General features: G+C 35.3%; 8 protein-coding genes and 2 long non-coding RNA genes across 25 annotated transcripts; 5 read left to right on the top strand and 5 right to left on the bottom strand.

Annotated features, from left to right (window-relative positions):
- Positions 1-57768: 57768 nt before the first annotated feature.
- Positions 57769-61730, bottom strand: LOC138140726 (uncharacterized). Its single transcript, XR_011162725.1, has 4 exons — positions 59369-61730; positions 58176-59308; positions 57965-58112; positions 57769-57904 (listed from the first exon to the last, which is right to left on the bottom strand). It is a non-coding gene; the product is annotated as an uncharacterized lncRNA (long non-coding RNA).
- A 17203-nt stretch (positions 61731-78933) lies between these two features.
- LOC138141381 (protein enabled homolog) lies at positions 78934-81539 on the bottom strand. The gene is made up of 3 exons (XM_069062103.1): positions 81369-81539; positions 79260-79637; positions 78934-79185 (listed from the first exon to the last, which is right to left on the bottom strand). The coding sequence occupies exons 1-3, from the start codon at positions 81537-81539 to the stop codon at positions 78934-78936; spliced, it is 801 nt and encodes a 266-aa protein (XP_068918204.1).
- An 11930-nt stretch (positions 81540-93469) lies between these two features.
- Positions 93470-98864, bottom strand: LOC138126836 (zinc finger protein on ecdysone puffs-like). 2 transcript variants are annotated; one of them, XM_069042638.1, is made up of 9 exons: positions 98679-98864; positions 98447-98476; positions 98083-98326; positions 96930-96998; positions 96195-96520; positions 94861-95491; positions 94714-94810; positions 93996-94500; positions 93470-93940 (listed from the first exon to the last, which is right to left on the bottom strand). In XM_069042638.1, the coding sequence occupies exons 2-9, from the start codon at positions 98464-98466 to the stop codon at positions 93835-93837; spliced, it is 1998 nt and encodes a 665-aa protein (XP_068898739.1). In that variant the 5' UTR covers positions 98467-98476; positions 98679-98864; the 3' UTR covers positions 93470-93834. The 2 variants fall into 2 exon arrangements, with proteins under 2 accessions (XP_068898739.1, XP_068898743.1); XM_069042642.1 differs by lacking the exons at positions 96195-96520; positions 98447-98476; positions 98679-98864 and having other exon boundaries at positions 98083-98253.
- Positions 98865-99351: 487 nt separating this feature from the next.
- Positions 99352-126486, top strand: Mbs (Myosin binding subunit). Of its 7 annotated transcripts, XM_069042573.1 has the most exons (20): positions 99353-99695; positions 105386-105635; positions 105688-105850; positions 105904-106048; positions 106105-106318; positions 106412-106486; positions 108129-108320; positions 108410-108491; positions 108868-109005; positions 110232-110333; positions 110590-110712; positions 111090-111264; positions 111474-111626; positions 114115-114289; positions 114349-114470; positions 114697-114768; positions 119648-119839; positions 119904-119990; positions 124745-124843; positions 125305-126486. In XM_069042573.1, the coding sequence occupies exons 1-19, from the start codon at positions 99447-99449 to the stop codon at positions 124841-124843; spliced, it is 2808 nt and encodes a 935-aa protein (XP_068898674.1). In that variant the 5' UTR covers positions 99353-99446; the 3' UTR covers positions 125305-126486. The 7 variants fall into 7 exon arrangements, with proteins under 7 accessions (XP_068898720.1, XP_068898674.1, XP_068898710.1 ...); XM_069042619.1 differs by lacking the exon at positions 111474-111626 and having other exon boundaries at positions 99352-99695; XM_069042609.1 differs by lacking the exon at positions 108868-109005.
- Positions 100729-103908, top strand: LOC138126906 (uncharacterized). The gene is made up of 2 exons (XR_011158002.1): positions 100729-102135; positions 102194-103908. It is a non-coding gene; the product is annotated as an uncharacterized lncRNA (long non-coding RNA).
- A 69-nt stretch (positions 126487-126555) lies between the features above and the next one.
- On the bottom strand, positions 126556-127933 carry Rab21 (RAS oncogene family member Rab21). The gene is made up of 3 exons (XM_069042716.1): positions 127418-127933; positions 127080-127366; positions 126556-127029 (listed from the first exon to the last, which is right to left on the bottom strand). Exons 1-3 carry the CDS (start codon positions 127544-127546, stop codon positions 126801-126803), a joined length of 645 nt encoding a protein of 214 aa, XP_068898817.1. The 5' UTR covers positions 127547-127933; the 3' UTR covers positions 126556-126800.
- Positions 127934-128129: 196 nt separating this feature from the next.
- LOC138126882 (SIN3-HDAC complex-associated factor) lies at positions 128130-143672 on the top strand. Of its 3 annotated transcripts, none has more exons than XM_069042687.1 (5): positions 128130-128427; positions 139960-140071; positions 140124-140277; positions 140418-140770; positions 141025-143672. In XM_069042687.1, exons 2-5 carry the CDS (start codon positions 139998-140000, stop codon positions 141317-141319), a joined length of 876 nt encoding a protein of 291 aa, XP_068898788.1. In that variant the 5' UTR covers positions 128130-128427; positions 139960-139997; the 3' UTR covers positions 141320-143672. The 3 variants fall into 3 exon arrangements, with proteins under 3 accessions (XP_068898788.1, XP_068898806.1, XP_068898798.1); XM_069042705.1 differs by lacking the exon at positions 128130-128427 and adding an exon at positions 132099-132272; XM_069042697.1 differs by lacking the exon at positions 128130-128427 and adding an exon at positions 138142-138270.
- A 136-nt stretch (positions 143673-143808) lies between these two features.
- Cog6 (conserved oligomeric Golgi complex subunit 6) lies at positions 143809-147023 on the top strand. Its single transcript, XM_069042675.1, has 8 exons — positions 143809-143997; positions 144059-144333; positions 145116-145353; positions 145413-145537; positions 145591-145808; positions 145865-146253; positions 146305-146628; positions 146701-147023. The coding sequence occupies exons 1-8, from the start codon at positions 143914-143916 to the stop codon at positions 146926-146928; spliced, it is 1881 nt and encodes a 626-aa protein (XP_068898776.1). The 5' UTR covers positions 143809-143913; the 3' UTR covers positions 146929-147023.
- A 1720-nt stretch (positions 147024-148743) lies between these two features.
- Pkn (serine/threonine-protein kinase N) lies at positions 148744-197652 on the top strand. 5 transcript variants are annotated; one of them, XM_069042545.1, is made up of 14 exons: positions 152277-152541; positions 153954-154304; positions 174258-174585; positions 186145-186377; positions 186437-186649; positions 193821-194326; positions 194385-194550; positions 194605-194796; positions 194853-195053; positions 195135-195311; positions 195729-196439; positions 196492-196599; positions 196653-196793; positions 196846-197652. In XM_069042545.1, exons 2-14 carry the CDS (start codon positions 154194-154196, stop codon positions 196987-196989), a joined length of 3231 nt encoding a protein of 1076 aa, XP_068898646.1. In that variant the 5' UTR covers positions 152277-152541; positions 153954-154193; the 3' UTR covers positions 196990-197652. The 5 variants fall into 5 exon arrangements, with proteins under 5 accessions (XP_068898665.1, XP_068898646.1, XP_068898655.1 ...); XM_069042554.1 differs by having other exon boundaries at positions 152279-152541; positions 195153-195311; XM_069042564.1 differs by lacking the exons at positions 152277-152541; positions 153954-154304 and adding an exon at positions 148744-149070.
- On the bottom strand, positions 197572-235434 carry LOC138126850 (heat shock 70 kDa protein cognate 4-like). Of its 3 annotated transcripts, none has more exons than XM_069042654.1 (10): positions 235112-235434; positions 226824-227182; positions 222855-223280; positions 219049-219336; positions 217474-217614; positions 212759-212995; positions 198281-198697; positions 198154-198235; positions 197919-198099; positions 197572-197869 (listed from the first exon to the last, which is right to left on the bottom strand). In XM_069042654.1, the coding sequence occupies exons 1-7, from the start codon at positions 235323-235325 to the stop codon at positions 198422-198424; spliced, it is 1941 nt and encodes a 646-aa protein (XP_068898755.1). In that variant the 5' UTR covers positions 235326-235434; the 3' UTR covers positions 197572-197869; positions 197919-198099; positions 198154-198235; positions 198281-198421. The 3 variants fall into 3 exon arrangements, with proteins under 3 accessions (XP_068898755.1, XP_068898761.1, XP_068898765.1); XM_069042660.1 differs by having other exon boundaries at positions 197572-197858; XM_069042664.1 differs by having other exon boundaries at positions 198154-198228.
- Positions 235435-235740: the final 306 nt, after the last annotated feature.

Here is a 235740-nt window from a genome sequence, read left to right as displayed (position 1 = left end):
TAGAGAGAGAGATGTGCTAATTAATAATTGTTTATTGTGCACCTCATGTGTCGATTAGAAATTGTTGTAATCGTCCGATAATTAAAAATTGTTATCTTGAGAAGGGTATTGCTTTTATGTAGAAATAATATATAATTTTGAGGGAAACATTTTAATGAAAAAACTAATTAAATCTAATGCAACCTAGTGCAACCTGTCAGCTGGAGCAGTTGTTGCGCAAGTAATTTGACAAGTTGTTAGACTGTATTTATGCTATTATAAAAACGAACCTTTGATGGTAAATTTCAAATTTGCCAAATTTCATTGTTACCAACAGATTCAGTCATTCTTGATCACACCGTATTATCTTTTACTTTAGAAATATGTATATCTGTTACGGACAAAGACGATAATTCGGCCAATAACGTTATTGGCCGGTCAATGACGATAATGGCCAGTCAAGTTGGACATTAACCATAATGACCGGCCAATAACGTTAATGTCCATGCAATTTGGGTAATGTTGAAAATTCATAACATAACATAATACAAGCACGCTGCACAAAAAAATTTGCAATTCGAAGTACCATGGATCACTCTCATGCCACAACAAAAATGAATTATTTTGACTACTCTACCTATTATTTGAAAAATTAGCATTTTTCACTTTGTTCTGGTAATTTTTTTAGTTTTTTTATTTACTTACGTTACCAAGTAAAATTTAGTAAGTGTGAATAATATTTTTTCACATAGTACCTACTTCAACAAATTTGATAAATAAAAAAACTAAAAGAAAACAATATATTGTATACATAGTTTCAATAATAATCATGTAACCTATATTAACATTCTCCAGCCGTTTTTGGCCATTATCATTAATGACCGGGCAATGATATTAACGTTAGAATAAAAATGACATTTTAAATAACATTGCCCACCCGCCAGGGGCCATAACGTCAATATCCGGTCATTATCGATAATCGCCAGGAAAAATGGACATTCACGTCATTGTCCGGCCGTTATCGTCAATGTCCATTTATCGTCTTTGTCCGTTACATATCCATAAGTTCGTTATTATTCATTTTATTTCACAAGACGAAATTGGAGAAAAGAATTAAACAAACATTTTATTTTTGGCTACAAAAATGTCTTCTTAAGTAATTCATAGCCTGTTATCAATGAAATAAAGTTCTACTTATTCCTAATAATTTGTAATTCAATTTTATTTACTTTTGGTGCTAGAATACACAACCACATTATAGTTATACACCAGAAAGTTGTTTGGAAAATGACAGTTACAAGTTATATATTGATAGAACAATTTTAACTGACATTCATATTAAGCATAACAGACCAGACATTATAATTTTAAATAAACAACAAAAGCAAGCATATCTTTTAGATATAACTGTTCCAAATTCACATAATATAACACAGACATATAACACAAAAATTAATAAATATTTAGAGCTCTCCGTTGCTATGCGAAATCTTTGGTGAAAAAAAAAAAATCGATTTTACCACTTGTAATTTCAGCAACGGGAATAGTACCGCAATCTCTTTTTAAAAATTTAAAAATTCTGGATTTAGATAACACATTGGTAGTTGAAATTCAAAAAGGTATATTATTATACTCATGTCACATCGTGAGGAAGTTCCTTAACATTGACACAGAACATAATACACAACAAAGTCAAAATGCGGAGGCGAGACGCCGGTAATTATGTTGATAAGCACTGCACTATTACTTGATAGTAATATCCGTAAAAGTGTATGTACTCCGGCAAAATTGCCGTGCCACCGGGTGGAGGTGGGATACGAAAATTTAAATTACAGGGTGTGCTATATTTTTGAACTCAGAAAAGCATAATGAATCTAACTGTACCACAAAATAATCATATGTTGTCATTTAAAAAAATAAAGTTGACCCTTGACCCTTGCAAGGTAGGGGTTGCTAAGGACAACATTTTATATCCACTTTATAGTACGTTTTGAACCCTTTAATTTGATGATATCGCTCCTTGAAATCGGATTTCAAAAAAGAAAGATATAAGCTGGGGCGTTTTTTTTTTGTGATCACTCTGTATGTACTAGCATCAAATTGCACTATTTGCCCTCACATCAGCCGAATGAAAGTATACCAACGAAAGCTACGAGTTTGACAACACCTTCATTAAAAATGTCTTATACCTAGCTAATACTTTAGCAGTTTAGTAGTTAGTTGAACATACAGGTATGGTATGCACTATAGGTACATTATTATCTATTGCATGTGAAGTTTGCACAACGAGGCCGCAGGCCAAGTTTGTATAATCAGTAATCACATAAGTGCCATAGTAATATAGTATCCCACATGTTACCTACAAATTTTTATGGCCGCTCAGAATATTTTAAAGTCGTCACATTTTGATCTGACTAAAAATCATAGCAACGCTTTAGCAAATATGTAAACATGAACATTTTGATTTTCATTTTTGTGAAAATAATTTCTTTAGATGAAGGTGAAGAAAGATGAAGGAATTTCGAGTTAAATATCAACTGATGGTTTTTTTTTTCATTTTCTTTAGTTTTCTCTGTCTGAAATGTATGAAATAAAGAAAGTAAATAAAAAGATGACAACTACAAAAAAATGTTAAATAATTAGATACTCCACGTACTCCACGATACTTCGTTATGGGTCTGTCACAATAGTGTTAATGTTAGTGGTAATGTTATACCATTACCACTAATGTTAGTGGAGATGGCAATGGTGATGTTAGTAGTCCAGTGTTCACAATAATGTTAACGGAATGTTACTCTTACAGCTGTCAACGTGGTGTGAACTGTCACTGCGCCTGCGCGTGCGTGAAATTCTCGATGGTGATTGGTAGATGTTAACGAAGATGTTAAAGAACCAGACATTTTCTGGATCTCTTAACATCGTTTCTAACATTAACATCACCATTACTTACCATTATTGTGAACGGTTGAACGTTTCACCAATGTTCTGAAGATTAACATTCTGGCTAATACTAACATTAACATTACCATTAACACTATTGTGACAGATACATTATACTCGTATAACATTCGGGTCTTAAGCCAGCCAGCCAGATGTGAAATTGAAAAAATCACCCGGTATAATTATAATAGGTATGTAAATAGTAATCATAATGAATTATACGACACATCATATCTAGTAATAATAATAATAATATTACATTCAAATTTTCAAAATTCAACCAACAATTTTCATCATCAATAAAAAATCTCATAGTTTCGTTTTTCTTCCTGTTTAAATTGTCTTAATGCTCAAGTTGAATTTGAAAATATTAAATTTCAACTATAAGAAATCAGGTAGGTATATATTACTACTATTAAACCCAGATTTTTTAAAATTAAAAAGTTTTTTATTCAAATCAAATGACTTGCTACAGAATAAACACTAAAGTATGAAATACATCCTGGAAACACCCAGTCTAGAGATATACTTATTACAAGAAAAATAAAAACATAGAATTTAGTGAAACGATCAAACTGTAAAGCTGTTAATTGCGATTTGCGATGTCAATAAATTTCTTATCAGAGTTTCAAATGCTGCAGAATGTATGCATGTGGAACCTGAAAAATTTAATAGCGATCATTTATTACGGTATAATAAAAGTATTGTAAAAAACTTTCTACACTTGCAACACATACTATCGAATTCATGAAAAACTAGGACAGCAAAACGTCGTAGTTATGTCAATTTTTCAAAAAAGTTCTAGTGTAACGCGATCAAATTAATTTGTAATCGAGTCATCCACGGATTTGAATCCGTATGTCTTTTGCGATTGATATGTCGAAATCTAACCTGTGTTTCAAGCTGAGTTTATAGGAGCGTGGAGGTCAAGTAACGACATACGATTTCGAATTCATGGATAACTCGATTACAAATTAATTTGATCGCTCTTTACTTTAATTTTTGTTTATTTGTAATTTATAAAATAACTAATAAATTTATCCGACCTTAACTGTTCGAATTAAATTACTTTTTCGTTGTTAATTTCTTTTTTAAATAAAAAATTAAACTCTGTTGAGAGATATAAATTATGTTTGATAATACCCGCAAGTTAAGTGGTGTAAGTACATTTTTGTAATATATCAATTTTATAATTACTTATCAGCGTTAAGATTTATAAGACAGCAGCAGGAATAATTCATTCATTAATAAATTCTTAATAAGCCTTGGCCGCATAATAAAATGTATTTCTGATTTATTATAATAACTTATCACGTATATCAGTTCCTTTAAGTCGATGCTTTTGAGCTGAGACAAATTGGCAAAGATGGTTCAAGAAGAATAAACTGACTTCAAAACAGACGTTCTCAACGGGGGCAACATCATAACAAGAAGATGAAAATTGATTTTATGAGAATTAGAAAATTATGGAGATAGACTATAATATTACGTATCTTGAGCTGATCTTTCAGACTTCTTATAAACTCCACTTAACAAAATGTAGATGATAATCTGTAGCTTGTAGTTAATAATTATGTCTTTATTAGTAATTACTCTTCAAATTGTGTTTTACGATTCCTCAAAATATTGGAAATGATACTAATCAGGCAAATATTTTGTAGACATGAGAAAAGTGCCAAAGTAATACATAACGGGTGTTTTTTTTAAATTTGGCGTCGAAGTAGGCATTGAACTGTCGATTGTGAACGCACTATGCACGTTACGGATCACGATCAGCTGTTTAAATCTTACGCTTTTACACGAGTGGTGCGATCTCAATCGACTCTCCAACGCTTACTTCGACGCCAAATTTAAAAAAACACCCTTTACAGGGTATTTCAGGAGTGATAATGAGCTCCGTGGAATTGAAAATGCAACCCACAATACATTCCCAAAGTTAACGCGACTATTTTAAATATGGTATTGAATCCATGACGGCTTTGCTTCCAATAATTTTATTTGTCACAACTGACATTTAGGTACGAAAAAGTTAAAATACGACGATTAAAATGTATTCGAATGATGAGAAAACAGACATGATGCTGATTTATGGCGAATGTAATAAAATGCTTCTGCCGTTGCGCGTTTATGCAGACAATAAACATTTTCCCACAAACTCTTCGTTTTTTCACAATTTCATTTAACCAAGCGAATGACGTTTATGTCAAGATTTACGAAGCTGTGCAGCTAACTGTGTTTGATGCTTTTAAAATAAAAAAATCTCCGCGTTAACTTTGCAAATGTATTGTGGGTTGCATTTTCAATTCCGTCGGGCTCATTATTATCACTCGTAAAATATTCTGTATAATAATGATGCTTTCCATTTTACCCCCACTATAATTTGAAAGATTGATAAATAACGATTTCTTCTCACAGAACACTAATTTTGCACAATTATGAATAATTTTCGATTTTTAGCAACAAGCAACGAAAGTGAAAAAGCACATCAAAGGTATAGATATTTGTGCATTCTTTTTTTTTCAGCAATAGTAACCATTTACGGAGACAGAATTAAATATTGCTCAGCCATTTATAATTTTTTTTTTTTAAGATAAAACCAGCTCAGTGTGACATGATATAGTCAGCGGCGGAACGAATCGTCTCCAATACAAACAACTTTAAGACTACAAAGCTCGCTCAAAACATGAATGGAAACCTTCCTTTGACTGTTAAAATTCTTTTGTGCGCCCAAACTGATGTACGATTTTTATGTTTTCACGTAGTCAGCAGATTTATTAGGAAATGTCGTTATCAACCCGACAAAAAAACAATAATGTGACAGTGGTCAAGGTAAATTCACAACCCAGCCACGCTCCATTATACAGAAAATCAGGAACCTCGATCTATGTGAGAAGATTATTCAACCGAAAGCGACACGCGCCTTCAGGAAATGTTACATTAACTATGAATTAATAAACCCCATAGTATTTACTTTACACTTGATTTATTGCATGCTTGATAGTCGATTACTGTGCATTACACTGTTGCACTTGCCTCCCACTAAGCGTATACAGTGTGTTTAACAAGGCGAAATTCATGCGACACACGTCAGCACAATGTGAGAAAGCTCCGACACTGAATAGGGTTCTCCAAAGACAATATGTCAAAAGGCAGATTAGATACTTGAGTGACACAAAGCGTGCGGTCGTGGATAAAACACCACGTCCTCAAATTTTATTAAAATATAAATATCAAAAAATGAAATGAAAAGAGTTTTGCTTCAAATATCTACAATGGATAAAATGTTTATACATATTTGAATTAGAATATTTAATTTTTAGCCTTGAAGCCCTTGGGGCTATACCTGATTTTATTAGGCCCATTCACAACTATTTAATTTGGTGTACCTGTAGATAACTGAAATTAAAATATAATTTCCATCAAGTGATTTTTTTCCATGTCCTTTTTGGCGTTTGATATTTCTTATGATTAATTAAGATGGTATTAAAGATGTGTCTCTTTAATAATTTTGTCGGAAATACAGTAAATTAAATTCCAAAATCTGCTAATATAAGTATAAAAATCAAAAGCAATTTATTGTTAAATAAAGCTGTTAAAAATTACTTCTTTTTTTAATAAATAATTTAATTGAAGCCTTCACAAAGAAGCAAATATTTTGCTTTAGTGAATTTACTGTCTATACAATGAGGTATGTACATACATACATTTTTTTATTATTTTTGTTGTATTGTTTTGTCGTATTTTGTTTGCCTTCATACAACCCCAAAACCTGTCTCAAACTACAAAGTTACACTCATTGACTTAAAAGTCAAAAATAAAAAAATGCAGCGGAGAATACTCTCCTGATACTTATTGTAGATGACTGATTTCGCAGATTCAACAATGTTACAAAAATGTAAAAAAATGTTTTTAATTATTAATTTACATATTATGTCAAACTCATTGTTAAACCAACCCAAATATGTATGTCTTAAATTTTTTTTTAACCTTAACAATTAAAATCCCCTCTTGACAGATGCTGCCAGATTTTTTTTAAATCTTTGGGACTGTATTTTCACATGCCCTCTTAAAACTATGATGCATATAAATTTATTAATGTGGTATAAAGATGTTTCTCTTTAATAGCTTTGTCGGAATTATGCATTCGGCGCACTTTTCAAGATTCCGCATTATTATCGGAAATTTTTGTATTATAAAAAAAATGTTATGTACTTACTTAAATGTACTAATAGATATTGTAAGTATTTTATAATTTATTTTAATAAGCAAATAAGCAAAATCTTTTATAAATTCCTTAACTGTGATAAAATCGATAAATAATCTAAAATAATATTATCAAAAAATACTTTCCTTTGTTGAAATATTTTTAATTGTGCTGTGACTATATTGTTATGTTTATAACGAACGATTCAACTATATTTAGTCACATGAAATTAACAAACACAAATGCAACTCTCTAAATTAACAATAATTTTTAAACAAAATTACGAGCTTGTCTGGTTATTATTTCTGATTAGTGATTATGCTTAATCGATTAATAACAATTGTTATTCTCATCGTTTCACGTTTCATAATCAGCCAACAATGTCTACTAATTGGTGACGGTGTAAAATTGTTTCGTTTAAAACAAATACATATTTCAGTTGAAATTCCCACAGAGAGTACAATTTCTCCCAAATGGATAAATATTTTATTTTCAGTGCAAAATTAGCGATAATTATCTCTGATAATAGCTTAATCAAGAATTTTAAACAAAAAATATATTAATAGTAATTAAAAACAATCACCAACCTATTTCGTGGGAAGTCCACATTATCATAACGGTAACCTACTATAAATTAGTTATTCCGTCATAATTGAAATTTTCAAATTAGATTCTCTAAAAACTTAAATAAATAATGATACTAAAATTTGCTTTGACGGTTATTAATTTTACTGCTTAACAACTGGGTTAACGATCACTTTATTATAAATAGAAATCTGGACATACAAAATTGTTGGTAAAATTAAATACAATGTTTGTAATGCACTGTATAGGAAAATAAATCAGAATTTAAGTTCATATTTAGGAGTTATTCATTAGGGTAAGATGGCTCATTCATTACATAGGACTAGATCACAAAATTACATTTTGTTAAATATGAAATTCTACCTAACGCATAGGAGCCATAATATTATTTTTTATATTTGTTTGTTACCCCTGGAAATAATTTTTAATTCAGCGGATTGTTTTTTTGTTTCAAATGTTTACAAAGGATATTTGAGACCAAAATAAAAAATTTATGGAAACGAGCAAATCAGTTGATTTAAATGTTCCCATTCAGTTAATTCATCTGTTCCAGTTCACTCACTGTAAGTAAACTAACGTGAAATACACGTGTCACGGCAAACTCACACATACGTACTCGTCTCCCACGACACTTCCGCTATCTAGTTCGCATTCATCCCGCGTGAGTCCTGCAGCGCTGCGGTCGGTTCGGTATTGTTGCCAATCACTGAATTCATCACATTAGCATCGCTGCCGGCGATGCTTTCTTTCACCCTCTACCCTGCTACTGCAACCGGAAATGCGATTCACAAGACTTTTTTAACATGCAAATATGTATGTGGCTCCAATTTGAAATCATATCGCGGAAAAAGACCTAACTCTTGTCATGTATATTTCTGAATTCCTAATAATTTCGTGCGTGGAAAAAATTTACATGATTTTTTGTAATTCGGTTTGCATTGATTTTAAATTCAAATGCCAGAAATACACGGGGATCATATTTTGCATGTAACATTTCAAAATTAACAAACAATAATTTACGGTGAATAATGTCATTTTGTTATTTACATTTTGTGCTGCATCTATTTAGCTTGCTTTATTTGACGCCGTCAGAAAATAATACGAATTTGGAACTAACACCCAATATTCAACCTGTGCCACTATGGTGTAACACGAGTCGCTCATGTGCACGGATGATAGATGTCAAAATCAAAAATGGCAAGATGGCCGTTCAACGTTAAAAAATAAACTTTCGACTTTAGTAGACTTTACTAACATAGGGTGATATTTTGCAGAATTTAAGGAGATGCTAGCATTAGCATACGCTTAAAAATCATAGAGGGATAAGTTTCTCTCTACTACCGTCGATAATCAAAAAATATCTACTAAAATAGAGAAGTTACTCACAAAAATAAGCATATCCTTATAAAATCACAAGTCTGCTATTCATTAGACTTATAAGTCAATTGACTAAACTAGACTATGCTTGTCATACCAAAAAATCAAAGAACTTATATGATGTAAGTATCTGCTCATAAGGGCAAGCATCTCTTTATGAATGTGGATTCAAATATATACTTTTACGTTGAACTGATACTTTTAACTAAATACTAATGCTTATTATAAGTATTTGCTCATAAGTAAATACTAATTTTTATGAATATCACCCATTATTGCACCTTCAAGTACTGATAATATTGCAACAAAAGAACTCAGACTGCCTCGACTTCGTCTCGGTGTTCAATCTCTGGGCTTAGCACAAAAAGACTAATTTCTACTCTTAATGATAAATTTACTAATTTAACTCCACACAGTCACCAATCAACTCTATGTACTTAACACAACGTTTATAAAGTAAATCAAACCCTTAGACAAAATTCGATTTCTTGGTCTGCAACCTAGGTTTCTACAGCATCAATCACCATCTCTTTCTAAGTAGATTTGCATCCTTATGAGTTTTCCGAGTTCAGAAAATAGATAACAAACTGATTTCAATGAACTTTTGTAGAACAACAAGCAACTTCATTGCAACAACTCAATTTTAAAAAGTTTTCCACGAGGTGTTTCCTCAATTTTCCTCAATCGGTGAAAATTGCCACATCTTTATACCAAAAAGTGGAAGCTACAACTTTTCCGGCAGACCTCCTATACACGAAATTTTTTAGTCGAAAACCAACATGTTTCTACTCTTTTGACATTTATTTAATCTCTGAATCATAACGAAATTATCAACAAAATTAAAATTTAAATAAACAGATAAAAAAGGTATCATTATTATATCAAAGAGATTCTTTGTTGATAATTTTCCCGTTTTACAACTCATACTATGGCGGCCAAAAAATTTTGGCCGTTACTTTCTTGACATTCAAGTAGTGTGTAAATAAACCTTTAGGAGTCGTAACCCCACTTTCGAATCTTGTCATTTTGACAATCAATTGAAACTGTTTGAAGCTCAGGTATTCCAAAACTCCGGCATGAATAAACAAAATTAGAGCAATCATACATAGATAACCTGAGGTAAACGTTCTGTGTAGTAGAAATGACAAAATAATTTTGAGTTTTGAAATTTAGCACCCAAAAAATAACGTTCATAATCAAGACGATAATCATGATGACAATAAAGTACGGATTACACATTTTTTTTTTTAATTGACAGACAATGACGGCCAAAATTTTTTGGCCGGCATAGTACCACAGGTTTTGTTTTTTACCTGTAGTGGTAAATGAACAAATAATGCATGTTAGATCTAAATAACAAATGCAGTTGAAAAATATATGATTATAATGATTATACAGAGTGACTTTGAAGATTGTGCAGATATTTTAACCTGTAATTGAACCCCACAATATGTAACAATTAAAGCCAATGATGCCTTACACAAATGTTGATATTTGTCGAGAAAAAGGGGCTCAAAGTTAAAAAAAAAGTTTGGGAGCCACTGAATTTTATGGGAAAATGGGTCAAAAATAAATCATAGTAGACTTTTTTTTGTTGGCATTTAATTCAAAATTAAGTCATTTTGTCAAGAACATCAGTGTTAACCTCAATTTAAATCACAAATGTCTTTCACCAACCTGGAGAAAACTGATATAGTCTTTGATCTATGGCTAGATTCAGAGCTAGCACGGCAAATTACGGTGAAAAGTTGCCTCAAAGGATACTTCGATACTTCGAACCTTTGTAAACTTTGCACAGCATCTTCGCGATTTCGGGCGTTTTGAAATAAATAAGCGTGATCTTGGCTGCCAACGAGAAGATCGCATTTTAGTTGCAGAAGAGAACATTCCTCACGAAATCCAAGAGCGTCACTTTCAGCAGTCATTTTAATTAACGTGTGGGTTGGGATTGTTGAAAATCACCTCGTAGATCCCTATGTTTTATCTCCGCCTCATTACACTCAAAACCCCGCTCAGGAAGTTCGTGAAAACAGAGGCACTCTGAATCGATTTCGGCTCTCTTGGACACGTCGTACTGAAGCTTGCATTGTAAAGGATGGCATGCATTTTGACCAACTTCGTTGATGTTTCATTTTATACTTTTACTCACAATTACAGTCCTTTCACTTTGTTGTTTAGGCCTTTGAAGCTCAAAAAACTGTAACGATAAAAATCAAACATAACCTCGAATGACAGAAAAACTTGACATTTTAGGTTGGTCGTTCGTTAAAACTGCCCGCCAAATTTGAAAATTTTCAGCGTTTCGCAAACAAAGTGATTCTTTTGATTTTCTTGTAAACCATTAACATTTGTACAGGGTTATTCTAAATGATTGTAGTCGAAGTAGGCCATGCCCATGTTATTACGTTTTTGCCGCTTTCATGTGAACTGTCAGTTGTGTCGCTGTCACTGTCATTTTTTAGGTGAAAAGTGCGGTGTTGAGGATTTTATTTATTTTTGTTAAATTAACGATTGAATCCAGAAATATTGAGTTGTTCTACAATCAATTTTAAAAATATTGAGTTGTTTTACGCCCAATTTAACACATCATTTTGATGATTTTTTTATGTGGAGCGGCAACCATAAATTTTACATTAAGTTTTCACGCCTACTTCGACTACAATCATTTAGAATAACCCGGTATAAAGTAAGTTGGGTTATTTTGCATTCTTTTAACACGTACTACCTCAGGTTAAAATATCTCCACAACCTTCAAAATCAGACTGTATTTAAGCAATAGACGGAATAACCACGATTCCAGGTGATGTGGAAAAGATGTCCTGCGTCACCTTCACCAATGAGAAATAATTTCTACACTTCTACAGAATAAATTCGGTACTACAAATTTTATTTCAAAGAGAAAAATGTTAACGCAAAACAAATGTGTTATTGTTGGAGCTGCTAAGATCAAAGATAACTCACTCTATCTCCATATTTGATTAGGAAAACACTTTAACTTTAATTTGTTTAGTGTACTCGGTATACGTTATTATTCACGTCAACACATCAAAACAAATAATCTACCCAAAAATATTTGAACTCTTTTAAATTCAACTAGGAGCAGAGAAAAGAATTAATAAAAATTAGAAAAGAAAAAAGTGGTGGTATCAGAGTAGTTGATTTATTTACATAAAAATAATTTATGGCCGTTCTGCTGACACATTTTTATGTCTGAGGTTCTACTCTTCGCAAAAAATCAGTTCACGAGTAAGAGCTCCCTACAAGGAGCGGCAAAAGACGCTCCGAGCAATCTCCGATATAAATTGTGTATTACATTACATAAACATGCTCCCGACTGACTTTGTATTAATTTGTTCGTGCTTAAGGGTAAATTTACTCGTTAAGTAATATCATCAACTTAGCCACCGTTCTATGCCAGAGAATAAACAATAACAATTAAAACGATCGGTGGCTGCAGACTCATTAAAATAAATAAAAACAATATACGAAATAAATAAGGCACGGATATAAATATCGTGGCACTTAAATCATACCGCCAGTCTTTGAGTAATCTACCGCACATAACGGCCCATTCGCCCATATTAACGAACCACCACAACATTCTACCATATTACACCCTAACGATTCAATTGGTACACTATAATGAGTGACAGGGGGGTTAATTCCCCATAATGAAATGCAAAGCCATATAAATTACCGGTGACGGCTATGGCCAAGTAGCAGACGGAACTAGCCAAGGGCCAATTTCCGATGATCAGGTTTGTATTAATTTATTTTGGAGCCGCCTTTGACTCGACTCGTATTTACATCGAGACTTTATAATTGGTCTCGTACACAAATAAGGAGTTAAAACGCCTCTTTGCCTCTTAAAAGAGACCGAACTTTTGTTTGTATGTGTGGGGTGGCAGCCTTACCAAGGGTGGTAAAACGTGTCTCTCTGTAAGATATCTCGAACATAAGTAGTATAATTTCATTACAACTAGATATAGAACCAATTATATTATCCTTAGCTGGACGACAACGAAAGTAAGGGAAAAATAAAGAAATGAAAGAAACATATTTAAAGAAATTAAGTAAAATGGAAAATGAAGCAAAGAAGAAGGGAAAGCGTTACCCAAATCATTCTCTGGGGGAGAAAATTCATCTTTTGATCATCTATATTAATATAAAACTGAATGTCTGTTTGTTTGTATATTTTGTATGCAAATCTACACTTTTACTCCGATCTTGATGAAATTTTGTACACTTGATCTTCAAAACAAGAAGAAAATTAGTGTCTACTTTAATTTTACAAAAACCAACCCCTACTACCATTTTCAACCCTGTTAAGAAAAAAAGACAGTTTTTTCGAGTTGGAAATACCCTCACCTTCGCCGCTTCAGCCCTATTTCATCCTTTGAGTATATCGTCACCTTCGCCGCTTGACACCCACAAAAAGCAACCCCTATTATCATTTTTAAAGCTACTTAAGATGCGATGCAAACGGACATTACTGTATTAAATTTACGAGGTCGATTTTACTAGTGACCCTTTTTGATTCTGTCTGTTGAAAATCATTCAGATTGGTTTTATTAACGTCATGTGGATATGTTGAACGTTAATAACTTCGCAACCCACTTCACGTTCGACTGAAAGAGGTAAAATTTCACGGTGCTGGTGTGAAACTAAATGATATAATAATCACGATCATATAATCCGGAAGCATTCTCCTTTGTAAGCAAGTCTGTGATTGCTGACTTCGGGCGTCTCAGACGGTTGTTTCCGGAGCTGATTGTAAACTCAAAGCTTAAAGCTTACAGGGCCCGGAACCCACCTCCTGGAGTATCTGTTTGGCGTCGTCATGGCGACGCTCCTCTGTTGCAAACACTGTCGAACCCCAGCTACGGACTTTCCACACTTCGTTATGTTGATTTATTCGTTCGGAATTCGAATCGGTATGTCCTCGATGCTATTTTTCAGGACTATTTTTCAAACGTCGCAGATTCGAATGTGAGACTTTACATAGGAGAAAAAATTTGGCTGAACTGTTCGTATAAAATAGTCTGTTTTATCTACTTTTTAGCGGAATTTAAACTTAAGCTTATCACTTCTAGGGATTTGAATTTTAATCACAATTTCGAATTACACTAATATGTAGTGATATACATTAATTTAAAAAAAAACTTTATTAGTGCATTGACATTTTATTAATATTTTCCAATGTTTTAGAGGTAATCCAAGACTTGAAAATAAAATTGCACGATATGTTATGTAATATTTTCAAATAAAATTTATAAACATAATAGTTACTTATGCAACGAGTTTCTGTGTAAATTGGGCTTTTCTAATTGCCCGAGGGACAAGATTAAAACACGAGCGTAGCGAGGGTTTTAAGGCCTCGAGGGCAATTAGAAAAGCCCAATTTACACAGAAACGAGTTGCATACAAACGACGTCCTTGAATTCATTAATAAAACTTTTTATTTATTTTCTTGAATTTTTATTGCACAAAAGTAAACGTGTTAGACATCATTGAAATCAGAAAAAAATTCTCTACCAGAATAAAAATAAATAAATATATGTTTCTATTTAAAAAAACAAAGTGCGCTTATTTGACATAACAATTAATGTTGAAAAAAATAAAAAATTTAAGCCGCTTTGTAGTGTTTTTTGAACCATTGTATTGCCTCTTTTGTTTATTAAAATCGAACAATAAATAACGGAGCTACGGTTGGGGCGTTTTTTAGAGGAAACAGCCTGTATAATAAAAATAATATTTAGTTTCAAAAATTCGAGTGTAATTTTTTTTATAAATTTTGGATATTCATTAAAGAAAATATTTAGATTTTTGTGATATGGCGACATATCCAATATCTCTACTGTAAGTATTAAATAAATCCTCAGTCGGTGATCCTGTCACATTTGTGGAACGCTACTAGATATAAAAAATGTGTCCGATTATGTTATAATAAACTCAATAACACAAGATAATAGTATATTATGTTATTAATAGCAAAAATAAAGTTTTATGCGCTGGGGCTGGTAGTTTGGTAGATAAACCAGCCAAAAACCAGCTAAAAAACGTGGGGGAAGGAATGAGGCAAGGTATGCTGTTCTATCAGGACAACGTTTCGTCTTTCAGATATCAAACCACTTCATGTCTGTTTTCTCATCGGTCGAATACATTTTAATCGTCGTGTTTTAACTTTTGCGTAAATGTCAGTTGTGACAAATAAAATTATTGGAAGCAAAGCCATCGTGGATTCATAATTTCATTTTAAACAATACGACATTTAAAATAGCCACGTTAACTTTGGAAATGTATTGTGGGTTGCATTTTCAATTCCGTGGGGCTCATTATCAGTATCACTCGTGAAATACATTGTATACCTGGTACCTGGATGCTCTAAAATCTTATTTTTAATTTTATAAAGATTTCTTTAATTTATTTTGTAGTGTTTAAAAATATTTGCATTTCTTTAGATTCTTAGCTAAGAACTTAAAATAATATCATTCCTATTCATAATTCTTATCTATTGCTTTTGCAATTTGTAATTCTCTCAAAATACAATATTAATTCTTTTTCAGTTTTATGTTTCCATTTACGTACAATGTTTATTCTTAAAAATCATTGATATTTTTTACACGCTGACATACACTTTTCACCAATCAGTCGCTAATCTTAATGTCCGTTTTATAATTGAGAATTACTTTGTTAACTCTCATGCAGTTGGTCTTATTCTTTCTTTGTAAATTGCACCTTTGCTGTTGAAATTCTCTCACCTGCTCCACCCTACTCATTCGTTCACCTAAACCAATTTATTCCCTCGAATATTAATTTATTTGAGATAATTGTATATTCACGGAAGATAATAAAATTCCGCATCCACCACAAACGAAGTGTTTGCAGGATATCATAATAAAATTGTGACAACTTTATTTAGTCCTCGTCTTTGTCGGAGGATGGTGTTTGCCATCTTGAATGGATGTGAAGACCAAAGTCGTAAATTTTTTTGTTCGGCGACTGCTTCCTGCGCCACATTACGGGCGGCTGTCTGTTCTTAGAATATTAATTAATAATAAATATTAATAAAAAGCACAATAAAGGAAGATCGAAAAGGCAGTTATGAATGATTTGCAGCCGCCGAGACCTCTGGGCGGATCCGATAGTCCCAGTTCAGAGTCTGCATCAGTTCTGACGTCAGCGGGCAATTTATTACAAAAAGGCAATTAAAACGTTACCAACACTTATCGCACTCACGCTGTGTTTTACCGAGATTTTTCGGGCATTTATCGGCTCACTTTATCACCTACACCGAAAACAGTAATTAAAATTTAAATCGTCGAAAATTGAATTTGTTTTCCAATTAGAATCCTAGGAGGAATTTTAGTCAGAAAGAAAGACCGAAAGTCGTAATTTATCGCGGTAATAAATGTACAGACGAAATTGTTTTCATAAATAAAGAGAATAAGAAATAAGCATTTAAATTTGTGTTCGTATTAAGAAACATGCGTAACAATATTACATTACCATTTAAAAAGAATTTTTCACATAACTTTTACATAATGAGTTAATAAAAATGCATAAGTTTACAAATGGGCATTTAAAACAAACAGGAAGATACAAATATTAGCTTTTGACTTTTTAATAAAATGGATCGCCGACCCTGTCCATTTAGACAAGAATTATGTGAAGGGTCGTCGATAAAACTATTTCTTCCTTAAACGGCTTGCGCCGTATACGTGTACATTAGCTTGTGGGAAACCATGTGTTTCAATTAACTTTTGATGAAATGGAAAATTTAACATGATATTTAAGCGATTTTAATGTAAATTAATAATTGAATTTTGATAGGTGGTCCCAGGAAGGTATCCAAAGACGATCCTCCAACCGACAAAATCGTTCTTCGGAAAAACCGTTTCCTTCATTCAAATCTGTTGAAAACGTCTCTAATCTTAACTCCACGAAATTAGAATGATCACAACTGAAGCGACGTTGCCTTTAATTTACCTACAGCGAACGATCAACAAATTTATTGTTTTATTTGCTAGGAAAACTCAGTTGTACCTACCACGAGCAGGTGCAAAAAAATCAGCCGCACGCTTTTGTTATCCGCTGAAAAATGAGATGTAATCAGTGGAACACGTGTTTTGTTGAGCACATCCATCGAAAAGTATTACGTCTGATACGCACAAGAGATCGTTAATCTTTTGATGACAGTGGGCAGTAAATCAATGGAAGGGTGGTTACATAAAGTGAAAGCGAAACAATGACGATAAAAGCTCGTTTCAAGATCTTGTTCTGTTCAGATTCGCTAAGACTTAATAAGAGATTGTAATGGCAGGATTACATTTCTAAATGCTTCTTTTGGTCAGTTTTAAATAAGTATTCCCCATTTTGCTAATTACGTATTCAACATTAAATAAGACATGAAATTATTTTAATATTGTTACTGGAAAAACGAAATTATACATTGTTCGATGTAAAATATCTAGTTATTTTTTGTTCGACACTGTCAGAATTTGAGAATTTTCTCCTATGTGAACGGATTTTGATAAATGTCACAACTTGTCAAAACGAAACGTCAAGCTAATTTTAAAGGTTTTAAGCGATTTGGAGCCTTTAAGGGGCTCGTCGAACAAAAAAACGTTGTATTCAACTCGTTCGTGTGTAAATTGGGCCTTTTTTGGCACGCGTGGGCCATTTTAAAACGCGAGTGGAACACACAAACTCGTCAAATAAACTACTATTTTGTATTAAGTGCGCAAAATGATTGTTTTTTGTTGGGGCATGAGAATGAGTTTTTGGTCGAGACCGTCAGGTCGAGACTTCAAACTCATTCGAATGCGCCAACAAAACAATCATCTTTCGCACGAAATACAAACACTATTTTTTCTACAACCGCATTTTAAAATTTTTGAATTTTTAAATTTTTGTAAAATTTTCCTTGGATGCTAAAATATTTGTCAAAAAGTTTCCTTGGATGCTAAAATATAACTATTTTAGCATCCAAAGAAACTTTTTGACAAATATTTTTTTACTATCGAAAATGACATACTTTGCGACTTGATAGCGATGCATAAATGTCACGTTTTTTTGACGGTTGTAGAAAAATAAAATTTTGCTGCTTTATTAGTGTTTAAAAATGTTATGGGTGCATGTACAGAAAGTATCTTAATAACACAATTACATGTTTTAGAAGAAGTAGCTTTAAACAAAGTGAAATGTAATCTACCTAATTAATTTGACATACACAGTTGAGAAAAATATGATTAATAAAAACCAGTATGTAAAATACCTAATATTAAATAGCTATTTATGCACCAAGGGCGTTACAACGATGATTACGCCCGGAGAACGATGAATCTAGCTCGAGGGCTTTAGCCCGAGAGATAGATATCGTTCGATGGGCGTAATCATTCGGTGACGCCGTGGTGCATACAAGATTTTATTTTTCATTATGTGTTCTTAAAAAAAAATGGCATTTTTGCAATGAGGGCGTTATGAATTCATTACGCCCGCTTTTTCTTATTACGCCCTGTTATTATTCCCCGGTTGTTATGGACATATTTACGTATTTCGTATCCTAGGAGTTATCATGCACTTATACTAAAGTGAAAAATAAATTATATTATAACAATTACAAAATAATACTGTATTATATCGGGTGTTTTTTTAAATTTCACCTCATAGCAGGCGTTGAAGAGTCGACTGTGAACGCACTATACAGGTTATGCATCAAATTCAAATTCAAATTCAAATACATTTATTCAATAGTTTTTGGAGTACATGTCAAGATAAATATTTTGTAATAGTATAATATGCAGTGAAGCTGCCGCTGAGGCTTATGGCCTTTTCAGCAGGGTTATGCATCACGGATCAGCTGTTTATAAATCTTACGTTTTACACGAGTGGTGCGTTCACAATCAACTCTTCAACGCCTTCTACGAGGTGAAATTTAAAAAAACACCCGATACCTATTACAAAAGAAAAAACGAAAAAAAGATTAATTAAAAAAAGAATGGGAAACAGTAAAACAGTTGACTTGAACTATGCATATGTTGAAAGCGCTGCCTGAAACTCGATGTTGTACTCGTATAAATATTTTTTTTAATTTTTTATGATGCAGATTTATATTCAAAAACTTTAGTAGCCATCAAACTTTTCCCAAAATCTTATTTATTTCCGAATCTCATGCATATTAATTATTCAAGGTAATTGAGTGTTGGCAGATAATATTCATTCATGTCAACTCACAAGTGATGCGTTAGTGACTAAGAAAATTAGGTTCTACGACCTATAACTTGTAGTTTCTAATTGTAAATGGACACCTTTGTTTTGTCACTGAAACAAAACTTACTTTCACAATATAATGAGTTGGCAGATGTTACTCGTGATAGCGTGGTAAAGATGATCAATTAATTTAACACCATGCACCATACACGTCTTACTATAAAACATTACATACTATGTAGTTAACTTTTAAAATAAAATTAATTTTAAATTACTTAAATTAATAATAAATAAACACACTATACTTTTGGCAATGCTTAGTACACTAGAAATGGGAAAATGCAAACCATTTTAATTAACAATATACTCATCTAAAACACAAGTTCATTTTCTGTAATGATTCTCATCTAGATAGTTTTCTGTTGAGTTGGTTGCACGAAATTTTCCTATATTTCCACTTCACTCTTTTTTGGACAGGTTATATCCATGGTAACAAATCTTTTAGGAAGTTATGATCTAATCCACCTTCAAGGCAAGTTTAGCCATCATTATGTTATCTCCTCGGCTTGTGACCCATTGCGCAAACAATTAAGGATATTTCATTGCGCAAGTTTTTTTACGTCACATTCTCAGTCGTGGACATATAGAGTCTGCTTTTGGTGTAAACACTCTCTCCTTTTTCATTTATCATTACATTGCTTATAATTTTATTAAATTATGTTTTAACAATTTTACAACTGAAGTCGTTAAAAATTCTGTAAGTGATTCACTATAATCTTCTAGCGTTCTGCGAACAGCAACCATGATTTTTTAGTAACAACACAAAATTGTATTTCTTCACTAACTCTTCGCTAAATGAAGCGTCTATGAAATCCATTGTACCAGTTGTAAACAATTACCATTACCACTAGCACAATCATACTATTTTGTGCATTTTTTTAGTGTGGGAAATTTAAAAAAATAAGCTCTAAAAATGTCTTCTTAAAATTATTTTTACCATACATAACTTATTTAAAAAATTTGTAGTTGTACAGTTGGTTGAAAAAAAAAACGGGAACTGTCACAATAAAATTGACACATTTTCATAATTTTTTCATAGTGTGAAAACGTCTTACGAGAGATTCATTGACATTTTTAAAAATTATGCGACACATTGTCAAGGAGACAATTAATTGACAAATGGACAAAACCAAATTTACATCAGGAAAGTTTTTATTTCCTGTTTTTTTTACAACCAACTGTACATACTTATGCAAATTATAGCTACTAAAGAACTAAAAAAAATTTTTTTAGCATTAAAAACCTATGGCGCCCTCTTTACATTACTACGCAGAACCACAGACTAAAATTCGCATAACCTAACTTTGAATTGGATTGGATTGAATTGGATCTATGGAACTGCGGCGGCGGCTCGGTCAAATATTGATAAGGATGACTCATTGACCTAGGAACCGTTCTAAAACCAAAACCATTTTTGATCTTCCTTCATGACAACTATCGTAGCAATGATATTTACGTCTGAATTATTCGCTGATTATAATTTTTTGAAACGTATTCAGTCCCATAGATGCAATGTATTTATTAGTTTCCAAAACGTTTTGGTAAAAACTAAGCATGCAGATTCACTTTATCTGAATTGACATTAAGAATTTTTTTACCAAAAACAAGCAGACATAATCCGTACCTACCTTACTGATTAATTATGTTAATTCTGGTGAATCTACCTTACTTATTAATTATGGTAATTCTGGTGAACCATTTGCATAAATATACTTGTTTTGTCAAACAACCACCAATTAGAAATATTATTTTTTATGGGCACATTTAAGCGGTCGTTAACCGACAATGTATATTACCGGTAAAAGCTTCAACTATCCTTGAAAGGCGTATCAAATCGTTTTGTTTCCAGAAAATATCCTGTCGAGAAAGAAAAAATTAACGATGGAGACGGTCCAGGTCGGTTCAGTTGTGTTCACTGAATTTAATAAAATTATTATGCTTCTAACAGACTATCCAGATTCGGTATCACATTTTGAGGCCTACATTACACGTTCATCATCACAAGATAAATAAAATCGCAGAATTTGTAGTCCCCGCGGGAAGTACCGAAGCAAAGGCAGAGTATCTGGACGAATATAGAATATTTCGGTCTGATTTCGAGACGGGCTCCTGAATACGAATGTGAGCCGTAATCCTGTTACATTCAGCCCACTTTTACGGGGCTGTTTTATGTGATCAGTAAAATACACGTTGCATATTCATGGATTTTGTTCGTTTATTCAGTTCACACCACATGGTCGTGGCGGTCGAGATGAGCTTCTGCTTAAAATGCGATCCAATTATCACAGATACCAGAGTGAATTTATTCACTGCATCGGACAGATGAGCCGTTTTGCATAACGTATTTTCGCCGTATAATGATCGGATCGGTCGCTTTTAGCCGCGTTTTTTATCTGATCCTCACAATGAGATATTATTCTGTTTTATTGATAGAAAAAATGGCGCCAGCTTTTAAAAGGGAGGTTGGTCTTTGAATATAAATCAAAGGCGAAGACTTGATGAGTTATAAAGACTTCTGTTTTATTCTCGTTTCATTTACGAGTAATTTATGGCACGTGTTTTAACGTGAAGTCGGCGTGATTAAGTGCGGTTTTTTCTTGGGTGAGGTTCACTTCTGGTTGTTCGATTGTTCCTTTGGAGGTTAACATTTTGCGACTCCTGCATACACTTTACGACTGAAGCGATTACATTAAAGAGTCTCTAATTGTTGCCGAGATTATTAATAAAGTGAGATAAAAACCACACCAAAAAATTATCAAGTCAAACATCAAAGATAAAATGTTAATGTCTTTGAAAATATATTTTAGAATAAATTTTACTACAAAACAAAACAAAAAAAAACAGAAAATGACTAATTAATAAAATGACACGAGTAAATTTTAATTCTCAATATGTAATTAACTGATCACAATATATCAATGACAATCCAACTCGAAAATTTTTAACCAATCGAATTGCAGCATTTTTCAAATTTGGACCAATCAAATTGATTTATAGTGAAAAAAACACCGAGCAGAGTGAAAAAACAACCAGCTGAGTGAAAAAACAACTAGTGGTTTTTCAGTGAAAAAATTTATGTCAAAATGAATCGTCAAATTGACGAATTGATTGTCAAGTCGAATACAATTCGTGGTCTAAGCTTTTGCTTTTGGAAAAGCTACTCATGTCTTAAATGACAAATTTTGTCGGAAAAAATTACACCACTTATTGTATTATATATGAAAAAACAACAAGTGTTAAAAATTTTATTTCAGATTGTTGAAAACACTTATTTACTGATGCGAATCTAGTTCAAATCAACCACATACTTATTTTTTAAACTTTTCAAAATGTAGTGTCATTAGCTGTTGCGGTTTTAAACTGGTGAAAAATTGGTTTTTCATGTTTAGTTATTGAATAGTTTTCATGTTTTACATTCAATTTTCTTTTATTTATAACATTTATAAAATTAAGTTCAAATACAAGAAGCAACTGTAGGTACTTACATAGGTAGATTTGTATCTTATTCATTGTCCATAAAATCAACTTAGATTTCTGCACCTACACTTTTGATCTAGGGTGAAAAATGTCATAATATAAAAATTGAGGTTATGTAGAGATATTAGTAGCGCAGTATATTAATAGATAAAGTTAATAACAACCAACAACAACTAATTTGAGAGTTTAGTAAATGTCTCACTTGGCGAGGCATTTTTAATAACACGTTTAAATTTTAAATGCGAGTTTGCGTACTTTCAAGGACATAAAAAATGACAGACGTAGCCAATAGGTATGAATAAATTCCCTAAATTTAGTAAAATTTTATTATTGCAAACCTAAATCAACAGGTTGGGGTTCTTTGATTAAAAAACAGACTATATCTATGTTTTATGTGCATTATGATAATGTAATGGGGATCGAGATAGCTTTATCAATTGTATTTTGGGTTGCATTTTGATCCTATATGATAAAGAATGACTACATCCATGTAACATTTATTCTTTGCCTTTTATTTATTATTTTTATTAATTTTTAATTTTGCTAACGGTAGTTTGTCAAGATAAAAAAATCTGTAAAATAGTTGAATATGTAGTAGGTTATACCTATAGTCTTTGACTCTTTGCCAAAGCCAAATAACCACCAACACTGCATTCTACCCAGAAAATCAACCGGCAACGTTGTGTGTTGTGTAGGTACTTAGATTTGATTGGTCTAGCATTTTAGTAATGTCAAAATTGTCATTATACACTTAATGTAATTTTGTTTTCACCAACTTAATTCAACAGGTGGTGGTTATTTGGGGTTGGCACGGCCTATTCATTTTTTTACAAAAATTTCAAACTAACTTCTAAATGTAAACGATTCTGAAGGTTTGCTTTTAAACTTTAGTTATGAATTTGACTCCTATAAGTATTATTAAAATTACTTTATAACAGAATACAGAATGAGATAACTGAACACTTATGTACTGGATTATACAGGGTCATTTTAAATGATTGTAGTCCAAGTTAGCGTAAAAACTCAATGTAAAATTTATGGTTGCGGCTGCATATAAAAAAATGATGAAGAAGTGAATACACACCGTTCCACACAGGAGTTAAGTTGGTTGCAAAACAACTCAATATTCTTAAATTCAATCGTTAATTTAGAAAGAAATAAACAGAATTCTTATCACCGCACTTTTTACCTAAAAAATGAAACTGACAGTAACAAAAATTGGCAGTTCACAGTGAGGCGGCAAAAATTTCATAACATGGGCATGGATTCGATTGCAATCCTTTATAATGACCCTATAGTTTCTTTACGAGTATTAAAGAATGTTGAATTGTTGAATATTCAATGAAAAAATGATACAAATTCCACGTCCCGTGATAGAATATACTGACATCCATGGGTATCGGCCAATCACAACTCTCTTATTTTCATTCTTTCACGGGCATGGCGTAGCAACCGCTAAACGAGGCACAATTTTAATTGTCAAATACATATGTATTAAAAATCAGATTAAATTCAATTTTCAAATTTTTTTTTGGTATAGTCGTGGAGAAAGTATAGTCTTCACCCCTACTATTTACTCGGATGATTCCACCACTCGCCTACGATTCATGTTGGAATTTTCATCCTCTTGAATAAGAACCATCACTGTACGCTTGTTGAAGAATGAAGAATGTCCGTATTCCATAGTATATGTGTAGGTATTTATGCTCACAATGATATAGACCACGTAGACCAATGGTTCCCAACTGGTGGTTCTAAGACTTCCGGAGGTTATCTTCATGTATACAGGGAGTTCTTGGCACAATTTACATGAAGACACTAGTTTTTAGAAAATTTTGTTTGAATCGAAAAAAGTGCGTCATTTTTTCTGCTTTCATCTTGAAAAAACTTAGTTAGTGACAACAGAAACTTGTTACATGAACCAGCTGTCGCAGAAACATTTTAATGAAAAATCTGTAGAAACAGAAAACTATCATTATCAGTGTTATTATATTGAACATCAAGTGGTGCGATGGAAAGAAATACTAAACAAGTGGGAACACCTTACACACTTGCTGAAAATATAACAGTAGCAAAGATAATAAATAGAAAATAAAAAATAAAATCAAAAAAATTAAAATTTGATACAACATTATTTTTGGCATCTCTAGGTATTCACAAACCGAACTACTAACTATACAATTTCAATTATGTAATTTCATTAATATGAAACTAATAAATGGTTGAGAATCTAGTCACACCTAAATAAAAAAAAAATAATTTTAGCTTTTGATTTGAAACAAATGAACTAGTGCTTTGTAGAAAAAAGAACCGTACTTACTAGAGGTCGCCCAGCGGCCCAGCGGTCGAAATTCGACCGTTTTCATTAAATTTTTAAGTTTGAACGTTACTGAGATTTTTTTTATCAAAGAGTATACCTCTATAATTATCGCGTAAAAGTTTTTTGAATTTTTTTCTATTACACATCAGCTGCGAGCGTTTACAAATACGTCATTATGCACTAATTTTCGAGTTATTTGAAAAATAGGAACGATAGGAAAAATGAGGTATAGTTTGGCTATGCCATATCTAAATAAACAATAACGCGTTTTTTGACATTTCCTTAGGTTTTTTATTGCTATACTGGCCAGGTTTCGCCAAGGCTACACAGTTAATTTGCCTCTTTTTCAAATTATATAAAATTGAAATAAAAAATTAATACAAAAAATGGAATAAAGAGCACGTGTTTCGTATTGTATTTTTTACACCTATATTTTTTATTAAAAAAAAAACCGGGCAGTTAAAAAAATAAAATGTCCTTTGAACTTAGAATAAAATTTCATCGTTTGCTAAATGACCTTGGCCGTTATATTCGGAAATATAAAATCTCAAACTATTGAATGATCGAACTCTACTTGCCGCGACGTACAGTTGCGGCCAAATAAAACTGGGCAGCAATTTTTTCTATTGTAAATCGGATTTAAATATTAAATCACCTGAAAAATCATCTCCTGAGATAACATAAAAAACTATTTTTCAAATTGACATCATCCGTCACTGTTATGTTGTCCCATGGGTATGGGTATCTGGTTACCAGAGAAACTTTCATTTTAAAAGCCTGAATTACCAAAATTTATAAAGATGACATAAAATGTCAATTTAGTGGTCGCTTTTATTTGGCCGCAACTGTACAATTGAAAACTGGCTGTCTCAATAAAAATTGCAATTTTTTCGAATGTTAGTTTTTGAGACTTATTTATTGTCATCGCAAATGCAGCTATAATTGGAAATTGACTTCTTTGAAAATTGAATGGTAAAATAGTACCTAAATATGTTAAATTTATACGTGGAATAAAAATTCTCTTATTGCGTTTGGTTCCAGTTAAAACTTCGCAGTGTATGAACGTAAACAATGAATGTTTTGATATTTCGATATTTGTAACACACAGGTGTCCCCGAAAAATAAGATGAGTCCTTTATTTATAAAAGAGGATTTTAATTATTTATGCACTAAATTAAATGGCTCTAAATAGGCTACAAAAAGCCGTAATAAATTCACATATAGGTCCAAGGGCTTCAGGGCTAAACTGTCAAAATATTTTTTTTCAAATGCGAACACATAATGTTTTTAACACTTCTGATAGATTTTTATTCTAAAAAGAACAGTGTATCACAAGTGTACTCTTACCTACCCAAAATACAACAAAAAAGTTAAAAAATACTACTATAGTCGATGCGCTCTGTACGTGCAGTCCCAAATGTTATTACATATTTGTCATTTGTTTTTCCAACTAACTTAATTTGGTTAATTTATTACATTGTAACGCAATGAATTTTGATAGCTTCTCGCTTGCTGCTCGTCAGTTGTTTCAAAATGTAGTGTTATTTTTTTATTTTTTTTCTTATATGAGGTTACATATGTCATACACTGTTGTTTTCAGAATAAAAATCTCTATCAGAATTACTAAAAAAAGTATGTGTCCGTATTTGAAAAAAATATTTTGACAGTTTATCTTTGAAGTACTTTGGGTTTTACGTGAATTTAGTACGCCATTTTGTAGCTTATTCACAACCATTTAATTTGGTGTATAGATAATTAAAAGCCTTCGATAAATGAGGGAGCTATGAATTTGTTTCTTTTTTTGAAGACGCCCTGTATATTATACATAAATTTTATCTTTCTGCACTTCTTCTCCACATAAACTTTAACTCTCACACTCCTCCGTGCGCGCAATTTGCTTAAAAAGGGGTACAAATGTTTTCCTTCACGTATTAATATTATACAGAGTGTCCCAAAAAAAAAAGACGAGTCCATAGCTCCCTTATTTATCGGACGATTTTAATTATCTATGCACCAGATTAAATGGTTGTTAATAGACTATAAAACGGCTTAATCAATTCACGTGTAGCTCCAAGGGCTTCAAGACTAAACTGTCAAAATATTTTTTTTCGAATGGGATTACATACTTTTTTTTAGTAATTCTGATAGAGATTTTAATTCTGAAAACAACAATGTATCACAAGTATAACTTCACATAAAAAAAAATAACACCAACTTTTGAAACAAATGACGAGCACCAAGCGAAAAGCTGTCAAAATGCATTGCATCACAATGTAATAACCAAATTAAGGTAGCTGAAAAAACAAATAACAAATAATAACATGTGGGATTGCGCAGATATGCCGCCAATGTTTAGCGCAAAATGGAACATAGACGATAGTAGCGTTTTTTTACTTTTTTTTTGTGCATTTTTGGTATTTAAGTATATACTTGTGATACATTGTTATTTTCAGAATAAAAATCTCTATCAGAATTACTAAAAAAAATATGTAATCTCATTTGAAAAAAAATATTTTGACAGTTTACCCTTGAAGCCCATGGGGCTATACTTGAATTTATTAGGCCATTTTGTAGCCTATTAACAACCATTTCATTTGGTGTACAGATAATTAAAATCTTCCGATAAATAACGGAGTTATGGACTCGTCTTCATTTTTGGGGACACCCTGTATATAGATTGTTTTATTGCTGTACTTATAAATTCGTGTTTTTGCCTAATCATGTTGTGTAATTCGTTGCAAAAGATATTGAAAACCATGACACTTTTAATTTTTAAAATACAGCAGGTATTGCCCTGACGCACCAAAAAGTATCTTTTTAATATTTTTGGATAGCTTGAGGCGCTTGGCAGAATCACCGCAGAGAAAAGTTCGCAGATGCGGGGATCGGTTCTTTATTGATTACCGTATTTCAATTCCACAAAACCAGTAGGAAATTGTGCTCTTTATTTTCTGCAAAATATTCATAATTTAAAATTGACTAAAATTATAATTACATTCTGATAACTTTGTAAGAGTTTAAATTTAAGTGAAAGGTTATAAAAACTTTCATGATTTATATTTTACTACAGTTTTCATCATTTCATTCTCACAGTCAGTGTAATACAAACTGAATGAGTATTTTCTCAATTTAAAAGTAGGAAGGAATGTAAAACCAGCAATGACAAATTGTCAAAGAAAGTAGGAAGTAGGGTGAAGAAACTGTTTAATCATTCTTTGAAAAAGAAAAGCTCACTTGAAAGCGTCACCACTTAAAGATTTCTTTTTACTTGTTCTTTGTAGAGCCGACGTCTTTTCATTATAATAAACACAAAAAAATATTGCAAACAAAAAACATAAAACAACATTTAAACCGACTATAAACGTCGATTCCATTGATGATATATAAAGATTAGCTCTTTTAACAGCCACAACTGCGGCAGCTTTTATAACAATAATAATTACAGAAGTTATTTAAAAATAAATTGCGTATATCAGCTTGATCGATTGAATCATTTATCTTGTACCTTCCTCGTGAAAGATAGATGGCGGCCAATAATTTAACTTGTTAACATAACGTCTGGCCGTACGAAGTGATTCGAGTTTCGAAAGTACAGTTAACACGAAATACGTCATCATCATCACGAAATCTAAATGTTGTAAATTTTTCCCGACAAAATGTCGATAAAAAAGATTTTTTTCGTAAACAGAATAACTAGGTATGTGATGTGATAATTAAACATTTTCGTGTACATTTGAACTTTGCCTTTCATCTTTCTTTCATCGTCGAGTTGATTATAATAAAACAGTAAAGCCGGCGTTGAAAATAAGAAGACTTAATAAAAAGAGAGTAGCGTCAAACGAAGCGTAATTCGAACGGGAATTATAAAAAGAGCAAAAGCGCAATTTTACAAAAGGCCGGAACTTTCCAACCGGATAAACTGATCAGCAATTTAAATTTAGACCAGTTATTTTCATATTTTATCTTTTTCCTTGGCAACCGAATTACAGAATTGCCAACTCCAAATGTATGCTAATTGATAATTACAATCCTGCACATACCTCCACAGCGACAACGAAACAATGCCCACTCCTAATCACATAATTTGGAAGGCTAACCTCCACTAATAGAAATGTTTAGAGACCTGCCGGTATTTCGACATGATGGAGGTGGCTCTTTCGTGTGTAATTCGTGTGGATGTGAAGCAAAAATGCTAATTCAGTTTAACACGTTTAATCATCCTCGAAACCGCTTTCTCACATCGCTTGCACAATGTAGTAGAAAACACACATAAAAAAGGTGAGTTACAAAAAAAAATCTTGACATTGTTTATTTTGACTTGAGCCCGGCGATCATGTGGTATCGTCTTTCTCGTTTGATAAATGTATCATAAGTGTCAGAGGATGACGTGACGGATTTTATCTATAAGGTCCCACAACATTAAATGGACCCCTTGTATCGGACGTTTTCTCGAAGGCATTGTTTATTCAAAGAATTTCTCGAAGGTAACTCATACCCGAAGCTATTCCACATTTGTCGGATGAAAGCTGAAGGCGCTCTCCTAATTCGATAAGCTTGAATCGTGCCCCTTAATAGCAATAATAAATGTAAGAAAAGTAGACTTCAAGAGGACTATGTGCTTTGGTGCATGAGCGCCCCAGGACGATTTTATTCAGCAATTTAGGTATGATAAACTAAAAGTATTAAAATATATTGTTGATATATCGTGCGTTCAAATGAAAATCTGGGTTGAGTGGGCATTGAAAAAACTAAACTATGTATTTGAAACAATGTAAAGTTTGAATTTCCCGCCGTTTGATACGAATGACCATTTTTTTAAATATTTAATAAGCACATGATTGAACATGATTGTTTTCAGCAAAGAGTGCCCTTAAATATTTGCTTCGAGAATAGGAATTGCTAGTTATTCTATTTTTATTGTAAAACATTGCAAAGAAAAAAAACAGACAATTTTGTTTATAAATTTTAGGTTAGTTGTCAACATGCTCTAATTACAACTGTCAATTTACACTTTAAAAAAGCAAAACAATTGAGGGTTTCCAACGCCTTCCCAGTCCAGGATTTTATTTGAACGATACTGGATATTTTAAATTTAACATCTAGGCCATTATGTAGAGTATCTACTGGGTGCCCCAAAATTCGCGGAACAACTCAATGAGGCAATGTCAATTCATGTTAGAAAATAACGAGAAAAATAATTAAAAAATTTTATACCTCTTAGATTTGAAGATATGGGGGCCCAAAAGGTGCAGCTTTGATCTTATTTATTTTAAATAATAAAAAAGATTTTGACTATTTGTCTTTTACTAGCCAGTGGCCTAATAATTTTGAACGATTGTGATCAGGTTTGCAATTATTTTCTTCATTATTTTCAGCATTTCCAAGTACGGCTTTGATTTTTCCCTCTCATTTCCATGGATACAACAAAAATGAAATATTTGCAGACTATTGGGATGCATAGAATGTTTTAAATGTTGCCACATTTAGTGTAACGAATAGGTCCATATCTTCTACAAAAAAGAAGATTGATTTTTTAAAACATTTTTACCTGATCTCTTAATAACTACTTAACAACGTACTACTACGTTGTTCCGCGAATTTTGGGGCACCCAGTATAATAAAAAATAATTCTTCTAAAAAATAAAAAAAAAATAAAAAAATTAAAATCTTCCGATCACATCTAGTCGGCAATGATTACATTATATTACAATGGAGTCATACCCGGATAAATGAGAAATTTAGAAAATTGCCAGATTTAAAAGAATTGCTTGAAACAAAATCTACAACAATGAATCTAATTGATTAATCAAATTTATAAAGTGTTTGCTTTAATTCTGACTTGGAGCAAAATTGGAGTAAAATTGTCTTTCGGTCGAAAATGTTTTGAGATTTGGAAAGAGAGATATGATTAGGTATCTGCTCCCCAGTTGGAAGCAAAGTTTGTTGATGTTTTGAGTATTCATAGCAAAATACAACTACAAGAGAACTCTTTTTTCTTCACACGCGAGGCATATCTTCGAATGCCTCAACGGATTATACGGTTTTATAAATGTTAGCTATTACAGCTCTTTTCCAGATAGTACTCAAGCAAGATTTTTCTCAATAACATGAAAAAATGAAAGTGAACAGGCTGATTCTGCTGATTTTTTTTTTATATTTCTACCACGCATATTTCAAGCATAAAAACTTACGAAGCAGTCACAAGAAGAACAATCAGATCTGGTAAATAGCAACCATGTGCGACCCCAACAGATGCGCAAAGGATTTGAGATCAAACAGGATTAACATTACATGGCATTACACATGTTGTATTGGTCCTTGGCGATTTAATTACAGAACAGAATTGCCGAGCTCTGAAATCACCCGAACTGTCGCTCCTCTTTCCACTCTTTTCCGGAACACAAAAAATACCCTTTTTACTCTGTGAATTCTTTCACGATATAAAAACAAAACACATTTTAAATTTGAGAAATTAAAAGAAATACCACTTTAACACAAATAACGAAGCCACATGCAAAACATGTGATACCTATTTGAAGAAGGTAGACAGGTGATAAATGGTAGTGGTGTTGATTCTCCTCCGGTAAGGTATGGACGGAAGACCTTGGGCATTTCTGACCCGCAAAATCAGTGAGGCTTGTAAAGGTCCGTGTAAACGGATTAGCCGACGATACCGAGTTCATTCGCTTGGACAATAGTGTTAGTTGGGGTGGTACAACCCTCTATCACACTTCACTGCACCATCATACACCCCCGTCTCATTATGGTAATTAAATTACGACTATTGATTCGTCGGTTCTTACACGGACGCAAGAAACTGCGACGAGGATGGACTCCCGAAAGACATTGTCGACGCGAATTTGGAACGTTGGTACAGTTAGACAGCCTCCACATAACTCATTCTTGCATCGTTAATGTTGTACCAAATAAATAGGTTACTTGCCCACTTTTGTTTACTCATATAGGAGCATATTAATATAAATCTTGCATCCCGCGGCAATAAACATAAATCAAGGATGTACGTCTTATCCTGATTAATAGCATGAGGATAATTAGTGCAGTTTAATACTTCTCAGAAACTATCAATTTTGAAGAACCATAAAATCTCATGAACCCGACTGCACATGCAATTATCATTAAGATGGTTTTAATGTTTAACAATTTACAATTTAATGGTAGCATTTTTCAGTCAGCTTGTTTTATTTTCGGTGCTTTCGTTTTTGTGAAACTACAAATTACTTAAAATTATAGTGTTTATTGACGTTCCGAACACTTATAAGACGGATAATGTGATAAAATGTCGATAACACACGATTTTTGTCACAAATTTCAAAACTTCATGAAATGGTAACTAGTGGGTAATGTAAAATGTAAGCTCACCATGTGAGGAAAAAACAAAGTACAATGGTGGAAAATTATCAGACTTGTCACAATAAATAATAGTTATTTACAATATAAGTTACGTACCGAGTCCCATTGCGATACAAGATGGAAACATTGAATGAATAACACATTTAGAGCCAGTTTACAGAAGCGAAATTAAGTTCATCGTAATCAAATGCGGGATTAACTAAACACGTGATCAGATTGAACCAATCGAAGTTTCGGATTCATGGGTTAATCGCGCATTAAAATTTAATTCGAATTAAATATTTAATTCTCTTTCTATAAACTGGCCCCTAGTATTATAATCATAATATGAAGTTACGATACGTATATCATACAACGTTTTACCTATCGGGTGTTCATTGTATTCAAAGTAGGCGTTGAAGAGTCGATTATGAACGCACCACGCATTGCAGATCACGGATCAGCTGTTTAAATCTAACCTCATTTTTTGCGTTGTTTGTGTTTTTAAGCTAGTGTAACACGGTACTAAATTATGTGCTTCTTGTTCCTTAGTAGAGCTATTAAATTAAAAAAAAAAACAGATGTATAATGATGATTAGGTATACTTACGTGTCTTTTTATAGTGTAAAATAAAATATCGGGTGATTTTTTTTTAATTTCACCTCATAGTAGCCCTTGAAGAGTCGATTGTGAATGCACTATACAGGTTATGGATCACGGATCAACTGTTTAAATCTTACATTTTACACGAGTGGTGCGTTCACAATCGACTTTTCAACGCCTACTACGGGGTGAAATTTAAAAAAACACCCGATACTTACTTCATATAATTAACGAGTTTTGCTTAACTTCCTGCAGAAATATAGAAAATACCATATGAATTTCTGGTGAGTATTTGGTAGTGCTTCATTATTAATTTTACCATCGTACTAACCCATTTTATGGAAATACATAATTGTAAAGGAACTCTAAATATGTATTTCAGCTAATTACCGAAGTTACGCAATAATAGTATCGGGTGCTCCTGAAATTTGGCGTTGAAGAGTCGATTGTGAACGCACCACTCGTCAGTCTGCAGGTTAAAAACACAAACAACGCAAAAAGTGAGGTTATATTTAAACAGCTGATCCGTAATGCGTAATCCGTGGTGCGTTCACAATAGCCTCTGCAACGACAAATTTGAGGAATATTTTAAATGAACATCCGATATAAAATCAATGTTACCTCATTCATCTTTTGAAATTTTATACATTATTTTTTTCGTAATGATTTTATTTATATGATGTTGCAAAAAATTATGTATACAACTTGTGGATAAAGCAGTTTTTTAGGCGTGGTATTACAAAACTCAGTGTGTAAACTTGTAAAAAAATAGTGCTTTACACACATGTGGCAAATTAACTATTCCCTTATTTATGCAGATATTTTTTAACACATTGAAGCACATCCACCAAGCCATTTCAAATACATAGTTAGTCACTGTTTCACATTTTTACATACCTATTAACGAATTGGGACTTTTAAAAGATTATTTCGTCTGTCAAAAATTATGATCTTGAAGAATTTGGAGGATTTTATGTAAAAAGATACCTACTTAACTTAGTTATTAAACGTCATTTAATAAAAATTAAATAAAATCTTATCAGTAGTAGGTACGGTCGGTGGACAAATAAAACTGGGACACTTAAAATTTAATCTATGTAAACCAGACCATTGAATTGTCAATATATTTGTCAGTGTCTATATAATATGTCATGCCAAAGTTAACCTATTTGTGATAAAGCCGTAATTAAACGATGCAAATTTGTAAATTTTGACTTATGTGATTGTCATTTTTGTCCCAGTTTTATTTGTCCATTGACTGTACGTACAATGTGAACGGAGGATTGAGTTCTTAGTCTAACACAGACAATTTTACTGTTAAGACAAATTTTTCTTTATTTAACACAGTACATTTTTAACACCAGTATTAATAAAGTAGTCCTACAATAAAAAAAAATGTCCGTCTTGATTTGCAAAACACTTTTCCACAGCACTTACTATCGTTTCATTTGAAGAAAACTTGTTCTTTTTCAAATAATTTTTGAATTTTGGAAATGGGTGAGAATCCTAAAGTGCCAAAATATTGTAGTTTCAATTTGGTTGTAGGTCGTAAAATTTTATTGGATATTATGAGCGATTAACGGGCACAATGTTTGGGTTTGAAAAGGTTGGAAAGCGGCGCGTGCCGTTTGCTGTACAATGCAAATATACCAATGTACAATACAACCCTGCTTAAAATATTACCTGCTAGTGGTAAACTAGGATTTATAAGCCCCGCAAGATCTTTAACTTAAAGTACCATAAAATTTTACGACCTACAACCAAATTGAAACTAGTATATGGCGATAGATATCCATAATTTTTTTTATACCACAAACAGGAAACTTTGCTGAGAAGTCACTCTATAATTTTTCCCCAAGTTTAGTTAGTACTGCAGACTCGGTAGTACCTATTTTTCTGTTGCACTTTTTGTTGTTCTAATTAATTATTCTTTTTTGTCTCAAAAAAACAAAACAAAATCCTTGTTCATTAGATTGATAAGATACGTTAAAAACGAAATCAACGGTTTAGGTACGCTTTATCCCGTTTTCACGATAATTATTGCATTTGCTTTTGTCCATGAGAACTGTTCTAGATCTAGATATCTAGGCTACCTCGATGTCCACACCTACTCGTACTCATAGTCTGATGTGATCTTCAAATTAATTAATAAAACTCATTTAAAAATCTTACGTTTTAAATTCGTTAACAATAATTTCACAAATGTCTTCACCTCTGATGATAATTTGAAAAATTCTAAAATGGAAAGTCCCATTTCTATGTTCTAGCACAGATGTGCCACGTACTTAAAGTAATTAAGGACCATTGCTGATAAATGAAGCAAACTAAACATTTTTCGCAAAAAGTTGTTTTTCGCAAACACCTTGGCCTTGAAAACACTCAGATGCGGCAAACATTCAGAATCAAACAGCATCAATCGTTTTATTTTAATTTATGTGCAACGATTTGGAAGTTACGAATTTTCGAAGGGACCCCTGCAATTCGAAATTCTGGTAAAAAAAGCGCCACTGATGGAAAACAATGGCAGATAAGTAAAAACGACCTGTATAAATTTGATTCATAATTTAGCATAGAATTCAAATATAAAATCAAACTGGTTAGGTTCCGTTTAAAAAAACATAACTTTAGTGTTTTTATAATATTGAGACACACTGTATATATACCGCAATATTTTCTGAATGTGCAGTAGAAGCTATCATCTAGAAAAAAGTAAAACTTGATATCTTTAATAACAAACAAGTTATGGAGCTTTTTGGCAACTCTGGGTACTCTGTATGTACCTAATTAGAATTTTTCTGTGATGGTTTATATTATGTTTTATAATACATTTTAACATAACAAAAATGTATCTAAATTGTTTTGCCAAATTGTAGATTATTACAACAATAAAAATAGGAAGGTAAATTGTATTATAAAAAGCTTCCTAGTTTCTTTTAATCACCGTAATCAAGTAGATAGATATTTTTGTTGAAGCTTTGTCAATAATTACAAACAACTAAATTTCACTTCTCAAATAATTATTCGATATACATTTAAAGATATGTTAATTATAATTAGTACCACTTTGGGTAAATTTAGGTTGTTAGAATTAAAACCAACCAATATCAGGTGTAAAAATACTGTGTTCAACCAACTTCGTTCTATAAATGGATTTAAAAAATCAGTTAGCAAGCCACAAAAAACTTTTTAATACGACCGTGATCGATGTTACTAAATCCATAAATGATGGATGATGACATTCGTAGCTGTGAAAAAAATTGTTCATGACAAATCGTGTATACAACGCGCGTCAATTCAGTTGTTGGAAGATTGTTTAATTTTTTAAACAGTTTTATTCTTTTTGGGGCGTCTGTCATTCCAGAATTTTTAATGACGCTCAAAAATGTGTTTTCTCTAAATAAAACCAAAAGATACTGCCTTTTTCTCTCTTGACGTGTGAATCCGTTTATTAACAAATGACTCTTTATTCGTGCGATTCTAAAAATAGCACTCAAATGGTAGGTAAATGTTCCAGAGAAGTGTCTGGTTTTTTTGTTCGCTATCGGTTGTTGTGCAAGCGACCGAATTCCAGTCAATTTATTATAATTAATAAGCGGACTACTCGGTATATGTTTCAGCGAGTAGATACGTCGACGAGTCAGTGTATAAGTTATCACCCTTTAAACGTAGCGTATAAAATCTTTGTCGGCGGCCCCATGACACTTTATATGATGTATTCACCGCCTTGATGTATGGCCTTTATTATATTTTCGGTTAATATTTTTTTACTATATGAAAAGGTGTTTTGTGCTTTAACTGTTGTCGTCTGTGAATAATGCGGCTGGATTTCTGGTTATTTATACTTTATAAGGTTGCCAACCGTGTAGGTGTGAAAGTGGTTGACACAAAATGGAAATTATTAACGTCAGAATGAACAAATAAAACACGAACGCCGCCAATAATTTTTAATAATACGAAATTTATATGTCCGCCCTGAAGCCATCAGGAAAATATTTAATACGAGTAATTGATAATACTAGTTCGAATATTTTTGCCACGTTTTTAGCGAAGTAGGAAAAATAACGCTATTTCGTCCCGAGACGTTTGTTATTCAAATAATTTCTTTGTAATTCTCCAACTTTTGAAAGTTAGCTCAAATCGGCAAATTAAAAATTTGTTAAATTAATAAGAACAATTCTCTTTTGGTAGGTATATCAATCATTATGTGAGGAATGTCTAAGAAACGCTCAAAATAATTGAAAGTGATATATAGAAATGTAGAAATTCAGTGCTTTATTAATGGGAAAACCTTCATCAAATTATTATGAGGGTCTGCGGAACACACTTAAAAGAAAAGACTACATTTGTAAATTAAGTAGTATTTTAAGGTTAATATCTGTAGACGATATTTTTTCTAAATCTACAAAAAAAGAAATGTTTTAAGAAATGATACACAAACATAAGCCAGGGCGAGCGCGAGTATGACTTTCAATCAGCTGATTTCTGTCGACAGTGGCGCCCCCAACGGTAGCCGAAATCGCCAATAATGTTGAAGTGTTTTTCGAACTACTAATTTCACTTGATGTGTCAATTATTCAAATCGGATAAAAAATAAGGAATCCTACACAGCGTCAAAGGTATTTCGTCAGTCACCCGGTAGGTTATGTTTACCTACTTATCATTGCATTAATCTTAGAAACGCATTGTTATTGTTATTAACATTATTTTACGCTTAATAAAAATTTACAAGAATTAGGTATCTACAGGGTCTCTATAAATGATTGTCTGGTCAAGCCAGCCTTGGAAAAAAAATTTACTGTTCCGCTTTTTTGAAACCGATGCCAAATTCTAGTTCGTTTTCACGGTCACTTCTGTTCTGACATTAGTGAATGACGTTTCGTTTGCGCTTGTCAGTCGAGTTTTGGTTCCTTATATTCGTTTTATCGCAGTTAATCACAGTTAATATACACCAAAAATCTGTATTTTTCAATAAAAATTGCAAGTACGTCCGCTTTTAGAGGTAAATACACTGGCAAAATTTGTGAGGTTATGCTTTAATGTTTTATGTGTTTTATTTTAGCTTTAATTTCTTTACAACGGTTTATTCTGTTGAACAGAACACGTTCATTGTTGTTTTTTACTTTCGAAATGGAAGGTTTAGTAATGGGGAATTATCTGTTTGTAAAAATGAATTCCAGCAAAATATCTGAACAACATTCAAGATGATTGTTAACTCACATTAAGCAAATTGTGAACAGATTTTTAACAATCAGAACAATTAGCAAGGGTAAATCATTAGGACGACCACCAGTATCTGATGAAATACTCGAGGATTTGAGAGAAATTATGGAAAAGACTACAGATATCCATAGCCTGTTTATCTCGACAATCTGGTGTACCACGAAGCACTTGTCACAAAATCATTAAAAATAGGCTACAACTGCATCTTTATAAAATTAGTGTTGTACAAGAACTGCAACCTGCAGATTATCAAAGTTGTGTTTAATAATGTAATCAGTTTGAAAATCACCTCAATTTCATAATTTGGAGTGCTGAGAATCCACACCAATTTGTAGAGACTCCTTTACATGTTTTGAAAATTGGTGTGTGGAACTGTGGACAGCAGTGTTGCTGTACCCTTAACTAAGAAATGCTGCAAAATATTTTTGAAAATAAATGAAGAATTGTCAAGTGTTTAGAAGTTAATGGGGGACATTTTCAATCTATTTTATAAAAAAATACCTATTTGTTATCGTTATTTAGTGTTGTAAATTATGTTGTTGAATACATTTGATTTTATTGAAAAACCAGTAAGACTTATTTGTTATGAAAAACACTGTTATTTATATTGGAAGAAAAAATGGGAGTCAATACCATATTCGACAATTCAGTCTAGGTCGTATTTACCACTAGCATAAAACAAGAAATGTGAAAGCACTAAAGCAGACAAAAAGGCAATATCAAGTATTGTATTGTGGTATACGGGGACAAGGTGTTCTCAATATTTATCTGTTTGGATTTGTTCTCATACCAATTCCTGTACACTGTGTGGCGGTACGATGGGGGCAATAATTGTTCCCCTGTTGGTGTTGATATTAAATATCAAATACATTATGTTAGCAAGAGTAAAGCACAGTTGAAACTTGTCTCTGGTTAAAAGCCAACAACCTAACCTGAAAATGTGACATTCATTATTTGCCGAACAAAGCGGCACATTCAAAATTTGACAAGTTTCCATGGCTGGCTGGACCCGACAATCATTTATAGAGACCCTGTAGAATAGAAGATTACTGATAGTTATGTATCAATTAAAGAAGGTAGATAAACTGTAACGTAATTCATATCTGGTATACTTTGTCTAGCGAGAGATCGGGAGATTTTAAATTGTATTAAATTAATCCAACACTACAAAATGCACTGGAATACATTAATTAAAGCATAATTTCAGGGCAAAAATATTACCTACTGCTTGAAGGATATATTTCAAATTTTACGTGCGTTAGGTACTACGTACTTTCTCTACGTAGAATTTAGTGGTTTTTATGTCCACCAATCTCTCGGCGGACAAACTTTAGATAATTAGAAGAACATTTAGGTAGGTATGGTAGGTACACAAAAATCTAATAAGTAATTTGTATTAAATAGTTAAATATATGTAGTTTACTTTTTCCAATTACTTGAGTAAGATTTAATAAAGCTGAGATTTGGGGGATAAAAATGAATTAATACTTAACTAGTTATTACTAGTTACTACATTATTAAAAGTACCTAACTGTCCGTGATGCAAAGTATGCAATATGCACATAATAAAGTTAGTCTGTCCACAAAGAACATTAATCTCTTAATTAACTCAGCTTATATCCACTTACTAATAACATCATTAAGTGAATTCATAACAATAATTAAGAATAGAATAAATAAAAGAATAGAGTGCCGTGACAACTGTCTAAATGTCAATAAATTCGCTCTCTAATAAAAACGCGCCAAATGTTGTTGCAAGTGCTTCACTGCAATCCAATGGTGCTACAGAAGTTAGAAAACGCAAAAAATGGACTATGGAAATGAATATTTTCATTATACGGGAATATTTTCGGATCACGAAACTACAGGATGTTGTGAGTACTTACAGGCTTGATTTATTTAGAGCGTTCCAAAGTAAGTACCCCCAGTTTCCTGTTACTATTCAAAATTTAGCTGACCAGAGGAGAGCCATTATGAAGAAAAACTATATCCCTTCGGCAATTTTAGAAAAGATCAAAAATGATGTAAAGTTAGAATTGTCAATTAATTATTCTGACAATAATGAAGTTTCTAATAATTTACTCCAAAATTCTGTTGAACCGCAAAGTTTACAAAGTCTATCTAATCATAATGACTCTTTCTGTCCAATTATCGATTCACCAAACACCATACAAACAGACATACATAATTTAGACTTGAGTTATAATGATATACATGTTATTAATAAAAATTTTTACTACCATCAAAATTTTAAAGAACAAATTGAAGATGAATTTAATAGAACTCTGAACGAATTTGAACATATAGAACCATTTAATAGACCACTATTACCTAAACAACAAAGCTCCAAAAAATTCTTTGCAATGATTGAAATTTTAAATCAATTCATTTTACCTAAATTTGTAAATAACACCACAAGTTTTAAAAAATTACACAGTATCATATATAGTGGAGCTTTAACAATTATCAGATTAAATGGATCAAAAGAAATTGGCCAGACAAATAATATAAAAACGAAAGAATTACCAAAATGGGAACAAAGACTAAATAAACGTATTAATAATATCAGACGAGATTTAGGTAGAATAACTCAATATTTAAAGGGTATAAATTCTAATCATCTAAATAATTGTATTCAATCCATTTTAAATAACAACCGAATACATTGTTTAAAATATAATGAATATAATAAAACATTAATAGAAATCAAAGACACTTTATTACAAAAGTTACATATTTATTCTAAACGACTCAAAAGATATAAAAATAATAAACAACGGAAATTTGAAAACAAACTATTTAGAAATAATGAGAAGTTGTTTTACAAAAATTTAGCAGATAATAAAACTCAAACTAATAATGGTACACCAAATATAAACGAAATTAAAGAATTCTGGTCAAACATATGGTCAAATGAAGTTCAATTTAATAATCAGGCCGAATGGATTCCTCATTTAGAAAATGATATACCAGATAGTAATAATCGACACATCATATTCAAATTAGCCTTGAAATTTTAGTTAAAAATATTAATAGTTCACATAATTGGAAATCCCCTGGAGGTGACCAAATTCATAACTTTTGGTTAAAAAAATTTACTTGTATTCATAAATGCTTACTTGATCACTTTAACGGATTTATTAGGGAACCTAACACATTTCCAGAGTTTTTGGCCCATGGTATAACATATCTGAAACCAAAAGATTCCGATACTAAAAATCCATCAAAATATAGGCCAATCACATGTCTGCCTACAATTTATAAAATTATGACATCTTGCATTAAAGTAATAATTTACGACCATTGTCAAAAATTAAATATACTTAATGAAGAACAAAAAGGTTGTGTTAAAGAGTGTTTTGGTTGTAAAGAACAACTCATAATAGATATGGTAATAATGGAACAAGCTAGAAAAAATAATAGAAATATTTATACCGCATTCATAGACTACAAAAAAGCCTATGATTCAGTACCACATTCATGGTTAATTAAAATTCTTAAAATTTATAAAATTAATTTGGATTTGATTAACTTTTTATCTCATGTTATGACATTTTGGAGAACTACTTTAAATTTATCAATAAACAATACTAAATTAAAATCCGAGCCTATTCAAATTAAACGGGGGATTTATCAAGGAGATTCTTTAAGTCCTTTATGGTTTTGTCTAGCCATTAATCCTTTGACAAATCTATTAAATAGCACTGGATATGGTTTCAATATTAGACTTAATAATACCACACTATCCAAATTAAATCACCTTCTCTATATGGATGACATAAAACTTTATGCATCAAAAAAGAATCACATTTTATCTTTACTAACAATAACTGAAAATTTCTCAAATGATATTGGGATGAGTTTTGGTATTGATAAGTGTAAAATGCAATCAATATGTCGCGGTCATTACGAACATTTAGAATATATAACTCAAGAAGGAGAAATCATTAAAAATTTAAATAAAGGAGAATTTTATAAATATTTAGGTATTAATCAATCAAATCATATTCAACACTCAATTATAAAAGAAAATTTAGAAAAGCAATTTTATTTAAGAATTAAATCTATTTTAAAATCAAAATTAAACGGTAATAATTTAATTAAAGCAGTTAATACATAAGAATACACAACCACATTATAGTTATGCACCAGAAAGTTGTTTGGAAAATGACAGTTACAAGTTATATTTTGATAGAACAATTTTAACTGACATTCATATTAAACATAACAGACCAGACATTATAATTTTAAATAAACAACAAAAGCAAGCATATCTTTTAGATATAGCTGTTCCAAATTCACATAATATAACACAGACATATAACACAAAAATTAATAAATATTTAGAGCTGTCCGTTGCTATGAGAAATCTTTGGTGTTTAGAAAAAATTTCGATTTTACCACTTGTAATTTCAGCAACGGGAATAGTACCGCAATCTCTTTTTAAAAATTTAAAAATTCTGGATTTAGATAACACATTGGTAGTTGAAATTCAAAAAGGTATATTATTATACTCATGTCACATCGTGAGGAAGTTCCTTAACATTGACACAGAACATAATACACAACAAAGTCAAAATGCGGAGGCAAGACGCCGGTAATTATGTTGATAAGCACTGCACTATTACTTGATAGTAATATCCGTAATAGTGTATGTACTCCGGCAAAATTGCCGTGCCGCCGGGTGGAGGTGGGATAGTGTAAGATTAAAGAAAACAATAAATAAATATCTTCAAATTCTAATAATTATTGTATGTATTACATGTTCATAAAATCAAAATCTAAGTACTTAATGTGCGGATGTGAAAAAATATAGATTTACTACACTGTAATGTTTTCGATTTTATACTTGGGAATAGAATGATAAAACAAAAACTTGGAAAGAGTGGGGAAGGATGGAAGGTAGGATGTAAACATGCCACGCCTACACAAGCACCAATCGACGATGAGAAAGCGGTCAGAACAAAACGATTGATCAAATAATCTACCGCTTCAATGCAGCGTACATGAAAAACTACCGCGATAGTAATATTTCTGCTTAATAATTAGGAGCCGGGGTGGTTTTTTAAATTGTGAACACATTCATTCGTTTAATTGCTACGCGGTTGCATCTTTTTGGTCGCCGACGTACAGGAGCCGTCTGACAATCACAATTTATTCCGCTGATGAAAAAAGTAAATAGAAAAAATAGTGCTTAATTACTTTGGTTTTTGCTGTACGATATTCCTTTATTTAATATTAACCGTAAGTTAGTTTCAGTTCTACTCTTTAACCTTATTCGCGTGCAGCTGTGGTGACTAAGTAGGAATTCTTTCATCTGTCTAGTAGTCCACACTTGTTTGGATTTATTTATTTCAAAAACACTAACAATCATTTTTACTTTCAAAATTTTGTTTTCTTAGCTATAATAAGCTACATACATCTTACAAACGTATTTCTTCTGATTATAGTACTTTAAGAATCATAATTATTTCAGTCTTACTGCCGTAAGAGTAAAAAAAATGCCATCAAGCATAGCTATGAAAAAGAAAGTGCCGTGTCTTTGATTAAGAAATTCGTCATGCATTTGTAGAATCCTGAAATGGGTTATTTAAATAATGAATTATAGGTATTATTGCATTTTTTTCACTGCAACTTACAGTGTACAAGCGCATTATGGACTGTGGCATAGCTATCCTTGATGGCCTTTTTTTTGCTATTACTGTATAATTTACTACTATTACTTAGTTTTCTACAAATTAAATAATCAGATATAATAAATAATAGTTGTTTTTTAAATATCACAAATAAAACGATTTGTTCAAATATGCAAAATTTTCAGTTTAACTTACCTAAATAAAGCCCGCTTTCTGGAAACAATTTTATCGGACCAGTTAGTTAACTCTCCGATAAATACAAAAATCGTGTAATGTGATTGGTTACTTTCTAGTGTTTCTATAGCAACGCTTGATTTAACCGACCAGTTAGTTATTGCGCTGTTACAGAAACTGGGCATAAGTGATTAAATACGAACAGGTACGTTAAGTAGAGCACCTATCAAAATACATTTTTACACTTTTGAATTTTAAATGCTTTGCAATCAGAGCATTGCAAGAGAGATTAGAATTTCAATTTTTATTTCTGTGGCTAATTTTTAATTTTTAAACACAATAAATAAGAAAGATTAAAGAAAATTAAAGTTTCTTTAAAAAGAATCGTAAAAAGTGAAGTTATAATTACTATGTATGTGCTAAAATAAGTCAAACTTTTTAGTGATCAATACTTACCCGGTAAATTTTTTAGTGTCCTGAAATAGACTAATAACAAAACAAAAATTTGCTTAACAAAAAATAATATGTATAAGTAGTAAGTAGTAACTTACCGTGGTAACTTACTAGTCGTAAGCTTGTCTAACGAGGCTTGCCGAGTTGGACAACACGACGTGTGAAAAAAACACTCATTTTACTACGTAGGCTATTTTTTGCAATTTTCAATTAAAATAGCACAAATCGAATAAACGTTATTATAAATGCTGTTGCGTTTTTTGGCATCTAGTAACCAACTTTTCGACATACGATGTCGAAAAGACTTAACTTTTCGACATTCGATGTCAAAAAGACTTTTCGATACTGTTTTTTTGTGTAAGGTGAGAGAAGAAGGCTGTTTAGTGTTTCGAAATTCAAAATAACAACTATAATGACACTATTTTAATTCAAAATTGCAAAAAAGTTATTTATTTGATTACGATTTATTTGAGTTCATCATTGCCTCATTGTTGAGCGGATTAGGCCTTAACAAGATAATGAAGAACCAATTTGCAGAAACTCGTACGGCGTACCTACCACTAAGTTAAACAAGAAAATAAGAAAAAAATGGGGGATAATAGCAATTGTCTTTATATTTTTTTCCTAGGAAATTAAATAATATTAAAGTTAAATTTAATGGTTAAATAAACTACTAGTACGTACAGTCGATTGCAAAAAAATCGAGTACATGAAATTTTCTATAGTTCATCCTTTTTGTTGTCAATTTTGATGTTACCGAGACAAGTCAAAACTTTTCATTTCTTACGTCAGACATAATGACATAACCTATTTGGAAAGCATGCCATTAAAAGTCAGAAAAGCCTGATTTACATGTATTAAAAATATGAAAATTTAGTGCTCTTGATTTTTATGATGTACGTGATTTTTTTGCAACCGACTGTTTCACTACACAACGCAATATTCACATTTAGGATAGGTAATGTTATAATAACGGGTGTACAAATGAAAAATTCATCAAGTTAGCAATGACTTTTAGATGAAAGAAGATGAAAGGGATGATGCTTTCTTTGACAGATGTCAATTGTGTTTTGCGAGTGTAACGTCTTTTTTTAAGTTGAGTTTGGTTTTCTGTGGAACTATAATAAATCAACTGCTTTCACAAGTAAACAACAATTACTTTTTCTATCTCACGATGGTTTTCAAAAAAATATGTAAAGAATTTTGTGATGATCGCATAATTAGTCGAAATGCAATACTTTCTTGGACTCCACGCTCCTCTAATTTGACATCATGTAACTTTTTTCTATGGCCTTACCCAAAAAATTGTGTTTTTCAAACACCTGTCGCAAATTTGTACGACCTACAGCAAAGAATTCAACATAAAATTTAAAATAATGGTAATGAATGAACAATAATCCGATGCTGTTGGAAAATGTGATAAGAAATTTTCATCGTAGAGTTTTAAAATGTATCGATGAAGGTGGTTAACATATTCAACATCTATGATTTTAAAATTGTCTTGGTGTGCATTTAATGCTTTCAACATAAAAAACACACTAACCTAAAATTTCACGGATTACACATCGCTGCGAGTTTCGTCAAATTAAGAGGTTTTGTATTCAATGTTACCAAACATGTAGCCAGAGACTCCACCCCATAGTTGGCACATAAATTTTCCTACATAGTTGCCATACTTATCCATAATTATTTTGAATCACCCAGTATAAAGCATTGTAATATTTACGCAACAGCTTAGTTCGTCAATGCAATTTGGTACAAAATATATTTTGTAACAAAGACCATGCAGAGGAATTTTTATTGATCTACAAAATTATGCATTAAATCTAATTTAATTTTTTTTGTAATATCTAGTTGTTAAAGGTGGCTTTCCCGACTGTTTGTCACCATGTAAACAACCTCATAACGGCCGGAGTCCGTTATAGGTGTCCGTTATGAGCGGAAGCGGCCGTTATAAATGACTAAATAACTATAGCAACGTAAATCTAAACTTTATTTTTCAACTTTTTTTACAATTGGTACAATAATTAATGTTTAATGTTATGGGACACACCTTGAATTAATCGAAATCCGTATGCCACTAGCAGATGTAAACGAGATCGAATATGATGCTTCAGAATTTTAACACCAACACAAGCGCGATTTTGCAGGGAATAACGATGACTTCACTTGCTCTGCGGCCATCCGGACATTGGGAATATCTTGATCGCAATTTTTTATTCATTTCAGTCGTTTATTTTCAACGGAAAGTTAAGTGTTGAACAAACCTGACAAACAGCAGCAAATGGAGACAAGATTGAAGATGATGCTTCACTAACACAAGCGCGATTTTGCAGGCAATAACGATGACCTCACTTCCGGACATCGGGAATATCTTGATTGCGATTTTTTATTGATTTCAGTCACTTATTTTCAACGGAAAGTTAAGCGTTGAACAAATCTGACAAACAACATTGAAACATTTTTTTTTCACAAACACCGGTTGACATGATGACGTCCTCCGCACACTTATTAATCATTCGGTTTTTTCGATGGCGTTGAAAAAAATGTGTTTCAAAAAGATAATTTTGAACGAATCGTAGAGATATTACAAAAACTATTGTACAATACACGTCCGTTAGGGCCTTTACAGCCTCGCCAGTATTATTCGACTCGCTCTGCGAGCTCGTCTCACAAAATTTCTGACTCGGCAGTAAAGGCTATCCTAACGGACTTCTACTGTAAAATACTATTTCAACATAATGTACAGTTGGGAGATTCTTAGTAGGCAAATTCCGGTGCATACTGAATGAAGCTTCGTGTCTAGTCGTCATAGCTGGATACAGAAACGCAACAGCCAGTGGCGTAACATTTAAAAGACCTGGAGGCGGAGCGTGGAGTTCAAGTAACGACATACGATTTCAGATTCAGGGATAACTCGATGACAAATTAATTTGATCCCTCTTTATTAATTGATACATATTTTAAGTTTGGTGCAGTTTTGAATATAATTATTATTTATAATTTTGGACAAATTATTATTCTATGAATTTGCACCCACCACTGACAGATATTTTCAAAAGACCCGCCGCTGAAACTTTCTCCCTCCCGCACAACCGAACCTGTGCGCAACATTTGCTTTTGCCAACTGTCCCAACTGTAAGTTTGGTTGCCTATTTCAACCAAACAAGTCAAATTAATTGACTTGTCCATTTTAGAACTGAACATAGCCATTTTACATTGTATGTTCAGGGAAATAAAAAACGCAGTGTATACTACAAAAAACCATCAAACGCATTGGGATTTGCTATTTAAGTATTTACTTGATTTAAGTGCGTCTTACATAAGAGCTTTTTTAGGGTCTGGACAGAGTGGCCTCTCAAATGAGAACGCAGTCATTTACAGCTGTGAAGATATATGTAACTCTGCCTACTGATAGGGGCTTGTAATTGGGCTTTAAGCCTGTTAGCTCACTAACCAATAATAATAATAATAATAATAACTAATGGAGTCGGTAAGTAGGTATCCGATGTTTTTTAAATTTCAGCTCCGAGTAGCCATTGAAGAGTCGATTGTGAACGCACCACTCGTGTAAAACGTAAAGATTTAAATAGCTGATCCGTGATCCGTAACCTGTATTGTGCGTTCACAATCGACTCTTCAAGGCCTACTATGAGGTGAAATTAAAAAAAAAACACCTGATACAATATCTACATAGGTAGGTATGTGAATATTGTCTTTTGTATAGAAATGTAGGTATTAGTGTGAACATACATGATAAAAAAAGAAACAACAGAAAACAAAAAACGTAAACAGTTAAAATGAATTTACAAAGTGTGTTCAAAAAAATTTGTGGTCAAGTAGTCTTGTGTTTGCTTTTGTTTCCGTTAACGTATGGCGTAGCTTCATCAGCTGTCAAATATTTCGTGAATAGAAACAATAGAATGAAAAAGAGGAAGTGAACGAATTTCGTATTGACTTGAAGGATTAAAGAAATAAATAAAATCAACTTAAATTTGTCATTTAAAAAAAAGGATGATCGAGATGAGATTAAAGGATTTGTCAATTAAAAAAACGACTTACGTTTGAAAAAGAGAAAACCACCGCCTGCTTTATCACAAATTTATTTGAACAGCCGTTAAGTTTTAGACGGGATCTAAGTAAGCATTCATTAAACAGAAAGAGACAGATTGCAAACTTATTTTTAATGGCCGTACTTTTCCATTGAAGGAAGATCCTTGATCCCGAATCCAGTTATTGACGAAACGTCGTCGCATCGTCATTCTGTAAACGAGTTAATAGTGTCGACAACCCTTATTTTGATAACATCATGCTTAGGCCTTCAGTAAATGCGTAATAATATAATTACATACAGGCGACCGCTCGTCGGTAATCACATAACCATATCAATTGATGCCTAATAACATCCTCCAGCATGGGGAGCTCGTGTAATGACAAACCTTAGCCGGGGACCTTGATCGACTATTGTCCCCGTCATTGTGCGCCCCATACATGCACCAAATTACACCCTCTTTTGCATCATAGTCTCAATCCAGCGACAATCGGAAACAGCGAGGGAGGTCTTGTTGTGACAATTATAATTCCTGTTATTTATTTATCAGTGGGACGCGTTGAAAAATTTGTGGTATCATAATTCAATTACCATTGTTCACCAGTCAACCAACGACGCAAGGGATTATAACATTAGAAATTTTCTTTTTGATTTTTGCACGTCTTATGTGCACAAATGAGACAATACCTATCTATATAATTTTTTGAAATGCAGGAAATCCATGTACATAAATAGTAATTTCCATAAATATCCTATGGCAAAAAAAAGGCTTGGACATAATACACATTTACAAAAAATTCGATATTATTTATTATACTTTGCAATTATTATGCTAATTTAACAATAACATGTTGCGATCGGTGAAGTTAAGCAACGTCGAGTGCAGCCAGTGTGTGGACGGGAAGTCGCCAAGGGAACCGCGTTCCATTTTATGCAACTTCTACACTTCATAATTATGTTCATTATCGGATTTCTATATTGTTTGTAATCCGCAATGTCGTATAAACGAGCTTACACGTAAATGTCGTGTAAAAAGTGGCCGTAAAGGATATAAAATAATTAAATAGAAAATATGCTTTCAAAGGAAAATGTCCTTATCTGTAATGATAATTAAATCCGCCCTCAACGCCGTGGTCCCTTTACATCTAAGCACTATTAAGAAATACGATTTCGAAAAACAAATTGAATCTTACTGACAATATCTTTGAAAAAATATCACACGATAATAATTCCTTTTAAAATTTGTCTTTTATTTGTTAAACAAAGCTCTATAAATCCAGAGAAGTGTTAGCACACTCATAAGTGTGATTTTAATCATACAAATTGTTTGTATTTTTTTAAATAGAAGGATTAAAAAAATATCCAACCCTATCTTGAGGTATATTCCAAGTGGATAATACAGAGTCATTATAAATAATTGTCCCATCGCAGTTGGCGTTGAAAACCCACACAAATTTTGGATGTGCCAGCAGCCTCGCAACGTTAGTCAAACTAATAGACAGATTTCCACTACCGTCGATAGCGCCACCTATCGGCGATACTAGTCTCACTCATGTTATGAGGCTTGCGGCACATTCAACTACGCCAACAACGCCTACTGGGATGAGATAATCATTTATAATTACTGTATTACCTATACTACAAAAAAAATACAAGTTGTTGAATTAATTTTGTAGATTTACTCGTAGGCCCGGTTTATTCACCTTCAACTAACTTTATTTGAACGGTAATTACCATGGATCCACCAATAGCTGATTCTAGATCATAGCAACTACTGGCGAGATAAATTTACTTGAAGGTGAATAAACCGGGCCTTAATAGATATTAATCTTAAAAATAATATGCATTGGAAAAAATCATAACTTCATAACTTTCTATACCTATTATAAGTTGACTGTCCTCTGGGACGTTTTACTCCGATTGATCATAAAAGTGTTCGAATTAAATGCCATTTACTATTTGACTGACTATTATAACTACAGGGATCCTCATGTCTGGCATCAATTGTGACGTCTAAAAATGTCTGAGTCTTTCAAACTCTTTTATAAGAAAAAACTGTCTGCTAGGATAATTACTATAATTTTGTATGGTAAAATAATGTAAGTAATTGCAAAAAATGTAAACAAATTCAAATAATAAAAAAACACACTACAGTAAAAAATGTGTTCTGATTTTATTAAATATCGTAAGTCTAGTAGAACTAATAATAAGACGTAAACTATTTCACTGCCTTAAGCTATTTAACCACTAGATAATGAAGAATAGATTAAGATAGATTAGAATGTATAATAAGTTGCCCAGAGAAATTAAAAATTGTAGATACAATTATGTTAAAATTTAAGCAGTTATTACGTGTCTATGTGAGGGAAAATTTTTGAAATGATTTAATTTGTTATGTTATTATTTTGTGGGGGTTGTGGTGAATTTTGTTTGTATATAGCTGATTACCTAATAAAGACATATTATTATTATTATTATTACTAGACAAGAACCTTAGTTAATATGTAGAATATACATATTATTATATTAGAGATTTGTAATTTAGAAAATACTGAGGTAATTTATTATTATTAATGATCACGCACAACAAGGTGGGTGTTCATCATGTCGGAAACAGTAAATTATATGAAATGAAAACATACTATCTATGTATGTATACAATTTATAATTAAAATAATAAAAGTTTGCTTTATTGATAGACAAAATCACAAAATAAGCAATGCAAATATTTGTCCAAAAATAATTGAAAAAATAACCTAACTTAATTTTCATATATTCTATCATTTAACAATAATGTATTAGTTTTTATTTTCGTTTAAATCCAGAAAGTCACCACTATTCTCAAATGGAAAAGCGGTGACAGCATTATTTTTATCTGTACGTACTATGTTATAATAGTAGTTTATTTAACGAGTTCGTGTGTAAATTGGGCTTTTTTTTCATGAGTGGGCCAGTTTAAAACGCGAGTGAAACGAGCGTTTTAAAGGCCCACGAATTTACACAAGAACGAGTTGAATACAACGTTTTTTTGTTCGACGAGCCCCTTAAAGGCTCCAAATCGCTTAAAATCTTTAAAATTAGCTTGACGTTTCGTTTTGATAACTTGTGACATTTATCAAAATCCGCTCACACAGGAGAAATTTCACAATTATGACAGAAAGACGAGAGAGTAAGGGCGCCAGGATCCTCCGGCACTGATGTTTCGGGAGTATCCTGATCCGGTGATACTCCGGGGCCGATACCCGAAATGAAACACACATGTCCCAGTTGCCCAATTTAATTAAATTATATTCCCTGGTACAGTGAAATATTTACAATGATAAGTGAAAATAATAAATTTGTACAATTGATTTTTGATGATAAATAAATTATTGTTCGATGTGGGTGGCCAAAGCTAAATATAATTGCATTATTTTTCCTGCAGTTACATTCATATTACAATTTTCAAATTTTAAGGCAACAGTAATTCCTACTTTCCTTGTAATATTATTGCTACCTGAAGTTTTCATAATACATATTAGCTGTTAAATTCAATTTATTAAAGAATACACAACCACATTATAGTTATACACCAGAAAGTTGTTTGGAAAATGACAATTACAAGTTATATTTTGATAGAACAATTTTAACTGACATTCATATTAAGCATAACAGACCAGACATTATAATTTTAAATAAACAACAAAAGCAAGCATATCTTTTAGATATAGCTGTTCCAAATTCACATAATATAACACAGACATATAACACAAAAATTAATAAATATTTAGATCTGTCCGTTGCTATGAGAAATCTTTGGTGTTTAGAAAAAATTTCGATTTTACCACTTATAATTTCAGCAACGGGAATAGTACCGCAATCTCTTTTTAAAAATTTAAAAATTCTGGATTTAGATAACACATTGGTAGTTGAAATTCAAAAAGGTATATTATTATACTCATGTCACATCGTGAGGAAGTTCCTTAACATTGACACAGAACATAATACACAACAAAGTCAAAATGCGGAGGCAAGACGCCGGTAATTATGTTGATAAGCACTGTACTATTACTTGATATTAATATCCGTAATAGTGTATGTACTCCGGCAAAATTGCCGTGTCGCCGGGTGGAGGTGGGATAATTGTAAAGTCTAAAACACTACTTAAAGTATCCGATGTAGGTACACGTCTGTTCACGGAAAAAGCATACAAGTCTTGAGAGAGATCTTTGCTCTGTCACACCAATATTTATACACTCAACCTACAATAATAATAATTTATAATTCTTCCTCTAGGGAACTCGGAAATTTTACCTATGTAGCCAGACACTTTTCATCAAAATCAGAGCATTATGTAGAAATCATACACTTTTCGCCGGAGACTAGTGCGATTAGATCTCCATAGAGTTTGCCCCGATCTGCATCAATTCTTTGAGCCGTACCCCGTGCGATACATTTTGTTTTCACTGTCACCGGAGACACTTCAGATATTCGCTAAATACCTATTACAAAAATTATCAAAACGTACCTAACTAGCAAACGATTACAACTTACAAATGTTTACTTTTTAACACCAAACGACCATCTTACTTGCTGATTTTGACATCACACCTGACAGCATGGACACGCCCAAAACAAACGACTCATGAAGTACGAGAGTGGGGTCGGTTAAATATTGTAAAATAACTTCGTTTTAGAGGCTTTATTTTAATGGGGGATAATTTAATAATTAAATATTTCGTGTAATTGATGAATTAATCGTGACAAATGTTTCAAATGACCTTACATTTGACTCGGTCGAGCCGCCTCTGGGACACTTCTGCTCCTAGGACTTGAAGTACTTCTACTCCGCTCAGAAAAAAATGAAACCATCTCTATGGAGATACACAAAGGTCCGATTTTCGACCGCTAGAAGATAAATGCAATTTACAAAGCAGTTGTTTGACACAATTCGCTCAATTTAAAATCTAAAACTCATTTCCTCACTTAAAAAACAGTGAAAAACGAAAACTATACTATGTAAACGCTGTTCAAAAATCAAAAAACCATTAGGGTGCAAATGACTTATCTGTCACTGTGTACTTCATAAGTACCGAAAGAAGATACTGCTCTCATTTTTTTTAGTTTAATTTTTTATTAGCTTCTGTGATGTTAGCACGTTTATGTCGAATCCGTAATACGGGTACCGTGGTTTCTAAACGTACAATCGCGGCCATCCAAAAGTGAATGATAGCTTGCGAAAATTTTCGTATTTTTCGTTAGATTAAATCTGGCTGTATTCATTGGCGTTCGTGCAGCAGGCGTTAATATTTTAATAATAAAAAGTTGTAATAAATTATTTTTTAATAAAAATGAGGCTGAGAAGTAATTAATACATTATTAAAGTGAAAGTAAACTTTAGTAAAGAAACCTTTCCAACACCTATTCGTATTGGCCTCGCAAACCTGTTTTTTTGCCAACGCCTCTTTATATTGAAGATGCAAGTCTTACTGCAATGTAATTCTCTCGCCACAGCAGCAAACGACCAATTTTCTTCTAGCTTTGCAATAGCCCTAGCTGTCCGAATCGGAGTGACGTGTGGCATTTAAAAAAAATAGTTTCAATAATTTTTTAACGCTAGTGTCAAACTTTGACATTTTAGGACGCCTATGATTTAAAGTAAAAATCAAACTGTAAAAAAAACGTTCATTTTTGGATGGCCGCGATAGTACATTTCGTTGTAGATTTGGTGATGGTATTACGTAATACGTTACTTAGGTACTTTCAGTCCAATATTGTTCTTGTACAATATTGACGTCTTATAATGACTTTCGAAAGATTACCTAAGCGTAATTTATCTTGATTGACCACCCTTAAGCGAACGAAATAATTTGCTTAACTTTTTATGGTGCCCAACGAAGACTCTAGTTCATGTAAACTTTGTAAACAATGATTTTCAGATGCTCTTTACTCTTTTCCTGACAATTTACAATGTGCTATTTACTCAAGTTTACAAAACAATTTAAAAAATCTCTGATTATTTACAGTATGTGGCATTTAAGGTGAAGACCGTCTGGTATTTTCTAGCAGAACAGATTTTGAATTTGTTCGTGGTTCTTTTGAGGTATTTAACTCAATTGTACTATTGGGGACAAATTACTTTGGTCGTCATTCTTCTGTCACTTCAAAACAAATTAATGTAAACCAAGCATTAACGTCAAGTCAATAGTGATGACAATTTCAAATTATTGACTTTTCTCTTGTCAAAAATATGGCACCATCCACCATTCAAAAATTTAGAATCATCTCCCTTGTTTCTGGGGGATTGTCCATGGGCCAAATTGCCTTGTGGAAACCTTTTCAATTTTTCCTCCTAGGAATATCTCCTTCGGTTGTCCATTTTTCGGTATTTAACATTTTGCAATGATGAGTTTGACAGTGACACTGGTTGACAGTAGTAAAAAATAAGGTTAACCGCCCTAATGCTTGCTTTACAACTTTATGTCAGTCAACTGACTTTGACGACCAAAGTAATTTGTCCCCAATAGTAAGACATAAACGCAACCAACTACGTTTCGTGAATAGAATCAATTTTCGATATTTTGCTTCACGTTGAAGACATCGATATAAACTATTAGAAAAAATTGTTCAAAATCCAATTTTACTCCCATTTACCAAATTCCACCGCAAATTTCGTACATATTTTTTATCAGTTCGTCTTTCAATAACTACTTCAATTGTTGTTTAAATTAAGCATAAATACTTTTTATTTCTTCCCATTTGTTTTTGGCAAGCTGGACTTGAGAAGAATCAACTGATGAATCAGTGACACAACCACGTTGCTTCCCACTGCAGAAGGTGAATCAGGTTGGAAATTTTTGGACTTCACTCCGTAACGGTGGTCACACTGAATTTGAGATTTTTTTTAGTAGCACCCACTGTAGATATGTACTGCGTGCGTATCGTGAATCGAAATCTTCCATTAAATTGTACCAAATAATCAAGACTGAACTTTAAGTAAATTAGTAGCCAATAAACGCTACTTTGTCGAATAAAATATGAAATTACAGAGTCCGTTTGATTGTTTGAAAGATTCAGGTTTTACGATCCCGCTCCTAAGATTTAATCGTGAGTTGAGTTTTATAGTCGCGAAATTACACGTTTCCCATTTTATTGCTCACAATTTAATATCTATTCGTGTTTTTAAAATTGGAACAATAATCCTCAACTCGGAGTCGACGAAAAGTCGGCAGTTGTAGATACATTTGCACTTTGGACTTACACCCTGTGTGATACTGATAAAACATCCGTCACAACCTACCCTGATTGAGTTATCCGGCCCTGATTTTCACTTGTTCGCTCCCTCGACCCGCCTACGTTGATCTGCCGGCTCAGCATTTACACCCCTGTTATCCAACTGCACGTAAACGAAAACGCACCCTAAACTCGCCCCTTGGTACGGTTTCGCAAGGGCACTTTTGCCGTGAAAGTTCGGGGGTTTATTTTGGATGATGTTATGAAGGTGCCTCGTGTCACAGACACACAGTCGGGAGAGGTAGCGATGTTGGACATAACTCTATTACGAACTGTAACATTGTTTTTTCAGACACGTTCGTCCCGGGGAGGTTTGATTTGTTTGTTTTTGAACTGCAAATACTGAAAATAGAGTTAGTGACAGGCGGACTTTGTATTGATTTGCTACAAAAGGGCACGTACGCGTTTTTGTTTGTTTCCTGTGGGAGAGATCCATATTTTGCACGCAAGGAAATCAAATTAAGCGTCGTTGTCCCGAGCATGTAATTTGGGACGTAATTTCTGATGTTTTGCGTAACGCTGACGAAACAAAACTAAGAAGTTGGGAATTAAATAATAAAATATTTCTGTTGACTATATGTATTAACAAAGACAATTTTTAAACATAAAAAAGCTTTTAATAAATGTTCATTTGTTATCCTTATGAATTACATATTTTCCTCTTCCTATCTTCACCTAACTTCTTTAACAACAAAACAAAAACTTAATTTTGTGGTAAAGTTTACTTAAAGATTTGTCCATCAAAGTAATATAATAAAATAATTAAATTATATGCGTAGTATATAAACAAAAATTAATAAACCCTATGCTTCAAATACAGATTGAAAAATTTTAAATTTGCAAAAGATTACCTAAGACTTTGTAAACTTTATACAGCCTGTTCCAGAACTGCCTCCCTAAAGAAACTAGTCATGCGCCGACAGATGACTAAAAAAAAATTTCCTGTAGCTCACATAAAGTTTTCAATTTCACGAATTCCAGAAGCTCGTTCTCCTGTATTACTACAAAATCGGACAGGTTGCTAGACAGCAAAAATAATTATTGATATCACAATAAAATTCAAAATCCCGGCAAAGCAAAATTACGGTCATCCTACCTTGATGGTGCTCAAGTGGTGGTTGGACAAATTTAGGATGGCTTTTCTCCATTATTACTTGAGATAGAACTTTTTTCTTTAAAATTCAGATTATCACATTTACCCAAATACTCCCTTTTTTTCTTTGGGGATGCAGTTCTGGAACAGCCTGTACTTAACACTCCACCACTCGGCGGCACAGCAATTTTGCCGGAGTACACACACTATTACGGATAATACTATCAAGTAATAGTGCACTGCTTATCAACATAATTACCGGAGTCTCGCCTCCACATTTTGACTTTTTTTTGTTTTATGTTCTGTGTCAATGTTAAGGAATTTCCTCACGATATGACATGAGTATAATAATATACCTTTTTGAATTTCAACCACCAATGTGTTCTCTAAGCCCAAAATTTTTAAATTTTTAAAAAGAGATTGCAGTACTATTCCTGTTGCTGAAATTATAAATGGTAAAATCGAATTTTTTTCTAAATACCAAAGATTTCTCATAGCAACGGAGAGTTCTAAATATTTATTAATTTTTGTATTATATGTCTGTGTTATATTGTGTGAATTTGGAACAGCTATATCTAAAAGATATGCTTGCTTTTGTTGTTTATTTAAAATAATAATGTCTGGTCAGTTAAAACTGTACGATCAAAATATAATTTTTGCGCGATTGTACTCTATTTGGTTGTTTACCACGTCTGTTTCCAAGATGGTAAGCTCTGTTTACTCGTTGCTAACGATAAACTCGATGGTAAGTAATTTTTGGTGTTCTAGAACGGTAAGTAAAGTTTATTCAAAATTAATCGATTATTATAATAATTTTTATGTAGACAGAAGTTGAAGACAAGATGTGGGGGCACTTTCTGGAAACTCATAAAGCTCTTGTAGTCGGCTTTCCTTGGCGCTGCAATGAAATAGCATTAGCAAACTTGCCGCGACATTGGCATTGTCAAAATTTTCATACCCCGCATTTTCCTTGTCTTCTTGATTAGGTACACATTGAGGTTGTTGGTTTCGAAAATAATTCTTCATTTATGTAGACAGAAGTTGAAGACAAGATGTTAGCACTTTCTGGAAACTCACACGGCTCTTGTAGTCGGCCTACCTTGCCGCTGCAATGAAACAATTTTAGTAACAGACTTGCTGCGACATTAGAATTGTCAAAATGTTCATACCCCGGATTTTCCTTGTTTTCTTGATTTCATATTGAGTTCGCTGGTTTCGAAAATTCTTGATTTATGTAGACAGAAGTCAGTGCTGGTTTTACCACTAGGCATCATAGGCAATTGCCTAGGGGCGCCAGCAGAAAAGGGGCGCCCGGCCGATCGTGCTTTTAAAACAATTTATAAATTATATAAATAATTTGCTGCGGAAATCGACAACAACGCGTCAGCAAAAGAAAAGTGCCAGATGGGTTAGACATCATAAAATAAATTAGGGTAGATTTATGACCGACAATGGTCATCGTCGTCGGTTTCGGTACAACTCTGAAAAGGGAATGTTTTGGATCTTTTTTTAGTGCAATATTTTCGGCTCTAGAATGTAGATATGTACAGGATCGATAAAAAGTATGGATACAGCTAAATATTTTCAGATTAGTTTAGCAGAACTCGTTGAAATTTGGCACATAGTTAGAAATGTTTAAATTCTATCATCTGAAATTTTTTCAGTTTTCTAACATCGTTTATTTTGAAGATACAAGGTTAATTTGATTTTTTTAAATGGGATGGTGGTCAAATTTAATATCTTTAAAAATAGATTTTTTTGTAGATTTAGAATACATTTTAATAAAAAAAAAGTTTAAACGCGATAATACATAAAAAGATTTTCAAAATGGCGGCGATGTGGACATGTGTTGCATTACTGTATTCGCAAAAAATACTCTTTTCAAAAATATTAAATTTGACTCCCCGTACCATTTAAAAAAAATTAAGTTAGCCTTGTATCTTCAAAATAAATGTTAGAAAAGTGAAACAAAATCTCAGATGATAGAATGAAACACTTACAATTGTATGCCAAATTTCAACGAGCTCTGCTAAATTGTTCTGAAGATATTTAGCTGTATCCATACTTTTCAGCGACCCTGTATTACATTAGGTACATAATTATTCTTTAAAATGATAAAAAATAAAAAAGTTAAAGATGATTTTCATTTATTTCTGTGATTCTCTTGCTTTGTTCTGAGGGGCGCACTAAAATGTTGCCTAGGGGCGAATTAATTCTAAAACCGGCACTGACAGAAGTTGAAGACAAGATGTTAGCACTTTCTGGAAACTCACACGGCTCTTGTGGTCCGCATTCCTTGCCGCTGCAAAGAAATAATATTAGCGAACTTGCCGCGACATTAGTGTTATCAAAATTTTCATACCACAAATTTTCCTTGTCTTCTTAATTACACGTTGAGGTCGTTAGTTTCAAAAATTCTTTATTTGTGACGCACCCCACATTCAAAGTTTCTTCTACATTATCCACTTCTTTGTCGGAATCACTAATATCACTCATTTTACTGCTTGTTTTTCAACACAACTGGCGATATTTGCCCACGAAAACTGCAATGGCGGTAGTTGTTTGCAGATTGCCTTAGAAACGCGATACAAAAATCGACATTGTGGCAACACGATGTGAAGGGCGTCGTATCGCATTGCATTCTAGTTAGGAATGTTTTGTAATAAATATTCAATCGCGCAAAAAATCTCATAAGCATGACGAACGTTAATGACAATGTACGGATCTCAGACAATATTGGAGTCGTCGCAAGCTCCTCCTCCAAACAATTGTCTTCGATCCGTACATTGTCATTACCGTTCTTTATACTTAATATACTATTTTGAATTTCAACTACCAATGTGTTACCTAAATCCAGAATTTTTAAATTTTCCAAAAGAGATTGCGATACTATTTCCGTTGCTGAAATTATAAGTGGTAAAATCGATTTTTTTCTAAACACCAAAGATTTCTCATAGCAAGGGAGAGCTCTAAATATTTGAAGTGAAGATAAATTTTCCAACTCTAATCAATTCCTCGTCCGTTAGGTATCTAGAACAACCTGGCCTATTCCTATAAACAAAAGGGCTTATAACCTCAAAATATAAAAGTTATAAGCTAATAGTCGTGAAAGAAGTAGGTAGGTACTATCGCGGCCAAAATACTTTGGTCGTCAATGTGACATAAATGACATTCAATTGTAAAGCAAACTTTAGGATGTTTAACCTTATTTTTTACTACTGTCAAAATTATTTTAATCTATCAGTGTCATACGGGTGGGGTAAATCCCAGCTGCGGAGGCAGGGTTCAAAAGCAAAAGATCAACATGGTCGCGGTTTAGACAACCTTCAGAAGCAAGTAAGATGATTCTATATTTATCAAAAACTGAAGGTGCCATATTTTTGACAAGAATAATTTGAAATTGTCATGTATATTGACATTAATACTTGATTTACATTTGAAGTGTCAAAAAGTGACGACCAAAGTATTTTGGCCGCGATAGTACTATTCCGGACACGGAATCTTGGCCATAGCTGACATTTAACTGACAAATATGTGTGAACTCGCCTTTATTGAATATAGCCCAACTTTTGACTCGATAATGCCATTTCCCTGCTTTTTTGATGTCACAAGAAAAACTTCAAAGTGATTTTTAATAATTGACATTTATTAATGACACTGATGGTTGGTTTACATAATTTTTTTAGAAATGTGTAAAAAATGTTGGCCAAGATTCCGTGTCCGGAATAAGTTTTGCTATAAACGCTATTCAAAAATCAAAAAACCATTGTAGTGCAAATGACTTATCTGTCACTATAATAAGTAATAAGAGTAATAAGTAATAGGAAATGTCATGAAAAATGTGTGTTATTTGCACCACACTGGTTTTTTTAATTTTTGAACAGCGTTACTATGCTAAGGACAACGTAACATTTTATCTGCCCCGCCCATTTCATTTTCTTAGTTACCAATCAAATAGGTTGTTAAGACGATCTGATTTACACAGTAAAAATTTCTGACATTCGAATTGTCTTAATGACATTTTATTTTTTAGAACCTAAAACAATAATTGTGGACTTGACAGCAAAATTCTAACCTTAACTTTTTTACGTGGCAAATGTGATGAAAAAGTATACAGATTGAATCTGGCTTTGATTCATTGATTCTGATTGGTCAATTTTAGTGGGCGGAGCAGATAAAAAGTTATAACGGCAATACTATAATATATTCTGTTCACGTTGGATTGAACATCAGTGGTGCAAATCGCACACATTTGGCATTAACTTTCATATGAGTTGTCATAGTAACAGGTCAGTCATTTGCACCACTGATGTGGTGATGATCCAACGTGAACAGGTATTACCTTGAAACAAAGGAGTGCATCCAGCTAACAATATTCTTTATTTGTAAAAAACATCCAAGAAATATGGCTGATACACCAGTGTGAGAAAGCATTTCGATAATTCGATGTCGATTCGTAGAATCGATAATAATAATTAATAATCCACCCAGTCCACAAGCGAAAGTTCACGTGCATGCAGCGAGCACTGTGGAGAGGCCCTCATGTAGACGTTTGCAATACTGAGGCGACCGTGAGTCCAAGGGTGGGCTCTTTCATTTTAGTATTAGATGGAGGAGAAGAAGTTACGTTCAGATTTGGCACTGAAGCATTAAAAAGAGAGTTTATTGAGGCTATCACCATAGGGAGCTGAAATCTTCATTAACAGTTGCTAATTTTTTACAAGTGGCCAGAAAGAAAAAAATAAACTATAGGTTATCTGTCAATTTCCGTTTTTACAACTAAAAATTTAGAATACATACATGAAAAAAACGAAAACCTTTTTTAAAATGCAACAAGTAGGTAGAACTTCAAATTCTTAAACAAAATAAACTTATGAACTAATTTTAATGTTTTGGAATCATGTTTATAAAATAATTACATTGCCAACTTTGTTTATAACTAGTCTTAGGCACTTAGGCGACAAATAGTGAGCACGTCAAGAATACCTCCCACCATCACGATCCAGTGCAGCGCGCTCGTATTATAAAACGATCCACGGTTCACGCTCGCAGCGAAAAGATAGCGGTGCGACGCTGTAGCGGACTGGTGGGGAGCGCCAACTATTTTCCGCCTAACCCTAGTTATAACTTGTAAGAATCCCCAATTTAGAAATATGTATTTTTATTTTGCCAACATAATTCAACAGGTGGTGGAAATTTAGAATTGAGACAAACTATATGTACATATGTACGAAAATGAATTCATGAAAAAATTGATGTGTAAGAGGTTATTCTTTCTATGCCCCCTTGGTTTTTTTATAAATGAAATTACTTTAACGTTTTTTTTTGCAGCAGTGACTCTGGGAATTCAGAAGGTTCAAATTCACAGGAGTTAGATGTGTAGTGCCTTTGTAATAAAAAACAAAAATAAAATAAGCATTAAATAAATCATAAAATTATTTTGCCAATTAAAATTTTAACTTTTTTAATACAAGGTGTAATCAAAGTAGGTGGAAATATTTTAAGCCGTAAACCAGCAACACATTTGAAGGCGATTTGCACCGGCTGAAATTGGGAATTCAAAATTCACCTCATTCCAGCCCGTTGTCGACGCTAATGAAGAGCAAACGAAGGTGAAATGGTAAAAAAACCCACAACGAGAACGGTTACCGCAAGAAATTTGACACTAACACTGAATTGTGTCGGAAAACAGACAAAACATTTTTACCTTTAGAGTACCCCATTCACAGTAAATGCTGAAAATGTTGTTTTGACGCGTGTGCCCTCCGCCCCCTCGATGCATGGACTCTTTAAAAAACCTCACGATCTACCCGAATTTGGGCATTAGCTCCCACAACACGTGCAGTTAGTTCTACCGAATTTATCAACTGGCTATCGAGTATAGACCATAAAAAATCACAAGTTCACAAGGATTTAAATTCGGAGATCTTGGCGGTACTTTTGGTTCAACCACCCGCTGGCACGATCTTCCGTTCTAGGATGGAACTTTCCTGTTTTTCTCTAGGGAAATTGTTCATCAATCATTTGGATTTAAAGAAATTATTAATCAACACGGAATGAAATAAGACAAACAGATTTTCCTGAAGTAATTTTTTGTTCGTGTTTGATTATTGTTGAAAACCTTCAAATGATATTGACCTAATAGCAATGCCTTTCGGTACTAACTAGTTAGTAAATCAATCATTAATAAGGAAAATAATGAAAATATTTTCTTAATTTTCAACAATTTTTTTCTCAAGTTTTTTTAAATGTAAGGGGTTAAAATTTTTATACTGTCATGTTGACAGTTAAAAGATCTATTAAAATGATGACGAATAAATATAGATTGCTATTTAAAAAAATAGATGATGACGCCATTACGTTGACAAGGAACACCCTGTATGAAAAAATGTTTTGTCATAAACGTGAAATTGAAATTAAAAATCGACCTGTTTTTGTCCTTTTTTCAAAACTCAATGGTTTATGTATAGCATGACAAAACGCCACTATTTTTCTTGGTCGGTGTAGGAGGCCCAAGTGATCCTACAAATGCACGCGGGACCATAACAACGCTGCTCAAACACCTGGAGCTAGCAAAGAAAGCGTAAAAGACAGAGATGACAACGTCACATGTCGACGCGACGCGCCCACCTTTCGTGACATTTTTCGGGACGCTCGTTTCAAGATCTTTCAGTTTTGTTTGTTGATTCATCTTTTAGATTTTTTTTGTTGATTCACTGTTGTCGAAACTGTGCCAGCCACACGAGGCGGCTGGAACAACACGCGTTAGCCCCATAAAGTCAAGCTGAGGTGGCTTCACGCCTCTGGGTTGTCTAGCTGCGGCCCATCTTTTTATCGTTCCCATTTTCCTCCTTCTCTTTCCTTTTTCTTCGATTCTTCTTTCTCAGCTATAGGTAACCGTACGGCGAAGTTGTTTCCTTTCATTTTCGTGACTTGCCGGAACGTTATCTTCTTCTCTTCCTTTCTCTAACTCTCTTCCTTTGTTTTCGTGTGTCCTAACTTTTTAGACCCTGCGAAAAATGACTGTTACCATCTGACGTGAAATACGCGCGGACTCACCGACGCTTTACCGCAACAACATCTGTGAATTTCCCGGTCGGTGAAATCGAAAAGTAAACAAACCGGCGCCATGATCGTCCATCTGTCAATCGAGAGCCCACATGTAGTACCGCCGGAAATGGTCATTTCGATGCGCTGTCCCTGCAAACATCGGAACGCCTTATTGCAAGGGAAAATAAGGGTCAGTCATTTCGCGCCACGCAACTTCTCGACGCGGGGGTATCAAAAATACCGATCGTGAACGGAAGACGGAATTTTTAGAGGGACTAGGTCGGCGACCGCCGAGCGGGCGGCTGTGCCGCACGTCGCGACAAAGCGATTTTTGGGTGAAGTGATCGGAATCCGCAATCATCCTGGAGAGTGGTATTCCGATCCAAATTTAGTTACCGTTCGGCGCTGCCGATTTACCGTTTATTCGAGAGGCATTTCGTCGAGAGCCGCCAAGGCGTCAGCTGCGAATTTTAGGCTCGTGGTCGAGTCACCCCTCGCACCCGGAGAGGTAATTACATCACTTTTGCAAATTCTCGTCACTAATATCGTTCGATAGGGGTATTTCGATCCGAATTACCGTCCCGTTCGAAGCGTTCGGGTTTTTCATCGAGGAATTACCGTTTAGTCGCCCCTTTCAACCGGAAAGGTACTGTTACGTTATTGTTTTCTTTACCACAACAGGTGAAAACTTAAATTTCCCCAACTACACCGGGGAGAATTTAAATAACGATTTTCGTGACTGATTATCTCCAGGCCCGGCACATACACACACAAACGTCTCGAGAGCAAGACTGCAGAAAAGTATAAATGATGCTTCACAAACACGGTGTTATACCAGGTGTTGGGCAGAAACACAGATGTTATTAATAATTATGTTTAATCCTCGTTTCCTAGCTATACAGTGAGACAAAATTAACAAACTAAATCCAACAGTGGCATCTACACTGTGGGCGATACACTGTAGTGTATGAAAGGAGTTACCAGGATATAACTCAAATGTTACTCCGAAAACCAAGTTAAAGCATTGACTCTTACGACAAAAAAAAATTAAACAAGATTAACAATTCAAAATGTAATGTTAAGAAATGAACAGAAGGGAAATGAAGTGGTCCAAAATGATACGCTGAAGGCGCTTAAACGCTAGTGAAATTTACAAAAAGTGCCGGTACTACCAGGCTATATTTAAGATTTAACAATTCAATGAAATTAAAAGGAAACTTCCCTTACACCGGGCCTGAGGCTTGGAATCCAAAGAGAGTCTCGGGAAGAGTGAGCTGGAGGAAGGTCCTCCGAGTCCCTCTTCCGTCGCTGGTCTATCACGCCGTCCGTATCCTCGGAAAGTCCTCGGGGTCCTTCCTCCCCTCGACCCTTCCTAGGAATAAGCGTGAGTAAGTCAGAGTTAGCCCCGGTGTAAAAAAGAAGATAATGAAATATGATGAAGATAAAAACCTCCGAGAGCCAGCTGGCGCGTCGATTCTGGCGAGGTCACTTCAGGTCTGATAACGTGAAACTACGTAAAAGAAATGAGCCAAAATGGCGGACTGAAAAAGAAAGACGCTGAAGGACCTTGCCAGATAAGAGTAGCCCCTGGACTCGGGTTCCTCGGCCAGGGACAGTCCGGTGTGAGGTCCTGTTCTCTGGTGGGATCCTGGGGGATGACGCCGGCCCAACAGAGTGGCGAAATTGATCCGCTGACGCGTAGGGTCGATGACCCTCGTGAAGGAAGCCTAAATCCGCCGCAACGTACGGTTCCTCTTGAACGATTTCCAAGCCGCTTCGGTCTTCCTCCACGGGTTCGCCAGCACCTGTTGCACTGAGAAAACACCCCCTAATCTCCCCCTTTGAACACAAACACTCACACACGGATCGGTCGTAAACCTCTCACGAGTACTAGTCGAGAACCTGATCGAGAACCTTGTCGAGAACCTCTAAGATGGCGTCTGTTCCACCTTTATATCTTTTCCCCTCCTCTCGCAAATTTGTCGCGGCCAGCACCGGAAGTCGGGGTCCGAGAGCCCGTTTTGGAACGTTCTCGAACCTTCTCGCATTTACGATTTACCGCGAAATTTAAATCGTTTTTTTTATAAAAGTGGTCCCGAGCGAAGGATGAGCGATGCCCAAACGTAGTAAAGTCGATTGTTCGCATGGTGTGTTTATTATCATTAAATGTCCAGGCGATGGTTGCGGTTTGGGGTGAAGCCCCAGGTCTCTGGACTCGACCTAGCAGGTTATAGTACCGCCAAACTGATACGATCTGAAGGATCTGCTACAAGGTTGAAATCCCAAACGAAATGAAAAACTGAAAAACCCCCGATGTGCTGCTGTGTAGCCGATGCTATCACAACCGAGCACAAGTTTCTGAAACGACACAACGAAAAATTTGAAAAATTGTCAACATCGGTGGATCAAGTCCGAGAGTCGCTTGAAACTTTTCGGCGCGCTTTTCGCCCGCGCCCCACGTCGATGATTGTGCGTTCGTTCCCCGAGCTACGAAATCCAAAAGAAAACCGGCGACCTCGTCGTCAAAAACTGACTTAATTTCCGGGGCGGTACGATATTATAGTGAAAGATCTTCTTCGTCGCGTGGACGGCGCGAAGATCTAGAGCAAGAGCAAGGAACCATATCCGCATCAACGCGTTCGACCACTCCCGGTCTTCCATGTCTGAGGTTCTAAATCCGCCGCAGCGCTATGGCGACGAGTTCCCCGACCGTTCAACCTTCGGCCCTTCTGAGGACACTCGACCCTACATGAACCTCACCACGATTCTCCTTCTTTCGCCCCGGACCGTCCGCGCACCACGCCGACGACCACGCTACCGTCCTCCGGGTCCTCAATCTTGACGACACGACGTCCGAAACACAACGTTCGCCCCTTGCGAACTAGAAACTCCTCGGGTTTACGAAACGCAAACAACCAGACAAAAGATGGAAAACGCAAAAATGCAACGACTCACTTGTTGCCCCCCAGATGTTGACTACGCGACCGTTCGCTCTTCAACGGCGAGCCGAACCGGTGTATACAAAAAAAAAATCGCAAAAGTGACCTGCCGCACTCCCAACCAACCTCCCGATGAAACTGTAGGATCTCCGATCCGGTAATGAAAAAATTTTTGGGTGAGAAGCCAACACCACTTGCGAAAAAAATGTCCGGACGACGATGCGTCCGCATGAAGAAAAATCTTGCGATTTATTGAAACGAGTCTGATTGACAATCTGAGATTGTAATTTAAAAAGTCATATCCGAATAAATTTTTGGTGATCTTGGCGCACGTCCTCGACCACGGATCATCGCACACGGGGCGCGTCCATCTTCCGAGTACTTCCACATACGACGACCGAACGTCTGAGTCAACTACTCTCGTTTCGTTTTTTGAGGGTCTCTTTTGTTGTCAAGGTGTTGAGACAACCCCGTGTGACCTGCCTCTCGCCCTTCCTACCACCCGCAATTTTTGAGGGGTCTCCTCTGTGCCTGAATTTCCGTCGGAGTCGTCTTGCTCTCCGTCGGAGGGTTCCGGTGAACTAGAGACCGTCTCATTGTCTATTTCTCGGGAACGGTCCGGTTTGAGGTCTTTTACGTGCCATTTTCCTTTGAACACCCCTAGGTCGTCTACCAAAGCGTACACGTTTTTTCCAATCCGTTCCGTGACTCTAAATGGACCCGAGAAGTGTTTAGCTAGCTTGACGCTAAAGTGTTTGGTACTGTCTGTCGTTGGATACGATTTTTTCCAGACCAGGTCTCCCACTGAGTACTCGATCTCGCGACGTTTCGCGTCGTAATAACGTTTTGCCTTGTCTCTGTACTTATTTATTAGACCGGTGACTAGACGACGGATCCGATCTAACTTGGACTCTGACAGTCGGACGCGCTCCTGATCCTCCGCAGCGTTATCGTCTGGCGGGGCCTCGTCTAAGCTCTCTCGTACTCTGCGACGTTCGTGTTCTGAACCGTGATCTATCATTTCCGTACCGAAGTTTAAGTAATATGGAGTCTGCCTGGTGGCCTCGTGTCTGGCCGTTCTTAAGGCGCAAGCGACGCGGTCTAGGTCGTTATCCCATTTCCGTTGGTCCTGGTCGATATACGAAACGATGAGGGATTTCATAGTGCGGTTCACCCGTTCCGTGGGATTGTTCTGAGGAGTGTACAAGGAGTTGTAATATGGTTTCACCCAGTAATTAATTAAAAAATCCTGAAATTCGCGACTCCTCCCGAATTGAACCCCGTTGTCAACGATGATGTACTCGGGCACCCCCAACATCAAAAACACCCTTCGTTCGATCTCATCGATGATTTTGCGCGCCGTTGGCGATCGTACCGGGACAAATAACGGAAATTTACTGAAATAGTCCGTAACTACTAAGACGTACTCGTGACCGTTCGTGCTCCTTGGAAGAGGTCCAAATAAATCGGCGCTGATCAGCTGCCACGGACGCGAGATTACTGGGCGAGAACCCATGGTTCCTGCGGGAAAACGTTGTTCAGGCTTCACGCTAGCGCAAACCGGGCATCTCCGCACGTAGCGACACACGTCGGTTCTCATCTTGGGCCAGGTATGGTATTGCTTATTTTGTGGTAGGTTTTGTAAACCCCGAGATGTCCTCCCGTGGACGCTTCGTCGTGATATCTTTTCAGTAATTGCGCTCGCGAGTTTTTCGGCACTACCCATTTCCAATCCGAGTCGGCTTCTCCATCACGGCTCTTAACTTTCTTAAACACATGACCTTCACGGACTCTAAAATTCGGATACTTGAGCGGATTCGTAGAAATTTTTTGAATTAAGTTGTCGATCCACTTATCTCCCGAACCCGAATTTACACCTAGCTGATCAAGTTGAGCTTGAACAGGTACCACGGCTCGCGATAGACAATCGGGTACAACGTTATCTTTTCCTTTACGGTGGACAATGTCAAAATCGAACGCTTGTAACCGCATGACCCATCTACCGATGCGTCCCAACGGATCTTTTAGATTATTAAGCCAAAATAGAGAATAATGGTCGGTGACGACGGTGAAGCGTGTACCTTCGAGGTAACAACGTAAGCGCTCTATGGCGTAAATGACGCTGAGGCACTCTTTTTCGGTGGTGCTGTAACGTTGCTCGGCTGGCAAGAGAGCGCGTGACAGGTAACAAATGACCTGTTCTTTGCCTTCGACGTTTTGAGTAAGAACCGCTCCGATTCCGACGTCACTGGCGTCACACTGTAGCGTAAAGGGATATGAAAAATTGGGGCACGATAAAATGGGCGCGTTTACCAAGGCGTTTTTGACTTCGGAAAAGGCTCTTTCGCACTCCGGAGTCCACGTGAAGCGTGTCTTTTTTCTAGTCAAATTCGTGAGTGGCGCGACCATTGTCGAAAAATTCGGCACAAACCAGCAGTACCAACTCATCATTCCTATTAATCTGCGGACGTCGCGGACTCCTTTAGGTTGTGGCATGTCAAAAACGGCGCTGACTTTAGCGGGATCTACATTGAGACCTTGACGGTTTACCACATACCCTAAGTAACGCAACTCCGGTTTGCAAAATTCGCACTTGGATTCCTTTAAGGTTAGTCCGGCTTTCTTTAATTGATCGAAAACTATTCCCAGAGTGTTCAAGTGAGTTTCGAAATCCGGTGTACTGACGATAAGGTCGTCGAGATAAGCGAAGACGTAGGGCTCGAGATCGGGTGTAAATAATCTATCTACGAGGGCCTGAAAGGTTCCGGCTGCCGAATGTAGGCCGAAGGGCATCCGACGGAATTGAAATTGACCGCGGCCAGCCACTGAAAACGCCGTCAAGGGCCTGCTAGCCTCCTCCAAGGGAACTTCCCAGTACGCGCTTTTAATGTCTAAACTGGACAAATACCTCGCGTTTCCCAAACTGTCGAGAATATGGGAGATATTGGGGAGAGGATAACACACCCTCTTCGATCTGGCATTTACCCCTCGAAAATTAATTACAAACCGGTACGTGCCGTCCTTTTTCGGCACCATGAGATAAGGCGAGTTCCATTCCGATTCGGCCCTTTATATCACGCCCGACTTTAACATTTCGTCGACCTCCTTGTCGAAGAGGCGTTGAATAAAAGGACTTACACGGTAATTTCGCGCTCGCAACGGTTTCGCATCTTCGAGCAACACGATTTTGTGAGATATCAAATCAGTACAACCTAAAAGCGAATCTCTAGTGCTGTCGAAATAGACATTTTCTAACCTTGACCGTTGTTCCAAAGAAAGGTCGTCCCGTGTGACTAAACTTGTAATTTGTTGGGAAGAACAGGCTTTATTCAGAGAGTCGGTGAACTCCCAAGTCAGGTGGCGCAAATTCGGAACTATACCCATGCCGGCCCAGAAATCTACTCCCAGAATCATCTCATGCCGGACCTCTGGTACTACTAATACCTCGAAAATGCCCACTCTACCTTCTAACATCAAGGGGACGTTCACGGCTCAAATACAATTTATTTCGGACGCGGACGCGAGAGTACAACACTCTACCCCTGTAGGATGTAACCTAAAGCCCAGCGCCCTTAACTTTTCCCATCCTGTTAATCCTACAAACACGCGGTTGGCACCTGAATCTAACAACGCCGTAAATTCACAACCATACACGCTAACTGTCAACTTGGGGCACTCGTTGCCTTTCGTGATCGCGAACAAGTAGTCTAAGGTTGACTTGGTCGACTTTACTACGGAGGGCAACGTGCGACCTATTGTCGTTGTCCTCCTCGTTCGTTTCCCGGTTGTGACTTGCAGTTCGGACAATTATAATCTTTATAGCCGGGTTTAGCGCAGCCGAAACATTTTATTTCGGGTCTAGAAGGACAATACCGTACGTCGTGGCCGGTGCTCTTACACCGTGGGCAGAAAACGTCCCGTGAACGAGATGGAGCGTCGTCGGGCGTCGGTGTCGCCTTTTCCGCACGGTTGGTAGTAGTCTTTGTTTTTCGCTGTGTTGCAGCGTGTTGATCTATATTGAAACGAGTGGCGTCCAACCTGCGACAAAGACGGTACAACTCGTCCGGCGAAACGATCTCCTTATCCCACAGGCGATCTTGGTAATAAGGCAGAATGTTCCTTCTGATCGCGGCCATCTTCTCGTCGAAGGGTAACGGTCTAGGCAGATATCCTTCTAGCTGATCGAATTTTGCAAGGAACATCCCGATAGTTTGACCCGCGGTCTGACGATAATTCAACAGTTTGACCCGTGCCGTGTCGTAATATCCTATCGGTAGGAATTCCTCTTTCAACCTGTCGCAAATGTCCGTCCAGCTCGACACGCTACTCTCGATCATTCTGAACCAAATCAGAGCTTCGCCCTTGAATAGCAATTTCGCGTGCCGACGCAGAGCGTCATGCGGCAGGTCGAGCGAGTCGCACTTCTCGTTTACCCAGACAATAAAGTCAAACACGGCGAGATCATCCTTTCGGTCGCCTCGGAAGGTGATGCCCCAACTCCCTATTTCCTGCGCCGCGTTCCGGTAACTTCTAAATGATAAGGGGTCGTCAACGGGTCCTAGTTGCGGTGTGGACGCGACCGGAGGAAAATTTCCGGGGCCTAGTAATAAGGACGTATGTTGAGTTCCCGTTAAGTACTTGACGCGAGGTATAAAGCTCTCCACCGCCTTCTCCGTGCCCACGCTCAACTTCTCTTTTTGCTCCGCTTTTGTACCCGACTCGACCGTGACTCTACTTAATCGCTTTCTTAGGTGAGCTAGCTTGGACGCTATAACGCGGAGGTTAGGTTCGTCTAATACGCGAGTGAGTAACTCTCGTACTCCCTCCAAGATCAGCGAGCATCGTTCCAACTCTGAATCCAGATGCAAGGCCGCGTCTATCTCGAACCAAACTCCGTCACGCTCCATCGAGAGAAAACCCTTTAAGTTTAGTGCTAAGGATTCTGCGGAGTCGTTATCTGTGACCTTAACACCCCTTACCGCCAATTCGTACGAAAATTCTTCGCGAGAGAGGCAATCAGGCGTTATCGTTATATCCATGTTGTACGGTGAATTCGACAATCTGACCGCTCAAATAGGTGGAACCAGACCCCAAATCAAAAGCTCTCGACTCACCCTCTCTGCTCTCGAAGACCTCGAAGCGATGGTGTAGTCCTCAGCAGCCTCTAAGTCTGGCCCCTGTTACTCGGTCCTGGAGTCGCTGATCCCGTACTACGGATATCTCCTCGACCTAGCTGGATTCTCGTTCCGAAAGTCGACTGGCTCGATCTCCTCTTCTCAGGTTTTCCGAATTTTATTGTCAACAAAGCAATACTTTAATATAGTATCTTACAAAAGTTCCTACCAACTCCTGGCGACACCGTGACCTCTTTACTCTCGAGGCATGAAAACACCAAGACCGGAGCCAATCAGTCAAATAAACATCCCGGTTGAGCCCCCACGTTACGTTATTGTTTTCTTTACCACAACAGGTGAAAACTTAAATTTCCCCAACTACACCGGGGAGAATTTAAATAACGATTTTCGTGACTGATTTATTATCTCCAGGCCCGGCACATACACACACAAACGTCTCGAGAGCAAGACTGCAGAAAAGTATAAATGATGCTTCACAAACACGGTGTTATACCAGGTGTTGGACAGAAACACAGATGTTATTAATAATTATGTTTAATCCTCGTTTCCTAGCTATACAGTGAGACAAAATTAACAAACTAAATCCAACCTAGATGCCACTGTGGTCTATGAAAGGACTTACCAGGATATAACTCCGAAAACCAAGTTAAAGGTCACTTCAGGTCTGATAACGTGAAACTACGTAAAAGAAATGAGCCAAAATGGCGGACTGAAAAAGAAAGACGCTGAAGGACCTTGTCAGATAAGAGTAGCCCCTGGACTCAGGTTACTCGGCCAGGGACGGTCCGGTGTGAGGTCCTCTTCTCTGGTGGGATCCTGGGGGATGACGCCGGCCCAACAGGGTGGCGAAATTGATCCGCTGACGCGTAGGGTCGATGACCCTCGTGAAGGAAGCCTAAATCCGCCGCAACGTACGGTTGGAGTTCCTCTTGAACGATTTCCAAGCCGCTTCGGTCTTCCTCCACGGGTTCGCCAGCACCTGTTGCACTGAGAAAACACCCCCTAATCTCCCCCTTTGAACACAAACACTCACACACGGATCGGTCGTAAACCTCTCACGAGTACTAGTCGAGAACCTGATCGAGAACCTTGTCGAGAACCTCTAACATGGCGTCTGTTCCACCTTTATATCTTTTCCCCTCCTCTCGCAAATTTGTCGCGGCCGGCACCGGAAGTCGGTGTCCGAGAGCCCGTTCTGGAACGTTCTCGAACCTTCTCGCATTTACGATTTACCGCGAAATTTAAATCATAACAGTACCCAATTACCGAGACATTCGCATTTTCGTTACTAACGTCATTCGTTAGGGGTGTTATGTTATGTTACGTCACGTCAGGTTACGTAACGTTGCGTTGAGGACAACATCCCGTTGCACAACACATCGGCCACGTCGCCTTATGGCCTTGGTCGGTGGTGCATCGCACAGCACCCTTCTTGGAGTCACGAACCCGTTGGTGACAGTGCTGGTTTTACCACTAGGCATCATAGGCAATTGCCTAGGGGCGCCAGGAGAAAAGGGGCGCCCTGCCGATCGTGCTTTTAAAACAAATTATAAATTATATAAATAATTTGCTACGGAAATCGACAACAACGCGTCAGCAAAAGAAAAGTCCCAGATGGGTTGATTGGATATTATAAAATAAATTAGGGTAGATTTATGACCGACAATGGTCACGTCGTCAGTTTCGGCACAACTTTGAAAAGGGAATGTTTTGGATCTTTTTTTTTAGTGCAATATTTTCGGCTCTAGAATGTAGATACATACAGGGTCGATAAAAAGTATGGACACAGCTAAATATTTTCAGAATGGTTTAGCAGAACTCGTTGAAATTTGGCACAAAATTAGAAATGTTTAAATTCTATCAGCTGAATTTTTTTTCAGTTTTCTAACATCGTTTATTTTGAAAATACAAGGTTAATTTGATTTTTTTAAATGGGATGGGGGTCAAATTTAATATCTTTAAAAATAGTTTTTTTTTTTTTGTGGATGTAGTGGTGTAACACATGGATATCTTATTTTAATCTAAACATTATAAAAAATGATCGAATTAAAAAATTTGAAAAAATATAAAATTAGTTAGCCTTGGAAATGTGGTCTTTAGCTATAGTCAGTTCTTTACCGCCTACATTTTCACCAAAAAATAATTAAAGTTGTAGCCGGTTATTAAAACTGACAACGTGTGAGAAAAAATATATTGACCACAAAAGTGATTACATTGGTAAATACTGGGGTTTGGGAAAAAGGAGCTCTTGTGTATACCGCAATACCAGTTCCTCTGGGTGGCAGTAGAGAAGAGATGAGAAGGTAGAGGTCTTCTGGCGTTTTTGGTCCATGATCTATTCTTTTATTAAGGGCCGATGGCGAGGGCGCAAGACGAGTGGGTGGTGAAGAAGATCCCTGGGAGTGGGGTAGCGTGCGGAGTGGTGCGTTGTGGCGCTACTGCGGTACTACGGAGCGCTCTGGTACTAGAGGGCGCGTTACAAAGTCAATAATAAGTGTAAAAATAAGACATTTAACTGAAACAGAAAACATTTTAATAGAAAAAAAGTTTATACGCTTTAATACATAATTTTTAATGCTAAAAAGATTTTCAAAATGGCGGCGATGTGGACATGTGTTGCATTACTGTATTCACAAAAAATACTCTTTTCAAAAATATTAAATTTGACTCTCCGTGCCATAAAAAAAAATTAAGTTAGCCTCGCATCTTGAAAATAAATGTTAGAAAAGTGAAAAAAATCTCAAATGATAGAATTTAAACACATATAATTGTATGCCAAATTTCAACGAGTTCTGCTAAATCGTTCTGAAGATATTTAGCTATATCCATACTTTTCAGCGACCCTGTATTACATTAGGTACATATTTTGTTTAGAATTTGAATTTTATTTGTTTGTTTTTGTTTTTCTTTAAAATGATAAAAAATAAAAAAGTTAAAGATGATTTTCATTTATTTGTTATAATTTAAGGATAGACATCAAATTACTACGATAAATGTTTTCCACATAAATACCGGGTGACTATAAACAATTGTGACTTTTTTTCTTAAGTTGGTAACATTTTTCATAAATTACTTTGGCAAACCTGATACGTTAGGGTTGTACAATACCCAAAAATATTACGTTTCAGCAACGCAAGATGGCTCTGAAGTTTCACACTCTGATAGTTGGCGTGTAGGCAACACACCAACCTTCTATCCTTCCCTTTACAGATTTCAATTTCCTTATAGAAATAAGAAGGGTTGATGTCCAAGCACAATTGTTGTTATGTCTATTGATCGGTAGGTGGATTCAAACTCGACCGCTTGCCTTCACCACCTCCTTTCCGCCCGAAGCTATGCGTATACATAATTTATATTTTTACTATGGGTATAATCCTAGTAACAGGTATACAAGCCCCGTCCAGCTTCAGTTGGCCCACTTACACTCGCTCCAGAGAAATATAAATTATATTTTGATATAGGTTTTTTTTTCACCAATTTAAAGATTTTTAATACAACCTAAGACCTACTATTCAGATGATAAATTAAACAGAAAATAAAAAATATTATTTAGACGAACGTGAATGTATTTTTAACGACAATTAGCTAGTCTTTTATCTAAAGTAAAATATTCGTTCTGAGAATTCCAATGATAAATTTTGATTTGTAGATCTTTCTTTAATGTGCAACTCCAAAAACTTTCATTTTTCTGTTTAATTCCTCGTTTACTCACCGGAAAATTTTCAAAAGTTTCCGTACTTCCCCTTCAGATATCTGAAAGAGATTGAAGCTAATATTTTAAATAGATCAGTTTAAATTAAAAGTGGCTTTGTCAACTTATGGCAAAAATCTCCTCAACCATTCGGTGAACTGGCATCTTTCCTAAAGTTTGACCATTTACTTTTTACAACACCAATGAACACTTTATTTTGTCTTTAAAGTGAGGCATTTTCTCTTTATACCTGCCTGTGGCCTCCAGGATATCGCTACTTAATTACTTAATCGTATTTTTTTCATATACACAGTGTGGTGATAAACCAAGGAACTAAATTTATAATAAAGTTATTTAATGTTTTCAGGCAAAACGCTCGGACAAGTCAATTTTATTTTTTAATTGGCTACCTTATGACATAAAATTTTTACTTATGACGTCATGTATTTTTGCACAATGACGTCATCATTGTTTTTTTTATTTTTGATTATTTTTTTTAAATTACAACCCCCACTTTTTTCTTCTCTTTTTAATAGACCTTCCTACTACCTAAACGATGAATTAAAAAAATTGTTGCCTTACATAACATTTTTTTTCGAGAAAATGACAAATTTTACTCCAAAATATTTAATTTAGTTTTTAACGTAAAATTGTTTTTCAGTGGGGTCATTTAAAATCGACATTTACGGCAGAGAATTCGCGCTGAATGCTGAATTGTTTTTTCGTACCTTTGAGTTTTATACATACAGGCTGGTCCAACGCTTACCATTTTTGCGATTACTCATTTAATAATAATTGTCCAAAAATTCTGAAACTCGGTATTGAGCATGATCAATTTTTTTCAATTAAATTTTTGTGATAGAGCTATAGTTGTCCCAGAGCTGCAGCGATTTTATAGCAGGGCAATAGTTCTTATACTATCCCACCTCCACCCGGCGGCACGGCAATTTTGCCGGAGTACATACACTATTACGGATATTACTATCAAGTAATAGTGCAGTGCTTATCAACATAATTACTGGCGTCTCGCCTCCGCATTTTGACTTTGTTGTGTTTTATTATATTCTGTGTCAATATTAAGGAACTTCCTCACGATGTGACATGAGTATAATAATATACCTTTTTGAATTTCAACTACCAATGTGTTATCTAAATCCAGAATTTTTAAATTTTTAAAAAGAGATTGCGGTACTATTCCCGTTGCTGAAATTACAAGTGGTAAAATCGAAATTTTTTCTAAACACCAAAGATTTCTCATAGCAACGGACAGCTCTAAATATTTATTAATTTTTGTGTTATATGTCTGTGTTATATTATGTGAATTTGGAACAGCTATATCTAAAAGATATGCTTGCTTTTGTTGTTTATTTAAAATTATAATGTCTGGTCTGTTATGCTTAATATGAATGTCAGTTAAAATTGTTCTATCAAAATATAACTTGTTATATTATTATTACGTCTATTGAGATGCGGATAAGCGACTTAAGCAGACCCCTGTCAATCATCACTTTCGTTCTGTACCTGTCAGTTTACAGGGTAGTATTTGAATGAATTTTACGATTGGGGGTTGTAGCTGTGGTTTAAACTTATTGTCGTTGTCTTTAACGTTTAAACAATGATGGTACCCTGCCATAAAATCGCTGCAGCTCTGGGACAACGATAACTTTATAGCGATTTAATATCAAATTGGTCCAAATATTGAAAGTTTTTTTTTCTCTACTAGTTACAGATCTCCTCACCTTTTTGATTGATCCACTTCCGACTTTGAATTATAATTAGGTAATAGTGAAAATTGCCATCAAATATCAAGTTAAAGAAAGCTGGAATCCTAGACCGTTTTACTCGCGTTTTGAATTGGCCCAATCATGCCAAAAAATCCCAATTTCCATACGAACTCGTTAAAAAAACTACTAATTATAAATGAAAAATTTTATAATTGTGTTAAAAAATGACACGCTACGGCACTTTTTTTGGGCAGGGCCGGATTGCGGCGATGGATTTATAAATCTTCCGTTTAAAATGCACCTGAAAAAGTGATAAAACTTTTCTACTTGCGTTTAAACATAGATTTTGACATTGCAGCTCTTCAATGTGCTACACCCAAGGAGGTTAAAGTAAGAGGAGGGAAAGCGCCGTATGTTGGTAATGCATTGAAAGTGATGCCAATCGTTCCTTCTGCAGCAACTTTTTATGACCGCGAACGTCCTTGAACGGCCAGTGGCGTTCCTTTAACCCCCGCAACAAGGTGTTAAGCGTTTTTATGTTACAACAAATGCTCCAGTGCGCGCCGTCATGTACTTATAGTTTTTTCTGAATTATAAATTTACTTCTTTTATTTTTGTTAATTTTTTTCATGTACTTTATGTTACAAATTACAATAAATGCATCTGTGCCAGCCCCACCAACCACCCTTGTTTAGCAACCTTTTATGGCTCTGCACGATTTGGCGGGTGGCATCACTTTTTCAAACTGGCTTTCCCTCCTCTTACTTTAACCTCCTTGGCTACACCAGTACCTTGTTTGGTAGTACTTTTTTCAGAGTATGTATTTAAAAGAATGAACTATTCACCACGTTTACTAAATATCACTTCCATCTTTACTTCTCCACTTGTGTGGTTAACTAATATCGTTTTTTTTTTCACCTCGTAGAAGAGTCGATTGTGAAGGCACTCTACAGGTTACGGATCACGGAGTAGTTGTTTAAAGTTTACGTTTTACACGAGTGGCGCGTCCACAATCGACTCTTCAACGCCTACTGTGAGGTGAGATTTTAAAAAAACGTAATGTGGTTGTGGGGCTGGTCGCTACCGAAAGGGTAGGGCCCGGGGGGGAAGCAGGAAGGCCTGGTTCACTTACTAGGGGAATGAACGGGCCGGAGACAGGGGATGAACGGGAAGGACTGTTTCACTCACTAAGGAATGAACGGGCCGGAGATTTCCGGATTCGTGTGGGGGGGGGGGGGGGGGGAAGGTTATTAAAACGGCGGTCTCAACGAAAATATACATGTATTCTTCTGGTATAAAATGTAAAAACAAGGAACAGTCTTATCGGTTTCGGCACAATGCTGAATAATTTAAATTTAAATTAAACACGTCTTCGAGCTAAAAGAAAACTAAAAGCGGTCTCTGGTTGTCGCCGCCTGGCCGTCCAGCCGGTCTCCTGGGGTGGCGGCGGGTTCCGGGCTTAACGGCGGTGGTGGCGACGTTGGCGCCGGCGGCGGCGGCGGCCGCACAATCGACACGGTGCTCGTTCCGGGGTTGTCGGGAGTTGCGGGAGGGGGGCGGTCGGGGGTCGAGGGCAGGGGCACTCTCTGGACAGCAGCCCAATTGTCCCGCAGCGGGAGCAAAAGAGGACTGCGGGGGCTCTGCAGTTGCCGCGAGAGTGCCCGGGGACGCCGCACCTCCAGCACAAGGACTCTGGGCGAGGAAGCCGCGGTGCCTGTGGGCCGCGCCCGTAAGGATTATTTTCCGTGCATCCATCTCGCTCCGTCCCGTCGTAGACATCTTCGGGAGCTGCCTCGACGTCGGCCTTGTCGGGGGCTGGGACTCGGGCCGGGGCGGTGTTGCCGGCCGGGTCGCGGCTCCTGGTGTTGGATTCCCAGGCTTCCTCGCGGGGGCCTTCGGGCTGAAGTGACTCCAGCGCGGGGGGTGGCACCGGCGCGGCGGGCTGGGGGGTGGGTGGCCGTGCTACCGGACTGGGGTCCGGGCTATCCATTCCGGCGAGGGCTGCGTCCACCTCGTCTATCGCCGAACACTTGAGGTCAAGGGGGTGATCCATGGTGCTGGTGGTGCTGGCCTCGTTGAACGTCGGGGGTACCTAGGGATAAACGAGTGTAGTCGCGTTGTTGATTTGTGGTTTCAATCGGGGGAGCGGGCCGGCGGGGCTGGTTCGGAGTCGGCGTACACACCTAGTAAGGTGGAGGGGGGGCGGGTTGGTCACGGCACCTTGAGACGGGAGTTCGGTGGTCGGGGTGAGGGCGGTTCGCGGCCCGATAACTAAAAAAAACACCCTCCGTCGCTCTTGGACAAACTTCCCGGGTCGGCGCACTGCACATTCCGTCACCCCATTTGGGACTTATTCGCGTCGGGTCCGCGGGTTCGGGGAGGGGGTCGGTCCTGTGTCCGCGGTTGCGTTCTCATCTGCCAGTGGTATCCAATCGGGTCGGACATACCAGCGTACGCGTTCCCCCGTGGGTGCTCGTCTCACCCTTCGATTGTTCCGGTGGAATCCAGGCCGAGTCCGGAAAGCGTAGCGGTGAGGGCCTCCTTGTTCAGCCTGTACACCCAAGAAACAGGCTAGTCTCGCTCCAGGGCCAGCGACTCCGCTGCCATCATTTCCTGCCTAGAAAGGCGCTTTCTGGTTTCGCGGCGTACGACCAACTCCGGGATGACTGACGGCATCACCCCACCGGAGAAGAATCCGTTCCGGTTGTTAATGGGTGGTCAATCGGCTCTGGGGTTACCGCTGGCGGTAGCCGCACCGGAGCTTCTTGAGTAGGCGCTAGGCGTTAGTTGAATGACGCTCGGTTTCTTCCGGGGTGATCCGGAAAAATCCGTACCGGCGCTAAGCAGGCTGATCGGGTCCGGGGTGACCGGCGGCGATCACTCCACTCCGGAAAACCAGATCGTCGGTCGGCGGACAGACTCCGGAGATTACCGGCGGCGATAATCTCGCCCGGAGTTCCGTACGGGCGGCGCTAAGCAAGCTGATCGAGTCCGGGGTGACCGGCGGCGATCACTCCACTCCGGAAAACCGGATCGTCGGTCGGCGAACAGACTCCGGAGATTACCGGCGGCGATAATCTCACCGGAGTGTCCGTACGGGCGGCGCTAAGCAAGCTGATCAGGTCCGGGGTGACCGGCGGCGATCACTCCATTCCGGAAAACCGGATCGTCGGTCGGCGGACAGACTCCGGAGATTACCGGCAGCGATAATTTCGCCGGAGTGTCCGTACGAGCGGCGCTAAGCAAGCTGATCGGGTCCGGGGTGACCGGCGGCGATCACTCCATTCCGGAAAACCGGATCGTCGGTCGGCGAACAGACTCCGGAGATTACCGGCGGCGATAATCTCACCGGAGTGTCCGTACGGGCGGCGCTAAGCAAGCCGATCGGTTCCGGGGTGACCGGCGGCGATCACTCCACTCCGGAAACCCGGATCGTCGGTCTCGGTCGGCGCTTTTCCTCTTACTCGGTTCCTGACAGCGTTCCCAGCGCCAGTCCCTTTTTTCGGCTGTGGTGGGACGCCACACTTGCGGGGTAGCTTTGCGGAGCTACGGTGTCTAGGGGTCGGCCGTCAGGGTGCGGGGAAGGGGAAGCAAAACAATAATTACCACAAAAACCTTTATTATTTATTAACAATACTGAAGGGGTGGGGCGCGCGCGCTCGTACTTACGTTTGTTCCTGCCGGACCTGGAACACCACTTTACCTTGAAGGGAGGGGGGGGGGGGGGTCGGATCGGTGGTCGTAACGGGGTTGCGGGGCTGGCCGCAAGCAGAAGGGTAGGGCCCTGGGGAGGAGGGGAAGCGGGAAGGCCTGGTTCACTCACAAGGGGAATGAACAGGCCGGAAGTCGGGGTTGGAATCAAACGCGGAAGCGGGTTCGGAAGCAGGATCGGAACTAGTGCTGTAAGCAGGATCGGTATGGGAATGGTGCTCCGCTGGCTCTGCACGTTGCTTTTGTTAACTCGGTCGCGCGTGGTGGGGTTGCGCGTCACCATCGACTCTTGGACTAGCAATGGTGGGATGGTTCGGTTTAGCGCGGAGTCCGAGTACTGGCATCCGGAGGAGACAAGGGTTCCGGAACGGATTCGGGGAACGTAGTTGGCGCAGTCGGGTTCGCGCTAATTTTCTACTCCGGTATGAAGAAAAAACGGAATTTTTCCGATACCGGGAGCGGTTTCTCAGTAACTTCGTTACAACTTTAGAGCGAATTAATCAATGACTGTAACTCCTTATGTCGATACGTGCAATATGGATTTTATACAATTCCATTCTCGGAAGGATAACACAGAAAGAAACTTAAGTTAAAGTTCAAATTTTACATGTATAAACATATAATCTATTCCATCTTTAAAAAAACAATAGGTTGCCATGCTTTAATTTTGTTAAATTGGCAGTACCGAGGAAAGTAGTATGTATTTCATTTCATTTTGGTTGTAAACCCTTTTTAACTAAATTTGAAATGCTGTGTTGCAAGATGATTCTAAAACAAAAAGTAAATAAGGTTATTAATAAATGTCATTTTGACGTTTTTCTAATTTATTTTAAATTAGACAACACAAAGTAATAATTTACTACAAGTGCATAATGCCAAAAGTTGTGTTGAAGTGCTACACACATTTTAAACGAGACAGATCCGATCTAAGAATGAAATGATGATTGACGTTGTCATTAACTATTGTAGGTTGTAGGGAATGATTGTAAGTCTAAGTCTAAGCACGTAGTGAATATTTATTTAATGCAAAGTTCCAATCAAAATCTACACTCACCGGCAAAAAAAAACGGAACACTAATTAGTCAACAACAAATTTATTCCCATTATACCTATTTTGATGTATTTTGACCAGGAGGCGATGATAGCAAACATAACCTTGAGCATTAGCATAGGCTATTTTATTAGCAATTTCGCATAAAAACAAATTTTTTGCTTAAAAATCTTCTTTTCTTAAATTTACCAATTTTATAATAATCAAGCAACCTGGTTAGATTTTTATAACTTTTGTAATTTTTTATTGTTGTTAACTTCGAATTTAAGTGCAGAACGTAAAAAAATGCCTCTAGCTGGTGTAAATATTGCCAGAGCAGTAGCTTTGGTTGAAGACTGTTGTTGTTTCCGTTATGCAGCTAATGCTATTGAGGCTCCTCTTGCTAGTGGTCACAGAGCTGTTAAAAGGTTTCAACTTTTCAAGTGACTGGTCAGTACACAAGAAGACCTAGATCTGGTCGAAAAAGAGCAACCAGGCATCGGGACAATAGATTTTTAAATAATAATGGTGTTCCGGTTTTTCTGCCGGTGAGTGTACCTTTATCAAAAGAAGAGGGCATTTGGAAAAGGAAAATACACTTCTGGACAAAATTAAGGGACCACCAATAAAAATTAAAATTACTTGCTGAAAGTCTCATTGATCTTAATAAAATTCACACATGTAATAGTTAAGTGTACTTTACGTTATTTAATTGGTATGAATGTCAAAAAAATATACAAATTCAACTTAATTTAGCTAAAAAACTAAAAATAGACAAAAATTCGAAAAACAATTAATTAAGAAGTGTAACTTTAAAGCATATTAGTGTTTTGTTTGGTTTAATTTGCAGTGACCCTCGAAGCAAGTAGGCTAGAGTTAGGAAGTTGGTAGGGAATTCAATTGTTATTGTTATATTATAGTTTTGAGACTTGTCAGAAATAAAGCCAATTCTTCTATAAAGTTCGTTTCTCTACATTGGTGACCCCGACGTCGAACAGAATGTCTAAACAAGAGAATAACCAAGAAACTACATCACAAGTATCAAGGGTTTCACTCAAGATTCCTCCATTCTGGAAGTCCAACCCTGCTTTATGGTTCAAGCAATTGGAATCTCAATTTATCAACTGTGGTATTGTACAAGATAGCACAAAATACCATGCCGTAGTCGCAGCAATTGAGAGCAATATTTTAAGCGAAGTGAGTGATATTATAATGAAAACTCCCGAGAATAACATGTACGGAAAATTGAAAACAACAATGATAAATAGATTTTCGGAACCAGAGACGACCAAATTAAAAAAATTATTACATACTTTCGAACTGGGCGACAAACGTTCTAGTCAACTATTGCGCGAAATGCAGGAACTCTCAGATAACAAATTCTCTGATGACGTATTAAAAATTTTGTGGATTCAAAGATTGCCGGCACAATGTCAAACAGTACTTTCGTGTTTTGATTCTGAGTTAGAGGAATTAGCATCAAAAGCAGATAAAATCATGCAGGCTACTACTAACACAGTCATTAATGAAGCAACTGCGGATCCGCCTGAAATTTTCCAAAATCTTCAAAATCAAGTAGAAGAATTAATTCAAAAGGTTGAAGCTCTGAATAACCGACCAGCCAAAAACTGGTACAATAAACCTACACAAATGAGAAGGCAAGATTCAACCCCTGATGTTCGACCATGTTGGTACCATATGAAGTTTGGTTCTAGAGCTCATCGTTGCCAGCCCCCCTGTTCTTTTCAAGCGGAAAACTTGTAGTAAGCCACTCGTACGCGGCGACCGGCGAGAATGGCTCTGAAATCAGTCGCCTTTTTATGACAGATGTCACAACTAAAACACAGTTTTTGATTGATACAGGTGCAGATGTATCAGTTCTTCCACCACGTTATAGCGATAGAAGCAAAGGACATACTAACTTATTTTTGTCAGCAGTAAATGGAACGAAAATTGGCACATATGGTGACAGAACATTAACTTTAGACTTCAATTTCAAAAAGCTCACATGGAAATTTCTTATTGCGGACGTGTCAAAACCGATCATTGGCTCTGATTTCTTAAACCATTTCGACCTTTTGGTGGACATTAAAAAGCAAAGAATCTTCGCTAGATCCGAAATTACGCCTTATGTCGGCAATACAAATAAGGAAACAACTATGGTTGGATTTACAGACGCCTATATGGATTTTGCTTCTCAGTTCCTGTTAAAGGAGTTCACAGATATTTCAAGTTCGCCCGGTAACGGCAACATTACAGTTAAACATAATGTTAGACATCGCATAGAAACTGTTGGACCGCCAATTTTTTCTAAAGCCCGTAGACTTTCACCCGAGAAGTTGAAAATTGCAAAAGAAGAATTTAGAGTAATGATAGAAAAGGGAATATGTCGTCCTTCAAACAACGAGTGGGCAAGCCCACTACATATAGTTCCAAAAAAGAACGGAGAATGGCGTCCATACGGAGACTATCGCAGGTTGAACAATGTGACAATATCAGATCGCTATCCAATTCCACACATTCATGATTTTGCTCAAACGCTCGCAGGGAACTCAATCTTCAGCACAATTGATTTAGTCAAAGCGTATCACCAAATTCCAGTCGAAGACAAAGATATCCTGAAAACAGCTATTATCACTCCGTTTGGTCTTTTTGAATTTCCCTTTATGTCTTTCGGGCTCTGCAACGCCGCTCAGACTTTTCAAAGATTTATCCACGAAGTCACAAGAAATCTTGATTTTTGTTTTCCCTATATTGACGACATTTTGGTAGCATCTAATAACCAGGAACAACATAAACAACATCTCCGACTTCTTTTTGAACGTTTACGTCAATATGGCATTATTATCAATAAGGCTAAATGTGTTTTTAGTAAAAGCAACGTCAAATTCTTGGGATATCTCATCGATAGTAATGGTATTCAACCATTGCCCGAGAAAGTGGCAGTCATTACAAATTTTAAGTTGCCTGGGACGATTAAAGACTTACAACGTTTTTTAGGAATGGTAAATTATTACCGGAGATTTATCCCTGACGCAGCAGAAGCACAACTCAAATTACAAAACATATTGTCAGGTAAAAACAATAAAACTGGAGCCAAAATATTATGGACAGAAGAGTTAAAACGAGCATTCGACACCTGTAAACAAACTCTAGCAGATGCAACCCTTTTAGTTCATCCAACATCAGGAGCACCGTTGGCACTTTATGTAGATTCATCAGACTTTTCAGTTGGCGGAGTTCTAGAACAGCTCGTTAAAGGAAAATGGCAACCGCTCGCATTTTTTTCTACTAAATTGGATGCTACTCAACAGCGTTACAGCACTTATGATCGTGAACTGCTGGCAGCATATCTGAGCATCAGGTACTTTCGTCACATGCTAGAAGGACGTGAATTTGTTCTTTTCACGGATCACAAGCCACTTACTCTCGCTTTTAAGCAAAAATCAGAAAAAGCAAGTCCTCGTCAGTTACGACACCTCGATTACATTGGTCAATTTACTACCAATGTTCAACATATTTCAGGAAAGGCCAATATTGTTGCAGACACGCTCTCCAGAATTCAAGAGGTTCTTATCCCTAAACCTGTGAATTACGAAGCAGTGGCGGAAGCTCAGGAAAACGACGAGGAATTAAAATCGTTGTTGATGACATCTACCGATTCAAATTTACATTTCAAGAAAATCTCGATACCTGACTCGAACAAACAAATGTATTGTGACATTTCTATAGGTGTCATCAGACCTTATATTCCCCCACAATTTCGACGCCAAGTGTTCGAAAGTATACATAATTTATCCCATTCCGGTATCAGAGCGACAACGAAACTTCTTCGTACAAAATTTATTTGGCCTTCAATTAACAAAGATAGCGTTTTGTGGACTCGTAATTGTATTCAATGTCAGAAAAGTAAAATTGGAAAACACACAAGAAGTCTAGTGAGTACACTTCCAACGCCAAACGAACGTTTCAAGACGGTGCACATAGACATCGTAGGTCCCCTTCCCTGTTCAAAAGGATACAAATACCTCCTAACGTGTATTGATCGTTTTACTCGTTGGACAGAAGCCATACCATTGGAAGACATCAAAGCCGAAACAGTAGTGCAAGCGTTTTTGTCGGGCTGGATCGCGCGTTTCGGAGTACCTGCTGAAATAAAACACGACCAAGGAACCCAGTTCGAATCTTCACTTTTTAAAGAGGTAGCCAAAATATTTCGAACTAAAACAAGCCACACCACAGCTTATCACCCGCAATCAAACGGAGCAATTGAATGTTGGCACAGACCTTTGAAAGCTGCTACAACGTGTCATGCTACCCCTCAGTGGATAGAAACATTGCCACTTATCTTACTGGGATTTCGTTCAGTTTTACATGAAGATTTGGGTACTTCAACAAGCGAACTAGTGTATGGAGATACTTTCAGGTTACCAGGAGAATTTTTGGCCGATTTGAAATCAGAGGTCAGTCAGTCAGTGTTCGCAGAAAATTTGAAGAGCAAAATGCAACTTCTCCGTCCTGTAGCAGCTGCTCATCACGCCAGATCGAATGTTTTTATTCACAAAGCTCTTGCAACCTGTTCCCACGTATTTCTCCGTCATGATGTTGTGAGGCGTTCTTTACAACACCCTTATGATGGACCTTATCGAGTAATCTCCAGGAATGAAAAAACGTTCACCATCCAAATCAAAAATAGTGCAAAAGTTGTTTCCTTTGATCGAGTTAAACCAGCTTTTTTGTTAAAAGATTACGTTATCACTCAGGGAGGAGCTGTGCAGTGACCCTCGAAGCAAGTAAGCTAGAGTTAGGAAGTTGGTAGGGAATTCAATTGTTATTGTTATAAATTGCTTCACTAAAAAATTATTTCCTCAATAGAGCTCGTGATAACACCTTTTTTAATGCTTTGGTTTCAGCCGATAAAGGCTACACACCTTTAAATTTAAGTGATAATATAATTTCAGATATTGTTAAGCCAAATATACCTAACACTATAGCAAATATAAAACAGAAGTCTACATGGGAGATACTTTAAAGAACTGGAACAACCAGAAGTTAATGTTCAGGCCTCTCATGCATGGCTTAAGAAATCAAATATTCACCCTGAGACGGAGGGTTTTATATTTGCAATACAAGATCGTGTTATAAATACAAGAAATTATAAAAAACACATATGCGGTTTACAATCGATAATTGATAAATGTAGGATTTGCGGAACTGAAGGGGAAACAATTGAACACATCATTTCTTCTTGCACCGTTTTGGCTCAAAGCGAATATAAAAAACGTCACGATATATTCGCTAAAATTATACACATGAATTTAGCTGTTAAATTCAATTTATTAAAGAATACACAACCACATTATAGTTATACACCAGAAAGTTGTTTGAAAAATGACAGTTACAAGTTATATTTTGATAGAACAATTTTAACTGACATTCATATTAAGCATAACAGACCAGACATTATAATTTTAAATAAACAACAAAAGCAAGCATATCTTTTAGATATAGCTATATAGTTATATTCACACAATATAACACAGACATATAACACAAAAATTAATAAATATTTAGAGCTCTCCGTTGCTATGAGAAAAAGGTATATTATTATACAAATGTCACATCGTGAGGAAGTTCCTTAACATTGACACAGAACATAATACACAACAAAGTCAAAATGCGGAGGCGAGACGCCGGTAATTATGTTGATAAGCACTGCACTATTACTTGATAGTAATATCCGTAATAGTGTATGTACTCCGGCAAAATTGCCGTGCCGCCGGGTGGAGGTGGGATAGTGTGTACCTATTATAGTTTTGAGACTTGTCAGAAATAAAGCCAATTCTTCTATAAAGTTCGTTTCTCTACAAATTTTTGTCACTTATTTCCCCGAGGGAGGTAAGTGGTTACTTACATCCCGTCGTTAATAGTAACCAACGATAGGTCAAAAAAGTTGTACCTACATCCACCAAATCAATGTCATAACAACGTACTTACCATGTAGAGTGGAAAAAAAATTATTAACCTAAACTAATAACTTGTGTTTCCGCCTCTGGCGGATGCACTTTTGCATCCTTCTTGGCATACTGCTAATGAGGTTGTTGTGGTATCTGATGCCACTCTTGTATAAGCAAGTTGGACAGCTCTTCAAGATTTATTGGAGTTGCATGAGCACTTCTAATTCGTCGGTTTAAGTGATCCCACAGGTGCTCAATAGAATTTAGATCAGGGCTTTTCGCTGGCCATTCTAGACAGTCAATATTTGCATCTCTCAAAGCAGTTGTTACAGTATGAGCAATGTGTGGTCTTGCGTTATCGTGCATAAAAATAAAAAGTTCGGACCAAAATTTTCAGCGTATGGCAGTACATGAGGTACAATAATATCGTCCCTATATCTTGCTGCCGTCATTGATCCATTGCGCACTATAACTAATTGTGTACGACCATTGAAACTTATTCCGCCCCATACCATCAAAGATCCTCCACCAAATTTATCAACTCCACGAATGTTACACTGTGCATACCCTTCACCAGGTCTTCGCAAAACGAGAACACGACGATGGTTATTGGAAATGTGAAATCGGGACTCATCAGTGAATAGAACTGAATCCCACTGTCTTTCATTCCATTCCTGGTGGTTTAAACAGAAAGAGAAAAGATTTATTTTATGTAAGGCTGTCAAAATTGGACCAGTTGCAGGTTTTCTGGCAATCACATTGACTTCTTTCAGCCTTCTTCTTACAGTTTTTGTTGAAATTTCTTTTCCAGTAGCCAAACGAAGGTCATTTTTTAACTCCCGAGAGGTTACAAAACGCTTCCTTAAAGCTTGCAGTTCAATGGCCCCTTGTCCTCTTTTTCTTTTTAAACTGCCAGTGGTTCTATGTCTTGCAGCAGCTCTTTGTACCACAAATTTGTTGGTATTCAAAATTTGAGCAACTTCTCTCTGCGAATATCCTTAGCGAAGAAGAATAATGATTTGAGACACTGCCTCAACTCTAAGATGCCGTCTTTTGGTTTAATGTGTGACGGAAAACAGATTTTGTACTTTTATAATGATAAAATCAACGCTTTAATACAGTAAAACAACTCAAAATTGAATCTTTAACAAGTACAATTTTTTGTTGACATTTGTTATTTTGGAAACAAGTGCATTACCTTTGTTCATTTCTTCATGGCATGCTATAAAAATAATGTAATATACACTATTACATGATTGTGTGAATTTTATTAAGATCAATGACACTTTCATCAAGTAATTGTAATTTTTATTGATGGTCCCTTAATTTTGTCCAGAAGTGTAGGAGTATAAAATAAATTTTTAAACTGTCAGCTGGAATAGTGACAATAAAGCTTGAACTACATCGAATTTTTCAAAACTGACAGAAATTTGATGTCCCACTTTTTTTGCCCGCAATAGTACGGTTGGCTTCAAAAAAAAACGGGAACTGTCAGAAAAAGTTCTGTCAGATTTTATTACATTTTTATAGTTTGAAACGGCCTTTTAGAATTTAGGTTAAAAAACTGCACTTATGTGTCAGAAATACTACTGCCAAACAGACATAAATTGACAAATTAAATTTTCAGTTCACATTAGGTCAAATTTCATTTCCCGTTTTTTTTGAAGCCAACTGTACATAATAATTATTTTATATTACGTAAATAAACTCACCAGTTCGATGTCAATTTTGACGGGACGTTGGGCTAACCAAAAAAAATGTAGTGTTGGGAGTGGTATAATTGACCGTTGTTAATTAGTAACGTTAATTAATTAACCATGTTAATTAACAAAAATTGGTTAATTGTCCATGGATATATCTGTTAATTATCCTGATTCATTCAAAGTAAACTCAAGTTGCAAAAAACCACGGATGAAAAATTAGGTTGGTATTAGCTGTCATCGTGTTTAGTAACTTTGACGAATCAATTTTGCTAGCATTGCTGTAATTTAAATCTATTTATGCTGTACCTACAGTTAATTTCAAAATTATAGAGTACACCTAATTTTCTACAGTGTAAAATGCACTTACATTTTTTGTCAAAAATAAATGTCATTTTTGACAAACAAAGTGCTTAATCTAACCGAATACGCGAAAGTGGTCATTCTTTCCAAATTAGAAGAAGGGTGGTCGATCCGGAGGTTAGCCGAATATTATAACATCGCGAAGAATACCGTGTAGAGGATAAAACAGACAATATTATGGTCTTCTAAAATATCAGCGACATTTATGTTGTCAAACTTACCTAACCTATATAAAAATATGACGGCCAAATTTCAAAAAGGCATCTTCACATGTGGAAAAAACTGTAATAAATCGACTTCTTGATTTTTGAGGTGTACTCGATAATTTTGAAATTAACTGTACCTAACCTCAAATACTAAAATGTTATTAAAAAAGGTCGCTATAAAATTCACACAAACGAAATTTCTATTGCATAGGTACCACAGACAATTAAACATAATTCGTTAATGTGATGTCTGTGTGTCTGTGATAGGTACTGCAAGTAAAGTTGATTCAAGTTGCAAAAAACCTGTTTGCTTTTGCAACAGCACTTTTATGGCATTAATAATTTGAAATTAGTTTAAAACTGTACTTTTATGGAAAATATTCAATCCAAACTATGAATTACTGGTCCCTTTGTGCCTTTATTTAGTTCAAAAATATTGAAAAAATGCTGTTGCAAATGACAAGTTTTTTGCAACTTGAGTCAACTATAAGTTTTGTCAAATCGGATCATATTTGACCATAAAGTTGACTCAAGTTGCAAAAAAGCATTTTGCATTTGCAACAGCGTTTTTATGGCATTAGTCATTTTAAATTACTTTAAAACTGTACTAATATGGAAAGTATTCAACCCAAACTATGATTTTCTGGCCCCTTTGTGCCTTTATTTGGTTCAAAACTATGAGACAAATGCTGTTGCAAATGACAAGTGGTTTTTTGCAACTTGAGTCAACTTTAAATAACAAGATAATTAACCGGTTAATTAACATCATTCATAATTAACATGTTAATTTACAACACTAAAAAAATGGAACTTATTCTAGGGATTTCTTTGTTTCTACCAACATATTTCAGAAGGTGGTGGATTTTTGCTTTTGAAACAAATTATAAACTCCATCCATTTTCAATATACTTTATTGTTAGGGAATTTTCTTTTTTTGTATTGCAATGAAAGTGTTTTTTTTTTTCTAATATTGAACATTCAAAGTTTTTTCTTCAAAAGTCCGTAAAATATGACATTGCACTGCTGCAGTGATAGGTAATGCTAAAGTGTCACTTCATTGTCATGGCATCTAACGAGCTGACCAGCGTCCGTGAAGTTATTATAATTGATTTCATATAAATGTTCATCAAGTGAGCTGTGCATTTGTAAAAGCACCTTTAATTTAGTTACATTACAAAAGTCACATTTATGAAGATCATGTCCAATAAATCTTTACTTGGTAAAAATACAAAGACAAAAACAAATAAGAATTACTTTAATTTAATCAGTAAAAAGACGTAACGTTGCTTTTGAAATCAGCGATGTTAAAATGGACAAAAACAGAAAAATTAGTCAAATCGGGTTCGCGCAGAGCAAGCAACTTTGAAAGTAAAAGTCACTAGCTTTAGCTTTAATACCAACAGAAAATCAGATTTTCATGGCTTGCTTAGATGCACATTTATATGAAATTGAGTAGAAGCTAAAGTCAAAACGAAACATGACAGGGCGGAGCTTAGGATGCGCGCTCGCTGAGAAGAGGCGTATCATACAGTCGTCAGTTTAGGGGCAAAACTTAACCAAAACTCAATTTTCTTCACCTGATGAAAGACATTCTACACCGAGGTCATCTACTTTTGCTGTAAAACCTCTAATAGAATAATAAAAACTATCTTCATCTCCATAACATTCCTCCAACACCCTCTTATAGCGTAAATAAAAGAAAATTTATGACTCCGCCACTGTCATATACGTAAGCTGGATTCAACTGCTCTACATTCGTCTTCTGCGCAAACCACGTGATGTCATGTTTCGTTTTGACTTTAGCTCTATATCTCCGCTAAGGAGCGTCCGTGAAGTTATCTCCGCTGAGGGCGTCCGTGAAGTTATTATCTCCGCTGATGAGCGGCTGTAAAGTAAACCGGCTAAATCATTTGAAATTCCTACCTAATAGTTTCTTAACATGTTTTAAATAATTTATGAAGGTTTGAAGAAAAAATAGTACTAGTAGTGAAAAATAGTATGTTATGAGGAGCAAAAATGGAGTTTTATGTACTGCGGCTGGTAGATTGGCTGCCGAACGCAGTGAGGCAACAAACCAGTCAAAGCACATAATAGTATATTATGTTATTCGGAGTAAAAATGGTTTTATGTGCTTTGGCTGGTTTGTCTGCCTCACTGTGTTTGGCAGCCTATCTACCAGCCGCAGCACGTAAAACTTCATGTTTGCTCCTCATAACATAATATACTATTATGTGCTTTGGCTGGTTTGTTGCCTCACTGCGTTCGGCAGCCAATCTACCAGCCGCAGTACATAAAACTCCATTTTTGCTCCTCATAACATACTATTTTTCACTACTAATAGTCTTAGAAGGCGTCATTATTGACTCTCGAACTGAACCCAGAAGTAGAATTTCTCTCCTACTAGTTAATAATTTTTCATTATTAACCAGTGGTTAATAATGAACAGCCGTCACCTAGCAACGAAAGATTTTCTTTGATTTCATTGGTTAACGTAGACAGACTATATACACGACGGTAGAGAAGACAATTTTAAGCCTCGCTTCTTTATTACTACCTCGGCTTAAAAAAAAATGTCTTCTCTACCTTGGTGTATAATTACTATTATGTAAGTGCTTGTTCACAATGGACATAAGCCATAAGAAATTCATGATACATGCAGTGGATATACAATTAATTTTTACGTAACTTATGAGAAGTGACCTCAATGAACTTTATCGTTGTGTACAAAAAGGCATGGAGAATCATGTTCGAGTTAAATGAACACATAAATTATTTTCCAATTGCCCAAATTTACAAATTATTCTTAGGCATCTCTTATGTCCATTGTGAATAAGCACTAACAAGCGAGAAATCGTTTTTTCTTTACTGTAACTGTATTCCTTTTTAACAGCGTCCTCTTCTCGTACAAATCTCAACCGCTTTTTTGACCACGTGGATATTACAAATAATACACCAGCATCATTACATGTTTTTATTAAATGTTATGTGACATGCACAGTATCACTGCTCACCTTTCTAACAGAAACACACCACGTCACAGTCTTTTTTTGGCTTAAAAACAAAATAAACTTAAAGTTTAATTCAAGTGATTATTATTTTCCTTTTTTCGATACATGTTTTTCTGACATACTGAAAGAAATAAATAGTGCAAATACCCACATCAAATAAAACCATTGAAACGGACTATAACATGCTCATTATACAAGATTGTCGTCAAAATAAAAGTGTCATTGTCGGAAAAAAGCAAATAGCATCAACATCATCTTCACATAAACGTAAAATCTATATCTGGTAAAAACTATACTATTAATAAACGGGCAAGTTATTTTTCTACTGCGTCCTCACTGGTCTTTGCTTCGGTTGCAACAGTTTCTTCTTCACCTTCTTTGACGACCTTTTCGTCTCCGTTCTTCTCGCTGTATTTAAATCTAAATATGATAAATGATCAATGTTCGCGCGTATCACAAAGGCAATCGGCTTTACCTGTCGTAACGTTCACCATTGACGTCTTCATCTTCGTCTGAACTCTTGGCTCCTTCTTTGGCCAACAAAATATCGTCCAAATCCTTATCCACATCCGCCCATAACTTGTCGTCTCTGGCTTCCTCGTCGTCTAAGGTTTTGTTCGTGGTTTCATCATCTTTCTCCTCTTTTTCTGTATTTGGTTCTTTTTTGGCACCGGAATCATCAACGCTGTTTTCTTTGACCTGTCTCTCTTTAACTTCCTTCTCAGCCGTTTCCTTTCTTTGCAATTTTTCTGCGCGCTTTTCAAGATCTTTATCCTCCTTATAACGAATGTATCGTTGCATGTGAGTCCTCTGTTTACAATGTCGTGCCAAAATGGACGGCATCATCTCATCGTTGCCACGTCCAACATACATTTTACATAGATCACAGTAGTACGCCTCGATTTTCCTGATCTGCTCTATACCCACGTTGACGGGTTCCTTATTGGTGTCCTTTTTATCGTCTTCTTCAGAAGCATCTCCTAAATAAGTTAAAAATAGAAATTTCTCTCGTGCCAAAGAAGAAAAAAATACTGTTTCCTGTCTATAGTAAGTAAAACATGATCGTCACATTAACTTGTGGAAAGACAAGAAGTTAATTTCCGTCTCTTTTGACGCTCAAATACAAATCGATATTGTTATTCAAGTAACACAGAGACGTTCAACTTTCAATGTTCAATTATTTAGTCACTTACCGTCAACTCCCACGGAGTCGATTGTGGTAAAGTTTTCGAGGTTGGTCTCGTCGTCGAATTCATCACTATTGTCTCCGTTTTCGACACGCTGCTTCCGCTTCAAAATACACAGTCAAAATCTTTTCCAAGGCTTCACTTGATGCTTACCTTCAAGTGCTCGATTGAACAACAGTGACTTTCGTACATCATGGGGCTCTTAAACGTAATGCTGCACAGTTTACAATAGGGCATCAAAAACTTTTTCATGTTTTTGTGAGCCTCCGAATTTTGATGGACTGCTTTACGTTGTTTGTAATTTAGTTTGCACAAGGGACAGAAATTGGTCCTCGGTGCCAGATCGTCGCTAGTCTTCTCCAGTTCGTTTTGAGCATTTCTCTGAGCTAACCTCATCTGGGCAAGAATAGATTTCTGTTTGATTGAAACCTTCCTCATTGCCATCATGTGAGTTCTACCCTGTAAATGTAAGTCGTACTTGCGGAAAGTGACAGCCTTAATTCCACAATGCGGACAATTCAATTTGATAAACGTCTTCCTCATCATCGGTTCGTCCTCTTTATCACCTTTATCATCTTTATCTGAACCGTCATCTTTTTCGGTTGGTGTTTTCTTAGGAGCGTTTTCTTCATCCTCTCCTTCTGTGTTATCTTTCTTAATTTCTTCATCGATCTTTTCTTCGTCTTTATCTTCTTCTTCATCTTTCTCCTCCTCTTCTTCTTCTTCCATCTCTTCGTCAGAATCTTCCTTATCGCTGGCTCGTTTCTTGCGAGCAGCAATCGCGCTAAAGAAAATACAATGGAATTAAAGTATGTTTATGTTAGTTTGCGTTACACGATTTTAACCCAAATACAACGGTCAGTGTTAAAAACCCTGGTGCATGAATAAATTTACTTCTGCATGTGTATTGTATTCCAAAATATTGCACGTATGATAGTATGTCGTCTTTTAGTTTGAACTGCATCGATTTTGTTTCTTTTCTTTTGATCAAGATCTTCTCTCGTTTGATCGGTTTTTGATCTTAAATGGAAACGAAACAGTTTTGGAATCAGATTATTAGATTCTAGGTGTTGTGACGACGCCCTCCATGCCTAATTAGACTGCATTTCTGATGTTAATCGAATCGATATTTTTGCTAAAGATGTGTACAAAGCGAATATTTCAAATAAAATAAATAAAGAAAATCGCTGTGACATAAACGACACAAGTGAGTTACTCCATGCGTCGGCGCTTTTTTTTTTCTAGAACGGTTCCTCGTTTCTCCTGTTTAAATGTTAACTCACAAATAAAATGAATAAAACGAACAATGGTCTTCTGGACTCGGGTTATTTTACCACACAGTGCTGTCTCATGTGTATCAGCCTCATCAAACAGAGTTGGGTCTCTTAGAAGAAAAAAATGTTTTTTACATAGAAACAATTTTAGTGTTACACATGAATGACAAATTCAAATTACCATTTTTTTCTTGTATAAAACGTGTTATTTACCTCCTCATTTTGGAAATTTTAAGTCTCCTGGCGTAGTCTGATGTGCGTGAAGGTATAATACGTTTACGCACGGCATATGAACTTTCAATAAGACGTCTTCGTGGTGGACGATCTCTAAGCTTCAGGCCCCGTGAGCCTCTAGAACTGATACGTCCTCTGTATCCTCCTCTTGGAGGACCAGACGGTCTACGAAATTCATCTCTTCGTGAAAACGGTGTAGGATGTCGGTCACTTGAAAAGCTTCTGCGATCTGAATAGCTTGAATCATATCGACTTGCACTCGACCCATACCCACCATAAGAACTATCGTGACGTGAACTAGGGGCCTGTACAAGATACTTTATTAAGTAACACAACGCCTGATGTCGTGGAATCCCCAGACATCAAATGCGTCGGGTCTTCAAATATTAAAGCAACCTTAAGGCTGTGTGAAAATATATTATTAAACTCAAACAAGTGCATCTGCATTTGACACATCAATATCAATACCCTCTCTCAAATCAATCTATTGATCGAAGAATCAATTTTCTTTAGAAAATCTCGCAATTAACAACTCTCCACATCATCAGACTAGATCGTACTATCTAATCATTAGATTTCTCAATTAACTAGATCATTTTTTTCTAATTATTGTATACCTCCTGCTTTTATTTACAGTCCCTCTTATTAAAATGATTTGATTCTTGTCCTTTCATTATCCTGTGAAATAATCAGCTATAAAATCATGACTCATACCTCGTTTCTAGGTCTCTTGCGGTCGGGAGATCTGTGACCACTGTCGCGTCCTGATGAATAGCTAGAGTCCTGCATCAAAAAAATTCATTCATTATTTTCATCACGTTATAACGATCAATACAATATTTACACCTATCATTATTGAACAATGGCATGAGCCACTTTTACCATGGCTAGGGAAATGTCTTAAAATTAAACTTCCGATAAACGAACAACTACCTAAAGTTTGGATTTAAGAAAAGCCTTGAATTCTATTCAGTTTAGCGATTACGTATTTAAAAATGAAAAATAATTATTTTTATCGAAATTACATTAATATCGTATCAAGTACTCTTAAAACAATATATGGTGAAGTGTCTATTGATAATAATCAAAAGATTACCACCAAGATATTGAAGCAATTATAAATTAAATGATATAACCTTGAATGAAGAACACTCCTTAAGGTATATTGCGATTACGTATTACTTTTCACTTTAAAGAAACAACTATCATCGCTATTATAAAACATGAACAAATAAGACTCTTTGTCCATACTTCATAAACAGCATTTTTATTATTTTAAAAATAAAACGTCATTTTCCAGTGTAAAAAATTAGACTAATACAAGAATTAGGCATGGCAACGAAGCATTTAACCTACAGTTAACTTTAACTGGCGTTGGTGCAACCGGCCCCTAGAATGATTAAAAAAGATACAATTTATTGTAGCTCAGCCATGAATGAATGAAATTGGAATGGACCACTTGCTCACAACTATAACTCAATTATAATTTTCTTACACTAAATAAATTTTATTGTTGCAACTAAAGCTGACGCGTGCTATGACAACATTCATCAGAGAGAGCTTTACTGTCAAAACGCATCAGTTTTGGTTTAATAATAAAGTTTATTTGATGTAAAGAAATTGCTGGAGCGTTATTGCTATCATGTTTAATTAATATTTACATAGATTTATTTGATTTGTGGAAGTCATTATTCATTGCTAATCTCAAATTACATATATCCTACATTAATGCCACTCTGTTATAAAAACTCCAGGTGCATGTTATGCTGATAAGAACATACTAATTGCACATTATCTGCATTACTCATTTTTTGTTATCATTCATATACTTTGTGTTCCTATGTTTACAAAAACAAATATTATATACCATTCTGTAGGATTTGCGGAAATCATCGTGTCCCCTTGATCCAGAGTATCGATCACTTGAGCTGCCGTATTTCGATCTTGAATCGAACGAATTGGAAAATGATGAGTCAAAGCCCCTGCTACCACCTCGAGGTGTGTAACCTCCACGACCGCCGCCCCAAGAGCTTCCGCGACCGGAACCTCCCCTGTAGGAACCCCGAGGCGAGTATCCTCGACCACGTGTCATCGCCGCAGTTTGGCTAAAACTGAAAACAAAAATCGCCATTCAATTACGAACTCTTTACAATTCCCAATTTTGTATCTCTCGAAAACAATACCACGTGAGGTCCTTTCTGTTAAACACGGACAATTTTAACAGTTCTTACCTCGGCTTGTAGTAACTCATTTTGGCAATACTGAAAAAAAGATCTACTTCAATAAAACTTCTTTCAATGTACAATAAAAGTATTTCAAGTGTCTTTTGTTAGCTTAGCGGCTCAAATCTTGGGCTGAATCACGGTATTAACTGATTTCAGTGCATCACGCCAACAAAATAATGGCGGAAACATGAATTACCACTTACGCCTCTAGCTTCGCCATAATTTATTTTGAACTTACCTGGCTCGGCTTCGATGATTTATTTTTTATAAACACGCAACAAGTATTACTGAATCTTGAAAATCAATCTATTTGCTCAATCACTCTGCACGTGCTGTTCACAACCGAATCACCGACAAAATGAACGATCGGATCGGAGATCGGACAACGGAACGGGATGCGGAGTAGAGCAAGAGACGCCAAAACATAAATTAAAGATGGCGGCAATCTATTTCCGGTGCAGACTGCAGAGCTAGAATGATTGCGTTAAGGAGGTGTAGATGGCGACACTTCAGATTGTTTTTAATAACAATAAAAAAAAATAATACGCAATAGAAATTCTAGCGAGAAATATTGTTTAAATGCAGAATACTGGATGTCGAGTATCTGCTTAGTAATTATTGAAAAATATTGAAAATTTGCGTTTGTTCTGTAGTTATATCTATGGTAATATGGTTTGACGACATGATTTTGATCTCCGTATACGTTCATCTCTATGTAATTTTTGTTTAATTCTCACTGTTCGTAAGACTATTTGCAATAAAAAAGTTGAAAAGAGTGCAATGAAACTGAAATTGTAGATGCAGAGGTTTTTTAAAGTGTTTGTTTTAAACGGGAAGGTCTCTATTTGGTTTATTTTTCTAATGTTGGCAACAAGCTGGCAGATGGCGCCGTTAAATTCCATTATCGCCAACCGCACCCTCTGTCAAACGTAAAAAGAATCCGTCTGTATGTGAACCCAGCAGAAGTGATCGTAATGGTGGCCGTTGCTTAAAGTGTTAAATAACCATGTCCCTAGAGACCCGTTCGAATTCGGCCCTTTTCAAAAGGGCCGAGCAGTTGAAACGTTGGGAGGACTCGGACACAAATCGCGAACCAGTGTATCCGAAGCAAACCACGCGTAGGATCAAATTTTCGTCGGGTTGTGTGTTCTTAGCAGCATGCGCCGCGGGTGATAAGGAAGAGGTTTTGAGGCTACTGGAGAACGGTGCTGACATAAACACTGCCAATGTTGACGGCCTTACAGCTCTTCACCAGGTAATTTGCACGGTCGTAGAACGAATTCCACCTGTGGCAGGGTACCCTGGTTTTAGTGACGTAAAAGTTGTGTCAACATGGCTACTACAGCTGAGCCACAAAAACCTAAACATTAACGTATTTTTAAGTCGAGTCATAGCGGCCCACGGCCCTTGTAACACACTGCACCTAATCATATTTGAAGCTCCGTCGATGGCGGCCAACTGCCCCGGTCACTACGGCTTTTCAACCACGTTCTGCGTAAGCGTAACGCTCGTTGGGGTGTAAGAAATGCAGCAGCGAAGGAAAGAGACGAAAAATGCCCCGGGAAATTATTATAATCATTATGTTTGCCGTAACTTTACGCTTTAATATCAAAACAATAATATTTAGCATTATACATTGTAAACCGTTAACATAATTTCTCAGAAATGTTTGCGAGACTGTTAAAACCGTAATTAAAATTACATTATGTATCCGTGTTATTAGCTGGTCTATTATAATTCAGAATCGTAGACGTCTCTCTGTAGTTGATCAAATCACGCAACTGTAGTTATTTTTGCGGTAATTTGTTGAGCCACTTCAACCGAAGGAAGCTCATAATTACGAAAAAAAAACGCTGCTTGAAATGAGAGATATTAGTTATCAGTTTTTACCGTTTTTCACAAAGCAATTGTTTTCCAGTTTGGAAACATTCCTTATCTGTGTTCATCTGCGAAAGCAAATTTCGTCCTTAGATTCTTTGTGGTTTTTGAACTTTGAATGTAAAACTAAAAATTGAAGATGACTCACGCGAATAAAAAAAACAAGTAATTTTCATTCATATTTCATCCAAAATGAATGGTAAAAACAGTCAGTGGGCGTTTCATTGTACATAATACAGATTACCGTTGAAGCTCATTCGGTGCTCTAATTTTTTGAGGTGTAATTTCAGAGTCTAAAAGGAGGAAAATTTCTGGTAATCAGTTTTAACAAGGTTCGTTCGGTAAAGTTTGCTATTTTTAGTTGCATTGTTCAAAAACCTACGCAATGCACACAAACATTTTCCCGCAAAATCATTTTAGAATAATTGTCGGCGAGGAGAAAATTCCGACAGTACTTGTAAAATCGTGTCGATAATTCCACGGTTTTACTAATCCGTTATTTTTGGAAATTGCAAGTTGTGGATTTGTGTTTTATCTATTTTATGATGTAGGCGAAAAAAAAAAATGTGCAACTGTCTGCTGCAAGCCTGATTTTAGTCGTTCAAGAAATTTAATGAGATTCAATTGTTCATCGAGTTTCCCCAAGAAAGCAGCTGCAGAACGAGGGTTTAAATAAGTGGTCGTCCAGAAGTGAGTGTTTCACTTTGCATTTAGAAAATTGACAAGGAAAACTGAAATCGTCTTCCGACTTCCTTAAGTGCATTGTATACACAATACCGTTTTATTGCCTCTAAATTAGATTGAAACGTTGGTTGTGGTAAATCGTTTACAACCAAAGTTTGTAGAAACAGTTGTTACACACAGACTTTGTTATAAAATTGAGGTTAAACAGTCTCACCACTTAAACTACTTAAAATTTGGAAATTTCGCATTTTTCGTTGCGCAAATACGTTTGTTTTGTAGAATGTACTTTGGTCAAACGAAACTGGTATTGTCCAACATTGATCAAAAAGTTGGTGATGATCGTGTTGAATTGTGACAAACCGTGTCAAATTTTCAATTACCCGGAATGGTTATCGAGAGATAACAATGCGATCATTTTATGACATCATAAAACTTGGCAGATCGTGATGTTTATCAGTCGTATTTATTTATATATTTTTTTTAATTTGTTCTTAAAACGTTGGATGTTGTAGAGCGCCATTGTAAATTTTCCTCAAAGTTAATTCCTGAACGTTATGAGCGCGTACTTTGCCAAAATGAAGTTTAAATCTGCCATTTGCCGAACTCATTAGTTGTATTGACATTTTAAATTACCTACATTCATTTCGCCTCTGTTTTTACCAGACTTGTGACATAAAACAAACTCGAAGAAATTTTTTACACCGCCAATGTTCTCCCGTGTTGACTTCGAAAATGTAAAATTTCTCACACCGAGTCCTGTAGGTTTGCTTATTTTCTTAGTACTAATAATTATCGATTATTAAAATTTATTTTTGGGTCCAATTTTAAGTTTATTATTAATAGAAGACCTTCAAAACATAAGGCTCCTCTAAATTTAAAATGTATCAAGTGAGCCAGTTATTGATATTTCCTATCGGTTTGTCTTCTTACGTAAAAAAGGCGGCCCCCAAGATCTTAACCGATTGATTTGTATGTGTAAATATTTCACTTATGTATTGTCAGGCGGCGTTCTATTGTTAAAGAGCCTAACGTTTATTGTTTCGATATGAAGTAAGTTGTAAATATTATGATTTGTTCTATTACTTTGATGTTATTTCTGTGCCATTACGGAGTTCGTGTTCATCAATTACGAGGTGAATATACTGACCAAATAACGTCAAGCTTTACCTGTTCCTTCCTACTCATTTTTAGGACAAGTACTAATCACTCATTTGGGGCAAGATTACAAACACATTTTCTCAACTCAACCGACAGTTATATTGCACAAAAATGTTCCCAGGTCATCGTTATCGGTGACTTACAGGAAGATGTCGCAAAATTTTAATTGTGAATTTTCGTTATTACCAAAATGAACTTTCTGTTGGCAACTGTTATTTGAATCTTTTGTTGAGGTGATTCACAGATAAAATTTGTTGTGTTTCTGTTTGTTTAATAAGTTTAACTTAGATATTGTATCGTGATCATGATGACACAATGCTTTATTTTTGAACGATAAAATCATTGGCGAGATCGTTATGTACATATTTTTTTTTGTGTTTCATTATTATTCCGTGTGGCGAATCGATAAATTGATAAATGCAGCTCGTCGGTGGGCTCGCGGTAATAATGAGTCAAGTACAAATTTGTGCAATGTATTTAGATAGGCAAGGGAATTTACGAGAACAGACAATGTTAATCGGTCGCTCTATCTCAGGATGAATAATGTGGGCATTCAATTTATCAGTTGACTGGTTTGCATCGTTTTTGTTGAATTTAATTTGCACGAGATATTGCGGCCGAGCCCATTGATGCAATGCTTTTGTCTTCACTTGATATTTTTAAGTATGTTTTATGCAGGTTTAGGTTTCCATATATGGCATAATCGTGTCGAGTTTGCTTCTTGTGTCGTAAGTCGTCCCGTGAATTTCTACACAGCATTTGCTGTCAAACAAAATTTTTAATCGATAACACGTGATCCAACTGGATGAAAGCCATTACAGTGTAGTTTTTTTTTTTCTAAAAGCATATTGTGTTACATTAGCGCAACGCATCTGGACGGGTGGGTTTTTAAATGATGACACATGGATCAAAAGAGATGAGATTGCGTCGGTTAAAGGTCTGCGACAATCTCGCACTTGGGGCGCACGTACAGTGTACTCGTTACACAATTCTGCCCCGGGAAGGTCTGAGACGAGCCTCGAATGCTCCAGGAGGGCGCTCGCATTTTGCGAGGCAAGAACACCAGAAATCTGCGAGCGGAGTTTCGAAGCCGGGGATTGTCCTGAGGCATAGGCGATGGAACTTTCTCGTTGGGATTTCTTGTGGCTGGCATTTTTAGTTTAATCTGCGGGCTGGCGTTACGCTAGAACTCAATTCAGACTAATCTGTCGCAGACCTGGCCTCGCGATAATCTCGACGATCTGCGAACTGATAAAAACCCTCCGCAAAACAGACCTTCGAGTCAGAGCAAAAGTTGCAGTCCAAAATTTCAATCGATAAACTCGAGTCAAAAAACTAAACGGAAATTGCAGTCTCAGTCGTTTCTGATCTGTTTTTGGTTTTTTAAATGATGAAATTGACTTGAGTAGGGTCGTTTGTGGCCGGGGTCTGGAGCAATCTCGCATTTGGGGCCCACGTCCGGTGTACTCGTTACACATTCTGCCCCGGGAAGGTCTGAGACGAGCCGGTAATGTCCCAGCAGGACACCTGCATTCTGCGGGGCAAAAATACCAGACATTAGCGAGCCAGGTTTTTCAGCCGAGGATTGAGTATGCTCATAGGCGACGAAATCTCTGGCCGTTGGAAATTTTTGTGGACGGCAATTTCAGTGCAATCTGCGTGCTAGCACCAGCTAGAACTCAATTCAGACTAATCTGTTGCAGACCTCGCCACCAAACGCCCCCGAAGTTGTCTGATAAAAGACCAAACGTAATTCGGCGTTCGAGCGTCGGAAGTTAGTTTGTTTTGTTTTATATTTGTTGTGACACTGGACGAGCTCGTCACACGATTATGCCGAAGCTACAGTGTGTCGCTGCCAAAAGTTGGGTGCAATTGCAACCGTTATTTATCTTTCTTTGATTTTTTTTTCTGTCCTTTTTTTTTATTGTGGAGTCATTGACCGGTTCGCTTTTCGTAGTGGAATCACTCATGCCAAAATCCTTTTTATCCAATTCAATTTATAAAGCCGACAACAACGACGAATAACCGGAGCAACAAAAATGCCCACCTGCCACGCGCCGTCACTGTTTCCCAGGAATAGGTTATGCTACTGCTCGTAATAATGGGATTAATGACCAAGACTATCGGGTTGAGTTTTCTTTGAGTCGAAAAAAAATTAGCTCTCGTTGACTGACCCACTTGCCGAGAATCGTGGCGCAAATATCTATTCCCGTCGTTTCGGAGATGTCGATTCGAATAAAGTTTTTCTTTTTTTTTGGGGAGGTTCTAAATTTAGAGCAGACGGTCTAAAATTGGCCGGAATTGCCGTTTTCACGGAGTATTCTTACAAGAAGTTGTATAATACGTGCAAAGACGGCGTAATGTGATTAATGCTAATACTTCTTTATTTCGTCGTTATTTATTTGAGGATTGCCGTAATGTAGGCCGGACCTAACCAAAATTTGTGTTGCGTTTTGGAGCGCAATGGCACAATGAGCAATAAATAAAAGCTCCCCTTAAAAGTACTTTTTAAGCATACTTGCACAACCAAATTTAAGGTCATTAAAAAGACGAAGGTGTAGTCAGTGTTTAATAATGATTATTTAGTATTTTAAGCACCATATCTGTTTAGCGAGATTACGATTAATTGGGAACAAATCAACAAAGCTATTGAAAGTCGAAAGTTTTGCCAATATTGGTTTAACATTTTTTCAGATGATGGCACATATATTTTTTGTCCAGAAACGTCATCCAAAAACAAGTATTCAATTTATTGAAGGTATTAACTGTGGAATTAAATGTATTTTTATTAGAATACAGATTGGTGAGTTTACTCCATTCACGGTAGGATTTATAAAGAACTTCTTAAATTTTTAACCGAGATAAAAACGAAGTTGTTTTTTTTTAATAGTATGCTTTGGTTATTCAGTGTACAAAAAATTTTTTGCAAGTGATGATTAAAAAAACTCGTTAATTTGGTATTTAAAAAAATAATGTAATAATTTATAATAACTGTTGTTAAACCGCGTTTACCGCTATTAAAATTTTGTTGCATCGGGTTTGTAGATGACGATTTCGGTTTTCGGACGTGTTAAAAGTGAGATCTAAAAAACCTATTCAAATTTTATCGTTAATTATTCCGCATATTTTTGGTGTTGAATGGATGCCAGTAGATGGGATCGATTTGAATGAAGACGGCGTCCTGTCCATTGATTAATAATTTTTTGAACGTGGAGTTTGTTCCAGGCGTGCATAGATGACAATTCAGAAATGGTCGAATTTCTGGTCGAGCACGGAGCTGACGTGAACAAGGGAGACAACGAAGGATGGACACCACTCCACGCAACAGCAAGTTGCGGTTTTTTATACATTGCCAAATATCTTATAGAAAAAGGTGCTAACGTTGCCGCCGTAAACAACGATGGAGAGTTGGCCGTAGACATAGCGGAATGCCAAAAAATGGAAGATTTGTTGAACGAGGAAATCAAGAAGAGAGGTTCATATTGTTGACAAATTTGAGACACGAATTGTGACCAAGTTTTGTTTAGGAATCGACTGCGACGCCGCACGGAACGAAGAGAAACGTATAATGCTCCACGATGCTAGGGAATGGTTGACGACGAAGAGTCCGCTGGTGGATGCACCACATCCGAAGAACGGGGCGACCGCCCTGCACGTGGCGGCCGCCAAGGGCTACACGGATGTCATGAAGTAACAAATTTTTTTTTCGATTTATCCAGAAGGAAAACCGATGTCGTTTTCAGAGTATTGCTTCAGTGTGGAGCGGACCTTGATTCTCAGGATATCGACGGATGGACTCCTCTACACGCTGCTGCTCATTGGGGCCATAAGGACGCTTGCCAAATTCTAGCGGAAAATTTTTCTGATATGGATGCGAAAAACTACGTCGTACGTATGATCGCGACGAGAATTTTTTTCGATTAATTGTGGTGTTTAAACGACAGGGTCAGACGCCGTTCGATTTAGCCGACACCGACATGTTGAAGTTTCTGGAAGATCTCAAGAAAAAACAGAACAAGGAAGAGGTGCTCAATAGGCGGCAGGCCAAGAAAAGAGCTGAGGTACAAGACAGGACCATTGAAACTGAAACACCAATTAAAGTTAAGAAAGTCGAAGTGGAAATCGTCGAGAAGGAAGAGAAAGAGGAAGATAATATCGGTGAGTTGGTGCGGGAGTTGTCTTGTTCTTAACTGTTTCTCGATTTTAATGCTTTCTTAAAAAAAAATGTTTTTTTTTTCTGCTGCTTTAAAGAAATGGACGTGTCTAGTGAAAGTGAATCCGAGACTGAAAGCAGTTCTGAAACAGAATCGAACAGCACTGATGATGGTAAATTTTGTCAGTCTGTAGTCATTGACAAATTAATCTTGTACAGCATCCATCAGAATGTTTAGTAATGTAATAAAACATTAAAACAAAAAACTTGAGCATGAATGAAATGTTATTGTAACAAAAAAAGAAAGCCATAGGGGGTTGCTTTTTGTTTAGATACAGATTTTTGCAATCATTTTCATAATAGACAATCTTTAGATTTTGCGAGAATAGTAATAGAGTGATTACTGATTACAAAAGAAACGCTTAAGATAAATACGTAGAGCTTATCAAATTTCTGAATCATTCTAAAAAATAAATCTGTCTCATCGAACATAAAAAAATACTGTTTTTCCTCAAGATTATTTGAAATGTGCCTAAAAAGTGTCTAAATAAGTCAGTTTTTAAACTGTTTACCTTTTAATTTATGAGCTTGATAACGAATATGATTATGTACATATTTATTAAATACCGTTAATTTTACTACGTGATTACTACGGAATTATATTTATCTTTTCGTTTGCTTTTTGAAAGTTTAATTTATTATGACACAAACAGTTTCATGCTCTTGACGTGTTAAAAAATAATTACATTTGTATTTTTACTAGGAAATAACTCATTTACTTTTTCAAGTTTTAGTGACTCAAGGTCAGTTGTGTTTTCTTGTTTATCTCCATAATCTTATTTTAAATAAGAGTATTTTTTATTGAGGATATGAGCGATAGCAGCTACGAGTAATTTAGCGCCTTCTTGCTTGCTGAATGTGCTGTATAACATAACAGCTAATTTCTTTCTGTGTGATCAAAGATTTAAACTTTTCTGCAAAGTTTTTTGTATTTCAATCTTCTAGATACATATAACAAATAATTACATATTAATAGTAAAAATGAAAAAAAAAAATCGGAATATGTTAAAAGCAAAAGTGCAGTCATCTTGTTTTACATATTTCACAAAATTCTTGGTAATTGTTCACTTTAACTACTTCTGGAATTTTCGCGTTTTTTCTGGCTAGACAGCCTCAGGACGTCCTCCTACATCGTTTCCCACCAGTCAAACCTTGTGCAAATGAAAATTTTCCTTACCCTTTAGTTATACTAAGACTTGGCGCGACCTTGAAACACAACAAGAGAGAAAAAAAAGGCATTTGCACAAGGTTTGAATGGTGGGACACGATCTACGAGGACGCCCTGAGGCTGTCTATCCAGAAAAAACGCGAAAATTCCAGAAGTAGTTAAAGTGAACAATTACCAAATTCTTAAATATTTAATGATTTTTTTCGGTTGTTACCTTTTGTTTAACATTCATTCACTCGTTTGCTAATTATTTTCAGCCAGATATTTTTTTAAACGAAAAAATGCCACATCTTTTTAACAGGGGTTTGATTAATAAGATGACAGCTTTGTGTCGTTTTTTTTTTCTTCACTGGCAACTACATTTTTGAATACTTAAAGTTTAAAGGAAATTTCTATTCAAGTCTTACTTTCGAAATGACTAAACAAAGAGCAACTCTTTTCACTAATCTTCAATTAATACATAGATCTGTATTAATGAGAATTTAACTGAATGTTCAATAATAACAACGTCTGCGGCTACTAATGTTGTGATGTCTTGCATGGGTACAGTTTTGTATGTTTGATGTTATTTATATTTTTGTTTACAGAAAAGAAGAATAGGGTAAACGCTTTAGATTCGGTTAGCATATCAAATAAAAACACAGAACCTGTAAGACTGCCACCCAGTGTGCCTCCTAAACAATTAGTGGATTCAAATAACGAAGATAACTCGCACTCTTGGAGAAAACAAAACACGCGACAGACCAAAGCCGACGTACCCAGTCCAGTGAAAACCACCGGTTAGTCAATATTACTCGATCGTTTTTCACTTTGAAATTTACATTCTACTCTACTTCTTATTGTACTTTTATTCTGTTTCTTGTTCCAGGGGATAAAATAAATTCAACGGATATAAATAATGAAAACGACGTTACACCTAGGAGACCAAACAGTTTACAAACAGATAAAGAGTAAGTGTTTCCCGTCGCTTTGTTTAAATACAACAATAACTCCTTCGCAAAATGATGCTGAGCTTAATCGCTTATTAACAATAATTTTAAGTAACAACAATGAAGCTTCGAGATGTTTTAATATTTTCATCTTGCAAAGGGGGATTAAAACGTTCATATTAATGGCTTAATTACATTCGATTTAATTTATTTTTCTAAAGTTTGTACTACTTGAGATTTGTATCGTTCCTTTGTAGAATTTTTCTGTTATAGACGATATAGGAGCATGCTTATTTTATTTAGCGAAAGATGTCAAATTGAAGACGTATTTTGAACGATGTCTGAGGTAGTATGAACTAACTGCATCTAACGCTCTGACACTTGCTTGTATGTTTAGGTTCTGCTCGAAATACGAGGAACTGCATGCACGCATTAAGGCATATAGAAATTCCAATGACACTATTATTCCTTACTCGTCCAGACCTCATTCCGACATTATCCCAAATTCCTATAAAACTTCTCTGCAGCATAACAGGTATGCACGATTTAGTGTAATTTTATCCCTTATAAAGCGATGGTTTTACACACTAATGCGAGCATAACGAGCTAATGCATTATAACGCTTGGCCATCACTTTATATTCGGATCAGGATTAAATGAATAGATGTTTAGATATCGTTAACTAGATCGCATGAATGGAATAACATTCAGATTTTTATAAAAACTGGGCATTCCATTTGACTATTGCACTGACATTGATGAGTTGAGATAAGATCGAATTGGCGATTGTTAAATCAACGACTCGGTTCATGCTTTTTCACGTATTTTAGTTTGTAGACCTAGATGATTGAAACATTTTTAGCAGATAGTAGCGCACATTAGTCGTATATTAAACCCACACTAATTGAAATTAACATTAGAGGTTACATCCGTGTTTGACAACGGGATTAGATTTTTCTTTTAGTAAAAATTTACGTTCATAAGTTTTGTAAATGGTTACTTTAAATTCATACTTTCTTAATGGTCATAAATGTCTTGTTTTATATAAGTGTATAACAAATTAATGATTGATATTATTAAAAATACCGTCATTTTTATTAAAAGAAAAAGTTCAAAATGCATCTCGTTGAGAATAGTGTATTTTGAGATCTGAATGCAGCGATTGGCTATTTATAGATTACCAAATTAACATGATAAACAGGGCTTGAATTCTAAAACGAAGCAACAATTTTAATAATGATATTAAATTAATCAATCGTAAAAATTTAGAAAATGTCTTACCAGTACATAGTTCTTTAGATAATTTTATAAAAAAATCAACTCAAGAAAATTATAACCATTATAAATGTATTAATGTATTATTCAGTGTAGAAATGAAATAATTTTTGTACGCCAGCAACATTAGTTTCAGACTTACATTAGCTCTTGTTTGGCCTCTACAATAATGTCTAGGTATTATGTCGAGATTTTATTTTTATTTTTGTGTTTTGCAAGTTGTCCCAGAATGCACATTGTATATTTACATTTTTGCTGCATTTGCTTTTAATTTCATTGTAAATACTTAACGTTACTGAAAAAGAAATATGTTTGATTTCACAATACGGTAAACATCGTGTTATTTGTAAAAGATATAAAGAAGTGGCATTCAGTTGGGAAAACTACATTTGAACAGAAAACGCTGCTTTAGTGAAGACTTTCGTGCAAAAAAATGTGGTTAATGTGTGTGAACTGTGCATTTTAAAATTATTTCTTTATTTATAGGGTCTCGAAAGATGATAGTAACGAAAACAACAGTACAGCCACCTCGCAAACAAAAACATCACCCGTAACGAGTCCAGTGACAAACAATCAACCGCTCAGAAGGTAAGATTACTGTCAAAGAAAATTTGTAGTTTTTGTATAATGTGAGAATGTGTAAGCTTGTGTGATGTGATTTTCGTAAATCAACTTGAATCACTTCGGCACATCTTCGGTAGAAGAATTGACTAAATAACCTTAAAGTTTTATGTAATTTAGCCAGTATTCACTGTATTTCATTCTTGAGTGAATTTTTAATTATGTTGCATAGTGTAGGTATTGGAAATTGTTGATGTTTTCATGTTGTGAATTTTTTTGTTAGCGGTTTAAAATTACCAATTGGCACAAATCAGCCTGTCACTGTCACTACTACTAGCACTTCTACAGTCACAACTCCCACAACTCCTGGTGGCACTAGACTGCAAATGTTTAAAAACTTCTTCAAGTATGGTTCTAGTTGTTACGTTATACATTTTAACAGCGTGTTGTACTGTCGCTTACTAAACCATCGTAGTGTTGTTGTGTTTCCAATTTGTCTCAGTGATCATAACTGGATGATATAATATTTCTAACTAATCACACTTTTGAAGCTATTCATTCTTCTGCACGAAGTACACAATATTGTGTAATTTTTAACCCACAAACGTAAATTTGTTGAACTAAGCATCATTGCAGACCATTAATTTGCTGCTCGCACAGAATGACTGTGTTCAACAATGGATTTTCTTTAAGAGAATGTAAATCCATACTTGAACGTTTTGGCCACGAACAGCAAGTCCTTTAATTGCTAAAAAAATGTCTGTTACATGGGAATTTTTAAAGGTCATTTGTTCCTCCCGTCCGTGACGAAGAAAGTGAGACCCAGAGGAAAGCTCACGCGAAACGCGTAAGGGAAACGAGACGCTCAACCCAAGGCGTGACGCTGGAAGAGATAAAATCGGCCGAACAGTTCGTCAAAAATAAGAATCAGCCAAATTGCAACAACAACAACGAGCAAGTAAGTGTTTCTTTCGAGTCGAGGATATTTTCAGAACGTGTCAGCAACCATTGTCAACGGTAAATGTGGTGAATAATGTTTGCCATGCTTGATTCATTCATCACCTGTTCGATCATCACAGCAAATGGGGGCGAGCTCCTAATGTTTTGCATAATCACGAAACGATTTTTTTTACATCATCACCTAATATCATGTATGTGTACTAACAGTCTGGAGCTAACGGGGATTCCTCTAACGGAGTGAGTGTGACCGCTACAATAACTACCGCGGCGCCCACTGTCATAACGCGTGATAGTGAAGAACCTACTGTTGCGCACGAGCGCAGACCCTCTTGGAGACTGAAAATAGACAGTAGTAGTAAGGTAAGTTTAGATGTTATGTTATGCTTAGGATATACATACATACTATGCCCCTGAACTGACGTTGGAACTTCGCTTCTGTCCTATCTTTGCTTCTTTGACACGTTCGATAAGTTATCTACGAATAATAAATTACACATACAGAATTACCGACAGTATAACCAACAGTGTACACAATTTAACTCAGTTCGACTAATTTCTAATACTTTATAAACATTAAATAATTAAATATAAACAATAGGTAATCATGTGTGTTTAATTTTGATTTTTTAATAGTAGATTTACTATTAGAATTTAATAATTTTCGGGTTATATTTATTTTATGAACATACTTAAATCCTTACTTGTGTAATATTTTTTTTTCAGATTTGCGTTTTGGTTTTTCTTCTAAGCTTGTATTTAATCTGTAATCCTCTTCAACACATTTTGTACTTAATAACACTACTTCTGTATTGTTACCTGAAAGATGCATGTTAATGTGTTACCAGTGTTTAGATGTATTAGTACTAGTGATAAATTAACAGTTACTTTTTTGGAGTGTTACAGTAATTATGTTGCATTAGTGTCCTAAGAAAAAATGCTGTAGCTAAAGGGACAAGTGTGTTAAATCTGTTTGTGTTGTCTATTCACCACGAATGCTGATAAGGGGTGGCTATGGCATCTGGTAACATTGTTGGTAGTAACTACAGAACAAATCTGTGGCGGTCGTGAAAAAGTAGGTAAGTCGAAAATGTTAATTTTTCAGGGCAACGATTCAAAATTCCACATAATTCCTAAAATCCTGTAATTAAATAGAAACTTCTTTCTACCTGTACTTGCTTACAATATAAGTAAATTTTAAACTGTGAAAATCTGAATTATTTAACTCCATGATTTATTATTAAGGTGTAAACATCGTTAACTCATTTTTGAAATTATTTGACTTACCTACTTTTTCACGACCGCCACAGAAATAAAATTCCCGAATAGAAAGAAATTGATAGATTTCGTGTTAATGTATCTGTCACAATAGTGTTAATGGTAATGTTAATGTTAGTGTTAGTCAGAATGTTAATCTTCAGAACATTGGTGAAACCGTAGATATGGAGGGAGCACTCTTCAAAAAAGTGGATACGACCGCGCTTTTCTGTAGACCTAATAAAAGGTCTCCAGATGAGCCGAGCGAAACCGAAGTTAACGCAGATATTTCATCTTTCCAGTGGCGTCCCTTTAACTTTTTTTCTGGGGCCAATTTTTGTAGGAATTGTAGGAAGACGACCGTAAATATTTAGTTCAAAATAAAAACAGATCAGAGTTATACAACTGAAAAAATACAAAGACAATTCACCAACCGGTTCACGTGTAAAAAACCAAATCCCAGTAAAATGACGGAACACCGACGCCTATGAAGCATCTGATGCCCAACGACCCTCGTCACGAACTTTCACGAAGTACTGGCGGTCATTTTAAAAGGTGTCATAAAAGGTTTTCGCACAGGTCTCGCGACGTGCCGCTTTCTTTACATTGCCAGCATAGGCAGTGCTCCCTCCATATCCCTCTACGGGTGAAACGTTCAACCGTTCACAATAATGGTGATGGTGATGTTAATGTTAGAAACGATGTTAAGAGATCCAGAAAATGTCTGGTTCTTTAACATCTTCGTTAACATCTACCAATCACCATCGAGAATTTCACGCACGCGCAGGCGCAGTGACAGTTCACACCACGTTGACAAGTGTAAGAGTAACATTCTGCTAACATTATTGTGAACACTGGATTACTAACATCACCATTGCCATCTCCACTAACATTATAACATTACCACTAACATTAACACTATTGTGACAGACCCATTAGTTAGGTTGATTTCAATTGAGGTTAAATTATGTAACGGAAAGGGTTACATCGTTGCCAACTTGAACGTATTTCGAGTGGAATTATAATTAACTAATAATTAAATAATATGTACTTGATTAAAAACAGGATTTGTTAATGAAATTAAATTAAGACAACATTAACCAAATTTGAATGTCGGAACAGTCATGTCATATTTTTGACAGGAAAAAATATAAAATTGCACCACTCTATCCAACACGATAAAAATAAATTACAGCCACCCCTTATCCACATTCATCGTGAATAGACAATAGATCAGCCCTTTTGAGTAATCATTTCTTTCAAAATTATTAGCGAGTCGTTCCAAAGGGGTAAACCAGGACGTTACCGCCTTTTTTCTTGGAACTCCAACTTTAGAGGGAATTATTTGTCAGTATTTTAATGCCAAAGTTAAGTTATTTGATAAGTTCTGGATATTTCTGAAGATACTAATTGATAATCAAATAATTACCCATTGATTTTGTTGTGTTTAATATTTAGTCATTGGAGGAATGTGGTTTTGAGACTTGTAACATGTTAATCGACATTGATTTGTTTCCAAGAGCTACATTTTAATACAGTTAACTTTGGGGATGGGTATTTCTGTGTGCACGCTAATACTTTTTGTTGGATGTAGTTTAAACTGGAAGACGCAACGAAACCCACCGAACCACCAAGCACTCCGTCCTTTGTTCGTCGCACAGGCACGCAAAACAACACGAATTACAATAGACCGTCGTCTACGCCGGTCGAAACTGCGGAAACAACAGTAACGTTACCGTTAAGGAGACCTAAATCGCAGGACGATAAAGGTTCGGTTTGAATCGTTTGGATAATTTTTGGTTTGACGTTAATTTTTGTATCTCTTCAGAACAAGATAAAGAAAATGATGTTCGAAATGCTCAAGCTACCCTCGCTACACAAGCAGCTATTCAACGAAGAAGACGACCCAAGAGGCGGTCAACGGGAGTCGTTTCGTTCGAAAACATGGATGTAAGTTTTTTCAGTTGATGAATTCCTCATTTCAAAGAAAAAGTTTCAAATATTAAAAAAATAACTAAAGAAAATTATACGAATATCTCACGTTGATTTCTTTTGCATTTGCCGAATAGATACTATTAAAAGCGTTTAATTCTGAGGTTCTGTATATTCAGTTGTTGAAACAAATAACTTTATGTACGTTTAAAATTGATTTTTATTTGTTTTTGACTTTATCCAGGACATGGATCAAGATAAAGATCCTTCAGGTGGTGGGGATTATGAAGATAGTTCAAAATTAAACCATGAAGAGGTGAGCATGCCTAAATTTTATTTACATTAATTACTAGTGCGCTTTATTTTCTTAACACTTTTATTTAAATGGATCTGACAAGTATCATTTAAACATAACTAGAAAACAGAACGATTATTAAATTTGTCAGCCCAGTTGTTGTTGCCAAATTTTGAAAGATAAAACTTCAATCTTGAATATCCAATTTTACAATGCGCGTTCGCTGTCTTTAAGTAGATGCAGTTTATTTATTTAATTGTATTAATTTGTTTTTGTTGGCTGAGATCGAAATCGTGCTATAATTTAACCTACGTTAATTTTGTCTTGTCGACATCGCCAGTATTGAATATATTAGATTTCGACGTTGTATTATAAATATAGTAAGAAGTAGAAACGAAAATTTAACCATAACGGTTTCTGTTGCATCAAACTTTTGTACTCGCACTTTACATTCACATTTACTGATTTTGTTTAAAATAGTGGTTTATGTTAATTAGTCTTGCATTTTTTTTGCAATATTTTAATAAAATAAAAAACGCAATATTCTCTTTGAAAACGAAATATTTTTGTTATTTATTAGTGTTATTATAACTGTATCTACAAGACGGCAACTCTGTCAAATGGCGGTAACGGTAACTTTTTCGTCCTCAAATCAAAATTGCTCGATTATTCAAGTTAGGCCAAACGTTTTCAAATCTTTTGTTTTTGATAGCCGCTGTGAAAGATGGTGGAATTTTGAGCTGTAAAGGTCTTTTCTATGCAGTGAAGCCTCTGTGTTATAGACACCCAAGGAGTTTTGTTTTGCTTTAATTAAACACTTCAATTCTAGATTCATTTCTAAGTTGTTAGTAATTTTAACGCCAGTCACTTTCTCTGGTCAATATAAATATTTTCAAAAGTTTAATCACTCTTCAATATCTTTTTCACCTTTCAGGTATTAATATTTTTTATACAAAGCGTTTATATTCTTAAATCATTCTATGACAGAAATTAAATGCCGTGGGGCAAATTGTCGGTATTTCATTTTTCAGTTGAATTCATTCAATAATTCGGTTACTAGTTCTTGAGCATAAACCAGAAGATTCTCTACTTGCAGCCTGTGAAAACATTATAGATTTTTCTTTTTAACCTGACCTGTCAACTGAAACATTTTTCCCCACTTTACTACTACACATTTCCTCTTTCAAGACCAACAAACCACATAAACAAGTTTCATCTAAATTCTATGTCTTGACGTGCGTAATTTTTTTACCACGTCTAGAATTTTTTAAATTCAACTTTGTGGTATGTATGTTCGAATCCAACCCATTGAAATTTAAATGTTTTCGCCTTTTAATTTTTGTGTAGCTTTCTTTGGCTTTTGTTGAATCGTTCTTGGATCCTTGTGAAGCATTCAAACGCGACCTTGTCAGTCGTCACACTGGGCAAGTTTTCACATGCCGGTTATATTATTTTTGACAACGTTGATAATACATATTTTGTTTTGCTTTCAAAATTGTACTGTACTTACATGGTCGTATATGTTTTTTGGAGATTTTGAACATTTTCTGTCACATTCTTTCCTCACACTTTTCTGTTTCATAATGCTGAATCACTTCAACTTCTACTTCAAAATTAATTTTATTATGAGGGACCATACTTTATACGGGTGGTAGATCAACTCACACTTAAGAATAAAGAGGCACTCGAGACAATTGCAAGATATTTTAACATCCTTATTATGCAGTGTTCGATGTGGAGAATTTTTATTTTTATATCTCTTAACGAATTCGAGACATAAAAAAGACAGTCCGATCGTAGGAGTGCGTTGAGGCTGAGACGTTTCACTGTATTTTTATTAAAATAAAAGGTTTACAGTTATTTCAATGTACTAAAAAAAGAACATGACCAATGAACGAGACACCAATGGTATTAGTGGTTTACAAAAATAATTAGTTATTAGGTAATTTCACTATTTCATTCCGTATTTACATTTAAAAAAAACCCACGTAAATAAGCCTCACAGATGATTGAAGATTTTTTTTCCCATCTGTCGTATACCCCTGTATTGTTCTACTGAAACCTAGGAACGGATACGTGGGTAGCGACGAAATTCTCTTAAATTTTTAAACGACATTGACAAATTATCATTTGCAAAGGTAATAATATAAATAGGATAATTTATACGTTCTCTGTGACAAATGTTACCAAGCAAGCCTTTTTAAATGCGGCATTTCTCGGTCACCGAGAATAAGTCTCAGATAGGTAGGTACATTAAGACATTTTTAACTTGTACCGGACAGGAATTATTTTGGTAAAGAAGTGTAAAAAAATTAACAAAGAAGCGGAACTGTTGACAACGTATGAGTCAACAAGATTTGGAACCTTGTGATTACTACAATGCCAACTTCTGAAATCATTATCATTTGTAACGCCCAAATGTATTTATTTTTTTGTTACGACTTACATAATTACTCTTTTTTGGATAAAAATAGTAATAAAAAATTATGTTCGACGAGGACGTTCTTTCCAAATTGTCACAAAGTAGTTTTGTAGAGTCGAGTGGCTACTGATTAGTCTTTTTTGTCTCAAACTATGGTTCATGAAACGGAGGTGAGTGGTTCAATTAAAAATGAAAGAAATAGCTCAGTGTAAACATTTTTATTGTGGTTTGTTTAACACGTGCAGTCAAGAAAACAAAGATAATTTGGTCCAATGTTTAATCTTTCGAAAATCGATCGAGAAAGTTTAGCGTTGGGTTGTATATTTTTTCGCACAAAAATTCTTTCTTCCAAAGAACTCGAAAAATATTGTCATCATTGTGAGGTTCGGGGGTTACCTCGTCGACTATTTTTATCCTTTGGCTTTGCCATGTTTAGTTGATCTAATTATATCGCTCATAATTGCCATATTTTCCTGCTATTATTAAGCCAATAATTTGGCAAGCTTACAAAATATCATTTTTATTATTAGGTCGGTAGCATAGGGGCAAACTCTTTGAACGCAATAAATTAATTAAGTAAATAATTTAGGTACAATTTTAACGGTGACCAATTCGTAATTAAACCATCCGCGTTAAAACCGCAAACTGTTTCTCTGTCCGTCCCCAAAATAACTTACTGTGCCTAAATATACGGATTATCTCAAATACCACCACCTAAATGACATTCGCAAATTTCTTTGTTGAACTTCATCACGAATATAAACTCGAACTTTTCGTAAACTCGAATCGTACTGCTTTCGTTTAATCGACGTCGATTTTTAAAATCTAGATGATATTATCGTAACATGATTGACTCTACGCGTAACTACACGAAATGTTTCTCGCTCGTGTTTATCCAGATGTTGATCCATCATTTTTTTAACCGGGCTTGTGTTTACTTTTTAACCCGTTTACTGTCAGTCTAGATTTTTACACGTGTTTGTTTACGATCGCCTCATCCGTCACTAGTAAAATTTTGATTTTACGTTGTTTGTAAGATTTTGCACTTTGCAATTTCGCACCTTCAAGTACGTGCCATTGAAACTTCAACCAGGTGTCGGATACGTTTCTTCAATAAACTCAACGAATCCTTGGCGAAGATCCAAAAAAATCGGAAAGATAAGAAGTGTCGATAGATCACCGTGTGACAGGTTTTTTTTTTATATTCGTCGTGATAATTCCATTCAGATTAGTGTTTTTTTTTTTGTAAATTGTCTCCACGTCGGGATACTACGTAGAGGACGTGGGCGCGCGTGTATTTCTGTAATTTTCAGGAACACATGCATACCTTGAAATAGATTTAGAGTCGACAGCAGCGGTCTCCAAAATGTGCACATCTCGAAAAATCGATTCTGACAGGAACATTCGCATATTGGACATGTTAAAAAAAAATTGGATCTGCACAGATTTGAACAGTTTCGGTAACTCTTCCTACTTAGATATGTATTGCGAAGGTGGACCAGACTGGAGGGTCAAGAATCCTATAAATGTCAGAATGGGCCACCAGACGCAGTAAAATGTGGAACTGTTGAGAACTTCTGCCTCCTGAGCCTATTCACAAAACTAGAAAAAGATAGACTCATTTAGTGAGATTTAAATAGCCACCCGGTTTGTTGGTGTATATTAGAGTTTCTATAGAGTTCAGTCTCATCTGTTTCATGTTCGAGTTCAATGCGAAACTTATTTGTATGCCATGGTTTTTTTACGTCTGCTTTAAATCTTTTGCCAAAATTATAAATTATTGCACCTGACACTCGCGAAAACTTCCTAGTCGTGTTGTGTACCGTCTGCCGGTGGTTCAACATTTGTTGTGTCCAGTGACAGTAGTAAATTTCAGTTTTTTCGCTTGTGGTGTATTAAAAGTTTTCAATTGAAAATGTCGTTTCACGGGAAACAACCGGTTGCTCCCCTGAGGCACAGATCTTCTTCGGCCGTCAGGAGTAACGGAACTTCGTACAGTAACAGGCCGAGAAGCGTGGGGTATTATGGGGCAAATACGACTGCTTACAGTTCGCCCTACACCACCACCACAACGAATCCGTATTCTTCGTACAATAGTTCTTACACGTCGAATTATAAAAGTCCGTACTTTCCTAATGGTTACAGAAGTGGTGTGACGTCCACGGGTTATGCTAGTTTGACTATACCAGCCAAGACATTAGCGAATATCAATCTCATTACGCCAAACTATTCTAAAACTTACGACAACAACAACAGGGATTATCTTAAGAGTGATGCAGGGCACAGATCGAGAAGGGATCTTGGTAGAACTGGTAGTTTTAATAGGGATAGGTCTTTGTCTAGGTCGCGCAATTCGTTAGCTAGTAGTGGTATGGGATCAAAATCAGTAAGTTTGACATCATTGTCATCTGAAGGGTACATTGTAAGAATCGCCGGAACGGTCTTTTCGTTTTTCTCAAGTGGAACATCTGATTGCAGAGTGGCAATGACAGGTCCAGCAGATCTCGTCTGGGAAGTACGTCAGATATTAGGAACGAAAACGGCGAAATTGACTACAAAAAATTGTACGAACAGGCAATTGCAGAAAATTCAGAGCTCAAAGAAAAGTTGAAAAAGTCAGATCAAGACTTGCGGGACACAAAACAAACGTTAGAAAAATTGAAACTTGTCGTAAGTCCTGTTTTCGCACTTTCTGCAAATGTTTCTAATTGTTTTCGATATTTTCTATGTGCAGACAAGTAAGAACTCGTTATCAGAACTAGAAAAGAGGGAACGAAGGGCGATGGAACGAAAGTTGAGCGAGATGGAGGAGGAATTAAAGGTATGTTGCCACACAAGTTTATTATTTAATTATTGTTTCTTTCAGCATAATGGCATTTTTGTTCGACTATTATTTTTGTAGTTTGCAGCAAGCTTTGTGTTGCAATTTTTTTTGTTTTTTTGGATGATTTTTTTACAGGTTTTTTTTTCCTAAAAAAACAATACTACAATAATTTATTTAACCCAATTTTATAACACTAATATCACTAACTTTAACATCACATAACACTCCTAGAGATGTCGATTGTTTTGATTGCACCACAAACATCAAACAATGCACAATTTTGTAAATACATACGGTTTTGTTTTTTCTTTTTTTTTTTTCAATCATCGTGTCCAGTCGGTTGTTTTTGATGACACAATTTTTTACTTGTAAAATTGGAGCACACTGTTCGTTTCTAAAATTATGTCGGTTATTGATGATGGCATATTTTAACGGCTCAATTGAGATGTCCTTTATTTTAAAGCGCTTCCAAAAATATCGCGTCGCTTTTTCAAATAATTTTTCTGTTTTGCAAATTTTGTTTGTTTCCAAATGGGAAGTGAAAATTTTCCGCAGACCGAACGTAATATTTTTACGTTGGTCGAGAATTTGTTGCAAGAGCGTGTACGTATTTCTTTGTTGTTGTTTTTAAAGTGATGCATCATCACCTTGTGTTTTTTATAGAATTGCCTTACAATTTTAGAACTGCGAATGGTAAAATTTACGCAAAGAAAAGTATAGAAGACTTGCGGGAACGCTTCTAATTGTTGTAATTTCGTTTTGAAAAAAATCAATTTGACATTATTCTTTTCCAAGGTTTCAAAAATAAATACATACATAAATGTTCCTGCAACAAGCCTACCAAGGTTAAGTCACAGTTTACAGTTCTTTATAATTAATTAAGTTAGTTATACGATACAGGATGATTACATCATGCACATATTTTATAATATCCAAAATAAATACATTGTAAATCCGTTATTTAACTTCAAACTAATCTCAGAAATTCCAAAGAACAATAAATATTTTCGTTAAGTTACCTGACAAATATGTACAACGGCTCCGACGTCATAAATATTTGAGTTGCTTTATTTTGTGGTCACCGAGCGGATTTTACATAAATGAAACATACACAATGTGTTTTGCAAACATTTAAAGTAGATGTCAGTCGTCAGTACCTAATGAGCGTGTAATTTTATTGTTGGCTGCTTTATTTTATTTTTTGCTTATTTATAAAAGTGAGTCAAAAATGTTCCAACAGTAACTTAAAAACATAATAAAACCATTCGTTGTACTATTTTTTATAACTTTACCAAAAGTACACATACGTAAATTATGCAATTACAAATATTGTAATCTAATCATTGCAAATAAACTTTCATTTCCCCCAAACATGTTGACATTTATTGAGTCATGTTCGCTGATTGTGACAGGTATATTTTATTTTAAGGAGATAGACACGATGGTTGGGAACGTTAAGTTATTATTAATTTCAGCCAGAATTACTTAACCAGGTATCTATTAAATTATTGAAATAAATTTATTAATTTTGTTATTGATCCGTTTCCTGAAAAATTTTAATAATTGGGGCTAGGAAGATTTTTATTATACGGCTCGTAATTATGCTATTCAAAATCGACAAATAGTTTTTAAAAACATTGAGATAAACCAAATTTACAAAATTTCGCATTTGATTGCATAATGCAAACCAAATTTTTCGTAAGATTTTAATAGTTATTTAATGCAGCTGAAAGTTAAACCTGGTCGAAATCACTTGAATGAAAGAATTTAGTTAATCTTTAGGTAAAAAAAAAAACGAATTAATTTGTTTTTTCAGTTTTTTTACAATAAAATTAGAGGAAAAAATGAGTTTTCTAGAAAAATACGTAAAGTAGTGAAAGGAGCTGATTCGTTACTTTGTTAGGAACTTTTTAAGATTTAGGCTGGCTAGCAAGGAGGAATATCAAATCAGAGTTTAGATATACGAGGATGGGTCATTTTGAACAAATGACTAGGAAAATTAAAAATCTTTTTAATATTTTTTTTTTGTATCTAACTCATTTATTTCGTCTTGACCACTGTTGTTCAGAAAGTGAGTGCAATGGAAGACTTTAACAAGTCTTTTAAGAAACCCGCCTAAATCAGCACTATTTATTACGAAAGGGCCTCAACTCGATTATAAATGTGTTTCTGAACATTTTAACTCATTTTAAGCCTGGTTCATTACTCATTTTTTACACTTTCTACAACTATGCTACAAATTTCATTATGACTTTTCAATCCTAAAACCAGATTGTGGATCGAATCAATGGTTTTTGTGTCGTGGTAATTCTGGTTGTTTATCGCCTGACACCCCCAAAATCTCGACGAAATTTAAATCACCAACCCAGTTATTAGCCATTCGATGTGAAAAGATGCAGACTCTTTCAATACTTCATTCACATCCTTTTGGATTTCTTTGCAAGACCATTTTGCGAAGGTATTTTATTATTATTAGAATGTTGATTTTATCCTAAAAGGAAACCGCCTTCTACGTCAGACACAATAAGGGTTGAAGCATCTCCGCACACACATGTCAGTTCAATTGACAGATTTTGGATTATACTCGTACAGTGTCCCAAAATGCGAAACAACTGAACAATATGTTCTTAAGTAAGGGTAATACATTTCATGAACAAAATGTAAAAAAAATTCATCTTCGTTATTCTCATCTTGTTTCTGAAAGTTGTTGGATTTATATCAATAATGAATGATTTTTTTATAGTCAGACAATAGCAAAGAACAATTCTTAACGCCAATAGCAAAGTCAATAATGATACAAAAGTGTCAAAATGTTCAAAAAACTACCAAAGCACAAAAATTAGAACCAACATTGTTCGTTCATACGGATCTTTTTCAAGTTTTTGAAACATTTTTCTCCTGATCTTGTATTCAATTAATTTCATATGTCAAGTACAAGAAAAAAATTAAAGCAAAACAACATTGGTCGATAATTGTTCTATCAAATTAACACTTGTCACGTTGTATACAGGGTATTTCGCGAGTAATAATGAACTCGACGGAATTGAAAATGCAACCCACAATACATTTGCGAAGTTAACGTGGATATTTGTTTTTTGAAAAAACAAAACAGCTGTGCAGTTTCGCAAATTTTGACATAAACGTCACTCTCTTGGTTAAATGAAATTGTGAAAAAACGTTTATTGTCTGCAGTATTTTTATTACATTCGCCATAAATCAGGATCATGTCTGTTTATCGTTCGAATACATTTGAATCATCATATTTTAACTTTTTCGTAAATGTCAACTGTGACAAATAAAGTTACTGGAAGCTAAGCCATCATGGATTGATAATTTCATTTTAAAATAGTGCGATATTTAAAATAGCCACGTTAACTTTGAAAATGTGTTGTGGGTTGCATTTTCCAGGATCATTATCACTCGTGAAATAACCCGTGTAATCACCTTGGAGTACGCCGATCCTGTGGTTGCTACCACTGGTAAGATACGTGGAGGAAGCCATTCTTTGAATTCTTCAAAATTGACTCGAAAGCCTTTATTTACGGTGTCAATTTTTGATGTAGAAAAATCTTTCTTTTAGCTCATGTGGTGACACACATAAAGGTCGCAAGGGGCAATATGGGCACCATGGAGGAAGCGTAGCACAAACTGAATGCCTTTATTGTGCCAAAAGTCTGTTATAACGTGCGAGCGCTCCACTTTCCCACAAGTACAGGTTGTTTGTGCGGAATGTGATCTTTCACTAATTGATGTGAAGTACTTCCACAGTTCCTGTGGGCACTGTGTGTCTTTATAATGAAAAACATGTTATCACGACCATAATTGAAAGAGTTTTTGTTGCCGTTTTTCCAAAACAAACACAAAATTTAATGGCAATTCATTGTTCTTTCAATTTAGACATTGTAAACTTCAGAGGCAAATGATAGGAGAATGTTTTACTAATACCGTCGTCTTTATTGAATTGCTTTCATACATTAGGCACAATAAATGATGGACCACCCCCGAAGCGTGCGAGGTACCACATCAATGTTCAGTTGTATGTTTTTTTAGGAATAATAGACTCTCAAATTTATACTTATCTAATACAAATATTTAAATCCCCATTTTTAGTTCACCTTGTACCTTTAACCCAGGTATTGTAAACAATGTTAAAGCACTAGGTTTGTAAAAACGGGACAATAGAAATTACGATATGATCGTTTATTTTCGCTTTTCTTTCACTTCATTTTTCTCCAATCACGCGTTTCGTTGCTAATTCTATTTTTGCGGCTTTATTACGTTCCAGTAACCGGAAAATCGTCGTCGATGAGGAAAATGTCGATCGTCGATGTTAACTGTATTTATTAACCGCTTGCCATGAAATAATGTAAATAGCAAAATGTTGTAAATATGTACATAAGAAGTTGGCTTTATTATTTACCTAGCGCTGTTTGTATTAAAACGAAAAATTGGGTCAGAACGAAGCCCGAATAATCCAAAAATAAACCGCAAAACCTAATTTTTGTATCTATTGCTTAATACATAATTAATCGCTTTTCATGTGTCGCTCTAATTTTATCAGTAAATACGAAGTTGATTCTAGCGCATTAATGCCATAACTAAGAGTGAGTCTAAAAAAGCTTGGTCATTGATTTTAAATGATTCACTGTTTACAGGGTCTATACGCATTTGCATAGTACGAAATAACATGCATTACCAGTAAAGTCATGTTATTTTGACTATCAGAGATACACGTTCTATTATTGTTCTAGCAATTGCAAAAATTGAAAGCCGACAATGAACGTTTAAAGGCTGACAACAGGTCTCTCACACGTGTCATCACCAAACTTACCAACTCTCCAAAAAAATAGGTAAACTCGATATAACGCAATGCAGCTGATTTCGCCCATTTTTTATCAAACTGTTTCGTATTGTTCATTTTGATTTATTCTTTGTTTTTTTTTATTATTGTACACCTGTTTGTGTTCAGATGTTGGATGATCGTAGACGCATATTTACACACTCATAAATGAAAAATACTACTATCTATTTGTTTTATTTTAAATTGCTAACATACTAACATATTCTCACATATTTCAATTTTGTGCAGTGTTACTTGTTTGTTTTCTGGAATATTCTTGACTGCCGCTGTGTTGTTGTACTTGTCGTATGTCCCAAATTGCAGCTTTTTTTCCCGTAGCAATGAGATGGATACAAATGACATTCACAAGGCTTTTAATAATTCACATTAAATTTTATGTGAGCATGGTTTTTAAATAAACAAAACCGTTGCCTGTATTGTTTTGTACTAATGTAAGTGTGACCTTTTCAGCAGTTGGATATCATGAAGATAGAAAATCAAAAGCTAAAGGACGAGAACGGAGCGCTTATTAGAGTTATTAGTAAGTTATCGAAATAGCATAGGCTTTAGAACTGTTGATTTATCCTATTGCATTTTACGTTACACACGACTTTATAATTATAGTTAATGTGACTCGGAACCCAAGGTCGTTTCCTCCCTTTTTTTGTTATAACCAAGTATTATTGTTACTTTTATTTATTGCAAAGTGTAGTTGACCGTTTTACATGAATCAATTGACCACAGAACTAGATATTTTGATGTTTATAAAGCATTTTTGTGTTAGATTGCTTAACTGAATATGTTTTAGTAGTTTGCTGGTTGTGTGATATTTGCTTGACTTTTTAACTTACGTTGACACCCTCCGATCTAAACAATGATAGGAAAAGACATGGAACCTTTTTTATTAGACATATTGCGTAAACTTCATTTTAACTATACGAACATGTCAATTGAAAGTATATTTTTTGTAGACATATAAACATGTATTATATAAATGTATTTAAATGTACCGTACTTGTGAATAACTTATTATTAACAATTGTTGTGATTTTAATGTTACAAAAAAAGTATATAAATTATTTGTTTTCTTGATATTCTTTTTGTAACACTCATATTCGATGTCCACGTTACGCATTCAATATGAGCGTTACAAATTTGTTTTCCTTAGGTAATGTACAAAATCACTTTTAACAAAAATAATGTTTAAATTGTTAGAATCTAGTCCAAAGATTAAAAACTTGTGACAAAAATTTTGTTGAAGCACATTTCACTTGTTAAATGTTTAACTTTCAAGTAATGCCATAAAGGTGCTAAATATCGGTAAGATCAAGTTTGTATCAATACTTTTTGTATATGAATTTGTTCTACGACTGTAAAATTGTATTTGAACTGGAGAAATAAATTGCGAAAGTGATTTTTTTCGTAGACGGTTTCTTCATCAACAATGTTTACATCTGTACATAGTTTGTTAATTTGTAGCGTTTTAACTTTATTTCATTCAAGTTGTGCCTTGCTTTTCATTGTATTTATTATATAAATTTTTAGTTAGTGTGTAAATTATTTTATGTATTTATTCCTTGTTTAGAGGCTGGTAGAGTATCGTGAGAATACTGATTTTATAGCTGATTCTTTAATAAAATTCTGATGCGAAAATGTGTTTTTGTTAAAACAAAAATTCCGGATATCGAGGTGAGTTTAACATTCAATATTTTGCGTCACAAATTTATTTTCGTAGTTAAGCATCTTTATTCATTAAAAAATGTAATCTCTTATGCAAGCGGAATCTACATCATAAAGTTTACGTTGTCAGTACATATCTCACATTATATGAATCACCATTGACTATTTTTTTTTTAATCTCGAGACTTAAAATAACTAATTTCAACGTATCAACTTAACATAATAATTAAAATAAAAGTACATAAATATATATACAAATTCAACAAGAGTTTAGGATGAAAAACAACTTAAGAGTTCCCACAGCACTGCCTTGTGGGTGGGGGAGGAACCTGATCATCATCAACCACAACTACATTCCTTCGTTGCGAGTTCTGCCTCGACAGCGGAGCGTTCTGCGCCTCTTTCTCTTCAACAGTCTCCAACATTTTCTGCGTGAGCGTAAGGAACATATCTTCGACGCCTTTGTTGAACTTTGCAGAGGTCTGAAAGTGGATGGCTCCCACTTTGCTCGCGTACCTGCACAACAACACTGTCAACAAATACACATCTGTGGTCGGCAAACTCACGTCTCTGCCTCTTCTAAGCTAACGTTTCGATTCTTCTCGAGATCAGTCTTGTTTCCAGCGATAACCAGGCAAATGTCAGCGCCCAACATTTTCCTCAGTTCTTTCACCCAACTTTTCACCTTTTGGAACGAATCTTCGTCGGTGATGTCGTACACCAAAACGGCCCCGTTCGACGATCGGTAGTAAATTGGTCCTAATGCGTGGAATTTTTCCTGGCCAGCAGTGTCCCAAATAGCCAAATTGATGCGCTTGCCGTCGATGTTCAGCTTCTTGTTCAAAAATGAGGCCTACAAGGGTGAATCTGAAGCGATTTGTTCCGCACTACTGCAGATACCTACCTGCACTGTCGTTACATGGCTGCTGTTGAATTTATCTTCAACGTACCTCAGCACGAGGCTCGTTTTCCCCACGCATCCTTCACCCAACAAAACAACTTTGAAATTGTGAGTTCCGCCGTTGTTTGCCATGCTCTAAATTTTGCAAATCACACTTTTAACGCAGACCGTTCATGAAAACGTCGGTGCGTTTTATCGGATTAATTCTGCGGCTTTACTCACTAAATCAGATCGTGGCAACCGGCTAATATCGTCGAGAAACTTCCCCAAACACGCCTGATTGCGACAATGGATAAGAAGAAAGAACCAACCCAATAATTTTCCACGAATTGCTAATCTTATTAATTTGAGGGGTTTATCATCTAGCTCGCACACTTCCACGACTGCGAAATGTGTTATTGTACAGGCGTAATACTGAATCATACACAAGTAGTTATTGCATTTTCAGGGGGATTCTTATTCACAATCACAAATTATTTTCGATTACATTTTCACAATCAGCTGATTAGTCTTTTTTCTTATTTTATGTAGGCGTGACTTGCGTATCTGTCTAAAAAGTTCCGACAAGAACCGCCAGATGGTTTCCATGAATAATTAAATTTTAAAGATTGTCGACATATCAATCGCAGTTGTGCGTGGCCAAATAATTATTTGTGCAATAGAGTTTACGTTAGAGTCGAGCAAACAACAAATCAAGTCGAAATTTCGCCCGATCGTCGTTACAAACATTTCAATTGCAAGAGGAAACATCATTTCAATTTTTGACGTCGTAACGGAAGTGGTAGTCAAAACCAGTCCCGCGCGCTTCGTTACAATAGTGAAAACACGACATTTGGCAATTATTTTGGTATTGATTTGTTTGTGTAAAAAACGCGACGAGTTGGGAGTCAGTACAGTGAAGGATTAAGCGAGGACAAGAAAAATCTTTTGAAAATGAACACTCATGTTGCGGGTTGCGCATTGAGATGCGCAGTGTTCCATCTGTGTTTCTAGCCGTCATCTGTGTTGTATTGGTAAGTGAACTATCAGTTTTATTGTCAAATTTTTCTATAAAACTACATGAAAATATTGGATGATTTTAACGAAACTTGACCAATTTGAGTCGTACCTTTCGATCGGAGTGAATGTCATTCGAAATTATCACGTAGTTCATTTAAAATTAGCATTTTTTCTTTGGCGTCACATCAGTTGTAGCCAGCGTTTGTTAAAAGTACGGTTTGAAGTATTGTAATCAGGTCAAATAATTGCATGTATTTCGACGATTATTGATGAATATTGATGAACGACGCCGAAATCGGCCGAAATAATGGGGAAAATGCGTAAATTCGTGGAGAGTTGGAAATTCTCTTGTTATCTTGTTTGTTTCACGCAAGTCGGGACGTTTGGCACGTAGGCCCGCTTTCTCTCAACATGCACGTGTTAGGCTGTTCCACTTTTGTAATTGCATCAAATCGAGCCCTTTTCCATTTAAACACGACCACAATTCCGGTCGAATTATGCAATGTTGGTCCCGAATTCCTGGTAATTGCCACCGACGATCTTGACACCATTCTCGTGGTGCACCATAAAGAACGTAGAAAGTGCACAAATTTCTTCGTACCAGTTGATTCTAGCACCGGACGATTTTGATTACGTGACAATACAGTATATTTTTCGTAATTGGAACGTTCGCCGATAAGAACACGTCGCTCCACCCGTCGACATTTAATTCTTGTGCCCGTGGACGGTGCGGCCCAGTGGCATTTTAAATTTGTTGTTTATCCGTCGTACGAACGATTAAGGACAAAAGTCTGTTAACCCCAACAATCTGAACAATAGATCGCCTCGTGGAGATAGGATGCATTTGTATTGATATGAGCGTACGCCCACTCGAAATTCCCGAATTTCCGTCTATAACACCACAAAAATGTTACGTAAAACGTGAATGGTTAAGAGTTGTTCATTTTGTGTCCATGTGGTAAGCGTTACGCGTGGCGAAAACGCACCAGGCAGGCTGTGCGTGTGGCAGGACCGGCTTCTTGCGACACCACGCGTTGTTCATCATGGCCGTTCAGCGTTGCCGATACCCTTTTTCTTTGCAGCCGAAAGGGGAAGTAACAATAGTCGACACAAACCTGTTCGTTATTGACACCGTGAACGAATAAAACGATTATCATATCATAATCCTTGGGTTCAGAATAACGATAATCGAGATTTTACAACAAAACTTGCAGTAATGTCGCATCATGTCTACGAGACAATCCGTTCAGGAGTAGAGCTGCATTCAAAATAGTATAAACAAGACATTCTGTCAGTTTTATATTGCAACAATTTTTGATTGCATTGTAACAATTTTTGATTAAAAACATTTACAAGAATTCACCGAAACTTGTCTAATTGGACCATCATTGTGTGATCTCGTGAACGCACCAAACTGATTACCGATGTTTACCTTTGAGAGCCACCGCATCCTACCATTAATGGGTAACAGCGGTAGCTGTTGTGTGTCCCAGCTTCACATCTTAAAAGCAACGCAAGAAACTTTAACGTTGTTTTGAAATTGTGACTCCTTGGCTCGTGCTTGGCGGCAGCGACTGTCATTCATTTTTCTATGTGAATTTTAATCATGTGGAGTTAGGGTCGATTTTTGGTTAATATTGAAAAGTTTAAAGTCAAGTTTTGATGTGTGTCTTGAAACTCGGATACACAACAAAGTAAAATACATATTTATTTAGGAGCGTCGTTTCTGGCCGAGCTACCGCCCAGTTGTTGCCAATATTACGGAGTAAATATGTACAGAAACCAAGATATGAGAAGTGAATTATTATTCGAGCATTTGTTGATAAATATTTTTGAGAGAGTTTAAATTGTTATCGAATGTTGCTGGAGATTATCAGTTGTAAATGTTGTAAAAATACCATCACAGAAAGTTATGTCATACGAGGAGCCATGTTAGAGGTAGCGATGAGGGTTTATGCGTCGTCTTGTCTAGGTTCAAATGTTCTAAGATAACAATAATTAGTTCCTCATAAAGCACTGATTTTTTCCACTAATTCAGCAATAGCTGAATTGGGAACATTTTTGTGGGAAAAATATCTGCTACAATTTGATTTATCTGTTGAGAACTTTTCTAGTATAATTCTTAAGTCCATAAAGGGTACCATCATTAACCCACGTCAACCTCTTTTGTTCAAGTGACCGCTCAATTTAATAATAAATCATGGCTAAATTTTGTACTTTAATATCAAATTCCATTTATTTCAAAATCCGGTGATGTTTTCGTGATTTCAACGACACCAAATTTTTCCTAAATATTTGAAAGGATTCACAGTGAAAAATTTTGCAGAATATTCTACAGCGATACACAATCATTCCAAAGTTTTTTTAGAATTTTAAATCGATTAGAAGTGGGTGTTTCCGATCGGGCGGTAAAACTTGACTCACCCTGTACATTGTTTCATACTTGATTTTTAAAAAATAATTCACCAAAAAAATTAAGATGTTTACAAATTAACATCGTTTATTTGGATTTTTGTCGAATCAAGATGAAAAAAAAATCTTTAAAAAAGTGCCACTACCTAACTCATTCTTTTGTTATGTGCCATAAATGTTGGAGTGGGTTTTAAGTGACATTTTTATGACACTCTTAATCGGCTTTTAAATTCCGGGAGCTGAAAAACTTGAGGGTTTTTCTAATAAACTGTAAGTACAGGAGTAGTATTTATACTCTCTTATTTGATGGGATATTTTCGTGGAATGATGCTGTTATTATTGATACCCACAATAAAGATATAAAGAAGTAAACAAAGATCTTTACTGAAGTAAATTCTAATGTTTAATACTACATTTTACATATTTAGATAAAGCTGAGTACATCTCAAAAAATGTCCGATTTCTGATGTTCAGAACTGTAGTACATATCACGAATTGATTGGAAGTTCTTTTAATAAAATAAAATTTCTACAGTATTTTTACCACTAATAGAAATATTGACTAAAATCCTAAATCACACCAACAAAGAAACAGTTTACAATCCACTTACAGGTAAAGTGCGTCTATCGATATTTTGAAACGACTTTTTAAACACTAGTTAACATTTTGGGTCGTTTATGATGAACAAAAACTCTGATGGTTCAAGACTTGTACCTGCGGATTATTGAGGATCGGTTACTCACCACTTTTACCGCAATCTTTGTTAGCGGGAAATAAACCACTGAAGGAATCAAAAGGTCGTTTTAAAATATCAATAGACGCACTTTTTTTATGTACTTACACTTTCAAGTAAGAAAAAATTTTTGCCCGTTGGGTGCCACCAAATATTTGGCAGAGGTTATTTCACACCCCACCATAAATTACCGGATGGGGGTGCTTTAAGATTTGTTTCTTTGTTGGTGTGATTTATGATTTTAGTCAATATTTCTATTAGGGGTAAAAATACTAACCTCACATTATTTTGAGACAAATTTGCCACCCGATACTAAAATGAAATTATACAATATAAATTAAATTTACAAATTCGATAATCTGGTGTTATCTGGTTTATCGTTGGAAAAAATTCAAATATTAGCACAAAACCAACATGGAAAATGTCGTTATTTCTCTTAAACAGTAATAATACCCGCAGTTAAATGTTGGAGTGCATTTATCCGTACGGGTAATCTTCGCTATTGTCACAATGTTTACCTGGAGGGTAATAAATGTGTAATTTTTACTTTAGTAAGAAAATGCCGATAGTGGTATTTTTACTGGTGGAGGGGCAAAAGTAGATTATGAAGGGTGTGTTCAAGTTCAGTATAATTTGGCACTGTGGTAGAATATCTTCGTAATACGAAATAAGTAAATGACCAGTGAAAACGTATCCGTCTCTCAAAATTAAAAGGTAATTTGTTTAAGCGAAAAGTTGTTACATACATATAGTTGACTCAAGTTGCAAAAAACCACTTGTCATTTGCAGCAGCACTTTTTCAATATTTTTGAACCAAATAAAGGCACAAAGGGACCAAAAAATCATAGTTTGGATTGAATATTTTCCCAATAAGTACAGTTTTAAAGTACATGATTTCAAATGCTAATGCCATAAAAGTGCTGTTGCAAATGCAAAGTCGTTTTTTGAAACTCGAATGAACTTTATTTATAAGCATAATTGAAAATGTGTCTGCATTTACAGAATTTTTATTATATTTTTAGTTAGTCTTATTTTATTTGGTAGTTCACCATTTTTGGCTCCTATTTATTTTTTAGCAATTTTGAAAATTTGAAAGTATTCAACATATTATATAGTAATTACATATTTTTAGAAAACCCTAAAGATAAAATAATATGATTTGAATTCTTGTTTGTAAAATTGTTTCCCTGGGACTATGGGTTGAAATTTGTTTCTAGGGAAGATTATAACATGAAAGCACCAGTTTCTTTCTATCATTCCTGTACCAAAATATAAAGTTTTCGGTATACATAGTTCATCATTTACTGTTGGCTGTTATCGGAATGATTAATAATTTATGCCACTTATGCAATATAGACCTAAAAAATTATCGCTTTATTTTACCCATCATTGCTGAAATCGTTATCTTGATACCTTTTTTGTCCATTTTATTAATCTGTCCACATGTGACAACAGTGAGTCGTACTTGCATTTCAAAGTAAGGAAAATATTTCGTTTTCACCCCGATAAAGCAAAATTTTAATTACTGTGTCGCAAATTCAATAATCAATAATTTAATGAACACTTTTGACGGGAAAAAATGAGTTGATGGAATTACGTCCCGAAGCGGAATAAAGTGGAAATTGTGTCGAGTTGGTTATCGGTGCATTTGCCCCATTTAACTGGTAAAGGCGTCGAGGACCCCCTGATACGCGATCGCAGGATCTGATGCTCGAGTCGACAACGTTGCATTTGTCTCTTCATCGATTTGATCCGAAGGCGCGTGGATGATGCTGCGGGTGAATGCCCTTTAAGGTTTGTCGACATATTGCATGGTGTCGCGACGACGATGTTTTTGATCGCACGCAAATGATGATGGTTCAAAATCGAATCACGGTCGTCTTGTGTCTATTTTAATCCTCGCGACCGTTAGTGTCGTGTGGTGGGGCCCCCGGCGCCTCGAACAACAAACCGACCTCTTTCTCTCGTGGACGCGCTCGATTTCGATTGATTTATCATTTTATTTGTTTCGATTTTGCGGTTTTCGTATTATGTCGTTATCGTAGCGTAGGTCATGCTTGACGAATATCTTTGTGGATTTCTGCACTATACATATGTTTTTGCTTTGGTTAGATACCTTCTTATCAGGTGGTTACAAGCAGATAATGTTGCTTGTTTCTCGACGATTTTGCGGTAAACACACGGTTTAAAAATAGCAGACTTGATGTCCACCATGTGTATAAATACTCGTTTCGTTATCAGGATGGATTCATTAACGAGGTCTTTTGGATAAACTTAAAAATTGGTACACTAACTTACACTGAGCTCCGTAAAGATAGATAGACTCCAAATGTGTAATTACAGTCGAGAAGAAAAGACCAGTTACTTAACTGCCTACATTTCGCCTTTCCGTTTTCTTTTTCTCTTTACTTCTGACTTAACAATGCAGTTGTGTACCAAGGATGAGATAATATAGTAATACTAATAACACAGTCAAGAACAGGTGTTAACGATTATTATTTCATTCCATCATAGTAACAGAGTCGTTGTTTGCTATTCTAATGGGAATGATTTATCTGTAAGTGACTGTCGACTCGGTAAATAATTTTAGATTTTAGATAATGATTCGTATTTAGGTTCTGAGTGTTTTAACATAAAATAATTATGTATAGACAGATTGTCAAAGTTGTTAAATCGATAATACATATTTGAGTGTCTGGAAATCGACTTTTTTCAAAGTCAAAATTACATCAAATTGTTTCATGTTTCTGATTAGACTTGTTCGTGTATCAGGAACCAAGCCTTGTTTTACAAAGTTACAAATATGTCAGTTTCCAGGTACATATTTCTGACGTACCACTGATTACATTGTCTCACTCGTTGTTGGTCTAACATGATTAAACCGTCAAGTAATAATTGGTTCTGAAAATGGATTTAGACTTGTGCAAATAACTATTTCACGTTTCCCTTAAACTGAAGATATTTTGAAAATTTGCTTTTTATACACTCTTTCTATGGCGCAAAGAACATGACAGGGCGGAGCTTAGGATGCGCGCTGGCTGACAGGGGCGTATCATACAGTCGTCAGTTTAGGAACAAAACTTAATTTTCTTCACCTTATGAAAGAAATTCTACACCGAGATCATCTACTTTTGTTGTAAAACCTCTAATAGGATAATAAAAACTATCTTCATCTTCATAACATTCCTCCAACACCCTCTATAGCGTAAACAAAAGAAAATTGTTGACTCCGACACTGTCATATACGTAAGCTGGATTCAACTGATCTACATTCGTCTTCTGCGCCAACCACGTGATGTCATGTTTCGTTTTTACTTTAGCTCTATGTCTTTTTATACCCTAGGCCCTAGGGCATTTAAGATTCTAAGAATGAAGTACATATGTATATTTTTTTATACACCACCACTTTAGAGTTCCTTTCCAATGAATTTGACCCGTTCAGCCGTTTTTGAAAAATTGAGGTTAGGTGTCATGCAACACGCTTGTTTCATTTTTGGTGGTCCACGCTGTCCAGGGTGATTCAAGTTTTACCGTTCGATCCAAAACACCCACTTCTAATCGATTTAAAATTCTCTGAAAAATCAGGAATAATTGTGTATCGCTGCAGAATATTCTGTAAAAATTTCAAATTTTTTAATGAAACAGGTAAATATTTGATTTTAATTCAATTACCGCTACATTAATTTTGCATAATTTATCAATGAGAGTCCTTTCAAACGTTTAGGAAAAATTTGGTGTCATTGAAATCATGATAACATCACCGGATTTTGAAATAGGTACATGGGATTCACAAAAGAGGTTGTGGTTGATATGGGTTGTTTATAACTTGAATCTCCAGTCATTTTTTATGTAAGCTAAAATAATATTAAGTTGATCAGAACCGTCTTTATATTCAAAAGGACGAAATAAAAACTGGCGAGACCTGTAGTTCTAGTTTTGTATTAGTCGTCAAAACTGGCTTTCAAGACACAATGAAGAAGGGAATCGTTTAATTTGAGTCGTAAACATTTAACGTTTTAATGAAGCCGTTTTTTTTTTTTTGAGAAATATCGCATTCCTCTGACAAATACATACAGGGTTATTCACGTAAGATGACGAGCCTGACTAGGTAAAAATGCAACCCAAACTACATTTTACAAAACATACATTGTGTTTTGGTATTTAAAAATTAAATCAAGAATCCAAGAAGGCATTCTGTTACAGTCTATTCCATTTAAGAATGCAGTAGATGTCGCTTCGAATGGAGAACGTTTCACACTGGCGAACGCGGCAAATTTGAAAACATACAATCCAAGCAAAATTAACACAAAAAAAGTCGATAACAGTAGTTTAATGATGCGTTTGATACAAAAACTCAATAAGTTTGACACTAATAACCAAAAAATCGATCAAATATCAAAATGTGACAGTAGGTAGTTATCAAAATTCGAGCATTGCCGTGGTGTAAACTTTTCTCTCGTTTTGATCAAACAACGACGGGAAATAGTCGCTATGCTAATTCTACAGGCTGAGCAACAATAACTGTTTCAGTTGGCAATAAAAAATTTTACATGAAATTTTCAAGACTGTGAATTGTACCTATTTCGGTTTGTTTTATTGACACTATTGTTATTGACAGCTGGTATACATTTCATATTTAAACGTCTTGGTTTTTGTATTTTTTTATTAATAAAATGGTTTTCTCGTTGGAACTTGACATAAAAGTCACCAAAAGTCACCAGAATTTATTGCCAACTCAATCAGTACGGTAATTCTACACCGCATGCATGGAATAGACTTGAAAGGTATATCTGTCATTGCATTTTTCATTCATATTTACTATTTGAAAATGTTTTAGAACGATGACAGAACCAATCTACTTACGCATTACTTTTGTGATTTCAATTTCTTATTATTGTTATTAAGTCATACTTTGCTGAGAGAGGTATTTTTCTGTCATAACTTGACATTCATTAGGCTGACGTTAAAATCTATGTTTTATGTGCATTATGATAATGCAATAGGGATCGAGATAGCTTTATAAATCGTATTTTGGGTTGCATTTTTACCTGGTCAGGCTCGTCATCTTACGTTAATAATCCTGTATTTACAGGGTGTTTTCGAAGTTGAGGCGTTCCTTGTAACACGAGGTACAGTTAATTTCAAAATTATAGAGTACACCTAATTTTCTACAGTGTGAAATGCACTTACATTTCTTATCAATGGTCAATGTCAATTTTGACAAACAAAATGCTTAATCTAACCGAAAACGTGAAACTACTCATTCTTTCCAAATTAGAAGAAGGGTGGTCGATCCGGAGCACCTTGCAGAGGACAGAACAGACAATATTATGGTGTTCTAAAATATCAGCGACATTTTATGTTGTCAAACTTACCTAACCTACATAAAAAAAATTGACAGTCAAATTTCAAAAAGGCATCTTTACATGGGGAAAACTAATAAATCGATTTCTTGTTTTTTGAGGTGTACTATATACATTATTCTTAAGAATGTTAGCCTAAATCTTCTTAGTAAAATGTTTGTATTAACGGAGATAATTGATTGTATATTTTTATTGTTTTCTAAAATTTTGAGTCCGGTCCTGTCTATTTCTCCGCTGTACTGAAGTGGCCCAGGATGGTATCTTTCTGGAAATCGCTCTGCTTACTCTCTGGACGCCGCAGCTGCATTCTGATAACGTGATAAAATTGCCCATACATTAGCAACATATTTGTGAGCTAATTTTTTTGCTAATAATAAAGCCATTCCGACTAAATAGATGACAACTCTGACAGTATTTTTGATTAACGTCCATGCTCATTTGATTTTTGTTTTGTCAATTCTAATTTCTATCAAATAAGCGCAAATTTGAGCTGGTCCGGTTTCAAAAATTTCAAAAAGATTTACTTATTGTATCTTCATTGCCGTACACATTTTAGTAAGGTGATTTTGGCTAAAACTCTTTAGAACAACGCATGCTATCACACCTGTACCTATAAAAAATTGGTTTCTTTTCTTTCGTTTCCTTTTTTCATGTCAATTCACGATGTGAAAAATCCTAGGTGGAAAATGCTCCTCAACTACATTGTACAGTGAACAACAAGTCACTTGCAAAAAAACTCTCACATGACAATTTTAATTTTGCAGTAGAAATTACTACCTCTTGTGAAATCGTCTTGTATGGTTTACAAATACATATAAATATTTCACTTTTGACAAAAATTCCTGGATTTCTGTGATTATGAACTTCTACCAAAATACTTCTTAATTGGAACAGATCTTTACTTTGAAAATTTCAGCCAAAGTCGGATGAAAATGTTCAATATTCCAGTGCCTGCATCAAGTTATCACTCGTGTGTACGACAAACATAAACCAACATTACCGGTTTGTTTAACATTTTTGTAACTATCAAAATAACGAAATAGCTGTCGGCGTATTCCGACGAATCGACGTACAGCAGAAATATTGCATCGGAATTCGTTACGGTATGCATAATCAGTTATCCAACTTTGTAATGTTGATAATTGAACGTTACTTTCTTTCTTCTTCGTATCTGCAAATTACACAGCGAGGCATTCGTGTATTTATAGACACTGTTTACATTCATTTGCTCGGTTAGATAAACTTTAGCTCGGTACGACAACAACAATACCACAAAACAATCCGTACATACATATCGGTTGTGGTTGAAATGAACGTGCAACATCGTTTATTGTGTCGCACACTCTCAGGTAACCAAATTGCGCCCTTTCAACGCTGCGTATTTTTCTACGCCGTCAATGTCTCTCGTGCACGTTGGTCGGTGTCGACCAATCGCGAGATTTTAGCATAACGAGCCGGTAATTAATCGTGAAAAGGTCATACGAACTGCCAGTCCTTTTCCTGATTGCAATACTACAGGATTCGATCGATCGCTTATCACTACGGTGTATTCGAAATCGAGTGGATCCAGATTAAACGTAAACGTTTTTTTGTCGACACGTGCAACTTGCACTTGCAACCTGCACCGAATTAATCGAAAGTGCACAGAGACCTCGATAAGGGGAACACTCTCGCAGTCATTCATGGGTAGATGCAGAGGAAAATTTCAATCAAAAGTTACACATACACAGCAAACAAGGCCGCCTCGGCCTTAAACGGTGATATAACGTAATTTACCTATCTGGACTCAATGTCACCGATCAGACGTAGAATAATGACATGCGGGGCCACTTGTCTTTTTTCGTCAAGTTTAACCTTTTTATAATTAATTTTAATAAGTACTGTCGCCATGATTCGATCGGACGAAGGCTCATTGAACAGATAATTAATAATTTGGGCAACAGTCACAGATGAGATGTGTCGGACTAGTCGCAGACAAATTATCAAAGCCTCGCTTTACTGTGGGACTAGATTTTTGACAAACCTACCGACATTTCTACTACATTTTTCCACAATTTGGTAATTCTGCACCGCGTTTATCACATGATGTAGCCCTTTTTATACTCAATGAACAACAGGTGTCGAATGGCGTCGTGCTCGTGGTTATTTTTAACCAACACACAATGTGATACTGTCAAGCTGTTGTCTGTCAATGACGGCTTAAATCAGCACCAATTTCGATGAGTACAAAATTAAAAATTCTTGTTTAAGTCAAACACATCATCTAGTTTAAGGTGCCCCTGTTATGTGTACAATTTGTTATGAAACATTTTAAAAACAACAACTTTATCTGCCAGTGAGTTGGAAAACATGATAAATACCTCGGTCTTGAAGAGATCGGATTGGTAGGTAATGAGATTTGGTAATTCAAATCAACCCATTTTGGGAGCGAGGATGTATTAATCTTCCGTTCATTTGAATACGTTCTCAATTAATTAGACGACGATTGGTCAATTAATATTCCAAATAAGACGGTGTTTGGGCGTCAAAATTCAATTTTGGAAAGGACGCCTCGGGATGGATGTAGATTATGTCTAATGGTCATTGGTCATTGACCTGTTTATACACTTATTTGAGGGTTCATTGTAATCTCAAGGCTGTCGTGGTGCTTTGCTGTTGATTCGGTATGCTCACTGCATACATGAAGATCATTTTATAAAAATGACAGTCGTACTGGAATCGAATCCTTACTGCAAGGCGCATCTGCACAATAAAAATTTTATCGTCGAAACTATTACTTTTATTAGCATTTAGTTCTACCCTACTTCTTGCACATAATAAAATGATAGTCTCTAATTAAGTTTGCTTTTAAACAGTCGCATAGTAATATGATGAGAAAGAGAAATTGCAACGTCGATGGCTGCCGCTACACAACTGAGTCGGTCGGCAATCATACCTGCTTGATTTTAAATTGGGGAAAAATAATGTAGTTTTGCGAAGTTAAAAGCGGTGAAAATTGTGGTAAATCGATCGTTTAAGAATATTTTTTTTCTTTGCAGATTTTAATTAGTCTAGGCGCTACACCCCCTGCCCCATCATGTTTTCCTTCCATAGACCTAAGGTATATAGATCATCTACTGGATGCTGTATTTGTAAGGCTAAGTCGAGCAGGTAAGTTTCCGTCGGGGTGGTGTTCGGCAGCACGTTGAATGTTGGTAATCAGTTCCAGATTTACGGACAGTAAAAAGTACGAAGAAGACTTCATGAAGTGCTTCAAATTGGCCGAGCCGCGACAAGGCGAAATATGCAACGCTTGCGTTCTTTTGGTCAAAAGATGGAAGAAACTTCCCGCCGGATCCGATCGCAACTGGAAACATGTGAGTATCACGAGCAAAGTGTGCGTTGATTTTCGTCGTGAGGACCTATTGTTTAAGCAACAGCCTCTCATTTGTTATGAAAATTTTCGCAAATTGAAATGCTCTCGCAAACTAAAATGCAACTGTGGTATCCGAATCAGGTTGTGGACGCGCGAGCCGGTCCCGGCATGAAGTCCATGTCCAAGTTCAAGAGTAAGAACAAGAAGATCGATGACAGCGTGGAGAAGCTGAAGAAGAAGAAGCACTTCGAGCGGGCCTTCAGTCCCGCCTTGTCGGACAAGAGCGAAGGCAACGAAGATGTCGAAATGGCGGAGGTGGACTTCTTGTGCGAGGACGGTCCCAGCGGTGGGTCCAGCCGCACGGCGAGTCCTAGGGATAGCGATTGTGAGGAAAACGTGGCGGTCAAGAGTCGGAGGCACAAAGGCCAGGCCAAGAGGAGGGACGTTGGTATTCCCGAAGTGAGCGATTTTATCTGTCCAGACTACTGGAAAAGGTAAGTGTACAGAATTTTTTGTTGCGCCGAATTCATTGTTAAAAATAGACAAGTGCGAGATTGCAACAATCGTATTAAATCAGCTAGGTTATTGAACTTTTTCGACTAATTCAAATCTATTGTTTCGACAAGTTTAAAATGTCGGCGGAATAATTTGTGATGTCTGGTCGCTTTTTCGGTCAGGACAAGTTGAATTTAAATTATAAGGAGGAGGTTTTATTTTGAAGTTTTAACAAATCTGTGTTCTTTTGAAGGGAGATCATATGTTGCGGAACGATCTTCCGTGGCATGTGCGGAGAAATAATGGTGGACAACAGATTTTTGAAACCTTGCTCGGCGCGTTTGCACAAGTGCAAGCTGCCATCAAGCGAAGTAAAGGCTGAGGCGGAGATCGGTGAAACAAACGTCACCAAACTGTTCAGTGATAGCAGTTCAGATTCAGGTTACGACGAGTCTTCAAATCAAGGCACAATAATAGGAGACAGTGCCTTCAAGAAAGAACAAGTTAGTATAGAGGAAATAAACAGACAAATTATGAAAAACAATTAATGCACGCTCTCTTTAGATTGTTTTAATTTATTGATACATAATCGTTGTGTTTGTAAAGATTTATGCCTTTCTTGCAGATTAGAGTTATATCAACTTAGTTAGTCATAGTTCTTTCATACCTTTTACCAGTTGATATTTTTATAAATTAACTTATATTGTTTAGTACTTAATTTATTTGATGTTGCACAAATACTTTTATGACATTAAGTAATATTGTACAAATGTTTACATAAAGAAGTTCTGTTGCTGTGAAGTGTGTAAATATTCTGAAGAAACGCATAAATCGTTTTCTCATGGTGACAGTACAAATGATTTAAAAGAAAATAATTATTGGTAATTTCCAATATTTTCAACCCGCTCAACCAGTCACACAGGGTGAAATATTCGAAGTTATGGCATATATGTATATGTAGGAAGCTGTCTGTGACGGGAACTTTTTGACGTGGATATTCCAAATCAATCTGTTGATTGGGTCCAAACAAGAGTCTACGAACGACACCATTTTATCAACAATTCAATCAATCAAAACATTTAAACAAGTCAATTGTCGATAGACACAGAAATGAAATTTGAAATTTTCAGCTTCTCCAATGCCAAGTCTGCTTGGTTGTGACTCGTTTTCGCTTTTATCGTGGCAGTGTAACTTAACCTAATTTTCCATTCCTCCATTGTGATGTATTAAATTGCGGTTGTCGATGTATGTATTTATTTGAATTTATTTATTTTTATACGAACAGTTTAAATTACCCTGCTGCCTTTGATAATCACGACTGACTAGAATAACGTTGAATTTTGTTTCTGTGTTTATGCAATTCTTTTTAAATACGTTATTTGAAGCAATATATTGTTTAAAATCTGATCATATCGTAATTGTGGTGTCTTGAACTTACTGCCAAAAAAAAAATACTAAAGTTATGACACACAAGTGTTCCTCTTCTAAACACAAACTACGCTAAGTATTTTAGAATAAACTTTATATAAAAAAAAGTTTGTATTTATGATTTTTTTTTCTTGACGGCAGCAATATTTTTCGAGTCGAGGTCAGAATATGTGTTTGCTTCAGGTCTGATCTTGCAGTTTCTTGAAACTGAAATTTTAAAAATCGGAAAGGTATTCGAGAACTCGACTTTGTCATCATACATACAATTTTATCGATTACATTAGTGCATTAATCAAAAGAGTCTATGCAAGTTTATTTATTATTTTGAATATGATTTTTACTAGTTTGTATTTGTAAATTAGAGGGTATATTATACTTTAAGAATTGCCTATAGACTGCAAGCCTAGTCGTTTTTGTATGGTGTAATTGCAATTATTAATTGAATCTCTTATTGAGTTTATCAATTCCACGATTGGCATTAATTTTTGTTTAAAAATTGGAGAATATTATGATTAACTTATAAGTAACTGCCATGAATATTAAAATGTTCTATATTTTTTTACATCACTGGAATTGTAAGAATGTACTTGTTGTAAAAAAGTGTAGATTACAATCAAAGTGGATCTCAGTTATTTGTGAAATGCATACATTCTTTTTTAGTTCACAAATTATATTGATAAAGTATTATAATATATGTATATTCGTAATGGTAAGAAATATTTGATTATGTATAATATATAGATAGATATATATTTATTTTAAATTTGTATAATCTGTATATTTGGCTAGCTTTATTGTTTTTGTTTGTTAAGTTTTTAAAATTTCTGCAGTCGCCACATTACGAATACTCTTCCACATCTGATAAATAAAAGCAAAACATTTGTAATGTGGTCCAAATGTTTTAGGCCAAATATTATAAATATAAGGCTCTATTATTCTATATAACGTAATTACGAAAGAGAATCATGGAAGGAGGGTAAATGTAGACTATTTTTGATAAAATCAGAACATCAATGGTTTAAGAGAAATTTTGGATTAAAAGAATTTATTATAGCTAGCCAATACTGATATGAGTTTGTAGGACTTTCACAAAGAATATTCTAAATTTTATCATTTTCTAAAAAAATAAAAAAAACAATAAATTGTTGTTAGTAAAGCCAAATTGTTACTAATGCAATAATATTGACAGCAATTGTTATATGATATCACGGATGTTAAGGTTGAAGCTATAATATTTTATAAATAAATGTATGAAACTAAGTTTCGAGGCTTTTAAAGTCATGTTTTAGCTAAGGACCTAATAATCTGATTGGTATTATTAGAATTGATTGATTACTAGATTTGTAGAACATTTGTTTTGTCCGTGGTTATTTGTGAATTTTATTGTAATTGAGTGTTTCCGATTCCATGCAATATGTGAGAAGATTAATTCTGTATTGTGTATTTATCAATAAACTTTAAATATATTTCTAATATTTTATTTTATTAAGATCATTTTATTCTCGAATGAAGAATGATTTTAATAGTTCAAATTCAATTTGGAAATGGTAGCTCATGCCGATGCGAATTTAAATGTTCTGACGTGCAATGTAGCCGCGTGGCAACCAGCCACTTACCACCTAACCTCACAAATGACAATCGTGAAACGTCAAAACGTTGACAGTTTAAGAAATGAAAAAATAAATCGTTTTTATTTGAGGAATATAGGATAATAATGAAAATGCCAGAATCCGAAAAAGAAAATGTTTTATCGAGACGTTTAAACAAAATCTTAGAGACGAGACTAGAAAATGATCAGGTAATTATTTACGTGCACGTCTCTTAGGAAAAGGCAAATCACAATGTTTCAAATATTTAAGGACACATTGGAGGCCCTTAAGCAGCTTTCTACTTTTTATACAGAAAATACGTTGCAAGCTCGACGAAACTTGAGAAGCCAAATTGAGAAACGTAGTCTCGATATTAATGAAAACTTTCTAGCTTCATTTCGTGAGGTTAAAGTGTGTTTTGATGCTGTTTATAATGATGTAGCCGACATGAGTAAATCTATTCAAGAAATGACAAACAGACTGCATAATGCCAAAATGCAGACAAAGCAGTTACTTGAACAGACAAAATTGCTACAGGAAAGCAGGTAACAATTGTTTCAAAAGTTTATTGATCATGACGTGGAAATAATTAAGAATTGGCGACACTTTAAATTGTAATAATCATAATTTGAACTTTAGATTGATCAGACATATTCAAACACTGCAGAAATAATCAACTTAAAGTTTCAAACTGAATTTTGATCATAATTTTGATATACTTATCATGTTCCTAAACCATTAAACTGTGGTTTCTAATAATTTAGCCCAGTGACCTTGAAATTAACAGTACATATGTTGCTATACTGATACTCAACTGCCCTACTCAAAGTTATTAGGCCATTTCAACCATATTAGGCAAGCTTTTCTTCATGGGACAACAATCGAACCAGTCTCTCATTCTTTCAACACTCATTCTGCTACTCCTGATATCCTCTTCATTGAATTCGGGTCATTTCGTCCTATCCACACTCCTCACGTACCTCCGCTACGCTCCTGAAGACTATTTCCCACTTGATATTGTGTTATTATCAATCTTGCTTCTGAGTAACCCTCATGAAAGCCCTTTCATGCCCTCTGATTTAGTTGGCAGTAATACTCAAGCTTTTGCTCCGGTTTTGGGGTATTTTGGTATTTATTGAAATTTTCATTATCATCTTACGTGCGGAAATATTTATTACCTACTACTTTCAATCTTTCCCTTGACTGTAGGTTCATCTTGGTTATCTTCACAAAATTTATTTTGTAAAATGAGCACGAAAAAAGATTAAAATGATCACGTCATAAACAAACCAAATTGGTATTTGACAAATCAACATTTATTTTTAAGCGAAAAAAATGATATGCAGCAGCAAATAACTTCAGCATTCTTGAATTCCTTCCAATTAACTCCCGACGAACTTGTTGCCCTGCATGGAAACAAACAAAAAAGAGACGCTCCCTTGACAAACGAAATCTTTTCTGCTCTCGACCATATCCAAAAAATTCATTCCGACTGCAAAATACTAATGCAGTCAGGCCACCAAACTCTAGCGTTGGACATAATGGAGCAAATGACATTACATCAGGTACAATACAATACAATAAACAGTTTTGGTTCAAAGTCGTTACGTTCTCACCATTTCAGGAGGGCGCCTTGGAAAGGCTATATAGGTGGACGCAGCACCACTGTAGAAACGTGGAGAATCCTGATTTGACTGAAATAATCACACAAGCGATGGCTCGGTTACAAGAACGACAATTGCTCTTCAAGTAGGTTTGTTGTTCTCTCAGTGAAGATTGACACTAATCCGTGAAAATTCTAGATATATCATTGACGAGTATTGTATAGCGCGTAGGTCGGTATTAGTCGGTGAATTTATCAACGCTTTAACCAGAGGAGGACCTGGTAATCCAGCTCCGATCGAACTGAGAGCGCACGACCCTCAAATTTACGTCACGGACATGTTAGTCTGGTTAAACAAAGCGATACCAATAGAAAAACAAAATCTTCATCTGCTTGTCAAATTGTGTGATAAAACTGGTAGGTTTTTACCAGTCCCTCTGTGAGAAAAGCAGTTTATCGTGAAATTGTTTTAGATTTAGATGAGCAGTTAAGCGAGGCTCTGTCGTCAATTTGTGAAGGTGTCTGTCAACCGCTAAAAATTCGTGTCGAAAAAATCCTCAGCGTTTCGTCTGCAGCGTCCGTCCTGTACGCCGCAACAAATCTTATACGTTACTACAAGAAGTGTATCTGCAAGATCGCCGGGGGTGGAGTACTCGAAGCGACGTTGGTGGAGCTGCAAGAACGAAGCGAACAGACGTTTTTAACATCTCTGCAGCAACAAGTCAACAATATGCTAGTGCGCGTGGAGGCGCCCCCTAGAGATCTGTCACCGACGCCTGCCATCAACCATTTGTTGGCAATTCTTCGAGATATGCTCTCAACGGCCAGCATGAGCGAGGGGAGAGAGAGCGACATGGGGAAGGTATGACGCAAAAATATTTTTAAACGTGGGGGATAAAGTGAGCGTTTGTAGATTGCGCAATGTATAATGGAGCCTCTGTTACGGGCGGTGAACGAGCAAGCGTCGCGTCTGCCACCGACAGATATGGCGGTGTACATGTTGAATTGCATGTACGCGATGTACACTTGTTTGTCCTTGTATGAGTTCATGGACGAGAGAATCGAGAGGCTTCAGGCGCAGTCTGATGCTCAGATTGACACTTTAACCTCAGAACAAGCCAGTTCTTTGGTGGCTAATCTCAGCTTAGGTCCGATTTATACGATATTGCAAGATCACACCCAAGGACCACTGTCGGGAATTCCAGGAATGGAACCGACCAATTTAAAGAATTTTTTGGTAAGTGCCCTTTTGTACCTTCAATGTCTGCAGTTTATTGGTAATGTCCGATTTATTCATTTTTATTTTTAGGCCAAATTAGATTATTTAGCAGCATCTCCAGATAGTGTACTGCTGCCTCAAATCAACTTACTGTCATCATCCAAGCATAAAAAGGCAGTTCAAAAACGGGCCTTTGACGTTTTGCTTGCAATTTACAAACAGTTGTATGAAGGTGTGCACAATCCTGCCAATATGTACGAAAATCCTGACAGTATTTTAAATAAAACTCCAGACGAATTTATGAAAATGCTGAATTAGCATTTTCTTTTTGTTGACTTATCGTTATAAATAAATAAATAAATAAAAGAAATCGTAAACGTGTCGTTAAGGTTTGACACATAATTCTCTTGAAACACTCTCGTATTATTTATGTTCCATCTTTATCACATTAGTAATAATACTGAAACATTTTTACATTTTAACACTGCATAAACTTGACTTAATTTATAGCCAATTGTTTATTAAGTTATGTTGTGGTAATAATGCTAATTAGTGGTGTGAAGTCCATTAAGTTTTCAGTCTTGGGTATTTACAGGAACAAAATTTTCTTTGGGTAAAACCTGCAAAACAAATGGTTTTTATTTTTTACATACAACTTGATGTATTCTTATAATATATTTTCCAGTTGAAAGATATTTGTTTTTTAGATGTTTTTTTCGTTTTGAGCTGTTTTCCTTCTGCTATTTTCAATAACTGCAGTATATTTGTTTCCTCACTTTCTTTGTTTTTCGTTCTTTTAATTATGTTATACCTAGATCAAAATTGAAATATTTTGAAAATTAGGAACATCACTTGGACTTCAACGTGTCAAGTTAATCCTAAAAGAAAGGCCAGTGAATTTTTACTTGCATTATTTCACAAAAACAAAGAAATATTTATTTACACTAGGGTAAGTAAATCTTTATTGTATTCAATAGTTATTTATTTAACGAGTTCGTGTGTAATTTGGGCTTTTTTTGGCATGAGTGGGTCAGTTTAAAACTCGAGTGAAACGAGAGTTTTAAAGGTCCACGAGTGCCAAAAAAGCGTAAATTACACAAGAACGAGTTGAATACAACGTTTTTTTGTTCGACGAGCCCCCCCCCCAAAGGCTCCAAATGGCTGAAACTCTTTAAAATTAGCTTGACGTTTCGTTTTGACAAGTTGTCAAATTCATCAAAATCCATTCACAAAGGAGAAAATTCTCAAATTCTGACAGTGTCGAACAAAAAATGTATTCTTTGTTATCAATAAAATATTGACAGATCGTCAAATTGTTTTATTTCAAGCACCGTTGACGTTATCTTTACTCCTTGACTTCACTATAATTCTTATTGTTTTTTCTTAACAAACTGATGCAAATATTGGAAGTTCGTACTTATTATAAAAATATTGTTTGAAAATTTTAGAAAAAGGTGACTGAGTAGGTACGAATAGTGCAAATTGCACAATTGTACAGTTCGAGACACGGAATTTCGGGCATCACTGTCAATTTACCGTCAAAAAATGTAAAATAGGCTTTACCGTTTACATTATTAACCTCAATTTTACCGTTTGCGACGATTTTGATTGACATGCGATTGACGTGAACAGAAAATACATTTCAAAATTTGACTTATGAATGTCACGTTGATAATAAAGAGTGATTTACAATGCAATTTTTTGAAGTGAGAGAAACATGATGCTCGAAATTCCTTGTCCCTAACTGTACGGCAGTTTTTTTGAGAGAAATTATTCAAAAAACAAATGAATAAGAGCAGCTGTAGGCTGTAGTGCACAGTAGAGCAGCATGTTTAATGTCAAAACTGTTTTTTTATATTAAAAAAAAAACAAGATTCCAGTTTATTCTTGAAACAAGGTCATTTTTTTAATATTAAAATATGTGATGCATGCATCATCATCTGCAAAATAATAATTCTGCGACTGGAGTAATCCGACTTTGTCGATTTAAATGGATTGTCGTTAGTGTTGCTGTTGGCGTTGTTATGTAAGTTGCATAGATTTGAATAATTGTTTAATGAAATTTAGATAAGACATAATTTGAGGCGCGAATTCGCCAGTCCCACCGACTTGATCCGAGCACCTGTTGTACCCAGTTGACATTAGACCCCAGAGAGACGAGCGTGTATCTTCATCTCATGTTATGTAGTAGCCAACCAATGAAAACAAAATATTTTAGTAGTGTTGCGCCGGCAAAACAGTGTGCGTCGTAATGTGATATGTACAAAAATCGCGGCCAAATATTTATATACCTAGCCTAAAATATTTTAATAAGCATTTACACAGCTCTTTCACACATATGTGCTTTCATTACAATCACGATGGATGTGGTTTTGTGTCTTTAAAACACCAAGAAGTCGCCCGAATTCCACATTTGAGTGATGTAAATTTGGATTCAAGATGGCCGACTCGTATTACCAGGTGAGAAATAATTATGTATTTTTGTAATTATCTTATTGTTAATAGTTGCCATTAGCACAAACTCTTAAATTTTGAATTAACAATGCTCGTCTGGTGGGCTGCCAGCGCGGGTTTTTCACTAACGGCGCAGGTTGTCACCGTAAACAAATTAATTAAGAGGTTATAATCTGGAGGGTTAAGCAAATTACCCCAAATTGTTCGAATTGCTTTGTGTAACGAGTGTTATGTTGGTGTGATGACAATTCAAGGCGACGATTTTACTTTTAATACCAGTTTATTTTGGTCTACAAGTTTAACTTATTTGTGGTTATCCCTGTTCTCAAGGTTAATATCTTTTTAATAAACGATTATTGATAAAATTATGGGTGCACCTGTGCCATTTAACTCAAATTTTATCGTTCAATGCGACATAATTAATTGTACCATTGTCGGTTGTTATGGAAATTGGTACACTAGTATTTGACATTCTGGGTACGTCTGAGCTTAATCCGAAATTCCCAAACGTCACAAATGACATTTTAGCATTTTCACATTCTTCAATACTCTAAAAATAGGCAAGTACGTAATTTTATCATTCATGTGACTATTTCTGTGTTATCATTACGAAATTAGATTTCAGTTATCGTAATCTGTAGCTATCAGATTCAGGTAGAACATGTTGGAGTATTTAACATATTCTTTCCCCTAATAAATTCCCCACTTGATATGTTCTAAATATTTGAAGTATTTTAGATTCATAGTGAGGATAAAATAAATTTTATATCAAGATTCTTGTAAACTCGAAATTGTTTTTTTCAACTGCTGGATAGTATATTTGTTTTAGAGCAAACAGGAACTCACTGATGCATTGAAATTTACAGAAAAAGGATGTGTTCACATTTCTGAAAACTAACAGAAAGAACATGTGGCTTTTTTATTGAAAAACACGGCAGCGTGTAAACAAATTCTTAATGAAAAATACAGTTATATTTGACAACCAAACTTTGTTATGGTTTTTTGGTAATTAATATTCGCATATTTTACAAGTAACAGTACTTGATGCCCCGTCTTAATTTAGAAAGGTGTTCTTGTATGTAATTAAAAAGTGATTTTTATCGGAATTATAGCAGGTTCAATAGCGTACTCTGGAAATTAATTTGACGGTTAATTAATCTTGAAATTATATTGTAGTTAAGGTCGGCATAACAAAACGCACAGGCAGTCGGTCTGAGCATCTTCGTTTCTGTTACTGCAGCGAAATGTGGTAGATTGTTAAATTGCCATGTGTGTTTGGTAAGTGGCAGCTTGTAAGAGAGAACGATTTTTGTTATGAATTGGACAGTTCACCATATATACCCAAAGAATCTCCGGATGTCACGGCAGTTTGCTGTTTGTACACTGCTATCTATCTACGAGACGTACTTACGATTCTATACTGGGTTGGGTTTTCGAGGAAACTTCGTATCAGTTGTAAAATGAAATGTACTTAATTCTTAGAAAAACGAGACGTTAACTGAGCAAATGTGGACGCTGGAATAATGTTCACAAAGCATTTAATGTTCTTTTTTATAAACATTCGGAGGATATTTCGGAATATCTGTGTTTATCCATACAAAAACTGTGGAAGTCTTAAACACCAGTAAAGTTTAAAGCTCAGTATCAATAAAGAAGAGGAGGGAGTGAAAGAAGGTTTCTGTTAAAGTAATACGATAAATTATACCGGCACATGTGTTTCGTACACCTTACAAGATTTCGTGTTTGTAGTCTTGGAACTGTCTGAAGGTAAGTCGGTACATTTACAAGTTGAATTATGTGAAAACTTTGCTGCTGATAAGTGATATTATTTTGTGCTAATTAAATCAGTTCGTTCGCAGCTGAGAATATTCAATTTGAATTAAAATACTGTTGACATTTACAGTTTAAATTATGAGAAAACTTTACTGGTGAAGAAAAATGTCTGTTATTTTGCGCTAATTAAAAAATGTAGATACACACTGGATTTTTAGGAAAGTTCAAATTAATTGGACGCGGGCGAGTAAAAGTTTTAGTTTTTGGGAATTCTTCGAAAAACGAGTCAATACAGTTTTCGGAGTGTTTTAAAGTAATTGTTCCGTTGTACAGTGCCATCTTATAATTTGCCTTCAGAGTTGTTAAATTCTCCTATTGTATAAGAACAACAAAAACAGCAAGGAAACCCGATTGCATATATTTTTAGAAATGATTCAAGTTGGGCTTGATTTGTTGTCTACAAGTACAGTTTACACAATGTAAATGTGACAACGTTCACTACGACAGACGCAGGAAATAAACAATCTTGTTTACTTTTTGTGTACTTTCTTCGTAAAGATTTTGTCGAATAAGTGTACGAAAATGCGGACGACTTACTCTTGCAAGGCCTTGGATGTATTAGACTTATTAGAGGAACCTAACACAGATTATAAAATTTAAAACTATCTTTAAGCTGAGAACCGAATTATAAATTAAAACAAACTGCTAAATCACTGTTGAATTAAAATTACATATTTAATTTTAGATGTTTGACATGGAGAATTCATCTGCAAGATTAGATTTAAAAATATTGTCGTTTTTCTTCATGAATCTGTGAATATGTATTCTTTAGTAATTTTGGTCGATGTTCGGAAAAATTTATGATGTAGTCACCGGATGCGAACACCCGAAGCAGAGACTTTCATTCTACAGTAATTTATTAACTAATAGTTAGCTTAAATTTGGAAATTTTATTTTTCTGAACCACGCATTTCTTTTATATCCCTTTTGAAACAACTGCGGTGCTTATTGGACCTTCTTAAGCGGAACACTAGATATGCCATGATTTGTTAAACAGAATTGAGATAAATTTCCAAAAAAAACCTCTTGAGGACCACCGAATCGTTTTGTTATAATCCTGCTAATACAGTCTACATCAAAATTTAATTGGTCTGTTCCCTTCGACAGATGATGGTGATTTTGCAAGTGGTCAAGTCAATGTACAGGTGAGACTGGATCTGTAGAACATCACGCCACTCAAATGTGTGCAGCAACGAAGGAATTGTTTGTTGAATGTAATGACCGAAGTACAAACAGTCGACAAGTACTGTTTAATGGACACCGGTGCGATTGGAAACCTTGTAAAAAATCTTTAAAAGTATGACTGACGTTGATAAGTCCAATTTGTCACTTAACTGTTGTTTTTGTTTGTTTAATAATAGTGGGTTACGGTACGTTTTCATCTCAATTGAAAACAATGAGGGCATGCAAAACCCATCCGTCTGGAAGGGGCCAGCTTTGCGACTACTGTCTGCGCTTGGATATCGAACTCCTTTTACCGCAGTCCGCGGCGAACATTGTTAGGTGATGTTCGATGTGTCCGTCGATTTTAAAGAAGTACACTGTTTAAATTGCCCAGAATTAACATCATTGTACGAATAGTGGATAGTGATTGTGCAGTTTGCGAAATGGTTGGCTTTCTTTCATCAGCTCCAAATCACAAACGTAATAATCTTGATTCTAACTCACAACAAACATTTAGTACAATTTGTAATTTTTCTAATCTCGAAGGGTACAGAAAAATTGTGAGCAACGGTACAAACATTTCTGCGACACAACATTGTTTTCTTGTTATTTTTAAATTGAAACGGAGAGGGAATTTTTAAACTGGACAATTCTAAGACCCCGTTTCCTTTTGTAATATTCGCGCCCTTGTTGATTTAGTGTGAAGCAGCGTAAAGTCCAAATATCACACCAGGAATACAATTATTTTTATCTTATCTGGCGTTTCACATGCACATCGAAATACATAATAAATATCAGAAAACAGAATAAATTTCCAGTCGAACTAACAATTAATCGGGTTCACAGTCTGTAAAGTTCGTTAAATTAACCAGAAGCAATGTAGAAAGGTAATTAGTGTAGGTGCACAGGGAAGATGTTATAAAATGTATAGAGTAATCTAAAAATAATTAACTTTCACTCGTTTAATGAAAACATGCATCGGAATTTCGATTGTTATTTTAAGCCATTCTTGTATAACCTGCCAATGCAGAAAGCAGAAATGTATTGATTGACGTGTATCTGCAGGATCATTTTAGGCAAGATGAACCACACCAGTTTCTCCACTATAATCTTGCAAGTCTGATGGAGTGGAATTTCCCATTTCTTCGGATACACGTGTAGAAATATTTTTCGCACAGTTACACGGTTTTTGATGTTTGAAAGAGTTGCAAAATTTTGATTGTTAATTTGTTTCTCTTCAGATGTTTCTGACGTGTACATTTTGTTCAATTTGTGTGTTGTAATAATGGAAATATTTAAACAAGCCAACAATGTAGTCTAGAACGAATGGCCGAGGAGGTAGCTCTTGATTCGGTATTTCCGTTGAATCAATGTTGCTAGGACCACAGTTCTATCGTACGGTCACGTGGGAAACTAGCCTACGTTAGTTTTTCGAGGAGTAGAATGTGGTCAAATCGTGGAAAAACAGAAGCTTCACACTTGTAAAGTTATTCTTACAGGTCGTTGCAGTCGGTACATGTGGAATTTTTTCGTAAATTGTATTTCTAGAGTTTTACCAATAAATTGAAAAGTGTATCTATTGTGTTTTTTAATCGAAAAACGTCCGTGTAATACATTCCTTGTAAATTCGAGGATAAATCATTTTGATAATTTTGCGTGACGATTCAAGTGGGCCATCAAATTTGCGGTCATCGTCTGGTGTCCGTGAACCCGACGGTTTTGAGCACCTGTACCTATATGTATAAGATCTGGACAATCTCGACTGACTTGGCGCCGACTGGCCGATTCATCACTTTTTTTCTCTTACTACCGGCTTGGAGTTGTCCAGTACTGATCAGGTTTCGCATTCTTTTGACAAAACCGAGCTGTTAATCGTCGATTTTTTTCGATAGGTCCTGGTGCAACTTCGCACGTTCTCCGTTGAATTTGACACGGTGCGTTTTGAAAGTCGACCATTTCGCATCTTCTACTCGACGAGTCAAAAGACAAATGGCGGTAATTACAATGGTAAAATGTGAACTTTCTAAAATAACACGTTATGTGAACTGATATAACAGTTGGCAGTGATGATGAATGATAGTCACGAAAAGAAAGTGTACAAATTTAGTGAATAAAGTGTTAAATTAACCATCATGCTTGTCCTGAAAAAAGCCGGGATACAATCCGAATCTCATCATCATCACCATCATGGACACGTGGGTTCTCTTAGTGCGGTCGGAGTCTGTCTCAAACAAAATTATTTGGTATGTATTAGAAATCGTGGACGACCCTGGTTTAAATTGTATGTGGTTTAAAGATCATTAATTACAAAGAATCAAAGAGATTTTACAGATACGCATGTACACAGTTGCAGTGGGCAAACTTTGCCAGTGTACTTGATGTGAACATTGTTTTCTAATGTCAAAAAATAATAATCCAAATCGAAAATTTTATTTTTAATTTATCAGATTCTTAGTTTATCGTTCTATTAAGTCGACTTTTTATAAATCCAAACCTGTTACAATTTATTGATGAATGTTTTAATTTCACTTTGTAAAGTTGTTTACAACTAAAAACGTCCCACACTGTTAAGTATTCTCAGTTGTTATTGAAATTATCTATGGTACAACGTAATTGGAAACAATTATTATTTTCAGTTGTCGAACAAGCAGATATTTTTTTTTTGATCGTTGCAAATGCGCAATTCTTTTCTTGTTTATAATTATCGTAGTATCTTCTGCCTTGATTTTTTTTTGTTTACACAATTCAAAGCCATAGAACAACATTACGATCATAATAAAATTGGACAATAAAAAATTGTTTTCAAATATTCTATTCAAACAACTACAGTTAGTACCTTTAGAAAGTGGGGCGTATTCTAATTAGCATGAAATTTATTTAAAATGCTATTTTCTCTAAAGTGTTAGTGAAATTGTGGACGTGATATAAATCATATTTTTTACGATTAAAAAAAAGGAAATTCGGCTAACTTGTCCCTAGAAAAACACGATTCATTAACGTGCTTCAGAATTTGTTTTCGATTTTATACAGTTTCTATTTTTTTAGCTTGTTTGTTTCTCTCAAAATAGACTCAGTTAATTAATTTCATTAATAGCAGTCGATACATTTTTCTCTTGGTAAGTTTTCTATTTCGATTATGCATCGTTCGGTGTTCAGTTTCACTGTTTTTGTTTATCGTCGTAATTTATACGTTTATAATTGTTATTATTATAACATCAGCTTTCTCTTTCAGTGATTTGTATTCGTTGGTCATTCGACGAAACCACAAACCGTCTAGTAGTACTTCATGCATCATATGTACATAGTTTTCAGAATAAGTTCTCTTTGTATTTTATTCAAGACGATTAAACGACGACTTCCTGTGCATGTACGGCTACCTGTAGTTTGATATCCGGCTGTACAAAACGTAAAAGCTTATGGAATTAATACGTTAACCGAAAAACAAAACTATCGACTGGAGTTAATCGAGTTAATAACAGTTGCGGACTTAAACTCGTTTGATTGAAACTGAACTGCATGAGTTTCATGCAGTTGCGTCAATCTCCTGTTTTATGTATTACTATGAAGTATGGTTCTCCCGTGTGAAAGTGCTTTGATGATGGTAATAAGCTGGATAGGTGCGTGGAATAATTTTGCATCGAAATATGTGTGTCCCACCCGCAACCGACAATTAGCGACAAAGAATCCGTCTAAAACTCGTATTTCTGTCGTTATCTGCGGGAGACAAATATGAGATAACGAAAGCTCACAAAAACATTTGATAAAATTGTGCATATCTGACAGAGTGCGCAGAGTAGGGCGTGATCTATCATGAAACGAAATGTTAACTTGGAATTGTGGTTGATTCATGAATACAACATATCCGTTGACTGTTGTACATTATTCAGCCGCGTTGAAAGCGTATTATCAGACGTCTAAATAAATAATAAGCATTCGTCTTTGGTGGAACTAAATGCGACAAGGTTTGTCTCTCCTGTTCCGTATGATACTGCATGACAAAGACGAAAGTATAATTATAGATATTAGTTGCATTGTACTTGATATAGGTTACTGTGACATTGGTATGTTGCACGTATGTACAAAGATAGAGTACGTAACGTTTCTGTTTACCATTATTTAATAATGTTGCTATTGAAACATTATCGTACGCAATTTGCTGGATTTATAGGCTATTGTCTCAGCGTACTCACTCATATACGAAATTAAAATCATTGTTGCTAATTATATCTGATAATCAATGGTGGAGCATTGATTGTTGAAATTACTTTGACTTTGAAATTACAATGAAACTGGATATCCGGTGTAAATTAAGTATCTGCGGTTATTGTCTTCATTTATAAAAATAGTAATACGTATGTAATTAATTAATGTGGGAAAAATTATGTCAACAATTGTGATAAGATAAATATTAAGTAGCTGCCAACTAACTAGTAACTATTAAAAGCATTCAATACTACAGTTGTACCAAAAGGTTACCGTTTACATTTTATAAACAATAATATTTATGTTTATGTTCAATAGACAAAATTGTCCATATAAATGCCGCGTAAACAATAATTATGTTGCTTTGAAAGGTCGACAAAATGCTGTAAATGCTGTAATCCGTCTAAAAGGCACATATGACTAAACTGTTAAGGTAATTTTACATCACTCTAAATTGTTTCCGACGCAATAAAACGGTGTAAGACAAATGGTACCGTTAATAAGATCGTCGGGGAAAAAAGAAGCAGGACAATAACTCGGCAAACGGGAGATGACAAGATTGCACTACTGCCAAAAAATGATCTGCTTTGAAAACATGTAAAAGTGGATCATTCGGAGTTGAAAAATATCAGGTTGTTCCATGACAAATGTAGGTTTTCAAAATTGTAACAGTTATCTAGCGATTATATGCCGAAGACAACTAACAATCACTAGGCGTCATATCCGTACACCTATGTCATCCGTTCTTATATAATTTGAGGTTTTAAATTTCGGTTTTCTCATGTTTTTTTTTTGAAGTGATATCGGAGAAAGGAGATTTTCGATCGGTTTTTCGTTGTAAATCTATGCTGGGATAAACTGCTGTCGAAACAACAAGAAGAATTAATTGTGCATTTGAGGAACGTTAAACCACAAAACGTATCGTGTAATGTTAATTAAATTAGATTTTTTGTTCAACACTGTCAGAATTTGAAAATTTTTTCCTGTGTGAACGGATTTTGATAAATGTCACAACTTGTCAAAACGAAACGTCAAGCTAATTTTAAAGATTTTAGGCGATTTGTAGCCTTTGCGGGGCTCGTCGAACAAAAAAACGTTCGATTCAACTCGTTTGTTTGTAAATTGGGCTTTTTTTGGCATGAGTGGGCCACTTTAAAACGCGAGTAAAACGAATTTATTTTTTTGTGAATTCGGTGAAGTAACAGATGGATATCTTATTTTAATCGAAACTAAAAAAAAATGTCAAAGATGGCGGCAATGTGGGCATCTGTTACATCACTGAATTCAGAATAAAACTCTTTCCAAAAATATTAAATTTGCCCCCCCGTGCCATTAAAAAAAATTAAGTTAGCCGTGTATCTTCAAAATAAGTGATGTTAAAAAAATTTAAAAAAATCTTAAATGACAGAATTTATACACTTCTAACTATGTGCCGCTACATTCCCCATACTCAAAATGCATATTTGCATACTCCTTAATAGAATATTCGGGCATTTTAAACGACTGTAATCTCCGCAGGCGATGGATAAAAGATAGATCAAGTCAAAATGTAGACTTTGACAGTAGTCAACTTCGAATCGTTACCAAGCAATCATTTTTAAATCGAAACATGTAATATTTCAGCAGCCCAAAACAGCAGGGAACACTTTTATTTTCTCAAAACGGTTTAATTTATTCAAAAACGATATAAACGTGTCCGTCTACATTTTCCCTGATAAATTCACCCTGAAATTCTTGGGAGATGATTCCCTGACACCCTATATAATAAAAAACATGTACAGTTGCGTAATTAAAATTTCGGGCAGTATTGTCAATGTCATGATAGAAACTCTAAAACAACCTTTACGTTAATAACCGTATTTTTTACTCTTCTCATGTTTTTGTCTTTTTGGCATTAAAAAATAGTCATTTATGGCATAATAACGGGTAGGCAACATATCAAAGCGATGATTTAATTACACTCAGTGCAACTAACTGAAATCTCAAAATTCAAAATTGGTTGGGTGACTGACAGAAAAGTTTAATTTTTGAATGTCAGTCATGATGACAGTAGAAGGTGCTTTACAGAGATTTTGTTGAAGTGACAGAAAAATACTGCCCGAAATTTTAATTCCGCAACTGTACCTACAGTCCGTTCATAAACTTTGGAATAAATTCGATAAAACTAAAGTAAAGATAAAGTATTAATTTCTGAGAAAAATCCTCGAAGAGGTCAACTTTAAAAAGTACATATTCTGTATTTTACTTATGTTGACAGCTTTTCATCTCCTTATAATGACGTCATCAACATTTTTTTTTTTAATGACAACCCCCACTTTTTTCTTCTCTTTTTGATAGAGCTTCCTACTACCAAAACTACCTAAGTGATGAATGAAAAAAATTGGTACCTCATACATTTTTTTTTGAGAAAATGACAAATTTTGATTCGAAAATTTAATTTAATTTTTAATGTAAAAATTTTAATTGATCTCAAGCAAAAACAAACAAACATCTAAGGTTTACAATAAAATTTATCGCAAATCAAAAAAATTTATTTGATCTCAAGCATAAACAAACATCGAAATTTCACGCAAATCTTGAAATTCCCTCCCGTGAGCCATTTGGCACACACCGACACTTCGTACACTTTCTCAATATTGTCAGGGCTTATTTGTGCCATTTCAGCGCGAATTCTCTTCCTTAAATCTTCTAAATTGTTTGGTAAAATAAACCTTCGATTTTAACTAAACCCTAGAGAGAGGGAGAGAAGAGAACGGGGAGAAACATGGAGCGAAGACAGCAGGGAGATGGATGAAAGAGAAATGGAAGGGGAAAGAAAGAAAGAGAACGAGAGGAGCGGGGGAGAGAATCAGAAAGCCCGTAGGGCAAATAAAGCTCACTTAGAGCTTATTTGATCGAGATGTACATGGGGAGGAGTTAAGAAACTACGCGAAGAAAATAGAGGGGGGTAGCCCAATGGCGTATCTTTTTAATATTAAATTTTTATCCACAAAATTGTCGACTTTATAATGCGCGAACAAAACAAAGGATTTTCAGAAAGCAAACTGGAAAACAAGAAGTACAAAATAAATACCATCGGAATAAACATAAAAGCCAAGAACAATTCAGAAGATAACACAATGAAAACAACCAAAAACCGACACTATACTGGGTTCCCCAAAATTCGCGGAACAACTCAATGAGGCAATGTCAATTCATCTTAGAAAATAACGAGAAAAATAATTAAAAAATTCTATACCTCTTAGATTTGAAGATATGGGGGCCCAAAAGATGCAGCTTTGATCTCATTTATTTTAAATAATAAAATTTTATTTGACTATTTGTCTTTTACTAGCCAGTGGCCTAATAATTTTGAACGATTGTGATCAGGTTTGCAATTATTTTCTTCATTATTTCCAGCATTTCCAAGTAGTAATTTTATATTCGTTTTACCTCAAATAGCATACGGCAACACGGCTTTGATTTTTCCCTCTCATTTCCATGGATACAACAAAAACGAAGTATTTGCAGACTATTGGGATGCATAGAATGGTATTAAATGTTGCCACATTTAGTGTAACGAATAGGTCCATATCTTCTACAAAAAAGAAGATTGATTTTTTTAAACATTTTTAGCTGATCTCTTAATGACTACTTAACAACGTACTACTACGTTGTTCCGCGAATTTTGGGGCACCCAGTATACGCCGCTGTTCATGTGACGGTAATGCGCATGCGCCAACTCAATTTGGTTTCTGGGGCACTTTTATGGTGTGTACATCTCGATGAAATAAGCTCTACTACCACTGAGAGAAGACGGAAGGGAGATAGGATGGATGGATGAAAGAAGTATGGAAGAGGAGGGAAACGATAGAGAAGGAGAGGGGTGGGGAATAGAAGAAAATTGTTATTTTAATTTGTTTTGGAATTGTAAGTTTTTTTTTTTTTAGACAAAACTGTACACAGGAAACCTTTAAAGTCCGTGGGGCAAAATAAAGTCTATACATATTTTAACTAAACCCATAGACTAAAAGCTTATGTTGGCAATGTTTTTTTTTGCCCAAGGTGGAAAAAGATCCACTTTACTCCATACAATCAGAGAGTAAAGTTGCTCGTTGTATAGAGGTCGTGCAAAAAATACATTAAAAATTAAATTAAAATTTTGAAGTAAAATTTGTCATTTTCTCAAAAAAATTGTTATGTAAGGAACCAAATGACGTTATTTAAACAAACTGCACCTCACAGTATGGAATATTTGAAAATATCGACCTGTCCGAGCGATTTTCTTAAAAATGTCACATAACGATAGTATGAATTTTATTCCAAACTTTATGAACCCACTGTATGTTTGCTTGAGTAAAACGAAATTTCCCATTTTATTTAACACTGCCATGTATAGCTTACTTCCAGTGTCATCATATTTATGCAATATACCAAATTTTAATTACACCAGCGTTAACTTTTTAAATTTTACCTCGTAGTAGGCGTTGAACAGTAGATTGAGCTGCAATTTAAAAAAACACCCGATACATCTGTGAATGATTTGATACGTGATTTTAAAAGGATCATAAAAACAACCGTGAAGAGTATTATTATCTAACTACTCCGTAGGTGTGAAACTCGACAAACTTAAATGTGTACGAAATTATAAATTAAATATTGTGATAATAAAATAACGAGTAAATAATGAAATTTAAAGACCGTAATAAAACTTTATGCAGAGGAAGAAAGTATGACGATTGGGTAACATTTGGTGTTCTTAGGAATTGATCTTTAATAGATACACCTTACATATTGTACGAGGGGAGTATGATAAGTACCCGTGTTTGAAGTCCAATAGCGTCACTGATGTCAAATCTGTATATCATCGTTTAGTGTCATCTGTCAAACAACGAGTGTCAAAATTTCAGATAAAATCATTGTGTATTTTTGCTTTAGTAGCTGTTGAAAGTGAGCAAGTTTGAGTTTGTTGTGACTATGGAGAAAGTGCAGTACCGATCGGTGATCAGATTCTTGTTTTTGGATAGTAAAATATGTTTGGAAATCGAAGATGACAACCATCAGATATTGGTTCAATTAATTCAAGCATGGTCGTATATCCGTCCTAAATGAAGAGCGTTCAGGTAGCTCAATTGAGGTGACTACGGATGAAATGATCCACAAAATCCACGATATCGTAGTGGCAGACCGGCGAATGAATATCAGAGAGATTGTTGAGATCGTAGACATCTCATCTGAACCTGTGCAGAATATCGTGCATGAATATTTGGGTATGACAAAGCTATAAGATAGCTATAAGATAGGTGTCGCGTTTGCTGACTGTGGACAAGAAGCGGAATCGAATGACCACTTCTAAGCAGTGTTTTGAACTGTTTAAGCGCAATCCAAAGGAGTTTCTTCGCCGTTTCGTAACTGTTGATGAAACATGAATCCAACATTACATGCCAGAAATGAAAGAAGAGTCAAAACAGTGGACGTCACCCGGCAAACAAGCACCAAAGAAGGCAAAGACAGTTCCATCGGCTCGAAAGGTCATGGCCACCATTTTCTGGGATTCAAAAGGCATAATCTTCATCGACTATTTGGAAAAGGGAAGAACGATCACAGGGCAGTATTGTGATCAATTATGGGGCAACTTTGACGATGTATTGAAAGACCAAGTCAATGCGCCGGCACACCGATCCTTCGTTGCCGCAGCGAATTTGGTGGAATTGGGCTGTAAATTGCTTTCACATCCACCGTATTTTCCAGATTTAGCCCTCTGCGACTTCTTCCTGTTTCCAAACACGAAAAAATGGGTCGGTGAAAAAAGACTCGCATCGAACGAGGAGGTCATTACCGAAACTGAATTTAGCAGAGTTTAACTAATCCTATTTTTTGGAGGACTTGAAAAAGTCAGAAAGACGTTGGACCAATTGTATCGAGTTAAAAGAAGACTATGTTGAAAAATACATCGGATTTTTTTTTTAACTTTTTGCTTCTTGCCTAACACGGGTACTTATCATACTGCCCTCGGATATCTGATTTTATTTCATTTCGTAGAATAAAAATGCAAATAACACATTTTTAGATAACATAGTTTAACCCAATAGAATAAATATGGAGTAATTCGATAAAAAAAGGATCCGACATCGAAAAAATCTGGAATTAATTTTTTACAGTACATACATGCAATTAGAGGAGTGTGGTATACAGTGTGTCCCCGGAGAGGTGAAACAACTCTTACAAAACATGAAAAATTCCCTATTTAAATTTTCATTTTTTGGGGTTCAGTCCTGCTTGGTTTAAACTAATTTCTAACATAATTTTAGTTCTGAAAAATCAAGTATGCCTTGGAAATTAAAAAAAAAAAAAACTATTTTTCTGTAAAGTGCCTTTTGTGTGACAAATACGACAAAAAGTTATTAAGAAAAGTTGTTTGGAATCAAGACCCTTATACCAAATTTCAAAATCATCGACCAACTCCGATTTTTCATTTTTTAAATGTTTATTTCACAAATCAAAGAATTTTATTTTTAACAGTTATTTTATTATGAGTAAAAAAAAATTCACACTAAACCCCAAAAATGAAAATTTAAATCGAGAATTTTTTATCTTTTACAAGTCGTTTCACCTATCCGGGGACACACTGCATATGTTGAATTAAAAAAATAGAATTGATAATATTAACGTACCCAGGGGAAAAACAACAGTTTCGTTATTTTTATTCAAATTTAAAGAGTTTAATCTATCTACAGTTAAGAACCAGATAGAAAAGGAAAATCACCTGATTTGTTTAATAAACTCTGTCCACTCATAGATTGCTTGACATAAATGTTACTAAAAATGTTCACTTACGCTATAACAAATAGATCCGGCGGAAATTTAAAAAAATGGAAAGAGCATGTTTACATGTGATGTTTTATTATTATTCTGCATGTTTGCACTTAGGAAAGACGAATGAAAACTTCAGTACAGTAGGAGTAATATATTAGGTTTTATTAATACAGGGTATTTCACGAGTGATAATGTGCCCGACGGAATAAAAATGCAACCCACAATACATTTTCGAATTTCCGAAAAAGCTGGCTATTGAAATTAAAATATCCAGCTTTTTTCGGAAATGGCTAAACACAAGCAAGAGATTTTTTAATATGTTAATTATTATTATTTAATGCATGAACAAAAATTACCTCTGTATCATTTTCGAGGCACTCACTTCACTTCACAAATTTAAAAAAATCAACAAAAAATTGCAACGGAACAGATCAAAACGAATAACTTTTAAAACCAGAGAATCGCAAAACAAAACTCTAAAGATGAAAAATCGCAAATCTAAATGCTTAAACCACTTGACAGAGTTGACAATTTCAAATTTGAAATGTCATATAATTTATTTCTCGCGTGGGTTTTATAACAACCAATGAGAATCAGTGGCGCGAATGCTTCAAGATATTACCAACACAATCTATGATACTTTCTTAATATTTTAATGTTATGTTTTGGGAATTTTGTTATCTAAGGATATTTAAAAAAATGCATTCTATCAGTGGACGTAGTCTAGAGTAAGATGGGACAAGAGGGGATAATTAATTAAGATTTAACTAAGACTTAGGCCCGGTTTATTCACCTTCAAGTAAATTTATCTGGCCAGTAGTTGCTATGATTTAGGATCTGCTATTGGTAGATCCATAGTAATTACCGTTCAAATAAAGTTACTTGAAGTTGAATAAACCGGGCCTAAAACACAGATTTTCTACCAGTGCGACAAGGTGTGGTATGAAATGTGTTATCATTATTAATATTTGTCAGGTTCACAAAATGGACCGACATGTCTAGCTTCATGTCTACCCCTACACAGTTAACAATGGGCCCATTTACTACATATCTGACACCGTATCCACTATTCGTTTGACTGGAGATAAAGACCCTTGCAGTATAACCTCGGAGTGTTTATATTTTCATTTGATCGGTGCTCAGAAAATGTATTATTTCTAGCGCGATTATTTGGCTGTTTGAACGTTCCTACGAGTATTTCCATTTTATTTTAATTTTTTTATTATGCCTCATCTTGCTGCCGCGGATGTTCCAAAAATCAAATGGTAATGTTTATACACAACGTTCTTTGACCTGTTACGAGATTTTCACCTTATTGCCTGTTGTATTGTGCATTACAGACACCCATAATCAATCATCCCCAAAGTACAATATTTTGCTAAACTGTGCCACGCACAACATAAAGACAGAAAATAATAATTAATTCGCGCAAAATGGAACTTTTTATTCTGGCGCAACGAAGGGTCCTCCCGTTTTGTTTCACCTTCCCCTACAACCATTTTTGGTCGTGCTCATTTGGGAAATTTTTTTCATACATGAATTGTTTGCAAGAACTGAGGAAAAGCAAGTCTCTCCAAGATAATAAGGTAAAAATAACTAATTGACAAAGAATTCATACAAGAAGGCGTTTCCCATGTACACTTGCTTTCAAAACTTTCGCGTACACATTCAAAATCAAGTAACAACGATTTTGCAAAATTTAAGCAGTGTGAACGGGTAATTTTGAGATTAGGGGTGCGTTTTTTTGCAATCTTCTAGAAGTTAGAGATTCTTCCAAAAGAGAAACTTCTCACAGTCGCTAAATCGGACGTTTTTTTGCTGCATTCTCTTTGACAGTCCACAGACACACATAAACTCATTAGTAATAAGTGTTTACTTTTTTGCCATGAATAATAACAATAACAATATGATATTATACAACATGTTAAACAAAAGGCAGCTGTGATTCTGCGCAGAGGATGTGGCTAAATGATCATTTTTGTCGTTTCGGTTACACTATTGACTCTTTGCAACCTTGCAACTTTCCTGCTTTCTCTGCCATCTAATTTGATGGCAGAAAAGAGAGATGCTCGGAGAGAATCTTCCGCGACCAATAAAACGACACTTCTGATAGTGGCAGATTCTTCCGTTGAGCAAAAAAACGCACCCTAGGTTAAAGGTGACATTGACAGCAATTAAAAAAATTATTATCGGTCTTCTACTCACGGTTCCTTCTTGTTTTCCACCTCTTCTTTACTTATTACCTGTAGAACAGTGCTTTTATTTAGCCCATTATGTGTAGCAACCCTTCTTATGGACCACTCTTCTTCTAATTTGGAAAGCATCAAAACTTTGTCTTGCTCTGTCAGTCGAGTCATTTTGACTTTTTAAAAGTTTAAATGTCAGAGTTGATTAATTACAGCCCTGATTTAAAACAGCGAAAAATAGGTGTACGCGAAAGTTTTGAAAGCAAGTGTACGTATTTGACAGTCTCTACAAGAAATTTACAAGAAATGCATTGTAGTTTCGACGTTGATATGTATGTATGTATTTCTATATTAATTTTTCAAATGTCTTTTTTATCAGTATAGGCATTGTATTATACTTTTTAGAATTTGCGTCTCTAATAGGTCTATTATTGTATTTAATTTGGAGTCGTTTATGGCTATCTATTAAAGCACTCGTAGTTTAATAGATCTCTAAGAAAATTTTTATCAATATTTCAGTGTATTATTGTCATTTACACCAAAAAACTTCCAATATGAACATTAGTTCAAACTCTCCTTTTTAACATTTGTTGCAAATGTAGTTGCATCCGTTACCTTGAATTACCAATTAATACAAAATTCCCTAGAATTTGAAAATTTTATTTTTTTATTTAAAAATTAAAACAAGGGTGCAAATTCTAAAAAATAACATTAAAAACTCGTTTTATAAGGGCATTGGCGCACTCGTCCCATAGAAAACTCCCCTACGGGTCGTGCGCCAAATCAACCCTTATAAAACTCGTTCTTTAATAAACTATTAGTGGGAATATGTAAAAATGAAATTTCACCCATAATGGTTTTAGAATAGAAACTTCAAACTCGCCTAAACACTAGCAATGCACGAAATGTTCGTCACCTCTACTGCAAAATAATTAAAAAATGTTTGTAACAAAACAATAAAATCATTGTAATTATGTACTAGTTATTATTGCCAAGCTTGAAGTCATCATCAATCAAGTGATAAAAATTCTAGGTCAGGGAAAATTATAGGTTTTCTTAATTGCGAAAATATTTTAACTCTGTTAAACACACATTACTTTGTTGCTAATGTTTTCTCAAATGTGTTTTAATCGTGAATTAAGCCAGTGTATAATAATGCAAATTATGACTTAAGGCCATCGAACTTGATGTGTGTAGGTGATTTAATGTTGTAAATACGTAGGACAATTACATTCTCACCTTATCGACATGGGTGTCACGACTCTCACGCCATGTGATTTAAAGCCCTGGAAAACAATAATAATTTGCTATTGCAAATCGTCTTCGTCATTAACCCGTGAGAAGTTGCGTTGACAAGCAGAATTGAGTTACTCAGATTGAAAGTAATCATAAAATTCCACATAATTCCAGTGTTGTGACGGTGGCAAGGAGGTTTCACACAATGGAAATTGTGTTGTTTTTGTTCTTCTAGTGGGTCGTTGTAATTCGTGTTGCTATCACTTCATTAATTCAGTAATCTGGGCTGCCGATCGTAATGAGAAATGCGGGCAAAAGAAAATTTTATCATTTCAGAAGTCGTTTCAGATACTCTATCTTATCCAGTATCTGTCATCGTGTAAATAAATTTCCACTGTTCTGTTTCTTGTCCGTTCTAATAATCAACACAATAACATTGGAAGGCGTGGCAATAAAATCTGTTATAAGCCAGACTTTTTTACCTCGTTTTACTCTCTCCAATTCATGTTATTAAAGAAAAACGCATAGAGCCGTTCGTTCATTCATAAAACTGATCGACATGTTATCATTAACAATTGAACAGGTGGTTAGCTTTGTTCTGCGCAGCGCGAAGTAGTAAGTGAGTGAATATGTAAAGATAAATACATATTTGTACGATGATTGATAGATAGATAAATATCAAGGTTTAATCAATTGGAAATAGATCATCGAGTTATGTGACAATTATCATGAACATTTGGTTTAAGTTGAGGGTCAATTAATCGATTATTCATTGTCCAAGAATTTTCAGTCGTGTTATCATCTGATTTATGTTTAATAATACATAGTTGAATTGTTGCCTCAACTGAGTACGATCAATTGCAGCTTGGGAAAGGTCAGTTTAATTGGTTTTCGGCAGAATTTTTGTGAGGTCAATAGTATAGTTTATCATACTGATGTCAGTTTACACACGAATTAATTTGTATTTATGTATTTTAAAAAGCAAAATAAATCCGAAATGACTGTGTAAATGGTATTTAATACGGTGCCTGGTTTTGAAATTGGTTTTTAAATGTAAACCTGCGTAGGACTTTTGTAATCTTATTTGTTAGAACTGTTTTCGAGTTAGTGTTAATATTAGCAGTGTTGAATTGACCGAAGGAAACTCTCCCTACACACACGTCGACTTATTTTTAAAACATGCGGTGATGCAAGTAAACAAGATACATTTATCTGCATGATAATAGTAATGTAGATGGCATCTGTTAAGATTTACTATGCAGGTGTTGATTTTTACTATCGTATGGTGGTTTATGTTTAAACACAATTAGCAAACGAAAATGAGGCGAGTAAACCTTACGTGGATTTATTCATACATAAAGTAGGATAAGCGAATGAGTTATACCAACACTAGAAATACTACTTGAATGAGAACGAGGGTCAGCAGTTGTGCTCTTGACCTCGGCCTTTTTCTTTTTATCTACAATTTCATTAAATTTTTACGGTTTCATTGAAAATGCTTAGCATTTCGCACCGTTGCGTCTACAAAGACCAAGGTTTTTTATCTTGAAGTTCACAACAACGACTTGTCATTTAGACTTGATCCACAAGATCAGGATTTTATCGAGTTGTGGTTTTCACATGTGCTTCACAATAAATCTTTAGTTTTGTAAAAATTGAGTTAACTTATTTTGCAGTAGGAAGAATCTTAAATTATTATTATCGAGAAACCGAAAAACAGCCCACTCATTCTTTGGTTGTATGTATTCAGTTTGTTTTTCTCAAACTGAAAGTCATTCTGCATTCAGTTTTCTTATTCCTAAAAGGAACAACCGCAAGCATTCTAATCAGTTTTAATAAAGATATTTTGTAAAATTCTCTTACGTTTTCAGTTAGCTGCGAATATACAATCTGACCACAAATAATACATAGCACACTTTCTTACTTAAAATTTTTAAATTATTTATTAAAATTTAACATAAAATAACATTTTTAATTTACAATGCGAAAATTTCCGATAATAATGCGGAATCTGGAAAAGTGCCCCGAATGCTTGCAGCGTTTCCACGTTGAATGGCAAGGGAAATCCTCTCAAAAAGGAATTTCTTAGATTTTGAATCCCCTGATTCCGCGATAAGTCGGTCTCCGATGACATTAATGAAATCTATTGTTTCTTTGCACCAAGGGCCTAAGGTTTCAAAGGCTAAACCTTTAAATATGTAGTTTGACGAAATAATTGAACGATATTTGTTATGTTTGCGTTTGCAAGCCATTTCAGCGGCAAAACCTGATACTTCAGATGTTTTCAATACGTAACTGTCTGCAAGTGTATCTACGACAGTAACGTCCCAAACCAAAGGTTGACCTTTATTCCACGGTACTAAAGTCATCCCATCAGGGCGTTTTCCGTCATCACGAGATAGTCCGTTTGGTTCTAAAGTTGAATTAACATGAATAGAAGTCAAAGACCGGTTGATAATAGAATTAATTTCAGTGTGTCTTGAAAATCTACCACTGCTTTTGGAACAACTTAGACCGTGAATACCAATTTCATCAACTTTCGCATTGCATTTGCAAATATGAGGTGTACAAAGATTACAACCCAATCTTAAACCAATACAAACTTGGAAGGAAGTGTTATCTAAAAGAGTACCAATATTAGGAGAAGGTATTGCATGTAACCAAGATCCTGATTCTCTGCATTGCAAAGCCTTAAAACGAGCCAAGTCCCTAGATGAATTAAAGATTAAGTCATTGTCAATTATTCTTTTGATATTGATATTATCCCAATTCTTCTGAAATTGTGGAATTGTTGGTCTTTCGTTCTCATTTTCTACATCCCAGACTGCTAAAGCTTCATCATAATGGTGAATAATAAGCTCATTATCCTTTGAATTTAGTAATTGAGAAACAAGCTTTTTAACACCATGAACTGAAGATAGGAAAGCAGGGAGGCAAATATCGGAAATGCGGCGAATTCCCAGTCCACCAAATCTAATCGGTAAAGTGGACTGACACCATTGTAAATCAGTTAAACGTAAATTAAGTATTTTTTCTAAAGAAGACTTTAAAGAAGAATCAATGGAATTAACGTAATTAGAAAATTTCCAAAAAGGAGTTGTTCTTAATAAAAAATTAAATTTTGGTATGAAAAGACAGTTCTTGATTAAGGTATAAGCCACGTGTCTGCTAAGAAATTCAGCTTTATTTAAAAGATTTTCAACTGTAATAATAGTTTTTTCGACAGTGTTTTTGAAGCCTTGGTCAAAGATTGGAGAGCCTAAAAGAGATAAACTTCCTCGGTCACAAATTTTAATACCTGGTGCTAAATTTTGAAATTCCTTTATGACTTTTAAATCTGTGTCTCCAGAACAGCTAAAGATCTCGCATTTGTTAAAGTTTAATTCAAGACCAATTTTTCTGGATAAATTGATAACTTTCTTAAAGTCGGACAAAACTACTTCTGGGTAATCAGCTAGGGTTCCATCATCTAAATACCAAATATTCAGTTCAGAATTCAAAGATAAAATAATTGGTTGAATGGCAAGACTAAAAATCATAGGACCACAAGGATCTCCTTGTTGAGCTCCAACAGAAGAAGAAATTAAATGATCACCAAAAAATAAAGTTGAAGGATTCCTATAGCATTGATAAAGATAAGGGTAAAGAAGTGGGGTATGACATTGGACTTCTTTTAGAATACAATCTCGTTCGACTGAGTTAAATGCGTTTTTGAAATCTAATTTAAGAACAACTTTGCTACGGTTTAGGTCGTTATTCACAAAGGTACGTGTAGTATGAATTGCTGCTTCGCATCCTAGCTTAGTTGCCACTCCAAGTTGGTGTGGAGATAAATACGAATTTACAATATTACGACATTGAAAACAAGCAAGCTTTGAAGTCAATCTTCGTAAACAGTTTCCTATAGCGATTGGTCTAATTCCTCCATCTTTCTTATGAAGGGCGCATAAAGACGCACCATATAATAAATGACAAATTTCTGAAGGAAGTTGGCCAGACAATAAAAAATTGCACAGTTTTGTTAAAGCTCTTAGTGCCCGCTGACCTGCTTCGCCCGCTGATAAAGATATAATATCTTTTAAATATTGTGGTCTCATGCCATCTAAACCTGGTGAAGAACCGGCAGGAAAGGAATTGATAGCTTCTCGAACGTTTTGCTCATTAACTATTAAAGAAAAGTCTCCCGTTTTGAAAGCGTCTGGAAAAAAAAGTTCGCGAGATGGTGAAGGATGCTTTTTTTTTAATTCTTCAGCAACATCTTCATTGAATGAAGCTAATGAGTCATCCGAGGACAATAATTTAACAGCTCCTTTGATATCAAAATCGGCTACTTTTGCTTCCACTTTCTTAGCTAGTGATAAATGTGTTCGTCTCTTAGAAGATGTTCGTATTTGAGGTACTTCAAAATTAGAAAGATTTTCTTTTATATGCTTATTCAATGATTTATCAGATTTCTCGGCTACATTGAAAGCTCTATAAGAGAATAGCAAAAGATCCTCAAATGAAGAGATTGATTTGGACGAAAGACAATTATTAATAATTGAACTTAATTTATCAGCAGCTAAATATCTACAAGCTTTAGGCAATCTTCTAATAGTTGGTAGCTGCTGTTTTAAATTAATAAGCAATTTTGTGATAGAAACCGTTGAAGAGAAATTAGAAGAAGTTGGTAGGTTACTATTTGTATGATACTTATCTACGTGAATTTTCAATCTGGTATTATCCTTAAAAGATTTTCCAGGACACAAATTACAATTTAATCTTTGTTGACCACTAGAATGATTATCTTGAGATCCGAATTGCTTCTCATAATCCGTGCAATTAAATGAAGTGTTATTAATTTCTTCAGTTTTCCTTCTTGTTTTATTAATTTCTGAAGAAAATGATTTTGACGAAAACGATTGGCTCATTAGTCCATGAATCCTTGATCTATGAATTTTAAGGCCCTTTTCCTTTTTGAAATCTCTGTTGCAGTCTTCACATCGAAAAACTAATTTTTCTCCAGAAATTTTATGACACTTTTTGACGTTTCCGAATTTATGTTCAAGATTAGCGTTCGAAGGACCTGCATCAGTTAAATCTTGATCACTTATTTTCCAATCTATTGTTCGTAGACGAAATCTTGTGTCTTGAGGATATTTAAACTCAAGATAACTATTACTTTCTTCAAGAGAATTATCAAATGATGTTGACAGACGCATGGCACTCTATTAATTAATCTCTATTAATTATCGTTTTATCACAGTTAATAAACACCAAAAATCTGTATTTTTCAATACAAATTGCAAATACGTCCGGTTTTAGAGATAAACAAAATTTGTGAGGGTAGAATTTAGCCAACAAACCAACCTGAAAATGTGACATTTAGAATTTGCAGAATTTATTCTACATTTAAAGCGGCACATTCAAAATTTGACAAGTTTTCATAGCAAGCTGGACCCGACAATCATTTATAGATACCCTGTAATATTTTAGAAATGACTAGATGTTCACTTTTTTTTGTAAAAGTTTATTGGCTAATTTATGATTCCTAAACAAACCCTTCAAAACAGATTAATGATTTTCAACTTTTTTTACACTAGATTAATCATTGCTGATGCCAAGTTGAAGTTATTTTTTACCAATATTTTTAGAACTTAATAAACATGAATAGATTTGATATTTGCAATATATTTGAAAGTACCTACGTAGTTTTTCAACGTTAAGTAAAGAATTTATAACAAGCAATTTTTAAAAAGAATCTGGGTTTTTTGGGCGAAATTTGAACCGCACGAGTTTATTTGAGATACCAAAACAGATCCCTCCGCTTGATGCAAAAAAGCTCGAAGCTCACACCGGAGGTGTTTGTGAACTGTGATGAACCAATGCCAGTGATACTTTCTAAATTGAAAATACCTAAATTGTATGGTAGCAGACAGCTTAACTGCCTTTTAATGACGTAATAGATTCGGATCTTCCTCATTTATATTAGCTAGTACGGTTCATTTAATGGAAGTAATTTGCGTAATTTAGAAGCCCATAAATAACTTTTTATTATGTGTATTCGAGTGGAGGACTGCATGTGGTATTTTATTTTCATTTTTTCGCAACATTTTAATAACAGGAAATCGATACGTATAGAAATAGTATTGGATGGTTGTTGAATGGTCTTTACAAAGTAACTGTAAATTTAGTAGTAAATAACGGCTGTCATTGAAATTTTAGCACTTTAAGAATTAATTATGGATAATTGTGGTGTCAAAAGAACAATGTAACGTACTGTGTACATTGTGTGTTTGTACTATTTTTATCTGTATAATAATTATCGTTATCTTTTATCTTGCAAAATTTAACAATATATTAGCATCAGTCGTGTTTCTGGCTCTGGGAAGTTAGTGGTGGACGGTTTTAATCTGTGAACGTTACATTTATAGACAAATCGATATAATGTGGATATGGGAAAAAACCTGTGGGCAAGATAACTATTTCGAAGTTGGTATCGTTGTTTGCTATAAGTATTTACTCTGCAGTAAACGATCCAATCGTTAACCTTGCTCGTGATCAAATATTTAATTTCCCCAACACACAACTAACTGGTACAGACAAGATCTGACTTACGAAAATGTTTTGGAAGATTTATTTTCCTGTTTTCTGTTCTCGTGGTCGCCGTAAAAATGGGAATCTGTAAAATGCCGGTTTGGGTGGACAGTTTCGAATCGTATTTAGTATTGATCGGAGAAAGATAACATATTTTGATAATGACGCAGGAATAATTCGATGATCTATCTAATAACGTTGGTTCAGTTTCCAAGATTTTTTTTCGAGTTTATTAAAACGTACAGTATTGTTGTATATTTGCCGGTTGCTTCACAGGAAGAAAGGCCAAACAAATGAAAATGCAAAAGATAAGGGGCACCTCGTGTGTGTAAAATGTCGGAAGTACTGCTTGCCTTTAGCATGCTGTTTCCTTTGCGGTTTGTTTTTTCCTTTCTTTGTGTAACAAAAGTTGTTCAACTTTTTTTGGAACAGTTTTGAAAAGTGTTGAAATATTCATGTTCAAGGAGTGTTACGCGTTTAAAACTTAAATTTAATGTTCCTCCCGTGACTCTTTATTTGCAGCAATAAATTTTTGTTAGCTCTATTTCTTGGGTTGGAGTGCACATAATTTCAGAGTCCAGAGAAAATGTTACATTTATTTTTTTTTCGTCCTCGTATTATTTTTAGTTTTAACAAATCTTGTTGAAGCCTACGTTGTCGCCCACGACAAAATTCTTGTGTACATTTTGAGGTGACCATAGAGGAATATTCCCGTTTTGGTAACCGAATAAAGTGGGTTGATTATCATCCTCGACAAAAACATGCCTTATAAACTTTCCTTTTTATCACGATCGAATTTTCTCATTATTTCGATTGTCGTGGCTACTGTTGATGCTAATGATTAATAATTTATGCGCCAAGCAAGGAGGAAGTCTCATGTTATTGTGCAAGAGTTTTACTCGAAGTGAAACAATAACATACGAAACTGGGTTGTGTCCAAAATTATTTCCTTTCACAGTTGGTCTTTAAATGTATGAGGAATTTAATGACGTATTGTGTAACTTTAAACAATGTAGTCGGTTATGATATTATCTTCGGTGAATTTTCTTGAGCGTCTGGTGCGAGTGTGGGACGAAGACCCACAAATTAGCTGCGAAGAGCGTTGGCTAAAAGCGAACGAGTTCGCTTTCGCGAATTTCGATTTCTGTAACAATTTTAATCGAGATTGTTTCCCTCATTTGAGTATTTTTTGTGTTCCAGGGCGACTACATAAGACACCCAGTCCTCTATGAGTTGTCTCACAAATATGGCTTGCCCACCGAAAACATTTCGGATTCTCAGCTGTCGAGCAAGCTGGAAGAGTTGAAGGAAATTATAAGAAGAGAAATTCGGAAAGAATTGAAGATCAAAGAGGGTGCGGAAAAATTGAGGGGAGTTTCCACGGACAGGAGGTCTCTTAGTCACGTCGCCACCATTGTAAAAAACTCCAACTGGAAACTAGCCGAATTAAAAAATGAACTCAGCGAATTGGAGTCACAAATTATACTCTCTCAGGGACAGACGCCATCTACACCATCATCCAATGGGGGTAAGGAGACGCAACTAATAACAAGTCGATTAGCATATTTTATTCTACTGGTATTAGGAAAGTTGGACGTAATTTTTGATCTTTCTAATGCGTCAGTGTCAATCACCTCGAGAAAGTTGTCACTCATGTCTGCTTATTTTTATGTACGTAAAACTATTGAAAAAACAATCTTGGATTTACGTTTTACGTGAGCTTTGTTATGCAAAGTTGCATGAAATTGCGTGACTATTTTTTAATAAATAGATGAATAAGCGGAAGTTCAAAAATAAATGTTCCTTGGTGGATGTGGTAAATCTGGAAACATCGAAACGAAAATACACATTTTTCCGTCTTTATTAATTTTCGGAACAGATTTGTTTGGCGAGCGCGATTATGATAACGAATTGAATTGATTTGGTGTCATGTAATTTTTATGATGCAGGAAAAATAACTAACAATGAAAGCAGTCACGTGGATATGCGTAAAACTTGTTGTTTTAGCGCATATTTTGTATAACTCAGTTCCATAACAAAATGTAAATGTACATTGTGAGGAGAAACAAGTGAAGAATTTAAAAAGTTGTATCTTACTGTTATTTTGCTACTACAACATTTACAATTATTTGCTATTGTACCTACAGCAGTTTTTTGTTTATCTTGAAACTGATTTGTTAAAGGAAAATTTTGTGTTGTCTACAACAGGTGAACTGAACGTTAGATAAAAACCTGATCACAAATAACAACGATGAGATAATATGTATGTATATGTCTGATATTAAACAAAAATGGAGAAGATAATGGGAAATCCTGCTAGACACGAGCAGGAATGTTTTAAAAGAATTACATTCATTTTTTTTTTGTGTGTAAACTAATGTAATAATACAGGGTGACTGACGAAAAACCTTTGATGCTGTATCTTGCCTATTTTTAATCCGATTTGAATAAATGACACATCAAATGAAATAATTTTGCAAACACTTCAATACCAACTAAATTTAAAAAATCTTGCGTCCAGTTTTTGACAGATGAACATCAGCTTCTTTTTTTCAAATAGCACTGTACATTTTTTTTTATTCACTATTGTAGAGATTTGTCTTCTGAATATAAAAATGCAAAGAACTATACCCATTCATTAAACAAAAGTAAAGAAATTAAAGAGTAAATGTACAAAATTTATAAATCAAGTGACCAAAATAAACTAGAGTGAAGTTTGTTCTAAATGCTCGAAATTACTAAGTAAGCTCTGAATAATTGTCATTTATCAAAACAGTTTGATAATAATTATAATAATGTTGCTGTGGAAGAAAATTTCCAAAGACGATTGATTTAGTGTTAACGTGTGGTGCGGCATTTTTGGAGATAGAATGGACTAGTGGGTCCCTTTTTTATTGATAGCAGTCTCAATCAAACAAAATATCATATTATTTATTATCAAACGAAATAAGTCACTTTCTGGATGAGATACCATTAGCAGTGTTGAATAGACTCATGTTTCATCAGACGGCGCCATACCACATAATGCACGCAAGAATTTTGTATCTTTAAATCATTTAAATCATTTTGGTGAACGATGAATGGGTGCCCATGGAGCTATTCGATGGCCCGCTAGATCCCCAGATTTGAATCCATTGGATTTCTTTATATTCATTCGAAACTTTCGAGACAATGTTTATTTGACCCCACCAGGTACCCAAAAAGAGTTAAAAAAAAAGGATAATGCGAGTATGTCAGGAAAAACCCGAAATTTTTTACTGAATGCAAAGGTGGGCATTTCTAGAAGGTATCGACAGTGTCTGCTGCAGCATTGAGGAAATTTTGAGCAACCAGAATAGATTTTGTATTGTTTACAAATTTGATTACATACTTGATTTTTGATTTTCAATTTTTTTCATATATAATACAATAAGTGGTCTAATTTTTTCGTCTCCTTCGTCGACTCGTGTAATTTTCGTTTGACGTTTCATTTTGACATAAATTTTTTCGCTGAAAAACCACTAGTTGTTTTTTCACTCTGCTCGGTGTTTTTTCACTATAAATCAATTTGATTGGTTCAAATTTGAAAAATGCTGCAATTCGATTGGTTAAAAATTTTCGAGTTGGATTGTCAATTAAAATACATTTTTTGTTTTTTTCTTTTAATGTACGAATATTCAGAAGAAGATTCTTCATAACAATGAATAAAAAAATATATAGTGTAATTTGAAAAAAAAAAAAAAGTTGGCTCTCGTCTGTCAAAAAAAAAGATGTCGAAAAAAATATCGAATAGGATAATAATGAAGTGTTTTTCGAACTATTTCATTTGATGTGTCATTTATTGAAATCGGATAAAGAATAAGTAAGATACAGCGTCAAAGGTTTTTCGTCAGTCACCCTGTATGTAATTGGCAACAATACGGGTTTGTTTAGTGGTACATATTATTAAAAGAAAAAGTCTGTACCTTCAAAGCAATCGCTTGCTAATGAAAATGTAAACCAAATTAAAGGAAATAAAAAACTTATTCTGTAAGGAAGAGTTGTGCTTAAAATGTAATTTCTGTTGTATTCTTCATTTGTTGCACGTGGTAAACGGTGTATGTACATACTATCTCTTAAAGTTGCATTGTCGAAGAGGGCAGGTTGGAAAAATTACATAAACTAATAATAATGTTCTGTGAACGCGTCATAAACCACGAAGTGGAAACCACAGTTTATATTCGAATTTGAAATATAACAGTGTAAATGTTAAAGTGTATTACTTTAAACCGAAGAATCAAGTACCGGTCGTTCCAATTGACTAGTTCCTAATCGTTATGTCACAATGCGAAGACAGGGAAATTAACTTTGATTACGAACTATAAATATATCCTAATTACAGTATTACGTTTTTTATTATCTACATAGAGTGATTCATTTCAATTGGATGCACACAATCAAGGTCGACAACGACATTTGGCTGCGACGAAAATGTGTATCCTCGACGAAAATAAGTATTTTTTTTTTTACATTTACTACCTCTTAAACAAGGTTAATTCAGACAAATCATGATCGCAGTAAATTAGCAGTTCTTTGTTTTATTTTTCTGAAATAGAGTTGTTAAATCCCCTAATACATAGGTACTTCGTTAAAAATGATTTGGCAAAAAATGTGTAGGTAAAGTTTGTCTAAACATAAGTGAATTTTACGGTTTTAACAACTCAAGTACTTTATGAGGGATGTTGTAAAAATGGCAATAACCAAATCTGCAGCTTTTCGTTTAACAAAGACAGGCACGCGTTTCAAAATTTACGACAGGGTAGCTAAATATTCTGTTGTGATGGATTTGTCGTGAACAACCCTAAAATCCCTCATAAAGTACTTTAGATGTTAAAACCATAAAATTCACTTATGTTTAGACAAACTTCAAGAACTTGTTTCTCATTTGAATTACGCAAATTATTTCTGAAATGCATCTTTACCAACAACAAAACGAAATTTTAAATGGTCATTTCATGCTCTATCGACGAAAGAATCTGAAAGTGGCCGCAGTATTTAGATGTGCATCCAACCTACCCACAAAATCAACCTGAACACACATCCAAACGAGATTCAGTGACTGGAGCGAAATAAAATTTCTGTCATTAAATTTTTTGGACACACTTAATGAGGCTGTTCGAAGAATATATTGTACGGCTTGACCACCAGCTGATACAAGTTCTTTTTCTAAAATTACGGCTCAATTACGAAACGCCAAAGAATTTTAGTTGCACAAAAAGTTCTGAGTTATTGAGAATAATTCTCGTTCCCGTTGAAAAAAAACACGGTTTCGTTCAGTTGCAGTTAAGTTGTGTTACTTTTGAAATGAAATGATTGAGCAGATAATGAGTGGTGTGATTTATGTGAATTATTGATTTTAAAATTTTTACAAAATCGGGTAATCAAACAACAAACCTGTAGAAATATAGCTACTAGATAAATACAAAGCTAATTAGATCAACAACTATAAGACTTGACGCTACACTCTGGTGGATATCGGTTTACCATGTTAGAAATCTGATACTGAAATGAATCCACTAGGTGAAAGAAGTGGATTTTAAGCTTCCAATGTCTTGACCATAAATTCTGCATATTTTTAAACCTTAACTTTCCTAAGAATTGATGACAATATTTCTTATGGAATATGCAGCTTTCTCTGTATTGTTGAAAGTTGTTTCAGATTATAAAGTTCGATTCATATTCTTTTAATTTTTTCTCTTATTTTCTCCTATTGCTTAATTAAAAAAAAAAAAAAACATCAATTCAACAATGAATACAAGAAAATTTCGGTACGTTAGACAAATTCTAATAATTAAGAATAAATAATAACACATGTACTTAATAATAAAAAAAATATCCAATATCGAGTGTTGAAACTAGCTGTTGTACTAATTTATTAATATGTAACTTAATTAATAAAGTAATACCCATGTAAAAAAAAGTTTAACAGTGAAATTGTATTTCAGCCTTTATTTATTTTTAGGCACAATTATATATAATTAATTAATTTATTAGCTGCTTCTTGAGATTTTGTTGGAGACAGTATTCAAGAAAGTAACCTTACGTTTTGTTAAAATTTTGTCCCAATTTTCAATTGTTGCATTATTTTCGTAAAAGAATTACATAATTTAAATTTTGTGCCCAGTATTTTTGAATTATCTTATCCTTCCTCTTTCGATATTTAAAATATTCATTTTCTTCGATTGCTGTAGTACGAGGGGAGATTTTTATATTACACAGTGCTGCAAAATTTGATTTATAAAAACCTGTTTGGTTTTAATAAGATTTTTAAGTCTTTTTTAGGATGCTGATTTCAGATATGAACTTAATTTTTCTTTATCACGTAAGAGTATTTTGGAAAAAAATGTTAAAATACGACATAGAACACCTAAATAAATTTTGATTTAAAATCGGCAATAATCGTAAGAAAATGAATAAGGTATACTTTTGCACAAACTCCGTTATATTTCTTTGTTTTTTCTTGAACATTGAGATAAATTTATACGGTCTTTTGTCGACATTTCAAAAAATTTTGTAAATATTTATTTCGACAAGGTTTCTTTGTATAAAGAAACCATCGACAATAAAACTGTAAAAAATGAATTTAAAATTGCAGCAAACATTTTTTTTAGTCAAAAAACTTGAGTAGTGAGGATAGATGAAAATTTTTGTTCTAGCTCAGTTTTAACGTCCAAAACGTCTACTCTCTCCTTGGGGGGCTTTATTTGAAGTCATTCGCAAAGTTGCGTATGCGCAAATCAGCAACATGCGAATGGTATTGCGAACGGTCGCTTAGCGATACCATTCGCATGTTGCTGATTTGCGCACACGCAACTTTGCGAATGACTTCAAATAAAACCCCCCTTGTACCAGATTCAAATAAACGACAAACAAACAAAATTTTTCTTTGAAAACTGGACGTGCTGGAATTTTTTAAATATTTTTGCCGTCATCAGCCTCCAAAAGTTCACCATATTTACTTTTTGATTTTGAGACAGGTTTTTCATTGTTGAGCTGTGTTATTTACGAAAAGAGTTGGAAGAAAAGAAATATTTTATTTTTCAACATATGACCCATTAACGGTTACACGTTGATTCCAACGTTATTCCAATAAGGCTATGCCTTCAAAAAAAATCCCTTTGGTAAGTCCTCAAAACATTTCTCTACCGCTTCTTTCAGGTATTCATCCGAAGAAAAACGGCGTCCTGTCAGGTGCTTTTTTAATTTAGGAAAGACATAATAGTCACTCTGTGCCAAATCTGGGCTGTAGGGTCGATGTTTTTTAAAATTTTATACGGACATTTTTTGATTGGCTTAAATTTTTCAAAGGAAATAATCACATTAATACAAGCTGGAACTCAGTTTACCAACACTGTAGTAGTAAATTGCTCCAAGCAACAATTAAATAATAGTTGCTCTAAACTAATTTGAGGTTGTGAATGTATGTATATCTGATTCGTAAATACTACATAAATATTTCATGGGATCGTGAGATCTTCAAGTAGGACATGATTTGCTATTGTCTTGTTTTTCCATTGAATTTAAGAATATGCAATAACAGCCATAATCTTTTACTTTTTAATTAGAAATATGCAAAGACTCTTCTTTCTTATTTTACTATCCTTCTATTAGCAACTTTTATGGACACAGGTGTACTGAGAACGCGTCTTAGAAGCAAGTCGTTCTTTGAGATGATATCATTGCAGTTATTTTTCAAGATGATGTTTAAAGAAATGTTAAGACAAGTGGACATGTATAATTCTGTGATGAACTAGGATGAGATTGTATCCTTATTTTCCTGTAAATCTTTTCTTAGAAGATGCAGAATCTTCGATCAGCAGCTGCTCGTTTCTCCACCACTTACCTACCATGGAATTTGAAATATCATTATGTACTGGGTCATTATAAATGATTGTCCCATCGCAGTTGGCGTTGAAAACCCACACAAATTTGGGATGTGCCGCTAGCTTCGCAACGTTAGACAAACTAGTAGACAAATTTACACTACCGCCAGCACGCTACCTATCGGCGATGCTAGTCTCACTCATGTTATAAAGCTTGCGGCACATTCAACAACGTCACCAACGCCTACTGCGATGAGACAGTCATTTATAATAACCCCATATTATCTTTTCTAAGTAGCAGTTTTAGCGGTAGTGCATTTTTCTTATTTTTACATAATGTAAACCTATTGGATATATAAAACTAACCTTGTTTTGTTTATCAGAATACATTAGCCCACTTATTAATTGGTTATTTTATTTTTGCAATATTGATCTGAAAAATTTGTCATAAAGGTACTTTGTTATTCATCACTTACGAAAAATATGGAATTTTTAAATTGCAGAAGAAATGTGAAATTACATATTTTATAACAGAATGAAATAAGAATAATAGCTGAATGAGGGTTTGTGCAAGTAAAGTTGGAACAATGTAGTTAAGAAATAGTCACTACTAGGTACTAGTTTCATTTATGGTAAAGTAGCTAATTTCTAAAGAATGCACTAGATGTATGTTGACTGTCTCGAGTGAAAAGCAATTGAGACATCATTTCAAGTCTCAGCAGAGACTTACGTTATGCAGTTATTATAACACTACAGCATCTGTTGCGCATTTTTCCGGAATTTATTGTAGAAGTGCGACCACTAAAAAGTTGTATCTCCGTATGTGTTAACGGTATATCCAGCGTACAAATAATAATTGTTATTATCACATTCCGCATGTTGCAACAACACAGTGTTGTCGTGCATGCCGCCGCGATATTTATCTTTTGCTTTCGCACACATCTCGTACGCCGCCCACCCACTCGTCTCGGCGGAATGAAACGCGAACGTGAGCCCAGCCCCGGCCTTTCTTTCCGCTATCGAAATCAGCAGCTTGTGCCCAACCTCCCAAGGTCACTGCACCAGGAGCCCGAGTCGCGACGTAACGGTCCACCTTTCATTCCGCAGATGCTTGTGCCCGTTTTTCGCGGTCGCAGATCTCCTCCATAACTAATACCGCAGCCGGGGTCCGTCTGTCCCGGATCCCGGAGGATTCTTCCCGCGAAAGCCGCGACGGCGGCGGGAGGTCGTTTCCGACGAACAATACCATTTCTCTTTCTGTTGTTACGAGTGCGGTCCTGTAAATGCACGTATTTTTGACCGCAATAATTCGCTCAAGGCAAAAATTCCAAACGAGTCAAGAGCAATGAACTTGTGGATCTAATCGATTACGCAGCCTGTGACAATGACTCTTTCACTCATTTGCAAACGTTTGAGGTTATCAGACAATGAGTGTTGTGCAGGCGATCGTATTTATCCTGGGGTTGCAATTAGCGGTATAAAATTATTCAGAAGGATAGCTAGCTGTTGATCGGCCTTCATTGCTGAGTAATGGTCTTCGTGAAGCAAGAATGAGTTTTCTTTTCCTAGAGCTAAGAACGTTCCGAGACTTTTTTTAGTTGTTTGCATATGCACTTAATAACTTGTCTCAACATAACAAAATTTAAAATATTACAAGATCGAGTGAAATTGTTCCGTGATTCGTTCAATTATTTATAGACTTACCGATCAGGATTTCCACCACAATGTAATATGTAAATAAACAAGAGAAAAAAAATATTCACTGATGGTTTAATTAATTTTAAATGTCGGCGCGAAGTAGGCAATTTGCATAACGAAATACAAATGCAGATTTTTATTATTAAAGCGTAAAATTAAGTCGGCCATAAATAAATTAATTTTATGCATATTTCACTTGACCGAGACGAATTTTAACTTCTAAATATAAATTTTGCATATGATGCAAATTTGCTGTGAACAACATGAACATGTATTTTTAGAATATTGTCATTTTTTCAAACACAAAAAATAACATGAGATAAAAAAAAAATGTCAAAAGTCGATGGCTACGGACCAAAGTTCACATGACTTATTTACTAAATGTCGCCTGAAACACTGAAACAGTCCTTATGAACATTTTTCCCGCCGAAGCAACCGACCATTCTTATGACGGCGTTCACCAAAAGAAGAACTGTTTATTCATAGCCTACTTTGACAATTTTTTTCATTGTACCGTATTTATGTTCACTTTTATTTTAACGTATGGAACGAACAAAAAATAGATTTCCTGAATTATTACTACAATTTTTCAAACAAAAAATTTGGAAATCTAATACATACATACATTGTGACTCAACCGAGAAATTGTTTTTGGGTAGGTAACGTCGAAATTTAAAAATAATAATGGTATTTTTAGAAAAAAGTTCATTTATCGTATACAGGGTGTATGTAAAATGCGTTTTTTCTATTTGAATTTTTTACGAAAAAGCGTCACAAATTGATTTAAAATTTGGAAAAAATTAGCCATCAAAATGTATGCCCGCCGATGTGTAAGGGCGAACATTTTCTGTTGTTATAAAAATGAAGTCTTGTCAAAAAAGTTACATTGATATATTGGGTGATTCAAAATGATTGTAAATAAGTATGGCAACTATGTACGAAAATTCATGTGGCAACTGTGTGGGTAGGATAGAGTTGACATTTCTTTGACAGTTCATAGTCGCGCAATTTTGAAAATTATCAAATCATTCTGCAATGATCCAAAAAAATCAAATCCACGCTTATGAAACGTCATGCAAATGTCAACTCTACCTCATCCACACAGTTGCCACATAAATTTTCGTACATAGTTGCCATATTTATCAACAATAATTTTGAATCGCCCAATATTACAAAAATGAACTTTTGATGGTAAATTTCGAATTTGCCTGTCAACACTGTCAAAGCTGACAACCGGAAATGGGTTTAGATTACAGTGGTATGTACCAAAATCATTCAAATTTTCATTGTTACTAACAGATTTCTAACAGATTCTTGATCACGCGGTAAAATTATGTAATGTTAAATATTATGCGCCATTTAATACATCCTGTATAGTGTTTTAGACATGTTTTATTAAGGATTATATTTTGCAATATGTACTATTCCGGACACAGAATATTGGCCAACATTTTTTTGAAATTTCTAAAAAACACTATCTAAACCAATCATTAGTGTCATTAATAAATGACAATTATTAAAAATCATGGCAGTATCGAGTCAAAAGTTGGGTTATATTCAATAAAGGCCAGTTCACACATAAAGTCCATTCAAAAATCATAAAACCACCACCTGTTGCTTTAGGTTGGTAAAATTTAAAAAACCCTAAGTAGTTATTTTTTTCTTGCAATGTTTGTAACTATAAATTATGACATTTGATTGAAAATAAAATTCAATTGCTTGGAATTTCGTTCAAATTGTTTTATTATTGCTCAGTACGATTCAGTTATTAATTAATTTTTATTATTTTTGCTTAAACATACCCAGAAAAACAAGACAGTTAATAAATACCTAACCTCAAAATTACAATTCTCACCAAATTTTAGACTAGACAGCGTTGCCGATAGTAATTATCGAGGAAAATGCGACGTTGGTGGTTTTTTGATTTTTGAATGGACTATATTTGTTGGTTAAATGTCAGTTGTGGCCAAGATTCCATGTCCGCAATTGTATATGTTTTTGTTTGTCACAATTTTTAAAACACTTTAAATTTTGACATTGCTTTTTTCATTTTTCTGCCAGCAACAATTTTTCATGTCGAAGTGGCGTTTTCACCTATTGCAGTTTTTGACATGTGCGTCAAATTTGTTGTAATCTGTGAAAATTTGGTGTAAATCTGTTAATGAAAATTGATAGGAAAATCACGCTTGTCCACACTTAGGACAGAGGTGTGTGCATGAAATCATTTACTTTTAGTGGTCCAGTAGGTACCAATTCTCGCTTTGATTTAGAAAAACTAATTAACGTAGGAGCTCCCCGATAATGAAACCTTTGTGAACAGGTGTTGCATTACATTCTTCTGCGGACATGTTCATGTCAAAAACAACGACTCGATAAATTTAAAATTTTGATTTATTATGTTGTTCCAGACGATATTTTTTACAAGTAGAAAATATTTTATCGATCGAGATCATAACTGCCGTTATTTTTGCATATTAAATTCAACTTTCTAATCTTTTGTAAATATTGGATGAAGAGAAAACCGAAAACATCCAATTAATTATGAACTTAAAACTCTATAGAATTTAAAAATTAGTCAACGATAAACAGTTCGGTAAATAAAGACGCGTCACGGTTAGTTTTTTCAATTTAATGCTTCTTTTATCCGGTCACAGTTAAACTAGTTGTAGAGTTTTTTCCCAACTAGATATTGTATTTTATTTAATCGTATCGATTTTCACGAATCGATTAGGTTCTCTATTTATTATGTTTGTTACAAAAATTGGTGCACTTGCAATGTTCTAACCCAATTTCTAGCAACAGTCACATCTTATCCTGCTGGGACTTGTCGCTGTCTCTATTAGTTATTCTTCTTTGTATTCTCTCGTGCAATCGTGATGGTAACAATGAGAACCCACTTTTATCTATGAGGATCTATTGTCACATTCTCGCAATTTGAAATTTTTCTGTCAGAAAATGCATTGTTCAAGTTATCTTGATAACAGCAGGTTGCGCACATTTACATTTGCTTTTAAGAGATTTCTAAACAACTGAATTTAACCGCTTAAATAATAATTATTAAATTATAATAATGAATTGGGAATTAATGTTCTTGTTGGCACTTAATTTAAATAATTGAGTACACTAAATTCCACTACACATTATCCGCCATAAACTAGGTGAAGGTTTATTAACCAATTTAAGTGTCATTATGAGAAATTTATTTAAACGACGTGAAAGAGCTTAATTAGAATGTGTTGTTTCGCAGTCCCATTTTTTTCTACAGTGAGAATTTAATTTCTGTTTAAGAACCGGGTTGTTGTATGAGGAAAAATTTCCAGAAAGGAAATTGGAAAACAATTTTTTTTAATTACACATTATGAAATCGTCTTCGTGGGTCTTGTTGGTAAGCCATCCCCAATTTTGCGATATAAAATGGTTGCATTTTTCCTCTATAACAGAAAGACGAAAAACAATTAAAACTACAACCACTTTGAATATGTATTTATTTGTTGTCTGTTGTGAAATCAACCGGTAAAGGACTAAATATTTTTTATTTTTTTTTGCAGATAGTATACCACGATCCACCCTAGACGGCCATAATGACAAAGTTAACCCCAGTCAGTATACGAAGTTAGAGAATTTGGAAAGACAGTTGAATATCGAACTGAAGGTGAAGCAAGGCGCCGAGAACATGATTCACAGCATCACAGGTAAAGATAAAAAACTGCTGTCGGAAGCTCAACAAATGCTGCAGGATTCTCGAAAGAAAATAGAATATCTTAAAATGAAGATAATAAAGGTTGGTAAAAAATATGTAACGGATTGATTGATTCTTAACAAATGTTTTTCGTTGTTTAGACGAAACATGACAGCCAGCGCGGATCCGTACACGATCTTACTGCCAACGGTGACGTGAACCATCGGGAGTTCGAACCACCCTTAGATGAGCGAATAGAAGACTTGAAGCACAGGTTGAGAGTCGAGGCGGCGGTTGTAGAAGGTGCTAAAAACGTAATCAAATTACTGCAAAACGGCAGTAAAGACAAGAGCGACAAAAAGTTGCTCTCGGAGGTAAGTGGAGCGTGTGACAGAGCGTTTTACAAAGTTGCCATCGTGCACCACTTGCGCCTATTGTACGTCAACATCATCTCGTGTTTAACGTGAGAACTACACGGATCGGCTCTCTGGCAGCTTGGTAACTGTTTAAAATCAAAAGTTTACATAATTTGTGATGTGGGAAGTACTATTTTTATTTGTGCACGTCTATTAGACCTTATTTTCGCTGGTAGGATGCGATGTGTCACATTTATAAGCAAATCGCAACCACGAAATATGATTTGGTTGGTGGTGCGTTTCGCAAGAACGTCGCAGATTTAGATTTAATTTTTGGATGTTGTGCACCTCAATCCGAGCAAATAACAACGCACGTATCGGGAACCATGATGTAAATCATGCCACGTAGAAATAGTCCTGCGTTTGTTGCCAAGATCCAATAGTTCAGTTCAGTTTACGTTCCTGCATATCGCCGACTGCACGCCGGCCGAAAACTGAGGCCCTCCGAATTAAGAGAAGATCTGGATGCGACGCCGCCACCATCGTGCCAAGAATAAGTTTGTTTACAATTGAACAGTGAATCGGAGTGCATTCCCCGTATCTGACCAGTTTCAGATCATCCGCGACAACAATAAGTTTTTCAACAGAAATAATCGCCGATGTAGTCGAAATCGGAACGCGGTGCAGCTGGCCGAACACTTGCCAAGGACAATTGCGTCTTATCTCGTACGCATCTCGCAGTTAAGTACAGGTGAAAAGTTGAAAACGGTGTCACTAACTAAGACCATTAGCTAAATATAATCCGTGCGTGGATGACGCAACAGTAGATCTCGAACCGATAGTGCGTCTTGAACATGTGTTGTTCGCTCGCTTGGAAATGTTGAAGCGTCATGTATGGAAAAACGGACCCCCAGCAGCAGTGGTCCGTCCACGCGGAGTTCACCATCTCCCATCCGAGAGCGGGGGACCCGGAAAACGTGCCCCAAACCCGCACCGAACAAGGCGATAATGGTGTCCGGATGACGTATACGTGGACGTCCCAGGCGAATCAGAACGCTTGGTCGTCGAGGAGTACTCCTCCACCGTCGGGGTCGGCGAGCAACCGCTCCACGCACAGCGACAGCACGCCCAAATCTTACGGCTTTCAAAAGGGGAACCTCCTCTTCACGTCGACACCCCCGAGGAAATCGTTCAACTTCACCGAGGCCAACACTAACACGAACAGGTTGGGCGTGCAGGATTCGGGCTACGGGAGCGACCTCCTCTCGCCGAACTCCTTCGGGAGTTGCCTGCCGCCGAGAAGGCCGGTCCAGCAGCCGTACAATCGCAAATGTCGCAGCACCTGTAACATAGTGTTGTCGACCAACATCCAGGACGAAAATAGAACGGAAGATGCGGCAGAATCTATTCATACGCAATGCGGAAGAACTCAGAGCTTGCGATGCCAAACTCCCACATTACGGTGTGACCGAAAGGATAACTTTTACGGTTGCGGTGACCCCTGGTGTCACCACTTGCACTACGGGGATGACTTCTCCTGCGCGGGGAGGTTCTCCCCGGTGTTGGAGGCTTGCGAGGATTGTCCGAGCGGACAGGCGTCCACCGCGACGTTCAACACGGCGCGCTGCGAACACGCCAGAAATTCGATGCCCAAAGAGGACGACACGCGGAAGGACGCTTGCGTGCAGACGTTCGAGATGATCGACAAGTGCACGTCGCCCTTTGTCAAAATGGGAAGTTTCAAGTACGACGAGCGTCAAGACAAGAAAGAGAAGGGCTCGAAGAAGAAGTACAGTTCGAGTAGTCGGCGAAGGACCGAACCGATCTTTCAAAGGTCACACTCACCTTCCTCGATCACTCCAGACAGTCTCGACGGTCTGAAGGTACGGGTTTGAACGCGAACGTTTTGATCAAGGGTTCGGTTAAATTTGTTCGCAATTTTTGCAAAACGACCATCCAAAAATAGATTTAAACAAAGAGCATTTTAGTCGCCAGAATTTTTATTAAAGCAATTTCATTGCGCGTAATAGTGTTGGACGAGTGTTCGGTGGTTTTTACGAACTCATAATGTTCCTCTTTGTTTTGTTTTTAACTTTATTTCGCTTAATTAGTGGACATATTTCAAGAGGAAAAAATCAGTTCACTAACATTAAAAAAATTATTATCTGTAAGTTTCCACCAAAAACTGGAACAAAAAGATATGTATGTTTAGAATTTGGCAACTTATTTATACGGAGTGATCAAGAATGACTGAGTCTGTTGGTAACAATGAAATTTTGCAAATTTAAAATTTACCAACGAAGGTTAATTTTTGTAATAGTATAAACATAACCTGCATAACCAAGAATGTTTTTAATGTCATCTCAAGTTAAAAAATTCGGTCAGTGGGTGGTCAGTGCCAATTACTAGACAAAAATCACCAGTATTTTCAATTGTTTCATTGCCAACAGACTCAGTCATTGTTGATCACGCTGTATAACGTACTTATTTATATTGATTTTTGAAGCCTAATCAGTATAGATTACAGTTTCAAGTAGGTTTTTTTTAAATGTAAAAGTCCTCTTTTTTTTGTTGTGCAACGAGATATGCTACCAGATTAAATATACACTTTTTTGATATTTCCATAAATAATGCATTTTGGTAGAAAAAAGGGCTCTACAGGAATTAAATTCAGTAGTTTATTGAAAAGTAAAGGATGTTTTTTTTTTTTTTAATTTGGCGTTGAAGAGTCGATTGTGAATGAACCACTCGTGTTAAAAACACTAATTTTTTAAACTGCAGATCAAAAAACATAAACACGCAAAAAGTGAGGTTAGATTTGAACAGCTGATCAGAGTTGTAATCCGGTTGTTTGCTCACAATCGACTCTTCAACGCCAAATTAAAAAAAAAAAAAAAACGCCCGTTAGAAAGTAAATGTTAATTGATGTAAATGTACACTTGATAATTTGGATAGACGGTAATATTTTTTTGGAAGAGAATTCCACAAATATTTTATTTATTTTACTGTGATGTCATTGGAATCATAAACATAATTCAAAAATATTTTGATCGTTTTTTTGATTTCATATTGAAATAATAAGAAGCGGAAAATGTTTCATTACTGTCGAGGGCGTTAGATCACCAAGGGACGAGACAGAAATGAAACAATTCGGCGAGGTTTGATTATAAGTATACTATTTTATTTACAACCATCATCTTTTAAACAAAAATTCGAAAACATAAAATGCATTCACGTTGTTTTGGCATATTAGAAATTTTGGATTTAATTTGGTAATAGTAAAGCTGTTTGCTGAATTAGGTTATGTGTTGTAAGTTTGAGGTTATAAATAGCGTAAATGTGTAGTACTCTGATGCATTGTTGTCAGTTTTACTAGTTTACAATAGAAGAATACTCAGACGTCGCGAGAAATTCAGCAATATTTATATTCATTTTGATAAGTCCAAACTTTCGTGGCGGAAGTCGAACAGTATGTCCAACATTAAAAAAATAAATAATGGCCTCCCATTATGCCAAAACAACGTGAACGGTGTTTACTTTAATAGCATTGCAAAAGTTTGTTTCTATGTGATTAGAAATTGTGTTTAAAATGTCCGATATGGAGCTAGATTGTACATCGCCAGATATAAAAGAAGGAAACAAAATGAATATTGAAAACTTTCATTTAAAAAAAACGAAAAAAAACACGTAATTTAGGCAATTTCTTTCAACTTAAATGAAGGAGTTCTACCTCCGGATAGAAAACGAAGAGAGTACTATAATACCGCATTTTCAAGATTCAAATGTTGGCTTAGAGTTAAATTAATAATAATAATGTCCCTTTTCAGCAATCGATGTTCTGTAAATTCTGACAACCTTCTTCAGAACCAGCGGCAGCCCTAGCCCTTTAGTCGATAACTTCGAATCAATTATAATTCAGTTTCTGGTAATAAAATACAAACATTTTGAAGAATCGGATTTTGGTGCCACCATTATCTGTGCCACTTTCCACCTGGCGCTTAGGGCGGCCGCTCCTCTCGCTCTACCCCAGGGCCGCCACTGTTCAGAGGGTATAATACTGTGAGATCATTTAAATGTATACATAATTAAAGTAGGCTATGGGCCAGTGTACAAAACCGAAATGAAATATTTAATTTTCTTTCTATAAACTAACTCTTAGCATAAACTAGCCCTTAGTACTTTAATTATAAATTTAAATGCTCTCACGGTATTAAAAAACTTGAGATCAGAATCATATAACTGACTCTTCACATTAAAACAATGCATACAGTAACAATTATGATTAACAGCTGTTAATTATAATTTTGCACAGTTATCGACTACTTAGCACCTACCACAATTATTTTATATTTTATGACTAATAAATCGGCAATTACCTAAACGCCACCAAATTGCATTATCTTGATTGATCCATTATTTTGGGTATATTGATAAAACCGGATAAATAAATGATATGACATAAAGTGTGAGTAACTGCATCGTAAACCGTGATAAAACAATAAATAAATCAAAAATGTATTCTTAAATTTTCTCTGGAATTTATGGTGTTGATGGTTTAAAATAGATGAAACTTTATATTAATAACATAATTTCATAACATAATCGTTTTATAATACTTACAAAAATTTCCGATAATATTGCGGAATCTGGAAAAGTGCCCCGAATGCTTGCAGCGTTTCCACGTTGAATGGCAAGGTGAATCCTCTCGAAAAGGAATTTCTTTGATTTTGAATCGCCTGATTCCGCGATAAGTCGGTTAAAATACTAAAATAGTATATTATGTGAAGTGGTTTTTACCCGAGGTGTAGTTTCTAGCCCGAGGGTTCTACAAAGCACTGAGGGTAAAAATCATTCACTCCCGAGGTCCATATACTGTTTTTTGCACGACCTGTATATAATGAGCAACTTTACTCCCTGGTTGTATGGAGTAAACCGGGTCTTTTTTCCCCTTGGGCAAAAAACCATAATCAATTCAACCTTTTATGATACATATTTTTCTCAAATTAATTTGTTTTTTTTACTCGAGGTGCAGTTTGTAGTCCGAGGGTCCTACAAAGCACCGACGGTAACAATCATGCAGTCCCGGCACATTTTAAAAATACACCCTGTATATCATATTTTATAAAACGTATACACCAATGTGGTTTCCTTGTTTTAAAGCATATTTCCTATAGGTTACTTCGCATTGGCCTACATTTTATAAAACATGATATACTGGGTGTATTTTTAAAATGTGCCGAAATTTTACCTACGGGGTTGTAGGACAACGTAGAAGACTAAAAGCAATTTAAAAAAATTGTACCTCAAAAAATAAATGTCATTTTATTTTTTGACATAGAATTTTTTAAATATTTTTTCCGAGTTCTACATGAAGCCAGTAGCTCGTGGTTAAAATTTGTGCACGCATTTAAAAAAATACCCCTGTATATTCGATTGTAGAAATATTTTTCGAAAATTCATAAATGAGACAAAAACATTTGGAACATTAAATTTCTTAGAGTTCTTACGGTAAATGCTCTTTGTATTTTAAAACCCTTGATCAAAGAAACGCGATGTGTATCTCACATGCTCGACGAATGTATCACAATTTAAATATCTTTAGGGTCAGCGACGTGCGTTGCGCTCTCCGAAACAAGGAAAGATCGCATCTGCCGGCACCGCTGCCAAAGATAAAGATTCGTCAACTGAGTCGAAGCTGAGCGATCCGTCGTCGAAAAAACCGCGTACCGTCCACATAGACGTCTACTGTACCGGAACAGAAATGGAATCGGACGCCAGCAATTCTTCGTCGGATTCTTCAGAAAACGAGACGGCGTCCACGCCACAGACCGTGTTCGAGTCGGAAAAAGTACGCATCACGCACAAACGTGCCGACGAGACTGAGCTGCCGTTCGGCGTTCGAAAATCCAGATCCAGAAGCAAGGAAAAGAAAGCGGAACCAAAACGAGTCGAGGAGTCCGACGATGACGGAGCGAGCACGGCGTACCCGTCAAAATTGAGTTCGTATTCCACAATAAGGGACCTTTCTTCAAGTATCTCAAGCGTGCCTCAATCCTGGACGACTTACTCGATGTCCAGCTGCACCGTTCCAGATGATTACGATTCCGTCGCGAACACTTCATGGAAAGACACTTTTTCCGACTTGGACAGTTTACTACATAGTCGTTCCAGTATTGCTCAAACAGAGAGTTTAGACTTTGTTCCGAGAAAGTTGTTCGAGAAAAATGCTAGCATAGATGAGACGCCGGAGATCGAGAGAAAAGACGTTTTGGAAACGCCGAGTCAAGAGAGTCTGCAACCGAGCGACAGTTTTGAGTACGCCAATTCCGAAGACAGGTTCAGAATAAAAAAGATGGAGGACTTTTGGAAAAACAAAATGAATTCGAAACACTGGAGGTCGCCGCAAGCCGAGCGAAGATATTTGTTGCAACAGAAGAAAATCAAGGAGTACTTGGACAAACGACTGAGCGATAAGAGTTTGCCGAAGTGGGAATCGAAGGAGTCGGATTCGGAGGGCAGCGACGACTCGGAAAAAGGTTGGACTTTCATCAAAGAAGAGAGGAAACAAGAGCAAATGAAGACACTGAAGGCGGCGCTGTCTCGAGGTGCTGACGGCAGCAGTTCGTCCAGTAAATCGCCCAGTACCGTAGCTCTGCAGCAAAGATTGAGCCTAGATCCCACTTTACGGGCCCCATTTACTATAGTTCCTGGGATTTATACCGATCAGAGGGCCATCGCGAAAAAATTCGGTTCGATAGTGCCGGTCGTCAGAAAGCCCGGTCATCACATAGGCCCCGCCAAAAATCCCGACTGTCTCTGTGATCACTGTCAAATGCATTTCGCGAATTTGGGGTACCGGGGTCGCACCCGTTCGATGGGCGATCCACCAAATTTCCAAGTGCAAAACTGGAAAAATTTCGTGCGATATCCGACAGCCGAGTCGGCCTCGAATAAAAGTGTTCCGTCGCAGTTGTGCACCGACTTCTAGCCAATTGTGTTTGCTTAGTATTGTTTGTTGTAGCAATTTTGAATGCATTTTTTATAAGCCATTTTCTATTTGTATACTGTTAGAAGATTATAGTTAAGGTAATGCGGTTTTCTCACATAAATAAACGACGACGTCTGTGGTGCTTCTACTTTTTTGTTTTATTACAAATTGAAAATTTCACCGGGCTAATACCGTTTTTAGGCGCAAGACAGTTTGAGGGCCAGCAGCATGAAGTTGGATTTGTTGAGGAAGTCTCTGGAGCTGAGAAAAGCGGAGTTGCCGGCTGATTCGCCCGTTGCCATTCAGCTCAAAGAAGAACTGGCGAATGCTCAAACTTTTAGTCCTACGTCTGTACATTACACCAGCCTGCAGCCGTTCAGAGAACGACCCAACGGCAACAAGATCATGACGTCTTCGTCGACATTCAGCAGATGCGCGGCGGTTACCGGTACCTTAGAAGTGAGACTGATGGGTTGTCAGGATCTTCTCGAAGACGTTCCCGGAAGACCACGAAAAGAAGCCGACGGAAGTTCCAGTCCGATGGACTTGAGGTTTTTCAAAAAGGGCGTCACCGGAAGGGGCTCCTCGAAGAGTTACAGTATTAAAGACGAAGTCAGCGAAGAAATCATGGCAATGCTCAAACTCGATAACACAACAGTTGCTCAAACAAATTGGAAACCTTGCTCACAACAGGCCTGGGATCAGAGGTAAATCGGAGGTGGATCGTCGCCGAAGATGAAATTAATAACGAGAGTATTTCTGCAGGTTTTCGATAGAACTAGATAAATCACGGGAATTGGAAATCGGAATTTATTGGCGAGACTGGAGGTCACTGTGCGCAGTGAAATTTTTAAAATTGGAAGAATTCATCGACGACGAACGACACGGGATGGCTTTGCATTTAGAACCTCAAGGCTTGCTCTTCGCCGAAGTAGCCGATCACCGATTCCGTTCTCGCAAATAAATCTAATTCGTTGATTTTCAGATCAAATTCTTGAACCCCATGATATCAAAACAGCCCAAGTTACAAAGACAGAAGAGGATATTCAAACAAGTGATGCCCAGAGCAAAACAAATGAACATCAACATAGTCACCTGGGGACGGTGGATGAAGCAGTCGTCACGTATTCCGAACAGCAGGACCATCGCCGTCTCCCAGTCGAACGAAATGCCACCTGTAAGGACGCGGGTCGGTCTCGTGACCGTTCACTCATTTTCGACGTTCTGTTGCAGGAAGAGCAAGAAGACAAACCGGAGACTCCGGGCGAGACCCCGGACCCCCAGGCTTTCGGTTTGGGCGGTCAGCGTCCGCTGGGTTTGGGAGTCGCAGTCCTGCCGGAAACGCCGCCACCTGTTCCTACGGCGCCGCCTCCGGTTGCCAAGAAGAGGATATGCGTGACGCCACCTCCCGTACCTCCGAGACTGGATCCAGAGGTGATTTGTTGCGTTGATATTTGTTATTGGTGTCTTTTTTTTTGCACAGGAAAAACGGTTGGGTATTTTTTTTTTATCTAGGCGCACTTTACGTTGCAGAGTGCCGCCGCACTGAAGGAGTTTGATTTCTTAGAGGAACAGGAGATGTCTCGTACGGGACCTCTTCTGATTCCTTCTGCACCTTCTACACCTGTAGTGCTTCCTGAGCAGTTGGTTCCTCCTAGTCCTCAGCCAGTAATTGAGTTTCCAGATGACGAGGTACTTTTGGTTCTTTGTTTGGAGATCATCTTACAACACATTTGAGGCTTTTAACAGCATGACTTAATAATACTTTCGCCATGTAGTTTCACTTCTCTCTTACAACGCTCTTGCATGATTTCTGCGGTTTCTAACAGGTTGTCGCTTTACAACGGATTAAGATCTTCGACATCAAATACTAATCGCTAGCTGCACGGGTGGTTGGTTCTTGTCTATTTATAGTAACACACTTTTGCATGTTCTCGGTGTGATTATTGCAGCGTTATTTAAAATCAAGACATCACATTTTCGTCGTTCGTTCGCAACATCTTATCTTGAACTAACAGTTTTCTTTTCGTTTTTGTAATTTATCTAACTCTGCAAGAATCATCTTCCGCTTTGTGGTGATCGCACTGGTGACACTTTTAAATGTTGCAGCCTCCACTAGAGGCCGCCAACGTTGTCAGGCGTCCCGTGGCCCGTGAGCTGGGCTACAGGGACAGCGCTTACGAGTCCCGTCGTCATTCGCAGTACACTGGAATGAGCATCGACAACTTTAAGTTGATCAGCGTGTTGGGCAGAGGTCACTTCGGTAAAGTAATCCTGTCGCAGTATCGAAATACGGGCGAGTATTTCGCCATAAAGGCCCTGAAGAAGGGCGACATAATAGCCAGAGACGAAGTGGAGTCGTTGCTTTCCGAAAAGCGCATCTTCGAAGTGGCCAACTCGATCCGACATCCGTTCTTGGTCAACTTGTTCGCGTGTTTCCAGACCGAAGCGCACGTGTGTTTCGTGATGGAGTACGCGGCCGGTGGCGACTTGATGATGCACATCCACGCGGACGTCTTCAGCGAGACGAGGGCCGTGTTTTACGCGGCCTGCGTCGTGCTAGGCCTGCAGTATTTGCACGAGAACAAAATCATTTATCGCGATTTGAAGTTGGACAATTTGCTGTTGGACACCGAAGGTTACGTGAAGATCGCCGATTTCGGCCTTTGCAAGGAAGGAATGGGCTTCGGAGACAGGACGGGGACGTTCTGCGGGACGCCGGAGTTTTTAGCGCCGGAAGTGCTGACGGAGACGTCGTATACTAGAGCTGTCGACTGGTGGGGTTTGGGAGTTTTGATATTCGAAATGCTCGTGGGAGAGGTGAGGAAGGCGTGCTTGTCGTTAACGTGTTCACCATTCGAGCGGGTTTCAGTCTCCGTTCCCGGGTGACGACGAGGAAGAAGTGTTTGACTCCATAGTAAACGACGAAGTTCGCTATCCGAGGTTCCTGACGTTAGAGTCCATAGCGATCATGAGACGAGTACGTAAATTGCGCAGCGAAGTAGAACGATAGGAAATGTGATTGTGTTGCAGTTGTTGCGCAAGAGCCCAGACCGACGGTTAGGTTCCAGCGAAAGAGACGCCGAAGACGTGAAGAAACAAGCATTCTTCAGACACATCCAGTGGGACGAATTGTTACACAGACGGATTCCGCCTCCGTTCGTACCCACCGTGGTATGCATCAGATCGAACAGTGAGGTTCGGATTATTGAAATTTTCGTTTTAGCACTCCATGGAGGACGTAAGCAATTTTGATGAAGAGTTCACATCGGAAAAACCGCATTTGACACCTCCGAAAGAACCGCGACCCCTGACGGAACAAGATCAGTACCTCTTCAGAGAGTTCACGTACATAGCTGACTGGTGCTGACATTAGCTTCTAGATACAAATACTTCTAAATGAACAACATGCTGCTTTAAACTGAAAGAACTACATGAACAAACTATTGTAAATAAGATCTCAGTATTGAAAATCATTTACTGAAATGTAAGATCCATAAATGCAATTTATGTAACATATCGTTTTTATAATTGTACGATTTTCAACAAATTATTTAAAATTTTGATGGATAGTTGTCTCGTACTGCAACCATTATTGATTTAGAAAGATTTTTATTATGTAGTACATATTTTGTAATCTAAGTTTATTGGCAGTTATTTTTTTTTTTGATGTTCTTGTATATATTTTAAAATTACATCATTACATACTCTCGTGGTTATATTACTCAAAGTGTTGCATTTTTCCAAATTGAAATCATGTTATTGCTCTTCCAATTACGTATCAAAGACTGTTGAAATTTGAAAAGCTGATTTTTTGGAAGTGCCTGTTTTAAAAATGATCGCGCTCAGTGTAAATAGTTACTAATCCTAATGTAATCTATTATTTTTTGATGCTTTAAATATATACCTATCTAAATTATGTAAGTTTTAATACAATCATGTTTAAGCTGACTTCAGTAAATAATATTTTATTTATATTCTTTACATCACTAAATATTTACAATGTTATGAATAAAGTCGTGTTTATCTACGATTTTTTTTTTCAATTTTTTTGATCCCTTATCGTTATCGACATTCCACATAGAGCTGCCTCTGTTATTAAATTTTTATGTTTTCTTATATCAGCATCTAATTTTTCTTGTCTATTCAATTTGGAATGTCTGGCGCTCGTGTCAACTGGCTGATTTAGTCCCCGTGTTATTTGATAAAAAACACAAGTTGAATCGCTACTAACTAGTGCTAAAAAAACACTGCTTTTCATTTTTTTTTTAATTGTCAAAGCAAATACTCGCTACATACCTTTCTATCTCGGAATTGTCGCACAATGCAAAGTAACTCTGCATCTGAGTGTAACTTAGATCGTCACTTGAACATCTCGGTACAAAAACTGACGTTTTTTCTGATTTTGTTTTCTTGGCTGTAAAATACAACATTCCTAAATCACCGTCGTATTTGTGTTCCACATCCCAATATTTTCTTACTGAAACGATTTTTTACAAGTAAAAGCCATCTGATATGTTCGGAGTATTCTAACCTTCACATAACTCTAGATAGACTTGGAGGGCCGCGTTCGCATATTTCTTGCTCAAATCACCTAATTTCATAAATTCTGAAATCTTAATTTTCAATTACATGTTGAATACACTTTTTGATAGACACACCATTCTGTCGTTAAAATTCATCTTTGTTTATTTATATGGCAAATGTCAAACAGGAAACAGACATGTTCTTTGTATCGGTAAAACAGATTACGGTATTACCCACTGTTCATATTTAAATGCAGATGAGACATTTTTCGAAAATTAATCGACTTCATCTATAATGGGACCATTACCACCTCTACCGGCACCGCCCGCCGAAGGAAACTGCCTGTCCGTCTGATTCTGACCAGATCCGGCCGAATATAAATTCATGATTATTGATTTCAATTTATTTTCTATTTCTTGTTTTTTTCGCACGTACTGTTCTTCAGTAGCATTTTGATTCTTGTTTAACCATTCGACCGCCTCTTTGCACGTACTGTTTAGTAAATTTTTATCGGCAGCTGGCATTTTAGAAGCCACCGTAGCATCGTCCGCCTGAAACAGATAATTTGCAATTATTGCATCCCACTTGCGTTGCGACCGAATTCCTGTTTTAGTCCCATCAACTGGTTTCCAATTTTATGAATTTGTGTCACTTACTTACTCTACAGGATTTTTTTGTACCAAGAAATTATTTGGAATTTTATCTTTTATAAGTGGTTTGCACTGCCGAAGTCTTCTTTTGTTTTATGCACCGAATCATATGACAATGGTGATTTAATTAATTTAAGAATATCATAAAATGCGGGCGAAGGTATTTGTGCCTTTTAGCTAAACGTGATCGTCCTTTTTTAGTGTATGTAGGTTGTAGATATTGATTTACATTGTTTTCGAAAATCAGTTTGTAAAAGTTTTCGTAAATATAGCGCGTTTAGGCAAAGGAATTATTTATCTACTCTCGTGTCAAAAATAAATTACTCCCTAGAATTCGAACTTTTAGGGAAATTACGTTTTTCATGTTGTGTGTAACTAGAATTTTCAAAAATAATTTTGAATGCCTAAGGTTGGTTACTTTGAATTGAGAGATTAAATCCAAATAAATATGCCGCCAGTAACCAAAATTGATTGTGAAACGAAAAATCATCTATCACGTAGAGAGAAATTAGTCATTTGCAACTGTTACAATTAACTTGCAGCCTTACATTTTTGGGATATCTTTTGTTTGTCACCAGAAACCACATAGCCTCCAACCTGACCAAATTTATGGCAACCTATTAACGAATTTCCCTAAATCCTAGGGAGTAATTTATTTTTGACACGAGTTCGAGTAGTAGGGTGAGTGTATTAAATATGATGGGGATGAAAGTTATACCGTACGATCAATAATTATTTAGATCAAAGAGGACTTTGAGATTTTGAACGTATAGTTAGGGACACGGAATTTCGGGCATCATTTTCTGTCACTTCAAAAAATTGCAATGTAAATCACTCTTTATTGTCAACGTGACATTCAAAAGTCAAATTTTCTGTTCACGTCAATCGCAATAATGTAAAGCCTATTTTACAATTTTTGACGGTATATTGACAGTCCACAACGTCAAACGTTATTGTCAGTGTCAAAATCAATGCGAAAAAATGGGTTTAATTGAAATTCAAAAACAGACTATAGCGCAACGTTTAAAAGACAGGATTGCTCTACGAGCAATTGCTGCTGAGGTTGGTGTTGATAAACGTACCGTTTTGTTGGCCGAACAAAAAATCAAACCTTTGCATACATAACCTTTATTAAAAAAAACGATGTTTACACAATTCAAATTTTAATTTTTGGATCTGTTGTTCTGTCATCTGTGTACGAGTTTTTTTTTTTTGGCCAGCGATAGTATGTCGACAGATGCTCTCGAATGCACGGAAGTATGTTTGGTTGCATATATCTACCTCTCAGTTTAAATTTGGAAACTTTTGCGAAACTCGGTCAAACAGATAACAGCGCTGTATGTCAATTTTTCGTTATTGAAAACACTATTACAAAAGTAAGATGAATCTTTTCTTTTATGTTCCGAAGTAAAAACCATTTTTCGTTAAAATTTGATTCACAGTGACAGTTGTTTGACGTTTATTAGCTGGGTTAGCAAAGATACAAAAATCTAACACTGTCAAAGTCATAGTCGCCCCTTATGTAAGTAATTGTTGATCGCACGTTATTTTAGTACCGAGCGATCATTTAAAAAATAAATCGAGTTTGCTTTGGAGCCTATGCTATAGCATGGGTTGCCATAGGTAACACGCCGACTCGATTTATTTTTTAATTGATCGCACCGTACTTAATTGTACAGTGCATCCAAACATTCAAAAGCAGGTATCATAAACTTCGACAAGATAATTTTATTTTTTAAGATATCTATTCTTTTAACTCCTAGGTATGGTTGATAAAAATGAATACATACTCTCGTGTCAAAAATGGATTACTCCCTAGGATTTAGGGATATTCGTTACTAAGTTGCCATAAATTTGATTAGGTTGGAGGCTATGTGGTTTCTGGTGACAAACAAAAGATATCACAAAAATGTAAGACAGCAAATTAATTGTAACAGTTGCAAATGACTAATTTCTCGCTAAGTGATAGATGATTTTTCGTTTCACAATTAATTTTGGTTATTGGCGGCATATTTATTTGGATTTAATCTCTCAATTCAAAGTAACCAACCTTGGGCATTCAAAATAACTTTTGAAAATTCTAGTTACACACAACATGAAAAACGTCATTTCCCTAAAAGTTCGAATTCTAGGGAAATAACGTTTTTCATGTTGTACAAAAGTTATTTTGAATGCCTAAGGTTGGTTACTTAGAATTGAGAGATTAAATCCAAATAAATATGCCGCCAGTAACCAAAATTGATTGTGAAATGAAAAATCATCTATCACTTAGCGAGAAATTAGTCATGTGCAACTGTTACAATTAATTTGCTGTCTTACATTTTTGATATCTTTTGTTTGTCACCACAAACCACATAGCCTCCAACCTAACCAAATTTATGGCAACCTAGTAACGAATATCCCTAAATCCTAGGGGGTAATCCATTTTTACCACGAGAGTACCTAATAAATTTTTTAATTATTCTTGTTGAAGAATGTTATTGAGTGTCGTCTTTTTTTTTGTACTTTTAAACGCCTCGATATTACCGAAGACACAAATTTAGAATTTAATTTATAATTACATAAACATTTTTGTTTTATAATACAAAAATTTCCGATAATATTGCGGAATCTGGAAAAGTGCCCCGAATGCTTGCAGCGTTTCCACGTTGAATGGCAAGGGAAATCCTCTCGAAAAGGAATTTCTTTGATTTTGAATCGCCTGATTCCGCGATAAGTCGGTTTCCGATGACATTAATGAAATCGATGGCTTCTTTGCACCAAGGGCCTAAGGTTTCAAATGCTAAACCTTTAAACACGTAGTTTGACGAAATGATTGAACTATATTTGCTATGTTTGCGTTTGCAAGCCATTTCAGCGGCAGAACCTGAGACTTCAGATGATTTCAATACGTAACTGTCTGCAAGTGTATCTACAACAGTGACGTCCCAAACCAAAGGTTGACCTTTAATCCACGGTACTAAAGTCATCCCATCTGGGCGTTTTCCGTCATCCCGAGACAGTCCGTTTGGTTCTAAAGTTGAATTCACATGAATAGAAGTTAAAGACCGGTTGATAATGGAATTAATTTCAGTGTGTCTCGAAAATCTACCACTGCTTTATAATTAATTATTTATTTACATGTATTTATGACGGAATCGTTTATTTACAAATTGGTTTACAGTTTTTATAGCAATTGTGTTTTTAAACCGTATTTTATGAAAATACGACGAACGCTCACATTATAAACTCTCTACATTTTGTATTTGTTTTTAGCACAAAATAATTTAATTCATCATTCAGTTGTTTATTTTTTTTAATTCACTCTTTTAATTATTTTACGTAATTGGAATAGTGTATGGGTTAATACATGATTGTACGATGTAACTCGTGCAAAGCGAAGTTGCCAATAACAATTTTTATTTGTATGGACATATTAATTATTTCATTACCTTTTCGCTGCAATTGCACTGTGGATCGAATTACCAATGACATTTCAATTAGAAGTTAATTTTTCCTCGTTTTCATAGCAAATATAAAAACAGCATGAATGTAAATCTGCAAAATGTTTTGTTATTTCGAGTTATGAAGAAACAAGATCAAACAATTTTTATTTAATACTGTCCGGTAGATGTTCGATTACATTATCAATTTAAGTCCGGTAGGTGAGTTGTAAACACATAATGCACATAAGATGTGTATTAAAAAATTATTTTTCTACTTTGCGTTCGTACTGATGCTATTACGATACTGTTTTGCGTATCGTAATAGGAAAAGGCGTGATATAATAATAATACATACTAAAAACAGTGAAATTTAATTTTTTGTTCGACAGTGTCAGAATTTGAGAATTTTCTCCTGTGTGAACGGATTTTGATAAATTTGACAACTTGTCAAAACGAAACGTCAAGCTAATTTTAAAGATTTTCAGCGATTTGGAGCTTTTGGGGGGCTCGTCGAACAAAAAATCGTTGTATTCAACTCGTTCTTGTGTAATTTGGACTTTTTTTGGCACTCGTGAACCTTTAAAACTCTCGTTTCACTCGAGTTTTAAACTGGCCCACTCATGCAAAAAAAAGCCCAAATTACACACAAACTCGTTAAATAAACTACTATTTTTAATGTTGACGGATACTGTGGTGTCGCGGCGACCGCAGACGTGACCTTGGGTGGAATCCTTCAATTAAATTCCCCAGACTTTCAAATTATTTTTTTTTTTCATTGAAAATGTGGCAAAGTAGAAAAAATACTGTATGACATCTCGTTTATAAGGCATTTTATCGCACTTACTCCTTTAGGCCACTCCTCGCTACGCTCGTCGTGCTCTAAAACCGTGCGTGCGATAAAATGCTTCTTATAAGACTCGTATCATAATATACTATTATAAGTCATAACAGTATAAGAGCCGGAAAGTGTCGCTAAGCAACACCTACCGGACTGTTTTCTATTTATAAATCAAATTTGACATTGAAAAGTGAAAAAGTCAAAACATATTCAATGTAAAAAACAACAGCAACGGCCATTGCCACAGGAAAAAAGGTGATACAATTTTCACAATATACAGTAGCCGCTCGATTTTGTGAACTAATAAAAAACCACGTGTGTTCACAGAAACGAAATTGTTCATAAAATTGAATGGTAATTTTTTTAATTTATAATTTACAATTCTAACAAAATATGACTTTCAGAAGACATTAAAATAAGAAGTTATATACATAGTTTTGCCTGGCATTTTTTTTCCTCTAAACTTTTCATCACTGCGATATTTCGATATTTACGTAAAGTTAATAAAGAGCGATCAAATTAATTTGTAATCGAGTTATCCATGAATCCGAAATCGTATGTCGTTACTTGAACTTCACGCTTCAATAAACACAGCTTGAAACACAGGTTAAATCTCGACATATCAATCGCAAGACATACGGATTCAAATCCATGGATGACTCGGTTACAAATTAATTTGATCGCTCGATTCTATACAGGGTTATTATAAATGATTGTAGTCGAAGCAGGCGATGCCCATGTTATTAAATTTTTTCCGCTTTTATGTGAACTGTCAATTTTTGTCGCTGTCACTGTCATTTTCTAGGTGTGAAGTGCGGTGATGAGAATTTTATTATTATTATTTTTTTAATTTGAATTGATTGAATCCAAAAATATTGAGTTGTTTTGCAACCAATTCTAAAAATATTGAGTTGTTTTGCACCTAATTTAATTCCTGTGTGTGAACGGTGTGTATTTACTCACTTATTCACATCATTTTGATGTTTTTTTATATGTATGGAGCAGCAACCATAAATTTTACATTCAGTTTTTACGCCTACTTGGACTACAATCATTTATAATAACCATGTACATTTGAAGTTAAAAAAATGTGGAATTCAATACGTCAAAGTAACATCAGATTAAGTGAATTTGAAAATGAATTTAACAAATCTAGAATAATATCTGTCATCTGGATGAAAGATATTACTGGTAGATCATGCAGGCAGATTCAAGAAATGTTAGGTATAGGTACCAAAAAGCACTATTCACTGTGTCAAAGTGATAACTGTGAAAAATAGGGTTATTAATAACGGGTGACTATTAAAATTTTCACTTGGAGTTGGCTTTGAACGAGTTTTTATTTTTTCTGTTACTTTAGACACACGCAAGAAAGGACGACAAATGTCAGTCAGTACAATTGAAACATAACCAAATTAAGAGAAAAAACATTTATTGAAATGTCAAACTTGTCAGTGTCTAAGGTGCAACGGAAAACAAAGAATGATCCATAGCCAACCCTAAGTGAAAATTTTAATAGTCACCCGTTATTTAAAGTGTGTTTTACAACTAATGACAATGACATGAAACTGATGTCCGTGGGCCTTTAAAACGCTCGTTTTACTCGCGTTTTAATCTGGCCCACTCATACCAAAAAAAATCCAATTTACACAAGAACGAGTTGAATACAACGTTTTTTTGTTCGACGAGCCCCTTAAAGGCTCTAAATCGCTTCAAATCTTTAAAATTAACCTGACGTTTCGTTTTGACAAGTTGTCACATTTATCAAAATCCGTTCACATAGGAGAAAATTCTGAAATTCTGACAGTGTCGAACAAAAAACATTATTTACTTGTGAGGTAGGTAATGATGTTTTGGTTCACCATACACCGGGTGACATGGTATGTATTTACGCCTGATTAATTTGTCATCGGATATCATGATGAAATAATGATAACATTTTGTTATAAAAATCGAGTGTAAGTTAAACTAACTTAAGATTCATCTCCCTTTAATATCGACCCGCCCCGTGATAAATGCAATCTGCGTATTATGTAACCGCACTTGCAATGTCATTTTGTTCCATGTTGAAAAAGATTCCAATAATATGACAAGAACATGATTATACCGCTTTTAAATTTGAATTAAAATATTCTTACTTATAGATAACACCTTTAAATTGCGTTTAGATTCTTTGATAGTATACTAGTCGCTCTAGTAATAACAGTAGTTAAATCGTGATCTTATATTCAACTGATTTTTTGTTGCCAATGAAAACTGCATACATTTAGAAATTTTCGTGATGTATGTTTGATTCAAATTACTGGAATTTGGCACAGCAACATCAATGAAAAATATACATATTATTAAGTACATATTTGTTTTCTTCACAATTCTATTTGCAAGGTTCTTTTATTCGTCGAAATGGTTCTATTCGAATATAGGTCATAAACATACTCGTAATTATCATTTTCAACATAATTTCTGGATGCATACCTGTAATATGGTTCAAAATTCTCTATTAATTTGCAATTTACTGCTAAATGAGTGTGTATTAAATATTTGAGCAACGCAAACATGCCGATATTATTTGTAGTCACTTATGGTAAAACCAAACATGAAATTTTATGTTGTATAGTTTCACTTGTACCTTTATAAATTATACAAAGTGTCCATAAAATAACGTATATCAAGAGTCAGTATTGTGAGTTCAAGTTCAATCTAATGATTTCTTTTCTAGCTGTGTAATTTTTCGACATCATTATTTGCTTGATTTTGTAACGGTACTAGTGGCTCATTATTGTATACACGTACAATGGCCGGCAATAAAAACTAGCCATCATTTTTCTGTCACATCAAAATCCAGATGTGTAATTAATGCTTTAATGACACTGACATTTAAAAGATGGCAAACTTTTTTTGCCGGCCATGTATGTACCGTCGATGGACAAATAAAACTGGGACAAAAATGACAGTCACATAAGTCAAAATTTACAAATTTGCATCGTTTAATTACGGCTTTATCACAAATAGGTTAACTTTAGTATGACATATTATATAGAGACTACCAAATATATTGACAATTCAATAGTCTGATTTACATTGATTAAATTTTAAGTGTCCCAGTTTTATTTGTCCACCGACCGTACATATATACATACATACACATTCATATGTATACTTTCATTTTTTCCTTTCAAAACAATTTTTTTATATTGCTAATTTGATTATTATCAAACAAGATTTGTAAATTTGCAAACCTACCACCATGCACCACAATTTTTTCGTCATAAATTGTGAATCCTTCGATGGCTGAGTTGGAATGGTGTTATTATTATTATTATTATTATTATTATTATTATTATTATTATACACTGCCCGACAGACGAATCCAATTACGGGGCAGGAAACTTTACGGCGTTCAGCAATCACTTGAAAATATCATTGTCTTGTGACTCATTATAATAAGTGCACATTTGATGTAAAGGTGAAAACTTCAAAACATTCGTTCTGGGTGTGGATATGTAAAAAGTTCTCGACTGGCGAGTTCCTTTGTTAGGCACATGAAGAGAAATCTGACTCAGCAAGTCAGGACAGTCAATTTTGTATTTTATTGATCAATTTTTTTAAAAAATTCATTGAAAAATTTCTTCTCCTGGTCTGAAGGTCTAGAAAGTCAAATCTTTTGAGTAAGTTCTGTTGAGAATAACCTCTCTCAGGATAGACACCATCAGTCTTGAATGCTAAGAATTTGAGAAAACGACGCTGAATAGTTTCGACTTTATCCACATATCTCTGATAACTTGGATCCCAAATGATGCTGCCATACTCAAGTTTTGATCTTACATATGCACAATATAAGAGTTTTAATGTGTCAATATTTCTGAAGTGCATGGAACACCTTATAATAAAGCCAAGTGCCTGAAATGCTTTTGCAACGACAACGTTTATATGTGGAACAAAGGACAATTTGTTGTCAAACGTAATACCTAAATCAACAACCGATTGAACTCTTGCTAATTTCACGTTATTAATTCTATACTCAAACTCAATGATGTTGATTTTGTGTGTAATGGACATTACAGTACACTTGTTCAGAATTAGATGTAATTTATTTTCATGACACCATCGACTGAGTTTGAGTAAGTCATCTTGAAGAAGCACACAGTCACTAATGGTAGAGATTTCATGGTACAACTTAAAATCGTCAGCAAATAGCAGTTTCAAAGATGATAAGCCATTGACTATATCATTGATGAAAATCGAAAAAAAGAGGGGTCCCAATACAGATCCTTGAGGAACACCTGAAGTTGGAATAATTTCTTTAGATTTGAATCCCTCAAAGAAAACATACTGCTTCCTTCCAGTTAGGTAAGACTTAAAAAAAGTTAACAAAGAAGCAGAAAACCCAAAACTGTGTAATTTAGAGAGAAGAATATTGTGATCTAATCTGTCAAAGGCTTTTGAGAAATCCGTATAGATCACATCAACCTGTTTTCTTTCATCAATACACTCAGCTGAAAACTGGGTAAAGCAGCAAAGATTCGAGATTGTAGAGCGTTTCAGAAAGAAACCATGTTGGCAGTTGGATAAATGGTTACATACTTTAGTAAATAAATACTCATGCAGAATGAACTCAAATGTTTTGGCAAAATTGCAGATAAGTGAAATTGGTCTGTAGTTACTAACGTCATACTTATCACCCTTTTTATGAACTGGGGTTATATATGAATTTTTCCATGTTGAAGGAAAGTCACTTGTTTTTAGTGCAAGGTTAAAAATGACTGAGAGAGGAAATGCAAGTGTAGCGGCACAATTGGGCAGCAGAAAATCCGGAATGCCATCGGGACCAGTTGTTGATTTCGGTTTAATTTCCTTTAAAGCAGAAAGGACTTGATCTTCGGAAACCGAGCCAAAAGAGATAATGTGATAAATTAAGTTATCAGTTAGACTAGGACTTGAATTAGATTTGATATAATTTACATTGAAATGATCAGCAAAGGCATCAACAATTTTGATTGGTGTAGAGAGTGTTTCACCGTTAAAGATCAATTGACTGGGAATACCGGAGGTACCTTTTATATTACTTAGAAAGCTCCAAAATTTTTTTGGATCCATCTTTATATCGTTTTCAACTTTTTTGAGATAGTCAATGTGAGCGGCATTGACTTTCTTTTTTACTTCAGCCCTAATTGTTTTGAATTTATTATAGTTAGTGATTGACCGATTTTTTTTATAGCTACGCCACAGTTGCCATTTACATTTTATCATTTTTATAATGGTGTTGATTCAATTTTGTCTTTACTAACAATAACTGAAAATTTCTCAAATGATATTGGGATGAGTTTTGGTATTGATAAGTGTAAAATGCAATCAATATGTCGCGGTCATTACGAACATTTAGAATATATAACTCAAGAAGGAGAAATCATTAAAAATTTAAATAAAGGAGAATTTTATAAATATTTAGGTATTAATCAATCAAATCATATTCAACACTCAATTATAAAAGAAAATTTAGAAAAGCAATTTTATTTAAGAATTAAATCTATTTTAAAATCAAAATTAAACGGTAATAATTTAATTAAAGCAGTTAATACATATGCTGTTCCATTACTGACCTATTCTTTCGGTGTTATAAAATGGTCCAAAACTAATTTACAGAACATAAACATTAAAACTAGAGTTCTTTTTACCAAATTTAGTAAACACCATCCTAAATCTGCTATTGAAAGATTTAATTTACCACGCGAAAACGGTGGTAGGGGTTTTTCAAATCTAGAAATACTGCTAAAAAATCAAATTGCTTCACTAAAAAATTATTTCCTCAATAGAGCTCGTGATAACACCTTTTTCAATGCTTTGGTTTCAGCCGATAAAGGCTACACACCTTTAAATTTAAGTGATAATATAATTTCAGATATTGTTAAGCCAAATATACCTGACACTATAGCAAATATAAAACAGAAGTCTTTACATGGGAGATACTTTAAAGAACTGGAACAACCGGAAGTTAATATTCAGGCCTCTCATGCATGGCTTAAGAAATCAAATATTCACCCTGAGACGGAGGGTTTTATATTTGCAATACAAGATCGTGTTATAAATACAAGAAATTATAAAAAACACATATGCGGTTTACAATCGATAATTGATAAATGTAGGATTTGCGGAACTGAAGGGGAAACAATTGAACACATCATTTCTTCTTGCACCGTTTTGGCTCAAAGCGAATATAAAAAACGTATTCTCTAAAATTATACACACGAAGTTGGCAGTTAAATTCAATTTATTAAAGAATACACAACCACATTATAGTTATACACCAGAATGTTGTTTGGAAAATGACAGTTACATTTTGACAGTTATATTTATATTTTGATAGAACAGTTTTAACTGACGTTCATATTAAGCATAACAGACCAGACATTATAATTTTAAATAAACAACAAAAGCAAGCACATCTTTTCGATATAGCTGTTCCAAATTCACATAATATAACACAGACATATAACACAAAAATTAATAAATATTTAGAGCTCTCCGTTGCTATGAGAAATCTTTGGTGTTTAGAAAAAATTTCGATTTTACCACTTGTAATTTCAGCAGCGGGAATAGTACCGCAATCTCTTTTTAATAATTTAAAAATTCTGGATTTAGATAACACATTGGTAGTTGAAATTCAAAAAGGTATATTATTATACTCATGTCACATCGTGAGGAAGTTGCTTAACATTGACACAGAACATAATACACAACAAAGTCAAAATGCGGAGGCAAGACGCCGGTAATTATGTTGGTAAGCACTGCACTATTACTTGATAGTAATATCCGTAATAGTGTATGTACTCCGGCAAAATTGCCGTGCCGCCGGGTGGAGATGGGATACGAATCAAATAAATAGGTGAACATAAATAACAACATAGAACAGAGCACGCAGCTTTCATTAGATTACATTCGGTTAGAAAAGTAAACATTTCGTTCTATTTTAAATTGCTTTTCTAACTGAATTTTGGTTCTGTATAGTTAACTCGAAATAATTTTATTATTTTTTGTGAAATATGGTGAGGCATATTGAATAGGTACAACTAAAGAGCGATCAAATTAATTTGTAATCGAGTTATCCATGAATCGAAAATCGTATGTCGTTACTTGAACTTCACGCTCCAATAAACACAGCTTGAAACACAGGTTAGATCTCGACATATCAATCGCGAAGACATACGGATTCAAATCCATAGATGACTCGATTACAAATTACTTTGATCGCTCGATAGTTATTGGTTATGTTTTACATTTTTAAATTCCAAAACCCCTTCCCATGTCAACAAAGAAATGTTCGCTTAATTTGAACAGGAAGGTAAGTGATTTTTAGTTGAAGCCTAGAATTTTATACCATCCATATGTGTATATCGGGTGTGTCAAAAAGGTCGATATCCAAAAATTCCTTTCACGAATACGTCTGAAATCCGTTTCAGTGTTAAATATGATGAAATTTGGAGTGGGGGAGTAGTTTTCAAAGGCGGAAACATTGCTTACATATCATAGCAACAAGAAAAAAAAAACAACTTTTATAAAATAAATGTCAATGAAATTGTGACAGTTTTCAACTTGTTTTCAAAATGAGTTTTACCGCAGATGAATACATATTGCAATTATGTATTCAGCTCTTGGTGTCGCAGAAAATAACGCGGCATTTAGCTGCACGGTCATACACTATGCGTTTTCCTAACGGAAGGCATCCCAGTGTGAATGTTATTAGGCGTTTTGACCAACCACTGCGAAAAAAAAATGTAACCATGACAACTAGTTAGTTAGTAGTTTTTAGTTAGGTACCTATTGCGTTACTGCCATTTTCATTTTCACTTTCGGAGAGTTTTTTCTTTAATTGAAAGGTGCAGAACAGTTTTTGGTACAAAATCGGGGTCTATGTTATGCTATGCTATGCTACTAAAACGCCTGTCCGTCCTTTTTGACACACCCGATATACAAGATGATCCACCAGTAATGATGAGCCCGACGGAATTGAAAATGCAACCCACAATACATTTGGAACGTAAAGCTGGATATCGACGGGTAAATATCAAGCTTTACTTTCCTTGTATTTATGGGTTGCATTTTAAACTCCGTCGGGCCCATTTAATTCGTGAATTATCTTGTAAAAATGTTATAATTTAAATTCGACTGTTTTGTTAATTTTGATGTTAAATCCATAACCAGAACTTTGCAGTACGAGTATACCTGATAATGCATTAATTACCAAACGAAACCATAAGGGGTTTAGGGAATTTTAAAATATACCTCGTTAAATAAAATCTAATCGACGTAGACGTCAATTTAAAGAAATTGTTAACCCTCATCATGGAAGTATTTAAATTTCATTCATGGCATGTTTTGCTTTGGGGAGTTCATCAGACCACCAACGTTACAGTAGCAGTAAATTGAACAAAAATCGGAAGTTATGATACATTCGCCATATTCTCCAAACCTTGCACCAATAAGTTTTTTCTGCAGTCTCAAAAACCACACCGTTTAATGCAAAAGGACGAATTTATTCTCTAGCTTCAAAATTTAAAATTAAGATGGAAGGAAGTTGCAAATAATTGTAATCGGTAAAGATGAAAATGCCAATTTTTTTTGCTTCATTTCAAAATTCTCTTTAAAAAATGCATTACTTTTAAGACTTTAGAAATGATCCAACACATATTAATCAATAATCAAATACAGTTTTGATGTTGATTATGTTTCATTTAACAAAAATTTCGATGTTTACCTTTAAATCAATAATTAAAATCGTTCTGTTAATTAACGAATAAAGAACTGTTTTTGGTAATTACCTTTAGCATTTGTTCGTGCATTATTTGTGTATTTCGTTTAGCAATAATTTTTTATTGTATGATACCTGTGGGCTACAAAATTATGAATTTTTGTTGTGTTTTGAAATGTTCATTTTTATGTGACAATAACCGAAATATCGGGCTGATATTTTCCGAACACATCTTATTTGTTTTAATTAGCATTTCTCTAAAAATTCGTTTGAAAAATTAGCTAAAAGCATCAATAATATGCGCTTCAATTACTGTTGATGTATGTAGTACACTCAAAAATTGAGTGATATTATAACTTCAATAATGCAGTAATGAGTTTCATAATGTTAAGCAGAAAGGGGGGAAAATCCTTTTGTAAATCAAATTCCGCCACCGAGACTCTCTTAACATTTGCCCGCTTTACGCCTATAAAATATACTACAACTTTCACAAGTAAATAAAGCATTTTACTAAAGGTATCAAGAAAAAGAAGAAGGTTTTTCCTATCAGAAAGGTTAGATTTATCTTCTTCTTTGATCAGTTTTTTACCGTTTTACTACATTTTCAGCATGAATGAAATGAAATTTCATAAATGACGGAAGCCTTTCCGTTCCACAGTCAGTACGTACTTACGAGTATGTCGTGCAAACTTAACCGCTACCTGTTTGTAAAGTAAACGTTCGTGATCACGTAATTTTTAATTACGTCTTTGCGCTCGATGAATTATGGTATAGTGGAATTAAAAATTATAAATTGCGCTATTTTGTAAACGTGAATCATTAATTAAAAGATCGTTTTATATCATTTATAAAGGCGGCATAAATGCTTAAGAACGTGTATTCATCTCGGTTATTAATTGGTGCGGTGTAATTATTTATTCCTGTTGAAGAAGTGGAACGAGAAAATTTCTTACCAAGTTTTTCATCTGATACACATAAGATTCTAAATCATTTCTGCTCGCCACCGTCGCTTTCGTTTGTTGGTCCTGTTCTTTAAATTTTTCGGCTTCGCCGATCATTTTCTCAATTTGCTCCTTCGTCAGTCTTCCTTTATCGTTCTTTATGGTTATTTGATTCTTTTTGCCGGTCGCGTTTTCCGTTGCCGTTACGTTGAGGATGCCGTTAGCGTCCACATCAAAAGTCACCTCTATCTACAAATTACGAATATTTAGGTCAAAAAAATTAGACCGCAGAAGCGCCCGTTTTTTTATTTTTCTTTTATACCAATTACATTTTATCATGTTTCTGATAAAAGTGTCTCGAGCAGAGTGTACAAGAAAAACTAGACATTGTTATGAGATTTAGACAAAATCCTATTATGTGATATGTCTTTCATACGTACAGGTCTTTCAAAATTAACTACTATGTTTATTTTTTACATCTTCTTTTAAAACTTTATTACATTCATTTTTCAATTGCATTATCACAATCACTACCTTTTTAATTTAGGTAGGTATCCATATGTTTGCAGCTTAATGTAGTAATGCTTTATTTGCCCTACGGGCTTTCGGATTCCGGCTTACAGTTTTATCTAAAAATAAAAATAACAATTCCAAAAAAAAAATGTTTCTTTCTATCCCCCACCCATTTCTTTTTGCATTCTGTCCCTCCTCTTCCATATCTCTTTCATCCATCCTATCTCCCTTCCGTCTTCATTCAGTATTTTTTCCCCTTTCCTTTCTCTCCCTCTCTCTCTCATTTCGCTACATCCATTCCACATGTGCTCAATTGTCTCTCTCTTCTCATAGCACATTCTGCACCTTCTTTCCTCTCCTTCCGTCCTGTACCTGTTTTCTCTTTCCTCGTTCCTACATATAAATCTCACCATCATTTTTCTTTCTTTTGCACTCTCTCTCCTCAGGTACTCCGGAATTTCCTCTGTCATACACCTTTCATACTTCCTGTTGTATCTGCTGTGTCTTTGTTTTCACTCAGCTCTACATTTATCCATCTTTTTTTTGCTCTTAATCTTTCCACTTTTTCACTGGCATACCCGTTTCTCTAATTGTATTTCTCTCTCTCCTTCTTCTCGGTGTTTTTTTTTCTTTTTTTCCAGCAGTCGATTGGTATCCTCCACCCTTCCCTTCCATCCATTTTGTCCTCAAACTTTGTCGCTCTCTTCCCACTTTCATTCTCAGTCTATTCCTCTTATATTCTTCCTTCACTATGTAACCTGGCATTTCTCGGTTCACTCTCAAATATTTTTCTTGCACTTTCTCTACCTCTTCTTATTCCTTCCATACCCAGATCGTATATCAATATACTCTCTATCATGCTCTCGAACATGTTGCAACTTAATTCAATATTTTAATAAAACATAGCGCAGTTTTTATTACTTTCTCTTTTTATCCATGTTATGCTAATTCTTTTACTTTTATATTTCGCAAATATGTCCAATTTTGCATATGTTTTGTATCTACAATGTGTCTCCGGATAGGTGAAACGACTCTTGTAAAAGATAAAAAATTCTCGATTTAAATTTTCATTTTCTGGAATTCAGCTCTGCTTGGTATATATCGCGCGTTCAAATGAAATCCTGGGCTGGGAAGGCGTTGGAAACCGTCAATTGTTTTTAAAGCGTAGATTAATTGGAGCATGTTGAGCTAACCTTAAATTTAGAGGCAAACGTTTTTCCTTTTTTTTTCTTTCTTTGCAATGTTTTACATCAAAAATAGAATAACGTAACGATTCCTATTCTCGAAGCAAATATCTAAGGGTACCCTTTGCTGAAAACAAACATGTTCAATTATGTCCCGATTAAACATAAACAAATGTCATTCGTGTCAAACGTCGGGAAATGCAAACTTTACACTGTTCTAAAGGGTTTAATTTTTCCAACGCCTACTCAGCCCAGGATTTCATTTGAACGCCTGATATATATATTCGTATGAAGAAAAATATAATTAAAATTCGAAATTCACAAAATAATTATGGTAAATTATATGTTTTTAATTTGTTGTATCCAATTTAGGGCGTCTTTTTTAACCAAGCCCTGCTTGGTTAAAGACCAATTTCTAACATAATTTTGGTTTTGAAAAATGAAATATGCCTTGGAAATTTTCAAAAAAACCTATTTCCCTGTAGAGTAAAGTGCCTTTTATGTGACAAATACGACGAAAAGTTATTAAGAAAAGTTGTTTAGAATCAACATCTTATACCAAATTTCAAAATCATCGGCCAACTATGATTTTTCATCTTTTTAATGGTTATTTCAAAATCAATTTTTTTTTTATTTTTAACAGTTCTCTTATTATGAGTAAAAAAAATCACACGTAGATTATTACTACAAGTTACTGGCTTAAAGTAAATTAAATGGAAAAAATGAAAAATCATAGTTGGCTGATGATTTTGAAATTTTGTCTACAGGTCTAGATGTTGATTCTAAACATTTTTTCTTAATAACTTTTTGTCGTATTTACCACATAAAAGTCATTTTACTCTACAGAAAAATAGGTTTTTTGAAAATTTCCAAGGCATACTGGATTTTTCAAAACTAAAATTATGTTAAAAATTAGTCTTTAACCAAGCAAAGCTAAACCCCAAAAAATGAAAATTTAAATCGATTTTTTTTAAATCTTTTACAAGTCGTTCCACCTATCCAGGGACACACTGTAAACGATATTCTGTGCGAGCTTTGTGGCAGATTCTACTGGAAGTTTTCGTTTTAAAAATTACTCCAGGAAATTACGAGTAATTAGGGACCAGGAAGTCATGTTTGACTCTCCATTGCAACTTTTTATCTCTTCTCTTTTCTAATGCGCTAACAACACCACTATATTCTTCAATCGATTTTATGGCGATTTTTCTGTATTCTTTATATTTTTCTTTTCTCCTTCCTTATTTTACTTCCGCAACAAAATTATATGAAGGTTTTTTATTTAAATTTTAGTTCGTTTGTCTCCGTTTTCTCTCTGATATTACTTTACAGGCTATCTTTTCCTTTTTCTTCTCTTCTGTCTTCCGAAAAATGAAAACATTTTAAATCTTTTTTCAGCAAATTATCTTTGTAAATCAGTTTATGTATATTTTTCTTGTTAATCTTTCGACTTTTTTAGTTTCTTTAACGACGATGATGTAATTCTGCAAAGTATTAACATTCACTTTTAAAGATTTATGTGAAATAATTTAGCTTTCTTTGGCTTTGTAACTTTAATATTTCCCCAGAACGATTTATTATTTTATATTTGTTTCTTTCTTTTTCTCACTATTCTTCTAGTAAGATTTAATATAATTTTTACCCCTAAAAGATATTTTGTTGCACAAATTGACATACAACAATGTTTTTTAATAAATATCAGATATACAGTGAGCGGCAAAAGTATGGCATAAATTCCTTAAAAATTAAACAAAATTTTTTTCAAAAAAATCTTTGGACAGGTCAATTTTAGTTTATAAAAATACATGTTTTAGTACCAAAGAAAATTCCAATCAGTCATTTGTTTTCGAGTTATGATGTCATCGATAGTTTTTTTAAATGGAAATCCCCTATTTTTTTCTTGATTCTGATAGCCCTTTTAATTGTCTAAAAATGACAGTATAAAAATGTTGTTACCTTACATAAGGAAATTTTTGAGAAAAAAAATAATAAAGTTGGAAAAAATAAATTTTATAACGAACAAAAACAAGTCAAAAAATCAAGTAGGTAAATCAAACAGTCCAATGTTACTGTCAATTTCATTCGTATGTGTTATTTGTTTTACAAAACGTTTTCGAAAATGACTCATTTAACAGAAACACAACGTATAGAAATTTTAATTTTGATTGGGTGCGGGGATAAAACTACATAAAACTAAAACAGAGGGAATTTCTTCATAAACTTGCTTATTGTCAACAAGCTGGGAGATGTCAATTCGAACATTTAATTCCATATTTTTAAGTACTTACTAACACAATTTTTGACTTGTTTTTGTTCGTTATAAAATGTATTTTTTCCAAATTTATTATTTTTTTTTTCTCAAAAATTTCCTTATGTAAGGTAACAAAATTTTATACTGACGTTTAGACAATTCAGAGAATTAAGAAAAAAAATAGGGGGTTTCCAGTTAAAAAAACTATCGATGACGTCATAACTCATAATTCGAAAACAAATGACTGCTTGGAATTTTATTTTGTATTAAAATATGTATTTTTATAAATTAAAATTGACCTGTCCAAAGATTTTTTTGAAAAAAAATTTGTTTAATTTTTAATGAATTTATTCCATACTTTTGCCGCTCACTGTACTATTATTAAAATATTTTTGGAAATTTAACTTTTTTATTTACTAATGACCTAATTGATTGTTATGTATCTTGTTAGTTAACAAGTTCCATTAGCAACATCATGTTTTCCCCCACCCTCTGTTGAGACACGGTTATTTCATTGTTAACTGAAAATAGAAAAACTGGTTTTGTTCAGGGTGCCAAGAGCGCACTTGAAAAGACTATATCAAAGAAAAGAAAAAGAAATGTAAAGCAAACCACGAAACCCTGCTTCATTTTGTCGCCTTTCCGAATAAATTTTCGGAAAGGATCCGGATCCACCATTTTTAAATTTAGATTTTTTCGACGCCGTAAATAGGGTTTCGTGGTAAATGGATTGATTTCGAAAACAGATCGACAGTAATTGTAATGGAAATTGGCTGTCTCACTTGCGGCACACCTCTCGGAGCCGGAGGGATCCCCATGAGTTCGAATTTCCCTAATAAGTTGTTATCACGTGTCATGGTCCTTTCACCTTCGAACACTTGAATTAAAACCCCCGGTTGATTGTCGGCGAAAGTGGAAAATATCTGCAATGGAGTAATTGGCCGTAAGTGGTTCGAAGCGAATGTACTCGACACAAAATTCAATCTCGCGCTTCGAAAGGCTGGCTTTTGATCGTGATGCCGATGATGAATTTGATATTTTTTATTAGTTTGTAATTCAAATTCGCGGCGGCTTTATTTGCCAATCATTAATTTGTTCAGATTTAAAATTTAGATCAGTTCAAGTCGAGTGTTGTTTCGGAGCACGCTTTTTGTTATTTTTTCCAAGGTTTGCTTTGTGTGTAAAAAATAAATGTCCTGAAAGACCCCGGGGCCAGGAAAAAACCTGTACGTTCGTTGCTTTCATTTCGTCGGGGAAAAAATGAACGAGTGTGTGAACCAGTACCATGTTTAATTTTGTTAATCCACATGCAAAACTCAATGCTTTTTTTTAAATCTCCGACTTGTTGATACAGCGTTAATAATCATCTGGAGATTTAAAAAATTCTGTAAAGTTCATCGCTTAGTTGTATACCTTCAAAAAAAAAATTGTAAAGAAAAAAATTGTGTATTTGTGGCAAGGCTACAATAATGTTTTTGATTATTTCAAACGACATGCTTAGTGTTTTATTTTTTGTGACACGCTAGGCCATAAATCCTAGTATTTTAAAAACATTAGATTCTTATTATCGGGTGACTTTTAATGATTGAGACAAATTTTGTGGGTTGGCACTCCCGAATAATTGGTACGCCTACTCATTTGTCAAGGAGTTGTCTGTTCTAGTTGTTTGAACTGTCATACTTGAATTTGACAATCAAGTGCACCAATATCAAATCGTAAATGTGTCGCCAACCGAACAAAAATAATTTCAATCATTAAATGTCACCCGGTATTTGCAATGAAATGCAAAATTCTCACGTACTTTTTACCTGACAAATTAGACACGCACACACTAAATTTAAAGCTCGGAGATGATACAGATTAATGGCTAGTTTGCACTTGTAGGTAAAGTATGTAACGTAAGCTTGACAAATCACAGTTGGGACGTTATGCTGCATCTGTAGTGTACGTGAAGCATTTCTGAAATTTATATTTATGACAGCGTCGCAGCACCATTTGTTTGCATTTATTACAATATTGATATTCGTCTGATTTACAAACCTTCATGACGATCGCGTAAAATGTACCAATGTCCCACGTGTTGCACTGTTGCTGTTTATTTGCAGCGACGAATTTGTCAGTTGTGTAAGCCGCTTAAATTTGCAGAAATATTTCGATACGGTATTGTGAACCTCGTAATTCCGCGGAAATTTAAAACCGTCCGCCAAACTGTCGTTATGATATTTGCATTAAACTTTTGCAATATTTTTAAGACGGAATGTTGTTTTGTCGACCTTTAAATTATCGATTCGGTAGTGAAGTATGTGCGAATTTTGGTGGATGCGCCGGTCTAGAGCGGCAGTTGCATCGTAACGTACCTGCGAATGTTTTATCGGTATGGTCGAGTTTCTCGATATTAGTACCGCCATAACGCCTCCAGCTGTTTCGATACCCAAAGACAAAGGAGCCACGTCCAGCAGCAGAATGTCACGAACCGCTTCTGAATTATCTCCAGTTAAAATGGCCGCTTGTACCGCCGCCCCATATGCTACAGCTTCGTCTGGATTAATTGATTTGTTTAGTTCTTTTCCTTGAAACAACTCGTGAAGTAGATTCTGAATCTTGGGAATTCGCGTCGAACCTCCGACCAAAACAACGTCGTCGATCTGCCAAAAATGATTCAGGATTTTCATCGTGTTAATTACTAAACAAATAGCGTGCTAGTTTGATGGATTTGATAAAAAAAACTAGATCCGTAAAAGTGTGCCTGTAATTAATTGTAAAAAATGAATCGCGGAAATGTTTTTTTATTTGTTTTTCAACGTGTATTATACTCAATTTTCATGCAGCCAACTCTGAACTAAGATGTATTACTTGGTTACGTGATTCTCAGTTATTTTTGATTAATTACAGCCAAAAATGTCTTATCTTTTTTCACAAAGTCTTAATTGATCATCCTGTTACGTAAATACGTATGAAAAAAAAATATACGCGTGGTATTAATTAGTGAATTTATGAAAAGTAAATAAATATTTTGTATGTTTAGTTTATTAACTGCAGATAAGTAAATTCCCAACAGAATTGATCAATTAGGTACCATGAGGGATATTTACCCAACCACAAGTTACACTCCCTTATTTGAGTTTCAACGATTTATTGAAAATCAAAATAGAAACAAAAAGAATTAATTCCTAAAGTATGTCTTGGATAACAAGTTATAACTTGTAACCTTAATGTAATACAGGGTATCTATAAATGATTGTCGGGTCAAGCCAGCTTTGGAAAAAAATATAACTGTGCCGCCTTTTCGAAACAGATGCCCAATTTTAATTTATTATTAGCTGTCACTTCTGACATTAATGGCGTTTTAGTCGGGCTTTTCAATCCAGATTTCGTTCCTTATATTCGTTTTATCACAGTTAATAAACACCAGAAATCTGTATTTTTAAATATAAATTGCAAAACCGTCCGGTTTTTAGAGCTAAACAAAATTTGTGAGGGTAGGGTTTAGCCAACAACCCAACCTGAAAATGTGACATTCAGAATTTGTCGAATTTATTCTACATACAGGGTTATTCACGTAAGATGACGAGCCGGATGTGGTAAAAATGCAACCCAAAATACATTTACAAAGCATTCATTGTGTTTTGGTATTTAAAAATTAAATCAGGAATTCAAGTAGATATTCTATTATTTTGAAAGGTATATCTGTCATTGCATTTTTCGTTAATATTTAGTATATGAAAATGTTTTCGAACGACATGATCCTACTTACTTTTGTGATTTTAATTGCTTATTATTATTATTAAATCACACTTTGTTGAGAGCTAGGTAATATAATAGGGATCGAGATAGCTCTGTAAATTGTATTTTGGGTTGCATTTTTACCTGGTCAGGCTCGTCATCTTATATGAATGATCCCGTATAAAGGGGCACAAAATTTCTGTGGGGAAGTTAGTTTTTCAATCTTAGGCTAATGCAAAATCACACAAAACAATTTGCTGGCCAAAATTATTTCAAAATCGTGTATGGTATCCCAAGAGCTAGATAATTTTGGACCATGATAACGCTTAATTCGATACTATGCAACAAGCACCAGCTAGTTCTAACTTGGAAACTGTTTTCTTGTTATCCAGATTAAAAGACGTGATCCCTTTAATGCATAGTTGAATGAGTAGTTTAAAAAGCAAAAATAAATGTGTTTCTTTAAATTGCAGATACTTTCTGTGCAATTTAAGTAATGGATGGAAAAAGGACAGTTACTTAGTAGTGGCTTCCTTAGAATATGTGGTTCTATACAGGAAATGCATGTCAAAAATCGGTAGTTGATGACGATGAATAGAAGTTAAATACAAGCATTTTTTCTAGTAAAAGTCTTTTTGTTTTTGAGATGTAGAGCATTGAAAATTTGCTCAAAATTTCCAGTACGCTACTGAGTTGAAGAAAAAAGAAAAAAGATACTAGAAATTTCGAACAAATTTTCAATGCCTTATATCTCAAAAACAAAAAGACTTTTACTAGAAACATTTTTTGTATTTAACTACTATGCATCATCACCAACTACCGATTTTTTTTTACATGCATTTCGAGGACACCTGTATAGCTTAGTAAAGTTTGTCCAGCGAGAGATCGGTTGACATAAAAACCACTAAATTTCACTTAGAGGAAATAGTACCTAGCGCAAGTAAAATTTGAAATACATATATCCTTCAAGCAGTAACATTTTTGCCCTGAAATTATGCTCTAATTAATGTATTCTAGTGCATTTTATAGTGTTGGGTTAATTTCTCTCGCTGGACAAAGTATAACTAGTTATTTGTGCAACTAGTTATGAAAGTCATACTTTTTTTTCACGAATTTGCAGATTGATTAACGAGGGCGTAGCCGAGAGACTTTCATAACGTGTTGTATTTTGTTGCATATCGATGTAAGTTGAGAAATTTGGTCCAAAAGGATTTATGAAAAATTACACACAAAAAAATAATAGGTATGCTTTGACAATGATCTCCAAGGAAATGGAATAAAATGATGCAAAAAAGTACAACTTTCACTACGATTTGTTGTGTAAAAAAGTGCTACTTTCATTACGATATGCAAAAAAATAATTTCAACCATAATTATAAAATATAAATACAAAATGAATTGGTGGAATAAATTTTGAGCTTAATTAAATTAAAAATGAAATTTTGCTGTAAATATTTGCAAATATCCAGCACGTTCATATAACTAAGTTTTTAAAAACTAAAATTCCAGTAAAAGAAATTGTCTGGAATAATAATTATTAACTAATTACTTGTAGTAATAGAAATTTCAAAATAAACGGTTTTATTGCGGTTATGGAAAAAACGTAATTTCAATGTATCCGGAAAGTTTTCTGATGGAATTGAAGCATGCAAGGCCTGCGCATAAATTCAAAACATTATTCCCATTTAGTTGCTTTTAGTAATGTTTGAAATATTGTGTCCTTCTATAATTAGGTGTTAATTTCAATTTCTAAACTGAATTAAATTTTACTGTACATTTTTTCCATGTTGTGTAAATATTAAATAATCTAATAAAATTCTGTTAAAGTTGACTACTGTAATAACAATGGATACTAAAAATTCATGCTCCGAAAGTACAAAGAGTGGAATTATGGAGGTTTTGGTTTTGTTCTCTTTTATTCCTGCTCTACTGCTATTGCAGATTACTAGTTTTATGAAACATTATTCGTGGAAATGTAAAAAAAATATAATCTCAAACAATTTAAGTCTGGGAATAGAATAATGTAATATATTGGTCTAAGACATAAAAAACAATCTACATCGTGTGTTGTTGAAATATACACTGCTTGCGTTATTGCTTTCTGTGTGTGAAAAATTCAGTAAAAGTTAGAACGATACGCATCTCATCTTACAATAGCAGACAAAGCAATAAAATAGAAATTCCGTGTAGTTTTAACACGTTAACGACTTTGCGGGAAAACGACAGGTGTAAAAAAATTACTTGCTGTTATATATCCATGGGGAATAACGATGACTCGATGAGTATCGTGGTTTAAAATAATGAGTGAAAAAATTGGACGTTCATCTCTATTCCCATAAACAGTAGGTATACATAGTTATTGCACCTTTTTATTATTTGTTTGCATCAGTCGAAGTAATCTGTTACTTCCTGCGTTTAGCGCAGACTTACGTATACGTACCTTATTCTTGTTCATCCTCGCGTCTCTCAATGCCTTCTCGACCGGCTCCAAGGTCCTCCTGAACAAATCCCCGTTCAATTCTTCGAACTTGGCCCTCGTGATGCTCGTGTACAGATCGATGTTATTGGCCAACGAGTCGATTTCGACGCTAGCCTGAGTCGCCGACGACAACGTTCTCTTCGCTCTCTCGCATGCCGTCTGAAGACGCCTTAAAGCTCTCTTGTTGTTCATTATGTCGACTTTGTTTTTTCTTTTGAACTCCTCGGCCAGATGCTGCACCATGCGATAATCGATGTCTTCGCCTCCGAGGTGAGTGTCGCCTGCGGTCGCCTTCACCTCGAAAATACCCTCGGCCATGTTCAAAATGGACACGTCAAACGTTCCACCCCCCATGTCGAAAATGAGAATGTTACGCTCTTTGCTACCCTGTAAATTAAAATGGGAGGATAATGCCTGGGTTTGAGGCTCCATTTGCGAAGGGCGTGAGGCAAATTTCTTATATTAAGGGGATTATTTGGACTGTGGTACACTTTTGCGACCCCAGTATGCAAATTGTGCCGTAGGCTTTAAGGGCTATTAATCGGTGAAATTAAGATTGGGAATATCTTGAAAGTGAATAGAGTGCCGTGAGATGCTGTGCTGTTAAAAAATAATGTCATCTTTGTTGTGTGAAAATAATCCTTTATCACTACGTGTCAGTTTGATATATTTTCGAAAAAGTCCGTTTTCAGCAATTGGATTAACGATGAGAGCACCGCAGCAACAACACCCGAATAACAGGTGGTATGTTGTTTTACAATATTTACCTCATCAACACGAACGTTTGTTTTGTTCCCAATTAATTTCATCCGACGTCCAATTTTTGTTTTTAGCGATGAAACCAGCTGCGAACTGAGTAAAGTAATATCGTCGAATTAGCAGAGGGTGCTCGGTTAAAACGTGAAGACGGCAAAGATGCGAATAACAATTTGGTTTCCGTAGAAAACGGGATCATTATTATATAATGCATCCATTTACACAACACAAGAAATCCACAATGAGTTGCTTTTGTGGCATGCTTATGTATTATGCTTCGAAATGATACGGAAAGAATACAGTTCGTATCGATTCGGAATGAAAATGCGTGGTACGGTACAGCTTTATGAATAGATTCATTTCGAACTTAGATTAGTGAAACTTAAAACATTGTTGTCGAAGAACAGTGCCAGATGGGGCCGCTCCATATAAAAAAAAAAATATATTTTAATATTCATTTGATTTCATCGAAAATTATTACAATTTATATGCAAGTCGTCTAGCCACATGTTCGGTTTTCTCATTAATAATATTAAAGTCAAACAAAAATGAAAATGTGATTTCTATACACCCTGTTTTTTTATTTTGATGCGAAATTTGTACGCAAAGCACGTTTTTAATTTTAATACAAAATATGGTTTCGTTTTTGTTTATAAAACATTCATACCTCTGTGTTTTTAATTTACTTGTCATTTGGACCTGGCTGCTTTAAAATAATAACATATAGGTAAAGTTTGTCCGGCGAGAGATTGGTTGACCTAAAAATCACTAAATTCTACGTAGAGAAAGTACTACCTAGCGTAAATTATTTATTTATTTACCAAGCAGTAACATTTTTTGCCTTGCAATTATGCCCTAATTAATGCATTCTAGTGCATTCTGTAGTGTTGGATTACAAGTCAACAATTTAAAATCACCCAATCTCGCTGGACGACCTATAGGTAGTCCTCTTTTTAAATATGTTTTGAAAAAAACATTTGACTAAATTATCGAAAATTTCCTAATGTAATTTCAGATTTACTTGAAATTATGTTATGACAGATAGTTAAAAAATTATGTTTATAAAAAGTGATAAAAAAACAATCAAATTATGAAATTACTGAGTTATGGACCGGTGGGAATCATTGTTTTGTTGTCAGTTACAGAAATAATCGTAAAAAATTTCACACTTTTTTGTTGTTACTTAGAAAGTTGAGGGAACAACAATTTAACACCGGTGTTAAAAGTGAGTTACTTTTAACACTGGTGCCATAACATTTGAAATCCGGAAATAAACGTAAAGAAGCCTCATTATAATGATGTTTAGAAAAACACTACTTTAAAGTTACAAAAGTTATGCTTCTGAGTGTCATCAACAATAATTTGCAAGATGAGTTTTTAATTGTTGAAACTTCCTCATTTCCTTGAACATTTTAATAGATTTACTGGATAGTGCTCGGTGGCACAAGTATTTTCTCTTATTGGTTTCTAAATGAAAATACGATGGACAGTAATCCCTCCAATCATCCAAGCGACCGTCATTTAAATTCACTTAGGCCTTATCTGCCCTAACTGTAAAACGATTTTATTTCAAAATAAATCCAAAAAGGTTTCACTTTGTTACAAGATCTAAATTGGATTTTTGGTTTTTGGTTTTTGGTACGCGAAGTGCTCGTTTCTTAAGACGTATCAAAAGCAAAAGTGCCGCTCTGCTCAGAACCGCACGAGGTGTGTAATGTACATTTAGCGTAGACGAAAAATGCGCCGTTCTGCAAGAACGCACACGAACAACGACGATCCATGGAGGGTTAGAACATCAAAGAAAACATTTTTTTCTTTCGCACTTTTGCACCTATTGTACCAACTTTATTGCTGGCATCAACCCTACTGTTTCCTAGAGTACGTACAGAGCTCAATCAATTTAACTTTTATAATTACTGAATTATTGCTAATATTTGAAATGGTATTTTTTCTATTTTGCACCTTTAACACAGTCAGTATAACACTCAAACGGGTTTCGAAAAGGAGTTCTTTTCGACACCGGTTTCAGGAACATTTACTTAAATATTTAATGTTGGCAGTGACTCACAGTGACTAGTTGCTAGGTGATCACTGCACTTCACGACACTTTAAATTCAAAACGTACAATTATTCGTCTAGTTACCACTACCAGTGTTACCAAACCTTTATATCTGCCAAATTAATTTTCCTAGCATTATGTTTTGATTTTTTTTTTTAATTTAAAATAGGGACAAAATAGAAAAAAAAAATTGTATTACACTCGTTTTATAAGCCATTTTGTCGCACTTGTTTGCTTTATAGCACTCCTCACTGCGCTCGTCGTGCTCTAAAAAACGCCTGCCTGTCTTATAAAACTCGTGTAATAAATTACTATTTTGTAATTTCATAATCACTGAAATCGTTGATACTTGATAATGAATTAATTTTTATATGTTCGTTACTTTGTCTCAAAGTAAGTAAAAAATTATTATTATTGTGCTCTGTCTCAAAGTTCAAAGTGTCGTACCTCTCACGCGAACGCGGTTTTGAGTTTTGAGGCGCCTTAAGCAACTAAATATGTAGCAATTTTGACGTAAATTCCGTAGATGAAACGCCTATAGTTAAAAAAAAAATCAAGTTCTTTTGATTTGAATTTTACGATTCTAGAAATGAGGTTTTTTAAATTTCTGATAATATCTGTTGCAAGCATTTCTAAATCTTTGCACCTTTTCTCGTTAATTTTTATTGTTATTTCTTCACTCGATAAAATAAGGGTAAGATTGTATAGAGAATTAATTTTGGAATTTCGCTTGAACGTATTTCGCTTTCTCCCGTACCCACGACGTTACATCTGGTGCTATATTTACTTAAAAATGTTCTCTTAATTTGCTCGTATATTCCGGCTTATGGGTAAACAGCCCTTCTATCATAAAAGACCGCAATTTAAAGTAGTTTAGACCCTCATCGACCACAGTGACTGTGTAGCGCCATCCGAAAAGGGGAATTTTAATTTTACTGCAGTTTAACCTGAATCTAAAGGGTCATAAAGTTAAGTTTCCGCTTTTTGTTCCCATATTCTGTATGTTAAACATACTTAGGCCCTGCATCACCCTCCCGAGTGCCCTAAATTTTAATTTCAAGTCTGGAGGAACGCGTGTTCAGATCTTGTTGTAAAATTTATTTTGGCTGGCTGACCTTTTTGTCGAGACCGTAGGCGATGGCGGCGGCTGTGGGCTCGTTGATGATCCTCAGTACGTCTAGTCCTGCTATGGTGCCGGCATCCTTCGTTGCCTGCCTCTGGGAGTCGTTGAAGTAGGCTGGAACGGTGATAACCGCCCCTGTCACATGCGTTCCTATATACGCCTCCGCGGTCTCCTTCATCTTTCCCAGCACCATCGATGATATTTCTTCGGGAAAGAAAGTCTTCGTCTCGCCCTTGTACCGGACCCGTATTTTAGGCTTCCCGTTATCGTTAATCACTTGGAAGGGCCACAGTTTCATGTCGTGCTGGACGGCCGGGTCGTTGAATTTTCGTCCTATTAATCTTTTCGCATCTGACACGCAAAATGCATTAATGTTTGAATACATTAATTATGAAAGTTTTGCGGGCACAACGTCTCGATAGCGAATAATTTATTGTGCTTGTTGGTTTGCTGGTCTGCCTAGTGTTACGGTAATAGGTACCGACTGATTTTGTGCATTACAGACTGGACTTTATTATGAAGCTTTTAACTGCCTCTGTTCTGTACAATTTATTGATGCGTAATATACGTTACTCGAGATAAAACAACGGGATTAAAGTTGTTCGATTACACGATAATGTGAATCCCGCAGGGACTATCGTAAACATCTGACCGTTTTTAACTGAAGTGTTGGTGTTAACACTTTAAATCTTTCGAACGAAAGCTGCAATGTCGATCGCCAATTACAATAAAATATACAGCGCAGATATTCGTTTTTGAATGAAACTCCGAAAGTCCACCGATTTTTACAGTGAGCGGCAAAAGTATGGAATAAATTCCTTAAAAATTAAACAAAATTTTTTTCAAAAAAATCTTTAGACAGGTCAATTTTAGTTTATAAAAGTACATGTTCTAGTACCAAAGAAAATTCCAAGCAGTCATTCGTTTTCGAGTGATGACGTCATCCATACTTTTTTTAAATGGAAACTCCTTATTTTTTTTCTTGATTCTGATAGTCCTTTTAATTGTCTAAATGACAATATAAAAATTTTGTTATCTTACATAAGGAAATTTTTGAGAAAAAAAATAATAAAGTTGGAAAAAATAAATTTTATAACGAACAAAAGCAAGTCAAAAAATCAAGTAGGTAAATCAAACAGTCAAATGTTACTGTCAATTTCATTCGTATGTGTTATTTGTTTTACAAAACATTTTCGAAAATGACTCATTTAACAGAAACACAACGTATAGAAATTTTAATTTTGATTGGGTGCGGGCATAAAACTAAAACAGGGGGAATTTCTTCATAAACTTGCTTATTGTCAACAAGCTGGAGGATGGCAATTCGAACATTTAATTCCATAATTTTAAGTACTGACTAACACAGTTTTTGACTTGTTTTTGATCGCTATAAAAAAATTTTTTCCAACTTTATTATTTTTTTTCTCAAAAATTTCCTTATGTAAGATAACAAAAATTTTATACTTTTATTTAGACAATGAAAAGGGCTATCAGAATCAAGAAAAAAAATAGGGGGTTTCCATTGAAAAAAAGTATCGATGACATCATAACTCGAAAACAAACGACTGCTTGGAATTTTATTTTATATTAAAATATGTATTTTTATAAACTAAAATTGACCTGTCCAAAGATTTTTTTGAAAAAGATTTTGTTTAATTTTTAATGAATTTATTCCATACTTTTGCCGCTCACTGTATATTGTTCCGCTTCCGCAGCTAGTTTAAGAAACTTACTTGCAATTGCTATTCAAAAAAAGTATCAAATTTCAAAAATTTAATACTTCATACTATAATATGTATTAGCAAACAGTGTCCAAGAACAAGAACAAAAACGATATTTAATTAGAAAATTTAATTAATACTGGTAATTAGAAATTATAAGTTTGGAACAATAGGTATGAGAATTAAAAAACAAGATATTATTATAATCAGTAATTCAATTATAATTTTTACAATAAAGTAATGGAAAAGTGGTGATTGTAAATTACTCGGATGGTCACAGTGCCACATGATAAGATATGGTAAATTCCTCCACCGGATTACTGAAGACTGTACCTCTTGGAATTTGCATTTTACCCCCACGGTTCACTTACGAGAAATTTTTTATAAGCTTGCTACCATTTGTTGATTAGCTGATTTGTTACCAATAATGTGTTGTTAAAGAAAAATAGTGAGCGAAAGAGACACAGTTTTGCTTCTTTTTTAATATTTTCAAATTTACGAAGCAGTTACTCTGCGAAAGAGTACGTTGGAACATGAGGTAAAAGATTCAAGGAGAATTGGTTGGAATAAATAATGCGTCTATGTTAGCAGCTTTTGCAAGATAATGATCCTCTAAACCTGTTGATCGTTGAAAATGAAAAATAGTTTAACTGACCTCCAAAGTGATCTGATTTAAATCTTCTGAAAAACATGTGGAACAATATTGATCGTTTAATTAAAGTTTAGTACAATAACAGTTTAAATCATCTTTTTGGAGGATTAAAAAAAATTCTACTGATTTTAATCGAGTTATTACGTATTTATTTGTTAGCTGATATTTGAAAAATCAATCTTTTCAATGTTATTATACACTCCCCACAAAAATTATCGCACCACCCACAGTTGTGGTAAACCAAACAATGTACCGCTACGATCTTCATTGTTGTGATAAAGGGTGTAAGATAATACAAAAGAATAAATAAAAACAAAAAAATCTACGTTTTGAAAGATTTTTTAACGGATTTATAACAATATAATAAATTGATTATGCACTATAATTAAATTAAAAACGAGTGCTTCCACCCCTGGCTTGAATGACAGCTTCCATTCTGTGAAGCATGCTTTCGTAAAGGTTTACAATGTATTCTTGCGGTATGTTATGCCATTCTTCCACAAGAACTACTTCCAGCTGTTGGCGAGTTCTAAAAACCATTCTGCGCTCTAATACACGCCGTTGAAGGGTGTCCCATACATGCTCTATTGGATTTAAATCAGGGCTTCGAGCTGGCCACTCCATAACAGGTGTCTCAGTTTCTCTAAGGTATTCTTGAACTATCCGAGCTGTGTGTGGTCGAGCATTATCGTGCATATACACAAAATTTTGACCAATAAATGGGCCGTACGGAATTACATGTGGGTCCAAAATGTCAGTAATGTAACGTGCAGCCGTCATACGAGCCCCACGCAAAGACACTAATTCTGTACGACCTTGCACAGAGATAGCACTCCAAACCATTACCGAACCTCCACCATAGTTCACATTGGGAACAAAGTTACATTGAAGATATCGCTCTCCAGGTCTCCTATAAACCGTCTGTCATTTGCATAAAGACAAAATCGTGATTCGTTAGAGAACATAACATTCTGCCAATCTCCAATATCCCAATTCACATGTTCCCTAGCAAACGCTAGACGAGCTACACGATGTTGTCTGGTGAGTTGCGGTGCTCTTGCGGGAACACGAGCCCGAATATTGTCTTCCCGAAGACGGTTCCTTACAGTTTGGAGCGAAATTTCCACATCTCTGACAGCTAACATCTCACTTTGAAGCAATCGAGCAGTGCAGTGCCTAGTACGGAGCGCTGTTAGGCGCAAAAAGCGATCATCTCGGACCGATGTCACCCTTCGACGACCTTATCCTGGCCTTCTGCCAACACTCCCAGTTTCTTGGTGCCTTTGTGCCAGCCTGACAATGGTAGAATGGTTAACACCGAGGACTCTCGCCACGTAACGTTGGCTACGACCATCCTGTAGCAAAGCAAGTGCTTGGACAGCTTCTTCGTAGGTCAGATGGTAGCTAACGCGTTGAGGAACATTCATCATGTCAAATTTATATTACACAAATGACACATTCTATAAACAACGCGACTACAAATAAACTGGAAGAAATGGGTATATGCAGCTTTATCACAAATTAGAAGAAAAGTTGCCAAAAAAATCCTTATCGGTGTTGGTGCTTGCAAATAAGTAAATAAAAACTGTTTCTACATGATGTAGACCTAGTATGTTGCTTTCATGCATATTCGTTTTGGAAAAACACCGATATTTCAGGGTGGTGCGATAATTTTTGTAGGGAGTGTATTTTTAAGACTTTGCCTAAACGAACACGAAAAATGTTATTCAATATTCGTGCGCTGTCAGTTTTCAGGTATTCGGCCTGTTTTGCAGCACTTGGCTGAGGCCTCGTGCTCAAATTTCGGCATTATACAGTGCGCCCAGAAATGTGGTAGCAACTTTTACACAAAGTGTCACAAGATGGCACTTTCGAAAAGCCAAATTTGTTCAATCTTGCAACATTCAATTTTTGAATTTTTTCAAAAGAATATGTTAAGGAGGTTTTCCGAACAATTTTTACCCCCGATTTGTGCACTAAAATTTGTCGAGATGTTGCTCGAAGGGTTCGGTTATGCATTGAGCATAATGGTGGTCAATTTGAACATTTTCAATAAAATTTAAATTTGAATGCTTTACTTTTGACAATTCTTGACATTTATTTAACTCAATTTAGATAGCGGCGTTGCCATGCATAAAAAAGGTCTCTGTAAAAAATTGTCATCTTGCGGGACCAATTGAAAAACTTGCTACCACATTTCTGGGCGCTCTGTACCTGAAAAGTGATCTGACAGCGCTACTCATACGAAAATAACTATTTTGTCCGCTTTTTGTTAGCAATGTCGTTTCTCGCAAGTTTTCTAGGAAAAGATGTTAGAAATACCTATCTACGTTTGCTGCGCGATCTTTATGTTCGCTACTGCAACATCAACAACGCGAGTATCTAAAATAGGATAGGTTTTTTGATAAAATCTTGTTTTATTGTTATTAATTTTTTAATTTAATCAGTAAGTCCATTTACCGTTAGGAGTAGGACTGAAAAGTAATACGCAATACGCAGTGTAATATTGCCCTGTGGCATTTCCCGTATCTTCTTTTTCCACAAATTTCTATCCTGTCCCAGCCGTCTTGTCTCGTTCCACAGGATTCTTCGTTTTTCGGCTTCTTGCCGCACTTGGTCCTCCCATCTCAGTCGTGGACGTCCTATTTCATTCTTTCCTTGTGCTTTGGTTTCGTAAATTTCTCTTGTAAGTGTTTTTCCTTTATCCTATGTATGTGACGTAAATGCGGCCTTACACCAAGGCAACAATTGGCAACATGTAGCATGCAACATTTTTTGGTAAGGACCGCCAACGTTACTAAAAAATATTGCGTGCTACATGTTGCCAATTGTTGCCTTGGTGTAAGGCCGCCTTAACCAACTCAATTGGCTTTCGCCGATGACTAATTCTGTCAATGATACTACCGTTTTGTTTCTTACCCTGCCTCTTCTTGTGATCCCTTTTATTCTTCTTAGAAATCTCATTTCTGTAGCTACGATTTTACTTTTATTATTCTTTGTTAAGGCGACCTTACACCAAGGCAACAATTGGAAACATGTTGCCTGCAACATTTTTTAGGAATGCCCGGCAACATTACTAAAAAATGTTGCAGGCAACATGTTGCCAATTGTTGCCTTGGTGTAAGGCCGCCTTTAGAGTCCAGGATTCACTGCCGTATGCTATAGACTATAGATGGTCTTACGACTTTCTGGTATACTTGTGTTTTTATTTTCTTCGGTATTTCTTTCTTCCCCAGGAACGTGGTTCTTAGGGAGTTGTACAGTCTACCAGCTTTTACGATTTTTTGGTTTATTTCCTTATCTATTTTTCCAGATTCCTCTATGATTGTGTCCAAGTAGTTGTAGTTTGTAACCTGTTCTAATACTTGTCCTTGTATAGATTCAATGTTTCCTTTCTTTCGTGGATATTATCATAATTTTGCTTTTTTCAATATTTACTTCCATGTTTACTTTCGGCAGTTCTCTTTGGTATGCTTCTAGGTTATGTTGTAATATTTCTTCTGTTTCAGCTACTAACACTATATCATTCGTAAACAGTACTTCTTGTAGTGTTCTTCATTTGCCATTTGCCTACTGTCAAGTTTTTACATTTTTCTTTGCACTTTTTATAATGTCGTCTATGACTATGGAGAATAGTAGCGGACTTAGTACACATCGTTGCTTCAATTTTATGTTTGACTCAAACTCTGCGGATTCTTGATTCTAATTGCTATCGTATTTATTTCGACTCCTCTTTGTCTCATGCACTTCCAGATATCGTTTTTTCTTAGTTCTCATTCTGTCGAAGGCTTTTTTTAAATCTATAAAACATAAGTGAATTTCTTTTCCTTTCCTCAGTAGCTTTTTGCCTGTTTGTCTAAGTACAGGGTCATTATGGATGATTGTCCCATCGCCGTTGGCGTTGAAAACTAACACAAATTTTGGATGTGCTGCCAACCTCGTAAAGTGAGACAAACTAGTAGACAGATTTCCACTACCGCCAGTATCGCCCTCTATTGGCCATATCCTTTCTTAAATCGATGTTGTGGTTTCTTCCATAGTTGCCTCTAATTGTTCCCTTAATCTTTTTTCAATTACTCTGAGAAAATTTTGCAAGGTATACCTACTTCTTAATGTAATTTCTCTATAATTTTTACAGGATTTTGGATCATCTTTCTTAAACATTGACATAATTATATCTGTATTTCAATCTTTGGGTACTTCTTTCTTTTTTAGTAAAATGATTAAGTTGTATAGTCTGTCTCAATTCTAAATTTCCACCACCTGTTGAATTATGTTGGCAAAATAAAAATATGTCTAAATTGGGGATTGTTATAACCAAAGTTGGCAATGTTTTATAAACATGATTCGAAAACAACGTAATTTACTTGAGGCTAAAATGAACAATGCTTTAAAAAGGTTGGCACCATTTTTTTCCTTTATTGTAAAATTTTGAGTTGTAAAAACGAAAATTGACAGACAGAGAATGATAACCTCACAAATACAAACTGACACATTTTTCACCAAACAATGTTGCCGGTTATACTTCTAACGTAGAATGCAGTGTTGGTGGAAATTTATATTTGAGACAGACTATAAAGTTCATTCACGTTGGATTTTCCCTGTCAAATTGTTGTCATGTTGCAAACCTGCACCTCCTTTTCTAGTAATTTTCACATTATCGTGTTAGAGCGATTTGACGTTTTTAATTTTGAATGTTAGTTTGACGTGTGAAATAAAGTTACAGATTTCTTCATAAAATTCTATTCCTATCCTAATCCTGGTTAATTTTACCATGGAGGAAAGAAAAATGAAGGTTTTATTAACAGGTAATTTGAAAATTGCGTTTATTAAATGTAGTCAAGAACTGAAATATGCCTATCCCAACCTAACCTCTGCAGTCTACGCATGACATGGTTACTTTATCAGCCCGTATTGGCGACATACACAGCTAACATATTATTGAAGTAAAAGTCACACTGCCAAAAAATTAAATAATTTGACTTTGACGAGGAAAATCCAACATGAATGAACTTTATGTGTTTTGTAATATACCTACTTTACAAAAATATATGTAATTTGTTGACAGAATTTCTATAATCGACACATAGCGAACAATGATGGAGCTACAATTTATTTTTTCCCCAAATATCTAAATCAAAATCTGCCAACAATTTGATGAGATTAATTTAATTCAAATGCGATAATACAAACAAGAACTAAACACATATTTCCAACAGAAAACACCAAAGTTTAAATAGTTATTAACTTCGCAAAAGCTCCTTTCTAGATAAGCATAACAATAACTTTCTAAATCATTAACATAAGGCGTATAAAACATATAATTTTCGACTTCTGTATTTTTTCTTATACCTATTATTTTCAAACCGACAATTTTTTCTATGAAATAATCACGGTTTTTGCTTACTGTGCCGTAGTGCTATTATAAAAAGGCCACATAAATAAAAACTGGTGTCACCACCTAGCTATTACCCCTCTCAATGATTGTGCAGGGAAGATAATGACAGCCTTCGTTCTTTTTATTCAATTAAAATTCCCGTGCGATTTTTCTAGTTTTAGACGTATTTTCTCAATAACATAAGTTTTGTGATGGGCGAAAGAATTTTAATTTGAGATCGGTCTAGACGTCGATTATTCGCGATAATTATAAAAGGATCTTAGTTCACGCAAAACTTATTTTCAACTTTGAAAGTAGATATCAAACCTGAGTGTGTCCAAACTTAAATTACTAATTGAAAGTTTAATTATTGTATAAACCACAGAAAACGCGGCTTGTTTATTAAGTTAGTTTGTTATAAATCGATTTCCGGGACAGTTAATTTAGTTATTACACTGTCCAAAACTAATAATTTGATTTCGCTTTAATCATTTTATAATGTTAATTAGAAACGTTATTTTAGTAAATACCGTAAACAGTGTTTTCGGGATTTAGAGCCACTTGACCCTTGGCCGCCTCCCCCACGAGTCTTTCGACGTCTGTAAAAGCCACAAAACTGGGAGTCGTGCGATTTCCCTGGTCATTAGCGATTATGTTAACAGCTCCATTCGTAAATACACCAACACACGAATACGTTGTACCCAAATCTATGCCGATGGGTAATGACACGACACGACTAGCCATACCGAGAAGGGTTCAATGAAACTTTACAATTTAAAATGGCGTGAACACGGCGAATTTTGACTGAACTCGAATATGAAGTGACAGTTGACAAATGTGACAAAGCGAAAACTTTCACTTTCAAAAGGGACGGACCCTTGCCCGCCTTCCTTTCTCGCCAATATTGCTGTACAACGTAAATTTTAATTCATTCGGATGAAAGCCTTGCCCTAATGATTCTCTTGCCCCCAAATGAAACCAAAATAATATTAGAACAAGTCGGAGTACTGTTATGGGCGCGCGGAGTGGCGAAAACCATGAATTCTTTGGCGAAAAGAAAGAGACGGGATAATGTACGACATGCAATTAAACACTAAAAGCCCCATTACGTTTGCGTTACGAATTAAAATGAAATACGTTTAGGCAAAAATATGTTAAC

The sequence above is a fragment of the Tenebrio molitor genome, chromosome 1, assembly GCF_963966145.1.
Source record: "Tenebrio molitor chromosome 1, icTenMoli1.1, whole genome shotgun sequence".
Classification (NCBI taxonomy): domain Eukaryota; kingdom Metazoa; phylum Arthropoda; class Insecta; order Coleoptera; family Tenebrionidae; genus Tenebrio; species Tenebrio molitor.
This window is presented reverse-complemented; position numbering and strand designations above follow the sequence as displayed.

Coding starts and splice junctions, on each gene's coding strand:
- Rab21 (XM_069042716.1), bottom strand. CDS start 127,546: ATGGCAAACAACGGCGGAACTCACAATTTCAAAGTTGTTTTGTTGGGT. Junction 127,367..127,417: donor GCCATGTAACGACAGTGCAG/GTAGGTATCTGC, acceptor TCACCCTTGTAG/GCCTCATTTTTGAACAAGAA. Junction 127,030..127,079: donor AGCTTAGAAGAGGCAGAGAC/GTGAGTTTGCCG, acceptor GTTGTTGTGCAG/GTACGCGAGCAAAGTGGGAG.
- Pkn (XM_069042545.1), top strand. CDS start 154,194: ATGCTTGTCCTGAAAAAAGCCGGGATACAATCCGAATCTCATCATCAT. Junction 195,312..195,728: donor TTGAGTTTCCAGATGACGAG/GTACTTTTGGTT, acceptor TAAATGTTGCAG/CCTCCACTAGAGGCCGCCAA. Junction 196,440..196,491: donor TCGAAATGCTCGTGGGAGAG/GTGAGGAAGGCG, acceptor AGCGGGTTTCAG/TCTCCGTTCCCGGGTGACGA.
- LOC138126836 (XM_069042638.1), bottom strand. CDS start 98,466: ATGAGTTACTACAAGCCGAG. Junction 94,501..94,713: donor CGACTCCGTGGGAGTTGACG/GTAAGTGACTAA, acceptor TAACTTATTTAG/GAGATGCTTCTGAAGAAGAC. Junction 93,941..93,995: donor AATGGTGAACGTTACGACAG/GTAAAGCCGATT, acceptor TATCATATTTAG/ATTTAAATACAGCGAGAAGA.
- LOC138141381 (XM_069062103.1), bottom strand. CDS start 81,539: ATGGTGACGCGCAACCCCACCACGCGCGACCGAGTTAACAAAAGCAAC. Junction 79,638..81,368: donor CCGGCCTGTTCATTCCCCTT/GTGAGTGAACCA, acceptor GTTTATCCCTAG/GTACCCCCGACGTTCAACGA. Junction 79,186..79,259: donor CTTACGGGCGCGGCCCACAG/GCACCGCGGCTT, acceptor CGGCAACTGCAG/AGCCCCCGCAGTCCTCTTTT.
- Cog6 (XM_069042675.1), top strand. CDS start 143,914: ATGAAAATGCCAGAATCCGAAAAAGAAAATGTTTTATCGAGACGTTTA. Junction 145,809..145,864: donor CAAATTGTGTGATAAAACTG/GTAGGTTTTTAC, acceptor AAATTGTTTTAG/ATTTAGATGAGCAGTTAAGC. Junction 146,254..146,304: donor GAGAGAGCGACATGGGGAAG/GTATGACGCAAA, acceptor GAGCGTTTGTAG/ATTGCGCAATGTATAATGGA.
- Mbs (XM_069042573.1), top strand. CDS start 99,447: ATGTCCCTAGAGACCCGTTCGAATTCGGCCCTTTTCAAAAGGGCCGAG. Junction 106,319..106,411: donor GAAAGAGGAAGATAATATCG/GTGAGTTGGTGC, acceptor GCTGCTTTAAAG/AAATGGACGTGTCTAGTGAA. Junction 114,769..119,647: donor CAAAATTAAACCATGAAGAG/GTGAGCATGCCT, acceptor ATCTGATTGCAG/AGTGGCAATGACAGGTCCAG.
- LOC138126850 (XM_069042654.1), bottom strand. CDS start 235,325: ATGGCTAGTCGTGTCGTGTCATTACCCATCGGCATAGATTTGGGTACA. Junction 223,281..226,823: donor CCTACGGTCTCGACAAAAAG/GTCAGCCAGCCA, acceptor TTTAATTTACAG/GGTAGCAAAGAGCGTAACAT. Junction 212,996..217,473: donor CTCCGAGAGGTGTGCCGCAA/GTGAGACAGCCA, acceptor CGTAATTTGTAG/ATAGAGGTGACTTTTGATGT.
- LOC138126882 (XM_069042687.1), top strand. CDS start 139,998: ATGTTTTCCTTCCATAGACCTAAGGTATATAGATCATCTACTGGATGC. Junction 140,278..140,417: donor CCGATCGCAACTGGAAACAT/GTGAGTATCACG, acceptor TATCCGAATCAG/GTTGTGGACGCGCGAGCCGG. Junction 140,771..141,024: donor TGTCCAGACTACTGGAAAAG/GTAAGTGTACAG, acceptor GTTCTTTTGAAG/GGAGATCATATGTTGCGGAA.